Source organism: Phalangium opilio, unplaced genomic scaffold (genome assembly GCF_054372755.1).
Source record: "Phalangium opilio isolate 3A_F unplaced genomic scaffold, DU_Popi_V2 ptg000048l_1, whole genome shotgun sequence".
Classification (NCBI taxonomy): Eukaryota; Metazoa; Arthropoda; class Arachnida; order Opiliones; family Phalangiidae; genus Phalangium; species Phalangium opilio.
In genome coordinates, this window is record NW_028324170.1 from 7,180,729 (window position 1) to 7,385,655 (window position 204,927).

Sequence of the window (204,927 nt, forward strand, 5' to 3'; positions counted from 1 at the left end):
CGTGTGTCCTTTGACGCTTATACGGCTTCTAGGTTTACCCTGGTACATGAGTCTTAAGTAGCGTCTACGTGACTACGGATTTAGTTCGTTTGCGAAAATATTGTTGGCTTGGGTTCTATAGCCTACTTTAGGGATTTTTCGAAAGTGATTTTGGTTTTTTTTCATGCTGAATTAAAAGATGCTGGGAGGAGATCTTTGGAGGTTTTTTTGGTGAGCGAAAGAGAATAGCTTTAGAGAAAGCGGGTTTTTGGGAAAGGTGCTGCCTTATTTCCTGCTTAATAATATTTGCGCAAACAAACTTTAAATATTATGTCATATAAAGTATATATTTAAATTTTATACCATCTTAGCATATTGGAAAGAACAAATTTTAAAACTGGCATCAAAAAGCGGTGTAATAAACTTAATTATTTTAGTGATTAATGCAGTTAAGCTAGCTCATCTATATGCAAATTCCCAACTTCAAAAATCTATGCTTTATTTTTAGCCATTGTAAACTTCGTCAAAAAAAAAAGAGTTTCAAGCGTGAATTATTTTATAATCCTATATTCTAGAGATACCAATTAAAATATAATTATAAATATCAACTAATATTTAAACTTATATAGTTTATCTTGTATATTTATCACAGGCGATCCTTAATTAACTTCCTCGAATTATATCACAGCACAATTAAAATTAATATTTATCCGTTAAAAACTAACTTGCGTAATCACGTCTCAATTTTTTGACTTTATCCCAAATTTAGCACCAACTTTGACCATGCAGCAGCATCCTGATGACTTAAGATATTAACAAAATTCAAACCTTCGAGGGACATTGCATTTTGAAAAAACTTAATTCTCATTTTAAAAAGTAAAAAGGAACGTTACGTAAAAAAAACTGAATATATAAGAATGAAAATAGCAAGCCGGCATCGCGTAATAAAAACTGGGCACCGAATGAAACAGGCTTAATAGAAAACACGTTGAGGGGAAGCTATCTGGCAGAGAGTGAGAAACATAGGAAACCTTTACACAAAAGACTCAAACTATAGCCCATGCAGGACCGGCCGCTTTCGCGACCCCTCAAACTTCCGGTTCCCAGCCTAACCATCTGTTTTCAACGGGAACCGGTGTGCGCCCTTACTTACGGACGTAACCCTGCCCATTCAAGGGGTTCCAATTTTTACCAACCGTATACCAGAGAGAGAGAGGGGGGAGGTCTACAACTCTAGATAAACGCGATGCCGTTTCGTGTTATGTGTTTGAAAAAGGTGGTACAGTGTCCGTGAAATCGTGTCTTTTACCCGAGAATATTGATTTACCATTTATTTATGTAATAATCTTTGAGATATTTAAATGAGGCTATAATTTTTAATTAGGATTAAGTGTTAAATCGTTGGGGGGGGGCTCTTTGTTAAGCTTTAAAAAATAACAGTACCGTTTTTCGAAGGTAAATTGACTATAGTTTCATATTGAATCTCAATCTTTCAAAATCACTTTTCAATATTCATGGTATTATGAAATAAAATAAAAATTCTAAATAAATTCCTAATGGTGGTTTTTAAAAGATTCGCCATCGCTTCTGCTGTAGTGAGGATATTGGGGGGGGGGGGGTGTCTGCCACGCGACTAGATGTAGGGGTTTCCGACCTTAGGGTAATACGCAACCTAAGGACGCTTCATTCTTGCTTTGAAACCCGCTTTACAATTGGTATCATAGTGAAAGTTCCATACAACGCAGATATGGTATGGAAAAAAAGTGCAAACTTTAAAATAATTAAGTAATTAATTACAATTGAGCTAATTAATTGAGTGATTAAATGGTTTTGAGGGTTTGATCCTTGGGTTATATTATTTTAATCAATTTAGAGAAAACTTAATTAGTGGTAAATTATTTTCGAAATATGATATTGTGATATAAATATTAAATTAAATATAATCAATTAGTAATTGAGCTGGATCCTTTGATAATATTATTTCAGTTAATTTGGAGAAAACTTAATTAGCAATAAATCATTTACAAAATATTATATAAGTATTAAATCAAATTAAGTATATTCAAGAGTAATTAAGCTTAACTAATTAAGGTTTTCATCTAAGGTTAAGGAAAGACGGCTAAAAATTATTTTCGTTAATTAAGACATAACCGTAAAATTAAAATGGTAACCCTCGTTAAGACTGAAACGTATTCAAGAATCAGGCAGTTTTACTATGAACAATTCCGTTCCTCTATTTACAAACATGTGGTGATAAGGAGTCTAAACTCTCTCTGGTCGGGTGGTCGCGGCAGATTCCATCTGGGATGAGAATTAAAGCCTAAATCGGGTTTTTCTTAATCTACACGATGGATAAAGGGCGGGCGGATATATGTTACAATAGGGGGCACCCAGAGGAAGGCTAAAAGATGTAATTTTTATAGGTCAGATTTTACCACCGCATATATTGACTTGATTTTTTAGGGGGGGGAGATGACTTGATGAATTTGTAGCCTTAACAGGGAAGGGGATCAAGGTTTCGGGGTCAAAAGGTTCGTTGAACGGATCTTTCTCGGCTTCACTCAGGATGATTTTTTTTTCTTTCTTTTTGGGGGTTTTATTTTTATTTTTTTTTCTTCAGTCGATGATATAGTGTTACGATCCTACTCTTTTGTTATCCAAGGGGGATGACTTTTTTTGGGTACGGAAATTTCAGAGGGATGGTTTATGGATGGGCCATAATGATTGGCAATTTTTCAAGTCTTTTACAAATTTAGATTCAAGATCTAACCAGATGGTTTAGTTTTACAAAAGAAGGTATATATTCAACTGGCTCTTAAGGCCGGGAAACTGAGATGTATGGATACATTATGTTTTATCTCATTGGGAATAAAATAATGTTGACCAAATTACTTTATTTAATAAATTAGGTTAGCATTCATTAAATGGAATTTAAAATGCAAAATTTGTGATTTTTCATTCTATAAAATTAATTAAATGTTCTTAATTGCGACCCCATTTTTTGTCAATTTAATAGCTCATATCTGGTTTAATATTGCAGATAGAGACATGGTTTCAATATTCATTATATTATATGATCTTTCGAATATAAAACTAAAAAACTCTAGTATTCTCTTTCATTTAATCCCATTTTAATTAGTTTTCAAGTCGCCATTTTTGAAGATGATAGAAAATTGAAGTCCAAAAGTCATTAACTCCGTCTATATAGGATATAGCGAACCAGCGTACTAAATATTAAAGAAATCTGTTGAACTTCACGGACGTTATTCCATAAAAAAGGCTCTGCCACATTTCTGGCCGCCATTTTTCAAGATGGCGGCGGATTAGAAAAATCTTTCTTAGAGCGTGCCTAGTACTTGAGAGTAACGTCCCTGCAAAATTTTAGCCTTCTAGGCAAAGCGGTTTGGGCTGGGCGTTGATTATCAGGCAGTCAGAACTTCGACTTATCTGTTTATGAATCATTTGATGGGCATTAAGACGCCATTTTTCTTATAGAAAAGGAGCATTATAACAAGCCATAGTTTTAATAACCGGGCTTAACTAATAACGCTACGCATCCCCAAGTTCAAACAATAGAAAACAATACAAATACAAATTAAGGTTTCTATACTGCTTTCTCTTCCAAACGTAGTGTATACGCGTTGGCGGGTGGTACCGGGTACCAAATTCAAAGAAAGCATATATAGAGAGAGAGATTGAAAGGGAGAGAGAAAGACGGGAGGAGAAAACCTTCACTTATAGCGCATTCATTAATAGCCCAAGCTAGACGGCAAAGCCAGACTGCTGGGGGGATACGTAAGAAGGCTAGCTAGCCGCGATACCATCGTAGGTCTACAAGTATATGGCAACCATGCTGTGAAAAGATCGATTTTAGGACCGGGATCATTTCGCCAGTCTCGGGGAAAGCCCATAATGCGGATTGGGGTGCACGTCGAAAAATAACCAGAAAGGTCTCCTACACCCATTGAACCTTGTGTGACTTTTGTAAAAATTAAATGTATAATTTCATTCATAACTAAAAAATAATTTATATAAAATTAATTATACGGTCTTTGCACCCCCTTCTAGTATGAATATTTCATTAGGGGAGTTATAAATATCAGCAGTCAATAGGGCATTTAAAAGACTCAACTAAACTTGAATAATATATTAATTTTCTTCATTGCTTGTTTCAGAAAATTTATGTTTGTTTCAGCAGGGATAGATTTAATTTTAGAAGTAGGAATGGAGAACGGTTAATGTTTACATCAGTCCGACTCATAGCCCCTCCCTCGAACACGTAACGAAAAGTTTAAATTATCTTATAGGCTCACTTAAACTACGTTTTGATGACGTTGCCGATGGGGACGGCGAAAAATACGTAATTCCTTTTTACCTCAGTCGCTATGACCCGCCTCTTCTTTCATACCCCTCCGTCTAGTGAAAGGGGGTCCGGGACTTTGACGCGTGCCCAAATTACTCTGTTCTTCATTCCTACTTCTAAAATTAAATCTATCCCTGGTTTCAGTAAATAAAGGGTTTTCATTCAATAACTTTAAAGTAGAAACAAGATTGTTATTAATAGATATATAAACAATGAAATGCATGCAATTTCTGATATTGTTGCTCAATTTTTACGAAATATCATAATGGACTTAATCGCGTGCCGGTTCATATATAACTTACAAAGGTAATGTAAATAGAATTTTAAATGGATCGAATTCAAAATAAAAGCCACTTTAATAATGTTATTTTTCAATTAAAATTATATTAATAGCTTTTAATATCGATTAGAATAACGTTTCAATAATATTAAACGCGCAAAAAAATATGAAAATTGAGCCCCAATAGGCCTAAACATTGTTATTTGAAAACGAAAAATTAAATAGGCGCATGCGTAGCCCATCATTTAATGACGTAACTATAGCGTAACGGAACAACGTCGTAACGATGTTGTTTTCTTCTTCAAGATGTCGCCAAATATTCTATTCCTCAAAACATTTAAAAGCCTTTCTTTTTATAATCTTTTCAAGCAAAAAATTAAATCAAATCATTTCGATCCCATAATCTAATGATCCAATTAATTATCTATCTGTGATATAATTTATAAAAAATTAAGGAATACAATTTACTCGTATTGATTATTATTAGCAAGAGAAAACTTCTCTTGTTATTAGGAAGAAAAATATCATAGCGTGCAATTCCACTATAGAATAAATAAATATAAATAAACATTGGTAACGTAAAATTACGCAGTCGAGTCAATGAATGGCTTTTCAATAACAGTAAATAACTCGAATTATTCTACACAAAGAAATTTGCCTTCGTAGCTCGAAAAACATATAGATTTGCAATTCAAACTCGAAAAATAACAGATATTGCAAATTATATTTATTATACGATAAAAATCATATCAAATTTAAATCAATCAAAATAGCTAACCCTTAAGGACCACTACTGACCGCTCGAGGTCCGTTTAAAACGGTACAGAGAAAGAACTGCCGACGTTGTGTGTCCTGAATTTAAATAGATAGGACAGGACAGTCTCGACTATCTGTTTGCGACTCACGTACTGAAAGTAGTTATTTGTTATTAGGCTAAAGCCATAAGAGTAGGGTTTATAGTTGTTCGGTACAGGAACGGACATAAGGGAGGTAAGGTAGGTATAAGGAGAAACGCTGAGTCATCCATAGGGTAGAGGGTGAAGGAAGAAGAGCCGTATAATAAAAAGACATCGAAAATTGGGAATTCAGAACGAGGGCCGCTGGGATTATCAATTTTTAGGGCGAAGGCGACGCGAACTCCAGGGTGTGGTTATTATGGGTGTAGACCCGACCTAGATCTTCCCCTTTCCACCTACACTACTTCATAAAAAAAATGAAACGCTCAAAGAGAGACTAAAACTGAAAAATATCAAAGATCATCACGATTTTAACAACCTTTCCCTTAAATTAGTAGTGCTAAATATCTCGCTACCATTAGCGAGTTAGGAAACGAGACTTAACAAAATTCGAGACAAAATAGGTTTAACAAAAGAATTGTAAAAAAAAGTACAGACTAAAGAAAAAGGAAGATTCAAAGTATGTTATATAAAAAAGGTCGAAAGTTGATTTAACAAAAGAATTGCCAGCATAATCCTTAGAAACTATGACCCATAGGTTTGACAAATATTTCCTTTCAAAGTATAGACATAACAAAAGATGATTTAAAGTAGGCTTAACAAAAAAAAAAATGGTTCAAAGTTGGCTGAACGAAAAAGAAAGTCCCAAATGTAAGCTTATAAAGTATGGTCCAAACTCCAAAGTAGGCTTAACAAACAAATGGTCCAAAGTAGGCTTAACAAACAAATGGTCCAAAGTAGGCTTAATAAAATATGGTCCAAAGTAGGCTTAACAAAAAAATTGTTCAAAGTAGGCTTAACAAAAAAATTGTTCAAAGTAGGCTTAATGAAAAAGAGAGTCATAAAAGTAGGCTTAGCAAAAAATGGTCCAAAGTAGGCTTAATGAAAGTGGAAGCTCCAAATGTAGGCTTATCAAAAAAGGGTAGAAATTAGGCTAAAAATTATCCAAGTAAATGATCCAAATTTTGCATAAGGCATAAGAAAATCCCCTCCAAATTAGACTAATGAAAAAAAGTTTCAAATTGGGCTTGGGCAAATAGCTAAATTTAGTTGACCCTCTAATTAAGCAAACCAAAAGCCTAAGTCACTCTCCCTTTAAAGAGGGGTAGATGAACGTTAGTCATATTAACTCTTCTACATCGTCCTCGGTCCACTCTAGAATATCGTCATTACAGACAAGCCCTTTTAACCGACCACGAAAAAAAAATACATATGACAGTTTACAGTTGTTAGGCATAGGAACTATTTTGGGAGTCCGAAGCATGAAGGAGGAGAAGGTTACGCGTACGCTTTTAACCAATTTAAATCCTAAATGGCTACTCCGGAAGTGTTTCTCTTTCCAAATGGGTTAATGTTGGTGCACGGGGTAAACCTCAAACTGAATTATTAATATAACGGTATTTAATATTTAATAAGAATAGCCTAACCCTAAATGGTTTTTAAATGCTGATTTAAACGATTTTTTATTTTATTTTTAGAATGGGCGGTTTTTATAACGGTTCAATACCTTTGGGGTTTTTTTTGGATATTGAGAAAAAATCAGCGAAAGCAATTTTACGGTATCGATTTTTCAGAACAATTTAAAAATATTATCAAAAGCAAATTTAAATAAGGCACTGAAGTAGACAAAAAATACACGTGGTCTGGATTTCTCTCTCGTGACTTTGGTTGACCAATCAACGCTCTACTTTAAATTGGATACTTCCAAATGTTTAAGATTGAATCCAATAACTTAGTTTAGCCTTTTGAAAATCTAAAACTAGGCCTAGTATTTCAAAAATGTTAAAATAAAATAGGTAAATTTGACACAGGGATGACATCATCACTGTGTCGCCTTCTCCATAGAGAGCGAAGCGTGTGATGCTGTAACCATAGCAACTAAAGTGACGTCATAACTGTGTCGTTCTCTATTAAGGTGTCATCAAAGATTATTTAAACCGCAATTTCAATAATAGGTATTTCTATAAACATAGAAAATGAATATTTCCAAACAATCTAGAAGATCCCGTTCCTATAACTTGCCTACATCATACTGCAAACACTATATCTACATCTCCCACTCAAGGCTAAAAACAAAACCTAAAATTATCATATAAAGTTAGGAAACCCCAGATTTCAATGTTAAAAACGCAATCTTAACATAAAAACCATTAGGAACTCATACGGTTTTCTAAATAAAATCAATAAAACCACACCCCCTAACATAACCTTATCAAAAATCAATAAAAACAAAAAATTTGTATCGCGTATTGTATAATATATTCCGCTTTCTTGAGAAATACACTAAGGCGGCCAAGGCTTAGGAGTGGAACTAAAAATAATAATAAAAACACCCTATATGACAGTCGAGATATAAAAAATCAAATTAGGCTTAGATCAGGGTTATTTTAACAGTTAAAAATACGTTTCAAGCTAAGCCTAAAAACTAAAAGCTATTGCATTAATTGAACATCAAAACGCCTATTATTTATTTGACTGGATGTACAAAGTTTAAAAATGGAATATAAGCCAGTAACCATAGTAGAATCCAGTCTTGGAAGGAGTAGAGTTTAACTTTAATAAGACAAGTTTCCAATAAGGGAATCTACCGTTTCTAAGGTTGGATCTTAATATAGAAAGAATAAGGATGAATCATAGGCGATCGAATAGCGTGCTTAGCCAAATAAAAAACTATATATTAACGGTCCATACACGTAGCCCAGTAAAGCACGTACACTATAGAGTAATTTCTTCCCCATATACGGCAACGTCATAACCCTCTATCTCTTACCTTAGTGATATCCCCCCTCCCCTTCCCTTCCGGGGGCAAATAGTATTCTCTAGTACAAAGTTGCCCCTAACGTAGGGGATACACAGTTCACTCCCCCTCTCAACCGAAATTACTCTATAGCTTCCACCCACCAATAGAAAGAAAGAACCATCTACATCTAGCTTTGCAGTTTTTCAATCGAGAGAAATTCGGTAAGCTTTATTCCTACCTCTCTAAGCATAGTGCTAAGCAAATGCACATCGTGAATCAGATAGTAATGTTCGAATTAAGACTGACTCGCGACGGAGCTAAGGTGATGGACTGTCGTAATGGCATATCAATATCTAAAGCGCGAACACTGAAGGGTAAAAAGATAAAATAGAGGAACTTGCTCCATCCACACCAACTATAAATTACATATTAATTGATCATCCAATAATTATACGGCAATGATAATTTATTAAATCTTAGAAAAGTGGCTCACTATGGCGACTTTGGTGAGCCTACAACCACCAATTCTCTTCTAGAACGCTGACAATTTCTGTTCGACAATATTTAAACAAGCTGCAGTTTCCGAACCTTTGGATTGGTAGAGGAGGACTGGTTCCATGACCCCAGTGTCTTCTGATTCGACTTAAAGGGGTAACACAGACTCATAGCTTGGGAGGTCATGTAACCGGACTAACTCTATACCAATTTAACAGTTAGGAAACGGTTCGTTTAACCATTAGTGAAAAGCAATTGCGATGAGTGGTAAAGCACCCCCATCTTGCAGAAAGAGTTGATAGGCTCGATATCGCACCATAGTGGGGCGCAGTTCGATCATTTAATAAAAGTAATGAAAATTTAATTTATTGTTGGGTTTCAGATATCAAGTTGTTAATTTTTTCCTTCTTATTTTTTTACAATCAGTTGACTTATAGCATCGAAATACCTTTTGAGGTAGTTCACGAGTTAGCGCAAATGGTATACTAATTATAACTTCAAAACAAAGGTCGTTAAAGCAGAAGTGGTAACAGGGGCATCAAAAGAATGTCTTTGTTATCATTTTGTAAATCAGGGCCTTGTGAATTTGCCGCTCTTCGTGACACGTAATAATTCAGACAGTGTTTACCTAAGTTAAATTAATTCATCTTTTGCCCAAAGCTGTTAAAGCTTAGATAAGCAAGGGCTAAGAGAATATCTCTGCAATCTTAATAACGCGTAAATTAATCATCTCTTCGTAATTACAATATGAGAGCTAAATTTTATGCAAATTTTCGAGTATATTTATTTATAAGGGAAGACGTTACACTAGGCGATAATTTTAAAGTGTAATTACGACATAACAAATGTCACCCATGTTAAAACTAAACTAAACAAATTTTTACTTATTTATTCTTATAACTTGATTAAATCTTGATTAAATTCAAATCTTTCTGGCGTTACTCTACATTTTATATTTAAGAACCAAAAATTATAAATAGACAAATGTTTAGGTTTTTTTTATTAGCCGCAAAGTATTTTATAGATTTGGGGTATACGCAGGGCCCATGGGCCACTATTGGAGCTCTGTAGAAAAACCCGGGTAAAATTAACATCTGCCTATAATACAGCCCCAGTGTACACCAGGGCAAGAGATACACTATAGTTCGTTAGTCCAGATTAGACAAAAAATAAATTCATCGAATATGACGGTCTCTATGGCAATATGGCTACCTATTTTCCACGAAGGTTACCACCAAGTGGCGCCTGTGCAGCAGTTCATTATTTTGAATGGCTTTAATGGGTGAAATTTAACAACTGAACCCAATTTTGTAAATTAATTCTATAGTTTTCTCTTTGCAGTTCATCCAAGGTTGATGAAACAAAAACTAGCAGTTCAGTGCTTAGACTCCTACACCTTGACTCACGGAGGGCCTGACAACACTGCACTGAACATAAATCCGAGAGAGGGGGTGTATTTATCTTTGCCCAATTAAGGTAAAACTATATATAAATAGGCGATTCCGCCCAATTAATATTTTTACAAAAGTAGTAACGTAAATTGTATAATTTTTCGCGCGTATATTGACTACAAATACAAAGTACAAGCAACTTTAGCACGTATTGACTATAAATTTTTCCCGCCCCAATTGTGACGGGAAAACAAGATACAGCTGATATGTTAAAGTTACTCCTAATGATTCGTCCTTATTTTGTATTATTTGTCTAAAAGCAAATCGAAGCGGGAGAGAGAGAAGAGAATTTGATGGGTTGGAAAAAAAGGGCCCCCTTTAACAGGGTTTGCCCGGCAACAAGGGTGACTCATAAAAATTGAAAAGCGGCACGCGCAGACCGATCACCGAGGGGGTATAGCCTCTCCTATAAATACACGCAGTATAGTGGCTTTATATTCCCATATAAAAATGGAATCCACACACACTCTCCCACTCCCTTTCCCTTTCTCCTGCCGAATTTTCTCCTCTTTAAGGGTGAATTTTTGATAAGTTAGGTCTAGTGGGCACAACCCGCCGAGGGGTACAACACTATATAATATAGTATATCATTTAAAATTGTTGTGATAATCTTGGAAAAACATGAATAATCTTCCAATTTTCAGATATTTTTCCTGAAAATATTCTAAAAGCAGTTTCTTCAAACTAAGAGAGATTGAGTATTGGACCCCTCGGGTGCAAAAAGACCCAATCATGGCGAAAGTGTCCCAAAAATCGTACTAAAGTTATAACTTATACATTTTAAATGGGTCTCCTAAACAAAAGATAGACCTTATCCACGAGGAGATTGTCATCAACGGTGATAGTTAGAAAAATTTAAACCAAAGTCTATTTTATTCCGCTGATATTGTAATATTATAAACTATACGTATTTCCTCAGTTAATACTAATTTATTGAAAAAATCATTAAATTTCAATTCATTAACCATCCTTAACCTAACCCAAAAACTAGAAGAAAGAAAAACAACTGTGGAGAAAAAAAGGCAAAATTCAAGATGGCGTCATTTTCTCTCCATCCTAGCTCTAGCTACGAGGATGCGGAAAGAGGAGAGAGAGAGATGAAGAGAGACTTTCAGAGGAGAAGAGAAAGAATGGGATGTAGTGAGCCATAGAGGCAGAAAGAGAGAGAGCGAGAGAGGAAGAGACTGGAGAGAAAGAGAGAGAGATGTAGCCTGAGAGAGAATCCTCACCAAGGCTATGGCGGATGAATCGAGCCAGATTCAGAATTGCTCCTCTCTCTCTCTCTCCGCATCCTCATCTCTGATCTTCCAGAGAAGAAGAAGAAAAGAAAAATCCCATCGCTTTTTGAAGAATCAATCTCCCCAACTAATTTTAAATTTCCCTTCGTATTTCTAATAAGAAAATATTAAATAAAAACGAATAAAATATTCAAAAAAACGTTACACCATTTAGGTCATGGAAGGTGAATACGTAAAAATATCTAAACACAGATGCTGGATAGATTTTAAGGAACGAAAAAAAAAAATATATATATACATATATATATTCGAAATTTGTAGCGGGGATGAAAAAACGTACGTATATACTGCACATGGATGAATTAAATTTAAAATCCTTGGCATATAGAATACCAAATCACTCTGTGGGATCGGATTTTAAAAAGGGTTTCAAATCCATTAAAGATTATTAAAGATTGTCGGGATGAAACTTCCACCTAACGTGCGATGATTTATTTGGTAAAAATGGACCGGGTTGGTATGGTTTTTGATTCGCATGGATAGTAATGGGTGGTTCCAAATAAATTCATAATAAAACACTACTCACCAAAACTCGAAGTATATTAAAGTTGTTCCTTATAACTACAATAACCAATTATTAAAATGAATAGATATAAAATTTTACGCACTTTTTAAGTAAACGATATTCACGTACTCTAAAATATTTTTTAAAGTAAAAACTTTATGGCACAACGTTTTCTTCCATAAGAATAATAATAATAATAGTGAAGCCGAACGGAATATTTTTGAACTATAGGAGGGTTGCTTTGAGATATAACCTAAAAGCAGCCAGGAGGACTCAGGAGTCTATGCGTCCGTTGCTTTAGCGGAGGACAGGTCGAGAAAAGTCTTGCTCAGTCGAATGCTCGAAGCCAAAGATGATCTAACAGTGGACCAACGAGCGAGTGCTACGGCCAACGGGGCTCTCCCCGACCTCATTAGCATAAGGCTGGGCGCAGGCGCCAAGCTTCAACGTAACGGGTGAGAGCCACAAAAGAATGGAGCACGCGCAATACACGCCGGCTCTAGGAAATAAAGCTTTTTCGGTGGTCCACAACTCGAGTAAAGACGATCGATAGCTTATCGACCGAGCCAACAACGCCCGTGTTCAAAAGGACCGAGTTAGTACTAAGCCTAACCCAAACTATATAGACGCCATTGCCAGGATTCTGGCTAGTAATTTAAATCTTCCCAGATGAGATAGTTAAGCCTTGGACATTTAGGAAATAAGAATCTTCAGCGTTTCCAGGGCATAGTGCCATTGGTTCCCACCGCCGAAGAATGTCTCAATAATCTCATCTACAAAGCATTATTCCAATTCAAACTATACTGAGACTACGGAAGGGGGGAAGGGATAAAATTGGGGGAAAGTACAAAATTCCATAGACACACGAGGAGATTTCTCATTGGGACTCCTGGACATATATATATACACACACACACCAAAGAAAGGAGAAAAATTATAATTTAACCTCAATTTGTCAGACAATCCTCGGAAGGACTAACTTCTTGGGCGAACCCTGAAATTGGGGGGCAAAATATAACTTATAACAGGCACGTTCGTTCTGTTTACGCAAAAAGGGGGGAGAGTTTAATGACAGCGATAATTATAAGGATTTATTTATTTGTCTGGGGGTGTTCTAATTTGATTTATTTATTATTTTCATTAGGGAAATGATTAAAAATCATATTTTTTAAATGTTGATAATTAAAACACGTTTAATTATTAACCCCTTAACAAAATTAAAGTATTTGACGGAATTTTAAACATGGAATATTGAAATTACGAAGACAATGATATGATAATTGAATTTAAGGGGCCATCCGTAAAACACTAAAGTCGTAACCTGGAAACGGTGGCACATAGGGCAAAAAATCATAGAACATATTCGATTCAAAATCACCCAAATAACTTCAGAAACACCCTGTATGTTAACTTAACAACTGTACTATTCGTTTTTCCGCTACACAGGTAAGAACGAGGACTTGCGTTGATTATATGCAATTTAACGTGTTTTCCGTTTTGGGGCAAAAAAAGCGGTCGGCCATTTATATTCGAAAAAAGATGGGTTATGAAGAGAAATGACCATTAATTTTGCAGATATTCCCTCACCACCCCTTGGCTATTCAATCGTGGTAGTACCTATAAAGTATATTTTGTGCAGAATCGCCAAAAAATAGTCTCCACGCGCCACTTTTCGCCCCCCCCCTCTCTCTCTACTCTTAAGACTGCTTTATTGAAACTAAAAGCTGAAGCTACAAAATGATGAAGAATTTCATCTCCTTACCCTTCGATGAAATATTTAATACTTAACGCCCAAAGTTTTCCCATCCTAGACAAAAGTTCGTAACACGAAGTGAGACCATCTTTCGAGGTAAATTCTTTTTCGTTTATGTAATAAGAGTAACAAGTTGGGGACACCAAATTCTCACCTCTCCGAGCTAGTCCAGAGGAAGACTTATTTTCCCTGAATACGCAATTTTTATCGCTATAGATCATTCAATTCATTCCTGAAGGGAAGCAAACACCACAGGGGCACGAGGCTGCCATGTTGGGTTATTTCCCTCGAGCCAAGAACCAGCGCGAGTTGGGCTAACTTCTATGCCGCTTGTAGTGAGCTAGGGCTCCGTCTGACGTTGCCTCTTGGCGCGAGAGATATAACCCAAGATGGTGACCTCCCACCCGTGTGTGTTAGTTTCTCCGAAAGTAATTAATGTATCGGATTATTAAATGATTAGATACGAATTATTCAGGGAGGTAAAAGTTAAGATTAGACTCGTTTGAATCTCTTCTTTGTTGGTGATAACCGGACGAACACTTCGGTTAACGGATATCCGATGATATTATAGGCAGAATTGCAAAGAGCTGGGAGGATCTCTCGCAACCTGTACGCTTTGGCGTTGCGTGGTTAAGCCTATCATTCCTTATTATAGTAGACTGAATTCCCCACAAGTTGCTAAGCCTTTGTAAGCCTTTTCCTTGACTGTCAAGGAACACGGGCTAATAGTATTTGATAAGGAGGAAGAGACGACCGACGATCCTCCTTTACATTATTAAAGTCGTAACGCGGAGAAAACGTGCGGGGCCAACGTACGGGACACGAGCGAGAGAGAGCGGAGAAAAGGGCCAATAGTATACGATATATCTATGAAGACTGATTTCTTAAAACACACCAAAAATCGATATTGCACTAATCCGGAGCTATAAATATAAAGCTGTCTTCTCCTTCTACCCCCCCCCCTCCCCTCGTTTTCTTAACCGCTACACGTACTATACGGTGTTTGGAACACGTTTTCAGCAGCATTCTACGCTTTTTAAATGGTAACAAACTGAAATATTTCATCAAAGATACTTTACTTTCACCGAAAATTTAAGAATATCTAGGAAATTTGATTTTAATCAATGTTGAATTTGTCAAAACATTCGACACAAAATTTTGTCATTAATTAAGTTATCGTTGATTACAAACAAAAAGGGGTGTTTTCACTTATTTTGATGCATGAAAAGCCTTTCTTTATCAATAATGAATTTGCATACAGACGTTTTCATCATAAAATTTGCACAAGAAACTAGCCAATTTCGTTTTATCAATATTGAATTATTTTTCACAAAACGCTTTTTTAACTTTGGGATGGTCAGAACTCGGAGTCGAGATACGCTTTGAATATGTAACGGATGAAACTAACTGTCTATCGTTCTCGAGAAGTAAAATTTTGAAGTGGAACACACTAAATCTTTCATGTAGTGTGAACAGACCCTATAAATATCTCCTAAAAAAATTGTATTTAGCACTAAAGGTGAGATTTGGGTTTGGGTTTAGCCACCGTGAAAGGGATATATTTCTTATAAACATAGTACGTGTTTGACCATATATAGAATACCCATTCACCCGCTAAGCCTAACTGGGGGAAAAGGGGGAGGGGGTTCTGGGGTTGAACAAAATCCTTCGGTATCTCGTAAAAATCGACGGTTCCATCAAGTTCTATATCCGATCTAAAAGTATCTTCCGAAACTGAGCTCAGGTATAAATTCAAATCTACGGTATAAATCCCCTGGTAAAGGCGAAGGGGACTCGCTTTAAGCCTAGTATTTGAACGCTAAGCCTTAGCCAAGCAACCATATATAATTTTATTTCCGCCAGGAGTCCGCGGGACCTTATCGTGCCAGCTTTTCTTTGCCAGGGTTAAGGGGGTAGTTTATATTTGTTAATCTGGCACATAAAATTGCCACGGAACACGTTATCCCCCTTAATGATGATTAATCACTTAGGGCAGCCTTAAAAACCTCTCACCGCTTCTATGTCTTTTCTCCAGTAATGTTCCTAAGAATGGCCCTATTATAAATAAATATATATCCTATATTTATTTGCATTTTTTTTTAAATACCATATCTACTGAACAATAAAAGAAAGAGGGTTGTTGTTCCTTGGTCAATTTCGAGTCGAAAATGCACTACGACATCTGCTGCTCGGACCATAGTATTCATCTTATGAACAGTAAACTATCAAGGTTTCTATTCAAGGGGAATCTGCCACCAGGCGTCGCTCAATTACGAAAATACACTACTCTCAGCCTTTTCATAAATGATATTCTTTCAACCCAAAATGTAAAGAAGCTTTCAAGTAGATAGGTGAACTAGCAATTGACCAACTTCGAATTGTCCTAACTTTGATTTTTAAAAACAGGGAATCATAGAAGTGACAACGTGGAATTCATGTGATACATCCCTTTACTGACATTTATATTACCCAAGCTAAGCTTGGTGAGTGGAAGACCCGCTCCCATCTCGAAGATTCATCCTACATGATGGATAAGGGCCAATAAATATTACATGTGTCGCTTCTATTTTTTTTTCTCGTGGAATTACAGTTAAAACATTTTGGAATGTGATAATTAGGGCCCAACCTCTTCCAATTAAAATATACTAAACACGTTGAATAACAGTGGTAAAGAAAAGATATACAGGGAAAACCTCTTGGGTGCATGAAAATTCAACTTGTCTCGATGCAATGAAATTAATTTGTCGGGTCAATGCACACAGGGACTGAATGAAAAAAATTCAATACATAACACAACACCAGAGTATAACCGGATTGAGTAAGCGACTTCGGAGAAGAACGAGAAGAAAAATGAGGACAAGACATAGGTATAGTCAAAATGGCATTAAAATTTCAGCGTAAAGAGTGCTGAGAGACTGGTCGAGGGAGAAAAGATAACTCCTTTATATCAGCTAACCTCGAGAAACATTTCTATTTTTGGCATCCCCGTATAAAACCCATACTCATTCCGAGCGACATCTGTCTACAAAACTGAGAACTTGGGGCAAAACGTAAAATGAAAAAGATGGATGCTAAAGGGAAGGGAGTAGAAAAATCTGCAGGCCCAGAAATCGACGCTGCAGGCGGTAGGGTTGTTGGTGGTGGAATTCTGGTCCATTTCAGCATCCTATTTTTCTTTCTCCATCCCATAAGGAAAATACAACGCTATTATAACCTCCAACGTATTGATTAGTATCCCTTATAAACAAACGAATTGCGGGGGAGTTTGGTAAAAGATAACTACACCTACGGCAAACTAAAACTGGAATGAACTAATTTACGAAATCAAGAAAAAAAACAGCCAACGTTGAAACAAGCGGGAAGCGGAGACAAGGGGAGGAGTTGGGTTAGTTCAATACTAACTAAGCCTTTGTCAGTATTGCTTCTATTTTATTTAAACAAAGAAAGGGAGCCAAGCAATTAAGCTTTTCCCGAAAACCCGCATCCCAACGACGACAATACATGAATAATTTATTTTATTTTTTGTTTCCCCCCTCATTCTATCTATTCTCATCAGCGGGGGGGTTCTCTATACTCGGGGGGGTAGGCTGTAACATCGAAAGAAAGTACGCAATTCATATAGAAAAACCTATTTTCCCCTTTTTAAATTTTATCCCTACTTAGATTGCAACCGAATAAACATCCAGGCGGCGCTGATTCTTCAATAATTTCGTCTCAAAATCAACCCGAAAATTTGTCCCAATACAACCGTTCAATACGTTTAAAACTACTATACTCCGCAGCTAAGCCTAACCGAAAAATAGGCTTAACACTATTTGTTTCTATGGAAGAGCGAGACCAGGATGAACCGTAGCTTCAACACCAAGTTTCGTTAATAATGAAAGAAAAACCGGGCATCCGCTTTCGTATCTACGATATAATTTCTGCACCGGAATGCACCGCAGTCTCTGTCAGCTACTGTACGGACTGGGGTGTATAGGACCCCGGCGTTTTTGATTATTAAACGATTGCGCATTTCGAATTAATGGGTTTTATTTTTAAAAGATTGGTTGACAGTTTTCCCCAAGGGAGGGAGGGAGGGAGGGAGGGGAGGAAAAGAGAGAGAGATAGGAACGAAATCTCACCTAGTGGACGGCCTTATCAGTTGGCTAATGATATGAGAGAGAGAGAGAGCTTTACGCAATTTTCAGATGATGTGAAAATATTTTGGACGGTGATGGCCAGGGCGCCAAAATAGGGATATGCGGGGTGGAAAAGAGGAGGTTCTGCTTGGTTTGTTAAGCCTCGGTCTTATATTTTCGATTAGGCTTAACGCTTCGCTAAACTTTTACATACACAAAACTAGAATGCATGCCTAACGAAATGCGAGAACAACCACGGCGATTACCGTGCTTATATCAATCAAAATAGGAGTTTAGAATTGTATTTTTGTTAAATATAATGTCTAAACTAAAGCTTAGTAATATAATTAACTTAACGGTATAGGCCTATAGGCTATAGACGTGGCATGCAAATTGCAAGATGAAATAGGTCACGTGGTTTTAAGAACCGTTGTCGAACCCACGAACCAAGGAAACATGAAAATTAATCGTTTTAATATTGCAGACAAGTGTTTTGGGAGAGCCGACTTACAGGCTGAAACTCTTCCATGTATTTCCTACCAGCCCCTGTAGAAATGTTTTACCCGCTGAACACCACAGTTCGAGCTCCTTTAATATTGCAGATGGATGAGTGACTCAAAATTGAAATATTCATTATTTTATAGGAAATTTTCAATAAAAAAGCAAAGAAGCCATTTATTCTACCCTTTAATTTTAATTCAAAAGGAATATGAAAGCTTAAATTTAGTGTGAATCACCTAATTACTACATTTTGACACCCATGTTTGACAGATATTAGGGAAAAATAGCTCTAGTAGTTACCTTAACAAAAAAAGGGCCATAGCGATACCGTCACTCGCGTTTTGATCCCGCCCCAAAATTTTAATTGCCTCCCATTAAGAATTTTTAAGGAATAATCTCCAGAACTTGGTCATACTAAGCTACTTAAATACGAACGAAACCATCTCTAAAAGTCGAATTTTCCTTTTTTTTCTGGTCGCTTGTAAGCATTGGCTGTCAGCTTAGGGGCGCGGTAATAGTGACTCTAGGGTATTAAAGCTATATAGTATATGGTAGGAAAAAAAGGGCCCTGTTATAGTATATAGGAGCTAGTTTCAGGCCCTAGTGCTTAAGGCTCAGGGTCCAACTCCAAAAAGCCCAAGCTCTCCAAGGACGAGGTGGCAATATACTTATAAAACTCGCGCCATATATGTATAGGAGAGCTGCGGAGAACCCATCTCTTATTATCCCTCCTCAAATAAGTTTCTAAAGAAAACCCATAAAATTCTTTTTCTATCTCTCGTCTTTTTTGAACCCAAAAAAAAAGCCAAAAATAGAGGGAGAAAACTACACCACAAACCAGCCTAAATTGTCACCACTATCAAACGTACGCTTTACCCTTCGTTAATCCACCAAACATTTCCCAGGAGACATTGAACGCAACATACTACGTAGAATTATAAGTCCGAGAAAGGTTTTTAGGCCTATTATTTATCTCTCTCTCGTAATAAGAGAACTCCTCCTTTTACTACGGTTAGAAGTTGTAAGTAATAACCGAGCTGAAGGTCATACGGTTCAAAGTAACCACCACGCATGCTCCCCATTTCTTTATTTGATTATTTCGCGTGTATGTATTTCTATTACTGTTGAATCCATAAAAAGCGCGGTTATGGTGGTAGAGTTCTTAGAGGCATTGACAAAATGTATTTTCTTGTTATGTAAGAAAAGAGAGAATGCTGTTGTCGTTATGGAATTTTTTTTGCGCCTTTTTGATGTTGACATGGCACCAAAATAAGGCTCTTACAAACAACCACGGTGTCAGGATTGTATCGCGGAGTGAAATATGGTGGGGCAAATATATAGTCTATATTCGCATTGCGACTCAAAATTAAGCCTAATTATAAGAGAATTAGGCTTAACACTGACGTTATAATCCGATTTACGTCAAGGCGATCTATATTAGAAAATTTAGGCTAAGGATTAACTATAAAATTAGGCTTAACGTTAAGCCTATAAATTATTCATCAGTTATAGGGCATGCGCCGTTAAGGAGCGTTGGAGCGTCAGAATTTCCAAAATTAGAATTTAGTAATTTTGATTATGGATATATAATGCTCGTAACCTATAAAACCTTCAAAACAAGTCTTGGAATATAAAATGAAGGTGTTCTCGCTCCGATCCTGGCGTAAATATAACAAAAGGAACAGGTTTGCAGGTACGAAGCCTTATCTCTCCCACAGGCAGGTTCATAACCCCAGAAAATAACCGGATTTAAAACTAATTAAAACCAGACCCAAGGTTTCCTCCTCCCCCCCACGCTTTTGAATTAGAACCTCACGCGAAACGCAATTATCAGAAGTAAATAAGCGTGAAATAGGCAAACCATACCCCGTTTATTTTATGTCTATAATAGCCAGCGAATTTTAGGGGGACAGAAATTCCAGCAATCATTTAAGTTCTGACTGACTGATTATCAACTACCACCACTTTACCTAGGAAGCTGAAATTATACAGGTAATCAATAAGAAAGATTTTAAAATGAATGAGATGGTGGACAGAAATGTAACACACATTTCAACCGACTTCATTGGCATTTAGTACTACCATCAGACGCATCCCATGCGCCCGTTGGGGCATTTTTATCACTTTTAGAACCGCCATTTTAAAAGATGGTGGCAAATCGAACTCAAAAAATCCATAAAGTCGTCTATGAGATATAGGAAACCGGGATCAAAATATTAGCGAAATCAGTTGAAACGCGGTTCACATTTCTAGCTGCCATTTTTCAAGATGGCCGCCAATAGAAAAAATCTTTCTTAGTGCGTACCTACCATTAAGAGTAACGTCAATGCAAATTTACAGCCTTCTGTATGAAGTAGTTTGGACTGGGCGTTGATTATCAGTCAATCAGGTCCTTACTCAAACAAGTAACAAAAAAAATGAGCTGATGGGCAACGCCAACACCGGGTCCCTTTGCTCCTAATTACTTTAAATGATAATCTACTTCTGAAGAGTGCCGCTCATTTACGGCAGCCGCTTCTATACCTTTAACGGAATTATAGCCGCAGATTAATTGAACCTTCTTTGCATCCCCCCACCCCCTAATTCCTATATACTGAAAAATTTTAAAACTCAAGGTGCAAAACTTTTGAAGAGAAACAATTTTCAAAACTCTCTATTCTCTTTAAGCGTATAGGTTAAAATTTTAAAATTCTCGAACAATAGACAAGGAAAAATAAAATATATGGAACTGAAGAATCTCTTTTAATTTGATTTCCACGGAGCGTAAAGATTGTAACTCGCAATTATGTATTTAAATCAGAAGAATTTAAATTTTAATTTATTCCTAAATAGTTCAACGGAATTAGTCAACCAATATATTTAATATTACGGTTGAAAGGCACTAAAGTTTGAAGTAAGGCAGATTTTGGTTTTAACATTTGTGGCCGAGATTTTCTAAGAAGTGCATGGACTGAAAAAAAACCTTCTTAACGAGTATATATTAAGAAGGATGTTGACTGGGACAAAAAATTTTTTCTTAGTTGAGTAGCTTAACTTTGCAACGAAATTGTAACTAAAACGGTTTGGGCTATACATAGTTTTCAGACTATGAAGATTGACTGATACCATTTACACCAGGAGACCATGTTACTTTATACCGCATTTTGTCCGCCAAGTAGCCTGGCCTCCTGGTGTAATTGATATCAATCCTCTTGGTCCGAAAACTATGTAGAGACAATAATGAATCAATCAGTCCGCGAGAAAGTAGAAACTTCTACTTCAATAGATATAGAGTGAATTCAAGAAAAGATAATTTGACCTTATCCATAAGGGGTCAGAGTTCATGATATCATAAGTTTATAAGATATGTTTCATAAGTAAGTCACTACCCATACTTCTTAATGTTAGAGGCTTAATGAGAGCTAGTTCAAGAACGACGTGAGAATTGACTACACTCAGTTTTGCAGTCCATCCTCCTCTTTAGTCTGTACTAAGCCTTTGACAGGGCCTCACTAGGCGTCGCTATACAAGAATCTATGACGTTTCACCTACGTCACTTCATGACAAGCTCTCATTAACGAGTGACGCACTTATGGAACATATCTTATAAACTTCTGATGATACCTAAAATCCCGAAAGTCAAGACGATTTCGTCAATTTCAAGTGATAAAATCAAATTAAATTGAAACGTATAATAGCCGTGAAAACATAGTTACAAAGTTTCTCCTCTAAGATTAACTAACCATTTATATCGTTCGTAAAAGACAAAAGAGAATGGCGCGATAGCAGCATAGGTGTATGGGAAGGGACAAATACCTATAATGAGCTCGCTTAGCGAGGACGCAACTGCATGCATCCTATATAGTCTGGGCCTAAAACCTATAACGAAAGAAGAAAAGGAGGAGGTGGTAAAATAGTTTCTATCCACCCCTTTAGTTTCGGATAAGACGAACGCCCCGCACGGAAAATTCCTAAGAGTGTGACCGTCCATAATGAAATATCTTTCTCACAAACGACTCCTTTCTAATGATTAGTTACAACCACATCCTTTAACATAAATCCTATGAAAAGAAGCAGCCATCTAAAAGGCTAGCCCAAGCCTTTACCACCGCTTCAAATTCAAAGTGAAAAATCTCCAAGAGGGTGTCCTGATTTGCCTCTATATTGTTTCTGGGGGTCCAGCGAGAGATCGGACATTACATTTAAAGAAAAGCGTGGTTTACAATGCCATTATCATCGGGAAAGAAAGCAAAGTTTCTGGAAATTGTCCAATCCCTACGACTATGGAGGAGTACGGGCATACTCGCTTGATAAAGTCTCCATGCTCCTAACTATTTTCTAATACGAAGAGACGAGGCTTAGAGCTTATCCATTCGCTCGGAAATCGTGTATGGAATTTAATAAAACGTGGGTGGATTAACTAACCACCCATTTACCGCTTATCATCCATTCCCCGTACATTCCTCCGTTACCTGGGTTAAGGCGAATGTAGTTTAATATAGGGAAGAAACTAACCCGCCCATAGCCTCTTGGTTCGTTCAGGGATTGAAGATTGGTCGGGAAAGAGAGGTAGATGAAACGTATATATAGAAAATCAGCTAGCTAAGGCCTACTCTGTCCATACACCTGAGAAGAATGAAGGGAAAATACGTAAGGATGATAGAGGATAACAGGTAACCACTTTCCGCCACTATTCGTCGTACCTGAATGGTCGAGACCGTTCCTGGAAGAGAGACTGAGATTCTTTCCAAGTTTCCACGTTCGCTCTATTCTCCGTCACGTGGTTGCTATGGTTACCGACCAATGGGATGAACGGCAGCGCGTGACACTCTTAATAAGGGGGCTCAACCATCCCCCCTTCCTCCTCGCAATCCCACCTTCATCCCTCTACTCGCGCAAATCGATAAAGAGACGAGTTCGGACTTCAACGTATCACGAGGATGTTGCCTAACTTCAAAGTGTGCCCACTTAGTAAAGAACTGAATTTTAAGTTTCCGAGTATGGTTCTACAGTAAAAAAAAACACGCGAATTTCTCTTAATCTTCAAATACGTATATTGTTTTCTACAACGGCGATTATTTGTAAAAGTATTCAGTATACCCTACCTGGAGTAAAATTTGACAAATAAAACAGCGTGAATATAAATTGAACAATCGCGTGCGTGCATATAGACGCTAATGGGCCGTACACTTTGTTTACAATGGCTTAAAATCAACCACGCGCATGACATGGTTTAGTGAACTTTTGGGAGAAATAACCTATTTTATATTTCATATTACTAAGTGGTAGAAGCGATTTAAGGTTTTGTTATTTTGTTCTGGGGCAATAGAACAATTGGCGTATAGATAAAGAAAGAATGGGGGGGAGCTACTATATACTTTCGTTCAAATCGCGATCTGTTTATGGTCGACGCAGTCTTAATCCGAACTAAACTACTTAGACATAAAATTTAGCCTATCGAAGCAGAATGAGTAGACTAATAAGGAGGGGGGGTAAGATTGTAGCGCTATATCTGGTATATATACATATACTTGGTCAAGGCTTAACATCTACCATAACCTGAAATGGCATACAGGTAAAGTCTCGAGATTCTGAAGATGAAAGTATTACGAAAGATGAAAAAAGTAAAAAAAAAAAAACTTTGTTATTAGCAAAAGTTCACGAGGGTTGAAGGAGTTAGGACTCGCGCGCTCGAGCTAGGCCTAATCAATAGGACGTAGTTAAATTAGAAGAGGGGGTGGCTTCCCTCACCTAAAGAGTTTCGCGGAACACCCGCCTGTATTCCTATAGAAGTTAGAAAACGACGAGTAAGCGAAATGAAGAAAAAAAAAACGTTTTTTCCGCTCAATGCTCGCGAGATCTCACCGACCCAATAAAACTCGTAATAACGCGTACCAGTATGATTAGAAAAAAACCCCAACTGGTACAGCCAAAGGCTATATTTGCCTTTCGTAGCTGTACATTCCACTGTACCTTTTCTAGCCAGTGCCCTGAAGGAGGTTGAAAGTTCAATTTTGGCGCGTGAAATAACGGAGAATTCATAAAGAAAAGAAAAATGCGAGAAATTAATTCCTGGATTATTTTTCTTATGATTTAGAATTATTTTAAGGATTGATATAAAATAATTTTACTCTTTCCTGATATATACCGTTGGTTTTACTTATAAATTAACAGAAGTAGGGGTAATTAACAGGGGTAATGTCTGTGGCCAGGGTTTGTTATAAGCCTATCATCTGGTCTTTAGGATCACATCAATATATCAACATAAAATGGCAATAAACAGACGACTTTGACCAACAAAGGCAGAAAACTTTCAAGGGGACCTTTAAGAAACTTAAGTACAAGTTTTCCTTTGAAGAGTGAATTTCAAACATACAGCTAGTGAACGAACAAAAGGGACGAACACTCATCCTCTTTACACCCCATCGGGTTAATTTCAGTACCAACCCCCCTTTATCTAATGATAGCCTTTAGTGTCAAAAAAGTTTTTCGCTGCTTATAGGGGGTCGCGAATTAGTTCTTTGAGCTAATTATTAAGCCTCGGTCTTCCTACCATACCGTTACGAGCTTAGAAAATTGCTTAGCTGGCTTCACGGTATATATATTTTTTGCTCGCACCAATACTATACTTCAAAAGATTTTTCAAAAGAGTAAAACTATACAAAAAAAGGGGGCTGGGTTCGATGGTGAAAGTGCTTAGGTCTTGAAGCGCTAAAGTGGTTAGGGTATTTCTAGGACTGCGCAGGGAGAAGAAATTAACAGGAGGGGTCAGAGTGTATACGAAAGGGGATATACTCTAATTAGTCTTTTTAAGATTTGAGCTAATTACTTCCACGTTCCCCCGGTACAAATTAGTTCGTACTAATTGGGAATCTAGCGTTCGTAATTAGAGGGTATACGCGCGGGTCTTAGAGTTTTTAGTCAAGTACAATAGGTTATATAGCTCGTACGCGCCGTGTCATCCCAGTTTTGATTGCCTAAGAAATTTGCACCAATTTACAACCATAGCAGAATATTACCGCGTTCAATAGACAATACTTGACCTAAGGGTAAACCTTACGTCTATTTAGTGGAGGAGGACCAATTAAATGCATCCTCATTATGAGTTCAATCCAAGAGCCGTTCGCCAAGGGGTTTGGATCGACATATGCATACTCGAAATCAAATCAAATCAAGAAATGTTTGGCGAAATCGTCTAATCTTTGACGAAATAACAAAATTCTTCACGGTTTTTTTTAAGGTCCACGCGCTAGTACAACCTCTCTGGCACTAGCACCGATTACAAACAAGGCAAATATAAAAGACCTATCAGGAAACATGGAAACCTTACGAGAATCTGAACTCCGATTGCCCATTACATAAACGAGACGCCAAAACAGAACTACTTTTCCTCGCATAAATGTGAAAATATTACGCCTCTAAAACTTCAGAAATGAAAATAATTAATTCCAGCAGTTGTTTTTAAACCCGCGTTTCAAGTGGACAAAATGACGCCAATAAAACACCCATTCTAAAAACTTAAGCGAAGCAATCCGCAGTACGTAGCGGCGTGGGTACCAGATTTTCAATCAAGCTACGTCACCTCGAAACTTGGTCGAGTACGAAAAAGAGGTACTTGATGCCAAAAACGGAAATATACGGGAAGAGGAATAGGAGAATAGGGAAAAATTTCATATAGCCGAAAACCCCCAAGACCGGATATTAATTCTTGGGTAATATCTTCCGGCGTCCCTGTATAAGCCCCCTTTTCGAGGAGAGCTAGCTCATTCCATCCCTTTTTCCAGCCTCTAACCATCCCCGCCCGCGCATCACTCGAGCCAAAAGGATGGGACAAATTTTTCTCCTCATCTTTTCCAGCATTCCCCGCAAATATGTCTTTCCCTATATTATCCCCGTCATATCATTGAGGAACGAATCATTTTTTCTTCTTTTCCTTTTTGCAATTTGAACTCGTCTTTACAGAGCTTCTACGACCGTAATATAAGCCATCGGAACAAGTCACAAGATGTGTTAAGATTTGTCAGTTATTTTGGAAAAAGGATCAACAACCGAAAGTTTTAACGGCGGTTTTTTGGTTGGCACTATTGTAGCCAATTATTTTGGAGTTTATATAATCCGTAGTTGAAGTTTATCATAATAAAAAAAATGTATAAGCTTTTGTATTGTTATAATACATGAAAAATCCGGCTTAATCTGTCTATCTGTCTGTTAGTAAAGCTCAAAGAACGTTTAGCTGGCAAAATATGATTCGAATGGCTTTAGTAATGGTAAGACAGCATTGGTTAGAAGACGAGGCCTGTTGGGCTCATTCACACTCAAAATTTCCCATAGAACCCAGAATACTTATCCTCCTACCATCCTTCATGGAGAAGCACCATGTATGTACAGAGTGGTGACCTTCGCCGGAGACCAGCCTAACGCGTTAGTGTTATGCAGGGAATATATGTAAGGGATTTACAGGCGCATGGAGTGAAAATATAAAGTCATAAAATTTTAAAGTACAATTTAAATCATTCATAATTTAAGCGCAGATCCGTCATATGAGGGGGGCTAACAAGTATGAATATATTTTTTAAAATGCGTATACGTAAGCCCTACAGCGCGAATGTACTAAATAATTACAAACATTTTGGTAAACGTATATTTAGTTCAGTTAGAATATTATACTAAATTAATTGAAATTCAGAATTAAAATGGTGTATAGAACCTTTTAAGTCATACGCATACATTCTCCGCTGTTTAAACTAACTAAGCGATTAATTTACCTTGGGAATTGATGTACCCCCCCCCCTTAGTTATATAAGTCTTAGAGCGGCGTACGGTAATTTAATTTAAAATTTTCCTCAGTATTTTGCCAACGTCAACACTGAAGCTGTCTGCTACGTGGCAGTGGGTTTAAAAGTGTTACAAAAATTAATGGACGCATCTAAGGACTTTACCTATATATATAAAGCGAAACCCGAGTTACGTTAAGCCTGAGCAAAAATCAATGTTAGAAAAATGGTCCAAGGTGCGGGCGGGGGCGGATAGGGAAGCTCGCTAAACAAAAGCTCACTAGGTACATATATATAGGGAGATCTGGTGGGAGCAACTTTAGCCTTCAGTCTTTTCGGGTAGGCAATAGCCCACGTATACCCTACACCTATGATTAATCGACGTTCCAGCTGGGATTTTTGAAAACTTAAGCCTTGGCTATAGAAAATCGCCAGCAGCCCGCGGTGTTTCCGCTCTGAGGAGAAAACGCGGGAGAGATGTTCTCATATGCCACCGGTCGATTACAACGTCGGCCATTTTGCCCCTACCATGGAAGCTTCGCGTACTTACAGTTTACTAGATAAGATGGCTGAGAACAGCAATGACTAATACATTTAAGACGTTATAACGAAACGAAATTTTCTATATTCTACGGTTGAAGTTAATTTCAATTAATTACGTATTGCCTTCCAACATAATAGAAACGCTGTAAATTTGTAAATCACTTGGCACCTTCGAAGCGTTGTTGCTTCAACCACCTCATCTATAGAAAGGTTTGGGGGGGGCATTATAAAGAGAAAAATATTGTTTTACAGTAAACTTTGGTTGATTTTAGGGTATCGGTGCGAACGGGCTTTATTAATATATACTGGTCTAATTTTTGTTTAGTTCGTAGCTGCATCATAGCTTTCATTACATTTCTCTTTAGGAAGGATAAATTGGGTTTGGTGAACGAATTTCGCGTAGTTTTCGGGATTTGTTCGTTGTGTTGGTATATACTCGTACAGGGGTTGATGGGGCAAAAAGGGGGAGAGCCCCATGGTTTGGAAATTCTCCCGGAAAAATGCGAAATGTCAAAAACAGACGCGCCGTTTTAAAAATAAATGATTTTTCGAAATGAACCCCTGGCGATCATTTCTCAAACTAAATCACGGGGGTGAACTTTTGGAAAAATTATATTTTACACCCCCTTCTCCCAATATTTCTTCAATTTTTGACCTCCGGAGTTTATTGGAAATATGTCAGTAACCTTATTTTTTCTTCATAAATTTCAAAGTTAAAGTAGTTCTTTAAAAACTTCACTAGGCCTTGGCACGCAAATATGCAAATATCAATTTCCATTACTTATTAGGCCCGAATTCCGAATTTGGTCTACCTTATTATACCTTTTAAGACTCGACCATGTTAAGCCTATTACGTAACAAGTACGTTATAAGGGTGCAAAAAAACTTCCCTTAAGCCTTACTTGCGCACGAATGCAGTATATCCTAATTTTAGTTTCTCGCTAAGCCTAATTACCCTTTCCTTTAGTACCAAAACAAGGATGCTAATTAAGAAAATAGCCTACACGCGTTTTGATGATAATCGTATGATTAATTCATGAACCGCAAATCACGTCGAATATGATTTAAGCTAAATTACCACCCGTTAGGCTTATATTTGTACCCAAAATTTCTCCAAGGCTAAATTTACTGGTGTGCGTAATGCATTTAGGTAAAGTGGGAACGATGGGATTGGGAAAAATATTAAAAAAATGTCGTAGCTCTTACTTTAAAGTCAAAGTGGTTGGCTAGATGCGTCCTCTGGATTGTTTTTCATCTTCGTTTTTGTTTGGAAAAAACAGCAAAATATAAATTGAATTCATTCTCGCTCGACGTAACGTTCAAGTCCTCTTTTCCAATCTTCCGTCCGCCATTACGCGATTTTAGGAGTTCGTAAGGGTTTTGCGCGCTGTTTCGCAAAAAAAGGTGGGAGTGTTTTTCCGGTTGCCCATCGCGACTTCCTTGGCCACTCCTATTTTCCCAATTTTATGAGCCTTTCCGTCCTCAATTTTCCAACGTTGGGTCCCAGAAAAGGGTTAAAATATGGAGGACCCGAGATGTAGCTAACGGTTTTCATTGGACGGAATTGGGCACATAAATTTACTAAAAGGCGGGAACAGTTTCCTCGCATGCATAACATTTATGGTGGGTCTTGTCCAGTACAAGAAAACCTTAAGAAAATATTTTCTCGCAGTGAGCATGACCACGTTGTCATCGATTATTTGAAACTCGCGTGCAGACGAAATGCGGGAAACGGGTGCGTCGTATTGAGCACCATCTAGTTTAGGTTGGTACACCGGTTAAATAAATGCCTAAAGAGGTAAAAAAGTGGTTTTTAAGTTACTACGTTGAACATTTATGACATTTACATATATATTTACAATAATTATGATATAATTTTTTATAAAAGAATGTTATTACAAAATATTTGAAAGAGTGGCGCGTTATTCGTACACACTAATCGATTCCAAAGAAAAGGCGCGATATTTAACAGTTTGAAACACCCGCGACGCGAATCACTATGGCGTTCGCCTGTTACTTTTAGCCGATTCTAAGGAACTACTGCTTTGACTGTCTTTATTTTCGATTTCCGGTAAAACAACCGTAGTTGGGATTGTTAATCTGGGCATTCTCGGGTCGGATAGGTTGTGAAACATAGGCGACAACATTGGTTGAGCGAATGACCTCCCTAAATGGCTATGAAACGGTGATGACGCGGAAAAAGGTGTACATGGACAGTAAGGCCCAGAATTTACAGAATCAACCGGTCTAATTGGTTGCGTCCCGGGTGGACAGGTGAAAGGAATCTGAGATAAAATACTGGAATACAACCAAATTTTCAGTCAAATGAAACAAAATTAAAGTGTCTTTACACACTTAGCTGAAAAGTGCAAGCGATCAGCGGCGTGTGAAGAAGGCATGTTGAGAGAACTCTGTCCATAGAGATTTGCAACGGTATTTCGAACGATATTAGGCGATCGAAAGAGGCTACTAGAAGTTACTTGAGGGCTCATATCAAGCGATCGGAAACGCCAAGCGTCTTGTAATAGTTGCATACGGGTTAATTTTCGCCATTTAGCTCTGCGATTTTGGAACCAAACCTAAGCACCACAGGTATTCGGTTCAGAACGTGATAATTGAAATATATCAAAGAAAACAGAAAAGGTTTCGAAACTATACAAAACAAGCCCTTCTTGTAAAGGATGGACAATTCAAAACGAAATTTTTTCGCGAAAGACACTAAAACGCTCACAAAGGTACCGAGGGCCCAAACAAATGAAAAAGCTATAAATACAGAAAATTGTAATTTTATAGAATCGACATCGCTGTACAAACTCAATTTACGATAAACAAATTCAAACATTCTGGGTGAAAAGATCACAGAGTACTTCTTGGATAATTAGGCCTACAAACGATGAGAAACTTGTTAGAAATTTATGGATTCGGAAGCTCGTAAACTAAAAAGGACGTATTTCGAAAAACAAATAGGAGATGCAGTGCAAAGAGTATGTGCGAAAATCAAACAACAATTTCGAATAACACTGACATAAATAACACGTTGCAAATAACAACTAAACCTGAACTCTAGCTTCGGACAAGTTGATTTTCCGAGCAACATCCTCCCTGAGAAAGACGTCAGGATAATGCGTCCTTTGGAAGACGGCTTCCAACTCATTCAACTGTTGAGGCGTGAAAGTTGTACGGTTCCTTCGCTGTACATCCAACAACATTGAAGCAAAATCAACCTCAGTTCGTCCTAAAATCTGACCTAAAACTAACACTACGCACCTGAGGTCTTCGAGACAACATATAACCATCGACGAAAAACTCAGTGGAAGTTGCTGGTGAAGTACCACCGGAAGCCGATGGTATCGAGGACCCGAGAAAATGTCCCGCCATCGTTTGTAGGACATTAGGGAATATCCCAGGATCATCAAAAGTTTATATAGACAAAAGTGTCCCCAACAAAACATCACGTGGTACAATACATCGACCAATCAGAAAGCTAGTTTTCCCAGCACACCCGGCCCAAAAATGAATAACCATTGCCATGGAAGATACGTAGACAAGAGGAGTCGGAAAGCTAGGCTCGGGCCTCCGAAAGTATCAAATCTCTAATATCTTAGTGAAGAGAGTATTTTGTTATTATGGTTAATGTAAGTTTCCAAATTTGAACAGATTGAAGAAGATCTAAGAACAGGGGAAAAGGGGGGGGGGGCTTGCAAAAGTTGGTTTCCAATTTTAGGATGGAGTTTTCGGGGATTTTTTTTATTTCATACTTTTGTATACCTTTATTATTTCATTTGGAGAGGACCCACTTTTCTAATCAGACTCATTTTACTGATGAAAAAGCACAAAAGATACTTTCCACCCCACACACGGCTTTGCTTCATTTAATTTTCTCATCCCCGCATTGGTGGAAGTCTCCTATTCATGCCTATCAGAAATATATTACCCCAAAGCTAAGAATTATAAAATTAGCTACAGTCGAATGATTTAAACTAATTTATTCAACAAAATTTATATCGATTCTTCCCTGAATCAGAATTCAAGTAGTCGGTGACGGTGCGAGATTAAATTAAAAACCAGTACTTAACTTCTATTTAACATACTTCTGTAGTTACCTTTGATTCAAGGGGCAGGAGATATCCCACACATGAAGTAAAAAAAAAAATAAGATGAAAATAATCAAGTGATATTTTTTGTGTGGATACCTCTCTTTGAAAAAGACCAAGAGAAACCTACAGCTTGAAAAGAAATTCTGTTCGAGTAGTAAGTGGTAATGAATAGAGACTTGCAATAAGTACGGGTTTCAATATATTTTCCCGCATTTTTAAAGGTTAACCCGGATGAGTCGAATACAAGTTATTAGGAGATCATTTTGGTCGAATTAGATAATTGATTTCTACTGCTATAGACGGCGATTCTTTTGTGTCGATAGGGTTATCCGGTTTCGTTGATGAAGCTAACCGGTTAGGGAAGGGTGGCTAATATTGTAGCTAATGTAATTAAGCTTAATTAAAATTCAGGTCCGCAGCTAGAGAACCTTTCTTTCTATAATTGTTTGAGGAATACTTCATAGCATAGTCAACATCTTGCCCCATTTTTAAAATTGCAGAAATTCGAGGGACAAATAACTTAAATGATTAAAAACGATCCCTTTGCCTGGTTCTGGTATCAGGTTCTGTATAACTATGCCTGCCATAAGTCATAGAGTATTAGACTGTTCTGAAACAGGGGTGTACGTACATAAGACACAAGTTAGGGAGTTTGGCTACTAAAAGAAACACCCCGACATTTACACGAAATCCCGATCGCTTCACGAGAAATTTGAAACTGGCGAGGAAATCACGAAATATTTTAATAAAACGCGGAGTCTCTGAAAAAATTGCAAAATCCCTGACGAAATTACAAGATCTCTAACGAATTCGTGGTATCTTCGAGAAGAAATCCGAAAATGCAATCACGAAATCCCAAAGTCATAGAGAAAATCACGATCCTTCTATTGTAAATGTGAAAGTTCGTAAGTGTGGGTGTATGTTACTCGATCCCGCTTTAACGGCTGAAAGGATTTTGATGAAATTTGGCAGGCAGGTTGACAATAACACAACCTTGCAATACATCGAAATTCTTAATAATATTTAACAAACTTCTTGCTTACTTAAATTACTTATATTTATATTAAATTATAAATTTTTAAGGGATTACGAAATCTTGGTGAAATCACGAAATCCCGCGCATTTTTTTCGAGCATGTCTTTCCCCTCGTAAAAATGTTTCCTCCACACCCTTTCCTCAAATAAAACTGATAAACATAGTGACGAATTTAACTCATAAATGCACTACTCTTATTAACCCTTTAGCTAAAAAAATCTTTTATTTTCTTTCATCCTCAATTCTAAGAGATTTTGCTTATATTTCCAATTTGTTTTAAAATGTTTTTCGACACCAGAGAACCCAACCCAACCCGCGCCATTTCAATCAGGTCTTTGTTTCGATCAAAAATATGTTTTGCCCGCCTCAATCTAGCAAAGGTGCAGGCACGGGATGGGGTCAAAATATCAATCTGAGTGAAAGCTCGGTATCAAATTCACCGTTCCTCGGCTTGATTTGCATCAAACGATATTGTTACCTAATGCCACTAGTAGCGAGGGTCTACCGTACTAGAATCCCCTTACCATATCCAAGGTAGTCAATTTGACTAATGGATGATGATATATTTTAGTCTTAATAAACTTCTAGGACAAAATCAATCTATCTAATGATATTCGTATTATTAGCAAAGTAAAGTAGATAAAGAAATTACCGAATTAATTGTAGGATAAAGCGAGTTTATTTTAAAGTTTTTCTTTTATTAAAACTTAGGAAATATAATGAGAAAACGTTTATGGTGTAGTTAAAATTTAATAAAATAATACTTTTGGCTAAGGATTTGAAAGTTTTTTCATGCTTGAAAACAACTAAAGAGTAACGCGCTCATGGGAAATTTCATCTTCCTAGGCAAAACGGTTTGAGCTGGGGCGCTGATTATCAGTCAGTCAGATAAACACATACAGTAGTGCATTGCGGGCAAACATTTCTACAGGGGCCGGTAGAGAATACATGGAGGTCTTTGCCCCTACACGTCTTCTTTTTACCAAGAAACCTCAAAATTAAAAGCCCGGTAGAGCCGGTCCGGTCTTTACTTCTCCTTTAAATTTTTCCTCCATGCCCTAGTGTTACTAATATAAATCGTGCAGTTTGGTCAATTTCGGTAACGAATTAAAACTGCATAGTGCATACGGAACGAACAAATATATATCAAATTTCTCAAATATACACAAGATTCTTGAAATTATTTCTACTAATGAATGGTAGTATCCTATTTTAATTAATATAAGATGCTTTTTAATAATAAGAATAAAAAACTGATTCAATTTATTCATTTTTAAAACTATTATAAATTTTAATTTATATTGCAACGGTACAATATTATTAAGGGTACATGTTTTTTGAAAGGTACAAAATACAACATAGTGTATAATAATAATTAAATAATAATTTGAGGAGAAGTAAGGCAGTTAAATAAAGTTATCACGGAGTTTTACATTTCGATTTATTGCTTCGCGTTATATTTCGGTTTACAATTTGGAGCTCTGGGTTTGCAGAAGTACATCGTGCATCTGCATTAAACTTGTCTCCAAGGCGTCCCTAAATTCGGTCGATTTAGTTTCTGGACTGCTGTTAAAGGCCGAAAGTCCAAAATTAATTGTCTTGTTTCGAGGATTGTAGCAGCATCCATAGCCATTGGGTACCAGAGGTCCGTAACACATCACCGCGTCATATTTCGAAGGTACTTGACTAGTGGACAGTTTAAAATGACTGCTAATCGTGTATCCGCTATCCAAATAGAATTCCGGCACGTTTAATCCGGCTTCAATGGCGACTTTCTTCAACCCAAGCAAAACACGGTCGACTCCTAAGCCATTAATGGCATCGAGCGTATATTTCTTGTGAGCTCCAATTGCGGTTTTCAATAAATCGGCTTTAGTCTTAACCGGGGTGTCATTTTTGAGCATATGCTCGCAAAATTCCTTCGATTCCATAGAGGTTGATCTGATTGTTTCGGTACGTCCGTGCAAGAACCTCCTGCTCGAAGCGGATTCGTAAGTGGCAGCCACCTCGTTGTGGATTCGATAGTACGCCAATTGAATTGCCATTTGGATAAAACTATCCGGACTTTGCTTTTGACTTTTGATGAAATCTTTCCCGTATCCTTTAAACGAAAAGCAATGAAGGTCTAAATCTTCAATCAAAGCTTGTAAATCTTCATCCGCCTTGTTGATATCCGATAGGGTTTCATCAGAAAGATCGAATCTAAGTTTGCGTGGCTCATTAACGTTGACAGCGGGTAACCACGAATTTCCTACAGTTTTTTCAATGTATTCTATGATGTGATCCATAACGGCGACAACGGGTGGGCCTTCGGCTGGTGTGTGTTCGTACGTCAACCCTACAAGTCCGGCCTCGCTAATTATGAACTGGACCGTCTTATCGTACCAGCGATTTCCAGCATTCGCGTTCGAACCATTACCATGAAGCGACATTAGCCCTCCTTGGGTTCTGATACTGTAGTCCCCAGAATCAAGCATTGACGGTGCATTATCGAGGCAGACAACAAAAATTCCTCGTTGAATTGTCTCAACGGATTCCTTGTTAATTTTGCTGCTGCACAACGTTTTGTACGCCTTGGCCCAAATATCTCGATGTTCCGTTGTGAGAACGCCAATAGGGTCTTTGCGATGTTGGGATTGTTCCATGACAACTAAAAGCTGGCCTAGAATCTGGCTTTCGTTTAGGGGTCTACCATCATCGTCAAAAACGTCAACTTCAAAGAAATTGTTGTTACGAACAACAATTATGTGACGTGGAGGAGGTTTAATCCTAGATTCCTGATAATGTTCCATATTATCACATTGCTTTTTAGGTATACGGCAAACCGAGAATATCTTTTTGTACTGCGACATATCCAGGGGGATTGAGCCGGCCATTTCTGGGGTCAATTCATCATGGTCAACCATTAGCTTAAAATCCAACGCGGCGCATATTAATTTTGAAGCGTATTTCAACTGATCCTCAGTACTGCCAAACTCTTGTGCCGGGAAAATTAGACCGGGACTAGAATTAACAACAAGTGGTTCCCGAAACTCGAGATAAGCGCTACGAATCCAATAATCGTAAAGCCAATTTTCAGATGTCTTAGCCTTTTGCTCTAACAAGGCGTGCAACTTCTCGCCAATCCCACCTGGTGACCCGAAACGTTTTACGGCTTCTGTAGTTTGTTTAAACTCTTCTTCGGTCACCAACGGTTTTACGGATTTCAAGTATTTTGCTAAAGTAGGTTGCAATGGAGGCACGGGAAGTCTCCCTAATTTATTTTGATTGCTCATCATTTGCCCCTTCATTTCTGAGCCAGTAAATGATGAACTGGTACTGTATAATACATGGTTGGACAAACTCGGAGTGAGTTTCAGTTTTAAGAAGCATGCTTGATGGTTATTCGAGCACAAAACCCTGCCACCATTGGATAACGCTTTAAAGAATGCCATAACCACTTGTAATATCCCGAAGTATCAGAAGCAATTATAACTTATTACCATCGAATGACACTAAGAGAACTTATGATTGATAGTTTCCTATAACTCGACGAATGTATTTACCATATGCAAAGAAGCGATGCCCCTGACCTTCAAGCGACTCAACCTTACAAGTTACAACACGTCGCGAAACTCGCGAAGTGCAATGACTTCAACGCTTCGAAGCAGAGGGTGAAACAGACGATAAAAGTTTTCTACAATATATACATGTAAGAGTGCCGCCTGCCGCGAGTCCGCGACTTGCGTAAGATAAGACAAAAACCCTAAGTGAAGCCCCGCCCCCGTGAAGCCAATCAAATTATCCGCCACAAAAACAATGACAACAGGCGGAAATTTCGGAAAATAGGCTTAAAGCATAGCGGCTGAAACGTAAAAAACTAATTGCGTTTAGCTTACTTTTTACGTTGATTTTCGTAACTTATAGGCTGGTGGAATCCCTTCAGAATGTTTAACCACGTAAATTTTTACTCCGCTTACTATAAATTTACGATAGTCTCGTCATCCTCATTGTTTCAACTTTCAATACTCAATTATGTGGTCCATCGCATGATCACGTGAATAGCGATTTTTGTTTCCCGTTGTTATATTTTATATGGGAGGTTATATCAAACTCGTTTAAAACTGCCTTCTTTACACTAAATCTAACCTAAAACGCGTTACACTGGAAGTCATACTGATACACACCGCATGTTAACAAAGGAATCCGCCATTCTTGCCTTCTTTGTCTTTGTCCTTACACTTACAGTAGACGAAATGGGGAGTTCCAAACCGCCACGTGATAAATCGTGACCTTACCCTATGACCTCACTTACCAGTCTAAGACAAATTTTCCGCCAATCACAGCAGCCCTTGACCTCAAAATTTTAAATAAAAGGTTTTAGAAAAGCAATACACGTTGATATGCGATTTTAAAGATGACATTTGACCCCGTGTGCTGGCAAATGGAAAAAAAAAAAAAAAATTCTGTAGGGAAGAATTCATTCCATCTCTGCTGCCCCCCCCCCCCAAACTACATTTTTTATACATAGTTTACAGGCGGGGAGGATTCATACCATTTGCACATGGAGACCTGGCAACTTAGAGTGTAAAATAGCAGACGATTTTACACTCTAAGTCGCTTGGTCTCCTGGTGTTAATGGTAGGAATCCTCTACGCCTGTAAACTATGTATAGGGTAATTTTCTAAAAAAAGGCTTGTTGCCATAAAATTTATTTGTAACTTTTAAAAACCTACAATAAAACTTTACAAAATTAATTATTTAAAGCTCTAAATAACATAATATTTAAAAATATTACAACAATATTAACACAATAATTTAAAACATCTTTATAATAGCTCTAAAAGAAGAATTTAAATTTGATTATGATCTAGTGGCACTGTTCTAGCACATTTTTTATTTAAAACGTTAACGTTTATTCTGGGGTAAAATTTACTAGCAAAAAACATCTTTTAATCATTTTCCTCCCTATTTATTTTACTAAGACACAAATATTGATTATAGAGCTACTGATAACAGCAAATAGATAAGGAACTCTCTGAAAACAACATCAAATGTCACGACTAGGCAAGATTGATTTGAAACAATGATTAGATCTAAAATATAATATTACCAAATGTGGATGAGAGGGAAAGTATGACAATGGCCATAGAGCCTGTGTTAAAAAACGCGGACATCAAAGTTTCGCCAATAACTATTTAGTTTACTAGTGACTGATGGACTTGCAAACTCGCGACTGAAAGTAGTTCAAACATTTATGCTCCTTGGTTTAACCATAGCCCACTCGATCACGCGCATCACGACGCAAGCTGCTCGCGCTATAGCTAAATTACCGAGATTACACAATAGCAGACGACGGTAACCGCGAATTAACACAAGACCTATTTTAAGGGAGTGAACAGGCCCAGTATAGCTACGCCAATAAAAAACGGTGAACTACAGCGAAACTCTGATGACTCGCGACTTTTGGCTATTTTCATACTTTTCCTCTCATCCACTTTTGATATTACGTACGCCTGTACTTAAAATATTGAGATTGTTTGATAATATTTTTAGGGTTGCTATAAAAATCCCTGAATTTTCCAGGACAATATTATATTGATTATTGAAGCATCAAATTAACAATTAAATTAACATTTTGGACCCATTTCAAAATCCCCCTGACTTTTCTAGGTGTTCATAGACATAGAAAACCTTGGCAACGTGAGATATAGAAAAAAATCAGGGGAAATTAAAATTTCTTAATTAAATTTTGAGCTAAAACGTGAAAATTTCAGGGAACTTTTAAAGCAAACCCCTTTTTTTTGGCCACGACTAGTTTTTTCTTTTAATATGGAACATAGTCGAGATTAATGCGATTATTATTTTTAACTAGGCGCATAACTAATTAATTCGTTGTTGGAGGGAGTATTGACTACCAAATAAATATCTTTGGTACTTTTTTTGATTAAAATTTAAAAATGACTCTTTTTGTTAGCTACCGGTATTTTATATTAATATTATTAATATATAAATTTATATAAATGTCATGGAAAAATAAAAAAATATTATTATTCATTAGCTAAATAATCTCTGGCTAATCGTAATCTCACGGGTATCAGATAAAATATTGGGAGGTGGTTTTTGTTTTCCACTTAAAAACAATGACTAGCCCGGATCTCGATTAATTAATATTATCATTATCGCATATCTCGGAAGAATCTTCCATTTCTTTGATTAGAAGGGATTGGGGGGGGGGGAGGAAGACACATTAAATTGACACATTTATAAAATGTAAAATCTTTTGATTCCCAATTATTTTGTTTCTTAAATCTAACGGTAAGATTCTTTGACAACATCAACGTAGGATAATCCATCCTTCGCTTCACAATCAAGCTCAATTTGATGCAAAGCGGAGCCCCAAGTAGCGTGGGCTACATCTTTTTCTTCGTAAAATTTCATTTGGAGTATTAATTTCAGTGTTCCCAATTCCTTCATCTTTTACGGATATCACTTTTTAATAGGTATTAAAGACATCTGACGTTTATATTTTACCTGTAGGGTTACCGGTATTTTATCTCGTTTCGTTCGTTTGGTCGTTTTTAAGCCCAGTACAGGCCAAGAAGCGGAGTAATGGGCTCTATCTTCATCCATTTTACTTTCTCTGATTTGTAACACCTCATCAATTATCATAACTTTCCTAAAAACGTTGCGTTGTAGTTGGGTAATTAGTAATTAGTAAAATATAAATTGATGAACTTTACTCTAAAGTTTGAGGTGGTCTGACAGTAACGCTTACAACGTAAGTTGTATCTACGTTAAGCTTAACTGTAGTTTTGGTGTCAAATCTTTCACCATCATTCTGCGGAAGAAATTATTAAAACTAATAATAAGTCTAATTAAAATCAAATTAAATCTCACCTTGTAATAAATTTCGCCCCCATTTTCCTTAGTAAACGAAATTAAAACTTTAAATTTATTTAAGCTCTCTCTGAACATGGCTTCTTTACCTCCTACACCTACACCTCACTGAACTGTCAAAATTATGCCCTTGTTCTAAACGTAACGTTACGCGCCCCCATTGTAAAAGACAATTCCTACGTTTACAAGCATCTACTTAAACAGTTAAACACCCGTATTTTGACGAAATAACGTTCCCTAAATTAAAAATTTGCATATTTACATCTCCCCCATCACAGAAATTCCATTTCCTCCCACACTTTGGCTCGGCTTCAATACTCTACGGCTTCCTTCCTTTCCCTTTCCCGGCGTTTTAGCTTCGATTTGCCGCGAAAATTTTCTATCTTCCCCCGTAAACGAGTTTCTTCCCCACCTGAAAAGTTCGTTCGGAGCAGTAATTATCTTTGAACCGGTTGCGTATTGATTCTCCGCACCAAACGAATCCGAGAGCCCGCCAAATTTAAATTGCGTAAAATTAAACGGCATTGAAAAAATAAGTTTAAAATACATTTAAATTGGAAAAATACTTTATTAATGCTGTAAAACTTACGAAAAATACATGTTTTGGTTTAATCTAAAATAACACCATGATTTATAAACTGAAAATAATTTCATTTCACCAAAAATCCTCCGAATTTGAAATTTCTTCCTTTTGATTTCCGAGTGAAAGACTTTTTTCACTGGCTACATCTTCTTGATCATCATTTTCATACAATGTTGACAAATTTTTCTGCGGTATCTTACTTTCCGGAAACTTTGAGAGTGGAGTTGAAACTTCCAGCGGTTGAAAGTTAAACATCTGACTCTTACTAGAAGAGTTTGAAGTTGATTGTAGACGAGAATCAGAATTTTTTTCCTTCACTTCCTTATCCACTTTGGTTTCTTCAACAATTGAATTCATGAAAAAACTCGGCATTGATTCATCCATTAAATTATTAGCAGACTTTTCTCTGACTAGTTGCGGACTTTCTTCAGGCACTTCAATGTCACTTCTTGGATTTTCAACTTGACGTTGTAGAGTTAACTGCCTATTATCCATATTATATCGCACACTGTAGCTTGTCATATCTTCGGTGTCTGGTTTTTGAGATTCGGGGTTGACTAGAAACATAATCTCATCCCCAGAGTGGCTCATAAAGTTTGGGCGTTCAGGATGTTCAACTTCAGGTTCGGGAGATGAAGTGTATCTCACTGGGAAATCACCAACATTATCATCATCAATTTCTTCTTGGTTAGTAGTAATATTACGATGAGATTGTTTAGAAAAACTGGGCAGTGATTTTGCTGGTTCATGGTGAGTATATTGGTTAGGCTTCAGGTTACGCCTATGTTCTTCATAGAAAAGAGTTGGCTTTTCTCTTTCATTAGGCCTTGGTTTCCTCGGAGCGCCTCCTTCACTGGCTAATGTATGAGATGAAGCGTATTGAGCACCCTTAGCTAGATAACTTCGAGTCTTTTGAGTTTCTCTGTTTAGATCTTGGACAGAGCTATAACGTCTTCTGTCAACCTCAGTAGCGCCTTCTTGGTTTAATGAAGGATCAGATCTGGCCATTTTCAACCGGGCTTCAAGTTGGTAAGGATAACAAGAGGAAACGGCACCTCGGTGCTGATTCTCAATCACCCTTCCATATTTTTGTTCCAAGTTCCTGGCTTCAATTTCCATAGCATCCAGACGATTTTTGGCTTCTTGAATAAAACTAGGTGGTTTCAAACTGCTACTTCCCGAGGATGAATATGAATTTGGGTTTTCGGGTCTTCTAGAAATTGGAGCACCCGTGTTAGAGTAGTGATAGGGGATATTGTATTGAGGTCCAACTTGATAACCACCGTAGTTTGGATTAGATTTGGATCGAAAATGCTGGCGTTCCCTCTCATCTTGTAAGTAACGCGTATTTTGAATCTCAGACTGTAATCTTTCATTCAGTTGGTTCAAAGAGGAGATATGGTATTTCAAATCATCAATTCTGTTTATCGCTTTCTCGTAGTTGAATTTCAAGTCCTTAACTTCATCAGAAAGACGGATATTTTGGTGTTTTAAAGCTTCTTGATCTTGTCGGAAGGCTGACTCGGCTTTTTGCAATTGTTGATGAGCTTCGAGCAGTTCGGAAGAAGGGGTAACCATCCCCATTGTTAATTCCGATATTTTGGCTTGAAATTGTTGTTTAAGATCCAAATTTTTTCGCTGCATCTCTTGAAAATATTTCGTAGTCGATTCAAGTTCTTTCTTTACCATTTCAAGCTCAGATTTGATGATATTATAATCTGACTGAGAAGTGATGACTCGAGATAGGGAAAGGATTTTATTCTGAAGGATTTTGTTTTGTTCAGTAAGGGTGGCTATGTGAACTTCACTTTCAGCCAGTTTTAGATTAGATAAATAAGTTTCTTTGTTAAACTGAGATTGTGGCTTTTCAGTTTTATTATCCTTAAGGCTCTCATCAGATTCCTTTCCCTGATTTGGCGTATTGGGATCATCCTTTGGAGTTTTATACGCAAAAGGAATAATTATAAAATAAAATTGAATGTTTAAATACTAAGCCTACGCCTAATTAGTTATTAACTTTACTACCTTGTTAAACTCATCAATATCATCATCCTCAATTTCAATTGTTTTGTCTAAATGCCTTTGTTTTGTTACAGCTTGATTTAACCGGTTCCGAATTTCAGAATCAATTCTCATACGAAAATATTCCTCCTCTTTTATATTAAATAATTTTGTTTCATCTTTAAAGTTTAAATAATTCCCATAATTATCAAATTAAACATATATCTTAAATCCTTTTTACCATTTGAGGGTGTGGAAAAATTGGTATTTGTTTGAGCATTTGTTTTAGCGATGGAAAATGGCATCTCTCTTAACAACCTCTCAATAGTAAAATAAAGAAGTCCCCTTTCGTCCGTGTTGCTATAAATTTGAATTAAATCCTTACGTAATTCTGAGGTTCTAGGAATTGACATAATGTGCAAAATATCTTCAATAGTAAAGGCACTTTCAGGGTTTGTTACAAGCTGCGATTCGCGCAAGAATGTCGACAAGGTAAACTCAAAGTTACCCCTTTTTAAAAAGTCGCAAATCAACCAATTTGAGACCTAATTTCAATAAAGAAACGTTAAAAAAACCATAAAACCTAATGCTTGCCAGTCTACAAGATATACTTACTTGAAAGGGAAGTTTGGAGGTTTCACTATCAGCTTGAGGTTTCCTGGCGAGATTAAGCTGGGAAGACATATCAAAGAGTTCATTGACTAGTTTATTACGTAGTTCAGCCTTAACTTCGTTCAAATGTCCCCGACTTTCCAGTCTTTCTGTTAATTTGGCTTGTAATTGTTCGAAAGACATCTGTTTGTTGACAGGCCAAGGCCTATCGGAAGTTGGCTTCATCTTTGGAGAGCTAGTTGCAGACGATGCCGAAGCAGCCGAATTAGGCTTAGCCCTAAAAGGCGGTCTACCGTCGCGATTTGACTCCATAATTTTCACCTAATGTTGATTGAACATTAAATTAAAACATACGGTATTAAATTCACACTTACTGCTAGAAGCAAATACGGATGACCTCTTCGGTCTGAATTCTGACCAAAACTGTTTTAATAACTGCTTGGCTAAGGGCTAAGGCTGCTGAGCGGCCTAAACCTCAGGCTCATAGAATCACAGGCCGCCGCCATTGCATATTTGCATTGTTAACAGGGTTGGAAATAAGGATTATTTCTAAACTAGTCCTCCGGACCAGTGACATGTGATGTCTTAAATATTAAACTGGTCCCGGAACCAGTGACCCTTTCCCTATTTCTCTACTGGTCCCAGGATTCGGGTTAATAGATGCAAAATTCAACTGGACTCCTACAGTCGAAATTTATGTTAAAATGAAAAGCAAAAATCTGATAAAACTTCATTAAAGTGGTCCCCATATCAAATTTTAGTAAAAGTAGGAATTTATAAACTAGTCATTGGGACCAGTGACCCTCAGGTTTTGAATAAAAAAAATTGGCCCAAGCTATTAATAAACTGGTTTTTGACCAAATGACCAGTAAACCCTTGAATACCTTAATTGTTAACGTAGGCAACGAGTAAACCAGTATATATAGGCGGCGTTGCTTATTTCCTAGCCTCTCTTCCCATGTACGAAAATGTAAGTTTTTACACTATATGCCACCCAATCGGCTAAAATTACTAAAGATTTATAAACAGTTTACTGTATAGAGGTTTATTGAATATATTTAAACAGAGTTTTAGGTAAATTATCAATTATTTTCATTATAAAATTAGATATGTTTGGAGAGTGAGGCCCTCTTTATCTGGGTGTCGAGTTTTTAATTGTCCAGAATTTTCTTTAAGTAATTGTCTTTGTCTTGTGTGAAGGTACAGTTGTTCCAAAGTACCAACTACCAACACCCATGACAAAAACATTTGCCCGTCCTTAACGGGTTTGGGCGCAATTTCTGAGGCCTTTTCAAGGTTTAGTTGAGTCAAAGAGGAGGGAAATAGGGAGAGATAATCGCATAGGCAGCCGTGATCCATCCGTATTGAGAAGAGAGGAAAATGTGTGATACGCGGCGGCTCTTAACGCGCAACTTATTCGCGCACAGTTGACGTTATTGGTTCTCCTCTTTCGGGCTACTACTACGTCACCAAAATTGCTCGGAAAGGTTTAAACGTTGTTAAAACGTACGCTTTAAAAATAAAAAGCCGAGGCTTAAGTGAAATGTTCAGCCAAGTGGGCTTTTTTAAGCAAAGAGTTATTTATTTATCAGAGGTAATTTAGATAGATAGTATAAGATTAGAGCCGTGTAATGTTTCAGGAAAATATTCAAAATATCTTACTTGTAAACATATAACACCAAATCCTGCTAATGGATCACTATCACCATTAGAAAAATGGCTTGAGCACACGAACCCACGAAATGATGTTTTTTAATTACACATTGTTGATGTTTGGTTATAGGTTTTCGAAATGGTTTAAAAGTTATACCGTTCATTTTTGGATTACTTGAATACCGCGTATTGCTACTACAATTCAAGTAGCAGCATTTTTTGTGGTAAACCATTTTAAATTACCTCTGATAAATAAATAACTCTGCTTAAAAAAGCCCACTTGGCTGATCATTTCACTTAAGCCTCGGCTTTTTATTTTTTTTTTTTTTTTTGAGGTTTTCAATGCGAATAGGGTCTATGGACCGCGGCAAGGATGTGATTATTCAGGGTTCAGTAGGAGTGTAAGCAGGGGAAGGAAATGAGGTTTACTTGGGAGGTGACGGACGGGGTGTGGGGGTCAAGTCACCTCCGGCGGACACGGGGCAGTCGGCACCTATAGGGTAGGATCGCCGACATGTGTCTTATTCCCTCAAACTTTGCCGCCCAGTAGCTTGGCTTACAGGAGTGCGCCACACTCCCGGCTCGGCTTTTTATTTTTAAAGCGTACGTTTAACGTTTAAACCTTTCCGAGCAATTTTGGTGGCGTAGTAGCCAGAAAGAGGAGAACCAATAACGTCAACTGTGCGCGAATAAGGTGCGCGTTAAGAGCCGCCGCGTATCACAAATTTTCCCCTCTAGATGGATCACGGCTGCCTATGCGATTATCTCTCCCTATTTCCCTTCTCTTTGGTTGAGTATACGGTGCCTGATACTATGAAATAATCTAATATGAAATTCTTGACGTTATAACGATAACGACTAGGGATGTCAGCTTCCCAGAAAAAAACCGTTTTTCGGTTAACGGTTTAATCTAAATGGCCGATTTAACCGATCCAAACTGGACAAAAAAACATCGGTTTTTCTCCGGACTTTGTTCTACTATAGATTTGCCAATTAATAAACTGGTCCCAAGGACCAGTAACCCCCATTTCTAGAATTTAAAGACTAGTCCGAGCAATTAATAAACTGGTTTTGAACCAGAGGAAGTAGTGTGCTATTTCCACCCCCTCTCATCCACTTTTGCTTTCATTTACTTACCTTTGATGATAGGTCTAATTTTCCGGTGAAATTACACTAAAAAATTCATTTAATTCGAATTTAATCTACAAACAAAGGTTTACACCGGAAAAAAGAACATCAAAAAATTGCTTTAAAGTACAAATTTAGGTTACAGGAAAGTCAAAAGGGGCAGCTACCGCCCTTTGATTCTTTAAGGCTCTATAGGAAGACAATGTCAAGTGCCACCCCTACTGATCTTTTTTTATAAGCCCTGTGTACCAGACTTTACAGGAAAAAAAAATTAAACACTGAAAACAACTTTACCATTAATCACTAAACCAAGAAAAAATGCTATTATAGGCCTAGTACTAACATAAATATGACCAAAAATTGGTTTAGTTATAATAAAATGTGCCATTATCCATAGACTCGCGTTATTTTTTTTTTCTTTTATAACTCTTAAACTCTCCTTAAATACTTAATTCGCGATGGCACTAATTTCGTTAATTAGATTAATAGAAAAAATTCAATATAGAAGAATCCTCTTCTCCACCGATTTACGACAAATTGGGCATTCTGACATCCGATCTCCGCACATTTGACAAGTACCGTGTCCACAAAGAAATATCATATTCTTAAGGCGATCCAAGCATACTGGACACATGGTCTACAAGTAGTATAAAAAGAAAACAACATATATCCAAGTGGTTTTACGTTTTTTACATTTAAAAGTTGAAAAAACATGACCCACCTGCTCTTTGATATCTTGCAATTGCTGTTGTAACTTTTGCACATCATTGTTACTAGTATCTTTGGTTCCATTGTTCAAGAGACCCACAACGGGTGCCGGTGTCGTATTTATGTTGTGGTTAATGAGCAAATTGTTATTAGGCACTGGGGGAGGAGTCGGTGTAGGAGGTGGTGGCGCTAAAAGAAGAACGGAAAATTAAATCAGGAACTTAATTGTTGTTAAGTCTTGATCACTTACCAGTTCCACCACAGCAAACTATAAATGGGACAACTTTATCGATAGAAGCGCGACATTGGACACATTTTTTCATCAAAGCTGCGCAACCTGTGAAATGAAATCTTTAGTAGGCTTATTTACCATTGAAAGCATTTTCAATTTAAGTTAAAACGGACCGTCACAAGCGCAAATATGTCCGCAAGGTTTAAAAAGCACCGACGCCCTCTTATCAGAACATACGACGCATTCCTCAATCTGCGTTGAAATCAATAATTAAACTAATCCGCAACTGTTTAGAATTAAATTTGGATCGTACCTTTGTTCGTGAAGTAACTGGTTCCTTGCACATCAGACATTTCTTAACTCTGGGCGAGCAAAGGAAACAAGTGGCAATGTGTCCGCATGGTCCAAACAAAGTGTCCCTTTTCATATCCGAACAAACCATGCATTCCTCCAAGGAGTCTTGTTCATTAGGTTGGTTTATAATATGAGTAGGCAATGGGTGTTGACCACTGGCTCTCTCTTTATGGCATTTAGCCAATGCCTTGCACAAATTGGGGTCTGGACACAGATCCAAGGGGGTTTGACCTTTCTTGTTTTTGATATTTAAATCGGCTCCGTACGAAACCAGAAAACAAGCGATTGAAGCGCTGCTTTTCTTATCAGCTCCTTGGGTACCCAAACCCATAAGCAACTTAGGAAGGATAGTTATTAGAATTTCAATGGACTATTGAAGCCAGGTTCCCTGTTTGTGGTGGGCATACCTCATTACCCCAATGGGGTGGAGATTCAGCGGATGGGGCTTGAACCCCAACTTTCCCACCTTCTTGCATGTCTTGAAGTTGACGTAGCTGCGATAAGGTATGATGGCGCAAAGCCTCGTGAAGTGGGGTATCACCATCTTTGTCCGGGATATTCAAATTGCAACCCTCACGGACTAGAAGCTACGCGAGAATAGCCGTTTTCAAAAACCAGTCAACCGTGACCCAACTTATATTTATACTACAATCCCTTTAACTATCTACCCGATAAAAAGTACCCTTGAAAGATTTCTTCCCTATGACAAAAACCAACAAGAGGACACGAGAAATTTGATCTTCGCGATCAAGAGACCAATGGAAGGCACGATAAAAATGCGAAGAATACGACAGAGTACAACTGTAAGTAGTCAAGTGGGGCAAGCACGAGGGAAGAAAAATTCCATTGGGGTCAAAAGGGTAATTTTGTTTTACCCTGACTATGTGGGCATGTTGACGTTCCACGGCTAAATGCAACGGTGTTTGTAGGTTGACATTCTGCAGATCCATATTAACTCGTCCCTAAAAAAGGAACCCAAAAAAGGGTCGGTTACACCATGCTAAACGGACCTGCCGTGAACATAAAGGGTTCGGTTGTCTGGTGAAGAGATAACGAATTCATTTTACTTGATGGACAAGTAGTTCGGCGACTTCAACGTGGTTATTGAGAGCGGCTAAATGCAAAGCCGTATATCCATCATCCTTCTTTTCATCCACAATCCATGGTCGTGGTAATTTCGACAGAAGAATCCTCATGGCGCTATTATGTCAGAGAAAAGAACCAAAGACGAAAAAAATATTCAAATTTTTCATCTCATAAATACCAAAAGGATTTAAAATATATTTCGGGACTTTTTTTTCTTCCTTAAAATACGCGCTCGCTGATATGTAGGTTAAGTCATTGATCTCCTTATTTACATAAATGTCAAATCAAAAAATTTCATATCGCAGATCAAGATTTAGTACCTTAGGATGTCGAATTTGTAGTTGGTAACCGACGAAATTCATAGTTTTCTCTTGTTTATTGATTTTGATGAAATATTTAGTTTAATGGAAGCCAAAATAAAGATATTATTGTATAGTAATCTGCCTAGACATTGGCTTGTTTACTAACTTCTAAAATGTGTAAATTCCAAATTACAGTTTTGAAATATATTATACCATATACCATATACACCCCAGTTTTTAGTTTTTAAAATTTTCAATTATAAATTCAGCTCCGTTCTGAAAGTGTGCCTCGCTGTCTAACAAGACTCGAGTAAGTTAACGGTTAAGTTCTAGACTAAGTTAAGGAAAAGAAAAAAAAAATTAATTTTCTCCGGGAGTTCTCGGGTAATTAGACAATTTGCATATTAATTAAATTTTGGAATGTCAGGCAGAATTCCCATCTGGTTAATTATCTTAAGAAAATTGTCAGTACGAATTCCCCAACATAAAAAAAAATAAGTAGAAAACCGATAAAAGCGTTTAAGGAAACTTCTTTTTTTTTCTCTCCGGTTTTAATTTCGCTCTTGATGACGTAAGAAAGACAGTAACGGAGAGATGCAACCTTTACAAAAAGCCCTTCCATTCCCAAAAGCAAACCAAAATAACTATAGAGAATCAAGGATAGGGTACCCCCCATCACCGTGGTAGCGATAGGCATATGTGGAAAAAAGGTTTTTAGACCTCCCTAAGCCTAATAGAAAAAGGATGAAGAAAATATATATATATAACCCCACACGAAAACCCGCGCTTCTAAGGACGATAAAAAGTTAGGCTTGTACTCTGGTTGGTTATATGATCCTATAAGTTTGACTTTCATTCCTCTAAAAGGTTTTTGCCCTCCATAATCCCTATGATTCTCATTTCGACCGAATAAAAAAGTTTTTATTTCTCATAGAAAAAATAAAAGTAAACTAGTAATATCGTAACGCTAACCCTACCTATAATTATATATTCCTCCTTGTTTCAATGGCTCTTGTATTTTTAAAAATATCTAGTCAACTTCTTTAAGTCAACTTCCGAGAGGGATATGTAATAAATTTCATTCCGAAGACTGTTATTTGTCTATTGTCAACTTAAAAGTTGAAATGTCAGGGGGCGAAAAACTGGAGAAATTTGTAGTTTTCTAACATTTGTAATGTTAGAAAGTATGTAATATTTCAAAGTATGTAACATTTTCAAAGCAAAATCTCTCTATGTAAACCGAGGTGTACGCTTTTTCAATTAGGAAAATTTACAAGATTCCATAGTTTTTACAATAAATACAATAACGAGTATGTAATATCTAACATTTTCAAAGCAAAATCTCTCTATGTAAACCGAGGTGTACGCTTTTTCAATTAGTAAAATTTACAAGATTCCATAGTTTTTACAAAAAATACAATAACGAGTTGGTTTTACGTGTACAGCCAACTTGTTCTCAGTACTTCGAGGCCCGAAAAAGCGGTAAAAGATGGTTGAAAGAGGAGAGGTGAAAAGCCCTATTCGTCGCTCAGAGAGCGAGAGAAATACGGCAATGAAGAGAAGAAAAAAAAATACTATCCTCTCCCAATTCCTAGAGCTGCAAGCCCGCATCATCCCGGAGGCTCAAGAGCAGAGAGAACTTTTGGCGGCAAAAAAAAAGGCGCGCGGGCGCGTGCCACGCTTTCTCTCTTCTCCTATGGACTTATTTCCTAAAATAGGATTTTGGGATTAGAGGAGTGAGGCCTCTGAGGCTCTCCATCCCCGAAAACTTGGGTGCGTTATAAAACGAAATATATATTTTTTTCCACGACGCTAGGAGGCCCTCCTATCCGATGCGAATTCCTTCCAGCATCCTTCCACTGTACGGTACAAAAAGGAAAAGCTAAAACTCCAGCCGAATCTTCAATGAGATAGAGAGAGAGAGAAAAAAAACTTTTTAAAGATTTTATGGAATAGTTTTAATGTTTTGGGTTTTGGTATTTTTAATACGGATATAATTTTAATCCCAGGATGGTAACATGGGTTATAAATGATTTCCCATACAGTATCTTATTTCTGGTTTTTATTTCTAAGATTTATTCATTCATACTTTTCGGGGAATCGTAAAGTTTTATTGAATCGCGAAGTGCGAGAAAACGGATACGGGTATAAATAGATAGAATAAAGTGTAAATGTTTCGATGGTATTTGAATTTGTACGTAACAACTGTTTTCGAATTATTTGTAAGTCTTAAGAAAAGGCAGGAAATGGGGTATATGTTATAGGATTGGTATTAAACTTAATCACGTGAACTTGCAAAGGGCGGTTTGAATATGTGCAATTGTAGGTTCGTTTTATATTTAACTGTAGGGTCTTCAATTCTTTCTGAACTAATCGTAATTATTGTCTCTTCCAAATAGTTAACCAGATAGTCCAAGCCTCCTAGGCTTAACTAACACAGGGAGCTAAGCCTAATAAACAGTATAAGACGATGGGGTTAATTATTTAATATCACTTACATCGTCGTTCTCCATTGGCTGATAATGTCTAACAGCATGGAAGAATATTTAACGAGACCATGTTGCGTTGCAATACCCTTAACATGCACATTCGATAAAACTACTCCAGACAATACTTTACAGCAATGGAAAAAGACATTACTCGAGTTAGAAAAATCAGGGTTCGTGCAACTTTTGAAAAACTAATATTGCCAGTTGTTTAACAGCAAATAGTGTAATAAGAAACGAAGTAGTTTTTTTTTTCATTTAAATTTTTCAAATATTTTTATAAATTTAAAATATCCCTGAACGTTTTAGCCTGTAAAATTCTAAAACTAGGCAACGGTTATCCAACATCCAAAATTTATTACGAGTTTAAATCTGAAACATTCCGAAAATTTAAATTCCTAAGAGCCGTAATTGAATTTAGCCGGAAGAATAAGCGAGTAATATTAAAATATAATCAAAGGGTCCTTCCTTAATTAATGCAATATTGAAGATGCGACTCCGAGGAAAAGGCTGTGGTATGGAGGAACATGGATCTTGGCTTTGAGCCAACAATTTTAAAACTATATATAAATATAAAAATAAGGAAGCTATACAAAGAAGACCATTGAAACGACCCATTAACCCTTTAGAACTTCATCCCTCTACAATATCGTTCGTTCTTGGAAAGTACTTACGTAAGACCCTAACTAAAATCTTTAACAGCACCGCGCGCCATTAAGGGTGTGATCAGCCTAAGTAAATTATTAAAAGACTAAATAATTATCATATTGAAACAACATAATTTAAGCCATTTTAAGGGACAACGCCCGACCTTCGATTAGCTTCAAATTTCGGAGGGATACTAAAACCCTCTTTCGCAAAATCGTCCTTTTGAGGATGAAGAAATTCTTGACCAATAGTTTTAAAACCCAACTCCTTCGATAACCTCATTTAGTTTAATAGACATATATCAATTTTGGAATTTAAAATCAGTTTACAGCAGAAGGCATTTCGCAGAACGTTTCCGGTCGGTTGCCGGAAGTCATATTCATATCATGTCTCTCTCAATTTCTGAGAGAGTATCCGATTTAGTAAGACTAGAGGTTAAACCAGAAAACCCCCAACAGCCCATGGATAACAGTACCACTTTAGCTATTTACAACTCCGTCTCCACGAAAATTCTACACTACGTTTAATTACTTATTACAAACATAAAACTGCACATAATAACACGTGTTTCAAATATTACTCTTTTTTCTTTCTTTTGTAAACCCCAATAGAACGAAGTGTAAGATTTGAGGTATACCGCTATCCCTTTAATGTTTTAATCATATTCATCAAGAAGAAATTAAAATTGACATTCTCCATTTAAAAGGATACACGACTGAAAGAGAATAATAATTGTCCAATAGTATCCAACGCATTTAAGTATGTCTTTAGCAATATTAAACGTTTTAACCGTTTCCATAGAGGGAATTATTCCTTGGGCAGAGTTTGAAACATTGGCTTTAGTTTCCAGCTCTTTATGAATACATCGTTCACAGAATCCCGAGAGAGGGAGAGTGAGCATTTATGGTAGAAAACGACGACATCAGAAAGAAAGAAAGAAAGGGAATCGTGCCAAAAATTAAGCTCGCGTTGTAGAAGCGCGTGGAATTGGTATAGAGAAGGGGGAAGTAATTTTCACCCGTCTTTGATGACCTAAGCCTGCCTACTACTCTCTCGGCCCTACTTTACCGCTATAACCAGAGGTAACATAGGCCTAATTCATTTCCAAGTTTCTAATTTTCAACCCCACGAGTTTCCCTCTATTTTGCTGTCAAGAACCCATGCACGACAAGAGAACGTTCAAAGATAGAGTTGGGCTGTACCGTAATCCCGCGTCCCACTCAAAGACGATGCTAACAAAGAGAATATAGGGGAGGAGTGGAAAGAGGGGAAAATCTTGTTGCTCTTTTCTACCGCGCATCTTCAATGCGCAGTACCGAGGCATTTCCGTTTGAGACATTAAACGGTATCGTAGGTGGCGCGACTGAGCCGGAAACTCAATCGTACCACTAGTATAATTTAGGGGCAACAATGTAATTTAGCCTTGTGGAGCGGGGGAGCTTCAACTCCTCCCCTATATTCTCTTTGATGCTAAGTAAATTTAGGGGATCATAACTTGAAAACTGTGGCCCGGACGGAAAAATGTCATTGAACAATTTTGACTCGAAATCGCCTAACCCTCCCATTATTTCATACAGACCTTTAACAACTCAGCGCTAAAGTATAAGCTGATAGAAGCCTAAGACTCATACGTTCTCAGGTCTAATATGGGTTATTTTTTGAAATTTAGATTTAAGATGGTTGTACCCACTTCTAAACTTCTTAATACACACGACTGTTATCAACTCTAAGGTTGGAAAACTTAAAGAACTTTATTTTACTTATGAAGTAACTAAATGACACTTGGGTCCCGAGGGCTGTGATGACGTCACGATTCGACGAACCGACGCATGCACTGAGCTAAAGAATTTTTTGGTTTTTATTTCTTTTTCATCCTGGTGCAGAGCTTTTCCATCCGAACTTATCTAAATATAAACGTCATTTTTCTGTGAGATGGAAAAGGGGAAGGAGGATAGGGGAGGGGAGGAATCCTTTTGGCTCAGAGACTTTATTAAACCACTTTTTTTATCAACGTTTTTAACATTTTTAGTAACTGCTGCCTCCCACATTTTCATAATATGGAAAAGCCGTCCGTCCCTTGATAGCAGGGCCTTTTTAGCCGCGAGTGTACACGTATTACCCCATGAGTTCATAAGATATGTTCCATAAGTTCGTCTCTGGTTACTGATGATGAAACGTGGGTGAAACTTCATCATAGATTCAGGGTAAAGCGACGCCTGGTGAGGCGCTGTCAAAGGCTTAGTACAGACTAAATAGGAAGATGGACTGCAAAACTAACCGAGTGTGGTCAATTCTCGCGTGTCGTTCTCGAACTAGTTCGAGCTGTAAGTCTCTAGCAATACGAACTTGTATTGGTAGCGTCATACTTATGGAACATATCTTATAAACTTATGGTATTACTTACTAAGTCCTACACGGGGAAAACTTGAGGAAACAAAATCGCATTTTGTTTTAATACCAAATGACTTCATTTTCAAATTTTTTCTTATTCTATTTTTAAAAAGCTCATCTAGAATGATAAAATTATGCAAATGATAGCTTAGTTATCTACGCCGTTTTGGGACAGACGATAATGGTACAACGTAGCGGAGGTTTTCGTTTATTAAGGAAAACATTGGTGAAAAAATATTGTTCATTTCGAAGACGGGATTGCTTTGTTATTATTGTCTGTCTGTTAGTAACGCTCTCACTCTCTCGCGTCGTTATAAAATTAAAAGGCATGGATTATAAATATAGAATAAGGCGACTGTGGAATGATTGTAAGTTTATATAACAATGAATTGAAAAACAAATACTACCAGGAGCAGATGATACTACTTAGTAGTTAAAAAATAAACTGCGCTTAATTTAAAACATTAAATGGTTAAAACAAAGTTAAGCCAGGGATAGATTTAATTTTTGAAGTAAGAATGGAGAACGGTTAGTATTTACTTCAGTTATTCCGACTCATAGACCACCCAGTATAGAGCCCCTCCCTCCAACACGTAACGAAAAGTTTAAATTATTTTATTGGCTCACATAAACTACCTTTTGATGACGTGGTCGGCGAAAAATACGTAGTTTCATTTTACCTCTGTCGCTATGACCCGCCTCTTCTTTCATACCCCTCCGTTCCGTGGGGGTACTCTGTTCACCATTCCTACTTCAAAAATTAAATCTACCCCAGCTGGTTAAACTAGATAATCTATATCCGTTTAACACTGATATCGAGAAATAATAATAATAAAAATAATATATTTAATAAAGCGTAAAAATCAAAACTAGATGACTGCTGGGGTTAAAGGTCATTCCCATCACTGGATAAGAAAACATTCCTCTCGTCTATCGATTTCTATCTAGCCCTATAGTCTGTGTGCAGCTTGGAAGACTACCATTTTCAACGGAGAGAAAAAATAAAGAAGGTTTTCAAACCCCTCAAAAATACCAACGGCGAAAGAAGAAATATCACTCTTGAAATCCAAAAGAAGTAAAATCTTCATTTTTCACAAGAAACGCCAGAAGAGACCGTGAAAACAAAAGAAATAAAAACACAACGCTCGAGGAAGTTTCGTAACCATGCATCACAACGTTAAAAGAAAAATCCTTTCCCAGAAAAAAAATGGCTCAAAATATGACGTCTTTAAAACAATGACTGTAAGCTTACATAACACAACCCAACACTGAAATTCAATAAAACCTAAGAATTTCACGAGCTAAGGCGACGATACTGGCCGTACACTGCGAAATATTTATAACAGCTTCAAAGCTGGCCCACGAATTTTTCAGGGCGTGTAAGAAATGATTAAATACCTCACTCTCCACAGAAAAAAGAAATCGCTTAAAATACCATAGACTATGGCTACCATAGTACATACAATATATCACTGAAAAGACTTGAAAGAGAGCCTGGATGAAAGTCGAGACAAGAAACTATCGAGCTTCGAGTTAAAGTCACTGCCCCGACCACGAAATAACGGTTTTCTCGCGTTTCTTAGACGGGCAAAGTGGTTGACTCTACTATATCTTGAAGGAGAGAGGGATGGAGCCGAACCTCCATACCCTATAACGTTGCAGTTTGATCCCCCATCAACGGCAACTAGGTCCTCCCATCATCCCTAGCGTTTCGGTAGGGTCCTACGTACGGGAACATCTTAGATGCCCCTGTGTCTTAAAAACAAATAAGCTACTTCTCATACAAATTCAATGGCGCTACGGTGGCATCACTTTACAATCGCCTACCGAAGGTACACTATATAGGAGACTTTCATTCGTTGCCGCAGATCGCCCATAATCATTACCGCTCCATCTTACCTCTTTTCTCCATGCTACAATAACAGCCACAGGGTTGCGAAGGGAAGATATAGGGTTAAGACTACATGGTCTAACATGGAAAAGTCTACACGTCTGTCATATATCCTCGATTTAGGAAGTGTTTAGTTTTTAATATGGGAATTTAGCAACGTTAACACGTTTTAAGTTGCCGGCACCTGTCGCGAAGTAGTCTTAAGTACTTATTTGAATATTACGTATTGTAAAATAATTGAAGATATTATGGCCCTTTTTACATAAATTCATGTATCACAGGAACAAATTCCTACATTGGAGTTCCACAAAACTTTGAAGTCATTCATTGAAAACTTCAAATGAACCAATCCAGTTCCCCAATGTAGAGTGACCCAAAACATTTCACGTGAAAAATGCAATACGGTCCTCCGTACCACCCCCACACATAAGCTAATAAATGGTAGGGAAAAGCCTTCTTAGAAACGCGGGGGCGTAGGCTTACCAATGTAGAACTTTCCAATTGAAATCTATATATCGCAAAAACCCGAGACACGTACTGTACACCAATCGACAAGTAGGGGTGCTGTCACAAGAGGGAATATGCCAAGAAGGGAACGCAAAAAAAAAAAATTACATATATTTAAGTTATCAAAGAAAATCCCTTGTACAGTCTAGCCGCGCACTACAACGATGACGTCACAATTTTGTCACGACTGTAATTGGTCCGTCTTAGGCTATCATCCTAAATCATATATACGGTCGGTCTTTGAGCCGTTACAGTCTCCTTTTCGCGGTCTAAACTAACGCCAATTGAGACAAAATGTTTCTTTCAAAAATTCGGACAATTTTTCGGACATTGTTTGAAACTTTTACGAGCTCAAATATTCTGATAAAGAGTTTCGGCGCAACAAAATAGAAAAAAAACGAAATGAAGGTTAAAAATAGAAAATATTTTCCGCAAGCTCAAGGGGTAGGAGATGAACTATTTTTATAATTTTCGTTTTAAGAAAGTTAAAGAAGACGAGCGGGGATCCTTCTCTTCTTTCTCGGCGCGTGCATTTTTTTCCCGCGTTTTTAATGTACAACGTTTTTTGATGTGGATGTGGATTTACGGCAGCCATCTTGAATTCTTAAAATAGAAAATGAACCCCGGAGATCTGTTCATTCCCGCGTGTTTTTTTACGATGACGAAGAATTAAAGGATGGATGCGGTGAAGATCCGAGAGTTTAAAAAAGAAAAAAAGAAGCTTTCTCTTAACACCATCCAGAGCTTCGTCGATTTATTTACGTTATAAAGCGACTTGGCTTTTAAATTTTCACAAACTCCCTCTTTTTCTTGCGCGGGATGTGTTTGCGTCTATTTGGAATTCTTCGATGAAAAATTCAATTTACGCTACATTAATGGGTTTGTATTATCGCGGGTTTTAATTGGTTTAATGATAATTAAGAGTTATAGGACAAATCGAAACTCCTAGCTAGAAAAAGACGTTGTAATGGCGGCCATATTGCTTTTATATATATATTTTTTTTTAGTTTAAATTGCGGGTAAATTAAGTTTAAATTTATAAATTTCTAAGAAGGGTTACGCCTAATTTAGGTTTATATTTGAATTTCTTAGAACTTTAAGCCTAATTCGGGCCTGAATTGATTAAATAACAGCGTAAGGCTTAGCTCGTGATTCAACGGTTGAAGAATTTGACAAAGGCTTAGGAACGTCAGAAACTATTTTGAAATTATGAAGTTATAATTGGCTGGTGGTATGATTTTGGGTGGGAGTGGGTGTGGGAGTCTATAGAGGGAATATTATATCGGTTTACAATAACGATGACACATTTCCAAGTCACAAAATAAAGTTATTATCCGTTACTTTTTAAAAGGCTTAGCTTCCTAGCGTATAGGAATGATGGAAGATTTCACATCCATGGTTGAGAGGTTTTTACAAATTAACTACTCGTAATTACTAAAACTACGTTACATATTCTGATATATTATATCTGATCAAACTATAACGATTTATAAAATTATCCAAAACTAAATCGAATCATAGACCCGGGAAAATTTTGGAAATTCGGGCAAACTAAATTTGCCTCTTGTTAGGCGCTAATGAGGCAATGATCAGTCGCTTCAATTCGATAGCAACTACATGGATTAATTAGTGGCAGACAGCGGAGCGGGAGCTAATTTGACGTCTATATCGAACTATACGTCTACGAACCCCTCATTCAATAACCCTTTCCCCCAAATGGAGGTTCATGACTAGTACATAGAATCATAGACCGAGTGATAACAAATCATTTAACGGGTCACCAGCGTGCCCTCTGGTGGCTGGCCGATGGGGCCGTTGCCCTAGAGCTAAAGATACAACAGAAATACGTAACTAGAAGTAGGCAACTGAACATATAGCTAATCTCGGGAAACCTACCCATAGATGCGAAGTAGAATTATTTGCTAATACGAAACACCTTTATTTCAATGGTTAGGCTTAGATATTAGCCGAGGGGATCGTCACTCGGCTAATCGGTGTTCGCAATAGTGGTACTAAAAGGGGAGGAGCTACGGGAACGTGACGTCAATATTGGTTGTCTAAATTGTATGGCCTGAGCTGACGACTTCCAATATGGTGGCCAAAATAGAGGGAAGAGATAGGAGGGTGTGACGTAACTAGAAAGTTCGTAGTAGCAGCCTATTACGTGTAATATTTAAAACTCCCAAAATGATTACACGTATCGGTGTAGAGTTTAAGGAACGGAAGATTACGAAATTTGTCCGGATCATTTTGGTAGCCCAGGCGAATGATTACGGGGAATTGGTTAAAAGGTTTCGGATAATACGTTAGTTTGGTCTTTTCATAAAAATAGCCTATAATTGTCCCAGATGCTAAGAAGTCTTCGAGTATGGCAGACTGGAATGCCAATGTTTTCACAACGGGAGGGTTAAAAACTTATTAGGGGTCTGGTCTGTCTTTAAACTCTTTCTGCTTATTGTGTTTCGGTTGGCGGTTCTAAATATACACCCGACGTGAATAACGTCATACCAATTTTTGAAATCATCAGCGGAAATGCAAAAACCAGAAGGTTTTCTTACGGAGATTTTTTTTTCCCCTTTTAAAAAAATTATTATTTCACAGACGACTAACTTATGCAAAAAGACACAGTCAAAGACCTTATCAATCCTTTTAAGATATTTATTTTGGGACTTGGGTGTAAGGGAATGCACCCAATGTTAAGGATATAGCCATTGATCGTGTCCTGTTCGAGCTTTGATCCAAAATAACTTAAGTTAGATATTAGAATTAAATTAACTAAAGAGTTGTGCGGAAGTACTTTACATCAAGAAATACACTTCAATAAAGGAGGAATTTAAAATTTCTCCCAATGAAAGACTATATATCAAAACTATGAATGAAATATACACCATTTCAATTGACTAGCCAAATAGACATTTAGCAGCTAAATGAAACGAAATTTTTAAGACAAATTACCGCGACGTGCGACCATGAGTGCCAACCGATCTAACATGGCGTAGCAGCTGCTATCAGTTTAAAAAAACAGACCCCATGGTTTAAGAAGAAAGAAAAAAAGAAAAGATATCTAAATCTCACGGACCAACGCGATCGGTAATAACAAGCCGAGTCCTAAGGTTTTTACGTACAACCAGACCCAAGCTAAGACCTTCCATGAAGACCATCACTTAGAAAACTCTAGTAGGAGTCTCGGGTTCTGAATTTGCCCCGTGCCCACAGATCCTGATAGTTTTGGAAGAAAAAAAAAGAAGGCAACAGGGTATATGGTATGGTATGGAATGGAAAATTGTAAAAGCAATGGGAGGGGTATGTTTCTTGGCCGTTTTGAGATCCAAGAAGAAAGCGAGTGTGGATAACCCCGGAGAACCATCGGAGTTGGCGGGTATTTTTAGCACGAGACACACGAATTGGCGCGAAATCCAATGGAAGGGAATAAGGCGCGCTACGAGACCAAAGTTGGCTTCCCCGATATGGGACCGAAACGTTTTATAAGGGATGAGCGGGCGGGAACTTAAAGACAGACACACACCCTCTCCTCTTCCATCCTCTATATATCTCTCTTCCCCCACCCTCCCTCCTTTTAGGCTTAAGTTTACCATTATCAATACTTGTAGATTTTTGTATATTTATATCCACCCAAATAAGTCGAGTTCGCATATCAATTATTTAAACGAAGGTTGTTAATAGGTTTACAACTTCAAATAAATTAACTTCAAGTCACGAGCTTCGTAATTTAACAAGCGATAGGTAAATTAAATTTATATACGTTATTGATAAAGTACATATAGAGAAATTTATTCCAGGCTATTGAGATATTGATTTTCTATTGGCGGAAGTTACACTTAGTTTACGAAAGTAAATCTTAAAGGAAAATAGTTTGGTTCATTCATTTTATTCTCATTTCCTAAAGTTTATCTGTAATATATTTTGCGAACAATGCATTACTACTCTTAATTTTAAACATACTTTGATGTTTCCAAATTGCATTATTGCAAAATAAGATAACTATAACAGAAAGCACACCGTTTAAAACACCTCCAGATGCTACACACCCATCCCATCCGTTTCGGCCTAAGACACGTTTCATCCAGCTTTGCCAATATAATTAAACAATTCCCCACCAGGGTTGTAGTTACCACCCTTGAATAGTCTTGGGGTATACCTATATAAGAAAGGTACTCTAATCCAAACCATACAATATCCATTAAACCTAAAAAATAAAACGTAAAGCGTAACCCGCGTTACATTATAAAAACCCGATCCCAGATGCGAACATAGTCTCCCGAAGATGGTTCTATCCTATCCTGTAACGGAAGCCCAGGATACTGGATCGCTGGATGCGCTCATGGGGCAAAATACGTCACTTTTTGGGAGGGGGGTAAGTTTTCGAGCAAGTAGTAAGTGTAAGTTTCTCCAACTGTTCCAGGGGGTTCTTCTACCCTAGTGTTACTCTAGCGCATCCCAAATGAGAGTAAAAAAAAAGAAGAGAAAACTTTGTAAGGGGCCTGAACGCGTTATACCCCAAGCATGGGAGGGGTAAAAATGTCAAGAGGGGGTGTGAAACAGGGTCGGGAGGGGTTCACCCCATATAAGGGCAAGGCTGGGACAGGGCTCTTACGGAATACAGTTTAGATTGCCGTTAGAGACGTCGTTCTTAAAATGATATCCGAACCTTAGCCTTGCTTAAACGTAGTTGAGTTAAAAGTTTTGGGTCTAAGGATAAGTTTTTCCTTTGGTAAAATTTCGTTGTATACCGAAGCTTGACGCGAATGTCTAACCGTCCAACGTTAGTTTTTCATCGCGCGCAAAAACACTTCCTTCATCCGGACGCGGAAAAGTCTGAGGAAGTTTTTAGGGATTTCTATAACATAAGGATCGCACGTGTTTTCTCCTCTTCTAGTTCTTCATCTTGGCGCGCGAAAAACGCCAGGACGCCCCGCAAATTTCGGCAAAAAAGGTTTTTAGTCCCCATGAAGAGGATACCATCTTGAAGAAACTACCCGAGGAACGAACCTGCCTTCGAGATTTCTAGGTTTTGAATTTTTTTAAAGTTTTGGTTGGTTATACGTTAATTTGATTTAGATATTAAGTTTCTTTTAGCCGATATTTTTCTTTAACGGCTTAAAATTACCGTTAAAAATCTTAATTGCTAGAGTATTATAAAATGGGCGGACTAAAAATTAAGGTTGAGAAAGGATCATTTTAAATAAGGGGTGTTTTCTTGCATAATTTAGCGTGAGTTATGCCCCACTTTCCATTTTATAAAATTAACTTTAAGGGCTGGAAAATGTTAAAAGTTAATTAAAGAAGAAACGTGGTTATACAAAGTATATAGTAATGTAGCTAAATTTCACATTAAGTGTCAAAATTTGCCCTAATTATAACATTAACGAAGTAAATTTCGTAATATAGAAAATATTAATAAATTGAGTATCTTTGACCACATGTCTATACTGTATCACCCATGTTCTAAGTGTTCAAAGAAACCCTTAATTTCTGTGACGAAATCGTAATGAGTATGATATCCAAAACGACGCGAAGCAATGCTTGCAATATTTTAGCATTTTTTTTGAGTCGAATTTTTTTTATGGGAAAATGAGACCATGAAAGACACGACGACATTCGATATGGTGCGACTGTACGCTTTTGGGTCTCCATACTTCGTTACTTCCCATAGCCGCAATTTTTAGCCGTATGGAATGTAAAGAAGTATGGAGTTCCGCTGGCGAATTAAACATCGTAAATTTGCAGTAGCAACGTCTTTCAAGACCGGACGTCAAAATTATTTGGTAAGTTTTTATCAAGTCATATTTTTTTATATATATATTTATATATATAAATTTGTGTAAATGTTAAAAGTTTTATAAGAAAAATAAAAAGTTTTTATGGTTTAAAATATCTGTTCCGTTTTATAGAAGTGTTTTCCATTCATTTCTTTTGTCTAAATCAAACTTTAAAAATAATATAATAATTACAATGTTTTAGAATTATGGAGGATATAAAAATATAAATAACGAGGCACTATTTTTTGTGATATTTTAGTGTAGCTCTGTTAAATATTAAAAAATTAATTTATGTTTAATTAATATCAGTAAAACATTTTTATGAAAATTGTTTCGGATTAGAATTTTAAGTAATTCTTGATAAGTTTTACTATAACATTAAAGGCAAAAATATTATGATAGGCTAATTCAAACCTTTAGCGCGTAAAATAGCATACAATATTAACTGTTTATCTTTCATCAATTTAAATCTATTTGCATCTCACGTAAACCATTTAAAAACCTGCTAACTATACGAAAAGTTCACATAAAAAAATTCCAAAATTCTTGACTACCCTCCAAATTAAACGTATAACATTCAAACAACCAACCGGTAAAACTCGAAAACTTAATGAATCTATTGAATAATAAAAATCATCATTTTGACGTAAATAGCTTAATTATATATTCCAAAAACCATATCCGAGGCAACACCTTCTTAATTACTATCATCACAAGGCCAACAAATTAAAGGCATTAACCAGTCCCGCCTTAAAAACTTGCGCCAAATTTTGTTCGATTCAATTCAGATCATTGGGGGTTCCTAAAAAGGGAGGGGGGGGGGTTGTAGATAGTTTTTAGGCTTAGACTAGGCGATGCTTTAGTAAAGGGAGTCGGAATATCGCCTAAGAGGCGCCTAAAAGTTACCAGAAATAAACAAGCAAAGAGCTAGGGGTACAGAGTTTCCAAGTAAAAACTAAGAACCATCTTGTCATAGAACCAAGCCAAGCCAACCAACATCCGATGACGACTAAAAATAGAACTTTCCCGACTGGAGATGATCACGGATGGACCGACTATGTAGCTGGCTGCGCGCGAGATCTTAAAAACCAGACCTATACGAAGCCACGCGTGGAATTATGGGTAGGGGGGGGGGGTACACGTGCGCCAAACACTACCGTATGTATTTCGTTTTATTTTTAGGTACTGAAGGGGCCTGTTAATGATTACATTACACGTACGGTATGTCTATCTAGTTTACTAACTTAAAAAAAAAAACCCGAATTACTTTCATTATTTTAGATATTTTAGAAGTAGATAACTCAATATAAAAAATGTTCCTAGGCCTATATTATTTTATACTTAATTATCTTGCCTTTACATTAAAACGAAGGGATTAAAATCTCATTATTATCATTGGCTACACTACACAACATGAAGCGAGGAATTAAGTTTATCACCGACTCTAATGGTTCTTAAGGTTTGGTATGTCTGAGTGAGTTTTAATTGTTTTAGAGGTTATATTCCCTTTAAGGACGATTGCTAACTGATAAACAGAGCATAAATAGTTTTCAAACTAGGAGGATTCATACAATTTACACAAGGAGGCCTGGCTTAATTTTGACTCCACCAGCGAGTCTGGCCAAGTTTGTTGCTTATCCGTAATATCAGGTGCGTATAGAATACATCCCATTTGTAAATTCAATTAATATCTAATAACCATATATCGCTAATACAAAATTCGTCTAACAAACTCGTAATCAACAACGTAATATTCGAAATGTAATTTTGCGCCAAATCGGTAATTTCTCCGATCATATAATTCGACGAAATAAATTGATAATGGTGACGACACTCTTAATCAAAGACCGAGGCTTAATATACACATTCTCAATAGGGAGTAAAGTGGAGGGGGGGGCGAGAAAGGGCCCGGCTAATCAGCATGTAGTGTTCCAGACCCTAGAGAGAGAGTGTACGAGGAGACACTATCCTAGTTCACAAAAGGGCGGCGAGTTAACGCAACAGAGGGAGCCCTGGCTCGACTCATCTCGTTGCTGATCACTCTAGCTAGAACTTGTTGTTACAGTAACTCCCCCACGTGATCGGAAACATTACCCTAGACCGCCGGAAGTGATAACGGAAATGAGGATCTAGAGTATATAGGGACCAAGGCCCGAGCAAATGCCAGACCATTTATGGCTGGCTATGGTTGGGATGGATCCTAGGATAGTGGTAGCACTAATTGCCCCAACGCGCGTGTGTGTGTGTACTCTCAGACCAGGCAGGGCCTGGATGATACAAGACCAAAAGGGAAGCTATGAAGAGAAGATTTTAATTAAAGCCAATTGGCCACGACCAAAAGTGCTTCTTCCCTATCCTCGTTATCGAGCATGTGATGACGTTATATTTCGTACAAAGTGTCAATACGTCCGTTGAAAATGTTGTCTCGTCACCTACGATATGTCGCTCGGTTTATAAACGTCGCCCGTGTCGCCACGTCACCGAATTTTAATTTGAACACAATGTCAGTTACTCAAAGGAGTACACACCACGTATTTAACTCCTCATCGCCTTCCTTTTGCATTTCGTACACTTACCAACAGCTCATAAAAGGGCGGGGAAATCTATATATTCCTAAATAGGAACGTCATTCTGAGGCGGTAATGGTACATTTTAAAAGCAACTTATATAAGAATCAGTACATCCCACGGGGAAAAGTACATTAGTCACAAAGCCATGACATGTTAAACTTCAATTTAGGGTTAATTAGGGGTTTCTAAGTCTTGGAACATTAATTCGCCATGAGATGGAGATAAACAGAGATGGAAATGGTATAAGTATTGACATAAGGTATGTTCCATAAGTCGTGGAGTGACGTAAGTCGTAATAGAAAGGTCGACTGCAAACCTAAAAAGTATACGAGGTGTCACACTTGTAGAACATAGCTCTTAAACTTATGGTATTACCACCTAGATTTTCATCAATGATTAAAGCTGCTGGAATATATTTGAAGCTGTTTTCAAAAAGTTGTTTAAACTTTCTTCAAATGTTTGTTAACTTTCAACGAGGTTTTTAATGTTACAAATTAAAGTTAAATATACTAAACTTTTAAAAAGACAGATGGCCGCGTTAAATTGAATGACTAAGAAAAATTAATAGATTCAGTTAAGTTTTACAACCTACATTATTTATAATCTAAAGATACCATACGAATCATTTTTATTAATTTTATCGTTAAGCCTTAGAATATAAATATCAAATTTCAAAGAAATAAATTTCCCAAGGACTATACTCCCACTATAGGTTCTAGTTCTGTTTCCTGTTGCAAACTTAATGACGTAAAGCGCATCATATTAAATTAAATTTAATAATATATTTATAGTTCTTAAGTAAAAATTAAAAATAAATAATAAATAATATCACAAGTAGAATAATCTTAATCATCTCCTTTTGATAATATTATATTAACTTTATGGACCCCCCCCCCCAATCTAAGGCTAAATAATAACAAAAAAAAACACACGAAACTTCCACCCGCATTAGCGCAGTAGCGTCATCTATTAGGACATCCCGCCAACTCCCAGCGCAGGAAAAGGATGCGGCAAAATTCCAATGGGAATATTAAGGTTACAGAATACGGAGAACGCGAGAAATAGAAATAAAAGTTGGGGGGACCCCATTATACACCCCCTGTACGCGTCGAATCAACGAATGAAGACACAGTTACGGAATATAACAATTTCATGGCACTATTCTCTTTAGTTTAACTTTGAACTCAATCCACGGAGTTTGTAGAACAGATTCAACAGAATAACGGCTTTTGGGTGCCAAAAGGGGTAGCCCCCCCCACTCTCCTGACTCCTATTGTATTTAATGGCAACCTCTGTTGTGGAACCATTAAAAGTGATGAACTCGTCTAATCTTTTAGCGTTATATTAAATATACATCACAGGAAGTAAAACTAATATTTAAAAAAATAATGCATCGTTTTCTGTGTTAGAGAAAAATCAAGAAAATGATATCTTATAATTGTTTCTAATTTATTTAGACAGAGGTTTTAGTAGATTCTCTCTTATTTCAAGGCACGACTTGAAATTAAAGTGTTAGGCCTAACTTAAATGTCCACTATAGTGTAATTCATGAACCTTGGACTCAACGCAATTTGGGTACAGGCACAAAGCGTCAACCTATGCCGTTAGTATTTCATAAACTTCAACTCATGAACTTCTAAATCTACTTTTCCATAGGAGGGGTCACGAAACAATTAATTTCGGGTTGAAGGCTCAGCTATTATGATCTTCCAACAAGGAAAGAATTATGAGAGATGATGGGAATGAGACACCGAAAAATTATATAAAAAAAATAATAATAATTCCAAATATCCCATTATAGCTTGGGATTACTTTCAGAATAGTGCGCCGCGAATTTTGTGTCATGAATCTCATGATAGGGCCGCCTTGAGTTGGATAAAGACTTAGTGTAAAGATTGTATACTATATATATATACATATCCTCAGAAAAATACCCTCACAAAAAAGGTTTATCAGATAATTTAAAAGTGTCCGATGTTAGAACAAGCCCCCCAACAAAACAAATTAATTTGATGTTATCCTCGTATTGACATAAAGGGAGGGTGAAACTAAGTGTTTAGAGAAAGAATTATTAATCACGATGCATTTCTTGAAGGTAATTAATATTAGTTTAATTTGTAAAGCGCTAATAGCGCAATATTAAAATAAATTGAATAATAAAAAAATGAAAAATATTGTTCAAAATAACCTCTTATTTTAATTGGTATTGATAATTAATTAAATTAATCCTTTAGTAAAGAGAAGTCGCTTAAAACAATTGAGATTAAAAGTCCTGACTGATTGACTGATAATCAACGCCCAGCCCAAACCGCTTCGGCCATCTTGAAAAATGGCTGCCAGAAAGATAAAATAACCTTCTTTATGGAATAAAGTCACCGCGTTTCAACCGATTTCACTATCCAAATACTTGGTATAATACTACTTCACTATATCTAATAGACGAACTTTAATAATGTATTTTGTGGTTCAACTCACCGCCATCTTTTAAAATGGCGGATTGAAAAGTAAGAGAAAGAAATGTCCCTCCATCGCCAGTGAAATTCTCATGGCCAATAAACGCGAGCGATAATGAAATGAACCGAAATTAATCTTTGATTTATAGCAGTCTGTAAATTTCAAAAAAACTTCCAAAGTATACGAATCCAAGAATTAGAAATAAAAGAAAAATTTAGAGAGAAAAACCAACGAAAAGATCGGGCAAACTTTAAGGGTTTTCCCGATTCTCGTTCGTAAAACCTGGCGATTTCTTCCAAAAAGAAGGACCAAGAAAATACCGGTAGAAAAGAAAAGGGGAGGGGCGTAGAAAAAAGGGGGGAAACGAAACGTTTCGTTGCCTAATAAAGTACCTAATCGAAAGATATTACACAGATGATTAAACTTAAAAGTTTCCCCGGCGAGTGAAGACCACCTTAGACGGAATGGACGCATTTACCAGAAAGTGGGAAAAAGAATTTCGCTCGATGAAAAAAAAAAAAAAAAAAAGAACGAAGAAAAGGGTTACTACTATCTAAAGAGAAGATGAAAGAAACAAATATGGGATGTGACAGGCACAGAGAGCTCCACGATGGCTTCTGGTCAAACGTGATCTCGCAAGCTGCATGCGTTTGAACCTCAGATATTTAAGCCACTTTAATCAATTTCCCTGACTTTCCCCCTGACCTTTTTTGGGCCCATTTTGAAATTCCCTAACTTTTCCGGGTTTTCCCTGACCCGTGGCAACCCTGCAGTGATATAGTGGCACTTTCCCTATATAGGTTTAGAGTCCGGCGCTGCAATGCGCAAATGCGGGTGTTATAGGCGCCCTTGGATCTCAGCCAAAGCAGCCCTGAGAGTAAAGAAAAGAAAAATTTGTAGCTGACTAAAATCGGTCGCCAAGATTTCTTTCCTCCTAGTCTTTCAGCGGCTTGGAAAGGTGGGAATTCCTTCAGGATATAACGGAACGTTCCCTTTTTACCCGTAGTCTTTCCGGGCTTCCTAAAGACTAGAGTTTTCGAGTGAGGGTCGTCCAGAAATCCGAAGAACGGGCAGCGTATGCTGTTGGAGTGGAAACTAGGAAATCGACCAATTTAGTTTGGCAGTGCAGGAAGGGTTAATGGACACGGTGCATAGAGGATGGCCAAATACCGTTAAAATATCGCCGTGCTTGTAATTCAACTTAAGGCTGACGATCGACATTAGGAACGAAAAGTACGCGTGGGAGGGGGTTACGTTACGTACCACTTAAAACGACTTTCTTTATCCGAATTAATTGGATGGACAGATTTAAATTTACAAGTACTGACCAACGTTTGAACAATCGGAATTTTGATATTTTTTCATTTGTTTAGGGAGAAAACCTTCGAAAGTGTGGAACCCCTAAGTACTTCTCTCCAAACGAGATTTTCAGAGAGCCTATCTCGTATATTTCAGAAAATGGTTTGTATGTTTGCTTGTTCTTTACGCACAGTGACAATTCATTTATTTCCCCAATTTGATTTGTCAAATTACTTGACTGATATCAGTAACACTAGGGGATGGTTCGTTAGAAGTAATTTGGTGATTCTCAAGGTTGGGATGTCCTGTTAAGAACGTGACCAACGTCCGTGACATTTTCGCTTCATGGATAACAACTTAAACATTACCCAGCTGGATGACGTTGAGCAACTTTAACCAATTCTTAAAATTCCCTGAACTTTTATAGCCAATTTTGAAATTCCCTGATTTTTCAAGGGTTTTCCCTGACCTCTGTCAACCCTGAATTAAATCCACGCTAAATTTATCACGTATCTCACGATACTAACAATACATTCTTTGCCCAACAAAAACATGTTACATAATAAGACAGAAATATTAATCTTAAAGTAAACCAATAATACTGAAACAAAGGAACAAAAAATAAAAGAGATAAAGACCGTCTATAATTAAATCACACTATGGAGTAAGGAGGACCCTTTAGTGGCTCCCTGCAACGTGAAAGGTGCAAGTACCACACACACATATACACTAACACCTCAATGCAGTCCTCCTCCAATGTCAGAGGGAGCATGGGCTAAAAAGGGGTAAAAGCCAAAAATTTAACCTTTCGAGTCACGTAACGGGGCCAGGATAAAAGAGAGCGAGAGAGAGAGAGAGAGAGAGAGAGAGAGAGAGAGAGAGAGATGGACCACGAGACCAAAAAAAAAGAAATAATTCAGCTTCCCATTGATTATTTCCCAGTACTCTTTCCCTTCTAGCCCCCCCCCCCCGGGCCGGACTGAATTCCTAGGCTAGAACCCCTAACCCTTCCAAATATCAATCCTTTAACCCCTTTCTCCTATGGAGCGAGAGAGAATGGAGTAGCTTGTGACAGAGAGATCGAAATGAAATAACCCAGCAGTTTCATCGTGCCAATACGGAAGAGTAACTCGATCCAAAAGACAAGATAGGAATTTGAATATCCCGCCTTGATAAAGGCTTAAAAAAAATATGGAGCGAATGCGGAGAGAAAAATCGTGCCAACTTATCCTGGTATTGAAGGATGGATTCTCGCATTTTCACCTTGAAAGGTTATTGAAGATAAGCAAGCGAGAATTTATTCATTTTAACTTAGAATATAGAACTTTATCTTCTCTAACTTACGGAACTGAGACTTGACGGTTCTTTGAATCTTTTGAGGGTTAGAAGTTGATACCTCTACCGGATGAAAGGTATACAGGGTGTCTTTCAATTTCTTAATTATTAAATTTAAGGGGTCATCCGTAAAATACCCTAGATGCAATCTTAACTTGAAAACGGTGACCCGGACGGCAAAATGGAGATAGAAGTTACATTTACGACTCTGACTCAAAATCGATCAAGGAAGATTCCCCTTAATTTATGGATGCAGACTTATCAAAAACACCCTGTATATTTATGATTGATTTGAATAAAGCTCGTAATAAATTTTTTCCTTTAAATGGCTGGTAGAGACTACCGTAAGGTTTTTTTGGTAAATTTAAATACTTAAAAATATGAGGTCATATTTATTCGCTATTACCAGTTCAAAGGAAGACTTAATTTTAAAAATATTTTGGCTATATAGTTGCTACAAGAAGCAATATCTAGTTTACTAGGGAGAAGGTATAAGATGTCTAAGTATTCGCGCGCCATAGTCCCAGTCCCCCTTTCAAAATACAAGGGGGTACGTAAAAGAAGGCCGGGCTATTTCGCCTCTCCCCAGTCGGAGAATACGTAATTTTCGTCATTCGCGTATCCAATGAGATGCTGGTCGTAATTTAAAGGCGGGGATTAACTCCGGACCTACGTTTGGACTGGAGATAAAGCTGGAAATGTGGCGAATTTATACCTTCTCCCTAATAAACTAGATATCACTTCTTGGTTGCTATAAGAAAATGTGTTTGGTTTGTTTTTAAAGACACTGTACTTTTGATAAAACGTTCTTCCACTTGATTTAAAAGTAAGTTAACATTCATTAAATTCCCTAAAATTAAAGAATAAATACTCCGTTCTGCGATGGTGGATTTTAAAAACCGCGCCGCATCAGTTCAGTACCCTTAAGTTCCAGTAACCTCAAGAGATGAAATACAAGATGTGAGGAAGCGAATCGTATCGGGAAGACCAAGAGCAAAAAGATGGGAGCAAGAAGGCAAAGGGATTATCCCAGTGGGACCTCTCCCATCCTCCTAAAAACCTGAACTGAACCCACTATAGAATGCCAAGGCCCATCAAGGGCACGCAAAATATTCGGAAAACGTCCGAAGAGCGATGAAAACGAGCGAATCGAGCCAAAAAAGAAAGTTTTTTTTTCCTACACTTTATATTATATTCGTCCCAAGTTTAAACTGCCATGGAAAGGCATGTTCCTCGCTTAGAAAACAACTACGTATGAATTGTACATTGCGGTTGAAATAATAATTCTTAATAACTTAAAAACCAATAACATTAAGAAAGGCAACGAGGAAATCGCGTGAGCTTTAAATCAAAATAGTCCATGACGTCCCAAAAAAATTATCAATCATTAGTCGCTCACAGAAATCTCAGCTTGGTACAAAAATCGTTCAAGAACTAAAAGCCAATGAAGACAAAGACAGTGGGCTTGAAATACCATCTTATCTTGGCAAAATTCCAAAAGGTTATATCGCCTTAGATTCCTAGGCGCACCCAGTTCTCCTTTCCTTTTCGAATCAATTGGCTGAACTTTCAAGTTAAAGTGACTGACGTTTTAGTATCGCAATGCGACGTTAAGAGGCGCAACCTTCGATGGAGGACAGAAATTCCCAAGATTTTCTTTCTTTTTCCAGCTCAGAGAGAGAAAGAGACGGGACAGCCCGGGTAAGATAGTAATATATAAATTATGTATCTTTATATCATAGCATAGACTCGCTTGTTCTAGCAGCGAAACTATCTTGTATTTTTCTACGCTATAGAAAAAAAACCGAGGCAGAAAAATGGCGGCATTAATATTGTCAAAGGAAGGGAACGCTGAAACAGAAGGAAATTAATCCCGGAAGATATTGAAAGCTCCGGACATTGGAGAATTATTATTATTATAGAATCCTTGGGGAATATTTAAGAGAAATAAATACAAAAAATCTGTAGTTCAATGGATAGTTCATGTGTGGCAATGAAAGTCTCCCAGTGTAACTTGCGCACGGCACTACCCTTCGGTATAGGCGATTGTTAAGTGCTGCCGCCTACCGCCAATATATTTGTATGAGAACTAGCTTCTATTTTTAAGACATAGGGGGCGTCCTCGATGTTTCTGTACCACGTACAACCCTGCCGAAACGTTGAGGATGCTGGGAGGACTTCGTTGCCTTATAGATGGGGGTAGAGACTGCAAAGTTATAGGTACGGAGGTTTCTACTCCATCGCTCTCTCTCTCTCCTTCAAGGTCCAATACTCCAATATCAAAAGGACGGGGTTGCAACGCACTTAAGAATAGCTACTTCCGGTTTGATAGTATGGTTTGCAGCAAGCAATTATTGCGTCAACGGAAATCGGACCCAGTAATAAATTGCCGTGACCCCTTCATACGATATTTGATTATAGCAAAGCTCCAACCTCGCCTTCGATATAATTCTTTTTTTTTTATTACGGAAGAATTTCATTAATTTCTATTATTTAATTAATTGCGTTATTGATTTAATAATTAAGAAAAAATTGTTCTAGAAATCGGTTTTGAACGCGACTACCCAAGCATGCGATCAAAAATTGGAATTTGTGGAACTTCGTTTTTCCATCCCAGTTTATTTCACAATTCCACCTCTTGCAAGCAAAATTTTTAGTTAAACTTTGATTAACGTTTAATTTTTAGAACATAAGCACAGCGCTTTCTAAAAAATGGCAAGGCTTACTTTAGGCTTAAAAAGCAGTGAATCTATGACTCGTTTCATACTTAGAAACGAATGAAAAAGGGTTATTTTATAGGGTTAACACTGAACAACGCGGTGCGGCGAAACAGGGTTAGAACTAACGGACCAAATATTTCTAGAACTGACAAAATTGAAGCTTAAAAACATGGGAGGTCACGTGACTGCACCTAGGATACGGGAGGGGGAGGGGGTTGTCCCTGGACCTGGATGGAAGAAACTGGGCTCAGGTTTATGGATTGAAAGGTGCGGGAATCCGGATAAAAGATTAATAGAGTGAAAAGTGAACCGGGCGGCCCCTAAGATGTCGCGAAAGACAGGGAAACCATTTATTAGATGCTCGGTACCGTTGGGTACCGGGGTTCGCAACGACTTTACAACTTCTGGTATTAAATTTAAGCTCTGAAGGAAAAAAAAAGAGATAGTGTAAGAAAAAGCCACCGTAAAATCATGAATATTATCCAGATTCACGTGAAAGTTAACTAAAAAATACTTATTAGTATAAAATAATTATAATCGGTAATCATTTTGAAATAAACTATTAAACTTCAGCCCTTTGCTACTGACAGTTGTAATAAATAGCCCTTTTGACCTATTTCTAAACACGTCTTTTAGAGGTAGGTAAATAGCTTAAGAATTTCACCGAAGCACCATTCATTCTTGGGATTTTTAAATTAACTCATTGTAAAAAGGTGGTTTTCTCAAACTCGAAAGAAATTTCATCAATCCAATAAAAAAGAATAAACTATAGACTAGGCCTAGCAGAAATAAAAACAAAAATAAAAAAAACAAAATGTTGTTTTTTCCGAAGAACAAGGAAAGAAAACATCCGAAGCAACGTTACCGTGTTCAATTTCAATTTGAAATTCAAGTGTCCTTGCTACAACTTGGCAATAAAATTCCAAACTCAACCATTCCTGGAAATTTCATAAAGGGACAGTAAATCGCAAACCCAAAAGAAAAAAAAAGAAAATCGATCAGGGCCCAAAGTTGCGCAGAATATTTCCCTGAATGTTTTCAGTTTGCATCCTAAGGGATATCAGAGTAGACCTATTCCTACAAACAACGCCAGTAGACCACCGGTATATCATGCCCCTTTTTTCCCGCCCATAAAAAAGGGGTTTCAGTAACAGTGTTTACGCTTGATATTAAGCGAACAATAAACAGTCGTTCGTAAAAAAAAAAAAAAGGAAAAAAAGAAAATACACGTTCAACTTGGTTCAACGAAGAAATAGGGCGCGAATGGATTGGGGAACTGTAAAGGACATATCTCTGCCCAATTCTTAAGAGAGCCAATTCTTTATTTTTCTATTTTTTCGCTTCCCATTTCTTCTTTAAGGAAGGTTTTTTTCTTCTTTTTATTATTTGATGGAAATGACGCGAATGGCCAAAAGGCTAGACAGCGCCAACAGACCTTTAAGAAAAGGCAAAATGTGGGCCAAAAGAGGAAGGAGAAGGGGGAATTTTTATCGATACCGAACCCTTCTCCTCGCCCCCTCCTTCAATCCTTTCCTACGTAACACCAAAGTTTCTATCTGTCCCCCTATCGTCTGGTTTTCCAACATAATCGAGCAAAATTCTCATTTTCGCGCGCGCGAGAGAGAGAGGCCGAGAAATCTTGAAATCAGATAAGAGAGAATTGGAAAAATAAAATTGGTTTAATAATGGAAAATACTTGTAGAAAGTACCCCTATAAAACTTACAAATTTTCCAATACTAGCCCCGTATACATATTTAGTACATACAAGAGCCAATGAAATCACGGAGATAGGTTTCGGGTATTAGCAAAGAATCATAACCCTTTAATGCGTAAGTATGGGTTTGCCATAAGGGTGTCCATGCGAGACTACTACTGCGTCATCTATGTTTAAAAGGTTTCTATAATCGACCAAACGGGAACAGAATAAAACAGAGCAATGGCCTATTATGATTTCCTTCTTTTGTCAAGACAGATTTCAGGTAGAGATAGAGATCAAAGTAGGCTATCATAGTTTTTGTTTCCGGAAAATCCACCACCATAAGACGCTCCTTTACAAGAAATACGCCGCCAGGAGACGCCCATCCACACTTTTATAAAGGACGAGTGCCAGTTGCAAATATCCTTTCGACACAAGCTGCCGGTTGGGAGTAGGAGCTAGCTAAGACTAGTGATATACTTTAGGCCCTAATGATGGTCAAGCTGAAATTCACCAATATGGCTGCCAGAACCGTGGGTGCGACTTACTACTCACCACACGAGAACGTTCGAATAGAGTAATGGCAGTACTACGTATGCAAACGTCATACCCTTCTATCTCTTACCTCCGTGTCATCCCCCTATTGGGCGCGTACAGTATCCCATCTTACAAGAGCGCGCTCAGAGGGAGGGATACACAGTCTACACCCCTTTCTACCGCCACTAGTCTTTAAACCCTAACTTACATTTCCACGAGCTCACCCTTTTCGTACCGTGTCGTTATAAGCTGGCGATTATGGCGTTGATGTCAAATATTTACTTAATAGCATATCAACTAAATATCAGCCGAAAAATCAGGCTAACGTAACGTTAGATATCATATTTAAAATGCTAAAAGTCATCGTGTCACAGTATTGTAGAAATTAATGATACCCTGTAGTAAGACGACCCGCCCAAAAACCTTACACACCTTTACATACAAGGCAGGCAACCCAAAAGAAGTCTAGAAGATGACCGTCTCAACTCGCGTCCCCAAAAATCTCTCTTTAGGGATGTTAAATTATTCAAAGACTTGGCTTTTCCTTAGCCTTGAGGGTAGACGAAGACGACGGTAAAAGGAAAGGAAACCCGAGTAAAAACAATGATAGCGAAGGAGGAAGGTGGGGTCAGGATAAAATATTTACATTACAAAAAGCGCCCAGATTCGCAAACTGCGTGGAAACGCACTGAACAAGAAAGGGGGGAGAGAGAGAGATGACCCCCTTAAAGGTCATCATTCAGGCGTTGTAAGAAAAACCTCCCAAGGCAAATGGGAGGTTAAAGAATGAAGATTTATGTTTATAGTAATTAAAAGGGGTACCCTATAATGAAAATTAACAGCTTGAACTAGTTCAATCTTGCCTTGAAGGATCGCTTAAATATAAAAATACGGCTTTTAGGTAGACGTGCATGAATTACGCTAACTAAATAAAGACGTCTCTGCCCTTCTATATCTTGCCATTTTTCACGTAAATTTTAATGCTTGACCTTGGTTATATTACTGTTGAAACTAATCAAACTACCTAGGGTGATTCTGATAAGTTTGGCATAAATTAAGGGTGATGTTCGTTAGGTGATTTTGAGTCGAAAATGTAACTTCTATGACATTTTGCTGTCCGGGCGTAAACTGTTTTCGAGTTATGATTGGTCTATTTCACGGATGACCCCTTAGATTTAATTACGAAACTAATTAAGGTGACATCCCTAAAACACTCCAATCTTAACTCGAAAACAGTGGCCCTTTGGGCAAAATGGAGACAGAAGTTACATTTTCGACTCAAAATCGTTCGCCCAAAGAACATCCCCCTTAATTTATGCCACCAGACTTTTCAAAAACACCCTGCATACAATAATAATTAACATTTCAATTGGAACCACGTTTCCATCTACAATATTAAAGAAAGATTCGAGAAAATTATACTTAAACCTATAAGCGACAGTCTCAAAAACAAAAAAACACAAGGACAGCTTATCCATAATAAATCTATAATATTAGTTTTCTGCTATAATAATATTTTAGCCGATATTGTCCAGAACCGCGGAAATGTACACGTACTACCCTTTACAGATCATACGCCGCTATCCTATTACCAAAATATATCCGGGAGGGGGGGGGTTAAGTAGCCCTAAAGGCAGGGATAGATCGAAATGATCAGATTATATGATAGCTCAACCATCCTCAAATTACGACGACTCCCCCACCCACCCGCACTTGACATAACCTTGACTGACCTCTCATGATCTCCTAGAGCTTGGGCATAAAAAAAAATTAAATAAAACAGTAACCCTTTTGCTCCAATACGGAACGGGTTCCTTCCTCTTAAAATCCCTTCGCTTCAGTGTACTCCTGAGCTTCCCCCATCCCCATCTCACGCGTACACAGTCCTTCGGTATATCCATAACTTCTTTTATTGGTGAGCAGTTGGATGTTGAGAGGATGGAAGAGGAAGATGGGGAGAGGGGGGGAGGAGGAGCAAGCGTTCTTCCTCAAACTCTAACTCTACTCAATCTTTTATCCACTAGAAAATTGGTATGGAGAGCGATCCCATGCAGTTCCAACCCGAGTACTACTGACTCTTTCATTTCTTGACGTTAGAGATCTAACCATCCCTATAGGCCATGAGGATTTCTTGGGTACAAGTGGGCAAACAGAGAGTTTTCGGTTGGGAAAAGGAGCTAAGATTCGTGAGATAATATTTAGACGGTCATACTGGTGGGTTCAATTTTGCAAAATTGATCTCCATCAATATGGTAGTCGTGTGTTAGGTACAAGTCCCCCAAATGACACCTCTCTAGACACTACGAAATGTTAAGGAAATTAATTAGAGCCTTCCCATTAATGGATGCATTATTTAAAAGTGTTTAGTAAGGATTAGAAAAATCCAAGAGACTAGCGTACGTCACAAGGGCTCCAAGACACAATCCTAGACAGAGCCAAGAGTTCCTCCCAGAAAAGGCAAAAAGATTGTGGCTTCATCTAAATTTGCTTCTTGGTATTTCAATTATTGCCAATTATACATAAATTAGTCTAATAATTTCTATACCAAAATAATGCGCCGGACGCCCAGGAAATTCACAGGGCATATATCCCATTGCTTGGCCCATGATGTCTATACGGCTACTACGCCTAACCTAGAATCTCTGGCAGCACGGTGAAACTTGATCTACGATTTCTCTTTCCGCCCGGGAGGAATACCTCACTTCCGCCGACATTTTTCGGGGATTTTTATCCCTATCTCTGACATAGCACGCCCAGAGGGGTACGTCACGACTCACTCGCTCAATCCTTCGTAAAATCCAATTCGATGGTCATTGAGAGATAGGGATTGCCAGTGTCACTTCTATTTTTTCCCTGGCGATACGTTTACGTGTTATCCCTAAAGAACTCGTGAAATCTGAAATATTTCGCGAGGTAATCAAGCTTAATCACCCTCATGATCATAATCACCCAAACCAATATCCATGGGGAAAATCTTGCAAACTCCGAAATCAGTACCGTGGGTGTATATAGGCGAGTGACACGCCCCTTAGTATCTAGAGGTTCATTTCGTACAAAGAATGCTACAAACTTATATATCCTACCAAGAACCTATATAAGACCCGAGAACCTTTTCAAAGATGGAATTTGAACAATACTATTGTTTTGTTCATGCTGCTTTCTCTTTATGCCATATTGGCAAGCGTAGAAAGATCATACGAGACCTCTCTGCATCGTAAGCTGGTTAATGCTTATACCATCGTTCTCGAGTCTTAAATGCGTTCCATCAATGTATGGCCTTCTTAACTTGTATAATATTGTATTTTCCGGTTGAACTGACAACCATCTACGGTATTTTTCTACCCCCTTCTCTCCGCAGCATGCAGATATCAAGATGCATTTTCATCCAAGCGAAAAATATGACTATTCGAAAGTTTTTTTTTTTTCTTTTTTTGGCTCTTCCTTTTCTTCCTTCCGTTTATTCCATATTTTTAGGCCAACATTTTCGATCTGTTGTGTATAGCGTTTTTTCCTCTGTATGCAAATTTCTTTCGCATTCTTACATATTTTTCTTTTCTCCGTAAAGCTTTTCAACGGAATATTTTCAGCCGTCATGTACCGGCGGAGTTTCAAGTTTCAACGAGGCTTCATTCTAATTTAATTTGATTTACGAAACATTATTCTTGGCCGAAAGAAAATAAGCTTCCTACGAATTTAAATTCAGCTCCTAATACTACTACTACTACAAGTTTGGAAAACGTGACGTCATTTCGCGGGTTCTTTGAAGCGAAATATTTGCTATAAATGTCGACTTATATACTAGGTGTGTGATGTAGCTAACACGTGTCATCAAACTTAAATTACTTTGAAAGGCACGTGATATAATATAACGAAAAAGAAAGTATTTTTCACTACGATTAGATTGAATAAACCATGTTTGGATAATAAAGTCGGGGGAATACGTCGATTAAAATAGAGGGAATACGTCGATTAAAATCGAGGGAATACGTCGATTAAAATCGAGGGAATACGTCGATTAAAATCGAGGGAATACGTCGATTAAAATCGGGGGAATACGTCGATTAAAATCGGGGGAATACGTCGATTAAAATCGGGGGAATAAGTCGATTAAAATCGGGGGAATAAGTCGATTAAAATCGGGGGAATAAGTCGATTAAAATCGGGGGAATAAGTCGATTAAAATCGGGGGAATAAGTCGATTAAAATCGGGGGAATAAGTCGATTAAAATCGGGGGAATAAGTCGATTAAAATCGGGGGAATATTTGGATTAAAATCGGGGAATATTTGGATTAAAATCGGGGGAATATTTGGATTAAAATCGGTGGAATATTTGGATTAAAATCGGGGGAATATTTGGATTAAAATCGGGGGAATATTTGGATTAAAATCGGGGGAATATGTCGATTAAAATCGGGGAAATATGTCGATTGAATCGGAGAGTCTATCGATAAAATCGGAGCGTATATCGATAAAATCGGAGCGTATATCGATAAAATCGGAGCGTATATCGATAAAATCGGAGCGTATATCGATAAATTCGGAGAGTATATCGATAAAATCGGAGCGTATATCGATATTTTCGGAGAGTATATCGACAAAATTGGGGAAAAAATCGATTAAGGGGTGATAATAATCATTAAATCGCGATCGTAATGATTAAACCGTGTTAATATTAAATGATGATTATCTTGATTCAACTATTTTCCTTATTTTATAACGCACCCTAAACAGAAGTGATCTGCCCCTCGGGTGTATCAAGATAGAAATAAATCAGTCATGAAATGACCCGTGAAACCTAGAGCAGAATATAATATCGACTAGGGAAAAAATGATGTTGAATTAAGCATAAAATTCCATTGAGCGGAGGCTAAATATAGGCAAGGGAATTCCCAAATCAGGGAAGAGAGTAAAATTTAAAAGAAAAAACTTCGACTTTTAACAGCTGGAAACGTAAACTTACATACCGCAAAATAAAATAAACAAAACTGGTGCAGCAGTGATCTCCTGGGATTGAGCCAATACAATCGAAGAATATAGTGAGTAATTTAGTCATGGACTCCTACAACCTCAAACCTTACGCCCTCCCTGCTTTTTATAATATTACGTCTATTTTCGTTGATGGACAGAAACCAAGGAGAATACGGTAAAGGAGACGCGAGTATAGTTGGTCTCCTGTATTTCTATCAAAAACTGCACTGTTGCAATAATATTTGAAAATAAATAATATCGCTAGTGGTCATTTAAAGCTATGTTAGGAATGAGTAGTGTTAGAAATATGATGAATTTACACGTAGAAAAATACATTTCTGATTCCAAATTTTATCTCTATTTTAAATTGAGAATATTATGACACAACCTAAATTTAAAGAGAGACACGAGAACGCCAGTTAATTCCGAAAATAATGAGATGAAACGGTTCTATTGAATCCGGATTTTTTAGGCCTAAAACCAACACCTTCAAAAATTTAATTTTGACATGTTTTACAAACGTTATGGAGTTTATTTTATCACTCGAAAGTGACTAAATTAATATTAATTAAATCCTAAAGTTACAAAACGGATTAGACATCCCATGGACACCAATCTCACTTTCGCGTCCAAATCAATAACATCCTATCTTTCCTCCTAACTTAAATAAATAGCGAACAACCTCAAGTACATCCCAGAAAACCACTGAATAAACAAAAAAATAAAATACCCTTACAACATGATCTACGCATCATACATAGGCCTACATCTTTTCAGTATTCTCTCAAAGCGCACAGAAACCACACGTACATCAGAGAGACAAAAAGAGAGAAGAAAAAAATTTAAAACCTAAATTACACATTAGTTTCAAAAAACACGTACGAGCGGTGGGGCAAGGGGGGGGCGGATGGGATGACAGGAACCAATTGGGCACAATCAGCTGTTTCGGGGTTCATCCCATCAATGATAAAGTTCACATACGTCCAGTAGGAGGAGGGGTTAAAGGGGAAACAGGAAATCAGAAAAGGAAAGAGCGGAAAACCTGACGGAAGAATATAAAAAAGGTGAACAAGGAACAAATGCCATACGTCTCTAGTCTCTCTCTCTCTCTCTTCTCCCGAATCTAATGTATACCTTTCTCTTAGTCAATTTGCACTAAAGTTACTAGCCTTAATTATATAATAACATTAGGTATCCCTCCGCTTTAGAATTTAAGTTCAGAGACAAGTGGAAATAAACAGGGAATGAATAACAACGAGGGAAAGTATTCTAGTCTCTTTTTTTAATTAATTAAAACTATTCTTCTTTGCGAAGTAAACTAGTCCGTTTTATCCTCATCCATAATGCCGCGGTTTGGGTTCTAAGAGAAGTGGTATATAGTCTTTTAGCGGCTTGATTCGCAACAAAATTTCAAATTTAATAACAGTCTTCAAGGGGATTTTTCTTTAAATTCCAAAGTGTAAGCCACTCATACGCTATATAACTGCGGTTTCTCTCTTTAGCAGTCCTTTCAAATTAGGGGTATTCTAGCTAAAACAAAGTCTAGCTGTCTTTAAACTGCACTAGAAAAGGGCTTATTTTGGGAAAAGAGGAATATATTAAAAATGAATAAGTTTACGAGTGTAATGTATATTCAGGAGAAGCTAAAACAACTCTGACCATTAAATATTTTAGAGTTCTTTGAAGAAAGTATAGGAACTTAATCCATGAAATATGGGAAAATATACCTATACCAGGGATAGATTTAATTTTAGAAGTAGGAATGGAGAACAGAGTAATCTGGGCGCGCGTCAAAGTCCCGGACCCCCTACCACGGGACGGAGGGGTATGAAAGAAGACGCGGGTCATAGCGACAGAGGTAAAAAAGAATTACGTATTTTTCGCCGTCCCCGTCAGCAACGTCATCAAACCGTAGTTTAAGTGAGCCAATAACATAATTCAAACTTTTCGTTACGTGTTGGAGGGAGGGACTCTATACCGAGCTATGAGTCGGGACTGAAGTAAATACTAACTGTTCTCCATTCCTACTTCTAAAATTAAATCTATCCCTGCTTATAACAAATCAGTTGGTTGAAATAAATTTTAAACAATTAAAAAAGAGGTTAAAATGAATCTAGTGATTTTAGAGGGAGAATTTCTATACTTCAATTTCACGAGCTATGCATGGCAGGTAAAATCCGCCTGGCGCTCTAGACTTATAAGATGTTTCAAGTATGACGTTTTTCATCTTCCAATTAGGCCTAAGTTGTTGTGAAATTTTAACTTAACAAAATTGATGTAAAACTAATGGTCTAGGTTGATATTTTTCGGTTAAATTTTTTAAACTTTAAAAATGTAAGAGAACCACCCTACATCCATATTAAATGAATCTGGGGAACTTCAAGTAACTTAAGTTAATTAGGCGCCTTACATTTTCGTATAAGTGAATTACCCTTTGAATAGGCCAAAAATTTAAGTAAGTAAATAAGTGAATGTGATACAAAACAAAACAGACTCGTGTAGTTGGAAGAAAACTTAATAAAAGAGTTGCGACGCGTAATATTTTGAATTCAATTATTTTTTTAAATTAAAAATTGTAAAAAGAAAACTTTGAAACAAAATTTCCCCGCAGCCATTTGAGGACAAAAAACAGCCGAGTTTAACCTTAGATTGCTTCGTAATCCAGGTAAATTAAACGCTCGTGTAGGAAAAAGAGAAGCAAACAAAAATCCCGCCAATTTAAGCCTAGATATCATAGCCTGTTAGTTGGGTAACGCGTATACGTCGTTCTCGGTTGCAGGCAAGCTACCTCGGAACGAAGCTATAGGGAACTAAATCCAAGTATCTAACAGGTTCCCGTCTTAATCCCCGAAACCTATCTTGCTGGAGAATCTCGCTTCTAGCTTAAATAACTAAGTATTAAGGTACTAAGCCTAAACAAGGATTCTAGCCAACATCGTCAAGATCAAGAAGAAACCATTTTCTAAAAAAGTACATTCCCTAAAACTTAAAGGGATGATAACACCACCGTGGTTTTTCATACCTCGACAAAACAGGCATTTTTATCTATATATTGGAGCGTTTTGAGTTACTTTGAGCTATATATTGGAGCGTTTAGAGTTATTTTGAGCTATATTCTGGAGACATTTGAGTTATTTTGAGCTTTATTAATCAGGAGAATTTTGAGATATATTCTGGAGAATTTAAGAGTAATTTTGAGCTATTATTGGAGCGTTTTGAGTAATTGTGAGCTATTATTGGAGCGTTTTGAGCAATTTTGAGCTATGTATCGGAGAGTTTTGAGTTATTTTGACCTATATACTGTAGAATTTTGAGTTATTTTGAGCTATGTATTGGAGAGTTTTGAGCTATTTTGACCTATATACTGTAGAATTTTGAGTTATTTTGAGCTATATATGGGAGAATTTTGAGTTATTTTGACGTATACTATAGAATTTTGAGTTACTTTGACGCATACTATAGAATTTTGAGTTATTTTGACCTATATATGGGAGAATTTTGAGTTATTTTGAGCTATATATTATTTTTAGCCATAGTTTTGGTTTATCTATTGTGGAGAAATCGATTTAAAAAATTGTAAATTATACGCTCCATATTTTCAAATAAATAACAACAATATATAATATAAAGCACAGAAATTCACTTTGCCATCCCTTTAAGAGGCACCCAATTTCCATGACGCGACACAAGGCAAACACACCCAAAGATTTTACGTAAATTAGTCTCAGAATTAAACCCTATAAACGCGGACAAAAACTAAAAACAAAAATGAAAAAGAGATGAAAAAGAAAAAAAACGCCAAATTTGACCTTAAAAGATATTTAGAAAGGGTATGTATGAGGTATAAAATTCACCTCACGACTAAAAGAGTATTCTTTCACTCTCTCTCCTAAACACGGCTAAAAGTTACTTATATACGGAAGCGAGAGAGAGAGAAAATAAGCTAGGGCGCAAGAGCTCCTGCAGTCAGTCGAAGGGAGCTAACAGTGCCAAAAGAGTCTGAAAACGCGAGCCAAGAGCTTAAGTAGAGACTGGGGAGACCTGACTCTCGAAGATTTCTCTCTACATCCATAGTAAGTCAAAGAACCTAGGAAAGTAACAGGATATAGTCGCTTTCGCACCCCATTTTTCCCATCCCCCCGTCCCGATTTACTCTTACAAACACTGGCTCTCTAATTCCGAACACCCCATCCTCATCCGGGATGCGGTCTTTTCCCGAACTATTTAAACTCGGAAGATGGTGCGTGGAAGAGGCTGAAAGATCATCTCCTCCCTCTTCATCTTCATCCCTAGGCCTAAATATAGCTTTAGGAAAAAGGAGAGAGAGAGAGTAAGGGGGGGGGGTACCAAAGAAACATAAGCGACTAAGAACACTCCTTTAAAAATAAAAATAAAGTTTGAAGAAAACTAAAAAGCGTTTTACAGCTCTCGTCGTGGATCCGGAATTAAAAAAACTTAAAATATAACGGGACCTCGTTCGCTTTCGAAGCTCCGAAAGAATACTCGAGCTCGGTAAGCTTATAACCACCGGTTGGAGCTTTTTTGACAGACTCGCCAACTGTACTATAAGAGCGCGAAACGTAACCGTGGGAAATTAAACTTACGTTATACTATAATACCATCATCAACCGCCGACGCTTAGTAAAGGATACAGTTTTAAAAAACCTTTTCTTTTTTTTTGGTGGGATTTAATTTATGCAAAAATGTTTTATCATGACAAGTAAGTTTTTTTTAATTTATTGTTTTTAATTAATTTTAAGATAGGCCCGGTTTATTTATGGATATACGGTTAAAATTTGACCTTGAAATGTTATTAGCGTTTTGTGATAGATTTGCGGGTATTTTTATAATTAACTAGCGTTGTTAATAGGATATTTTAGTTATTAGGTACCTTACTAGCCACCATTAAAAAATATGGTAGAAATCCCTCCACATTATTTAAAAACTAAATTAGAACTAAACATTTGATCCAAAATTATTATTTGGCGACTGAAATCCCTTCAATATTTCAATGTTCAAATAATTATATCACCCAAAAAGAAAAAAAAAAGATACAATAATTTATAAATCAGAGAATCCCTCATCCATTGACATCCCCTAACTAACCACATCCAAAAGAAAATTAACTTTCTTCCTTCATCCGTTCCGGAGTTAATAACTTAATTAATATTTAAATTAAGATCTGTATACTTTTGGGAAGACTCGGCCCCCTTCAACAAAGTATAGTAACAAATAAAAAATTCAACATCTAGGTATATAACGGCGAATCAAATAAGTATATTAAAAGTTGAACCACCAACAAAGCAACCACGTACTACCCCGAGAAGGAGAGTGAGAGAGAGAGGAAAAATCTTCGGGTATCGCGCCAGAGAGAGAGAGAGGGAGAGAGAGAACGGGAAGGAGTACAGAGTGTACATTTTCTCCTCTCATCATCTTGTCTTTATTTGGCTATAGGGAGCGGGAAACGAAGCCGCTTCGGCATCACAGCCAGCCAGCTAGCTAGCTATCAGCTGAGAGAGAGCTCGACTATCACACGACGAAACGTTGCACACCCTACCCCATCACCGCCACCCGCTTTTTCTAACCCATCCTTCTCAAACTAGGAGTTAGAGGGAATCTAAGCCAGGAAGAGCAAGAGCGAAGAAAGATCCATCCTAGTCTTGAGTCGCGCGGCGGCTATAGCTTCAAGAAGGTTAGACCTTAGCGCGAATTTTGAGGTTAAAAACGTCGTAAGTTAGACAGAAAGAGACTTCAATTCTCAACCTTAAGATTAAAACTGAAATTAATAATAAATACCACCAGATCAGTTTCGTTTAACGACTGAAAACCGGTATCATTTTCGAAATTAACACTTCCCTCCTGTTAAAAAAATAATTATTTTTTTTAACCATGAAAACGTTTGTCCCTTGCGACCCTGAAAGGTTTTAAGACATCGAGTTACGTCCTTTTTACCCTGACAATAAGAATATTCCAAGTATAGAATTAAGATAGACAGAGAAAGAGGAACCGTACCGTACCGTGCCGTATGTGTGTTAGAGGGGGGGGGGGGAATCGCGAGTGTTTCAGCCCCCATTTGAGAGTCCCCCCCCCCCTTTTTCCAACCCTGATTCAATGTCATCCCGCCCGCCTGGGGGCAAATGGCGGCTGGCTGCCTCTGTGTAGGAAAACTAAACTAGGGATGCGCGCGCCAAGGATGACGGGAAGCTGCGAGAGAGATGGACCGACTGAACGGCGAAAACTCTCCAACAATCGACTACGTACGGTGGAAAGGTTTCTCCGGACACCCGTCGTTCCGTTTTTCAGACCAGTGGTTTAATATTTTTTGGTTCCATCCATTCCTAATAGTTTAAAAAAAACTCTCCAGGTTAAAATGAATTAAATTCGTAGGAATAAGAAAAAATAAATAAATTAATTAAATTAGGCTTAGCGACGAAATTAATTCTGTTGTGAAATTGCCGGGTTTGCCGCTGCACTAGCAGCAAGGTCTGAGGTGTCGGAATTCGACACACCCCCGCTGGATTCTCTCTGCACTTTCCTCTTCTCTCTCTATCTCTCTCCTCTCTCTCTCTCTCTCGGTTAGTTTTCCTTGCCCTTAAACGGGGGGGTCCTTCTACTGGATTTTGCACGTACTCCGTATTACAATGCTCCGAAGATGGCTTGACGCAATTTAATAGGTATGTGCGATATGTTTTTATTAATAAAACGTCTTCAAAGGTAAATATACTTTAAACTTCAGGGCACGCGGCACCATTTTTGGAATATTTATACAATGCGGTTGAGATTTTGAAGGAGTGGATTACGCTGTTACTCTCTCTACGTAATCGTATAGATTTTATATAGATTCTGGGTCAGATTAAAACGCCTAAGCCGATTATTAAGGGAAATTTATGTTCCTTGTATTAAGTATTAGTAAATATATAAGGGACGTAATTTTCAACTTGAAATTAATTTAATATTTGAGCTACTAATTTTCCATAAAAAAATAATATTAAATAAAACATTTCTCAGCCTTTTGGATAAGTATGAACAAATGGCAGTTTAAAGTGTACAAATTTTTGAAGTTAGGTATCAATATTATTGGAAGAATTGCACGCATTCTTAGTAAGTTTTAACTGTTATATAGTGAAATCACATTTGTTTTCAAACTCGCAATGTTTTCTAAGGTTAAATTTAGTTTATCGTGAGGCGACGTTTTAATGGGCTATAATTTGAATTGGGATAATTTTATGCATATTAGATAAAACTAGAAGTCGAACTTGAATTGCGAAATTAACCGCAAGAGTCATTCTAACTCCGCAACAAAATCCCTTAAAAGCTCAATTGCAAAATAGCAAATTAGTTTAATTACAATTTATTGCTATTAATAACGGAATAATGATGGTTAGGTTAATAATTACTCAATTTGAACTAAAAAAACTAAATTTCCCATCAATCCTTAAAAAAATTAACTACATAACAACAATATCCCCCTTGTAAGCTAACTATACATCAAACGTCGTAAAGCTAAAAACTCTCACAAAAATACGAAAAAAAAAAGCCAATTTCAATTTAACCCCCTATAAAAAAACCATGGCTAGATCTAAAAACCCCTTTATACAACACTACTAACTCTCATTTCTCGTTGTATATATAGCGAGAAACCATCCCTTAACTAAGAAAGGCAAGAGTAGACAAGGCTTAAAAGAAAACTATTTATCGTCCTGCAGAACTCGGCTTGGTTACAAAAAGAGCCTAACCCAAACAGCCCCCGCATTTTCTTTTTAGTCTAGGAGAAGAAAGCCGGATTGGAAAAACTAAAAGGACAGACAAACCATCACTATTTTCAAGTAAAAGGTTCCATGGAATAGGATATCCTTTGCTAAAAGAAATAAGGGGGAAAAAGGAAGGAGATTTGTTCCTTTTCCTAACATTGGGAATAAGGGAGAGAGCACTAAGATGGCTTCGAGTATAATGGAAAGGTTAAAAAATAAGGTGTATGGAAATTTGGAAAAGCCCGGGTTATCTTTACAAATTAATCTTTAAATATATATTGTAAAGTTTAAGTGAGATTTTAAAACATGTTAAATTAAAATTAGACTAAATATTAACATACAGTATTTTAGTTGCTTAACCTTTCTATTGTTAATGCGCCCATATCTTCGAGTAGATCCATTTCTGGCAATGGCAGTTATGGCACTACTGCCTTAGTGTTTTTGTATGTGTCTCTAAGAAAGGGAAGATTTCTGCCCCACGAGTCTCTACCATTTCGAGATGCTCGTCTATTTTTGTTATGAGAAGATCTAAGGGAATTTATAGACTGCGCGAATTTCTAGGGTAACGGTGGCACCAACAGTAGGGAAAAATGCGCGATTCAAGCCGTAAAACGTATCAGATACCGCTTCAATAAATCATCAAGATTACTCGATTAAATCATCATTGAACTTCGTAAATTGCTCAGCAACTGTTTTCAAATTGAACCCACTGACATTTTAGCAAAAAAAAATGTAGTCGTACGAACTGCGCCAGTATTATAAAGTCGACCAGGTCAGCAATAAGTTTCCCAAATAGAGTTGAGTGGGAAGAAATGTATATAGACTTTGACCCCAGAACAAAATCGGAATTAATTCCGAAATACTGAGTCCAAAAATCATACGGGGAAAAAAGGGGTTAGTTAAGCGAGTGATTAACCCCTCGGAAATGGGTGAACATTTTCCGTGGTATCGGAGCTAAAATAAATCCGGAAGATGATCATATTGATAAACAAAAAAAAAAAAAAAGAGCAAAATTTCCTCATCCATTTCTAAGCCTTGGTCGGGATTACAGGCTGCTAAAAATATCTTTTCCAAATCAATCAAGGGGCATAATCTGGCATGACATAATGGGAGAATTTTTTTCATTAAATTAAAGGTTAAAGGTCAAAATAAATTTGATTGTTTCTTTCTTTTTCTTTTCAGGTCACCACCACCCATTGCATGGATTAATAAATTATAAATTAACACGGATTAAAAACATCCCGGATTATTAAATATGGAAGAAGAGAAGAAAAAACCCACGATTATCGCGAGTGATACTAAAAGTGCTCTGCTTTAGCTGGTTGAAATCGGCCCAAATTGTCCTCCTTTGCCTAAGCATTTGGTCCCCTTCAACCAGCTGTAGTTGGCATCTTCGACACCATTGTGATAACAAGAAAGAAATAAACCGGTGACCTCGCATCGATGTGTTCATATCATCATCAATTAAAATTGTTTAAAAAAAAATATGGATAAAATAAATGTGAGACAAATTAAAGTGTGGCGTCATTTTGACATCAAAAGATGATTTATAATTCAGTGTATACGTAACTAGACTTCATCCTTTGTTAATTATCTTTCAGAGGATTTCCGACGTAACATTCGCGTTGCTCTAATTGGAATTTCTAATTGGATTGGATTTCGCTCGCAACGGATTGTAATGGATAACGTGAAAACGAGATTACGATTCTCTGCTCTCCCTATCTATTTCTCTCTCTCTCTCTCTCTCTCTCTCTCTCTCTCTCTCTCTCTCTCTATTCTATTCATCTCGGATTATAAACCCTTACTTTAGCCGCTGTTAATAATTAATTAGTTAATTGAATAATTAATGATAGATTAACCGTTACCTAAGGTTTGTAACAACGCCTTTGTGGTAGTAAAAATGTACTTAAAAATGCGCCTACACGTTGGCTTTTCTATGAACACCAATACAATGCGGGAAAAACATTTCTACAGGGGCTATGGGAAAATAGCATTAGTCGAAACCCCTTAGAGTTGGCTTTTCTCTAATACACGCTGGAATTCAAATATTTACTTTCTGGTTCGAATTTATAATAAATAGTATTAACGGGTTAATAATTAATAAATTATAAATATTAAAAATATATATTAGCATATTTTAATCACGGTTTTCTACCACATACCCCCGAATTACGTGGGTTTATTTTCCAACATCCTAATAAACTAAAATAAAAACAAAAAAATAGTATCATATTTTTATAAATTAAATGTTTCCTGAAATTATATAGCGTGGAAAATATAAATCAGATCAACTAATTTTCTTTGAAAAACCTCAATACTGAAAGTAACCTAATCAGTATAGTAAACTGCACACCAAGTTATCTGTAATTACTCATTAAATAATAATAATAAAAAACTATTTAAAATAAATGGAAAACGCGGCACAAGATGACTTGAAGGACAGAATTCGAGCTGCTCTGGCCTTGCAATTATTAAACTAAATGTGTCTTGCTTAAGTCTAGCGAGGTTTTATAGGTCTAAAATTTAGTATACTTATTTCTGTCGTTGGCATACCTTATTGCGATTTAAATAAAAAGTAAGTGTTGCATAAAAATTCCAAATTCTCAGGAAATTGTTTTTCTACTTCGCAATTTAAAAATAAATAACCATCCCCTATAATATTAATAAAAATAAAAATCACGAAAAAACTTTTCGTTTGTGAAAAAAGTAATCGATATCAATTTAAATCAAACCCACGAGAGAACGAAATTGACTATTATAAAATTGGAAGCTAAAAACAGACATTATTTCACAAACTGACATACATTTGGGACGTGGCTTAAAAAGCTATTGAATGAAAATAGCCAAACAAAGCAGCCAATCACGACTCGATAAATCAGACACAGTATTAGAATAGATTAGGAGACGGAAACCGGGCACTACACCGAATTGAATAAAGGTTGGCAAAAGGTCAAAAAGCGTTAAAAAAATCGCCTCATTGGTCGTATAAAACATCACGTGACCCCGGGGCTCCGGTGAAAGGGTAAATGGGAGGATCCTACATTGAACGATGGTATAGAGTATGGGTTCATTAGCTAAGATTAAAAGGGTCAATAGCAAATACTACCTAGGGAGGAGGAAAAAGCCGAGCTCAGATAAAGGGAAGGTATATGGCATTATTTCAAACAAAGAATGTTATCCTACGGGGTATATAGGGGGCGTGGCTTATTGAGTGTATAAAAAAAAAATCACCCAAAGACAAACCATTAACTGTACAGCTATATATATACCTTCATAGCAGATATCGCCTGCCTTTTATCTATCTAGCTCGAACAATATTCCATCCAAAGGCTTAGAAGCCATGAATAAAGCTGAAAGGCAGGTAAAGAAAGAAAAAGGCTTAATTACGTCATTACCCTCCATTTCTCTCTGACTGCCTTTCAGCTGTATTGCACCTTTAGAAAGTAAGTTTACGTTAAAGATAGCGATGGTCATTTTTTGAGTGACCGCTGTCCAGGGGTCACTGTCGGACTACAAATCATCTATATGTTTATATATATTGGTGACATCACGGGGGCCACAAAAGAGAAGGCCTTAGGCCATTTTATCTCCTTGTCAACCTCGCAGACAGCCCACATTTCGGTATTTGACATAAAGTGGATTTTGATCAAACTGAGGTATATAAAAAGGATATCAGATTGTTGTTCTGTTGGTTTATGGGTCTATAAAATATGGTTGAATAACCATTCTACTGATTAAAAAATAAATTATATTTGAAGTAAAATTAAAAACATTACTGATTACAAAAATTAATTTAATTAATTCCATAAGTTTATAAGATATGTTCCATAAATATGACGCTACCTACACTTCATAAACTGATTCTTAATGAGAGCTAGGGTAGCGAGAATTGACTACACTCGGTTTTGAAGTCCATCTTTCTATTTAGTCTGTATTACTAAGCCTTGGACAGCGCCTCACCAGGCGTCTCTTTACGGCCATCTATGACCTACGTCCAAGTTTATAACCAGTGACAAACACTTATGGAACATTTCTTATGAACTTATGGTAATTCTGATGATTTTTCAAAACCCCCCGAAAAGACGCAAACCCCCTTTTCAACTTTTAGTCTATAAAATTTTGAAGAGTTTATTTGGAATGCAAATTAAGCAAAAAGAGAGCGGCGTATAACGACCGAGCGAGATGTTGGAACAAACCATAAATTTTAATAAAGCGGCAAAACTAGTTCGCCTAAAAAGCGAGGAATATATATGTATATAAAGGGGTAAATTCATTTCTTTCAGTTTCCAAAATAAACTCATTTTGATGCAAATTAGGTTCGGTTAATAGATTTTCTAATTTAGCGTTAATACCCCAAAGGGGGTTGGTTGCTTAGTTGGTTTTAGGTGTATTATAGTGAATATATTTTTATTTACGACTTTAATATTAAAATCTTAAATCCACACAGTAAATGATTTAGAAAATAATTTGTTTGAACTAAAATTAAAAATAAAAATAATTCAAAATCTAGCAATTTTAGACGTAAATCTACAACAAGATTACATCCAATTTAAAATAAAACCGCCTAATTTTTGTCCTGGTGAATAAAATCGCGAGGTACAAGGCACACAATTACGTGGGTATTGGGTAACTGTGGCTAATTGCCGGCTATTTATAATAGCCATTTGCTTACCATTGGCGCTTGCCTAATGAATACTTTAATTAAGGAGCTGAATTTAAGCAATTAGTAGCAGTAGTACCTAGTACACAATATTTTCATCATCAGTCATTAAATTATCAAAGACTAGCATATATATATATAATTAAGGGTGAGTCCCGTCAATACATTTTGGTTTCTTTTCAGGCCGCCATTTTCCAAGATGGTTGCGAATTGGAAATTTTGAACTTAAATGAGTAGCTACTGCTTAAGATTTAAAGGCGTCACTTCGTAGGTAAAGCAGAAAATTAATCTCTCAGTCAGGAGTCAGGCCACTTATTTATAGATTAAAATAGACCAAAAAGGTTAAGGGAAACTTTTTCAAGAATAGCTCCCACCAAGAAGTGATATCTAGTTTATTAGGGAGAAGATATAAGATGCCTAAGTATTCGCGCGCCATAATCCCAGTCCCCCTTCCGAAATACAAGGGAGGACGTAAAAGGAGGCCGCCGGGCTATTTCGCCTCTCCTCAGTCGGAAAATACCTGTAATTTTCGTCATTCGCGTCGCGCTAACGTGAGTTTTCAAGAACCAATGAGATGCTGGTTGTAATTTAGAGGCGGGGATTAACTCCGGACCTATGTTTGGACTGGAGATAAAGCTGGAAACGTGGCGAACTTATATCTTCTCCTTAAGATTTAAAGGCGTCACTTCGTAGGTAAAGTAGAAAATTAATCTCTCAGTCAGGAGTCAGGCCACTTATTTATAGATTAAAATAGACCAAAAAGGTTAAGGGAAACTTTTTCAAGAATAGCTCCCACCAAGAAGTGATATCTAGTTTATTAGGGAGAAGATATAAGATGCCTAAGTATTCGCGCGCCATAATCCCAGTCCCCCTTCCGAAATACAAGGGGGGACGTAAAAGGAGGCCGCCGGGCTATTACGCCTCTCCTCAGTCGGAAAATACCTGTAATTTTCGTCATTCGCGTCGCGCTAACGTGAGTTTTCAAGAACCAATGAGATGCTGGTTGTAATTTAGAAGCGGGGATTAACTCCGGACCTATGTTTGGACTGGAGATAAAGCTGGAAACGTGGCGAACTTATATCTTCTCCTTAATAAACTAGATATCGCTTCCTATTCCCACCCTAGCGGCTCTCGGGTCAAATTCCTCGACCCCTTGACCTAAATTCCATCCGAATCTTGATCAACTTCAAAATATGGGCATCTATTAAAGCCCTTACCCCAAAAAATAACATAGAGAAAGCTAAGCTAAAAATTCGGAAAAGGGGGTGGGAGGGCCATTTCAAAAACCCTAAAGAAGCCTTTTATTTTTTTGTTGTTACCCCTTTTTCGGGTCGAATTTCTCGAACGATCTCTTTCTCTCTCTCTCTGTCTATCCCTCGCCTCGGTCAACTAAAGGGTAAAGCCATTTTCATTTCAAGTATCCCATCCTCTGGTGGATAGCCGGCATTCTTGCATCGGATAAAAAAATAAAAGGGTAAGAAGGAACCAATTCCCTAAACGGGGAAAACTTTGGGAAAATCCGAATAAAAACCAAAAGAAAAATGCAATAAACTTAGTAAATCTCCCAACCGCCCCCCTCCCATGGTAGACGAAATAAAAATAAAGAAAACACAGGGTGTTTCTGAAATGTCTGTATAATATTATGGGGCTTGGGCGGGGTATGTTCTTTGGGCGATTTCCAGTCGAAAATGACCCCTTAATTAAGAAGCTGCAAATTAAATTTAAGGGATCATCCCTAAAATATTCCAATTTTAACTTGAAAACGGTGCCCCAAACGGCAAAATGTTTATGAAATCGTAATTTTTCACAGATATTACAGAAACATCCTTTATAATTCTTATGGTATATCATCAGTATTTAAAGACAGATTAGCAAGCATATATTTTTAATTAAAAATATTTAATTCTAGGGAAAGGGTTGCCATAAATTTTAAAATTCAAACTCATGTTTAGAATGGCGAGAGGTAAATCACTATCCATTGTAGTTAATTCAGATAATTCTACAATATTTTGCAAATACAAATTATTATTACTGGTTTCCAGGGTGAATTCCTTGAAATCTGCGTGAAATATGGAGGAAAGGTTTTGGGTATCTCGTGAAATTTGAGGCGAATTTCACGGAATATAAATATTTGTAAACGTCACGAGGTTTGAGTGGAGAAAAACACGCTTAAATAAAGTGAGAAATGCAAGAAATCACCCTGGGCAAAAAATAAATAAAATCATGTGGTCTTGCGAACAAAATTTACAATAATAGCAAGGATGACCGGGGTATCTCGTGAAATTTGAGGCTAATTTCACGGATTTTTATTTCAATCTCACGAAATCTGAGGGAATATCGTGAAATAAGGGGGAGGGGGGAAGCAAATCGCGAGAAATCAATAGAATAAAATATTTATTTACAAGACCACCGTGAAATCTCACTAGAACTGAAACAAAAAGAAAAGAACAAGATACTACAGTGATTTTCCTCTGAGTTTGGGTTGCATAAAATGGGAGACTCTGCTGCCTTATCCGCGTCACTTAAGTTACTAGTCTGCCTTTAAATAGCGAAGGCGTTTGGATCGAATTGTAGCTCTAGCTCGAAACTGTTCAACTGTTTCATCCCTTTTCTCAGCCGCACACGAAAACGAGGGTAATAGAGCATCGGCCTCTCATTAGTGCTTGAAACAATAGGGTGGTTGTGGGGGAGGGGTGCTGGGAGTTTCGGTTCAACCCTTTCCACCACCCCTAGCTCGCTTTGGGGATTTGAGACTGGACGACATTAACTAAGCTTTAACTAGCTCTCCGGCGGCGCGCCAAAACCATCGGGGTTTAACAAGAGTATATACTTCTTTTCCCGCCAACTAAATTGATCGAAAACAAAAATGTCTCGCGAAAAGAACTGCACTACAACTAACTAAAGGAGAATTCGCTATTAAGCTTATACGCCAGTCCGACGTAGAAAATTCTGCCCAGACTTTGATTTATTTTTAATTGGATAATTAAGAACTTTTGAATAATTAATTGATAGAAATTATTTTACGCTAATGATAAGTTACAGTGTGTTTCTGATAAGTCTGTCATAAATTAAAGGGTGTGGGTGTTCTTGGGGTCAAACTCAGTATCGAAGTACATGGGGTCTACCACATTTAGTTACAGAGATATGGGCTCCTAAACATTGATTGGCCTATAAAAACAAGGAAAAAGTCACACATGTATTTTACCAGCACATTTCTGGTGCCATCTTATACCCCACCAAGAAGCGATATCTAGTTTATTAGGGAGAAGTTATAAGATGCCTAAGTATTCGCGCGACATAGTCCCAGTCCCCCTTCCGAAATACAAGGGGGGACGTAAAAGGAGGCCGCCGGGCTATTTCGCCTCTCCTCAGTCGGAAAATACGTAATTTTCGTCATTCGCGTCGCGCTGACGTGGGTTTTCAAGAACCAATGAGATGCTGGTTGTAATTTAGAGGCGGGGATTAATTCGGGACCTACGTTTGGACTGGAGATAAAGCTAGAAATGTGGCGAATTTATACCTTCTCCCTAATAAAATAGATATCACTTCTTGACCCCACCAACGCGATAAGTGACTACAGCCGGTGAAAGAAGTTTCCACCGTTTACTTAATATTTGGCCGAGGGGCTACTCACTCTCAGATTCTCTGTACACCGACCACTGATTATGCGTAATCATTAAGGGCAGGAAACTTACTTAAAGATTACGCGTAATCCATTTAGTACAGTCAAAAGGTACAATCGTGTACACCGATTACGCCTAAGTGACTGGCCCCTCGTATTTAGCCCTTGGCTAGTATGACAGAAAATGATGCACGTGGAAAAAACTGGTTTTTTACGATTTAAGAATTTTGACCTTTTAAAATACGGTATAAATGTCACGACCTATAACTGCAATCGACGTGTACAATTTTGATTTGTAACAACATAAATGTCACACCACCAAATGTCATAAAGTCTTGACATTTTAGTCGATCTTGAGCTTCCCTTCAACAAAACTATACACCAAAACTTTCTTATCTTTATATAACACCATGAATTTTTTTTTTCACAATTTTACACAAACCATTTTTTTTTTAAAAAAACTTCTCAAGAACCTAAATGCGTTTTTAATTATGACGTCCCTTGATATTACACCTTTTTCGTACAAGGCATAACCGGGTCTTACTTTTTAAAGCTTCATCCCCCCTGTTAATTATGTTTTAATTAACTATAAAAGCTCATTAAGATGGACGCAGTGCTAGGGATGGGGGGAACCTTCAATCTATATTTAGTCTATTTATTATCTCCAGGTTAATTTTAGATCACAATTTAAGATTCAATTCTATCAAATATCTGAGGCGAATTTTGCACAAAGTTCATTTGATAAAAACAATCAGATAATAACATTAAGCACTAATTTTAGAAAGAAAACGTTTTGTATTTTGGGGGTACATCGTATAGTTCTCGGTTTAACTAATTGAAGCAATTGATATAATAGACCAAAAAAAAAGAAACTAAGCTTAAAAAAATATAGCTGTCACAAAACGGTTTTTAAAGATTGGGCGGAAAAAGTATAGGCGCTAGTGAGAATTTCTGCCATTACCAGTCAATTAAGGCTTAGCTCCCCCCCCCCTTTTTTTTACTTTAGCACCAAAAATGGTTGACCCCAGCAGACCCCCAGGATAACAGGGGGCGTTAATAAGCGTCTTAGGGTGCTTGCAGCGCTGCTTGATTGCAATCCTTTTAAAAATCGATTTAATCGATTTAGGCAACTCCCCCAAGCAGTATCCTAACCCGAAACTTAGAGCCAATTTATTGACCAATGTGATAAGGGGTTTCAGGCCATCTGAACAGAGGTTGTTTCTCCCGCCTTCCGTAACGGTAAGCTCTTTCTCTTCCTCTTTAACCCCAGTTAATAGTGCCTATAATCTAGCGTAAATGTTAAATTTCAAAGAAGTTTGTGATATAAAAAAAGAAAACTTTTTAGCCCTAGAAACAGTACATTAGAACACATCCGTTAACTTAGGACAGACTTATCAGTAACACCCTTAAGACAATAATTTACCCTATATCCTCAACCAAGGCTCAACACTTTAAAAGTAACTAAATCAGATAAGCAAGCTATCTTACGTCAGGGGCGATTAAAGCACGTTATATAGGGGTTGAGAAAAAAGGGCCTTGAAATTCTGATCATCTCTTTGCCCGGAGTTTAATCCCAGCTAGTCATATCTGAAAAAGGGATCCATTGTCGCTATAAACCAAAGAGGTTTTACGCGATCTTCACAGCATACTTCTTAGCTACTTATCTGATAATAAGTGCACCGCCAAGGGTAACGAAAACAGATCTTATAAAACATCTTTCGGCTTTTCTTCGGATCGTTAATGAAAGGTCAGACCAAGGGGTAAATCAATAGAATGCGGTTATGTACAAAATAACTATGGGAGATTTGAATTTCCAAGTTAGAATGTTCAATTTTCCGAGAAGATTTATAATAAATTAGACAAAAATAAATTGCAAGAAGTCCCGACTGCCTGATAATCAACGCCCAGTCCAAACCTCTTCACCTAGAAGACTGAAATTTTGCAGCTACCTTACTCTTAAGTTGTAGGCACGCACTAAGACATATTATTGCAATCCGCCGCCATCTTGAAAAATGGCGGGCAGAAATTAACCTACACCTTCTTTATGGAATAACGTTAATTGCGCGTTTCAACCGATTTCACTAATATTTTGTACACATGTTCCCTATATCCTATAGATGGGCCTTATGGCTTTTGATCTTCGATTTTCCGTCACCTTTCAAAACTGTGGCCCAAAAACTAATAAAAATGTCCCAACGGGCTGACGGCCAACGCCGGGTGCCTTTGCTACTAGAAGTCAAAGTTCTGACTGATAATCAAGGCCCATCCCAAACCGCTTTACCTAGGTAAATGTTGAAAATTTGCAGGGACGTTACTCTAAAGAAGTAGGCACCCACTAAAAAAATATTTTTTTCCGATAATCCGCCATCTTGAAAAATGGCGGCCAGAAATGTAACCTACACCTTCTTTATGAAATATCTTCCTTGCGTTTTTACCAATTTAACAAATATTTACTACACTGATTCCCCATCAGGGTTCATACAACTTTTGGAAAACAAATTTCCCTGAGATTTCCAGGTTTTCCCCCATATACTTCCCTGAATTTTCCAGGTTTTTCCCGTATACGGAGTATCCTATGGAGTAAATGTTAACGACGGAGGGTGGGGGGGGGGCAAATATGACTATTTCATAATCAAAGGACATCCCCGTATCTCTAGTAGAACCGAAGTTACGAGCCTCCAAAGTATAGTGTAATGTTAATCCTATGGAGGGTATGTTCACGAACATTTTGCTTAATTACTCGGCCCCTGTTCAACGCAAATTTCCCTGAATTAGTGAATTTTACTAAAAATTCGAAATTTCCCTGAATTCTCCCTGAGGTTTTTGTCAACTATTTATTTCCATGTTTTCCTGGTTTTCCAGGTTTGTATGAACCCTGCCCATATACCATCCTAGACTGGTCTTATATCTTTTCTAACATGCCAACTCGAAAAGTAACAAAAATGTCTTAACAGGCAACGCCGGTTCTATTCGATGCTATCACCTGGGTTACCACTATATTTCTAAATTTACTGTTCTCGTTGCAATTAAATAAATAATATAGGCTTTATAACGATTTATCACTGGAAAAATAAGTTACATAAATATGGAAGCACGTTAGGCCAACGCTCCAGGGGCAAAACATTTGATGTATTTCCTACGGGGGGGGGGGGCGCTATTAAAAATGTTTCAACCGCTACGCACCGGTGTTCAGGGAGAAGAAGACTACACAGGGGGAAGAGGAGGAGGTGGTGCTTTGAGTTTTTACCTCTCCGAGTGACGTATGTCACGGAGAGGTTCTAATTTCGACGTGTCTGTGTGTGTGTGTGTGTGTGTGTGTGTGTGTGTGTGTGTGTGTGTGTGTCTGTCTGTTGTTACACCCACGTGACCGCGTTCGCAGTTTGCAAATCGGAGCAAACGTGTTCTCAATTTCCGGAAATTTCGAAAATTGTATTACACTTACAGGCTATTACTCCATTGCCTGTCTAACATCACCAGCCTCTGGTCTTTGTCCATCCCACATGGACACTAGTCTGTACACACTGGCTTCTAATCACAATCATCTGCTGCTCTTTGTCCATCCCACATGGACACCAGTCTGTACACACTGGCTTCTAATCCCCACCCTCTTGTGGTCTTTGTCCATCCCACATGGACACCAGTCTGTCCACACTGGCTTCTAATCACCACCGTCATCTGCTCTTTGTCCATCCCACATGGACACCAGTCTATACACCTGGCTTCTAACACCACCATCTTCTGGTCTTTGTTTTTGTCCATCCCACATGGACACCAGTCTGTACACACTGGTTTCTACACACCACCATCTTCTGGTCATTGTTTTTGTCCATCCCACATGGACACCAGTCTGCACACCTGGCTTCTACTCCATCATCATCGTTAAGGTTAAGACATACGCGGCGATCGGCCAGGGTTACGAGAAACGTCCGGCCTCCCTAAGGTGGGGCTTCCACCAAAGGTTCACGCAATTGCGCTGTTCTTATCCATGGCTGCGATTCGAAACCCTTATATACTACCTATTTTAGTAAGGCGAAGCAACCGGCGTATGCTTCATTTCAAACGCCAATATTAGTCAAGTCTCTCAAGAATGTTTAATTGTTCTTTTTTAAAACGATGTAACGTTCAATAAGGCGAATAACTAACGAAGAAAATATTAAATATTAATTATATTTATTTTAATATTTAAGATAATCTTGTTTCTCAATTCAAAATTAATACGGAAAGAGTTAAAAGCAGTCTATGTTTTTGTCTGTATGTGTCCGTCCGTTGTAACACTAGTGCGCTGCGTTAGAAGTTCGTTTTGTTTTGATGTGTAAAGAAATCCAACACAACCATAATATTCCCTTTATCCTTAATATAAACTGAATATGTGGAAATATTTTTCGTAATTATGATGCATTTAGTACTTTTGTAGCTTTAAAGCTCTATTTCATTTTGATATTCCAAAGATTTTTTTTAATATTATTATTTAAAATGGATGTTTATATATTACTTAAGCTATACTACATCTGTTTATACCATAATCCTTTCTAAAATCATAGTGAATACAAGCACAACGCTGCTATGTTGGTCAAATGAACTCTTATTTGTCAATAGGCCTAGTGAACCAAAAAGTAAAAGTTTTAAACACTTTTAAATAATTAGGCTTAGATTTTATGGTCATGGTGGAAATCTGGGCCGCGTTCAGCAGAGCTCAGCGCTGTTAGCAGTGTCCTACATAACGGGATTTTATTTTTGAATTTTGACGTCACGGTGCTTAGCGCTGAGCTAGCGCGGTCTTCAAAGAAAATAGTCTGCTTTTTTGATAACGTGACGTAAAACGCGTAGTTCTCAGCTTGGCGAAAAAACCATGGAGGAATTAATACAAATAGCTCTATGGGACTATAGCTATTTAATTGGCGTGAAACCAGTTGATCACGCGAGAATTTTAAGAGATATGTTAGTTTCTAATTTTAATTATAAAAGTTGTTATCTATCTCTATAAATATGTTATCCTACAATTTTTGTTAAGCCTTGGTACCTTGCACGCTTTATTGCGCTAGCGTCATTTATAAGACGCCGATGACCCGTTTTTCCCCCATCGGATGATTTTAATGTGTACAAGTATATCATTATTGGATGTAAAATGTCGTCTGATTTACAGTAAATTTGCTATGCTTTGTATACTGCTTTAATATTTCATAAATTTTAACTTAAGAAACATTTCCATATCTGGGTAAATAAGTTTGTAAGTAGTCGTCTTGACTCGGAGAGGTAATATTTTGGTTTTCCCAACTTGTTAAATTTTGAAGTGAAAATGAGCGGAAGGGTAGGATGAAAACCAGTAACAAAGAAAAGTAAAAAAGAGCACAAAAAAAACCCCATTGGCTAAGGAGTTGGACATTCACTGAAAATTTCTTTAGCTGAGCGTAAAAATACTTTTAATTTTATTTGAAGGAAACCTTAGCGCCAATCACGTGACATAAACGTGAAATATTTTATAAATAAAAGCGAAATTTATAGGAAAATATCGTGAAATTGGAGGAAATTTCACGGACAATGATTGAATCTCGTGAAACTGCAGGAAATTTCACGGGACATGATTGAATCTCGTGAAACTGCAGGAAATTTCACGGACAATGATTGAATCTCGTGAAACTGGAGAGGATATTTCACCAAAAATGAATGAATCTCGTGAAACTGGAGAGGAAATTTCACGGACAATGATTGAACCTCGTGAAACTTGAAGAAATTAAACGGATAATGATTGGATCTCGCGAAACTTGAAGAAATTTCACGGGAAATGATTACATATCGTGACATTTTAAAAGGAAATCACGACAAAACCAACTAAGTATACATTTCAAATTAATCTTAGCGAGTGGAACTAGAAAATGGACGGCATATCGTGGAATGTCCATCCCCTCTAGATGAACAAAAAAGAAAAAACTTAGGAGGGTCCAATCGATAAAAGTATCTTTTGAATAAATTAAATTCCAGTTTTATATTTAAAGGGTGAGATTCTAGAAACAAAAAAGGCAAAGTAGATACAGACCGAGTTTGGAACAGAAAAAAAATATGCAAGGTGTATTCGAATTAACAAGGAACCTACCAACCTTTCAATGACGTCACTTCCGTCGTACGCTAACATAAGACATTACATTGATAGTTTGACATCGCAAATACATTGTTGAAACTATACAGACGATGGTCGAACTATACGGACGATGGTCAAACTATACGGACGATGGTCAAACTATACGGACGATGGTCAAGCTATACGGACGATAATCAAACTATACGGACGATAATCAAACTATACAGACGATGGTCAAACTAAGCAGACGACGGAAATGCTTCCATTAATAACAGATCCTTGGCATTTTTAACCGATACACTTTAGATTTCAGGCGCGTTTTTGCCACCTGGGGGTCTATCGTAGTTAGGTCGTTCCCGCTGATTCCATACTACTTATATCAACTCTGCAGTAGCTAAAAAAGAAAGAAGTTCACCTTCCCAACACTCCTCTGTAAAACGGCGGGGGGGGGGGGCAGGGGTTCTGAATTTTTTCCCCACTACTTAGTTAAAGAGGGATAAAGTTATTTAAAAGAAAATTTTCACAAATGAAGCCCTTTTTTATATTTCTTTGTGCTAAGAAGCACAGCGCGTGGAAAAGGCGAAAAGTCTAGCTTTCATTGTAATTAATCACCACACACGGCGCTTTCAAAAGGGGATTTGCAAAATAATATAGTGTAAGATAAGCATTAAGACTTGATTTTTTTTATTTCTCGCAATAACTTTTTAAATCGAAAGATTAATTATTTAAAAAATTAAATAAAATAAAATAAAAAGATTGACAAAGTGAAATATGACATAGATAATTAACCTTTTCTTCCCATGGGTTAGAGACGAGTTCGCGGCGAATTAGAGAAAATTGAAGATGCAATGCTTTTTCGGAGTACGAACCATTTATAACTAACTTAAAATAAAATAGTGTATATTACCAGGGATAGATTTAATTTTAGAAGTAGGAATGGAGAACAGAGTAATGTGGGCGCGCGCGTCATAGTCCCGGACCCCCTTCCACGGGACGGAGGGGTATGAAAGAAGAGGCGGGTCATAGCGACAGAGGTAAAAAGGGATTACGTTATTTTCGCCATCCCCGTCAGCAACGTCATCAAAACGTAGTTTAAGTGAGTCAATAAGATAATTTAAACTTTTCGTTACGTGTTGGAGGGAGGGGCTCTTTACTGGGCTATGAGTCGGACTGAAGTAAATACTAACCGTTCTCCATTCCTACTTCTAAAATTAAATCTATCCCTGATATTGGCTATAATTATGTTACTTATTATACTTTGGTTCCTTAGATAATGTTGCGACATGGCGTCTTAAGTTCCACGACGGTATACAGGGTGTTTACGATAAGTCTACCATAAATTAAGGGCGTGATTTTGAGTCGAAAATGTAATGTACAACTATAACATTTTCCGTCCGGGCCATTATTTTCGAGTTAAGATTTAAGTGTTTTAGTTATCAGAAACACCCTGTATAGGGTCGTGAATTTCTTCCCGGTTTCTTGACCCAATTAAAACACCCGGACAAAGCGAGGTATCTTAGCTGAATATGAAACAAAAACTTAAAAAACTTTAAAAATAATAAAAAAAATTCCAAACTTTCGTAGAGCTACAAAACTTTTCCACGCGACGTTTCCCGTTTTCAGTAATAATTTCTCATTGTAATAAATCAAATTTTTTTGCCTCTCATCTTTTTTTATGGTATGAGGAATTTTTGGGTATATAGCACCAAAAACGACTGGAGTAAATTGAGTGTGACGCGTAATATTGTTTCGTAGACTGACCTATACCGTCCGTAAGATTTTGTAATAAACTGCAAATGGCGAGCGGTTGAACAAATAACCCGTCCATGCAACCCTTCCCATAAATATAGGCCCCCTAAAGTCAAGAAAGCGAAAAAACGAACGACCTATGCAAAAAAACTTTGTCAAAAAAGAAAAGCGCGGACCATGGATGTTGGAGTCCTGGACAAATAAGGATGAATTGTCTAAGCAGAAATCTGCTCCTTGGGGGGTTCAAAGACTGTTTTGTTTTAAGTTACGTTAAAGGGATAGTAGTACCAAGAAGCGATATCTAGTTTATTAGGGAGAACGTATAAGATGCCTAAGTATTCGCGCCAGGCCATAGTCCCAGTCCCCCTTTCAAAATAAAAGGGGGGACGTAAAAGGAGGCCGGGCTATTTCGCCTCTCCTCAGTCGGAAAATATGACTAATTTTCGTCATTCGCGTGAGTTTTCAAGAACCAATGAGATGCTGGTTGTAATTTAGAGGCGGCGGGGATTAAATCCGTCCGGACCTACGTTTGGACTGGAGATAAAGCTGGAAATGTGGCGAATTTATACCTTCTCCCTAATAAACTAGATATCACTTCTTGGTAGTAACAAGTAGTACCTCAAACCAAACCCTTTGTTTTTTGCATGTTTAAAAGGAGCTACCTCCGGGTTCGGACGAAATTATCGTATCGAAAATTCCTTAACTTTACAAGAGCCCATTTCATGATCACACCTGGCCCATATTGAAGCATTGCTCGAAGCATGGTTTGATATAAAAATTTAAAGCCCTGACCTATCCAGGTTCCGTACTGTAACTACATAACCAGAAAAAATCTAATGCGCAGTAGCGATCAAAGTGAATGCTCTATGACATGTTTCTCTAATGGCCACAAGTTATGATTAAAGTGTTTTAGGAATGAAACTTAAATTTAATTGCCTACCCCTTTTTTACGTGGAAAAAGTATATTTCGGTTACTATAAGTAACACAAATTTCAACCTATTCGACTGCAATTTTGCGCATTAGTTCAGACATTTTATACAGTATAAAACCGTACAGTTCTTTTGGATATAATAGGGGCGGCAATCTATCTCCATGTCGATTAACCTGACAAATCAAAACGCTTTTCTTTATAAGTTTCCACCTTTCCTTTAGAAGGTAGCCAAGGGCACCCATCCGATCCTATAAAGTCAAAACTCGCGTAAACCATCGTGAAAATAGCCTCTAAGACAACTTTGGGCCATGGAAGAAGCTCGAGCAGGTAGTTCAATAGGTCCATAAAAAGGGTACAGACGAGTATACGCTATAGCGAGCCTAAGAAAATTGCCTACACGCGTACTAAGAAGCAGCGGGGAAAAAAGGGGTCTTGAAATATAGCGCTCTGCAGGGCCCCCAGGAAAAGTATTAACATGTCAAAAAAATAAGAAGACTCGGGCTGGTGAAAGACAAAAAGCTAATCTATGATTCATTATAGTTGCCGAGCGGAGGATACGAGAAACCCCTTTAGTGATTTTGTATAAAATATGAGATTACCTTTACCCGAACACTTTTGAATTTATTTATAAATCCCATGAATAGTAAGCAAAACTGACCGCGAGAAACTTTCACTCCAAGCTACTAAAATATCTTAGTTATATTTGAGAATGTGATTTGTTTGTACTTTATGTACAGTCAGAATTCGTACTGAATTTGATCAAACTGCGTGTATTAGGGAGAAGGTATAAATTTAAAATTCGCCACACTTCCAACTTATCTCCAGTCCAAATGTAGGTCCCCGCCTCTAAATTACAACCAGTAATCTCATTGGTTCTTCAAAACTCACGTCAGGGCGACGCGAATGACAAAAATTACGTATTTACTGACTGAGGAGAGGCGAAATAGTCCGGCCTCCTTTTACGTCCCCCCTTGTATTTTGAAAGGGGGACTGGGACTATGACGCGCGAATACTTAGGCATCTTATACCTTCTCCTTAATAAACTAGATATCACTTCTTGATATCACTAACAATAAGTAAGGAAAGGTTTTAGAAGTAATTTTGTGCAGTTCCTCAAGGATGGGTCTGGGAACCTCCAACCAACCATTAAAGTGGCTTAACGACTAGTTTTATGAACAACCCCTAATTAAGGGTAGTGTTCTCTAGGCTCTACATTATCTATTGGGAAGATTTCGCAAAATTTCCTTAACATACAACGGGACTTAAGTTATTCGTGGGACGTTTCAATAAATTCATGACAGCAGCCAACCATAAAGGGCAAAGACCAAAGGGACACCCAAGTAGGGTGGGGCTCATCCAAAACTCTCGGAAATTAGACAGCTGGCCTAGTCTACTTTTTGACCTCTTGATCTTTTTTAATTTACAGAGTGATACATTGGAAAAGACGTTCACTTTTCCCTTAATAGGAAAATCGGCCCGAAATATTAAAAATACTCTTTTTCTTAACCTTAAGATAAAAAAAAACTGCAGTACCCAGTCTAGTCTTCACGTTTTTCAATAAAAAGTACAGACGATATTTCTTTCGCTGCTAATCTTTTTTTAGCGAATGTAAAGGGGTCTCAAGAATGGTCTCAAGTACTAAAAGAATTCATCGCTTATTTTCTTATGGTAATATAGAATCGAAACATGTTTTGTACAACAACTGATAGCTGATCGGAAGCTAAGTGCGCGATAAGGATTATAGATTTACGGTAAAGGATTATAGATTAACGGTAAAGGATTATAGATTAACGGTAAAGGATTATAGATTAACGGTAAAGGATTATAGATTAACGGTAAAGGATTATAGATTAACGGTAAAGGATTATAGATTAACGGTAAAGGATTAGAGATTAACGGTAAAGGATTAGAGATTAACGGCAAAGGATTAGAGATTAACGGCAAAGGATTATAGATTTACGGCAAAGGATTATAGATTTACGGCAAAGGATTAGAGATTAACGGCAAAGGATTAGAGATTAACGGCAAAGGATTAGAGATTTACGGCAAAGGATTAGAGATTTACGGCAAAGGATTAGAGATTTACGGCAAAGGATTAGAGATTTAGGCAAAGGATTAGAGATTTAGGCAAAGGATTAGAGATTTACGGCAAAGGATTAGAGATTTACGGTAAAGGATTAGAGATTTACGGCAAAGGATTAGAGATTTACGGCAAAGGATTAGAGATTTACGGCAAAGGATTAGAGATTTACGGCAAAGGATTAGAGACTTACGGCAAAGGATTAGAGACTTACGGCAAAGGATTAGAGACTTACGGCAAAGGATTAGAGACTTACGGCAAAGGATTAGAGACTTACGGCAAAGGATTAGAGATTTACGGCAAAGGATTATAATTTTTTTTTTACAAATACTATCCCATGAGTCCATGACTATCCCCACTGATAGCAAAAATTTGTCAATTAGGCAAAATTAAAGACAAAGACGTGATTTTAGATATTTCTTTGTTTGTGGAAATAGTTTCAAACAGCTGTATACTCGTACTTGAAAAGATTCCCCCCCCCCTCTTCCCAATAAATAAACGAATGTCAATGATAACATAGCATCAATGATGCGGAATTCGAAAATATCGCGATTTTTACAAATAAATGTTGGCTTACACGTCTAACACAATAATAAAAAAAAACCACACGATATCCCAACATAAAAAACAAAAACGAATAACAACTTACCTTTGTTGCATCAGGAATATCACAATATGGACATTACATTAAACACATGCTAAGAAATTGTGAATGGAATCCTACCTTGGATTCCCTCGTAGAGCCGCGTGATGTAGGGCATTGAATCCATTGTTGTTAGTCAGTGTGATATCAGCACTGTGATCCAATAAGAGTGTAAGCATATCGTCCCTCTTCTTCGAAATAGCATCGTGAAGTGGCGTATCACCTTCCGAATCCTATAACAACAATGAAAAACAAAACCACAAACAAATAACTTGCCAAGGCTTAACACAAACTATTAGAAACGCAAGAAAAGCGCATCATAAAAACAAAAACACAAACAAATAACTTGCCAAGGCTTAACACAAACTATTAGAAACGCAAGAAAAGCGCATCATAAAAGCTAAATTATAAGCTTAAAACCACTAAAATTAAGTTAATTACCTTTCACCTCAAAATATATTAGTAAAAATTAGACTAAATCACATTAAAACTCCACAAATCTCATGTCCATGTTGAATTAGGCTTAACAAAGGTCAAACTCAAAAACTTCTGAAAATTAGAGCCGGTGCTGCCATCTACCGGCAATTCCCATCCTCCAACCACAACAAATTAATATAGCTTAGCTAAACTATAAGCTTAAAACCACTAAAATTAAGTTAATTACCTTTCACCTCAAAATATATTAGTAAAAATTAGACTAAATCACATTAATACTCGACAAATCTCCCGTCCAAGTTGAATTAGGCTTAACAAAGGTCAAACTCAAAAACTTTTGAAAATTAGAGCCGGTGCTGCCATCTACCGGCAACTCCCATCCTCCAACCACAACAAATTAATATAGCTTAGAAGTGGCGCCATCTAGTGACGAAACAAAGCCCGCCAAATTCAAATTTAATTATTCACCTGCAAACTCGGATGACAGCCCATTTCCAAAAGGGTGCGTACAACACCAACGTGTCCTTTATTGACGGCAATATGCAAGGGTGTTTGTCTCCTTTTATTTCTAGCATTCAAATCAGCACCTGCTCTAACTAAATGCTCCATAATACCAGGTTCATCACCAAAAGCCGCATGGTGAACTGAACGATCACCATCTTTATCCTAAAACAAAATAAAAAAAAACATTAATTAATAATAATTAAACATTAAAAAATTCCAAAACACGATTTTTAAGGAAAACAATCAAATTATGATTAAGCACCTCAATTTCAACATCGGCATTGTGTCTCAATAGAATTTTAATCACTTCGATATGACCATTTTGACTGGCAGCTTGTAAAGCAGTGTGGCTCGCAAAGACTCCATTTACATTAGCATCTTGACGTTTTAAAATCTCTTCGCAACGCTGGGCGTCTCCACTAGCGGCAGACTTAACTAGATCCTCATTTACATCACCAGATACAGTGGTTTCAAAAAGTTTCTTCAATAAAGCGCTTAAACGTTCTATAATTATACATAAAAAATGGTTTAAATTATATTCTTTAATAAACAATTAACGGTAATTAAGCAATTAAGTAATTACCGCCACTTGTAGTTCCAGTCATGGAATCAGAAACAACTTTAGTAACCGCAGCTGGATTATAAGTCCAGGAAGTTCCGCAAACATCAACTTTCAAGTCATTATCGTGATAAACTTGTTGAACACGACCAATTTTGCCCAATGTCTAAAAAAGAATTAAATTAAAGAGGAACACTTAATGATTTTACTAATTAAATTAAATAAAAAAATAAACTTCAAAAGTAGTTAATTTAATTACAGGGGTCATAGCTTCGGCCCATTCACCGTGTCCTCTTTGCAATATCTTAATTCTTTCTAAATCATTACAAATTTGGACCAAATCCCCGACAGCAAATGAAGTAGATGCAACTTCAGCACCACCAGTAGCTCCTCCAACAGTGGAAGTTGACGCTCCACCCGATGACGAAGCTTGAGATGAACCAACTTTGGTCAAAACAGCTGGATTAAAAGTCCACCTAAGAGTGAGTAAGAAATAATTTTTGTTATAAACATTTCCATGGGTCTGAAAAAGCTATTTAGAGTCTTTACCGATTGCTACTGGGATATAAAACAAAGACATCGTGATCTTCATCAATAGCAATTACAGTCCCAGTTGTTCCTAAACATTCAAACATCCCCTCAGTCCATCCTCCGTGACCATGTTGGAGAGACTGCACAATTTCCAGGTCTAAGTCAACATTAACGAGATCCCCAATTTGGAAAACGGGTGTGCTTAGTTTTCCCTGTTCTCCGAGTAAAGGCAAATGATCTCTATAAACAGTGCCGCCTTTAGCATCATTTACAACTTTCAAATCAGCCTGGGAATAAAATTAAAGTTAATTTATGACATTTAACTGACTCAGGGTTCATACAACTTTTGGAAAACAAATTTCCCTGAGTTTTCCAGGTTTTTTCCCGTATATAGAGTATCCTATGGAGCAAATGTTAACGAAGGACGGAGGACAAATAGGACTATAACATACTAAAAGGACATCTCCGTATCTCTAGTAGAACCAGAGTTACGAGCCTGCAAAGTATAGTCTAATTCATTTCCTTTGGAGGCGTTTGTTTCTTTACGTTTTGCTTAATTACTCGGCCCCTGTTTGTCGTAGCCCTAAGTTTTTAGTATGGTTGGATGGGGGACAAATCGGACTATAACATACTCAAAGGGCATCCGCGTATCTCTACTAGAACCAGAGTTATGAGCCTCCAAAGTTTAGTGTAATGTTAATCCTATGGAGGGAATATTTACGAACATTTTGCTTAATTACTCGGTCCCTGTTTGACGCAAATTTCCCTGATTTCCCTGAATTTTACTAAAAATTCGAAATTTCCCTGAGTTTTCCCTGAGTCTTTTGTTAACTATTTATTTCCCTGATTATTCCAGGTTTTCACGGTTTTCCAGGTTTGTATGAACCCTGTTTAAAAGAAACTAGGTTGGTGGGATTTTACTTTATCTAACTATTACCCAACCAACCAACACTTGATTCTGATTCATTCAGTGTTGGTTGTGTTAGTTAAATGAAGGAAAAACCTACATAGAAGGTTATTTAGTTACCATTCCTTCAAATCCAACACGATAAAGATTCTTAGCTCCATTATCCCAGATAACGTAAGCGGCGCTTCTGGGGCTAGCGGCACTCCAATCTTGAATTTCCGTAACTTTTCCTCGTCTGCCATTCCCACCATCTTGATCCTCCCATTGCCAATCAACACCTCTAACGACCCTAGCACCGGGAAATATACCTCTAACTGCTATTTTCTTGCTTTTCCTGCGTGTTTCTAACAAAACTCTAACCAGCAAAAGGTAAAACAATTCTTAAAAAATATGGTTGCATTAAACTTTTGATCAAAGAACGTAAAAATTCAACAAACTTTTCACTCTGAGGTCCATTACAACTTGAAGGAAAAGTTATTCTAAAGAAACGATGTCTCAAATTGTGTTTGTCACCGTGATAACACATGGAACATAAATCAAAATTAGGGCACTCGGCACATTTCCATCTGATTCCAAAGATGGGTTGTTGGTTGCAAGTGTCACACATTGTGCCTTCGTGTTTAACTCCTTTAGGTAAAAATATTAATTTTAGAGTTAACTACGGTTAAACCGGGAATAAAATTAATTAACCTAACCTGTAGGAGCACTGTCAACAATTCTCAGATCATAAGCTCCGGAACAACGATAATTAGCAGCAGTTCCATTATCCCAGACAACAACAACTTCTTCGGGTGATTCAAAATTCCTTACAGTTCCAATATGACCTTCTCCACCTTAAAATGTTTATTAATTAAGCCCCAGTAAGCGAAATATTATTATTTTGTTAACTAGATAGACTTAATTACCATCTTGTTTAACCCATTTCCAATCAGGACCTCTCATTACTCGACCGCCAACTCCTTCCATTACATTCATTCTCCCACTAGTATTTCTACAGCCGTTTGAAACGGCATTTTCTAAAGTTGTCATTTTATTTCTTCACCTAGAATTAATTTGGAGAAAAAACCCGTTAACATACTGATATATTAAGATCTTCGCCTAAAATTAGATGTAAGAAAATAGGCCAATATCAAGTTGTTCAAACTTCAATGTAAAATGTTCATACATCTTAGGCCTAATAAACACAATGTGAGCCAAGTCTTAGGGAAGAACCAAACTTTAATCACCAAATGGGGTTTATTGTATTTTATGCAATTAGTTTATTACACTTTTCATTCGTTTCAAATTAATCTGAATAAATTCACTACCGAGAAGTTGATATATAAATATAACAATTACTTGAATTGAATTTCAAGGGCTTCTCGAAGAAAACACAACGGTGCACAACAGGGAAGACATGTCAAAAGAAACAGTAAACATTTGTGTCAAATCCGGTATCACGTGACATGCAGCTTTGATGTCACATGACCACAGACGCGAAATTTGAAAAGTAAAAACAAAGAAGACGGGATTTTATATTTATACTCAATCCGAAATCATAATGTTAAACCATGGATAAAGAATGCGCGTGAGGAAATTTGTTTTCACGCTATAGGATCGGCAACTCCCTATCTCGAACGACAGCTTATACAACCATCTTATCTAAAGCCTGGTTCACACCTGGCGAATTGAGGAGCGAACGGAGGAGCGAACTGAAGGCGCGAATAAGTAAGCGAATAGGTCCAAGCGAATGAAGGAGCGAAGAGCTGTCACACTAGGCAAATTGAGGGGCGAACTCTCCAAAAATTATTCTAGGAGAGCGATAGCTCTCTTAGATAAGACCTCATACCGACTTTAATGTATAAGGATGGTTTTTTGATTGGTTATAACTTTTTTTGTATCGTATTAACTGCTTTGAAAAAATTCCACAGAACTACAATTCGGGCCCTCAATATGTGGTTAAAATTTCAAGAAGATCCACCCATTAGTTTATTGTATAAAAAATAAAGTTGCTAAGGGTGGTTTTCATTTCCATAAAATTAATCAGCCCTTTTGGTGAAAAAGTTAAATTTTCCCATAGAAATAACATGGAGTTTTTTTCAAATTTAGCCATTTTGTGGCCACCTTTTTGACATGAAATATTCGTTTGTTACGTTTGGGAACGGTTTGATATCAAAATTTAAACCTTTTTCTAGGACCATTTTTAAGGTTTTTGAGAAAAATTAATTTTAAGTATGTTTAATTTTAAATTTTAAAAACTACCCCAATCTGCGATATTTAGATGGATACACTGTTTTATTAGGAAATATCAGCGCAGCCAATATTGGCCTTTTTTAACGTATAGTTGCCTCATAATAATCCGATTGTTTCTTCTTAATGCCTTTTGGTTGGAATGGCCTATCGATAGTGAGATAAGACGGCTTTAATATTGCTGCAGTGACGTTGACGCGGCCGCTACAGCGACGCCATCAAAACACACGGGTCTAAATTGTCGCGGATATAGTCAAATTCAAACTAGCTTAATGGACATTTTAACTTTTCCCTGCTAATTATTCTGGATTACCAATAAAAGATAATTAAACTAGACTCCCAATTAAAGATAAATAAACTAGATTACGAATTTAAATAATTAAAGTAGTTTACCAATTAAACGTTCTTAAAATAAATTATCAATTAGAGTTAATTAAACTAGACTACAAATTAGAGGTTATTAAACTAGATTACGAATTAATGGTTACTAATTAAATTACGAATTAATGGTTACTAATTAAATTACGAATTAAGGGTTACTAATTAAATTATCAATTAAGGGTAATTAATCTAGATTACCAATTAAGGGTAATTAATCTAGATTACCAATTAAGGGTAATTAATCTAGATTACCAATTAAGGGTAATTAATCTAGATTACCAATTAAGGGTAATTAATCTAGATTAGAAATTAAGGGTAATTAATCTAGATTACCAATTAAGGGTAATTAATCTAGATTACCAATTAAGGGTAATTAATCTAGATTACCAATTAAGGGTAATTAATCTAGATTACCAATTAAGGGTAATTAAACTAGATTACCGACGACTGGTAATTAAACCAGATTACCGACGACTGGTAATTAATTCAGATTACCGACGAATGGTAATTAAACCAGATTACCGACGACTGGTAATTAAGCTAGATTACGGACGACTGGTAATTAAGCTAGATTACGGACGACTGGTAATTAAGCTAGATTACGGACGACTGGTAATTAAGCTAGATTACCGACGACTGGTAATTAAGCTAGATTACCGACAAATGGTAATTAAGCTACATTACCGACGAATGGTAATTAAGCTAGATTACCGACAATCGGTAATTAAGCTACATTACAGACGAATGGTAATTAAGCTAGATTACCGACGACTGGTAATACCGACGACCGGTAATTAAGCTAGATTACCGACGACCGGTAATTAAGCTAGATTAACGACGACCGGTAATTAAGCTAGATAACCGACGACCGGTAATCAAGCTAGATTACCGACGACCGGTAATTAAGCTAGATTACCGACGACCGGTAATTAAGCTAGATTACCGACGACTGGTAATACCGACGACCGGTAATTAAGCTAGATTACCGACGACCGGTAATTAAGCTAGATTAACGACGACCGGTAATTAAGCTAGATTACCGACGACCGGTAATTAAGCTAGATTACCGACGATCGGTAATTAAGCTAGATTACCGACGACCGGTAATTAAGCTAGATTACCGACGACCGGTAATTAAGCTAGATTACCGACGACCGGTAATTAAGCTAGATTACCGACGACCGGTAATTAAGCTAGATTACCGACGATCGGTAATTAAGCTAGATTACCGACGATCGGTAATTAAGCTAGATTACCGACGACCGGTAATTAAGCTAGATTAACGACGATCGGTAATTAAGCTAGATTACCGACGACCGGTAATTAAGCTAGATTACCGACGACCGGTAATTAAGCTAGATTACCGACGACCGGTAATTAAGCTAGATTACCGACGACCGTTAATTAAGCTAGATTACCGACGATCGGTAATTAAGCTAGAATACCGACGATCGGTAATTAAGCTAGATTACCGATAACCGGTAATTAAGCTAGATTAACGACGATCGGTAATTAAGCTAGATTACCGACGACCGGTAATTAAGCTAGATTACCGACGACCGGTAATTGAGCTAGATTACCGACGACCGGTAATTAAGCTAGATTACCGACGACCGGTAATTAAGCTAGACTAACGACGACCGGTAATTAAGCTAGATTACCAACGACCAGTAATTAAGCTAGATTACCGACGACCGGTAATTAAGCTAGATTACCGACGACCGGTAATTAAGCTAGATTACCGACGACCGGTAATTAAGCTAGATTACCGACGACCGGTAATTAAGCTAGATTACCGACGACCGGTAATTAAGCTAGATTACCGACGACTGGTAATTTAGCCGCATTACCGACGACTGGTAATTTAGCCGCATTACCGACGACTGGTAATTTAGTCGCATTACCGACGACTAGTAATTTAGCCGTATTACCGACGACCGGTAATTAAGCTAGATTAACGACGACCGGTAATTAAGCTAGATTACCGACGACCGGTAATTAAGCTAGATTACTGACGACCGGTAATTAAGCTAGATTACCGACGACCGGTAATTAAGCTACATTACAGACGAATGGTAATTAAGCTAGATTACCGACGACTGGTAATACCGACGACCGGTAATTAAGCTAGATTACCGACGACCGGTAATTAAGCTAGATTACCGACGACCGGTAATTAAGCTAGATTACCGACGACCGGTAATTAAGCTAGATTACCGACGATCGGTAATTAAGCTAGATTACCGACGACCGGTAATTAAGCTAGATTACCGACGACCGGTAATTAAGCTAGATTAACGACGACCGGTAATTAAGCTAGATTAACGACGACCGGTAATTAAGCTAGATTACCGACGACTGGTAATTAAGCTAGATTACCGACGACCGGTAATTAAGCTAGATTACCGACGACCGGTAATTAAGCTAGATTACCGACGACCGGTAATTAAGCTAGATTACCGACGACTGGTAATTTAGCCGCATTACCGACGACTGGTAATTTAGTCGCATTACCGACGACTAGTAATTTAGCCGTATTACCGACGGCTGGTATTTAAGCTAGATTACCGATGGACGCGCAACGGCCTAGGACTTTTTCTCCCATATTTTCTAAAGAATTTTAATTAATATGAAGACTGAAGTGACAGATATTAATAAAATCTGTCATTGTAGACAAAGACTGGAAAGTGTAAAAGATAAGGTTTGAAAATGAACTGCCTGAAGTAACAGATATTAAAATTTTCACTTTTGAAGACATCATTATAAAACATCAATTATTTTAAAAAATTCTTATCTTACTTTTTTTCACCAAAATTTCATTTTCCCAAAATATTTTTCAGCAATATTTACCAACTATTTTGTCCTCAATAGTAGTTGTCACCAAGAAGGGTTTAAGGGATACTAGCTTGGTACTGCTTTTACTTTCAACTAACATTTGATTCTAGGAGATTCAAATGCTTGGATATCTGAAAAGATTTCTCTTGAAGAGTTTAAATTTTTATATTTTAAAATTGAAAATATTGCGAAGCGGAAAATAATATAGGCCTTTTCTTTGTGATTTAGTTATTAGTGTCGAAAAGATCTGTAGATTAATCGTGATCTTTGAGAGCAACACAGCACGTTAATATTTAATACTTTGAAAGCTTTACAATTTAAGAATATGTTTTGTAAAGTTTTAATACGGTTTATATTTTGTAAGCTCTCAACGATTTTCTCACGTTATAGGGTCAATTTTCTACCTAATTTTAAATATTTGATAAAAAATAAAATGTAAAGCCGTAGTATTTTTAAATAACGCGCATGTTCCTTTTTAAAATACTTTCCCGAAGTAATTTTGGTGAAAAAAAGTAAGATAAGAATTTTTTAAAATAATTGATGTTTTATAATGATGTCTTCAAAAGTGAAAATTTTAATATCTGTTACTTCAGGCAGTTCATTTTCAAACCTTATCTTTTACACTTTCCAGTCTTTGTCTACAATGACAGATTTTATTAATAGCTGTAGGGGTGCTATATTGGCGGGAAAATCAGAAAGTTTGGCTGGTTTGTCTTTTTTCATCATTTCCAATGGATGATAGAATGATAGAAAGAAGGTGCTTGCAATACATTGGGTAGGATTTTTGTAGCTAGAGGATGAACTTAATCCAACAGCCAAGAAAAAAATCAAAAGGACTGTATCGAATTTGATTAAACGTCGTAACCAATTCAGTATCTATAACCTATTGCGGAAATTAAGAATGAATGATAGAGTCAATTATAAGAAGTGGTTGAGAATGACTCCGACAACATTTGAGAGTTTATTGCAAATGGTGGCTCCTTATATTCAGAAGAATGACAGAATTTTGAGAGAAAGCATTCTGCTTAAAGATAAGACCAAGTATATTATGATGAAAGAAAGAAAAAAATCTTCTCTGGTCGCTAGAAAATAGATTTTTGGGCGATAATAGATAAGAGCTGAGCAGCGAATAAAAAGGCCTCCTACCCACCCACATTTTATACGGGCAAAGCTGACCTATTCGCTCGTAAAAATAGTTTGGAAACTATTCCGGGCGAACGGGGTGAGCGAATGGCCAAAACTATGTCAGACTACGCGAACGGAGTAGCGAACTGTTCATGACGGGCTATTCGCTCCTCCGTTCGCTCCTCAATTCGCCAGGTGTGAATGAACCAGGCTTAAGAGAGCTATCGCTCTCCTAGAATATACTCTGTTACAACATCGGTTGTCAGCACGCGCAAAGTTAGGTCTCTATGTAATCTAGCCTTGCGCGTGCTGTCAAGAGACAAAAAACTTCAGGATATTTTAAACGATTTTAAATCCTGAAGATCCTGAAGTTTTTTGTCTCTTGACAGCACGTACAAAGCTAGGTTACATAGAGACCTAGCTTTGCGCGTGCTCACAACCGATGTTGTAACAGAGTATATACAGAATAAGCTGTCGTTCGAGATAGGGAGTTGCCGATCCTATTGCGTGAAAACAAATTTCCGCACGCGCATTCTTTATCCATGGTTAAACTCTATGGAGTGATAGAGCTTAACATTACGAGGTGGAAAATTTATTGCGGCGTTTCGGAACAAAGAGCTAAATCAAGGACGATTATGACTCCGAGTTCGAATTGAAGTTTAAAACTTATACAGGGTGTAACAACACATGTATAAGAACACTTATTCTGAATGTATGATGAACGTTAGAAATACGACACTGTCACAAACCATAATGACGGATCTCATTTTCGGAGTATAGTAAAGCGAAATTTTAATTGAAATAAGTGTGCTTGTTATCTGTTCGATGCTCAAAAATCAAAATGCTAAAAGCTCATTTTGTATTTTTGTATTTGACAGGGATAAGTTTTTACGGGAACAGATTCTATATAATTTCATACGTGAAAATCTAAGCTTTTATCTCGAAACGCCGCATTTATACCCGTTTTTGTTGTAAAATTTCTAATCATAACAAATGTTTGAACTACGCAATTAAAACGAAATTTCTCATATCGATTAAACTTAATTTCAAATTGCAATACATGTAATAATTTCTAGTTTCTGGCCCTTTGTGGGTTTGAAAAAGTGTCGCGGGTTGTATATAAATGCAGATTTTAAGTTTTTGTATAATTAATGAACGTTTATTCTCGAATTTCTGCGAAAAGCGTATGCTCATCCGCTACATGAAAAAAATAAACGTTATCACAATCTCGAAAATTTATTTTCCCCCTTAGAAAACCCTTGCCGGAACACTGATATTGTTGTTTCGCTTTATCAAAACATATAAATTTGGTTAGAGTCATACAGTTAGGCGAGATAAGATTACTCCAATCCCTAATTAAACGAAATAATAATATGCAAATAGGCCTAGCTGTAAGCAACTGCATATTTCTCTAGTTGAAAAGTTTCAATTTATTACATCATAACTAAAATCAGGTTGAGACGCACGTAACTGCGGAAACAGATGCGTATGAACACACTATGTTACATCTCGTACGAAAGAAAATAGTTCTGGACAAATGAGACTGAAAGGGAGTACAGTTTACGTTCTGCCTTCTCATTGGTCCTTTCTCTTCGGGAAGAGCGGGAATTTACCGCTTCTAGGATTGTCTCAACTTGAGTGTGCAGCGTTCTAGAACTGTTTCTATATAGGAACTAGTTAGCTAATTTAAGACTAACGGACTGACACAGAGAATCTCTCCAACTATACATCTTCAGTCTTCTAACAGGCTCAGACAAGCTTTTGCCGCGCGATCGGTGATGGTTTAGTTTTGCTTTCGTTCGTCGAAGATAGTAAGTTTTAACTTTAACGGTACTTAAAAACTTTCTTATTCTACACTTTGGGCGTTATCTAACCCAAAATATCACCTGTAGAAAGTGTTGAAATGAAAGTATCCTGAAACATGATTAAAAGTTCGCGTGGAGTGGGATCCCCCTTTTCAAGATGTAACTGCAACCAGTTGTTTGGTCCTAAACTGTCCCGAATCAAACTTTTGGACCCTGACTTGGCCCTTAAAGCGAGGACCAAGAAAAAACTTGAGTATATGTGGAAAACAAAGCTGAAAAATGTTCTTAAACTTTCGTGGTTTTTGAAGACTGGTTTTATGTTTAAAGTTCAGTACTGAAGAGTGAAGACTTTTTTAGATTAACAAAAAAAGTCAAAATAAAAACAAGTCTAATTCCACGATTGTTAGAAATTTTGTCTTTTTTCTAAAAAGGATTCGTGTAAAAACGAAAATACTAATGATAATAATATAATGAATTTTAATTAAAAGTAACAATAATTCAATTAAAATACTTAACAAAATTATTGGAAGGGGCAGTTGACTTTCTCTGATTAAATTCAGTTAATTAGGATTAAAAACTAATTAACGCGTGATTAGAAAGATAATTAGTGTTTCTGCCTCTTAAATAAGATTTAAGATAATTCAACTTACTCTTGATTATGAAAGACAGACAAATACGAGTCGTAACATAACTCGTATAAACCAGTTTGATATCGTATGAAATGGTAAATTCCCTTTTTACAAACAAGAAGTCGCGGTAAATCAACTTCGAAACTCTTGTTATAAAGTATTAAAGTATGAATGACAGACATACGAGCCATCTCGTATAAACCAGTTTGTACAGTAACATAACGGTAAATTCCCTGGAAACAAGACGTCGCTCTCGAAATAGCTCTAAGCAGAAGTCTCTATCATTACGAAGTACAGGAAGTGTCTGTCTTGTCTTATAAGCTTATGATAAAATGTATATGCAAAAATTTGTAACCTTGGCGAAAGTGTACGAAATTTCTGGACAATATTTGTTAATGCACTTTTTAATTTTTATTAATTATAAGTACTGGTAAATATTGATTAGCTTAACTTTAATATACACTAGCAAAAATTTTATAAAAAATATAGGGTTATGTTTTAAAAGCCACGCTTGCTTCTATATCTACTTGTTCTATTTCTAAATGTAATAAAAATCCCAAAAAAAAAAAAATAAATTTGATCTATAAATTAATATTTAATTAATTACCCCAAAAATTAATACTTGTGCAAAAAATAATCAGATCTATTAATTGAATAAAAAAATAAATTGGTTAAATTAACTCAAGATATCACACTAACTAACAAGTGAAATTAAATTAAATTAAATTAAATGCTAGTATTAAAAACTTAAAATAATGATATTAATTGTTATTATTTTTAAAAATACCTTTGTTTGTTTGTTTTATCTATATATTTGACTATTAAAGCTCAGCATATTTGCAAAAAAATGACTCTGCAATCTCCATTTCTTACAGTTTTCTCGTGCTAAATGCAATCAATATTAGGTGGGGGTTTTTATATTGGGTTATTGCCTATATTAAAATAAATGACTGAATTGGTCCATCTTGCTCCGAATCTGACATTAGGTTGGTCGCAATCAATCAATCTCTAGGGTAATAAACGCTGCCGGTCACTATTATTGTCTTGAATTTCCAGATCTTCGTAATTATCCAAACTGTCATCGTCAACGTTAGGACTCAATTGTTGATAGGGTGCGGTATCATGATCCAATATTTCAGAAGGGTCTAAAAATGTAAAAAGTCTTTTAGAATTCAAAGAATTCAAATTTTGATTTGATTTGATTTGATTTGATTTTTTGCACCCTTTTTCAACAATTAAGAGCCCTAACATGTATTTTTTTCTAGGACAACAAATCCCCCCCCCCTTTCCAGGAATTAAAGGGACTGCGAAGAAGGCATCGGCGGGTGGGTAAAAATTATTTGAAATACGTCACAGACATCACGTGATGCCAAAATACAAAGACTCCTCATGGAGTGGAACTAGTTAACATCTAGTCCTTGTTTTTCGCGAGATTGGAGCGCCAATTCCATGAAGTGGTGGTTGTCGAAATAAAACGAAGTAAGCTTCTTTGAACCACGCCTCTCCTTGGTCACGTGCCTCTGACGTATTTCAAATAATTTTTACCCACCCGCCGATGCCTTCTTTACAGTCCCTTTAAGGCCTATCATGAATTTATTCATTAATTAATGAATAAATTCATGAACCTATCAAATAAACCCTATATTCGTCATCAAAAACACTTTATTTGTGTACAATTATCAGTTATTATTCTGATTTAAACTACTGACTAGGCCTATGACATATTTATCGAACGAAAAAAAAATAATAATAATAATAATTCGAAACATTGTTTTTCTACAAAAAAACAAGAAGCAGCTTACACCTAATAAAACCCTAACTTTCGTTTAATAATTAGATTAATTACTCGAGACACGTAGTTTAGTTTTTGTTGATTGGTTAAAATTAATTTACAAGCATGTCAGCAGGTAGTTCAGTGTTTCCCCCTCCGATATTTGATTAAGTTATTAATTATGATTATTTGTTTATTACATTAGCCTAATATTGATAGTTTTCTCATCTTACCCTAGTTGTTACGCTAAATATATTTCATTATAGTATAACCTGTATAAAATTACAAAATTTGAGCAAAAAGCTACAGAGAAGATGCGTTTTAAGGGTAATTAACAACACTGCTTGACACTCGTTAAGCTCATTAATAAACTTACGTTGATTTTTGATGGATCGATACGGTAGACGATAGGTTTTTTTCTGGTTTTATCAAGAAGTGATATCTAGTTTACTAGGGAGAAGGTATAAATTTGCCATATTTCTAGCTTTATCTCCAGTCCAAAATGTAGGTCCGGAGTTAATCCCCGCCGCCTCTAAATTACAACCAGCATGCATCTCATTGGTTCTTGAAAACTCGTGCACGTCAGCGCGACGCGAATGACGAAAATTACGTATTTTTCGACTGAGGAGAGGCAGCGAAATAGCCCGCCGGCCTCCTTTCACGTCCCCCCTTGTATTTTGAAAGGGGGACTGGGACAATGGCGCGCGAATACTTAGGCATCTTATAACTTCTCCCTAATAAACTAGATATCACTTCTTGGTTTAATTAATGTTTTTTATGAAATTAGGCCTAGTATTATTTGCAACTTTATGCAAAAATTGAGCCAATTTTTGACATAAAAACAAATAAAAAATCTTTCAATCTCGTACGTATAATTTTAATCTCCTTATTTAATTTCGCCCCCCAAAAAACAATCCCGTTAAGAATAAACAAAACAAAAATTCTAGTCTTGAAAATTCTTAAAAATATAATGCAAATTCGGAAATTAATTATTTATAAAATAAATATTATTTATGATCATTCATATTTTTCATAATAAAACGTAACATTTGTTTTTTTCTTGTGAAATTTAATATTGTGGCATTTAAAGCAGGAACGCGAGCCAGGAGGGAAAAAAAATTATTCATAAATATAATATCAAATTAATTACCATATTTAATTATCACGCAATTAACAACCCTATCAACGAGAAATATATATATATATATATATATAAGTTGTAAGGAATTTCAAAAATTGAACAGCTTGGTTCTTTATAAAACTAAAGGAAAATAATATCCAACTGGCTTTATCGGAAAGTTTATTTTTTCTCCTCAAATTCACGGTTTATCAGAGGTAATAATTAATTAATAGGATTAAATGGCACTATTTTATCTCTCAAATTAAATTTAACTTCCTTAGGCAATATCAATCAATCATCCTGTGTAGCGGGGTTTTGAGTTTTTCAATGGCATGCATTTGAAAATAAAAATTGAATTAAAAATAAGAATAACGTAATAATTAAGCAGGGTGTGGTTGTAAAACTGGTTAAATCGATCTACCAGGATGGAAATAGAACTTAGCTGGTTATTAACTATTCTTATTGAGAAGCTTAAGGTTAATTATAGATAAATTTTGGCACATAGCTGCATCATCGAGTCCGAGTGTGCTCCCAATCACCAGTTTGCCTGTTAATCTTTGCCGATAATCCAAAGTTCCAAATTAAACTAGATTTCAATTGATTTCATTCACATTTAGGTTAAAAAATTGCGATGCTATCAACCAGAAGTGAGATGAGACTAGAAGTGAAGGGCTCTAGCATTGATAGTAGATCCTGGCACTAGTGAACAAATTTGAGGATTTTACGCCGCTTCCATCGCGCCTACACTACTGAGAAAAAAATTGGTCGAGTTCCAAAAAACATTTCCTACCCCCCCCCCTTCCCCTCATCCTAAAGCCGCGGAACACGGACGCGGCTCCTTGAATCTAGTTCGACCGTATACCACCGCGAGCGTCTCATGTTTTTGGAGGGGAAATTCTGAAATCGCCACCAGAGGGCCAACCGTTCGTGTGTTATCAAGAATATTCACTTTCGCCAAGTGAATTAAGAATTTGGTTAGCTCAGTACTTCTGGTCTCATCTCACTTCTGTATCAACTGAATTCTAGTTTATTTTTAATTATTTTTTTATTATCCCCCCCAATCAAATACAAATTAAAGAAACTCAATTTGTTTTAAAAAAAAAGATATTTGCAGAGTATTTTGTTCAGAAGCCATATCGTTAAGGCTCAAAAGGTGAATAAAGAAACGGGATATTTGTATTTTAAAAAAAATTGAAATAGAAATTGAAATTATACATAAATTTTTAAACAATCCCAAAGAAATTCCGCAAAATGTCTACTCTACTCTACTCTACGCCCAACTACATTTCTAATTTAACAGTAATTAAGCACATTAGCCACCAGGATTGTTACGAACATTATGGCTAATGATTGGTTCAAAATTTATATTTAATACCAGCAGCCAGTTTAATCTCTTATATTAATTAAATTTAGAGTTAATTAAATTAATTAAAAGTTTCCCGAAATAGAGAAAATCCAAAATTTCTATTACTACACCAATAATTTAGCCAAGCATCTAAAACCTAATAAAATATATTAGAATAGCACCAAAAATTATATAATTTGTAGCCCAAATTAATTATAATTAATAATCTAACTAAAGAATTAATTTTTTTTAATTTAGTATCCAAGTTGAATCAATCAAACTAGGATAATAAATTCAGTCTTATATTAGTTAGAGATATATTATTTAATCTCTCTTGAAGGTACTAGTAGAAAAATAGGCCTACGTGGTGTGGGAGGGAGGGGGGAGGTGTGTGTTATAATTTTCAGCGTTTATGAGAACGCGTCATTCTCTTGTTCATACCATTTGAGGTGTTCAATACGTTGGCCACTCGTGGAGAGTGTAAAGACTGCGTTTCTATTATTTTGGAAGTTCCCACCGCTGTTGCTGATTTAGGCGTGATTTTCAACAAATGAATATTTAAATGATAACAGATTTGATTACAAACTATGAAGCAATAATGCAATAAATCGGCTCCAGCGTAAACCTAAAAAAAAAAAACTTTGAATTTTTAGCGATTGATAAATTTAGGGATGATTTATTCAGGGTTCATACAACTATTGGTAAACAAATTTCCCTGAGATTTCCAGGTTTTTCTCCATATACTTCCCTGAATTTTCCATGTTTTTCCCGTATATGGAGTATCATATGGAGCAAATGTTAACGAAGGAGGGGGGGGGGGCAAATAGGACTATAACATACTCAAAGGGCATCCCCGTATGTCTAGTAGAACCAGAGTTACGAGCCTCCAAAGTATAGTGTAATGTTAATCCTATGGAGGGTATGTTTATGAACATTTTGCTTAATTACTCGGCCCCTGTTTGTCGTAGCCCCAAGTCTTTAGTATGGTTGGATGGGGGACAAATAGGACTATAACATACTCAAAGGGCATCCCCGTATCTCTAGTAGAACCAGAGTTACGAGCCTCCAAAGTATAGTGTAATGTTAATCCTATGGAGGGTATGTTCACGAACATTTTGCTTAATTACTCGGCCCCTGTTTGATGAAATCCCAAGTTTTTAGTATCGTTGGATGGGGGGCAAATAAGACTATAATATACTCAAAGGGCATCCCCGTATCTCTAGTAGAACCAGAGTTACAAGCCTCCAAAGTATAGTGTAACGCTATTCCTATGGAGGGTATGTTTATGAACATTTTGCTTAATTACTCGGCCCCGGTTTGTCTTAGTCCCAAGTCTTTAGTATGGTTGGATGGGGGGCAAATAGGACTATAATATACTCAAAGGGCATCCCCGTATGTCTAGTAGAACCTGAGTTACAAGCCTCCAAAGTATAGTGTAACGCTATTCCTATGGAGGGTATGTTTATGAACATTTTGCTTAATTACTCGGCCCCTGTTTGACGCAAATTTCCCTGAGGTTGTTGTCAACTATTTATTTCCCTGATGTTTCCAGGTTTTCCCTGTTTTCCAGGTTTGTATGAACCCTGTTTATTATCGACAAACGTACCAAACATAACCACAATACGGCGTATTCTGGTATAAAAAAATTAAAGTATTGGTTCAAAAATAGCATCCCAGGACCAACCAGTACCGAGTCAAGGTAGCTCATTTCGCTTTTGGTCATATGAGCTACCTATTTGTAATAAAATAAAAAGGGCGGGGTCTTATTTATTTTGTTACTAACATTTTCGGTTATGTTTCAACATAAGTTTATAAGATATGTTCCATAAGTTTGTCACTACCCATACTTCGTAATGTTAGAGGCTTAATGAGAGCTAGTTCAAGAACGACGCGAGAATTGACTACACTCGGTTTTGCAGTCCATCCTCCTCTTTAGTCTGTACTAAGCCTTTGACAAGGCCTCACTACGCGTCGCTTTTCAAGAATCTATGACGTTTCACCTACGTCACTTCATGAAAAGCTCTCATTAACGAGTGACACACTTATGGAACATATCTTATAAACTTATGGTTTCAATCACTTACGACTAAGCGATTAGTGACTTTTGCAGCCACAAAACCGAATGCCAAGATATAGAGGCACGGGTGATTCTCGTACACGTTAAATTTTGATTTTTGGTAAATTATAAAAGCTGGGAGAACAACCAATCCCATGGGAATAAAAGGCGATAATACACTTGTGCCCTAAATATAATTAAATTCCCCACCAAAACACACGATTAATAGGTTTAATTTATTAAAGGAAAAGTTCAGGTAACGTAACATTATACCATGGATAAAGAATGCGCGTGCGGAAATTTGTTTTCACGCTATAGGATCGGCAACTCCCTATCTCGAACGACAGCTTATTCTGTATATACTCTGTTACAACATCGGTTGTCAGCACGCGCAAAGCTAGGTTTCTATGTAATCTAGCCTTGCGCGTGCTGACAAGAGACAAAAAACTTCAGGATCTTCAGGATTTAAAATCAGTTTAAAATATCCGGAAGTTTTTTTGTCTCTTGTCAGCACGCGCAAGGCTAGGTTACATCGAGACCTATCTTTGCGCGTGCTGACAACCGATGTTGTAATAGAGTATATACAGAATAAGCTGTCGTCGTTCGAGATAGGGAGTTGCCGATCCTATAGCGTAAAAACAAATTTCCTCAAGCGCATTCTTTATCCATGATTATACCTTAAAAGAAAGGCCTTTTCCTAAATATAAAGGGAAAAATATTAAAAAATAAATAAATGATCTCTTATTACAAAATAATAAACATTTAATTAGTCAGACTTAGTCTTAAAAACGAGGACTACTGCACCGCCATTGCTTTAGTGGCGTCTGCTAGCCAGAACCACTTACACCTACGGGATTGGTTGAATTCTCACAGGCTGAGAGGGGTAATAGGTTCTGGCTAGCAGACGCCACTAAAGCAATGGCGGCTCAGTAGTCCGCGTTTTTGATAATATATACATTTTTTAATATTTTTCCTTGTATACTTAGAAAAAGGCTGTTCTTTTAATTATTATTGTTTTCTGAACTTTTCCTTTAAAGGGACTGCAAAGAAGGCATCGGCGGGTGGGTAAAAATTATTTGAAATACGTCACAGACATCACGTGATGCCAAGATACAAAGACTCCACATGGAGTGGAACTAGTTAACATCTAGTCCTTGTTTTTCGTGAGATTGCAGCGCCAATACCATGAAGTGGTAGTTTTCGAAATAAAACGAACTAAGCTTCTTTGAACCACGCCTCTCCTCGGTCACGTGCCTCTGACGTTTTTCAAATAATTTTTACCCACCCGCCGCTGTCTTCTTTACAGCCCCTTTAAAGTTTAAAGAATTTTCAAAAATTGAAATGCTGCGCCCACTGCGTAAGTAAATTGAAAAAAAAAAAAAAAAAAAAACTTACAGCCACAGTGGAGCCATTTTTTCCCACACCCCCGCTCAGAATGACGGCTATGTAATTGTAGCACATTAAGAAAGTGACGGACAGAGCCAACACCACTGGCATAAGCCGGAATTCCACGTGTAAAAATGGTATCTACTCAAGGTTGAGTGGTTTAAGGTCATCGTCAAAGTACCAGAAAAATTTGTGGGGGTTTTTTTTTATTTTTTTTTTTTTTTTTGGGAGAGGAATGAAGAAATAAGGGAAGAGAAAATGGAAATAGCATTTCGTTTAAAACAAGTGATCACTAAAAAACCTTAGAACAATAAATAAACCAACAACTAAGAATTCTAACCGGTAAAATATAGAAGCCCCACATACAAAGCTTTAAAAAAAATAATAATTCGCGCAAAAAACTCCTAGCTTTTTAAACCATCACAGTGACCAAATAATTGGTGCAGTTAGTGAGTTATCCTAGCTAGTTCATGGGAATTTTAAGTTTGCAATTGTTAAATAAGCGGCTAAAGCATTGGCTCCGGAATAATTGAGGCTCTACAGTGGGTCAGCTACACCACTTACAGCTACGGTAGAGCCATTTTTCCCAGCTCCACCCGTAAATATGACCGAGCAATAACTGCATATGGCTATAGTAGAACCAATGACTTGGCCGATGAATGGAACAAATCTGACTTCCATGTTAATAAAGGGAATCTAAAGCGCAATCATTAGTGAATACACCTAATTAGTCTTAAAAAAGAAAAAATATATATTTAAAATAAATCATGTTTTGATAAATTAAATTTACAGCCGTGTTAAATAAACAAGTACAACATTCTCCGTCACACACTGGGGTACTAAGTTACCTGAGTACTCCAAAATGAAGGCCCAAAAATGGCTGATATTAGGTGTACAGCTATCACAGAAAATTGAACCTCTGTTACGTCAAATCTTTTAAGAGTGAGACTTTTAGTTCAACTATCATTTTGGACTCTCAAAATACGAAGACATACTTTCCAAATCTCAATGTGCCCGAAACGTATGTTTGCCAATGTGCGCAATAAAATAAACTAATGGTTGCGAAACATTGGAAAAACATCAGTGAAGGGTACGTTCCTAATTGTACAGCGATACAAATACCCAACGTTACAAAAACTGTCAAGAATTTGACATGTTAAGTCTTATACGTCCCACATTCATAGAGTTAACAACTCAAACACTACCTGTAGATACAGAGTCACAACCATGATCAAATAGTTCACCCAATGGTGAACTACTACCGGTTCTACGGGCTTGTTTGCCATCTAACGCGTCCAATGTTTGGTATATAAACAAACCAAGCCCGCAAAGCAAAAACGTCCACCAAGGAGCCTGATATTACAACGTGATTTGGTACAAAACTTAAGATTGGAGTTAGTATTAATGGTACGGAACTTACGCTTTGCCTGGCATCAGGACTATAATATACGAGTATGAGGGACGTGACAATGTTGACGATAAGACCAGCGATGGTCATTAAGTTTGGAGCAACCCACATGGGAAATTTCAATACTAACCAATTCCAAAACGGTTGCATGATGGGATCGAGTAACGTGGAACCGGACGCGCTGTATTTATGTTCGGCCAGCCTTTTCAGCTGACCTACGCTCAAAACATCATTCGAACTGAAGATCATTTTTGCAATTAATAGCGGGGAATTAAAGGTAAATTAAAAGAATTAATCTGAAAAATGACTGAAGTAGGACTTGGTCATAGACTGATCAACATTTGAAAAAGGCTTGGAAAAAAAACTTATTTAGCAACTTTCGGGGTGGAATTTTCTAATCCTTCACAAATACATAATGTCGAAATTTTCCAATATTAGACTAAATGTTTAACTATAAAGATATGATAATATATCGCTGACTTCGAATCTTCCAAAAACAGCCAACTTCTAAGTGCCAACGCAATCTCATCCACAGTTCCACTTCAGAAATCGTAAGTTCATCAGGGGGAGTATAAAGACAGGAGTTGAAATAAGAAGAATACAGTAGTGAGTTCTCGGTTGGGACAATTTTGCGATTAAATTTCGGTATTGCCACCGACTTTTTTCTCTGCCTTTTGAAATAACGTAAAAAAAAACTAACTAATAAATAAATAATGCAGAAATGCGAGTACTAAAAGCCTTTATCAAAGCTGTTAATAAACGACGTAGAGATTAAAAACAGTTTCTACTCCCGTTCTATACTCTCTATGATACCACAATATATATGACCTTCTCTCAACACGGAGCTGTATTGTAGGAGTAGAGACTAGGCCTCAGTCTTGGAAATAGCACAGGTCCACAGGTCAAAAACCAGTTTATTAATTGCTCGGACCAGTTTTTTTATTCAAAATCCGGGGGTTACTGGTCCTTGGGACCAGTTTATTAATTGAGAATTTTTATGAAAATTCAGGAGGGACCAGTTTAAAAATTCTAGTCATAACTTTCTACTCCATGGATATAGTCTCCTAGCCTTGACATTTTCTCATTCTTGCCTAAGTTGCCTTCCTTGCTACCAGCTACAACAACAGCCCACTCGATCACGCTTTGGCTTCACACAATGTTTTTCCTATGTAAAAGCGCGTGTTGGTAATTATGAGCTTTTTCGCTCGAAAAATCCAAGGAGCCAGCTTTTAACATGACCGGCTATGGGAGGAACACAGTTATTTTGCCCTAATTTTGAAACTACTGGTGCAAACCTCTTGAACTTTTAAAGTGATGTGCAAAACAACGTTTGCTATGTTTTGGAAATTTTAAAAAGTTTCCCTTCTATAGTTTTTTTGTATAAATATTAGAACGAAAATTAGCCCTACTTAAAGGGCTTGGTCTTGGAATGGTTTAATAAGTTTTTCCGTTTCACTTGTTCGAATCTCTTGAAATTTTAGTGAGAGGCACATTGAACGGTTTTAAGTTATGATGCAAAGTTTCAAAGTTTTCAAAGAAACAATTCACTTCCAAAAAATTCATTAAAATTGTGCTTGTGCATAATCCTACAACCTTAGGGAAATTTTAGGAAAAGGACTATTCGTTTTAAAAGTTTGAAATTTTCCACAATAATTTAAAACCTTTAAATATGCCTTTCACTAAAATTTCAAGAGACTCGAACCAGTGAAGCTGAAGGAAACAAATTTAAACTGTTTTAGACTAAGCCATTAAATTGTAGTTCATTTTCGTTTTAATGTTGTTACAAAAAGCTTTGTAAGAGAAAAACTTTGCACAAAAATACCAAACATTATATTGCAAATCTCATTAAAATTTCATGAGATTTCAACCAGTATTTTCAAAATTAGGACGCAAAAACGGTGTTCCCCCAATGACGGAGTTAACTCTGATTTTTGACATAATTTTGCATCTATAGCCCGATCGAATGGGCTGTGCGTCAACGAAATACTCCCTTAATTTTTCAATAGGATTAGTAAAAAATAAATTAGGGATAGGGTCACTGGTCCCAAGGACCAGTTTAATATTGTAGACGCTGGGGGTCACTGGTCCCGAGGACTAGTTTCAAAAAATTCCTTATTTCCAAGACTGCTAGGCCTCTAGGGCCTAGACATAACCGTACTAGTGCTCCGCGCACAATTTTCGCGCATACCGAGCCAATGTAAACAATCTCTGACGTCACGTGTTTTAAAGAAGGCGTCGTTTTCTTCTTTCCCGGCTTAATTCTTTGAATATTTTCCATATTATAGTTAATATAAATAGAAATAATAGTGGTAAAAATAAAAATTTAAATAAGATTTGCAAACGCTTGAGAAACTCCCGTCACCCCGGACTCAATACACAAAAGACCGAGGCTTAACTCTCCTGAACGTTCGTAGCTCGCGGCCATCTTTATTGTTTACATTGGCTCGCCTAGGTTTGGAGGGAGGGTCAAAATTCATACCCCCTTTTTAATAAGGACAAATAAGGTCTAGCTTTTTTTAATAGAGGGGAAGCTACGAGAGTCTCTACTCCTTCAGTTTCTACAATACAGCTCCGTGCTCTCAAAAGGTATCCAGCGACATCTGTAACAAATAACATAAAAACAAAAACCCAAGACTTTTTGAGCTGATAAATGGTCTATTATAGTACCTATTTGTTTATTATATATTTGTTTTTTATCTTCACATTATTAATTATTGCAATTTTACAACAATGTGTCTCTAAAAAAATACAACTTCGTAGAAAATAAATGGGAATAATCATTAATATATTAATTAATTAATTAATGGGTTTCGGTTTTCTACCTACAGCCTAAAGAGAAAAAAAAATTAATTAGACAAATACTAAATTTTTTTTTCCCAAACTTAATCCTTTTCAAATGAATTGAATTAAAAAACAATGTTGTGAAATAAAAAGTTTGAAGTTAAGTGCGTATTGAAGGTTCGTTAACTTTCCCAGGCATGTTTTTTTTTTTGTTTTTTAAAGTTTTTGATAGTCATTTTTAGGTACATTTTATATTAGTAGGGCCTATAAGCATTTCTCCAAAATTATTTTTATTATCTCGGAAAGCATTTTGGAAACGAATTTTATTTTGCTTTCTATTAAATTTTTCAGTGATAATTTCGCGTTATAATGAATGATTATAGGCACTAACATTGTTTCTAAAGAGTAAAGATTCTTCTAAATGTAAACTAAATTCACCCCTAAAAGTAAATTGAATATCCTAAGAAAGAAAGAAGGAAAGAAGGAAAGAAAGAAAGAAAGAATAAAGTTGAAAATGATTGAAAAATAATTAAAAAAGGGTTTGAAAATAAGTTTTAAGGGTTTTCTGTTCTCTAAAGGTCAATATCTTCTATTCAAAAAAAAAAAAAAAAAAGGTTATAAAGAGCCAAGCTAGAAACGTCATCTCTATCTTCTTCTCATCTTCCACCAAGAATACGATGATATAGTTTTCTTCCTTCAGAGTTTGGCTGTAGGTGAACCTTCCCGTCAATCTTGGCAAACACTGAGAGCTTCCTCTCGTTCGGCAATCAATTCTTGGCTGGTTAAATCCAATTTTTCCCTAGCAAAATCGCTAATTTCCAATCCTTGGACAATGCGCCAATTACGATCATTTCCAACTTGAACAGGGAAGCTGTACATGACGTCAGCGGCTACTCCGTAAGATCCATCAGAAATTACAGCCATTGAAACCCAACGTCCTTCGGCAGTTCCCTGCCACCAACTATATTGATGCGTTTACAATCAGTTTCAAATTGAAATTGGGTCGGGTGTTGATGATAAAAAGATGTAATTTACTCTTTCATATGATCAGAAGCTGCTTTGGCAGCGGACATGGCGGATGAAAGCTTCCTAGCTGCAATAACAGCAGCACCACGTTTTTGAACAGTCTAAAGTTCCAATTATATATATATATTTAAGTTAACCCCAAGTCAAACTTAGCCAAAATCTAAAAGGGTTGCTCCAAAATTCCCAATCTTGAACCAAGTTTGTCAAAATTCCCAATTTTGAACCAAGTTTGCCAAAATTCCCAATTTTGAACCAAGTTTGCCAAAATTCCCAATTTTGAACCAAGTTTGCCAAAATTCCCAATTTTGAACCAAGTTTGCCAAAATTCCCAATTTTGAACCAAGTTTGCCAAAATTCCCAATTTTTAAAAGACCATATAATGCAGCAACCCTATTGAAAATTATTCTGAAATTTACAGTAATGAATTCGCCTTGCAAATAAGCATCATCTTTCACGGCATCAGCAGCCTTATGAGTAGCTCCTCCCGCTACTACAGTAGCATGGCTAATGTCAGGGAATTGGGTTGAAGAATGATTTCCCCAAATGATAACATTGGAAACATTGTTAACAGGAACACCAACACGTTTTGCAATCTAAAAAAGAAGCCACTCTATAGCTATTCCAAAAAAACAAAAAAAAAAAAAACTCTAGTCTAGTTAATAAAAAAATAAAAATATACTTGGGCTTGAGCACGATTTTGATCTAAACGGGTCATGGCTGAGAAATTAGCCTTTGGTATTGAAGGGGCGTATTTGCTACAGATAAGAGCATTTGTGTTAGCTGGATTTCCAACCACTAAGACCTTAACAGTCTTCTTAGCATATTGATCCAGAGCTTTTCCTTGGCTCTTAAAAATCTTGACATTGGCAGCCAAAAGGTCTTTCCTCTCCATACCTTCCTTTCTCGGCATGGCACCAACTAAGAACGCGGCTTCGATATCATTGAAGGCAGTTTTCTCATCAGATGTAGGAACAACATCTCGGAGCAAAGGGAAAGCGCAATCCATTAGTTCCATAACCACACCCTCCAAAACACCCATCATGGGGGGAATATCCAATAAATGGAGAATGATTGGCTGTAAAAAATCATTATTATAATGCCCGGGTAATAATTTAATTTACATTTAGTATTAAATACCTGATCAGGGCCAAATACATCGCCTTTAGAAATGGAGAAAAGTAGAGAATAGGCAATTTGGCCAGCAGCACCAGTTACTAAAACTCTTACAGGTTCAGCCTGCGTTAGAAAATTTGTATATATGATTTATTAATAGACTTTGGAATTCTCTTTCACAGTCGCCAACGACGCCAAAACGCGAAAAAATGTGGCGACTATTTTATCCTCCTAGTATGATGTGACATTTTTATAGCTTTGGTTTCCTAAGCCTAATCAGGCTTAAGGGGCATTTGTGTTTAACCATATTTTTCCACTTTTTTTTTACGAAAATCGGGATACAGTAAGTTACAATATGAAGAAATAACTAACATTAAACTCACCATTTTTATAATAATTTGATTGTTTTAATTTAAACTTGGGTTTTTAATTATTACTGTAAGGATGCCGGCTCTACTCTTTCCGCCGAACGCTGATGAGGAACTGCTGCTTATGAATGTTCTGAATCAAGGACAAGGAAAAATCGACTCGATTGTCCTTTGCTGACCTTCAAATTCTTATTTTTTGACTAGATACAAAGTTTTCGCATCGACAATTTAAAAATAATTCATTTTACATAAAAATGTACCTTGCAGAACAAGTTTTAATAAAATGATATGGTTTATTATGGTTTTTTATTTTATATTTTGTAAAAGTTGCAACTACATAAAAAAATTTAAAGGGCTGAATTTCTCTGATTGGCTGAGGTTTTCGCGCCAAATTATGAAGTCACGTTTTCATTGGTCGCTCGTCCAGCTGACAAGAGACGTTTTCCCGCCAAAAAGTTTCTTTGTAACAACAACTTACTGAAGCCGCGTGCAAAGAACTTGGGCCGCGTGTGAGATAAGCGAACCTTCAGCAATTTATTAACGTGAATCGGGATAAATCAGGGTAAATATATTAAAATAAAATTTGTTGAAATATATTTAACAGGTTTTTAACTCTACTACGCTACATTTACAGTAAATGGCGGGATTTGATGATGCAGGTGTGTTCTATAGCGACAACTTTGGTGATGACCCAAGCAATGTGGATGATCATGCCAATTTACAAGCAACAAAAAGAAAGTTTAAAGAGTTTATACGTCAGTTTCACGAAGGAAATTTCCAATACCGCTACAGAGATCAACTAAAACACCATTATAATTTGGGTCAATACTGGTTGGAAGTATCCCTGGATGATTTGAGTAGCTTTGACGAAGGACTGGCTGAGAAAATCAACAAACAACCAACGGAACATCTCCCACTTTTTGAAGATGCGGCTAGGGAAGTAGCTGACGAAATAACCCGGCCCAGGCCAGAAGGAGAGGAAGAGATGGAAGACATCCAAATAATTCTAACATCTGATGCAAATCCAATGCATCTTCGTGATTTGAAATCAGATCAGGTTTCCAAACTTGTTAAAATCCCTGGAATCATCATTTCTGCTACGGGAATTAGATCGAAGGCTACCAGAATCGCAATCCAATGTAGAAATTGCAAAGAAATAATCAACAACATCGCTGTTAAACCCGGTTTAGAAGGCTATGCTTTACCAAGAAAATGCAACTCTGATCAAACCAATCAACCAAGATGTCCCGTAGACCCCTTTTTTATTATCCCAGACAAGTGCAAATGCGTTGATTTTCAAATGATGAAGTTGCAAGAAGCTCCTGAAGATGTACCTCATGGTGAAATGCCACGTCATCTTCAACTCTACTGTGATAGATTCATTTGCGACAGAGTTGTTCCTGGGAATCGCGTCACAATCATTGGAATATATTCTATTAAAAAGATGAGTGGCAGTCGAAAAGGAGGAGATGGTAGCAACGCTGGAATTAGGAAACCTTATCTTAGAGTTGTTGGAATACTTGTAGATGTTGATGGTTCTGGTAGAACTGGTTCTGCCTCTTTTTCTCCAGAAGAAGAAGAAATGTTATCAAACTTGGCCAACAGTCCTAACATTTATGAAAAGATCACTAACAGCATTGCACCATCAATATATGGCAGTATTGACATCAAGAAGGCTATTGTCGCTTTACTATTTGGAGGCTCAAGGAAACGTCTCCCTGACGGTTTAACTTTAAGAGGGGACATTAATCTGTTGCTTCTTGGAGATCCTGGTACTGCCAAGAGTCAGCTGTTGAAATTCGTTGAGAAAGTCTCTCCAATTGGCATTTACACTTCTGGAAAGGGTAGCAGTGCAGCTGGTTTAACTGCCTCAGTCAACCGAGATCCAGTCACCAGAAATTTTGTAGTTGAAGGAGGAGCCATGGTTTTGGCTGATGGAGGGGTTGTTTGTATTGACGAATTTGATAAGATGAGGGAAGATGACAGGGTAGCCATTCACGAAGCTATGGAACAGCAAACCATCTCCATTGCTAAAGCTGGCATCACAACAACCTTGAATTCTCGATGTTCAGTCTTTGCAGCTGCTAACAGCGTTTTTGGAAGATGGGATGACAGCAAATTAGAGAAGAATATAGACTTCATGCCAACAATTTTGTCTCGTTTTGATATGATTTTCATAGTCAAGGATGAACACGACGAGAATAGGGATAAGACATTGGCTAAACACATCATGAATGTTCATATGAACGCCGTCTTGACTAATGAAGAGTTGGCTGAAGGAGAATTATCAATTAACTTGCTGCAAAAGTATATCGCTTATTGTCGCAGAAAGTGTGGACCTAGACTATCAGTTGAGGCGGGAGAAAAGCTGAAAAATCGCTATGTTTTGATGAGAAATGGTACCAGAGAACACGAGTTGGAGACTGAAAAAAGATCAGCAATTCCAATTACAGTACGACAGCTAGAAGCTATTATCAGGATTTCAGAAAGTTTAGCCAAGATGCAACTGAAACCATTTGCTACTGAAGTTCATGTTGATGAAGCTTTACGTTTATTCCAAGTTTCGACTTTACAAGCTGCAATGACGGGAGATTTATCCGGGGCTGAAGGTTTTACAACAGAGGAAGAGCATCAGCTGTTTCAGAGAATTGAAAAACAACTCAAACAACGCTTTGCCATTGGAACCCAAGTTTCTGAACAAACAATCATCCAGTCATTCATCAAGCAAAATTATCCTGAACACGCTGTACGCAAAGTTTTGCATTTTATGATTAGACGAGGGGAAATGCAGTATCGGATGCAGAGAAAATTGTTGTACCGCACACTCGGAAAATAATAAAAAAAATTTGTTGACATTTTTGTAACACTTTGAATAATAATGTTATGTATTTTTAACTTTCATGTAATAAACTGAATTTGAACTAAGATGGTTATTCGTAAGTTATCGCGTCACGTGACTGAACTTTGTTTTTGCAAGTCATGTTCCCGGCTGAGAAATGAGGCGGGGGAGGGGGGGGGGCATGGAAAATTGTCTACTTCAAAGTTAGCTTGGCCAATTTAAAAATGAAATGCTTTTAACATTCCAAGGTTAAACATTTTAAGTAGCCATGCAATGTCCAGTGTTTTAATTCAAGTGCTTGGGCCACATGTCTGTCTAGCTTAAAAAATCATTATTTCTAAGCCTTGTTGTTCCCGCCATTGTTTAAATTCATGATAAAAGTTAATACCGCCATCTGAGCAGTAGATTAAAAATTTAGCAGGGGAAAAAAATTAAATATTTTCGGAAAACACAAGTTCACAACAGTGACACAGTCAACAACCAAAACCATGGCCAGGCAGCTGCCAAAATGGGGGCACTGTAAATGACACCTATAAAGTGGGTCTATTAAGTACTAGAATTGTTTAAGTGTTATGCTGAATATTTTAATAAATTATTAATAAAAATAAACTTTAAATACGTAATTTTAACCTTTTAATGATAATAAGTTAATAAATGCTATACTTTAACTAGAATTGAATAAATTAGGTAAGCCTTGTTAAAGTTGTCAACCGGAGAACGGAGACTCGCGTGAGTGACAGAAATCGGGAGGCTTCATAGCTGAGTTAATATTTAATTAGGACATCAAAATGAGTTTTAGCATTGGAAAAATCGTACTTGTCCTATTATTAGTATGGTTAGCCGTTATAATTCTTCTTAGCGGGCCCCTCTTTCACGGTAATGAACCGGATGAACAATTATTAGCAAGGTTAACGAGAGCCGTAAATGAGCTTGAAGCTTTAAAACAACAAAATGAGGAGTTACACGCCTTACTGACTTCTTTAAAGTAAGAAAACCACCACTGCTTAAAATATAAATTGAAAATAACATTTATTTTTCACCTTGCAAAAGATCTCCCGCCATGTCAGAGAGTAGGTCCAAAGAAGGTTCGAGAAATGGAGGGGGTGGATCTAGTAAAGAATCTACAAATCTCGGTTCAGTTAGAGAACCATCCTTAGATTTTGAAGAAACGCGACGAAAAATTGATAAAGGGGTTCAAGAATTATGGTATTTCCTAAGATCAGAATTAAAGGGGCTAAATAAAAGTGTTATGGGTAACGCTGAAGTTACAAAAACAATCACTAATATGCTTGAAGATTGTACCGATCATAAAAGGTAGGTTTTTATTTTAAGTAATTAATAATTTACCAAACTTAACTCTATATATTAAAGGATAATTCAACTAGATCTAGAACATCTGAAGGATCTAGATGGTATGAAAGAGTGGAGGGAGAAAGAAATGAAAGAACTAAGTGCCATCATTCAAAACAGAATTTTGCATTTGCAGGTATATTTAAAGGACTAAAGGTGGAATTCCTAAACGTCGGACGCAACGCAATTTAGTACAGGCAAAGGCAGGGAGTCGTGCGCAAAAGGCGGAAGTTTGCGCACGACGCCCTGCCTTTGCCTGTACTAAATTGCGTTGCGTCCAACGTTTATGAATTCACCCTTAATTTTGTTTGTGGTAAATACATTTTCATTCCGATTAAACTTTTTATAGAACCCAAAAGATTGCTCTAAAGCAAAAAAATTAGTTTGTAACCTCAATAAAGGGTGTGGTTATGGTTGCCAATTGCACCATGTTGTATATTGCCTGATAGTCGCTTACGGTACTCAAAGAACTCTAGTATTACACTCCAAAAATTGGAGATACGCCCGAAATGGTTGGGAATCAGTATTCCAACCTTTGAGTGAAACCTGCACTGTTGATTCCGGAACACCCAGAGAAAGTTGGCCTGGTATACTTTAAACATACATATTTTGACAATTTCCCCCCCCCTTGATCCTTACATAAACTCTCCATTTCTTACACAGGATCGGATAAAGTTCAGGTCATTGACCTTCCCATAGTAGATAACGTCAAACCAAAACCAATTTACCTACCTTTGGATATTCCCAAAGACTTGTACGAACGTTTGGTTCGTTTACACGGAAACCCAGGTGCTTGGTGGATTGGTCAATTTGTCCAGTATCTTTTAAGACCGCAAAAAGAACTGAAAGACTTTCTTCATGATTCCGAAAAGAAACTGAACTTTAAAAAACCTATTGTGGGGTAAAAAAAATATCATTAGTTACTGAAACCTATCACATCTTGCAAATTATTTTTATTTTAATAGAATACACGTTAGAAGAACAGATAAAATAGGTACGGAGGCTTCATTCCACGCTTTAAGCGAATACATGGAGTTTGTAGAAGAGTATTACAAAAAGTTGGAGCTTGGTCTGAAAAAAAGTGTAGATGCCAAGAGGGTCTATTTGGCCACTGATGATCCTAATGTATTGGATGAGGCCCGAAAAAAGTAATTAATATTTGCGTTTTGGTTAATGATCGACAAATATTAATTATTGCTTAATTTTAATTATTAATTACATAATTTAGATACCCAGACTATGTTTTTATCGGAGACCCAAACATTGCCAAGAGTGCCTCTGTATCAAATAGATATTCTTCAAGTTCACTCAAGGGAGTCATTTTTGACATTCAAATGTTAGCTCAGTGTGATTATTTAGTTTGCACATTCTCGTCACAGGTAAATATAAGTATAATTAATTATTAATTAATTGTTAATCATCATACTTTTCCCCCCCCCCCCATTAAAAGGTTTGCAGAGTTGCCTATGAAATCATGCAAACAACACACCCAGACGCTTCTAGTTGGTATCAGTCTTTGGATGACGTATTCTATTTTGGGGGTCAAAAGGATCACAATCAAATTGCCGCCTACAATCATCAACCCCGACGTAGCAATGAAATTGAAATGAAAGAGGGGGATATAATTGGTATAGCCGGAAACCATTGGGACGGTTACTCTAAAGGAGTAAACAGACGAACTCACAAATCGGGATTATATCCTTCTTACAAAGTTATTGAAAAAATTGACGCCATAAATTTCCCAGCATATCAAGAGGCCGATAAAGATAGAAAAGAGTCTAATAATTAAATATTAGAAACTAGTAATTAACTCCCTATACCCTTCACCAGAGATTATTAATAATTTTTTTTTAATCACTTTTACTTTACTCTTTTAGCCCTATTTAAAATTTTAAACTTCAATTAGTATTCTAAAAAATTTAAGTTATTTAAAACTTATTAATTACATTAAACTAATTGGCCACAACCTCGAACAGAGATTAATAATTATTAGAATTTCAATTTTATATCCATTTTAATTTTTTTTTTTTTTTTTTCTTAATCTAAAATTTCAATTTAGATTCCAACTCTGCATGCAACTTAATTAATTAATTTCTAATCATAATTTAGGGAACAAATATATAATCATAAGTTTATAAGATATGTTCCATAAGTGTGTCACTTGTTAATGAGAGCTTTTCATGAAGTGACGTAGGTGAAACGTCATAGATTCTTGTAAAGCGACGCGTAGTGATGCCTTGTCAAAGGCTTAGTACAGACTAAAGAGGAGGATGGACTGCAAAACCGAGTGTAGTCAATTCTCACGTCGTTCTCCCTTGAACTAGCTCTCATTAAGCCTCTAACGTTACGAAGTATGGGTAGTGACATACTTATGGAACATATCTTATAAACTTATGATATAATTTATTAGACCAAGGAGATTTTGTAGAACCTCGTTTTCCATACAGGTTTTCCAAAACTGGAAGAGATGGTCTTCTAAGTAAAACCAGTTTTAACGATAAAAATAAAAATAAAATTATCAGGATCCAATTTCCTGGTATTTGCAAATGAGTATAGATAGATGTATTACCATGCAACGTTGGAATTTGCACAGTTTGTGTGTGTGTGTGTATAATATTACAATCGCAATCCTATATTTTAGAAATTAATAAATAATCTTTGTAAATACGATAAAAACTTAAAACTAACAACAAAACACAAAGTATTAGGGATAGAGTGCTGTCAGAAGCGTCGGTGTGACGTCACCCATGCTGTTTTCCCATAAAGAAAAAACGGTAACTATCATGGCCGCCCATTGCTAAAGGCAGACTCCGGACGTTTAACCTTGGATCTGACGTCCGTCACAACTGACAGCACTCTATAGAGTCTATTAATAATTTGGAATTAAAGGAAAAGTTAAGGTAACATAATATTATACCCTAAAAGAACTGCCTTTTTTAAAATATGAAAGGAAAAGTGTTAAAATTTAAAAATAAATAAATTAATTATCTCTTATTACAAAATAATTAGCATTTAATTAGTCTTAAAAACGTGGACTACTGCGACCTCCGCCATTGGTTTAGTGGCGTCTGCTAGCCCGAACTTCTTACCCCCCCCCCCTCTTAGTCTCAGCCCGTGAGAATCCAACCAATCCCATATGGGTAAGTGGTTTGGTTTAGCAGACGCCACTAAAGCAATGGCGGATGGCGCGGCAGTCCTCGTTTTTCAGACTAATTAAATACTAATTATTTTGTAATAAAGAAAAACAATTAACATACTGCGCCATCCGCCATTGGTTTAGTGGCGTCTGCTAGCCCGAACTTCTTACCCCCCCCCCTCTTAGTCTCAGCCCGTGAGAATCCAACCAATCTCATATGGGTAAGTGGTTTGGTTTAGCAGACGCCACTAAAGCAATGGCGGATGGCGCGATAGTCCTCGTTTTTCAGACTAATTAAATACTAATTATTTTGTAATAAAGAAAAACAATTAACATACTGCGCCATAAGCCATTGGTTTAGTGGCGTCTGCTAGCCCGAACTTCTTACCCCCCCCCCCTCTCTCTCAGCCCTTGAGAATCCAACCAATCCCATATGGGTAAGTGGTTCGATTTAGCAGACGCCACTAAAGCAATGGCGGATGGCGCGGTAGTCCTCGTTTTTCAGACTAATTAAATACTAATTATTTTGTAATAAAGAATATTTTGTTTTTAATATTTTTTCTTTCAGGCCATTCTTCTATGGTATAATGTAATCTTACCTAAACTTTTCCTTTAATAATAGATTAGTTATGAAAAGATTGCAATAAATGATAAAGGGTAAGCTTAATGAAAATAAATATAAGATTTTATTACACTAGCCCTTTATATTTATAATAATCAAAATTGACTTGTATTATAACTTGTAAATAATGTATTATTTAATTTGCAAGGGAAAGACCAGTATACATTGGTAAATTAATTTGCAATTTGGTTACTTGTTGAAATATGAAGGAATGATTTAACTAAATACTAGGGATTATTTTCTAGTCATTCGCCTGAAAATGTGTTAGTGTTTATAGTTTAATTAAATGAATTAGGTCAAAAAAAAAACATTAATGCCAATTCGTAATTTATGATAATTCAGTCTCAATCCACAATGAAATCCTACATTCACTGCAGTATTACGGTATCAATATTTATCATTTATAGCTTCAAACACTCGCTGTTAAAAAGAAGGGCATTTTCATCTTGTACTCGGTTAAATATTTCTGTTTTAATAAAAAAAAAAATCTAAAAATATATTTTTTCATTTTCTATGTTTCGTTTTTCTTCTATATTAATTAATTGTTATAGAAATATGAATTGCGTTTTCAGATATTGCTTAATTTAATCTCCGAAGAAATTTCTTCCAAAACTACAATAACAGGGTTCATACGAAATTTCCAAAGCCAATTTCCCTGATATTTCCAGGTTTTCCAGAGTACTTCTTATAAATTTCCAGGTGCATTTTTTACATTGGAGGAGTGTTATAATTTCAAATAGGGTAACCAGACTATACCTAAAATATGTTTACCATTCTTTGTTAGGTTATAATAGACAGGACCAAAATACAGAATTCCATACACAGAAGAAATATATTTCTCTCCACTGAGACAACTAACATCGAATTTTTCGTGCACCAAATTAGATTATGGGTCCCACTGAAGTGTATTTGTTTCACTTTATTTTATTTCCCTGATTTTTTGGAAAAATAATTAATTTTCCCTGATTTTTCGAAGAAATTTTCATTTTCCCTGATATTTCCCTGATTTTTTTCCTCTACACCAATTTCCCTGATATTTCCAGGTTTTCCCTGTTTTCCATGTTCGTATGAACCCTGAATAACACATTTATATTAATTATCGTGACACGTTTCTCTTACCTAGAAACTAATTAAATCAAGGTAAAAGCTAGTTTGATTTAAGTTTGTCAAAGTTTTTGTTTATCACTTAATTTTTTTGTCAGAATAATTTTCTTATTGAAAAGGAGGGGCGCATGACCTTTTATTCTAGGAAATCAAGAACTTTAGATAATAATTTCAATTGTGTCTAGGATAATAATTGTTTCACGAGGATGATACGCGCGTGACCCCACATTGTGACTTGGCTATTCTTACAAATATCTATATAATCAGAAGTATATAATACTTCTCTTCGAGAGAAGTGTACCACAAAGCGGGGTAAGCGTAACGTCACTCTTCCCAACATCGAAACATTTAGAGCAAGGTTACTAAACCGAATCACATACACGAGAAATAGTTCCCTCATCATTACTCTATTGGCGTTTAAATATTTGGCAAGACGCGCTTGTGCATTTTGTCCCACGTCAAGACGAGGTTTGTGGGATGATTGCTGGGGATTTAGTCCCAAACAATTATAGAATTCACCTTACGGTGCGATGCCCATTTGAAGTTTGATGAGCGGGAAAGCAAACTTAAAGGGTGAGCCTGGGAAGAATGACGTTACATAACTGAAATATTAAGAGGATACAGAGTGTCATCCTTCTTCTATTATCCCCTTCTGATATAATTTATATTTTCCACCTCTCCATCCCTATTTTGAATGTTAGGCAAACGCTTACTAAGTGGCTTTACTATCAGTTACTGTAACCTAACTCGAGATAAGATAAATCACCTCGAATTTATTCAATCTTAGGAGTATAAAACCATCTAAAATCGAATCAACAAATCAGTTAACGCGTCTCTCGAGCGGGGAAACTAAACCACTTCAAATATGAACTCGACAATCAAAATATTCGTTTTGGCACTGTGTTGTTTATCAGCGCTCGCTTTGCCCGAAGATTTTTTAAAGCAAGTTTACGCTCAACAACGAGAGAATAACAATGTAGCGGCGAACGATACCAAAATATGGGCGGTTTTAGTAGCTGGTTCCAACTACTGGTACAATTACAGGCATCAGGTAATCATTTTTAACTATGAAATCTTAAGCCGTTTTTACTCAATCGCGATTGATATTTAGGCTGATATCTGTCATTCTTATCAAATTCTTCATCAACACGGGTACGTATTATTATAAATTTGATTTGTGAACTAGTAGAAGTATAGAAATCAATGTAAAAACGTCATAATTTGGCATTAATATTTATCTGATAGAATCCCCGATGAGCAAATTATCGTTTTGATGTATGACGATTTGGCCCAAAATGCGGAGTAAGTTCTATTTAGAAAACTATTAGATTAGAAAACTAACGACTACAGTTTTTCAGGAACCCAACCCCTGGTATTGTCATCAACCACCCAAAAGGAAAGGATGTGTACAAAGGTGTTCTTAAGGATTACACCAAAGAAGTTAGCAGAAATTTCAAAATTTTTCGCTTAAATTTGATAACTAATCCATCTTGGATTCCTAGGACGTAACCCCGCAAAACTTTATCAAAGTATTGAAAGGTGACGCTGCTGGTTTGAAAGGAGTTGGAAGTGGTCGAGTACTTAAGAGTGGACCAAACGACAATGTTTTCGTTTACTTTGCCGATCATGGTGCTCCTGGCATTCTCGGATTCCCAAGTGATGTGAGTAACCCTGACAATTAACGCCCCAAACCATTTAACTTTATCTAATATCGTAATCTTTACAGGAACTTAGCGCCAAAGATCTGAACGACGCGATCACTTACATGCATAAGAATAAAATGTACAAAAAGGTATAATTGTTTTTGTACCATTAACGCGCCATTGCCCATTTGTTATCAAGCAATATTAAAATTTAATCTTTTAGATGGTCATTTACATTGAAGCTTGCGAATCTGGTTCTCTCTTTGAAAATCTATTACCCAAAAATATCAATGGTAAGAACTAACATTCAATAGCCAGATCAACTCTAACTGAAAATTTTCCCCCATCTTCTATTGTAGTATTTGCTACCACCGCTTCCAATGGCGATGAATCATCCTACGCTTGTTATTATGACGATGCGAGAGAAACTTATCTGGGAGATGTGTACAGTGTCAACTGGATGGAAGATTCCGATAAGGTTTTCAGATTTGTACCAGCAAGAAGTTATATCTAGTATCTCAGAGAGAAGGTATAAATTCGCCAGATTTCCAGCTTTATCTCCAGTCCAAACGTAGCCTGTCCGGAGTCAATCCCCGTCTCTAAATTACAACCAGCATCTCATTGGTTCTTGAAAACTCACGTCAGCGCGACGACGCGAGTGACGAAAATTAGTCATATTTTCCGACTGAGGAGAGGCGAAATAGCCCGGCGACTCCTTTTACGTCCCCCCTTGTATTTTGAAAGGGGGACTGGGACTATGGACTGGCGCGAATACAAAGGCATCTTATACCTTCTCTCTGAGATACTGATATAACTTCTTGGTACCAGTTATTGTTTTGATGATAAAATAAACTCAAGCGATTCTCACGGTGATAACAGGAAAACCTTCAATCGGAAACACTTCAAAAACAATTCCAAATTGTTCGAAAGGAGACAAACACCAGTCACGTTCAAGAATTTGGAGATTTGAGCATCGGAAAATTGCATGTCAGCGAATTCCAGGGTCAAAAGTCAGCTGCCAATGTCTTCGTCCCACCCAAAGTTGAAGTAAAGAATTACGTACAAAGTACAAGGTGTTCAGACAGGAGATTAACATTCTTCACTCTTAAATTAGAAAGATGTTGTTCCTAGCCAAGATGTACCACTGGCTATTCTTCAACACAAGTTTCTCCGTGCTAAGACTACCCAAGAAAAGTTATCGTTGCAAAAACAAATCAAAAAGATGATCAGGGTATTTTACTCATTTTGTCAAAAACTAAAAAGGAGTCCTAACTTTCATTTGGGTTTGATTCACTAGAATCGAGTTTTCCTGACCAACAAGGTGGTTGAAATCCTAAGCTATGCCACAGGTGGATCGAACCACGCTCATTTATTGCAAAAACGACACACTTTGACCGATTTTGACTGCTATGACGAAGCCCGACAATATTTTGCTCAAGAATGTTTCAGCCTTTCTAAGGTAGGAAACTATTTGATAGTTGCTAAGAATTTCGTACTAAAAGAATTTTTATGAACTTCCTCTGAAATACAGAACCAGTTCGCTCTACGTCAACTGTATACATTGGTGAACATGTGTGAGGACAAAATTCCAATTGCAACGATCAAAGAAGCGATGGATGAAGTTTGTGTGCATCCACCAGTGTATGGTATTATCTAAACATGTCTCTGAATTGTAATTTTTAGACCCAATGTGAAACAAATAAAAATAAAGTATTTTTATAGCAATTCATTTAATTTTCGTGATCTATCATTTTCATATTCAGTTTGAGCAAAGCCTAAATTTAACTATATTTTGGGGTAAAAACCTATCAAATTTAGTAAAATTTTGGAAAAGGCGGAAATTTACTCAGTTAATAACAAAAACAGGCGCTCATTTCGCCGCTCATTCAATTTGGAGCCCATTGTTATCATTGTGACATTGATTCAGAATTTTAGATTAAGCTATGGTTTTACGACAATCGTTTTCCATATCTATTATAAAAAACAGAAACAATAAAAATTAAAACTTACTTTTACTTATGATGATCCTTTCGCCGTTTCAGCTCTTACTTGACAAATTGTACGTTAAACCACGTGGTTAAACAGAAACTAGCGTCACTCACTCTGGCCCCCTGCCCACCTTGCGCCCGATTTTTAGCAGACAATGCATCAGGGATATTTATCCTAGGATGAGTCAGAAACTTTGGGTCCTCGCCGGAGTCGCGGAGCGCTCCCAAGGAGCAATAAAAGTGGTAGTAGTAGTTTCCAGCTTCGTCAAAGACTGTTTTTGAAGAATAGGATCTCCTAGTTTTATTCCTCCATGGGAGCGCTCCGCGAGGACCCAAAGGAAAACGCTATAAGCTTTCCAAAATTCAAATATATTGGGTCTTCAATAGGTTACAAGTTTCTAGTAAATAGACCAATCACGGAGCTCTATTTACGTAAATATAAGCTCCGTGGACCAATGAAAAGGTTTGTTTCCAAGTTGAGTGTCGGCTGCTTAAAGTACACGTGCTTGGAAGCCGGGTCCGCCCGTAATCGTAATTTGTAAACAAACCTAATAAAACTGAAACAAAATTTTCTCAAAAGCAATTAAAAAAACTTATTTATAATGTTAAAAGTGCCGCTTCTTATTCACAATTTTAGAAATAGCTTTAAATTGTTTAGAAAGTTAATTATTCCAAAAAATGCAAGGTGCATGGATTGCCAAACATTAACCTTTCCAACTTCGAGCCACTTATTCGTATGTAAAAGACAGATATCTATTTCGAATGTTAAATTTATGGTCAAGAAAAAGGTATATAACAAAACCGAACTTTTAACTTATTGACATACAATCAAACTATTAACTTTTGTAGACAAAAATTTTCGACAAAATTAAACCCAAAGAAAAGACAGTCAAAGTTTGGCATAGTATGACAGTTGCAGATCTTGCTAAATCTTGTAATCGAAGCTTAGGTATTATACTTAAAATCCATCATATTTATTTACTCCGAATGGTAATTGAATTTGGTCATTTCAGATGATGTATTTGAAGCCATGATATATGTAAATAATACAGAAAGATATGACGAAAAAAATTCTAGTACGAGTAAACCTAAATGGATATGCTCAAAATTATCTTTTAACACAATTCATCCACAGAACTCGACAACTTAAACATTATTCACGAAATAGTGAAAAAATTAGGTTACCGGTGTCAAATAATTAAGTCACCGGGTTCTGAAAAGTCTACTGACAGTCAAACCAACAAAGATGCAGTGAAAAGGTATAAATAAATGTCTTCAAATAAGGCTATATTGACCCTCACAAAAATCACAGACCACCAGCAGATTCAAAAGAAATGGTCAAACGCTCGCCGGTAGTTACTATAATGGGTCATGTAGATCATGGTAAAACTACCTTATTAGATTCTTTACGCAAAACCTCAGTTGTTAAAGAAGAATTTGGTGGAATAACGCAACATATTGGAGCTTTTTCTGGTAACAATTACCGCTGAAAAGGGTCAACTACTTAATGTATAAGTTAAAACATTAGTTAAATTATAATTCCAGTTAAACTTCCAAGTGGAAGCTCTATAACTTTTTTAGACACCCCAGGCCACGCTGCCTTCTCTGCTATGAGATCCAGAGGCGCACACGCTACGGATATTGTAGTTTTAGTTGTAGCAGCTGATGACGGAGTGATGGAACAAACTGTAGAATCAATTAAATTTGCTAATGATGCCAAAGTTCCAATTATAGTAGCAATAAACAAGATTGATAAACCTAAAATTGATATAGTATGTTTTATTTTTATATTTGAATAAAAGAGATTGGTACTAAATTTCCAGTTTTGGGTAGGAACATACAAAGAAAGGTTTAATAGCAAATGGAGTTCAACTTGAAGATATGGGAGGCGAAGTTCAAGCTGTTGAAATATCAGCTGCTACAGTAATTTTTTGTTTAAAGGAAAATTTTAGATAACATAACATTATACCTTAAAAGAATGGCCTTTTTCTAAGTATAAAAGATATAATATTAAAAAGAAAATAAATGATCTCTTATTGCAAATTAATTAGCATTTAATTAGTCTTAAAAACAGGGACTACTGCGCCATCCGCCATTGCTTTAGTGGCGTCTGCTAACCAGAACCTCTTACCCCTATGGGATTGGTTGAATTCTCACAGGCTGAGAGAGGTGTGGGGTAAGAGGTTCGATTTAGCAGACGCCACTAAGTCAATGGCGGCGCAGATAAATTAAATGCAAATTATTTTGTAATAAGAGATCTTTTCAATATTTTTCCTTTTATATTTCGAAAAAGGTATAATATGTTATGTTACCTCAACTTTTCCTTTAATTATTAAGGGTTTGCCGCTTAATCAATTACTATTAAAAAATCTATAGGGCAAAAATCTACCTCAACTTCTTGAATCTATCTTAACTTTGGCGGAAGTTTTAGAAATAAAGGCTGATCCCAAAGGTTTGGTTGAAGGCGTGGTTTTAGAATCAAAGATGGATAAAGGAAGAGGGTAAACATTATCGGACTCAAATTAACGCTAGAGAGAGACGATTAAACAAAACGATATTATGTTAAAGGAAAATGGCCACAATATTAGTTCAACGCGGAACGTTACAGAGGGGAAACTTCATAGTTGCTGGATTGGCTTGGGGAAAAGTTAGATCAATGTTTGACGAATGGGGGAAACCCTTACAAAGTGTTTCACCTGGAATGCCCGCCCAAGTTATTGGCTGGAAAGAATTACCCGCAGCTGGTGATATTTTGCTGGAAGTGGAGAACGAAGTAATTATATTTTAAACCAAATTTTCATTTTGGAAATAAGTTAAACCAATCCCGTGGGGGTAAGAGGTTCGGGTTAGCAGACGCCACTAAAGCAATGGCGGATGGCGCGGTCCGGTAGTCCACGTTTTTAAGACTTAATTAAATGCTAATTATTTTGTAATAAGAAATAATTTATTTTTTCTTTTATATTTAGAAAAAGGCCGTTCTTTTAAGGTATAATGTTATGTTATCTGACTTTTCCTTTAATAGAAACGAGTGAAAGAGGTGATAGATTATCGTCAAGAAAAAGAAATGGAAGAGAAACAAAAAGCGGATCTCCCTGAAATTCAAAAAAGGCTGGAAGAACATTTAATAACTTATAAAGCTGATTTAGAAGAAAGGAAATCGATTGGAAGATTAAGACGTAAAAAGAGAATAATACATAGACCAAAAGAAATAGTTGAAAGTGACCACCCGAAGCTGGAGATTGTTATCAAAGGGGATGTTGATGGTTCTGTAGAAGCTATTATGGATATCATAGATACCTATCATTCGCACGATGCTTGCGAATTGGATATAATTTACTACGGGGTGGGAGAAGTCACGGAAACCGACATTGAGTTGGCTGAGACATTTAATGGTATCGTGTACGCATTCAATGTTCGCGTTTCCACATCAATATTAAAATTAGCGGAGGATAAGAAAGTGGAAATTAAAGATTTTAACGTAATTTATAAACTAATCGATAGTCTTAAAGAGGATATTAGCAACAAATTACCACCTTTAGATAAAGAAGAAGTATTAGGTTAGTAATTAACTCTAGTAACATTCGTTAGTATTTAATAATTAACCTCTAAATAAAATTAAATTTTTTTGAAAAGGTGAAGCCAATGTTCTCCAAGAATTTATCGTAACGGAGGGTAAAAAGAAAGTACCAGTAGCGGGTTGTCGTTGTACTAAAGGTATTTTAAAGCGTAATGCCTTATTTCGTCTAATACGCGGTGATGAAATTATTCACGAAGGTAAGGTAATCAAGGTTAAAGTTTTTAGAGTAATTTAACTAAATTACTCGAATTTTTAGGTCCATTAGAATCAATGAGACACATTAAAAACGAAGTGGAATCAATCAAGAAAGAGGTAGAATGCGGATTAAGACTTAGAGATCAAAACATCAGATTCCAAAACAACGATACTTTAATATGTTACGAGATAGTTCAAGTCGATCAAAAAACCGACTGGGATCCTGGCTTTTAAATATTTAATACGAAAATATATAGAAAGCAATGCAATATTGTACAGTATGCTAATTAAAAAATAAACAAAACTTATGTCTCTTCACGAGACTCTTCCATTATTGTTTCCAATGGCAAGTCCTGACCTGATGGAATGGCTTCCACCGTTTCTGGCATCCCAATAACGCTAATACGAGTTACGGGTAAACCAGTTACGGGGATTTCTTGCTTTATATTATGCTTTAAAGTAAAAACTCCATTAATTGATAAAAAAAAAAGTTCATTAAAACGGCAAAACTTACATCAGTTCCTGGTTTAATATCAACGGAAGCGTGAAGCAATTCCATGATTGCTTGGTTAATATGCGCTCTTTGGTGTTCGGTAAAAGTATTAACGTGTAGGTACAATGGTTCTTTAAGCTCGGGGCAAACGTCAAAAACGTTCTTTAACTGGGCAGCCGGTAGCTGAAGTAAGACTTGAAAGGATTGAGGTTTCGTTCTTTGACAACATTTTATGAAGCCTTCCCATACTTTTTTCTGCTTCCAAACCTTAAGTAAATGTCACATTAAGTTTGTTTCGTTTTAACAAAGAGTCTTTCTTGGGTACAAACTTGTTTTAGAATAAGACGTTGTAGGATGTTCATAACGAAACCAATCAAACGCGGGTAAAGGGAGAGTGATTGAATGACAGTTCTCATAAGGAGGGTAGGTAAAGGCGTATGGTCCATTAGTTGCTGCATTACAACTGCCAAAACTTCTTGAGTGTAGATGTTTTTCTCGGAAAAACACATTGATGTTGCTGAAAACCGTTGAAATGAGTGGTTTTTAATTTTCTTTAGTTGTTGTTCTGTCGAGAGCAATATTTATTTACCCTTAATAATGGTTTTCATATCGCATTTTGATGGATCAATATTATGCAACGCTACAAGTAATTCCGCCGGAGTTAATGGACTAGTAAAATTTGTTCCAGACTCAACTGAAATAAAACATTTCATTAAACCTTAAGAAACCGGTAATCGAGGGCACCACCTCGATCTTACCATGAGTTCCTAGCAACCTATTAAAAACTTCCTTAACTACAATTGGGTTTAATTTGATTAATTTTGGCAACGCAGCTACCACCTCTTTCTGTAGAGAAAAAAATGTTTTAGATCAATGATAATTAAAAATAAAAACCCTTGAAATAATTGAGTTAATATACCCTAGTTAGACCATTAAGAACTGGGATCAAAAATCTAACATCAGGAACTCTCTTATGATATAAATCGCGAACTCTCGAAACAAGTTCAGCAGAGGGTGGCGCTTTATCAGTCAAAATATGAATGATACGCGTCACGAGTGTTTCCGCTCCTTTAGGGCAATTTTCTACTAGTAATAACAACTCAGGAGAGCTCATACCCATACCTTTCACCTAAGTAATTAAAAAAGTTGACGCTCAAAACGACGTAAAATAATTTGGTTAATCTGTAACGGCAAATTTACAGGCGCTTCAAGAACTCTCAATATCGTTCTTTTAAAATCGGCTACAGTTCCCACGTAAACGCTGGCTAAATCGTGTATCAGCTTGTGATTTAACGGAAGAAGTGAAAGATATAATTGTAGGCAAATTTTGGTGTGTTCTTCCTGCCAAGTGTCCGGTACCGCGTCATTCTTGTTAGGGAATAAATCAGCGGGGGGACTTGGTTCTAATAGGTATTTTAACGTCTTCAAGGCAAATGTCTAAAAGAAAATTCAATTATTATTCATAAGAGCCCTCCCAAAATCCGTATGGGCTTATTACTTCAATTAAGGGTCTCAAATCTCCTCTTTCGTGCAACTGTTTAACAACTTTAACAGCTTGATTACGAATTTCTACCCTTTCATTTAACCCCAAATCCAAAAGTATGCAAAGATAGAGTAGTTGTTTAGGTGGCCTTTTCTCGATCAAGGCCTTGACGATAAATAACCCTTGACTAACTGAATTCTAAGAGAATTAACGCGAGAATATTATTAAGTTATCAACTACTAACACACTCGCGATTAACAAACCTCTTCTTGGCAATATGAAGTTAAAATTTCCACCGCACTTTCAGTAACACACGGAACTTCCAAAAAGAATCTTGTAAGGAGTCTGCGTGAAACAATTTCAAAAGACTGTTGTTTTTCTTTTTCCCTTAAAAAGTTTACCGAAATCTTACAAATCTTTTTCTTTGTGATCAGTTTTCTGCACAATTCTTAATAAAATCCCCATAAGACAATTTTCATAATGTTCTAAAGTTGTTTTGCCAAATAAGGCTGACATTTGGTTAAAACATTGATAGGTGGCGTACTCTTCATATAACCAAGCAAATGCTAATTCTGATCTGTTACGCAGATCCTCGAAAATGAAATTCTGTAACACTAAAAATAAAAGGGGGTTTAAAAATATTAGGATTATTTTGCTTAAGAAAAAAAAAAAAAAAAAAAAGAACCCACTCTCGGCAATTTCTCCACGAAACTGCGTCGCTAAACCTGACAGAATTTTAATACGATGTTGGGAAACTCCGCCCAATGTTGCCACACCTTTAAAAACAATGATTTCGACTAAAATTTAACAAAAAGAAAGTGGTAGTAAATAATAAACTACTAACGTTCAGCATTCATAATGCGTTTCACATTCATGACAACCATCTTCGTCGCTTGTTCTTCCGGAATTGGCTTGGTTATTTCTGATAAATTCAGCTGTTTCAATCTCTTTTTGGCTGAAACGTGAGTTCCAGTTGGTAATAATAAAACCGGCGCTTTTTCCTTTTTCTTTTCAAATCCCAATTTTCCCCCTACAAGAGTTTTAATTGTATGACGAGATGAAGCTTCCTCCTCAGCAGTTGCTTCCTAAAGTTAAATTAACGTAAGAATAAGAACCACTCAAAATAACTTCTAAACAAACCTCGTGGGCTTTACTCATCTGCTCAACTCCTACTCCTAAACCGCTAGCGGTTAATTGAGTAGCGATAAGTCGCGCTAAATGCTTAATTTGAGTATCAGTGCCAGCAACGGCAATGGGTGTATAAGAGGATTGAAACTGAGGTGGCATTTGTTCGGGCAATGACAACATAGAGACTAAAACTAAGTCCGTGACATTAAGTGGATTTAATTTGGTCCTGAGATCTTCAGCCGTTATGTCAATGGCTGTATTAGGGTTAACTGGAGGAGCTTTAGACGGTTCCGCCTTCTTAGGAGGTGAATCTTCATCTTTTTCATCGTCAACATCCGCAATAGGTTCCAATTTGCTTCTTTTTAAAGATGTACTCGCATCATCAGTTTGACGAGTTCTTTTACGAATTTCTTCCGGTTTTGGAAGATATTTGTTTATCTGTAAATTTATTTTAAAATGTTAATTAAAGGGGGGGTGAAGTAGAAAATCAAGTGATTTTTTATCGATTCTTCTACTAATTACAAGACCAGTCTGCATAGTGAAACATTCAGGAAATACAGATTCCGAATGATTTTAAAATTCAAATTAGGTTCAGATTTTAAGGATAATTTTAAACAAGGTCCTCCGACCAATCGCGTAATGCCTTGCCTTTTTATTAACAAATTTCTCGTGGCACGCTCCATGTCTCGCGCCACAATTATCACGTCGCGCGCGAATTTTATCAAATCTGGTGATAAATTTCATTCAACACGTAACATGCCACGAGAATTTTGTTAACAAAAAGGCAGGGCGTTACGCGATTGGTCGGAGGACCTTCTTTAAAATTATCCTTAAAATCTGAACCTAATTTGAATTTTAAAATCATTCGCAATTGGTATTTCCTGAATGTTTCACTATGCAGACTGGTCTTATAATTAGTAGAAAAATCGATAAAAAATCACTTGATTTTCTACTTCACCCTCCCTTTAAAAGCTCTCGATAAGCTTCTTATCATTTTGTAAATTAATACCTCTTGCGGTGTGGCTCCTAAATCGACCAAAAGTGTTTGAATTCTTGAGTGATGATCGACAGATGACGGGTGTTTAATTAGAGAAATGAGCTGCACTTTTAAATGCTTTCTAACACTGGTGACTTGGGATTTAGCTAATGTTGGGGGTAAATTGGCATGAAGGGCTTCGAGAGCTTGTATGACTTTAGATAAAAATTCAGAGCGGTTTTTGGCTATAAAGGTTAATGACTGCATACATGCCATTAAATTTACACTGTAAATAATAATTATAAATCATCCATGACAATTAGCATTAATTACTCTAAAAAAAATTAACAACTTCAATTAAAATACCTAGAAATATGAGGAGTTCCATGGAATATAACGAGTGAATCAAACAATCTTCTAGCATCTTCTTCAAGTTTACGTGGCTTTGCAATTTTTAATGTTAAAGGAACATCATCCAAAGCAAATTCATTATCAGTTTTTTTGGGACTATCGCCATCCTATAATAGAGACAAACACTATTAAATTTAATTAACTAGAAATTAACTAATGATTTATTATTATACATTAAATGTTTGCAGAATAACTAGCATTTCAATAAACTTGATAGTATGAGTTCTTATCCTGAAAATTTATATATTTGAATAAAAGTTTTATAATTATTTTGGGGGCTAGTGTTATTGGAATGTTTACCCATCATTATCGCTGTCTAAAAGGGCCACAATACGTTCCTTAATTTGTACCATATAAGCCCAAACACTTTCCATTATATCATCAATAGTTTTAGCCAAACTCAGCCATTTTAATGTCACTTTATATAAATGAGTCGCGGCTTGAATTATTCTTTTTTGAACCGCTGGAGATTCGTCATCCAACATCATGTTTAAATTTGCTATTACTTTCTGTAGAAGTTCGGGATCTTTTTTGCTATAGAAGTTACGTTAGCTTGGCAAAACAATTTTGATTGAAACCATCTTACCAAGCTTCCTCAATGAAGCCAACCACGCATTTTCGGATTTCAACAGATTTATCGTGTTGAAAGGCAAGCATTTCCTGCAATGAGTTATATTATTTCTCAAACTATTCTTGTAAAAAACGAAAAATTCTCAATTAGTTACATCAAGGAAGTTATCTAGAAGATTTGGTTCTTTATGGACTATTAACTCTTGCACTTGTTTTAAATTTGCAGCTTTAACAGTGTCTTTGGTTGCGAGAGAAGCTTGATTTATCAGTTCCACAACCTATTTTTATCAATTTAGTAAAACTGCCGATGCTAATTAAGAAATATTCACCTTTTCATAGGTAGATTTTGGATCTACTCCTTCCTCATCTAAGAAAAACTGCGCTGCCGTACTTCTACGGCATTCTTCAGCATCTTTACTAGCCATGGTTACTTTATTTAATTATACTGAAAATTAACGCATATAATAAATCTTACAATGTACCCAGGCCATAAACAAAACACAACAGTCAACAACAATATTTATGTTTAACCAAGGCTTAAGTAATGTTCTTTACAGTAATATAGGGTTTTAAAATATATACATTATATAATTTCTATAGATTAGACAGTTACACACAAAAAATTAGGCCGATTAGATATTCATAAAAATTGTCAATTAAATGTTTACTTTAATAATGATTTAATATCGCCGGCGCGGTGGTCGGCGGGCTAACAGTTTGATCTAACTTTTGAACTCACAAGCTCACGATTCACGACACAATTAGACAAACACAAATGTAATAAGAAAACTAGCGAATAGCGATCAATACGTAATATTTACGTATTTAGATTTTAGATTAAAAAATTTTCGAAAAATATAATTTTTTGTCGATTTTCATTGGCTCAGGGCTGCCAGCAATCTGCCAACATGGAGCAGTATTGCTGGAGATAGAGAAAAATTAAATACAATCTTATAGTAGCAACTCCAGGAAAAATAACTCCATGGAACTTGAAGCAGGGATAATTGGGGAGGAATGAGGATTGTTATGTGCTGGACAGTGCTGCCTCGTGGTCTGTACTTTAAGTAGGCCATGTAGCAGACCCCAGGTGGCGTTGATGACCGACTTAAAAATCGATTTTCATTTCCCAATTAGCTGCACTACTTTAATTGCTTGATTTTTATCTAAATTTACAAAATGTCTTTTTCTACCGAATTTCATAATAAAAATCAAAAAACTTATTAAAAAATATTACGCAAATCAACCACCGCCCACCGGCCGGATTTGAGCCCGGGCCACTGGTTCCCGCTAGAGGCGCTGTTTCTCACACGTTAACTTTAATTCTGCAACGATAATGCCGCAGCCATAAACCGAAGAACAACACCATTACTTTCAGGTCGGGAGAGTAGCGAACTCCTGTAAGCCAAGCTTCATGGCGACTGAGAATGAAGGAATACGACACATGTCGGCGATCCCTACCATAAAGGTGCCGACTGCCCCGTGTCCGCCGGAGGTGACTTGACCCCAAAACCCCTTCCGTCACCTCCCAAGTAAACTTCACTTCTTCTACTTCGCCCGAGATTGTTTCTACAACCGGGACATCAAGGCGGTTATATAGTATACTATACAACCTTCTTGTGGGCAGTCCAGTCATGGGCGCTCTCCTCTTCTTTTGGAGCGAAATGAGCGTTTTGAGAGGAGAGACTTTATACTATTGTGAGTGGAGGGTGACTGGGACGGAGTGGTAGGCCTTTAAGTAAACAATAGGGAAGAAAATGAGTGCAACGTTTTAATATCATGAAACATTGGAGTGAACCTCTTGGCCAATTCGAAATTTTAAAAGAGCGCGAGTTTTTACGGGCGGTTTAAAAGGGGGTGAGTTTGAAAATCATACGTTTAGCAATGGCTCGTGAGTGTGAGAGGTGAGTGAGACGAAAAATATTTTGGGAGAGTGGGTTCTCTCCTTTAAGCTACGCTTTTGGAGAGGAGAGAAAATCAAAGCTTAGGTTAGGTTAGGTTAGGTTAGGTTAGCTTAGCTTAGCTTAGCTTAGCTTAGGTTAGGTTAGCTTAGGTTAGGTTAGCTTAGCTTAGGTTAGCTTAGCTTAGCTTAGGTTAGCTTTGGTTAGCTTAGGTTAGCTCAGGTTAGCTTAGCTTAGGTTAGCTTAGCTTAGCTTAGGTTAGGTTAGCTTGGGTTAGCTTAGGTTAGCTTAGGTTAGCTTAGGTTAGCTTAGGTTAGCTTAGGTTAGCTTAGCTTAGCTTAGGTTAGCTTAGGTTAGCTTTGGTTAGCTTAGCTTTGGTTAGCTTAGGTTAGCTCAGGTTAGCTTAGCTTAGCTTAGGTTAGCTTAGCTTAGCTTAGGTTAGCTTAGCTTAGCTTAGGTTAGGTTAGCTTGGGTTAGCTTAGGTTAGCTTAGGTTAGCTTAGCTTAGCTTAGCTTAGCTTAGGTTAGCTTAGCTTAGCTTAGGTTAGCTTAGGTTAGCTTAGCTTAGGTTAGCTTAGCTTAGCTTAGGTTAGCTTAGCTTAGCTTAGCTTAGCTTAGCTTAGCTTAGCTTAGCTTAGCTTAGGTTTGGTTAGGTTGGAAAAGGTGGCAAATTATTGGCACTCTGATGTTTTCCACACTGTTTTTGACCTTGTTCACCTATACTGCAAAATTTTCGTTTTTGGTTTTTTTTTTGGAAATTTGAAAAAAGCGGGGGCTATTTTAGATCTAAATTTATTTGACTAAAATTTCCCGCCATTTTGAAATTTGACCTTTACAAGGACAAATCACAGAGGGCATTTACCATTTTGCGATGTCGCTGCGTCCAGTTACGTTAACTAAACATACCCATATTCGGTTTTTCTAGGAAAATGTTTGTTTCTGTTTACTTCCGTGAACACACGTTTAGGTCCCAGACATTTCGTCTGCTACACCACGGTACGCAGCGTGAGTCACGTCGTCACTCTTGTTGGGTTTAGTTCTTGCTTACGAAAATGCGTGTGTCTGACCCATTTTTGACCGCAATTGTTGAAAGGTAAATATTACTTGTAAGTAATTGCGTGCTCTTAGATTTCGTAACGCGCGTGTTATAAAACTGTCAGTTTCTTGTCGATAAAATTCGTTTCGGGGAATAGGGAGCACTTTGAATTTGAGTGGACAGGCCTAGCCCCCTCAGTGACTTAGTAGAAAACTAGAAATAGGCGTGCAAATATTCTAAATTCTGATTAATACTTCAAAAAAATTTAAGATAAGATAGATTTAAAATCGTGCATAAATTCAACCATGTCAGGACTTCCTTCCTACCGAAGCAGGGTCATTCATTTGTACAAAAATGTAAGTCCAAGACTGATGAGGGTTCTCATTTTTTTTTTTGTTTATGAGAAACCATGCATCATATCGTCCATAAAACCTTTCTTGCAGCTTTTATTTTTGGGAAAGGATTACCCAAAAGGTTACGATTATTTCCGTGACAGATTAAAAACAGCTTTCATGAAAAATAAGGATGTGAAAGACCCTGCTCAGCTTGAAATGTTGTTAGTTCGTGGTAACTACATTATTAAGGAGCTGGAAGCTCTTTACATGCTCAAAAAATATCGTACTCTCAAAAAACGTTACTATTCGGACCATTAAACATAGAAAGACATGCCATTAAAGATCTCCAAACCATTATCTTGTTTGTTATTCCCGCAAACAGCAATTTCTTTTGAAAGAAGTGACTCTTAATAGTACAAAAAAAGTCTTAACAGTACCGAGTTATAATTTTATTGATTTGTTGCATTATTATTTTGAGTATTTTCAATATCTTGGTAATATTTACGAGTTTAAAATAATTTTCTATACACTGTCACTATTGTAATCCATGACCTGGAAATGTTCCGAATTCGTTAAATTTTGGTGAGGGACATATTTTCATGTAATAATTTCAATTTTTTTCAGCATATTTCTCTAGTAATTTTTTACGTAAATTATTTTTTTAAAACTGTCAATGTTTTAAACTGACAGAAGATAAGCAATCAATCAATGAATGAGCTTAGTAGACTTAATTTACAGGCTAATAATACAATCCCTCTTTAATTAAGAACCTGTAATAAAAGGGGTTAAAATAAATTTCAATATGAGATGTGATACTGATGCCTGCCGCTTTTAAAATGAATGAATGAATGAAAGTGTTTTAAAACAATGCTATTAATATGAAAAATAAAAATTCGTTGCCATAAGTTTTAGTTAAACAGTGGTCTTCAGAATTCTTAAATTGAAAGTTTTTAGTTACCACCTAGAACCAAAAGTAAATAGATATAAAAACAAAAAGTACACTTCATTAACAATTCCCTGCCTTGGCTCTATACCATGTGTAAACTGAGCCCGCCTATAGAAACTAACCAATCAGGGAAGAGCTTTTAGACGTCATAGGTTTATAGCATGGATGAAGGATGCGCGTGAAAAACATTCGACGCTCTACAGGATGTGCAACTCCCTATACTAAAAAGTAGACAAGTCGATACTAGCGCCGCCTGGCTACCAGCACTGGAAACCCTCGCGGGAAAAATAAAAAATACTGGACATAAGAAAAAACCCGTCTGTTTTGCTTCTAGCAGACGACTCTAAGTAAAAAAATTACGGTAGCGCGGTGTTTTTTTCTTATGTCAAGTATTTTTTATTTTTCCCGCGAGGGTTTCCAGCGCTGGTAGCCAGGCGGCGCTAGTATCGACTTGTCTACTTTTTAGTATAGAGAGTTGCACATCCTGTAGAGCGTCGAATGTTTTTCACGCGCATCCTTCATCCATGTTTATAGTACATGATGTTGGTGGACCAAACTTAGTTTTTTGACCGACATCAATCTGGCTGAATGGTATTTTCAACTAAGTGTACTTTTTGTTTTTATATCTATATACTTTTGGTAAAACTAACAATTTGAGATCCTAGAATATAAAGTTTAGAAAAACTGTACAACTAAATATATTGAAAATATGAAAAGCCATGCCTGAAATTGTTATCAGGCTACAAAATGTAATGTTGATTATGATAATTCATGTTTTATATTCAATATATTAATAAATAAATAAAACTAAAACAAAAACAAAAACCATTTATTTTAATTACCTTTATTTAAATAATTTTTTGTTCAAGCTACACTTCCTTATTTCAAAAAGTGCCTTGAGCAAGATACAATACAAGAGATTCAATTAGAGACTTTTTATTTTACAAAACAATTGAATTACTTTTATACACGAGTTTTATTTTAAATTTTAATCTAATCTAATTTCTATCTGGTGTAGCTCGCTCATTTTTTATGAAAAAATACTTATACAGGGTGTAATAAGAATATGGGTTTTTTCATAAATTAATTTCATCATGAATTCATTTACTAACTGTTAGTAAATGAATTCATGATTTCATGTTATGTAAGAAGGCAAACTTATAAAGAGTATCCCATTTTTAATTATGGTCATTTTTTTTTAATTAAATTAAAAATGGTCAGACTGATTGGGCATTACATAAATTAGTTTGTAAATGGTCAATTGGTCAAGCATTGTTTTTTTTTTACAATATTTAGCAATATTTACTTTCAGAAGGATTGGGGGGGGGGGGTGTATTATTGTTATTAGAGGCTTTCAGTTTTTATTTTATATTTTACATTTTATTCTTAATAAAAAATATAAGTCTAAAAGAGGAATTTCAGACAATTTCTTAAAACAAATCAAAAATAAAGTTTTTTTTTTTATTATTAACAAGTATTTTTAAACCAAGCACCTTAACTTAAAAAAAAAAATTGGCAACTCTGTGAAATTTTAATTTCATACTTGAAATTTTAATTTCATACTTGAAATTTTAATTTCATACTTGAAATTTTAATTTCATACTTTCTAAAGTAAAAATTAGGATTAATTAGTCTAATGTAGACTTTTATAACAGTTCATCCGTGATATTACAATCCCCTAAACACGTTATCACTCGTGTTATAACTCTCCCAAGTCAAGAAGAAGCCAGAAGAAACTTTGATATATCAATTGACTAGTTTTAACGCAAGAATCGGAGTTAATATTTTTTTCAAATTAAAAAATTCCTGTACAGAAAAATAACAATACAATTATTTTAAGTTTACTACTTATAAAAAGGGGGGAGGGGATGTGTGGAATTTGCTTATTTATTGTGAACATCCGCTGTAATTGTTTGCCTTAATTTAGGATCAGGTGTTTCAAAGGATCTCTCCGCTCCGTAATTGTGAGAATGAGTAATCTCTACTTGATCTTCGCTATTATAGAAATCATTAGAAGTTGGTAAAGTGTGTTCTTCCGGCGTTAGAAAGAGAACCTTATAAAGAAAATAGATTTTAATACGAGAAACTGTTCCAAACTGAAGGCCGTGCATTAATTAATTAAAAATTGTACTTTAGGAGATTCCATGGCAAAGTTTTGAAATTCCCTGACATAAGTTAGAAAGAATAAATCAAAAGCCATTGCCGTGATCCATTCAGAAGCTGTGCTAACCAAATGAGTCGCAAAGCCCTTAAATATAATTAAAGTTAAATCACATTAATTATAAGGCCCAGGGCTTTTGTCAAAGTTTAGTTTTTAAAGGACATACTCCATCTGTTGGATGCCATTTTCTTTTGTTATCACCGTGAAAGCGAGTCAAAGAAATGGCAGCAAATACTGTAGCTAGGATTTTGTAACATTAAGGAATAATAACAGCATTTTATAAACCTACAACCATAAGTTTATAAGATATGTTCCATAAGTGTGTCACTCGTTAATGAGAGCTTGTCATGAAGTGACGTAGGTGAAACGTCATAGATTCTCGTAAAGCGACGCCTAGTGAGGCGCTGTCAAAGGCTTAGTACAGACTAAAGAGGAGGATGGACTGCAAAACCGAGTGTAGTCAATTCTCACGTCGTTCTTGAACTAGCTCTCATTAAGCCTCTAACATTACGAAGTATGGGTAGTGACATACTAATGGAACATATCTTATAAACTTATGCTACAACCGTGTTATTTAAATTTTAAGGATACTCGAAACAAATCCAATAGATGCAAATATTGACAATACAAGACGTATCCTGGCCATTTTTAAGCTATTCAATAACGGATGCATATAATATGACATCACAGTTTGAAGCCAAATATAAATATTTCCAAATAGGAAAAGCATCGATGCTCCTATCAAATGCACTTCTAATACAGCAGTTTCCTAAATGATTATAAAATAAACTAATATTAGGTCATAATTGAACCTAAATTTGGTCCGAAACATTATGATAATACCTGAAAATTAGCCACTAAACTCATGCCAAATGTTGCCACCCAACCGATCCATAAGGAGGAAACATTAAGTCTCATTATTTTCACAGACTCTGATGAGAGATGATCTCGATAATATTGTTCAATTTGTTTATAGCGAATGTACATAGTACTAGCGACTATGAATGTTCCCATATTTAACAATTGACCAAATATATTGCTTTCCGGGCTCAAAGCACCAGTATCACTGATGTAAGGAAAATCGACCTCCACATGGTTTAGTAAGATCGAAATTATGTATCTGCGATGTTTCGGTTAATTAAATTACAGTTCTGGGCCTAATCTTTCAATGTTTTAATTACGTTATTAGGAATGTTGATGGCAAAATCACGAAAGCCGCAAGGGGCAGCAAATGGAGGTGCATTAAGGCCATAACAATGGCTTCAAATTATACCGGGAACACTATTTAATTAATTAAATATAGGTAAATAATCATGTGAATAAACAAAAGAGAATCATTATCTGTCACACGTGACACGCCTAAACCCTTTATCTCACTCATTCTCAAATTCTCAATAGAATTAATTTTTATTAAGTGATGCTAAGACTTGGCAAGGCACCTTTTGTCGTTTTGTGTATTATTTCAATCCTTGCTTACCTATTTAATTTTCTTTCTTACAATCATAAGCCAATGTAGTTGGATAGTTTCTGTTTCATTACAACTAAAAACAAATCCTGAATTTACATAAATTAACACTTAAATAAATGGAACTAAACTCGACGTTAATTCAACGCGCCATTAGTACATTACTGCACAGATTCCGGAAAAATTCTAGGAATCCGATGACGTAATGACGTTTGCTTTTGTTGTGCAATGGTCACGTGAAGTTCACCTTGAAATGAAAATATCTGTCACGTGGTAACAGCCTACCAATTACAAAATTCGCAATATTTTTGGCGGTTGTTTTGAAACTTAACAAACATGTTCAATAATATTCTCTACAAGTTTTTATACTTTTATTTTAACTTTAATTATACATTTTAATAATATTTATTTAATTGCGAGTTAAACAAAAGCTATGACCAGCTCCTGAACCAATATCAAGAAGTTTTTTGTCTTGGAAGTGAGGTATTTTTACTGGAAAAGGTACATCATCTTCATGACCCAAACCACACATTCCATGTTCATTCCAACCCCACGAGTACAATTTTCCATCTATAATTAAATCAATGGATTTTTGAAATTAATTATAAATTTGAAAATGTACACTATATGCTCCATATAAAACAAAATTAACTAGACTTAGCTATTAATTACATTTTCATGAAATTAGATTTAATCATAGAATAATTGTATCTCACTTTCTGTTAGTCCTAAACAATGTTCAGATCCACAGCATACCTTAAAGATATAATTCAAATTCAGAAAAAAATAAATTATTAAACAAGTCTGATATGTTACTAGATGGCGGAACTTAATGAGAAGAAATATTGCAACATTAGCATAATTTATACTTTTATAACAGGCTCCGCGATCTGGACTAGTTTGGGCTCAAAATCACAACCAGTAGCTGAGCATGACCTTCCAAGTTGACCATAATCGCCTCTACCCCATGATATAACATTTCCACCCTCTTCTACACAATTAGGCATTTATTACTTATTAATGAAGTATAAAATGGAAATTATAGATAATTTCCTACCAGTTAGACCAATATTATGTGTCCATCCACAAGAAACTTGGCTAACAAGAGGAAGGCTAAGTTTCAAAGGTGATAAGCACTTGTTGATAAGGGGGTCAACAGCAAGTTGACCCCTGTTGTTATTCCCCCAACCATAACAATCGCCCCCATCTAAGAATTAAGTTTTAATGTAGGTACATGACATAAAAAGAGGTCAATTCAGGGCCGGACTAAGGGGGGGGGGGGAGGGTCACTGCCATCGGGCGTAAGGCTTGGTGGGAGCGCATTATTTCCCCCTCCCCCAAAAAGGGGGCACAAAATTGCTTAATCCGGCCCTGGGTCAATTAAAAATTGTAACGTACTTGAAAGTACAAGTGTGTGGTAGGAGCCACAAGCCACTGACTTTAATTTGATTTTTGAAAATGGTAAATCAATTTTTGACGGAGTTTTAATAATTTTTTCATTAATGTTAGCATTGCATTGACCTTTACGATTTTCACCCCATGCCCAAATTAATTCTTCACCTATTGTGTTTAAGGTAAGGTTACAAACCTTAAAACTTCAAAGATTAAGTATAGTTTACTTATTGCAACTGAGTGTCGTAGTCCAGCCCCAATTTTTATTATATTCTTTCCCTCCAAAGAATGAATTTTCAGGGGTTTGTTAGACTGAGATATATTTTCTTCAATTCCAAGTTGGTGGTAGGAATTACTACCCCAACTAAAAACGCTGCCAAAGTCAGTTACTGCTAGTGTGAATTCCCAACCACATGCTACCTCTCTTATTATGTGTGGTCTAATGTCATTGATAAGTTTGAAAGTATTGTTGTTATCTGATTCCTCAACCCCATTCTGACCCTGTTTATTTGATCCACAACTGTATAGACAACCCCTGTCTAAAGTCAGAGCTTATTTCATAAATTTAATTCTAATTGAAATAAGCTAACACCCATACAATTACCATCTAGCATAGCAGTGTGGTTTCCTCCACCAGTTATGTATTTAATGTTCAAAGTCAAATTTGAACACTCATTAGGTTTATTTCTGTCCAATTCATCCCCTTGTCCTAATTGCCCATGGCTATTTGCTCCCTAATATGATCATTTATTTAATTATTCGCGTTAATGGACACAACGTTTGGTAAAAACAAAACCAAAACTTGCCCATGAATAGAGTTTGTGATGATTTTGCTCTGGTAAGTCATACATGTGGTGCACGTGGTGGTTGTCAAAATCACGTGCTATCCGATCACCAAAAAGCGCGCCAAATTTTACCACTGTCTCGACTCCTCCCCCCACGCCGCAAGCAGCTGACGAAGGCCTCGAGTGTGACGAAAGTAGTCGATAAATTTAGGCCTAACGTATTTTTCGAGGCGCGGCAGTTCTTCCCGATCTTGTGTTTTTTACTCGCCACGGTCACGTTGAAATCACGATAAAAATAGACATAATAAACTTACGACCTTTAGATTAATTTCTCGAATTAAATTTAAACTAAGGACGAAAGTCGCGAAAGCAGCGTGGTATTCATTGGGTAATTTTGATTATTAATTAGGCTCTCCAATAAAGACGCGAGGCGCGTTTTGTGGACGTTTGGTGATTCGTCCTGTATCTCCATTGGTGCTAGATTTCCATAGCCAATCAAGGGAAGGAGCCTACGCTTTGTCCAATGTAAGTTTTAGCAAATTACATTTCGATTTTGTTCTCAGCGCCTATTTTGTCGTCTGGCCGACGAATTATTCGCTGTTTTCCAGTTGTATGATTTAATTAGGCAATAAAGCGAAAATAAATACAATCAGGCATGTAAAATAATCCGAATTTTGCCTTTATCAAAGTCGTGTAATGGCGATTGGCGACAAAAGCACCTTGAACACAATGACCTAAAAACACTAGCTCGCACTCTCATTTCGCGCTTCATTTTGATTAATTACACCATCAATAATGTAGAGCGAGGAATATTTTAATAGCTATTTTATTTACACATTAGTATACAACTCAGTTTACCGCATATTTTCAATGGATAACGCGCGAAGTGGGAATTGTAGTTTTTGTAGATGCGTTTTAGCCTAACGAACGTGGAAGAAAAATGGCGGGTGAAATTTCTTTTCAAGCCAAATCACCTTTGCCGCGCTTTCGTAACATACGCTGGCGGCCGACCAATGCCCACGACAGAAATCTTATTGGATTGGGACTTTGGGCCGTTCCTCGAAACTATAGGTTCCCCCAACGAATCAATAAATTAAAGTTTATCGGACGTATCCGAAGGGGCCAGTCCGTAATAAAAACATCCTAAGACGTCCCATCACCAATTCTGATTGCCTAAGATCCCAAACCACTCATTTGACACTACCAAAAATAACCTTAAATGCTTCTGCCATTTGAACCATTTCCCACCTCCAAACGTTTTTTGACGGAGACGTGTCACTTAACGGCACGACAATATCGTAACGTGACTGGGTCGCTAAGTGAAACCAAATAACAAGAAAAAATTAAATAATAATCAATGAAGAAATTTCCATAGATATCAGCAAAAATCCAATAAATAAAAATAAATAAACTTAAAATTTGACATTAATTTTATTAAACCATATCATAGTCGCCATGAAATATAGCGATAAATATGTGCTAGCAAACACAAAATTTACCTATTTCAAAATTTCCATAGATATCAGCTAGGGTGGATTCCATAGATATCAGCAAAAATCCAATAAATAAAAACAATAAATAAATAAACTTAAAATTTGACATTAATTTTATTAAACCATATCAAAGTCGGCATGAAATATAGCGATAAATATGTGCTAGCAAACACAAAATTTACCTATTTCAAAATTTCCATAGATATCAGCAAGGGTGGATTCCATAGATATCAGCAAAAATCCAATAAATAAAAACAATAAATAAATAAACTTAAAATTTGACATTAATTTTATTAAACCATATCAAAGTCGCCATGAAATATAGCGATAAATATGTGCTAGCAAACACAAAATTTACCTATTTCAAAATTGGTACTTTTAAGTTCTTTGTACAGTTTCCGAACTATTAAGTCAGGCCTAAATTGAACTAACAATTAAAAGGCAGAGGGGAACCCGAAATTTATTTTCTAGCGTCATTGCACATGATATGGAACAATTTCAGATGACAACGACCCAGGGTCCTACCCCAGTAACTATCACTTCGAGTGGGGTGACTGCGGAAATGCTTCAGAACATTCAAGTTCAACAGGCTGGTCAGCAACAGCAGGTTAATAAGACCTTTACTTCGGTGAATGGATTCCACCCGGGATTATCACTGAATAACGGTTTCCCGCAGACACATCAGAATTTACAAATGATTCAAGTGACTCAACCGGGTGGGGGACAGCAAATAATGCTGCAATCAATCCCGCAGAATCAAACTATTCAACTTCAAGGTCAACCTGGTCAAGCTGTCCAACAGATACAAGTGATTCCCATAGGGCAATTGCAAGGCCAACAAGGACAGGCTCAACAGGTTAAACAAATACTTTCGCTAATGGCTCTTACCGCTGCTTAACAGCTTCCATTAAGTTGGGAAATCTAACAGCTTTGTCAACAGATCATCATACAACAACCCCAACAAGGCCAAATCATTCAAACCGCCGATGGACAAACCTTGATCTACCAACCAATGGCGGTGGATGGAACAAACTTCTTGCAAACCCAGGGAGGACTAATCCAAATTCCAGCTGGCGCTATGCAGGCCCAACAACCTCAAATAGTTCAGGCGCAAACCGCTCCTCCACAGTCTCCTCCACCGCCCCAAGCTCAACCGGCTCAAGCCATTCAATTACCAACGGCTGTTCCAGCTATGCAGGGAGGTAACATAGTCATGGTTGTACCTGGTTCCGCAAGTAGTATACAAGCGTTGCAACGAATCCCGTTGCCAGGCGCCGAACTTTTAGAAGAAGAGCCTCTCTATGTCAATGCCAAACAGTATCACAGGATCTTGAAAAGGAGACAAGCCAGAGCCAGACTCGAAGCCGAAGGAAGAATTCCTAAGGAACGAAGGGTAAAATAAATCGCTTACTTTGAACAAAAAACATCTAGGGAAATTAGGAAACTCCTAAACAAGTTTTCCCTTTGGAAGACAATAATTTATTTTGTCGTTCTAGAAATACCTCCATGAATCTCGTCACAGACACGCCATGAACAGGATACGCGGAGAAGGTGGCAGATTCCATTCGGGATCAAACAAAGAAGAATATGATGAAATGGGAAATAGGTTACCCAAAATGTGCGGAGACTCTCAAACTGGCTCTGATTCCGATTCCATGCATTCTAGCAATGGTTTAGCTGCCCAGCTAGTTGATCACCCGGAGGTAAATTTTAAATATGAAACTTAAAGCGACACCCCCACACTTCAGTTCTAATACTTGTAACTTAAAAGAAAAAGTTACGTAAGTATTTGGGGTCGACCGTAATTTTCCCTAAAACCCAGAAAAATATATTGCGGAAACGCACAAAAACATAAAGAAACACGTACCACTCCTGCCAAATATGAAACAATAAATGAGAAAGGCCAGAGAAAAGATCTTTCAGAAAGTTACAAAAGATCAGTCTAAAATAAGAGGCACTTTTTTATCACTGAATAATAAAAAAAAAAACTATATAAAACTTGTATATATTATAAATATATATTCGCCCATAACGGGCACTTTTACATGTATCTAGCGTGCCAGCCTACTTTCGTTTACTTTCTATCGCCAGATATATGCCAATAATATAGTTTACCCTTTTGTATATCAGTTTTTCGCAGATTCATTTTTATTTGAAATAGGTTTGAGCGTGAATATTAAGTTGACAAATATTCAAGACGGCATGAAAAAATGTACCTTATATATAGCTAAGAGGCTACAAATTAAAGGGAGGGTGAAGTAGAAAATCAAGTGATTTTTTTTATCGATTCTTCTACTAATTATAAGAGCAGTCTGCATAGTGAAACATTCAGGAAATACCAGCTCCGAATGATTTTAAAATTCAAATTAGGTTCAGATTTTAAGGATAATTTTAAAGAAGGTCTTCCGACCAATGGCGTAAGGCCCTGCCTTTTTATTAACAAAATTCTCGTGGCACGTTCGGTGTCGAATGAAATTTAGCGCGAGATTTGATAAAATTCGCGCGCGACGTGACAATCGTGGCGCGAGACATGAAGCGTGCCACAATAATTTTGTTAACAAAAAGGCAGGGCGTTACGCGATTGGCCGGAGGACTTTCTTTAAAATTATCCTTAAAATCTGAACCTAATTTGAATTTTAAAATCATTCGGAATCTGTATTTCCTGAATGTTTCACTATGCAGACTGGTCTTATAATTAGTAGAAGAATTGATAAAAAAATCACTTGATTTTCTACTTCACCCTCCCTTTAAGAAGGCATTCGAAATTAATTAATTCATAATTTCACAAATGCATATTATTATTATTTCAATTTAAGATCTCAGATTTTCTTAATGTAAAATCCCTATGTCAGTTGCATTACAATGAATGACATTGGGAGTCTCTTATTTAGACAGTGAGAATCCTAGATTGATTAATTAATACCTAATACTTGTTTCACTAATGTTAATTTAAGAAAGACACCTTTGCCATATGATAAATTAATTTCTTTAATGATTATTTTTCACGTTGTTAAAGTCTTACATTTTTTGATGTACAAAACAAACAAAGCTATTCAATACAAAAATGAGAACGAAACGAATCCTTTTAAAAATATTAAATTTATTCTTAAAATTAAAAATCTAGTTTGTTATGACCACTAGGGGCGCCGCAAGCCAAACTTTTAATTCTTTCTTTCGTAATTTTGGGATCTTCGCTAGAACGACTAACAGTTTCGCTTAAATCAGGTGGTAAATGAAGTTTCTGTAAATAAGAAAATGTTAAAAAAATCAAATTCTATAAGAGATCATCATGTTTTCATCGTTAAATTCACTTCTATGACAAAGCCTTTTCTAGTTGATTTGAAAACTAAATCCGAAGTGTCCGTTACAAAAGGCGTGACTGAATTTATGGCGCTTCTTTTGCGAAAATGAAATAATCCGTGATAGTCTTTAAAGGCGGGGTTGATTTTATCATCAACTTTGATTAATGGCTCAAGTTCGATGATGTAATCAGTGAATAATCTCAGTTTGTTGATGCAACTTAATTCCTGTTAAGATATTTGTTGATATTTATTGCCCGGTTTGCTCTTAGTTATATCAAATGTGGATGAGAGGGAAAGTATGACAATGGCCATAGAGCCTGTGTTAAAAAACGCGGACATCAAAGTTTCGCCAATAACTATTTAGTTTACTAGTGACTGATGGACTTGCAAACTCGCGACTGAAAGTAGTTCAGACATTTATGCTCCTTGGTTTAACCATAGCCCACTCGATCACGCGAATCACGACGCAAGCTGCTCGCGCTATAGCTAAATTACCGAGATTTGTTTTAGACGTATCTAGTTTTATGCGCTCTTCTATTGCTTCGATAACCTTACTTAAATCCATATTATACCTTCAAATACCTTTTAAAACATTACCAGCTACTCTGTCCTGACTACAAACACAAATCGAGGAAGTTCTAGCATGCACAATAGCAGACGACGGTAACCGCGTAACCGCGAATTAACACAAGACCTATTTTAAGGGAGTGAACAGGCCCTGTATAGCTACGCCAATGAAACGGTCAACTACGGCGAAACTCTGATGACTCGCGACTTTTGGCCATTTTCATACTTTTCTCTCATCCAGTTTTAGTTATATTTTAATCTTACTTGATAATATACAGTTGGAATTGTTATTAGAAAAATGGCGTATGAAAACCTAGCCAGGCTTCTGATTTGGTTTAAAAAGTTTAGTAAATTTTTCTTTGAGTTTTCCAATGGGTTTCTACACCATAAAGGGCCTCCTAATCCATTTATCACAACTCTGAGAAGGCCTTTTGGTGAGCAACTCGAAGAGAATTTTTTTATTTCAGGAACTAATAGGCTTAATAATGTCTCATATTGTGAAGTATTATGAGATAGATTGGTGGGATCTATGTTGTGTGTCATAATATGACACTCTTCAATGATTTTTGGATCCATGGTTTGGCTTAAGTCGAAGGAATGAGGTCTATCACTGCCTAATCTAAGTGTACTACCCTGATGGTTAAAGTTATCATTTTAATTTTACTTTAATTTAATTAATCAAAGTATATGATTGCATTATATACTTTGTTCACCGGTAAATCCTGGTACCTCCATGCAATTTTCATGGGCTCTGACTCAATGGGAGCCACTTTTTTAGTTTCAACTGTTGACACTCCTGGTAAACTCTTCAAAAATGATTGGCAAGTGGTCTCTGATGAGCTTATAAAACAAGTGTGCTTATGAACAATTCCTTCAGCCACAAAATACTTTGCAATTAAGCTTGAGTAAGCGCAATCACTTCCTTCTTCTGTTAATTTTTAAATTTATTAGGTGTCCTCTTATTTTTTAACAGCTCTATATATAAATACATGCCTATTAATAATATTGATCCTATTGGAAGTCCTCCGCCTGTTTAAAGGGAAAAATGACAGACAAAGGCTTAAACACAAAATCAGTTTTTAATATTTACCTAAATAATAATCAAGATTAGCGATTCCGGTTGATGTTAAAAGCTGCGCATTTTGGATAGAAACTTTAGTTCCAGGTATAATTAATTCGTTTTGTTTAACAATTTTGGTAAAACTCGACGCCATTTTAAAGAGAACGTTTTAACACGTGCTCACGGCCAACTCAAAATATCTGTGAAAACTGAAAAGTGAAGATCGAAAGAAAATAGTTGCAACTTTTGCACAGGGCTGGAAACAAGAATTTTAATATTAGTTCATTCGTAGAAGTTTCTGAAAAACAATATTAAATTATCGATTAAATATTGTTTAATTAAATTTATAAACATTTATGGCGGAATTTTGTTGCAAATCTGTTATTCTATTTCCCAAAATAACATTATCATTGGTCTAAATTTTGCATTTGTTTATTTTGGTTATTTCTATCCTTGTTCAAATCCAATATGGCGTATGGCGGTTTGTAGGTGTACGTCGAGGGTTTTCCCAGTGCTGTTTGTTTCGTGAAAATTAAGTTTTTAAAGTTTTATTTTACTAGCAAACTATTGAATTAAGTTAATATAGTAAGTTTTCGTTATACTATCGTATTTTTTTCCTTTAACTTCTGTATAAATATGCCACAAAGCGGAAAATTTTTGACGTGTACTTCAACCGAGGGTTAACTAGTTAGAATAGGCGGCAAGCAATTTTTCGCTGAAGTAATGCGGCTTCAAGGGAAAATTTGTGAAAAAACGACGCAAAACAAAGTTTCCATTCATATGAAATGGAAAAATACAAATCTACAAGTCAAGATTCGCGTCAAGACGCCTGAAAGTGGTCGGACGTGCTAAGCCTCGTCCTATAGCTCTTGGGGAAGGGAACTGGAGTCTGTATGGAAGTATTTTTGCTGCAAGCTAAAGGCGCTTAATATCCGTGAAGCCTAGGCCTCTTTAGATTTCATTTTGTTCCCTCTGACTTGACACCAAGGCCCTTATTAGTGTCAGTTTGACACTGTCAGATCTTTTCTATGAATTTGGAAGAAGGAACTTAGCATTTGCAATAAAAAAAATCATGTATTGTTTTTTCCCAACGGATCGACCACCACAACTTCAAGCTAGTGGCCTCCAGAACTATATTATTTGTAAATTCAAAAACTCCCATTTGCATTCATTCGTGCGGTGTTTAGTTCCTGAAACAAATTGGATTAACAGCAGCTGACTGACAATTTTGTTTTAAATATTATTGAAAAAGACTCTGAGAGCTAGTCATTGGCACTGAATAGTTGGAAATATTTGTTTTTTCCTCATTTATTCATAAAAGTTATATATATTATAATTTATTCTCCGTGGTTCTCCAATATTAATTAAAAATGTGGAACATGATGTGCGACGTGATGCCAACGATTTCTGAAGACAGCATTAGCCAACGTAGTGGCCAATTCTCCGGGGATGAAGCCAATTTTGAGCAGCTTATGGTTAATATGCTTGACGAGCGGGACAAGCTCATGGACACATTACGTGAAACTCAAGAAACTTTAGCCGACACACAGTCCAAATTAACGGATATTGAGAAGGAAAGAGATTCTCTTCAACGGCAGCTACAAGCCAATTTACCTCAGGTAAAAACCAAAAGCTTTTCTATTCCAATATAGATATTAATCAAAACATTCTATGAGAATTAGCCTTATCTATGATAGTATAAAATAAGCGGGTTTACTTTTCCAAGCGTGACAAATTTTAAATTGCATAATTCCCAACAGTAGGTAGTTATTAAGGTAATAGGGTAGGTAGGTATAGATTAAAGAATTTAAGGAATGTTGTTGTTGTGGGCGTTACAATTCTTAACAACACTTATATATCCTGGCACTCAAATTGGGTTAAAGTCTTCCCTAATTTCTCTTAGAAAGTTTCCTTTCTAACTTTCCCCATAAATGGTATAATTGGGTGTAGGTCACTCCTCTCTTAAACTCCCAAAAGAAAAACAAAAGTTTGATCAATTTAAACCTCTTCCAAACAATCCCAGATGGCACCACAGTGTCGTAACCTCGGCCTGTGAAACAATATAATTTTTGGGGGGTTTATGCAAATCCTGTATAAGTATATCAGCTTTATTTCTCCCATATGATTCTTAATTAAGTTAAATCAGAGAAACAAACTCTAATGTAAAGAAAAATCAGAGTTAGTCGAGAACATATCTGAAAATCGCCTTATCAGCGCTTAAAAGTGTTCTCTTTTATCCTAAGGGTGATTAAGCGGGAATAAAGGGGAGGGGTGAATATTTTTGTCCCGCCCTATCGGTGAGGTGATTCAATTAGGGCTGACAGGTGTTTTTGATGGCTGTGCAATTTTTATCAACGTAACTCGCTTAGAGAATAGTGTAGTTTTTTTGTATGGGAATCTATCTTTTACACAACACACACAGATTGCCTTTAGGGTGGCAGACAGATATTAAGCAATTGGCAGTATAAACGAGACTTTTGTCTATTCTATTTTTCCCCCAAAAGGGGGGGGGGTTTGCCGTTCCCCCAGTGTTGCCAGGCAGTTATTGAGTCAAAAGATAGCAGAGAGAAAGGCTAGCAGTTCAGTTTCCCTTACTAGTTAAACCTCTTGACTCAGTTGCCCCAACTATCTATTGATGGGTAGCTTAGTTCACACAATTTAGGGAGATACTGATGTATGTTGCAGTGATTATTACGTCCGGTTAATGGATTTAATTTGTAATTAAATAAGATCAAGTCAGACAATCTCCACTTGTACTTAACTATGGTGTAGAGGTTATATCACGTCTGCTTCCCACACGTAAGGTCCCATGTTCAACTTCAATATTTATAGAAATACAATACTTAGTTTTAATTCAAAACTAAATTAGATCAAGACTATAGGGTTCGTCAGTACTTACTCGCTTCTCAGAGGGGCGGAATTCCTCCAGCCCTTTTAGTTAAAACTATATCTTAGTTTTACACCGCCATTTTACAGGAAATCCGATCTAGTCCATCTGCTATTTTTCTCACACTTTAGGAAAGTGTATACTTTTATACTCACTCGTGTGTCTAGGAAAAATGTCACAGTTTCCACGATCGTATCATAAAAATAGGTTATTTTCGCCAGTAGTGTTTATAGAGTAATAATGCCAGACCTCCGCCTTCAACTGTATTAAATTTTCTAGGTAAATAACGTGTCTATAATAAATTTTAAACCGTGTATAGTCGGAAGGAATAGACATTAAAGAAAGGGAATATCGTTTTATAAAATTAGTTGTAAGAGAAAAAAGAAAGCAAACCGGGATATATTACGTGTAGAAACACAGATGTTGCGCTTACAACGAGCCTCTCCTTCAAATATCCAAATATTCAGTAGTATCTTGGTAGTATTTATTTCAAACCCAGTTGACTTTCCGTATCGTAACTCCATACGTAAACTAAACGTAAATGTAGCGTATCGCACGCTCGTTTCAACGACAAATAATATTACACGAGGGTCTGGCCCTTAATATCCGTCTTTGTACCGTTGATTCCACTTGCAACGCGTCTCCATGCGATGTATTTAGTCTATATTGATGTTTTTTTTTACGTGAATGACCCCCTTTTTATGTTTGCATTTTTCACGCTCCCAACCTTCTAGATGTTATAGTTGGTATAACCCTTTTCCCTCCATTGAATATTGTTGATTAAAATAGATTTCCCAAAAACGTTTTTATACACCTGGATATGGTATTGCGTGTACTACCGAACGCTAGCTGTTTCCCCTCCTCTTTTAGTCTCCCTCCATAACCGGGAAGTTACATTTTTGCATAGATATTAGAAATAGGTTTAAATAAATTTATGTTTGCCGTGGTATTATACTGTATACCCTCCTCGTATGGATATTTTTATTCGCAATTTTTAAAGATGACGGAAAATTAGAGCCCATAGGCCTGTCTATAGGATATAAGTAACTAGGTTGAAATGCAAGAGCGTTATTCCGTTAAGAAGGTGTAGGTTATATTTCTGGCCACCATTTTACAAGATGGCGGCGTATTAAAAAATACTTCATAGTTCGTGCCTTCAAAATTGCAACCTTCTAGGTAAAGCGGTTTGGGCTGGGCCTTGATTATCAGTCAGTCAGGACTTTGACATATGACATAGATGCAGATAGTTACCCCACAGAGGTTTAGTAATTAGTAATTTAACGAGAGAGAAAAATAGATAGTACACAAGTACAGTAGTACACACCTACACAGTGAATAAAAATAATTTCCTCTACTGCGTAATAACTATATTTCAAGAAGTGGGCGGACTCTATTGTAAGCTCAGGACGCTTGGATCGTAATGACATCAGTGACGTGATATGATACAATAGAGCTCGTGTGTGTACCTCGGTTCCGGTGACCAGCTTTTACAATACAATTACCATGCACATCTGCTTAAAGATTTCTCATTTCGCGGGTTTATTTGTTCTTGGTAATGCGCAACGCAGATCTGGAAGATAATTAGATTTTTAATAAGTATACTGATATCTATGACTGGGAGGTAGAAACCTGTCGTCGAGATTCAACGTAATATCGGGAAACAAGAAAGAGAGAGACAGACCCTTAAGAGAAAATTGTGTATTTAGGATAAAGAGTTCTTATTTTTTTTTTCTCTCGCGTAAAACGGTTTAGAGCAGACTCAGTCGCTTATACTCTATAGGAGGTCTCGTGGCAGCTCCTCCAAATGGGAAAGGTCCCGCAGTCCGAGTGGGTCTGCGTTTGGCTGCTGGGGCTCCACCGCGACCACTCGCTTGTTGGTGGTTCTTCGCTGTACTTCCTCCTGGACTGGGCAGCAGCAGTCGTAAAACTCTCGTCTCTCGAAACAGGACGTCGTACGATTTTCCCTCCTCCGATGTTTCGGAAAACGGACTACTACTTTGATTTTAAAAGACTCGCAAACTTTACTAGATTTTCGTTTGGATGACGATTAATATAAATTCAGTCAATTTTAAATTAATCGTGACATCATCATCATGGCGGATAACTTAAATAATAACGTCTACTATAACGTTAATAACAATGTTAATAACAATAATGGATTCGATTATCGAAGATACGGTGTCGAAAATCTCCAAAATATTCTCAAAACTCACGGCTCGCAGTGTTTACATCATTTTTTGCAGGTAAATGATTATTTATAGTGGGTTATAAACGTGATTTCATTTAAAAATTTTGTGACAGTCAGTTGGTATTCGAGATCTTCCAACTTCTCTTTTTTTCCCTCTCATTTTTTTAATTTGATTATTTAACCATCCGAAAAATTGGGTATTTATATTTTTACTTAATACAAATCGTAAAAACCACGTTAGACTTCGGTAACCCAAATATTAAAATTCCAATTCCATTTTCATTTTCGCTGAAGCGTAAAGGCAACGAGGGGTCAGTCACTGTATTAAATTGATTACGCGTAATGTTTAAAATCCCTTAATTCCCTCGGACAGTACTTATCCGTAATTGTTAACTGTCCAAGGCACGGAGTGATCAGGCCCTCGAAAGGCAACCCCTATTTTTCTAGAATGGCATATGGAATGAAATTCCGACTTCCAAACCACGACACGCTTATTTTTAGGATCGTTGCCCTTAAAAACGCCTCTTTCCAGAGTTTCCCTCGCGCTTTTGTTTATCGCAAATATACGCCGCACACACATTACCCTTTCGCAAAAACAAATCACGTGGTATACCGTTTCTGTACGGGTTAAGTGTATCGCCCTTATCGACCCTTAGAAATCGCCTACAATAGGTCAGTCTATTATGTTCTTTGTTCAAGATGACAATATTGCAGAGTCTAAAGGCAGTAGTAATGCAGGATAATTTAGGGTTACGATACGTTGTCCCCAAGTTTAACTGTGGTATGATCTAAAGTTGATCGTGGAATTTACTATAAATGATAGATATATCGTAAAATCGTCTGGGTTTTTGCACGCGTTCAAAACAATAGCTTCATTGTAACTGAATAAGCACCAAGAACCCCCATATAATATCCCTGAGGTTTTTTCTGTAAGCTACATACTTTTTGTACTGTAGTCGTGTGTGGCGAAGTTGAATGTTCTCGGGTCATATATGGGTTCTTGTAAGCACTTATATCAATGTTCGATTCTAAAAACAGGTACACAATCCAAACTAAACTACACACGCGAGTGACGTCACTATGACCTTTCGCATCTGCTGCAGGATGATAGGGCTAGGCTTAGATTGCTGAATTTGCTTAACGTTATGTTTGAGCTTAATCATTGTGTTGCGAGGTTTTCTTTCGATTTGTTAGTCGCGAGGTTTTGGTTCCTATCGATTCAATGCACGATTTGAATTTGCTAAAGGTTAGTTATATAGTTTAAAAACTTTCTTGCGCATGTTTTATTTTTATTTGGTAAATAGTATCCTATAAACATTGGGTGTACTTTGTTCTAAACATCAAGTAATTGCCCATAATATTCAGCTATGATATACCCAAATTTGTATTCACGGTTCGATATCCAAATTACTTAAAATTAATTCTGATTTTAAACGATGGGACAAGTCGTATTTTCACTAATTTACATAAGAAAGTTTTGACTGACTGACTGTTTGATTGATTGACTATAGTATCCCAAAACATCCGCTTTATTTAAATTAAAAAAATTAATAAGGAAAGTTTTGCGACTAGAAATGTAGGAAAACGTACCGAATTACGTCCTTATGCGTTTCAGAAAATTCCGCGGCGGTATAACATTTAGTATACTTGTTCCCCTATATCCTATAGTTTCTTTGAATATGTGGCCAGAATAGTAACCATAACATCCTTAACCCTACTAGTAATATTTAAAAATAAAATTTATGCAAATTTACCGATATTTCTGTGTTTTCAAACTCTCTCTGTGACGTAAAGGTATAGTACAATCTGAGCATATTTGCATTTATTTGTATTATTTTTTATTTGGAGTTCTATAACCTGGGTTTAACCCTAACTGCTTCAAGACATTCTACCTGAGAAATAGGTTATAGTCAATTAGAAGGTGGCATTTATACCGTATATAGTTTTAGTCTTAGCTGTACGCACGGCGGCCGTTATGGCGTCACTGTACTCAAGAAACACGTAAAAGCTTTTTAACCTTTTAAAGGCCTACTCAGACTTGAGTAAAATTTTATCGTTCCCGTCGGTCGCCTCGTTATTTTTTTTTCGTTTCCCCTCGCGTCGCGTTTCCCTGTTCAGAAGTCCGAGCAGACGACTTAAAACCAGGCTCATTTTTTAATACTAAAACAGCTGAATCGTAAGTGACAAGCATAATAAAAACATTTCATGTATTGTCTGCTAAAGCGTAGCTCACTCAATCACGCGTTAGTAAGGCATGATCGATTAGGCTATGGCTAAAGAAAAGACGCCATAGAGGTGGTATCATCTCGACACTGGGTGACGAAACTCAAAATTTTCAAGCTAAACCCGCGAATCGTTTACGTAGTTGTACTTACACGTGTCTAATTAAACAAGCAATGCGACTTCACCGACTTGAACGTATAAGATTTTAGTCTGAAGGGGCCTTTAATCTTCCCCCCCCCCCTCCCTTGCCTTGAGACCCTTATACTTTTTTTACACGTTAACGAGCTATATATACATTAGGTTTAACATTTTATCATCACCTGGAAGGCTGGAACATAGTCCGTTTGATTCTGTATGCCGCTCGGTGTTTTGATTTACAGTTATGTTTAGTTATTAGAAAAGGTGAAAGGGCGAGTGCCGACTATAAAATGAGATCGTACAACTAAAATCAAAATTGTCTGGATCAGTTGATCTTATAACATTTTAATTATAACTCTCAAGAGACTATTAAAACAAATCAAGGTTATACAGGGTATTTCTGGTAAGTCTGCCTTAAATTTAGGGGGGATGTTCTTTGGGTGCACGATTTTGAGTCGAAATTGTAACTTCTATCTCCATTTTGCCACAATGGCCACTGTTTTCGAGTTAATATTTAAGTGTTTTAATGATGACCCCTTAATTAAATTAGAAATCATTGTCTTTCAGTTTATTAATTAAATTTAAGGGGTCATCCGTAAAATACTATGTACAATCTTAACTCGAAAACAGTGGCCCTTTGGGCAAAATGGAGACAGAAGTTACATTTTCGACTCAAAATCGTGCATCCAAAGAACATCCCCTTTATTTATGCCAGACTGATAAGAAACACACAACTATTTAAAAAACATTTCCGTATGAAAAAATAGGCCAAATATAATATACGAAATGACTATTGAGTTTTATAAGGATTTGCAATAAAGCCAATCAGGTCTATATAATGCACGACTTTGAGATTAATTTAAATGTGGGTGTCATTATCCTTGACCTTTACATAGAAGTCCGGATATCTCCGCGTGTTTTTAAGGAAATCTCGGAATTTTCAGAATTTTTCTTTCTAGGCCTAATCGCTGATAATCTTAATATTTTTCTATATTTAAATACCATTTTTGTGGTGGGCGCCATTGCTATGCATTTATTTCCACTGCCGACTTCACTTGTAAACCCATATTGGTTTACCGTGAATTTCACGAGTAGTTTCCTCGTTGGGCCTTGGCAGGTATAGAATACCAGAACGAAATAGACCATTTCAATGTAAACAAACTGTTTCATAGATACAAAGGCGGGTTAATTGTTCTGGTCACTCTTATGATCCATCTTAAAGTCTACAGCGCAGACGCCAAAATTGCCCCAAAAAGCTAAATGGAAGGCAACGTTTCTCCCCTGTGTCTTTCCTTTTTAGTTACATCGAAGTGGTCTATTCAGGTCCTTCAAAAATTAATAAAAAAACCTTCGCCCCTATATCAAGCCTAAAAAAGTTAAAAACCCGTACAATAAGAACGACCTTTCAACTCTCACGTTAACGGTTTTAAAAATCCCATCAACTTTTCATAGGTCTCTATATAAATACGTCCTAAACCTATTTTATCCAACGTCATAGATTTATCCTCGCCGGGGAAGGATTTAGCTTTCTAGGTTTAGGTTGTCCTATCAAGAAAGGAGCAACAGTCTATATACAGGGTGTTTCTGATAAGTCTGCCATAAATTAAGGGGGATCTTGTTCTTTGGGTGCACGATTTTGAGTCGAAAATGTAACTTCTATCTATGACATTTTGCCGTCCGGGACACTGTTTTCAGGTTAAGATTGGTCAAAGTATTTTACGGATGACCCATTAAATTGAATTAAGACACTGAAAGACATTGATTTCTAACTAATCATAACTTGAAAGCAGTGGCCCGGACGGCAAAATGGAGATAGAAGTTACATTTTCGACTCAAAATCGTGCACCCAAAGAACAAGATCTCCCTTAATTTATGGCAGACTTATCATAAACACCCTGTACACGACGGCGCTTCTCGGCGTGATTTTTGTTGCTGAAACTATTTGTTTCGGTTATTAATTTTAACTGTCAGAAGTTTTTCCGGCCGCCTGCTTAAGAGATAGAGTAGCGAAGGACGGACGCTTTAGCCATGCATTGAAGGAAACCATTCGTTCTATGGGGTCTCTATTCTCTTTGGCTATTTTTTTCCCTCTCTCTCTCTCGCTCTAGCTTTCTGTACCAATGTCGGTTGTATCGGCCGGTCTTTAATGCGCTATCCATGTCTTACGAAGCGATTTATGCTAGGCAGGGGTTCCCTTTATGACCGTACTGCCCGCTATAGGTAAATCTAAACTTTTGGGCCCTATAGTTGGGTGAACCAAACCGAACTGACCAGCGGCTCTAGGAAAAAAACAAGATGCCCTTCGAAGTTCAAATTCAACCCTCAATCCTTAGCCCTTTTCAAATTACCAAAAAAAGGATTATCCGTAATCCCTAAGCTATCTTCAATCCCAGCCCCTGTTTAAATCGCCTATATAGTTTTTAGTGAGTAGCCCCTCAATCATTACCCGTAACCCCTAAGCTATACCCTTAATCGCCATCCATTTTTAAATCGACAATGAATCCCTATCCCTTTTAAAATCGTCAATGAAAATCACTTATGAATGAAAATTATCATTAGTGATATCTTTAACAGTGCAAAAATGCTTACCCGTAATTATTTATCAGACAGTATATTTTGTGCATTGTTTATTTTCCGTATTTGAAATGTCATCCTATATTAATTGACGGCGGAGGGATTTACTCGTTAAATTCTATTGCGAAAAAGTAGTCTTTGTAGTGTGATGTCTAGAAAGTATTGTTTTTAAAGAAGAAATCCTTATTTGAAGTTTTAAAATAATATTTGAATATTTTAAATTTTAAATCAAAATTTCGGAAAGGTTTAGCAGCCTCCTTTATGTTCTCGGGAGAAGCCAACATTTAGGGGCAAAATTATCCATGCATTTCCTACCGGCCCCTGTAAAAATGTTTATCCCGCCACATTCCGGTGTTCAGGGAGAAGCTACCTTATAGGAAAAGAACGTAGTTTATTTTTCTATATATTTGTGAAATTTACTCTATCACACACAATGTTTTTATAACAACCTTTATAACCCTTTAATCTATGATTCTAAAACTCAAGTTTTATACTGAAATTTATCTCCAGTACCGAATACTCAATAAAAAATTTAATTTTTTTGCATAAAATGTATTTTTCCGTTGGCGCTCGTAAACAACTTGAATCGCGAGTGATCTTAAGACACTCTCTTTAGCGCTTCACTTTCTCTCCCATTTATATTTGTCTTTGGTAGTACTATATTTGCGTTATTACCGGGGACTTGGTTTAAATGACTCGCACCCCTTAATGATAATGATGATAACCTCCTAGGATTTGCATGGCGCGAAATAATATTCGAGCTACGTTGGTTGGATAAAATATATTAAAATCTAAAGGAGTCTTGTTTGATCCTTTGGGAGTCAGATATTTTGAATGGGAAATTTCATTTCTCCCTAACTTAATTTTGCTCCCGGAATAAATTTTCGCTCCAAATAAGCTGTTTTCTTCTTACAAAGAAGAATGCAAAGTATACCACGCCTACTTTTAAATCAATAAATGAAGCGTGATAATACGCATTGTAAAACAAATTGAGAAGGCCGCCATTTTTTATACTGTTTTAGCTACATTGTTTGTCCCAAAAAATTTTATTTTGCTTATATTGGCCCTAGACAAACCGCTCAAAGAATATAGAACAACTGTACATTATTTCTAGTGTCTTTTTAATCAAGTTGCGATATTTATAAAGATTCCCTTGAAATACTACGCGCTAAACTATAAACCAATGCTTAGGAAAAAATTATTTTCTTACGTTAGTGATTTTTCCTAAAAATTTAAATTTACTTATTTTGATGCGAGACAAACCACTCATAGAATAGAGAACAACTGATCATGATTTCTCGTGGATTTTTAATCAAGTTCCGATGTTTGCAAAGATTAATTTGAAATACTATAAACCAAGGCTTAGAAAAATAAGTTTCTTACGTTAGAGGTTTTCTTCTCTCTCTCTCTCTCTCTCTCTCTCTCTCTCTCTCTCTCTCTCTCTCTCTCTCTCTCTCTCTCTTCTCTCTCTCTCTTCTCTCTCTCTTCTCTCTCTCTTCTCTCTCTCTTCTCTCTCTCTTCTCTCTCTTTTCTCTCTCTCTCTCCCTCTCTTGTCTTTCTCATCATTGAAAGACCATTAGTTTTTGCCACCAGAAACCCAATAAAAAGATTAAGATGTCGTTTGGATCGGTGGCGGCAGAACGAGAACGAGATAAACCGCGGTGGAGAGTTAATAGAATTTTGCACTAGAGCAAATCCAGAATTGAATAACAATGCAATGAAGCGATTCTTATCTCCAAAAACTGGGAAAGGAAGGAACGCCTTTGAATTTATCCATCTATCACAATCGTTATTAATGTCTGTCTTGTTTTTTCGTTTGTTTATTCTTATATGCTTTCCTTTTTTTCTGAAAAAATGTTACGATCCAGTAAACACGAGCTTCGAAAAACATCTCGAGAGACTCGTAACGCTGTAAGATTTAAAATTAATCTCTCTAGTTAGGTTGTTTTTATTCCACCGGCTTTCACTTTCAAATCCAGGAGGACAACTTAAAACTAGTAAAGTTACAATTTAGCTTTAAAGTTGGAATCATAATTTTTAAGAGTAAGGTTTTTTATTTAGCATTTTTTCTTCTTTTCCCAACCTTCTGAACTTAGAAAGAAACGGTGTAAACCAGGAAATGTACCTTTGGGAGGAGGGGCAGATAGCTAGCTTCTGTTTGCTGTTAGAGTTTTCCATTAGCACACTTTTTACGAGGTACTTTTGGGATCCGAGAATTTAATTAAATTAGTATGTAACGTTATGTAAATACTATAGTGCAAGCAGCGTTAATTAAGGGATTTCACTAGCTGCGTATTTATTTATTGCATGGGCTTAACTTGTTGATATATACAGGGTGTTTGTGAAAGGTCCATCAATAATGAAGGGGCGTATTTATTGGGCCATTTTGAGTCGAAAATGTTCTATGACATTTTGCCGTCCGAGCCACTGTTTTCAAGTTATGATTGGAGTAATTTACGGATGACCCCTTAAATTTAATTAAGAAATTGAAAGACAGCACTAATTTAATGAAGGGGTCATCCCTAAAATATTCAAATCATAACTCGAAAACCGTGGCTCGGACGGCAAAATGTCATAGAACATTTTCGACTCAAAATGGCCCAATAAATACGCCCTTTCATTATTGATGGACTTTTACAAACACCCTGTATATAGTAAGACTGTGATGTAACTAGATACTTTTAAAGTCGGAAAACCCGGCCTTATTATAGCAATTTAAATTATATGGATGGGTCACGTTATTATTTAATTCAGGAATGCATACAGCTACTAGGATTCATTGTGGCCCCCGTTCTAAAGTGTTCATTTCTATGCTCGATTTGATATGGGCTGGGCTTGAGTACTATCCGTCACTCCTCATAATTCTGACGTCTTTCTAACTGTGATTTTATTTAATTGGTAGCAACACGAGTTTCTAGACGCAGTGAGGTAGATTATTCGCGAGCTACAGTTCGTTATACATATTATCAGAAGTGAGATGAGACTGAGCTAACCAAATTCTTCACTCGACGAAAGTGAATATTCTTGATAACACACCAACGGTTGGCCCTCTAGTAGCGGTTTCTGAATTTTCCCTCCAAAACGTGAGACGCTCGTGGCGGTAGACGGCCGAACTAGATTCAAGCACAGGCGTAAGTGTTCCGCGGCTTTAGGTTGAGGGGAAGGGGGTGGAAAATGTTTTTGGAACTCGACCAATTTTTTTCTCTGTAGTGTAGGCGCGATGGAAGCGGCATAAAATCCTCAAATTTGTTCACTAGTGCCAGGATCTACTACCAATGCTAGAGCACTTCACTTCGAGCTCGAGTCTCATCTCACTTCTGATATTATTAGTCTAGCTTTTCACACAAATTCTTTCTGGATTGGGTTGGTCATTTTGAGTAGAAACTTTTTCATGATATTTTACCCTACCGTAAAGAAGTTATGATTTGAGTGTTTTATTAATGACCCCTAAATTAAATTAGAAATCATTGTCTAAATCAGTTTATTAATTAAATTGAAAAGGTCATACCTAAAACACACTTTCCAATCATAACTTATTTAGGATGTCCCTTGTAGCTTTTACACAACAAATATCTAAACGCCATATTTATATTCGGGCTTGTTACGTTATTTTATTTTAATAAAATTGTTTTAAATTTTTTAAGGGATTTTGGGATTAATTTTCGCCCTTCTTTCTCTCATGGGTATCAAACTTCGTAATACGTATAAATTTTAAGTTTTTAAAAAGAACCGCATTCCCAACCAATTTTGTTCAACACCGCGAAATTACCAAATTATCTCACAACATTGAGTTTTTACGGAAGGTTAAAAAAAATGGCCGTCTCTTTAATGCAATGCGAGTTTCATATATAGTTACCTCTGTTATTAGGTACAGAGAAAATAAATGAAACTGATATTCTCAGAATGTTTTATTTTTATGTTTTTCGTAAAACTAACATTTCTATGAATATTCTCCGCTATAACGGATTATTGCTTGAATATTACTGAGGTAGTTTAGCAGTTGAGCTAATTTTCGAACTGAAATTGACTCGATAATGTTCTGACAACACTGTAATGAAATTGAAACTTAGTATCGACGTCCGACGTTCGTGTTTGAATTATTTTGACCATCGCCAAGCATTTCGTTCGTGTTTGAAAGTTATAAGTTGTGTTAAACTTAGCTAACATCAAGACATCTACTGCCTTAGATAATGGAATGTTGATTTTTATTTATTTATTTATTTATGTCAAAAGACTTAGTTTTGTTTAATAATATCTCTCATAATTTCGGATAAATTTGCTTCATTCTAAGGTGGGTAGGGGAAGGAAATGTTCCTTAAGGGGAGGGAAAACACGGTTTTCTGTAACATGTATAGCTGTAAGGAAAGAGACTCCCTCCTGCTTTCCAGGCTTTTCCTCGTGGCACGCTACTCATTTCGAAAATAGAACGCTATATAGTCGGACGAGAAGATCATTCTCATCTCTCCTATCGCGAGTTCCTCCGTTTTTTTCCCACGCGTTCTGCTCTTGAACTTCTTTGCGGATAATTTTTCTGACGTGTATAAAGTTTGTACTATACGCGCGCCTCTTTTATTTTTAAACCGCGAAAATTTTGATATTGGCGCGTAAATTGCAACCGCGCGCGCGACAGTGCGAGGATGGTGTTTTGAACGTTTTATCGTGACGTAATTAAGCTGTCTCGCGCCTCTTTTATTTTTAAACCGCGAAAATTTTGATATTGGCGCGTAAATTCCAACCGCGTGCCAGAATGGTGTTTTGAATGTTTTCTCCATGGTTTGATATACATATTTTTCGGCGGGTTACAACATTTTAAGAAGCATTATTATTATCGAGTTTAAGGTTTGATTAATAACCCTAATTCAAAGGCTTGGTGTTTTTATTACTGAGGTGCAGGTCTAATACCCGTTCGTCACGCGTTCAGTTGTCTAAAATTGTAATTATTTTTACTATGCATAGAAATGGGTCAGACGCAGCGTTAATGTAGAAGATTATTCTGTGTGTTTAATTTCGTTACGTGAAAAGGCGTATATGCTACTGCCCATATTTCGTCATAATTTCTCGCGTATACAACTATTAGAGTTATAATTCTATAAAAATGTGTATACTTCTACCTTTTCTATATACACGTATGTTTGTTTATTGCAACGCTAGACTTTACGCTCTGAAAACGTTTCTTATATACCAGTTTTATAGACGAATGAGCTACCGTGGGAACCAAAAAACACACGCGAGTAGCTTAAATTGTCAAGAAAAATAGGCGCGTGTAATTTATTTAATTGAAAAATCGCTATAATACTCGTAAGGAAAAGTTTCAAAGACTTTGGTTTACATTAGTGTTCGTGTACTTGGTGTTTAATTTAAACATCAGAAAAGGGTTCCCGGTGTTGCCATTGGAAAATTATGCGTTGAAAATAGTTAAGTTGTACGCCATGGACGTTTTTTCTACCTCCATTTTTAAAGATGGTCGCTGGATCAATTCAAAACATATGCGTAGGTCATTCATTAACCAGCTTACTAAAATGTCAGATAAATTGGTTAAAATGTACAATGATGATTCCTCAGAATGTTTTAGTTTAATTCTCTCCATCGACGCCATTTTGAAAAGATGGCGGCGGATTTAAAGCAAAAAGCGTAGTTTCCCCCAAAAATAGTATACTCAATGTGAGTCAAATGGGTTTACGTGACACTGAGAGATAAAAAAGAAATCTAAATTAAGTAATTAGTAATTAACGATAAATAGCTTTTTTTTTAATTGACCGTCCATTAAATGAAAATGGCAATGTTAATTCTATAGAATACGCTGATCAGTTTAATTCCATTGCGAACACGTACGTGCAATTTTGCCTTACATTATACCATCTGATAAATACGAATATAGATTGCATAAACAATTTTATTGCAATTAATGCATTATACGGGTCTTTCTGATAAGTTAAGGGGTATGTTATTTCTGCGATTTTGCGCCACTGTTTTCGAGTTATGATTTGAGTGCTTTAGGGGTGACCCCTTAATTAAATAGAAATCATTGTCTAAATCAGTTTCTTAATTAAATTTAAGGGGTCATCCGTAAAATACTCCATCCAATCTTAACTTCAAAACAGTTGCATGAAAGCCTTGAAAGGTAAAATTTCATAATAGATTTTCGACTCAAAATCGCGAACCCAAATAACATCCCTCTTATCAGAAACACCCTGTATATAATGTAAAATAGACCATTTTTTGAGGAAAGGGTTATTACGATATATTTTATTAGTCACTAGAGTAATTCTACAGGGCCGGTAGGCCCTTGTAGATATGACTTGATACTCTTTTGTAACGTTAAAGCAAAATTCACATGCTTTTACCATTTTTCCTATGGAGATTAACATGGGGTTTTTCGTGATATTTAGCCACCTCTAACTGAAAAACTAGAGCGAAGTTACTTTTCGGAATACTCTTAATTTAACAATTATGTATTCAAGGTGTGCTATCGGCTAGTTTAATTTAAATCAATTAACTCTAAGTATGTTAATTTTAGTTAATTCTGAAAGTACGTCAAAATTACTTTTGAGTCAGACTATCTAGCAGTAGACGCTGACAGATTACTTTACTATTTCATCCGAGCTTGAGCACCTTTATATGTATTTTCTAATTAACTGTAGCACCCTTAATAAGAAATAGGTCGTTATCAGGTCGAATTTTCGTCTAGAAAAGTAATTCAGGTAAATAATTACAGTTACCAGAGGTTTTTATATCATTTAAAGTAAGTTTTTGAACGTTCTTTACGGCCAAGGCTTAAGTTGTATTTTAGTTTGTCTATGTAATATAGTATTTATATAGTCTTTCCCCTTTCAAGATAAAAAAAGCTCATTTCCAGCTCTGTATTCCAAAAATACGCAGTCTGCTTCGTTTCCTGCTACAAACAAATATATGAGGACTGAGGTATACAGGGTTTCATTATTTGTTAATCTCACTAAAATGCTACTAATTGTGAAGGTGTGTGATATATTTCCTTAAACTAAACCAATGTAGAGGAATTTCCATGTTTACATCAGCACAGATTCTCTCAACGTAACCACGTTGGAAACGGAGAGTTACGTATGAGGTATACTGGGTTTCATTATTTGTTAATGGTTTAGAAATCAACGGTAGTGTTTTCACCCTGTGATGAATTCAACTTCAAAATATTACAGGAAAGATCACAAAATGTTCAATGTGTTTTCCTACGGCAGTTAAAAGAGTGGTGTATAGGTTACTGGTTAGCGCAGTTCACTCAACATTCTCATTTGAGGACAGGTATACGCGGTTTCATTATTTGTTAATCTCACTAAAATGCTACTAATTGTGAAGGTGTGTGATATAATTCCTTAAAACTAAACCAATGTAGAGGACCAGATTATTCGTTAAAACAATTTTGGTCCTATTGAATCAGTTATACTGTGATGTTACGTTATCATTTTATAAACTATTTGTTACCAACAGTGGATTGTTTAATTCATAAGTAACAGTGGTGCTGGTTAATCCAGGAGGACAGTGTCGTTATATAATTTAATTAGTCAAATAATTTTCATGTTTACATCACAGATTCTCTCAACGTAACCACGTTAGAAACGGAGGGTTACGTTGTTTGCTATTTCCACAGTCCACGTTGCCGTTTGTTTATTGGTTTAAATTGCTATGAATTGTATAGGTATTTGATTTAATTACTGGTATTCAAGCTAAACTATAGAATAACATCATTCATTAACATATTGTATAGATAATCTTTACCACAAACCTAGCACAGGATATGATAAAAATTTAACGCAATGTGTTGGAAATAATCAAAAACTCCTCTAAACATTAGAGTTAAGGTGAATTATTTATTAAAAGTCATTTTATAAGCTTAATGAGCACTGACGACAAGTTAATTTCAACGTAATTAAGTGTAATTAACGTGAAATTAAACCCCGAATGTACATTTTTTTTGGATGAAAACTCAGATAACTCTTAAATGATGTCCTTGATTAAGATTGTATCTAACCAAGCCGTTGGTAAAGCCCCATGTTTTCTCTTTCACACTTAAGCTAATTTAAATTATCTCGAAAGCACCTTAATAGGCGCGAAATTCAAAAGTTTAGGGTAAAATAAGAATCGAAAACTCCACTAAAAATTGCAACTAAGGTGAAGTATACATTTAAACTCATTTTATAGCCTAAATGTACACTGCCAAAACACAATCCTACGTTAATTTTAACTCAATTAAATATAATTAACGTGAAATTAAACCAAAATATACATTTTTGGATAAAAGCTCAAATAACTTTTAAATAAACTGTTTAAACTACCCAAAAGTTTAGGGTACCATAATGATGAATATATGGCAAAAATATTAAACTGCACTAAACATTGCAAATAGGGTAAAAAATTCAAATAAATTTTAAGCTTAATCCACTCTCACGAACCACGCTCAAATTAAGATTAAAACATCACAAGTTTTTCGTACAGCCACAGTAGTTTCCTATTTCACTTTCAAATTAATCTAAATGATCATTAAAATACATCAAAAGCGCATACATTAAAATTTTAGGGTAATTGCAATTTAAGTTAATATTTTATTGAAACTTTTATTATAAAATAAATCCACACAAGATAAACAAGATAAGCCGTTAAATTAAACTCAATCAAGTATAATTAACCTAAGAAAAACATTAACATGTACAAAAATGGGCCAAGCCTCGCTTCGTGCCCTCTCCGCCCTAAAAAGTTCTGAGATCCCATGTAGAGCCAAGTCTGCCTTTTGTTCTCATTCAATCGCCAATTGAACAATTATGTTATAAATTAAGTCCTTTTCCTAATTAATAACCAATCTTCTTTGACTCTATCATTATTATACATCTTTGTTCGTATCAAAAATATCGTGACTTGGCAATCGCAAGTAAGTAATATTAAAAGGAAGTCGAAGGGATATTCACTAAATCGTTTATGGTCGAGGGGATATGTACAAGTTTATAAGATGAGTCATGCACAACCCTATGTACAAATTATATGGTGAGTTATGCATAACCCTATTTACAAGTTTATAAGGCGAGTTATGCATAACCTTATGTACACCTGCGCTTGCCAAGTCACGATATTTTTGATACGAACAAAGATGTATAATAATGATAGAGTCAAAGAATATTGGTTATTAATTAGGAAAAGTACTTAATTTATAACATAATTGTTCAATTGGCGATTGAATGAGACCAAAAGGCAGACTTGGCTCTACATGGGATTTCAGAACTTTTACGGCGGAGAGGGCACGAAGCGAGGCTTGGCCCATTTTTGTACATGTTAATGTTTTTCTTAGGATCTCACTTCTTTTTGTAGACCCTCTCGTTATACTTCGGTAGTTATATTAAAACAAGACCCTCTCGTGGTACTTCGTTTGCCAATATAATCGCTAACGTTTGTCCATATTTACGCTGAATTACCCCTTTCGACCCGCAGAGAATATGCAATAAAGATTGTACGCGATATCCTAATAAAAGAATGTAGCATCAGTTACGACACATTTCTATTAAACTACTACTCCTATTAGCTTTAATATATATTTAACTTTCGGTTAACTTTGGACCATTACGTCCTTTCATCAAGAACACACACTATTTCTGTTGAAAAGACGGCAGCGCCATCTAGTTTTAAAATAAAGAACTAAAGAACAATTTTATAAAAAATTCGGGATGTTTTAATTTTTCTGTGCTTTATAAAATAAATGAAAACTAAATCCTGAATTTTAAGTTTCTATCTCCTCTAGAAGTACCTTAGAATTTTGATGATCGGTGAGTGAGTGAGTGACAAAATAAGGTAGATTTCACCTGCGATATTTCGAAAAGCATATAGGGTAGGAACTTGAAATTTGGAAACAATAGCTAGGATTGACAGTCCTCGCGGCAAGCAAAATTTCAGACTTTCACCTATACCCATCACGAAGTTACAGTGGGCTTAAAAGTGCCACGAGTTGCTTCGAGAAAAGGATGTCAGTGCTCGACTTGGCTGGGAGCACGGCAGTGCTCCCAGAATGTGAAAGATTCGTGTTTTGGGTAAATTCATGGATACCTTATAATTAAACTAACAAATCTTTCACCCAGCCTCCATTTTCCTGTTTAATTCTTACGATTAATTAAATTGTCATTTAAAAGCTTTTTTCCCCATTTTGAAAAGAGAGCCATTGAAAAGGCGTGATATTTAAAAGTTTTGGGGCAAAGTAGTGATTGTTCTGCAAGAGTCAAACAGTCACTCCTCTAAAGTTTGCAGAATTTCTTGTTCAAACTCGTATAATAAACTGAAATAACACTAGTAAAAGAAGATAAGCCGTTAATTTCAACTTAATGATCATATTTAATTAAAATTAATCGAAAACAACAGGTTTTTTTTGGGTAACTATAGATAACCCTTAACTGAAATAACAAAATAAGATTAAACTACGCCAGTTGTTCTTTCAGCCTAAATGTTTTCCTATTTAACACTAAAATTAATTACATTATCACTATAATGCATTAATAGGCTCCAAACACAAAATTTTAGGGTAAGGAATGTGTCAAAATGAAACTTTTCCATTTAAATTTTAATATATCATTAGCATAGTTCGCCAAATCACCAGCAACAATTTAATCTGGCAACATTCAATGTAATAATGTTGCCAATAAAACAAGGGCGTCTAGCCCATAACTAAGCCATATCACTAGCCATCTCTCGCTATCCCTAATTCAATAAATTTTCTTCTACTGAAATACCACCTAGCATACCAGTCAAGTGGGGGGAGCAACAGAAAATTTTAAAGCACAGTCTTACGATAAGTCTTGGAATTTGGGCCTCAAATTACAGCCTCTAATCGAATCCGTTTGGTACACATCAACGTCAACGTAAATGTTCAATGTGATTACCATTGTGGTGCAGGCACTCTTCATCTGTCCATGTCTTTCAATTACTTTACAAGCAACGAACTCATGACGCAGGAAGTCCAAGTAAATGCCTTCAGAGATTTTCTTATCAAGAAAAAGGGTCCGATAATTTGGTTTCCAAGAATGCCCTCCCAAAAATGCACGTTATGAAGGTTTAAGGTACCATCCTTAAATAGCCTCGTCAGAGAACAGTACCTTTCTAAAAATAATGGATCGGCTTCAATTAGTTCACGCAAAGGTTTTGCCGTTTTGGGTAATCCTCGTAAACATCATGTTCAATTTTCCCTGGTTTGAATACACTGGCATTTTGCTAAAAGACGAGACTAACTAATTAAATTCGGTCCTAACTGCTACGTAACGACGATTAGTTTTCACTACGGCCTTTTTTCTCGGTTCCTCAGACAACTCGGACCTTCTGCTTCAAAGTCATTCCCAAAGAAACCTTTATGTTTTCTTTATTTTGTTCATAGTTTAAGGTTAGGGGGCCGACCTTTATTACAATGGTTTCTTTTTTCGGTATTTGTGCCTTTTTAACAGGCGTATTGTTAAAATTGTAACACTACAGAAATTGTATTTCAAATGGGACCGGCAATACCGCAACGCTGAGCCGAAAAACTGGATGGTAATTGTTTGGACCTATAGGGTCAGGACATTGGAGGACCAAACATACCGTGGTGTCACGTGTCGAATGTTAAAGCGACCTTCACCACTATACATACTATGACCTGCTGCTCAAGCTGACAATCTTTGAAAACTCAACTTTGAGGAACTTCCGGTCTTTTTAGATATAAAGGGGCTTTCAGTGTCGCTAAGTAGTAGAATTACAGTAGTTGGTCTCGTTTCCTAGCAAAATGCCAACTTATTCTAACCAGGAAAAATTGGGCAGCAAGTTTATTTTGGGTGAAGGTCGCGGTAACATTCAACCATAGAGAATTTTACACATGTGTAAAATTCTCTCTGGTTCAACTAAAGGTAGTGCTTTATGCCGAACGGTCTCCACACCGACATTTGGGTGCGAGGACTTTCGTCATTTCGATAGTGCAAGATCGTGAACGTAGAAGAGACTGTATAGTCTGTAATGAGGATACAGACTTTGACATCGTAGAAAGTTTTGAAGCCAATCTCATGCTTGTAGTAGAGCGGTGGAACAAGAAGTTGCACTAAGCCATTCTACTGTTCGTGCCAGTTTACAAGGGCATTACTACAGGCATAATCATATCCCCCTACATCAAGCCTTAACGGACGAGAAGTACCTAAGACGGCAATACCATTAGTCTTGCCATGCGTCATGAGTTTAGTGGTTGCAAATGTAATGCAAGACACGGACAGTCATCTGGAAGAGTGCCTCAACCACAATGGTAGACACTTCGAATATTTACGTTGAGTTGTTTACTAAACAGTTTAGAGGTTGCAATTTGAGGCCCAGGTTCTAAGACTAATCGTAGGACTGTGCTTTAAAATATTTTGTTGCATTCACGCATATTCTCCTGTATTCTTTGTGTATCTTGCCACTCGTTGTCACTTAAATACAATAAAACATGAATTCTAAACATTTATTTACACCCTGTATAATTTAGCACGACATCACCCGTTGGCAGTATTGGGGGTTGTACATAAAGGAAGCTGTTGGTCTGATCTCGACAACACTGTATATGTATACAGTGTACGAAACAAATATTTTTCTTCCATATTTCAAATACCGTCGTTTTTAAACTTTTCATAAATAAAGTACAACACAATATGCTTATATAGACATCGTCTTCAAGCTCTTCTACTCATGATGCATTTCCTCAAAAATTCTCATTGATATATGTTTAGAGTGTACACAACAAATAAAAAAATTTATTCTACATTTCAAATACTGTCATTTTTGAACTAACTTCATATATAAAGTACAACATTATATGCTTTTCGAAAACTATGTTATTGGATATGAGTTCATATAATTAACTATACTTAAGTACTTCTTTAAGCTATTAGAAATAGATCAACCCCAAATGTATGTCGGTACAAAAAACATGAAATTATTCAAATTTTAATTACATTAAGACTGAAGGGACAGATATTATAAAAAAACGTCTTGGTTTGGACCAAGGCCGAAAAAACAAACGATATGTCTGAGGTTTATCAGTTGACTGAAGTTTCAGATATTGCAATTTCTTTTTAAATTACTTTTATTCCTTTAATCCTTAATCAATATTTAATTCAATCAACTTATTTTTACTGTTAATCGATCTATTCCCTCTAAATTAATTTCAAAAATTACATATCTACGCTTTTTCAAGAATAATTCCATTTTCCGAAAACATTTTATCATGAAATTAATTATTTTGAAGGGATTTCGTGTCGATGATTACTAAGTTGGAAGCACAGTTTTAATTCTTGTTGCCTTGACAAATTTTCAAGTTTGCACCAAAAAAGTTTAAATCTGTTGTAAGTTGCTGGGAAGACTGATGTCAAGAAATTATGATAAAGAATTTATTTTGCTCAAACTAATTTATAAACTTATGTTGTCTACTTAAGACAAAGCAACAACCTCGGTCCTGTCTTGTTTCTTTTAGTAGGTAGCTCTCCTTTTATGCACTGGAAAAATATGATATCGGTGTAAATATAACCAAAGGAAAGGGTAAAGTTTACATAAAAAGAAATACTTCTCAGTTCCGATGACTTGTTATTTCCTGAGGAAATAAAATGGTTGAACACATCATACCTTACCAGAACTGCCATGGACCGATCGTACACAAATTACATAAGGAGAAACTAAAACACTGGGGCGATGCCGCCATTGGGGTCTTCTCCCTCTCGCCTAGAAGCACCGCTAGAGGCAGTGCGAGTTGACTTTCCTCCCGCCTGTAGTGAACTTTGGCACCGTCTGACGATGGCCCTTGGTGCAAGGAAGAATACCCCAATGGTCTCCTCGCCCCTGTGTGTTTTCGGAAATGGTCTCTACGCCTGATAAAATCATTCCGCGTAATACGTAACCGGTGTACAATACAAGTAACGCCAACAATGTAGTAAGGGGTGATGACGTTCCAAATCTAGATTGAGTTATGGCCAAGAAGCTTTGAAGTTCGGAGAGGGAAACTGCAGTGCAACCTTTCCTTCATAGTCGCGACAAAAAAATGTAACATTTCGATATTCGAAGTTAAATGTATAAATTCGCGTCCCCAATATATGCATCCACTATCAAATATTTACATTTTCCTTTCGAGTTATATCAAAGATCGCTTGCTCTTTTTAGACACTTCGTATAATATTTCAAATATTCAATATTCGTCACCCAACACGTACTCCCTTCAAAATAATTAATTTCATGATAAAATGTTTTCGGAAAATGGAATTATTCTTGAAAAAGCGTAGATATGTAATTTTTGAAATTAATTTAGAGGGAATAGATCGATTAACAGTAAAAATAAGTTGATTGAATTAAATATTGATTAAGGATTAAAGGAATAAAAGTAATTTAAAAAGAAATTGCAATATCTGAAACTTCAGTCAACTGATAAACCTCAGACATATCGTTTGTTTTTTCGGCCTTGGTCCAAACCAAGACGTTTTTTTATAATATTTTAATGTGCTTGAAAAAACTTATTATCAATTGAGCATTTTTGGTAGGATTGAAACCATTTCACCGTCCCTTTTATACTCCAGAACGAGCAAGGAAGAGACTGGTTCACTGTTCTCTCAGTCTCTAGCTCTCGGCGTCTCTCCTTACGCTCCCGGGTGGCCGGCTAGCTCTCAGGAGCAATTATGTTAGATTTGTGATACTAGATGACTAGGGGGGGGGGAGAGCGTGTATCCTTGGTTGGTTGTATGGGGTACTTTATACTACGTTATGTTACAAGTACGAGAATTCCTTTTTATTCACCGCTTTTATTAATGAGAAAAGTTGCAACCAGGGTCTTGTTAAAGCCTTTTATGATCTTATCAATGGTACAGCCTATTTTAATACAGTTTTGGATCTCTTTTTCCCACCGTTCCGTGTCTATTAGATTAGAGAGACAGATGCCAGTCTTATTAACTATACGAGGTCTAAAATATAAGATTATAAAATCGTTCAGAAACCTTTTAACCCTTAAAGATTGAGTTAAACTGGATCCCAATATATACAGGGTGTTTCTGACAAGTCTGGGGAATGTTCTTTAAGAGATTTTGAGTCGAAAATGTTTTATGACATTTTGACCTCCGGGTCACAACAAAACCCATGCATATTTGGGCTATTTCCAATATCCGATTTAATTGCTAGCCCCGGGCCTTGCTGCAAACTTTGACGTCACTACCCCCGAAAACCAAGTACTTCCGGTACCATTCCAGCTATTTAAATTGCGATTTCGTTTAATTACAAGATATAATTACTATTTTTATTTTATTATTATTATTTTTTAAACCACAAAAAACAGGGGTTATTTCAATTGTGTTTGAGGTGCAACTAACCCTTTGATAATCTCGGAACAACCCAAAAGAAAACAATTTGCCAGAGCACTAGCGAAAATAACCGGCGCAAAAAAAAAGTAAATAAAAACAAGTCTATTATTCAGAATTAGTGTAACATCCAATAGCTTCGAAGAACGGTCAACGCCATGTAGCGAATAATGGTACACCGAAGGTACCTTACTGTTCCCTACATTGCACTATAGCGTCACTCTAGTACACCCTGGAGTAGACTCGGAGCGTGGAATTTACTTCGGTTGGAAACCCCGGGAAAACCCCGAAAGGATAATTAAATAAAGGCATTCGCGATTGCACGTGCTAGAAAAGTTTCTTGTTTTTTTTCATCCACTTTTTTCAAATTGTTCGCTTACGTTAGAGATTATATTTAATCGTATTCCGTGGTTTGTTCTTCTTTATCCAATTGTATCACCCCCCACGCCTATTATTTTACATCTGCATTAAATCCAATGTAGATAGTGTTGCCAGTCTATTTGTAAGGGCAATTCAACCGTTGTCTACCCAGGGAGAAATGAGGTAAGATGGAGTGGAAGTGATTATGGGCGACCTCCCAGTGTACCTCGCGCACGCCCCCACCCTTCGTTAGGCGATTGTTAAGTGCAGCCGCCTAGCACCATTGTATTTGCATGAGAACAAGTGCGATACTAACTTGAAAACTGGAGAACTTCAGTGCTGCAAGTAGGGGTGCAGAGGCAACAATATAGGTATTTGGGTTACCACTCCATCTCTCTTTCCTTCAAGATCTACCAATAGACTGAAAAGCTTGTAGTTCTGTTCGATTCAGATCATTCAGTTCCAAACTGGCAGAGATCCTCTTACAAATTACTGGCAACACCGAAGCGTGCTTGAAGTTAAGAAACGGGGGATGAAATTTCTCTAGCCCGTTTAGAGCAATCAATGCAAGGAATTAACGTATTATTTAATTCTAAATTTCCAGCTATATTGGTTTAAGATACTTGGTTTCCCATTTTAAAAGATGACAGCGGATTTTATTGAAACGTCGTATAGGTGTCAACCAGGAAAGTGTGATGGTGACGTGACACCCCTCTTGGTGTTCGATTGTTGATCAATCTGTAACCATTCTTTCCGCAATTGTTCGCAACTTATTTCGTAAGGCATGAGTGATCGGTCGAGATTTTAAGTTAACTTTGGGGTACGAACTCCTGACTCTATTTAACTGTCAACAGACTAAAACCCCTTTTTATGAGCTATTTCACCACAGAACCAGGCGAGATTATTTGAAATCTTGAGGTTTTTTTGAAACTGATTAAGATGACGTTTTTTTAAATTGTATACAAAACAATACGTATTTCCAGACAAAATAACTTAGGTTCTGGGTTCAAAAATGTTGCAGTTATCCACGACGATCCAATCCATACCTTAGTAAACGAAACGACCTAGAAAATACCGTCAAGTGATAAAGGGAATATTAATAAATTATGCAAATTAACCTTTTGATGTAAAGGTATTTAATAGCATTATACAAGTTACGTAAATTTCCAATTTCGATATAGATAAGAATCGTGGGAAACACTGATGGTTTAACCTAATTAAATACAACCCCCCCCCCTCCGGTAATGAACCAAATTATACTAATCAAATTTGAAAGTCATAATTTAAAGATAGTATATAGTAACAAATTGTCCTAATTACTGTCCGGAAACTGTAATGTACAGATTTACATTAGATAAACACAACAGGCAACAGTTGAAAATAGAGAACGCTTCTAGTTCAGTGACTGCCTCGTCGCAATTATCCCCAGCATCCACTTTTCCCTCTTTTCTCCCCTCAACCGCCAGTCCAGGAATTCCGTTATCTGGAGGAGGGAGGACCACTTCCTTCATGCCCGTTTACCCAATAATCAGAAACGTTTTTCCCTCCTGCAGTCCCACGGAAAAGATATTGTTCTGGATAGAAGATACAATAGATTTGAAGTCTAGTCTTCTGTTTTTCACGCCCTTGAATAGTGAACGCAGACCGCCAGACACGTTGGCCGCTTTTTTTGCCCCAATATGGCGAAACATGCCTTTCAATGGCGGCGTGTTGTTGTGAGAATTTCTAAGATTACGAATTAAGGGTCGAAAAGATTTACAAGAGAATCGGACTCGATTTTATTATGTCGTTTTGAACCCGGAGGAGAGAGTTTTGGAGGTGCGAGAAAAGGTCGCTTTTTCCCCCAATATGGCGGAACGTGCCTTTCAATGGCGGCGTGTTGTTGTGAGAATTTCTAAGACTACGAAGGGTCGAAAAGATTTACAAGAGAATCGGACTCAATTTTACTATGTCGTTTTGTACCCGGAAGAGAGAGTTTTGGAGGTGCGAGAAGTGTCACCTTTTATGCCCCAATATGGCGAGACATACCTTTCAATGGCGGCGTGTTGTTGTGAGACTTTCTAAGGCAACGGAGGCTCACAAAGGTTTACAAGAGAAAAGTGCACTATCGTTTTGTACCCGGAAGAGAGAGAGATTTTATATTCTTTTTCCACTACAGAACCTTTACTTCAATTATCCAAGTGAAAACGAACGTGGTTCCGTCGCTCGCCGCGTTCTCATCAATTTTGGTGGGTACGAGCAACCCTGAAACTGGGCGGGACAAGCGGGTTGGGGAGATAGAGAAGGGGAAATCTTTCCTTAACACGGTCTGGCCTTAATGAGAGTACCCTTAAGGCTTCCTCCCCGTCATCTTCTTCTTCTGTCAGTGAGTTCTGACCTTGTGGGTTTGGGTTCCTCCTCGAGGTTTCCCCTTCCCCCTACCTAGCGCCTTAGGTCTGTCTACGTATTTTGAGTGGTAGTATTTTGGCAGCCCTGTTTTAAAGGTCTAGGAGAACCTCAAATCTCACTCCAATTGCTAATGGGTTTTTTGAAGATGTCAAATAAATGAAAATAATTCATTTAAAAAAAAACGTCCTGTCATTCTGTGGGGTAGTTTTTGTTTTCCACGTAATAGTTTAATTAAATTGGAGTGGAATTGTACCGGAAGTTTGACTCTCTGCGGTAGTGACGTCAAAATAACACTTGGTGTGAAACCAGTTTATAGCCAATGGGAAAACGCGCTATAGACGAAATAAATGTTGGTATTGTTTTGGCCCTTTCTAACCAATCAGAGTCGTAGGCCCTTTCTAACCAATCAGAGTCGTAGGCCCTTTCTAACCAATCAGAGTCGTAGGCCCTTTTTAACCAATCAGAGTCGTAGATGCTTAAAACCACGTTAATTTGTCAAAACTTGACCAGTGACTTGAATCGAGACTCCGGGGAAAGACATGATGTGACGAAGTCATAAGTTCCGGAATCGACGCGAATAATTTGAACAGTCAAAAATTAAAATAATATAAACCGATTTATATATTTCTAATACGAAACCGGCAAGATAAATATATTTATAACAGTTTTGTTGTGGTTGGTTTGAGGACGTGATACTTTTCCTTTAAAAAAGGGGAAGGGAGAGGGAAATGTCCGAAGGATTATTTTGGCCTTAGGTAGAAATGAGGGGCTCTCTTTTGGATGACCATCCAACCTTTTACCGTATGGGATTTTAGTATGGATGAGAGGATAAAACCGAGGCTTAGCTAAGCACGTGGATGTTGTGCCGGGGGATTGGGGGGTTCGCCGACCCCTCTCCTCATGGTCTTGTATTTTTTTTTTCTTCTTTCCCACTCTGTCTTTATCTCACTTCTCTTGTCTTTAACAATTTTGATGGCTCTGAATCGATAACGTCTCCCGAAGTGGGCGGTTTTTCTTTTTTTTTGGATCTAGACATGTTTTTGTTGTGACGTACGCTATTTGTTTTGATATTACCGTTGTCTTTGAACTAGTTTTATTATTTTTACAATTATAACTAGGAATTAAATGAAGATATAATGATACAATTTTGGAGCCTTTTTTTTAAAAAAAAAAATCTAGGTAATATTCTGCATCCCTTCAAAGGGAGGGTGAAATGAAGCATTAATTTGTTTTTAGTTTATAAACTAACCTTTTAATTCAATAAAGCAATGCGTAATTAGGCCTAAGTTCGCCTACATCCCAATCTTGAGAATAACTCAACTACAAATTAAATTTTTCTTATGAACCTTCCCCAAATGTCACTGATTTCAACCCTAATGAAGTTTGCTTAAATTCGGTAATTAAAAACATCCAAATAAATAAACAACCCAAACAACTTTCTGAGAGAATAAAAAGAAAAAGTTTCATCCAAAATTTAATGACCTATTTCCTCGCTTCAATCCTTTTAATAGCTCTCGGTTAATTTTGAGAGATTTTAATTAAGTTACTTAAAATTTGTAGTACGCACCTGTCATGCCCTATAGCTTCCATCTTTATAACCCCCTCGATTCTAACTAAGATTAATGCTTTTGAGCTCATTCTAAAGTTTTTGTTTGTCTTTTATATACCTACACAACATATATTGAATAAATTACCCTATAATAATCGTATTAAAAGTTTCCCTCCTAAGTGAAAGTCATCAATTTGAATCTAGATTCTAGAGTTCACGGTGCGATGCTACTCAAGACTCTTATTGGAGACACCGGCTCAACCTAAATTCCTATAGACAACCCCCGTCCTCTTGGATTACAGGCACTGAGAATGACGTAGGCTATAGTTTAGCTGACATTGTTGTGATACTGTGGATTATTTGTATTCAATTATTAGTTAATATCAGTGTCTATGCAACAAATGTAAATCGGAAGACTGTGTTGTTGATTTTTCAAATCAAAAAGATGTCGCAACTTGGAAAACTTTGGGAACTTTGACAGGGTTTCATATAAACCTGGACAATTTCAGGGAAATAAGTAGTTGGCAAACAACTCAGGGAAATAAGTAGTTGACAAAAATTCAGGGAAATGAGTAGTTGACAAAAATTCAGGGAAATAAGTAGTTGACAAAAATTCAGGGAAATAAGTAGTTGACAAAAATTCAGGGAAATAAATAGTTGACAAACAACTCAGGGAAATATGAAGTTGACAAAAAACTCAGGGAAATATATATTTGACAAAAAACTCAGGAAAATAAATAGTTGACAAACAATTCAGGGAAATAAATAGTTGACAAACAGTTCAGGGAAATAAATAGTTGACAAACAGTTCAGGGAAATAAATAGTTGACAAACAGTTCAGGGAAATAAATAGTTGACAAACAATTCAGGGAAATAAATAGTTGACAAACAACTGAGGGAAATAAGTAGTTGACAAAAAAAAAACTCAGGGAAATTTCGAATTTTTACTTTTTACTTTTTAGTGAGGTTAAGGGAAGTCAGGGAAATTTCTTAGGTTTGAGTAACTTGATCTGAAGGGGTTGCTTCAACTATAAATAAAAACCACTTCCGTTGTTATTACTTCATATATGGTAATAAACCTGGAAAAGTCAGGTCAGGGAAATCGGTTTTCCAAAAATTGTATGAACCCTGTCTGATCTATGTCCATCGCTAGCAATAAACAGTTTTTCCTGCACTACATTAACGTTGACACCGTTGCCCACGAATTTCCCAGACTGGATTTTTAAGGAGTAACACACCCTGGAGAACAGGGTCCCTGGGAGAGACCCTGGTAAAAATCGAACTTTTCCCGGTTGCGTGTAGAATCAAGTCAGTAGCTATAGAACCTTTGAGTAAATAAAGGCAAATTGGAAATCGCTGTAATTTCCCATGCGTTCGCTATCTTCGATAGACTTACTCGGTCGCGGCGTGCTGAAGTTTTGAATTAAATCAGGAACTAAATTTTCGCTTTGTTAAAGAAGACTAAATAGAGCGAAAGGAATGGAAAGTTTTAAACTTACCTTGAGTTTTAGAGAATTACGTCGGGGGTTTTTTAGGGGCGGGGGATTATGAATTACGCCCCTTATTGACCAGTTTAAAGTAAAGATCTCCTAACCGGAAGTAGGCACATTCTCAAGGTTAAACCGCTTATTCCTCTCGCTATACTCACTCTTGTTTTAAAGCCCTACTTGGATTGAATATAAGAGAGAAATGCCACAAGAGGAGTAGAAATTTACTGATTTTTACGGATTAAAGAAGGCGGCGAGAATTCTTATTCGCGAGATGTTTTGAGTTAACCATGTTTATCCTTTTATTAAAAGTATGCGTGGCGCGAAAGTAGATTTAATTCTACTCCTCTTGTTATAATTCTCTCTGGCTTCATAGATTCGCGGGTCACTGTATGTATTTCAAATTGCGCTTGTTGCGTACGACGTGTATTTTTAATTGTGATTGATTTAATGGAGTTCGTGTCGATGTTGTAACTTACTGAAAAAAACAAAAAAGATAAACATTTGAAATGTAATATCGATAAAGCGACATTTGCATATTGATTTTTTTTCTTCTGGAAAAATACGTCCTGATTCTTTTTTCTAATTTTCTTGAAATTATGGGATGATATTATCGATATCAATTTTGGTGATTGATAAATGCATATATATAGAAGTTCAATAATGCGTATTTAATTGTTTTTCTCAAATTCAGAAGTGCATTACTTGAAGTTACAACCATATTACAGATCAATTCTAAATTGAATGTTCTCTGGTTTTATATGGGCTCTTGGTAATATACAGAATTTTTCTGGTAGGTCTTCCATAAATTAAGTGGCTGTTCTTTGGGCGATTTTGAGTGAAATTTGTTCTATCACATTTTTTCGAGTTATGTTTCAGTTTGGAGTATTTTACGGATGACCCCTTAAATTAAATTTTATTATGAAACTGAAAGACAATTATTTCTAAATTAATTAAGGGGTCATCCCTAAAACACTAAAATCATAACTCGAAAACAGTTTCCATTGTGGCAAAATGGAGATAGAAGTTACATTTTCTACTCAAAATCGTGCACCTAAAGAACATCCCCCTTAATTTATGCCAGACCTTTCAGAAACACCCTGTACACACACATTACGCGTAAATATTATAGAATAGAATAGCTATATCACGAAACTATTGACAGTCTGTGTATCGCCGATGGGGGAGGGGAAGGGGGGAATAATGTCGGAAAGTCTTAATTTGAATTTGACATGCAGAGAGAGAGAGAGAGACATTACGACAAGGTACCTCCTATACGTCGTCTCCTCTACGCGTTCTGTTACCTTTCTATACGTTAAAAGCATTTTTTATTTGGTTTTTCCTTAAATCAACATTGTGTTTGTACAGCAGCTATAATATTTCTCATATTTCTTCCAATTGCTTATAGCCCCCCTCCCCTTTCGAAATGTTTGACCTTTGCAGATTCCGCAAAGATATTTTTAATTTTGGTTTAAAGGGAGAATGAAATGATTAAAGATATTGCGTGTCGTCTAAAGGTCACCCGCAGTTATTTATACATGGTGCTTCTGATAGGCCCTATAAAACAAGGGGATAATCACGGGTGTTGAGAGTAATTAGCTTTACTAACTTTACCATGCAGTGTATGCACACTTTTACCTATTTAATAGTACACTTCTGCTATTAGATAAAGGTTCAGTAACTTTCTTAGATTCATTTCTATTGAATACTTACTACACATGTTTTACTATTTACTAAGGGCCAATCAAAGAGCCCACGTATCTGCAACGAAATGTTGTAGACCCCAGCATGTTCTTTGTAATAGTTTCCACTCAGTTTGACCCTTAGAACTTACCCCTTTATTTTATAACAGACATAACATTTAATTTTAATTAATACAGTTCGTGGATTTAGTATAATCATAAGTCCATTACTTAAGATACTTCAATAAGTTTACAGAATTCTTCCAGCAGTTTTATTAATTAATTACTTCCTTACTTCAAAAATAATTCATTTCTCCATTTTATTTTATGCCTTTTGCAGTGAGTAATTGCTCTAGTACTGCATATAGTTGCGGTTTGGTTCTATATAGTGGCCTCTGGAAGATGTGTCCTTAAACTTTAGCGCGCATCCGGGATTTTAAAATAAATGAGCCAAGCTCGCTCCTTAAGCCTCGTCTTAAAATAGCGCCGTTTATTTAAAAGCATTATTTATTAAACTAAGAATCCCTTTGGCCCAACCAAGCTATAGGCCTAGTAGGAAAACGTAACGTATTTTCCAACGCGGGCCAAGCTTAGTTTCGCCTAATCGGCAAATCGTGCTTATAGCTAATGAAAACTTTTCTCTACTTCGTTC

At 36.6% G+C, this 204,927-nt stretch overlaps 17 protein-coding genes and 4 long non-coding RNA genes across 42 annotated transcripts; 9 read left to right on the forward strand and 12 right to left on the reverse strand.

Annotated features, from left to right (window-relative positions):
- Positions 1 to 29,663: 29,663 nt before the first annotated feature.
- Positions 29,664 to 31,614, reverse strand: LOC149674077 (uncharacterized). The gene is made up of 2 exons (XM_089840009.1): positions 30,795 to 31,614; positions 29,664 to 30,317 (listed from the first exon to the last, which is right to left on the reverse strand). The coding sequence occupies exons 1-2, from the start codon at positions 31,188 to 31,190 to the stop codon at positions 30,075 to 30,077; spliced, it is 639 nt and encodes a 212-aa protein (XP_089696135.1). The 5' UTR covers positions 31,191 to 31,614; the 3' UTR covers positions 29,664 to 30,074.
- A 2,518-nt stretch (positions 31,615 to 34,132) lies between these two features.
- Positions 34,133 to 36,160, reverse strand: LOC149674078 (carnitine O-acetyltransferase-like). The gene has a single exon (XM_089839928.1). It carries the CDS (start codon positions 36,158 to 36,160, stop codon positions 34,337 to 34,339), a length of 1,824 nt encoding a protein of 607 aa, XP_089696054.1. The 3' UTR covers positions 34,133 to 34,336.
- Positions 36,161 to 37,545: 1,385 nt separating this feature from the next.
- LOC149674079 (CB1 cannabinoid receptor-interacting protein 1-like) lies at positions 37,546 to 40,160 on the reverse strand. Its single transcript, XM_089839933.1, has 4 exons — positions 39,750 to 40,160; positions 39,593 to 39,690; positions 39,384 to 39,528; positions 37,546 to 39,326 (listed from the first exon to the last, which is right to left on the reverse strand). The coding sequence occupies exons 1-4, from the start codon at positions 39,825 to 39,827 to the stop codon at positions 39,162 to 39,164; spliced, it is 486 nt and encodes a 161-aa protein (XP_089696059.1). The 5' UTR covers positions 39,828 to 40,160; the 3' UTR covers positions 37,546 to 39,161.
- Positions 40,161 to 40,297: 137 nt separating this feature from the next.
- LOC149674080 (uncharacterized) lies at positions 40,298 to 45,628 on the reverse strand. Its single transcript, XM_089839932.1, has 5 exons — positions 43,320 to 45,628; positions 42,949 to 43,266; positions 42,575 to 42,878; positions 42,358 to 42,512; positions 40,298 to 42,264 (listed from the first exon to the last, which is right to left on the reverse strand). Exons 2-5 carry the CDS (start codon positions 43,255 to 43,257, stop codon positions 40,405 to 40,407), a joined length of 2,628 nt encoding a protein of 875 aa, XP_089696058.1. The 5' UTR covers positions 43,258 to 43,266; positions 43,320 to 45,628; the 3' UTR covers positions 40,298 to 40,404.
- Positions 45,629 to 45,779: 151 nt separating this feature from the next.
- On the reverse strand, positions 45,780 to 111,623 carry mib1 (E3 ubiquitin-protein ligase mind bomb 1). Its single transcript, XM_089839931.1, has 19 exons — positions 111,480 to 111,623; positions 111,047 to 111,183; positions 110,837 to 110,974; positions 110,579 to 110,768; positions 110,262 to 110,496; positions 109,253 to 109,521; positions 108,963 to 109,179; positions 108,728 to 108,869; positions 108,407 to 108,648; positions 108,109 to 108,306; positions 107,287 to 107,438; positions 48,088 to 48,220; positions 47,896 to 47,982; positions 47,428 to 47,607; positions 46,980 to 47,357; positions 46,840 to 46,918; positions 46,685 to 46,771; positions 46,448 to 46,623; positions 45,780 to 46,363 (listed from the first exon to the last, which is right to left on the reverse strand). Exons 2-19 carry the CDS (start codon positions 111,168 to 111,170, stop codon positions 46,223 to 46,225), a joined length of 3,168 nt encoding a protein of 1,055 aa, XP_089696057.1. The 5' UTR covers positions 111,171 to 111,183; positions 111,480 to 111,623; the 3' UTR covers positions 45,780 to 46,222.
- A 304-nt stretch (positions 111,624 to 111,927) lies between these two features.
- Positions 111,928 to 112,765, forward strand: LOC149674082 (uncharacterized). Its single transcript, XR_016367053.1, has 2 exons — positions 111,928 to 112,352; positions 112,423 to 112,765. It is a non-coding gene; the product is annotated as an uncharacterized LOC149674082 (long non-coding RNA).
- A 4,913-nt stretch (positions 112,766 to 117,678) lies between these two features.
- On the forward strand, positions 117,679 to 119,996 carry LOC149674083 (uncharacterized). The gene is made up of 2 exons (XR_016367007.1): positions 117,679 to 118,522; positions 118,604 to 119,996. It is a non-coding gene; the product is annotated as an uncharacterized LOC149674083 (long non-coding RNA).
- On the reverse strand, positions 119,534 to 128,789 carry bbc (choline/ethanolaminephosphotransferase 1 bbc). 4 transcript variants are annotated; one of them, XM_089839940.1, is made up of 10 exons: positions 128,244 to 128,789; positions 128,029 to 128,176; positions 127,819 to 127,960; positions 127,672 to 127,756; positions 127,388 to 127,519; positions 126,833 to 126,964; positions 125,466 to 125,624; positions 124,988 to 125,113; positions 123,823 to 124,006; positions 119,534 to 120,290 (listed from the first exon to the last, which is right to left on the reverse strand). In XM_089839940.1, exons 1-10 carry the CDS (start codon positions 128,478 to 128,480, stop codon positions 120,154 to 120,156), a joined length of 1,482 nt encoding a protein of 493 aa, XP_089696066.1. In that variant the 5' UTR covers positions 128,481 to 128,789; the 3' UTR covers positions 119,534 to 120,153. The 4 variants fall into 4 exon arrangements, with proteins under 4 accessions (XP_089696066.1, XP_089696068.1, XP_089696067.1 ...); XM_089839943.1 differs by lacking the exon at positions 119,534 to 120,290 and adding an exon at positions 120,790 to 122,336; XM_089839942.1 differs by lacking the exon at positions 126,833 to 126,964 and having other exon boundaries at positions 128,244 to 128,787.
- Positions 128,790 to 130,866: 2,077 nt separating this feature from the next.
- Mdh1 (malate dehydrogenase 1) lies at positions 130,867 to 133,745 on the reverse strand. The gene is made up of 6 exons (XM_089839959.1): positions 133,535 to 133,745; positions 133,176 to 133,274; positions 132,718 to 133,113; positions 132,455 to 132,631; positions 132,048 to 132,139; positions 130,867 to 131,973 (listed from the first exon to the last, which is right to left on the reverse strand). Exons 1-6 carry the CDS (start codon positions 133,535 to 133,537, stop codon positions 131,739 to 131,741), a joined length of 1,002 nt encoding a protein of 333 aa, XP_089696085.1. The 5' UTR covers positions 133,538 to 133,745; the 3' UTR covers positions 130,867 to 131,738.
- Positions 133,746 to 133,930: 185 nt separating this feature from the next.
- On the forward strand, positions 133,931 to 136,444 carry Mcm5 (Minichromosome maintenance 5). Its single transcript, XM_089839937.1, has 2 exons — positions 133,931 to 134,081; positions 134,154 to 136,444. Exon 2 carries the CDS (start codon positions 134,157 to 134,159, stop codon positions 136,353 to 136,355), a length of 2,199 nt encoding a protein of 732 aa, XP_089696063.1. The 5' UTR covers positions 133,931 to 134,081; positions 134,154 to 134,156; the 3' UTR covers positions 136,356 to 136,444.
- A 284-nt stretch (positions 136,445 to 136,728) lies between these two features.
- On the forward strand, positions 136,729 to 141,963 carry FucT6 (alpha-(1,6)-fucosyltransferase 8). Its single transcript, XM_089839939.1, has 8 exons — positions 136,729 to 137,343; positions 137,409 to 137,672; positions 137,730 to 137,844; positions 138,058 to 138,295; positions 138,372 to 138,609; positions 138,674 to 138,856; positions 138,937 to 139,087; positions 139,159 to 141,963. The coding sequence occupies exons 1-8, from the start codon at positions 137,147 to 137,149 to the stop codon at positions 139,495 to 139,497; spliced, it is 1,725 nt and encodes a 574-aa protein (XP_089696065.1). The 5' UTR covers positions 136,729 to 137,146; the 3' UTR covers positions 139,498 to 141,963.
- Positions 141,964 to 143,018: 1,055 nt separating this feature from the next.
- Positions 143,019 to 145,947, forward strand: LOC149674088 (legumain-like). Its single transcript, XM_089839945.1, has 13 exons — positions 143,019 to 143,143; positions 143,358 to 143,621; positions 143,682 to 143,722; positions 143,816 to 143,872; positions 143,929 to 144,010; positions 144,073 to 144,231; positions 144,297 to 144,362; positions 144,437 to 144,506; positions 144,573 to 144,691; positions 145,093 to 145,260; positions 145,328 to 145,444; positions 145,511 to 145,672; positions 145,745 to 145,947. The coding sequence occupies exons 2-13, from the start codon at positions 143,436 to 143,438 to the stop codon at positions 145,868 to 145,870; spliced, it is 1,353 nt and encodes a 450-aa protein (XP_089696071.1). The 5' UTR covers positions 143,019 to 143,143; positions 143,358 to 143,435; the 3' UTR covers positions 145,871 to 145,947.
- Positions 145,927 to 146,337, reverse strand: LOC149674089 (uncharacterized). The gene is made up of 2 exons (XR_016367008.1): positions 146,263 to 146,337; positions 145,927 to 146,184 (listed from the first exon to the last, which is right to left on the reverse strand). It is a non-coding gene; the product is annotated as an uncharacterized LOC149674089 (long non-coding RNA).
- Positions 146,338 to 146,471: 134 nt separating this feature from the next.
- On the forward strand, positions 146,472 to 150,291 carry mIF2 (mitochondrial translation initiation factor 2). The gene is made up of 12 exons (XM_089839938.1): positions 146,472 to 146,989; positions 147,051 to 147,150; positions 147,215 to 147,277; positions 147,337 to 147,460; positions 147,514 to 147,674; positions 147,747 to 147,973; positions 148,035 to 148,124; positions 148,578 to 148,702; positions 148,770 to 148,974; positions 149,224 to 149,758; positions 149,835 to 149,975; positions 150,035 to 150,291. The coding sequence occupies exons 1-12, from the start codon at positions 146,804 to 146,806 to the stop codon at positions 150,205 to 150,207; spliced, it is 2,130 nt and encodes a 709-aa protein (XP_089696064.1). The 5' UTR covers positions 146,472 to 146,803; the 3' UTR covers positions 150,208 to 150,291.
- On the reverse strand, positions 150,130 to 156,675 carry Sym (symplekin scaffold protein). 2 transcript variants are annotated; one of them, XM_089839934.1, is made up of 22 exons: positions 156,269 to 156,356; positions 155,703 to 156,197; positions 155,364 to 155,479; positions 155,190 to 155,312; positions 155,051 to 155,124; positions 154,765 to 154,998; positions 154,638 to 154,695; positions 154,420 to 154,571; positions 154,087 to 154,339; positions 153,090 to 153,515; positions 152,794 to 153,034; positions 152,639 to 152,725; positions 152,362 to 152,563; positions 152,213 to 152,294; positions 151,965 to 152,147; positions 151,667 to 151,903; positions 151,386 to 151,595; positions 151,225 to 151,312; positions 151,056 to 151,160; positions 150,796 to 150,983; positions 150,488 to 150,733; positions 150,130 to 150,425 (listed from the first exon to the last, which is right to left on the reverse strand). In XM_089839934.1, exons 3-22 carry the CDS (start codon positions 155,457 to 155,459, stop codon positions 150,279 to 150,281), a joined length of 3,432 nt encoding a protein of 1,143 aa, XP_089696060.1. In that variant the 5' UTR covers positions 155,460 to 155,479; positions 155,703 to 156,197; positions 156,269 to 156,356; the 3' UTR covers positions 150,130 to 150,278. The 2 variants fall into 2 exon arrangements, with proteins under 2 accessions (XP_089696060.1, XP_089696061.1); XM_089839935.1 differs by lacking the exons at positions 155,703 to 156,197; positions 156,269 to 156,356 and adding an exon at positions 156,493 to 156,675.
- A 1,176-nt stretch (positions 156,676 to 157,851) lies between these two features.
- Positions 157,852 to 160,073, forward strand: osi (electron transfer flavoprotein regulatory factor orsai). Its single transcript, XM_089839962.1, has 2 exons — positions 157,852 to 158,323; positions 158,411 to 160,073. Exons 1-2 carry the CDS (start codon positions 158,273 to 158,275, stop codon positions 158,618 to 158,620), a joined length of 261 nt encoding a protein of 86 aa, XP_089696088.1. The 5' UTR covers positions 157,852 to 158,272; the 3' UTR covers positions 158,621 to 160,073.
- Positions 160,074 to 160,076: 3 nt separating this feature from the next.
- Positions 160,077 to 163,083, reverse strand: LOC149674093 (DNA damage-regulated autophagy modulator protein 1-like). Of its 2 annotated transcripts, XM_089839961.1 has the most exons (8): positions 162,887 to 163,083; positions 162,591 to 162,690; positions 162,253 to 162,529; positions 162,001 to 162,178; positions 161,576 to 161,649; positions 161,380 to 161,496; positions 161,166 to 161,302; positions 160,077 to 161,054 (listed from the first exon to the last, which is right to left on the reverse strand). In XM_089839961.1, the coding sequence occupies exons 2-8, from the start codon at positions 162,659 to 162,661 to the stop codon at positions 161,039 to 161,041; spliced, it is 870 nt and encodes a 289-aa protein (XP_089696087.1). In that variant the 5' UTR covers positions 162,662 to 162,690; positions 162,887 to 163,083; the 3' UTR covers positions 160,077 to 161,038. The 2 variants fall into 2 exon arrangements, with proteins under 2 accessions (XP_089696087.1, XP_089696086.1); XM_089839960.1 differs by having other exon boundaries at positions 160,077 to 161,302; positions 162,887 to 163,082.
- A 140-nt stretch (positions 163,084 to 163,223) lies between these two features.
- On the reverse strand, positions 163,224 to 165,206 carry LOC149674094 (secretion-regulating guanine nucleotide exchange factor). Of its 3 annotated transcripts, none has more exons than XM_089839948.1 (8): positions 165,073 to 165,206; positions 164,871 to 165,000; positions 164,494 to 164,805; positions 164,273 to 164,434; positions 163,932 to 164,081; positions 163,744 to 163,862; positions 163,591 to 163,630; positions 163,224 to 163,444 (listed from the first exon to the last, which is right to left on the reverse strand). In XM_089839948.1, the coding sequence occupies exons 1-8, from the start codon at positions 165,115 to 165,117 to the stop codon at positions 163,284 to 163,286; spliced, it is 1,119 nt and encodes a 372-aa protein (XP_089696074.1). In that variant the 5' UTR covers positions 165,118 to 165,206; the 3' UTR covers positions 163,224 to 163,283. The 3 variants fall into 3 exon arrangements, with proteins under 3 accessions (XP_089696074.1, XP_089696072.1, XP_089696073.1); XM_089839946.1 differs by having other exon boundaries at positions 163,744 to 163,865; XM_089839947.1 differs by having other exon boundaries at positions 163,744 to 163,865; positions 164,871 to 164,996; positions 165,069 to 165,192.
- Positions 165,207 to 165,434: 228 nt separating this feature from the next.
- LOC149674095 (nuclear transcription factor Y subunit alpha-like) lies at positions 165,435 to 169,663 on the forward strand. 8 transcript variants are annotated; one of them, XM_089839957.1, is made up of 5 exons: positions 165,435 to 165,576; positions 167,016 to 167,400; positions 167,473 to 167,746; positions 167,816 to 167,937; positions 168,041 to 169,663. In XM_089839957.1, exons 2-5 carry the CDS (start codon positions 167,032 to 167,034, stop codon positions 168,269 to 168,271), a joined length of 996 nt encoding a protein of 331 aa, XP_089696083.1. In that variant the 5' UTR covers positions 165,435 to 165,576; positions 167,016 to 167,031; the 3' UTR covers positions 168,272 to 169,663. The 8 variants fall into 8 exon arrangements, with proteins under 8 accessions (XP_089696083.1, XP_089696082.1, XP_089696084.1 ...); XM_089839956.1 differs by having other exon boundaries at positions 167,016 to 167,151; positions 167,221 to 167,400; positions 167,473 to 167,937; XM_089839958.1 differs by having other exon boundaries at positions 167,047 to 167,151; positions 167,221 to 167,400; positions 167,473 to 167,937.
- On the reverse strand, positions 169,515 to 171,691 carry Elp4 (Elongator complex protein 4). The gene is made up of 6 exons (XM_089839949.1): positions 171,504 to 171,691; positions 171,407 to 171,442; positions 171,118 to 171,341; positions 170,678 to 171,046; positions 169,856 to 170,071; positions 169,515 to 169,785 (listed from the first exon to the last, which is right to left on the reverse strand). The coding sequence occupies exons 1-6, from the start codon at positions 171,625 to 171,627 to the stop codon at positions 169,657 to 169,659; spliced, it is 1,098 nt and encodes a 365-aa protein (XP_089696075.1). The 5' UTR covers positions 171,628 to 171,691; the 3' UTR covers positions 169,515 to 169,656.
- Positions 171,692 to 188,049: 16,358 nt separating this feature from the next.
- On the forward strand, positions 188,050 to 194,246 carry LOC149674097 (uncharacterized). Of its 8 annotated transcripts, none has more exons than XR_016367010.1 (4): positions 188,050 to 188,184; positions 188,319 to 188,404; positions 188,459 to 188,567; positions 188,656 to 191,217. It is a non-coding gene; the product is annotated as an uncharacterized LOC149674097 (long non-coding RNA). The 8 variants fall into 8 exon arrangements; XR_016367013.1 differs by having other exon boundaries at positions 188,495 to 188,567; XR_016367015.1 differs by having other exon boundaries at positions 188,052 to 188,184; positions 188,340 to 188,404.
- Positions 194,247 to 204,927: the final 10,681 nt, after the last annotated feature.

Bases quoted from the DNA above. Each gene is read 5' to 3' on its own strand.
- LOC149674077 (XM_089840009.1), bottom strand. From the start codon at position 31,190: ATGTTTTGTTGGGGACACTTTTGTCTATATAAACTTTTGATGATCCTG. The intron at 30,318-30,794 runs GTTTAGTTGTTA...TGTGGTGCTTAG, and splicing joins TGTCCGAAGCTAGAGTTCAG to GTTTGGTTCCAAAATCGCAG.
- LOC149674078 (XM_089839928.1), bottom strand. From the start codon at position 36,160: ATGAAGGGGCAAATGATGAGCAATCAAAATAAATTAGGGAGACTTCCC.
- LOC149674079 (XM_089839933.1), bottom strand. From the start codon at position 39,827: ATGTTCAGAGAGAGCTTAAATAAATTTAAAGTTTTAATTTCGTTTACT. The intron at 39,691-39,749 runs GTGAGATTTAAT...TTTCTTCCGCAG, and splicing joins GGGGCGAAATTTATTACAAG to AATGATGGTGAAAGATTTGA. The intron at 39,529-39,592 runs GTAAAGTTCATC...CAACGTTTTTAG, and splicing joins AGACCACCTCAAACTTTAGA to GAAAGTTATGATAATTGATG.
- LOC149674080 (XM_089839932.1), bottom strand. From the start codon at position 43,257: ATGGAGTCAAATCGCGACGGTAGACCGCCTTTTAGGGCTAAGCCTAAT. The intron at 42,513-42,574 runs GTAAAAAGGATT...TAAACTTTAAAG, and splicing joins TTTTTCCACACCCTCAAATG to ATGAAACAAAATTATTTAAT. The intron at 42,265-42,357 runs GTAGTAAAGTTA...AAAACTCCAAAG, and splicing joins ATATTGATGAGTTTAACAAG to GATGATCCCAATACGCCAAA.
- mib1 (XM_089839931.1), bottom strand. From the start codon at position 111,170: ATGACAACTTTAGAAAATGCCGTTTCAAACGGCTGTAGAAATACTAGT. The intron at 108,649-108,727 runs GTAATTACTTAA...GTATAATTATAG, and splicing joins GACTGGAACTACAAGTGGCG to AACGTTTAAGCGCTTTATTG. The intron at 47,358-47,427 runs GTATGCCCACCA...ATCCTTCCTAAG, and splicing joins CACCCCATTGGGGTAATGAG to TTGCTTATGGGTTTGGGTAC.
- bbc (XM_089839940.1), bottom strand. From the start codon at position 128,480: ATGATCTTCAGTTCGAATGATGTTTTGAGCGTAGGTCAGCTGAAAAGG. The intron at 125,625-126,832 runs GTAAGTTTTTTT...AATTATATTTAG, and splicing joins AAAATGGCTCCACTGTGGCT to GGCACAAGTGTATTATCGCC. The intron at 124,007-124,987 runs GTACGTTTGTCG...TTTTTTTTTTAG, and splicing joins CCGTATTGTGGTTATGTTTG to GTTTACGCTGGAGCCGATTT.
- Mdh1 (XM_089839959.1), bottom strand. The intron at 132,632-132,717 runs GTATATTTTTAT...CTTCTTTTTTAG, and splicing joins AAAATCGTGCTCAAGCCCAA to ATTGCAAAACGTGTTGGTGT. The intron at 132,140-132,454 runs GTAAATTTCAGA...TTGGAACTTTAG, and splicing joins TGCAAGGCGAATTCATTACT to ACTGTTCAAAAACGTGGTGC.
- Mcm5 (XM_089839937.1), top strand. From the start codon at position 134,157: ATGGCGGGATTTGATGATGCAGGTGTGTTCTATAGCGACAACTTTGGT.
- FucT6 (XM_089839939.1), top strand. From the start codon at position 137,147: ATGAGTTTTAGCATTGGAAAAATCGTACTTGTCCTATTATTAGTATGG. The intron at 138,296-138,371 runs GTATACTTTAAA...TTTCTTACACAG, and splicing joins ACCCAGAGAAAGTTGGCCTG to GATCGGATAAAGTTCAGGTC. The intron at 138,610-138,673 runs GTAAAAAAAATA...TTATTTTAATAG, and splicing joins TTTAAAAAACCTATTGTGGG to AATACACGTTAGAAGAACAG.
- LOC149674088 (XM_089839945.1), top strand. From the start codon at position 143,436: ATGAACTCGACAATCAAAATATTCGTTTTGGCACTGTGTTGTTTATCA. The intron at 143,873-143,928 runs GTAAGTTCTATT...ACAGTTTTTCAG, and splicing joins GATTTGGCCCAAAATGCGGA to GAACCCAACCCCTGGTATTG. The intron at 145,445-145,510 runs GTATTTTACTCA...TTGATTCACTAG, and splicing joins AAATCAAAAAGATGATCAGG to AATCGAGTTTTCCTGACCAA.
- mIF2 (XM_089839938.1), top strand. From the start codon at position 146,804: ATGTTAAAAGTGCCGCTTCTTATTCACAATTTTAGAAATAGCTTTAAA. The intron at 147,461-147,513 runs GTATAAATAAAT...CAAAAATCACAG, and splicing joins AACAAAGATGCAGTGAAAAG to ACCACCAGCAGATTCAAAAG. The intron at 148,703-148,769 runs GTAAACATTATC...ATTATGTTAAAG, and splicing joins AAGATGGATAAAGGAAGAGG to GAAAATGGCCACAATATTAG.
- Sym (XM_089839935.1), bottom strand. From the start codon at position 155,459: ATGGCTAGTAAAGATGCTGAAGAATGCCGTAGAAGTACGGCAGCGCAG. The intron at 154,999-155,050 runs GTAAGATGGTTT...TAACTTCTATAG, and splicing joins GGCTTCATTGAGGAAGCTTG to CAAAAAAGATCCCGAACTTC. The intron at 153,516-154,086 runs GTATTAATTTAC...ATAAATTTACAG, and splicing joins TAGGAGCCACACCGCAAGAG to ATAAACAAATATCTTCCAAA.
- osi (XM_089839962.1), top strand. From the start codon at position 158,273: ATGTCAGGACTTCCTTCCTACCGAAGCAGGGTCATTCATTTGTACAAA. The intron at 158,324-158,410 runs GTAAGTCCAAGA...CCTTTCTTGCAG, and splicing joins TCATTCATTTGTACAAAAAT to CTTTTATTTTTGGGAAAGGA.
- LOC149674093 (XM_089839960.1), bottom strand. From the start codon at position 162,661: ATGGCCTTAATGCACCTCCATTTGCTGCCCCTTGCGGCTTTCGTGATT. The intron at 162,179-162,252 runs GTATTATCATAA...ATAATCATTTAG, and splicing joins GTTTAGTGGCTAATTTTCAG to GAAACTGCTGTATTAGAAGT. The intron at 161,650-162,000 runs GTATCCTTAAAA...ACAAAATCCTAG, and splicing joins ATCTATTGGATTTGTTTCGA to CTACAGTATTTGCTGCCATT.
- LOC149674094 (XM_089839946.1), bottom strand. From the start codon at position 165,117: ATGTATGACTTACCAGAGCAAAATCATCACAAACTCTATTCATGG. The intron at 164,806-164,870 runs GTAATTGTATGG...CTCTGACTTTAG, and splicing joins CCACACTGCTATGCTAGATG to ACAGGGGTTGTCTATACAGT. The intron at 163,631-163,743 runs GTATAAATTATG...TATATCTTTAAG, and splicing joins TCGCGGAGCCTGTTATAAAA to GTATGCTGTGGATCTGAACA.
- LOC149674095 (XM_089839950.1), top strand. From the start codon at position 167,032: ATGGAACAATTTCAGATGACAACGACCCAGGGTCCTACCCCAGTAACT. The intron at 167,401-167,472 runs GTTAAACAAATA...GAAATCTAACAG, and splicing joins AACAAGGACAGGCTCAACAG to CTTTGTCAACAGATCATCAT. The intron at 167,938-168,040 runs GTAAAATAAATC...TTGTCGTTCTAG, and splicing joins GAATTCCTAAGGAACGAAGG to AAATACCTCCATGAATCTCG.
- Elp4 (XM_089839949.1), bottom strand. From the start codon at position 171,627: ATGGCGTCGAGTTTTACCAAAATTGTTAAACAAAACGAATTAATTATA. The intron at 171,047-171,117 runs GTATATAATGCA...TTTAACCATCAG, and splicing joins AGGATTTACCGGTGAACAAA to GGTAGTACACTTAGATTAGG. The intron at 169,786-169,855 runs GTGAATTTAACG...TCTTATTTACAG, and splicing joins GAAAAGGCTTTGTCATAGAA to AAACTTCATTTACCACCTGA.